The following is a 288,358-nucleotide window of genomic DNA, read 5'->3' as shown; positions in this document are numbered from 1 at the left end:
TCTCTACGATGTCCATCTTGCTGCGAATGTCCTTTCGGTGTCTTGCTCTCCATCTCGGATTCGCTCTCCCTCTGAACCTCCTGCTCGATTTTGACATTGGGCTTCGATTTTTTAAATTTCTACTTCGATTCATCATCGATTCCCCTATTCGACTTTGATTTCAGCCATCAGCTTCGGTTTCACAGCCATCCTCCCTCTCCTCTCCCTCTTGACCTTCGTCGTAGAGCACGGGAGGTCGAGCATCTGTTGCAGAGCGTCTCTGCCTCCCTCTCTTCTCCCTCTTGGCGTACCGTCGGTATTGCCCGCCGCCGTTGCCGGCCGTCGCCTGTGCCTACTAGCCCGTCCCCGTCGCCATCGTCGTTGCCCGCTGGCTCGCCGCTGAGGAAGACGAAGATGGTTTAATTTTTCCTAAGTTAGGAAAAATTAAACTATCTTCATAAAAATCATTAATTTATAAAATTTTTTTATAAAATAATTAATTTTTTTTATAAAAATAATTAATTTTTTTATAAAAATAATTATTTTTATTTTACAATTACTATATTAAAATAGTGATTTAATAGTCATAATTAAAATATTGTTAAAATAAATATTTGATAAATTATTTTGGCATAATTATCCGATTGCTATAGTTAATTAAACCAATGGTTTTAAATTTTGCGATAATATATTATTAATTAATAATACATAAAATATATTATGTACAAATATATAGTGTGTTAAAGTTATGATTAGATCAATTTTTTCTCTTAAATTATTAATTTTTAGGTTAAAGTATATCATATGTTATTAATAAATTAATAACTCAACGTATTACTTTCGTTTTTTTATTTATAACGTTATTTATTTATTATTTGTAATTAATCATATACGTATTTCATTGGCTCATGTAATTACCATATTAATGCACAATAAAATATCTAATTCAATTAATAAATATATTAATATATTTAATTATACATTAAATAACTTATTTGTGTAGTAATAATGGTTGTTTTACCTAATTTGAGGTTTAAGGATTATGTTGTAATTAAGTGCACTGTAAAGGTTTAGAGATTCTCTTATTTTTTATGTTTTTCTCATGTTGGGGCACTAACACTGGAAACTGTTTTCCAGTGCACATGAAGTCGTCAACACTAACACCAAGTGTGAAGATGATCTTCATGTACATGACTGACATGATCTTCATGTTGGACATGAACTTGAACTTGAAAAATCTATTTGGGGACTAACCCCCCCTTAGAGATCCCATTCAGGTTAGGTCCCTTTGGGAAAACACATGTTCCACTAGTTATTTTGAGCATCCAAGTTTGTTTACCCAATTTTTTTATGGGTTACCACAACCCTATTTGGGTACCCACCTTTCTTTGATGCCATTTAGATTCTTAACTTCATAAATATAGGCATACTATCCCAATTTGTTGCAACAATGGCAACAAATGTGAGGTATGTAAGTGAACTTTTGGTTTTGCCTCTCTTTTTTCTCCCTAAGTTTCCTCCTAGGTGTGTCCTTGTGTGATGAGATTTTGAATTGTTCTTCAAATTCAACACATTTCTTTCTAAAACCCAATCTATCACATGAGAATTTTTCTATACTGCCTTCAAACATTAGTCACATGGCATTCATTTGCTTCCTTCAAGACAACTAGCTCACTTTTGAGCGTAGCAATCTTATGTTTTTTAACATTGCATTTTTCTTTGTATTTTTTAGACTATGAATGGATTTTTCAACTAAAATTTCTAATTTATTTTCATAATCTGAATCACTTATCTCTTCCAATGTAGTGGAGTCCTCATCTTCAAATTCCATGAGTCCCACATCACTGTCTTCTTCTTCGGAGTGGTTGGATTCATCTTCAACTGCATCCCAAGCTAAAATCAAAACTTTCTTCTTTTTGTTCCTGGATCTTTACTTGAGGATGGGTTTCTCTCTTCTAAGCTTGGCCATTTGTTTCTTCTATACCTTGTTTTACCACACTCGTATCAAATGTCAATTTTCTTAAATGATTTTCCATTTTGGCCCTTGAATTGGCCTCTACTATAGTTTTTCTTCTTCCTATACATCTTTTGAAGATGTTTAGTAATGAATCCCACTTCATCAGAGTTGTCTTTGATAATAGAAAGAGAGGAATTCAATCCCATAATTGCTTCAATAGTAAACACAAGATTTTAAGAATAGAAATATTTGTCTAATAAGACTGATACAAATGTACATGTCAAGGTTCTCTTTTGATTTAATACAAATTTTTAGTAGTGTGCAAAAATCAAGTTCATTATTAGTATACCAAAAAAAAGCCCACATTAAATAAAGTGTTGTCCTTCCATACAAAAAAGATTCTCCTTGATTGTCTTAGTGTGTCAATGCCCACCTCTCTCAAGTTACTGTTAATGTAATATATTCACTGACTCCCAATTATGAGGAGCACCAATGTCGATAGTGATTAAATTAGTTTGTTGTTCCAGCTTAGACGCTGATGAGGTTAAATTGTGACCGCAATGGTTATATGTGCAAAAACTATAAAACGAAGGCGGGGTTCGGGGCGTCAGCCCCCACGGGAGTCCAAGGGGGCTGGCCCCACGGTATGCCCTTTATCACGATTGAGAGACCCATGTATGAACGGAAAATTAAAATACCCAAGTGTGAACGGAAAATATTTGACGCAGCGAAAAACAGAGGCGCACTCTGTACTGACCGTCGCAGCAGACAGAGGCCTCCATCGGCACCGGAAGAGAAGAGAAACTTCCTACCATCACTTCCGTAGTTGTCTCCTAGTTGTCTTCCTCGATTGAGTGTTGCAAAACACCTATAAATAGAGGTGTTCTTCAGCAACGAATGGCATCCAGAATACCTATTCCCTGTTCGTTTTATTTTAGTTTCTTCTTCTGTAAGTCCAGAAGCCATTGAAGCTCTTCTATGAGCGTGTGGTGGGACAAAATCCGTTTGTATTTGAATAGAGATCAGTGTTGACTTTCTTCTTGATTGTTGTTGAGACGTTCCTGGGTTGAGCTTACTGTGTTTTACAGATTCCACATCCAACTATGTTTGTATAGAACAATGTTTTCCATGCAAAAGTTTTAGATAAAATAATTAATCACAAGTTATCAACATTTTGAAAAGTCGAATTCTCTATTTCAAGCCATCAAGCTAAGAAGGCTCACTTATATTAAGAAATAGATATGACCATGCAAATGTAGAGATATTTAGACCCAAATCTCTCAACACCAATTTGTACTATTGAAGTCATTTATTTTATTATTTTAGACTTCATCAGAGTTCGGACGAAGTTCAACACCAAGTATCAAAAACTACCTTATTGCTATAGTCGTAATCCATTTCTTTAGATAAAATCTTTAGACAAAAGACGAAGTCTTTAGTTTTTTTACCTAATGAGAATGTACCTACATAGAATTTCTTCTTATTTAAACAACATACAACTACATTGCTACACCTCCTAGCCACTCCTTGTAGATAAGAGAGCAAAGGAGGGACATTTTCATAAATTTGAGTGGATAAGTTAACAAAGAAAAAAAGAAAGAAAGAGGGATTGAGAGGGTTCATTCCATTTTGAGAAGAAAATGGGAGAAATAAGAGAGAGAGAGAGAGAGAGAGAGAGAGAGAGAAGAGAAGAGGAAGAAGAAAAAGAAGGGGAAGTTCTAACCAAAGTCACTCTCCCTTCTTGCTCTTCTGTTTCATTTTGATTTAACATCTTCCTTATTGGTTCTCATAAATGAGAACGCTGAATTCATGTATTTTATTTTAGCTTATACGAGTCTGGTATTTCAAAATTTGAGGTTCCCCTCTCTTTCAAAAGCAAAGAGCATTGATTTTGAATGGTGTATTTTTAGAACCGTGAGCTTGGTATATTTTCTTCATCCAACATTCAACTTTTAGTTTGAACCTAAAAAAAAAAGGGATTTTTTATTTCTAATTAAATAGAGGTAAGAAGAAGGGAAATTCCAGATCCCTTGTCTATTTAACTTGAGTGGTTTTCAGATTAAATGGAAATTTCCAATTTGCATTGCATGAAATATTTTTTTAATGACTAGATTTGGTCTTGAAAGGAGGTTTTGTCCGTGATTTGAAATGGATATTACCTTGTGTAGTCTACTTCTAACCAAGAACAATGTTTAAAGTTTTCTTTCATCTTTCATTTCCCTCAGTTAGAATCTTGTAAAACGGGTGGAAAGTGGAGGCTTGTGTGTCCATCTTATTTTAGTAGATCTTAGTTTATAGGAAAATTTCCGCTTACATGAAAATGAAATTCCTTTCGGTTGTTGTACTGATTTTATTTGGTTTAGTGAAATAAAGTCAGGCACTACTGTGATGACTTACTTCCACACTATGGATGTATTCCTCTTTCTTTCTCAATTGTAATTGTAGCCCCAAACTCTTTGGATTTTATTTTATGCTTAACGAAAGTTAATGAAAGGAAAGAGGCCTAGGCCACCAATTCAAAAGTGATAGCTATAACAATATATGATTAATGTCTCAACTATAATGATAGTCTAAGGGGACCATGTTGTGGACTTTCTTATTAACAACCATAAAGTGGACTATCTTAATCATATTGACTAGCAAAAGCCAAGCAAATACTGAAAAATCATAGGGTGAAGATTTTTCATACAAAAAATGAATGCAAGATTGTAGAATTGAGTGAACAACTCTTCAACGATCAATTATTCACCTTAAAAAGAGAGAAGTGAGTTTATGGATGGTGAGTGAGTAACTCGTGAGGTGACAGTAGATGATTATTTTTGGAGGAGTGGGAACGGTGAGTTTGTAGCTCATGAGGTGATGGTATATAATTATTTTATAAGAATGAGGATGGTGAGTTTGTATCTCGTGAGGTGACTATATATGATAATTTACATTAGAAGGGATATGCACTCACAACTAATTCTACTAATTTGCCTTGTATTAGGAGCCAAATTATATTACAATTGAGCTTTGCTCTCTGTTTTTTGGTATCACTAAACTAGGGTGTTGGTGAAATCTTAGAGTTTTTTTTTTTTTTTTTTTTTTTTCGTTTAGAAATATTGGCAAAAGACTTAAGAAAGAACATATATTTTGAGAGATTGTCAATGAAGTCCTAGAGAATTAACTTTTATGCCTTCTAAAGTAAATGAAACATTGCCTCCTAGAATAATACTTAGCCTAAAGGGAGGGTTTTTGTTGCATGGATCCCAATATGATTGTAGCTATTACCTAAATTTATTAGCTTGTTATGATAGATCATTGATAATGTTGCATATCACTCCACAAGATGTTTGTATCGGATTACTGTTCATGCGAATCGATCAAAAAGATGGAATGAGTATCAAGTTTGAGTTACTGAAATTGGGGGTCTAAGATAGATTAAAGTTGTTTAAGTTCTAAAATTTCATGTTTTTGTTCGATTTAGTCATGGTTACTTGGGCATGGAATATGAGTTGCTAAAATTTAGGATCTGAATTAGATTAAATGCTATTTAAGTTAATGAAATTTTAAATTTTTGTACGATTTATATGGACCTTGTCAAGATACTGACAAGTTGATGTGGACGTCACTTGGGATGCCAACTGGGGATCAAGACCTTTTTCAGGATGCTGATTGAGGGATGTGGACTGGCCATTATGGACTTAACTCTGAAATTGTTGTCCCTCATTTGTAGTGAGGAATAAGGACTTTGTTGGGTGATCGACAAGGGTATGTGTATGTGTGAGGTAACCATGAAGACCTTGTTGGGCGACCAACAAGAGTATATGTATATGTAAAGCAATCATAAGGACCTTGTTGTGAAATCAACAGGAGTATGTGTGTGACATCATTTGTACAATCTAATTGCATAAATATACAAACCTCATGTATTTGATACGCCCCGTCCGCCCTAGTAAGAAATGTACCTTTGACACTTTCAACTACTTCTATCTTGAAACTTATGAAATGTAAACTTGTTATATATTGCAACCATTTTGCCTCTCCACATCAAATTTTGTTCTCAACTTAGACTTAGATGTTTAAGTACTTTCACAGTACATAATACAAAGTCTGATAATGTAGTCTACTTATCCACATACTTGTTAAGAAAAAAATTTATACCTTCACTTCATTGGGTAGTTTGCATGTCTACCATGAAAATGTATGTTGAGAGTCTCTGGTTTACCTCTTTAAAAAAGAATAAAAAAAACGTAAAAACGACTCCACTGGGGATCGAACCCAGAATCTCTGGTTTCGTAGACCAGCGCCTTATCCATTGGGCCATGGAGTCGCTAATTAAATTAATTGTAATTGTTAATAAATATAAATGTGTTTTTCCAATCAGGGTGCAGATATTTAGATGGGTCCCACAGGAGAAGGACGCAACTTTCATGACCTTTCAAAAAGGTGGGCCCATCGTGTAGTCACATCGACGTCCCTCATTGCAATGATCTCGCAACCGACCAGGATAAGGTTTTCCACTTTGCCTGGAAAAAAAGTGACAATTGAAAATAAACGCGTCCTCTCACCCGCGTGCACCATCGAGTTACCCCAGCCGTTCATTTCTGTGGCCCAATCCGATTAGACAAGCCGTCCTAATTTTTTCACGCCGATTGATTGATTTTCTTCCTTCTTAAGTAATTTGACAAATAGAATGAGATTTGCGTAAAAAACGGCTACCTTTCACAGGGCCCACATCGTGGGTAGAATTCCGTAACACTCGATTCGGATCTATCTGGAGTGGGTCCACTGTCGGTATTATCGGGTACGGTACGATACCGATCAGAAAACCCGCTAGGCGCCACCGTCCTCTACCAAGTACGTTGTCACCATTGCTTGGATTTTTCGACAACGGCGTTTCGGTAATTCTCAAATGTTGGCCCGAGTAATGTCACTTTCGTAATTTCTCTCAACAACGGGGGTTTTTGTGAAGAAGGGCGACCCACAGTCGCGGATCCTGTCTCCTCCGACTGAAGCACCCGTCTCATCGGACACGTCACGTAAACGCTTCCGCGGCACGTGCTTCCCGTGCCGATCTCCCCTGCGGAACTTCCATGACGACTTGGCCCCACAGATTGGACCGGTCAAACTTCGGGAAACCCAGTCTTCTCGTCGTTCCGCCGTTGCCTGAAAACCTGAGAAAAAAGTTCTCTGAACGATGCCAGCTTGGGGGTGAGAGAGAGAGAGAGAGAGAGAGAGATCAAAGATTGCGATTCCTTTTTCTCATTCTCCTTTTCATTTTCCTTTTGTTTACCCAACTTTTCTTGAACGAAGCATCTGAATGCGTGTCTCTTCTGTGGGCGTAGAAATTAAACCACCCGAAAGCCATGAATGACCATGCTGCATTACTGCTGCCTGCTGCTCCTCTCCCACAGTAATGGTTAGAGCTAACTGAACTAATGCCTTCACAAAAACCTTTTTTTGTGTGGATGAGATTTCGGGAAGAGGGAACTGGGCTTAGGACTGACACTTCGCATGTGAGTGAGAGAGGCGACAGATTCTTCTTTGTTCCCCTTCCATTGTTAATGGGTCCTACGTGCACGCCCATATTCTTATATCCACCTATGCCCATCTCTCTTTTCCCCCTCACAGACAAAGGATTCTTCAAGGTTTAGGTACGAACCGATGAGCTGATGAAAATACTGTTCGTTTTCCTGTTCGACAATGTAGTTGTTAGCGATTGATTTGACTATCGGTGGGAGAAGAAGGAGACTCTCAGCATCTTCCAGTATTTTTCTTACGCGTAAGAAGATTTAAGGCAGGGATAAGTTTGACGGTAACTGTCTTGTCTTCTCACTGTCTGGCTATAGAATTAGCTTCTCACTGCAGCAGGAACGAGCGTTTAGTGTTCTTCCCTGAATCATTGAAGGTCGCTATTTCTGGGTCAATGGCACCAGAAGGAAACTCAGTTCAAGTACCAGTTCCCATTTTGAGCCTCTTATTACAAAAGCTCAGATTCCTCGGCTTGATCTGTTTAGACGTCAGAGTGAACTCCAGAAGAACCGTAGAGGAAAACGATGAGAACAGAAAGCTTTTCTGCGGTGAACATCGGCTCTGGATGCTCCATTCCCTCCGCAGTGAAAGAGAGAGAGGAATAGGCCTAAAATTATCTTTCTGATCAACTCTGGTTAAAGCAAAGGATATTGAACAACTCTTTTGGAAAACTGGGTTGCTTCTTTTCTAGCCAAATTAGCAGAAAAACTAATCAAAGAAAGACTTCCATCATCAAACATGGACATGAATGAATGTAAACAGTAAAAACACATAAACAGATTAACTGAAGGAGACCCTCTTGAGCTGAATATACAAGTAGACTAACTCTTTCTTTAACCATTATCACCAGTATGAATACTCATGAAGACCAAAACTTGAGAGAAAAGAATAAGAATCGCCAGATTGGTTCTCAAATATTAGAATCTGAAAGGGTGAAGCCCGAGTAAGAAGAGGAATAGACAATAAGTAGATTTCTTTTCATATGATTGGTTGCAGCTTCATGAGACCATGCCCAATATGACCTTCTTTAATAGACTAAGTTTAAACAAATATTATCCAAATACAAGATAGGATATAATATAATTCATGTGTACTACTTAGTAGATTTCACTTGGGTGATTAACATGGAATAAGTAGACTCAGGTTGAGAATCATTTCAAGTCTTGTTTTACTGCTTAAATTAATGAATCAGATCAACAGGTGAGATTGGTAGATTAGATTTGTTTAAGAGATTTGAAACTAGATCAGTTCTTGGTAATGAAGCTAATTTGATTAAGATTCAGGGTTTTAGAAGATGATTGGCAATTGAAGATGAGATAAACCCTAAATTTATCAACTCTGGTTTTGGATCAAGTGTACCCATTTATTTGTTGCTGACCAAAGGGGGGGCAGACTGTACTAGAAAGCTTTCAACCCTGTATAATTTATATTTACCAAACCTCCCTACTCCTTTTATTAGAGTTAATTCTGGGTTGGATCCATCAGGAAACAACATGTTTTAAGAATCTCTCACATGTTGAAGGTACTTTGTCTTAGCTTAATAGAATCTAAACAAAAAAAAAATTCCATAATAAATGCCACAATAGAGAAGTCAAAAATGTGGAACACATGAAATTTAATCACTCCATTGACATCTGATTTCGGAATCAAATCTAAATTCAGATGCATTGTATAACCCTAAACCCACTGGTTGGAGATCCTGAGGAACACGACTCACATGAAGCGCAGCCAGTGGTTTAGCTTGAAATGTTGGAGAGCGTTGCAGAGAGGGACTGATAGGCAAAGAGGATTTCGAACACAAAAAAAAAATAATAATAATGGAAGACAACAAATGTAGAGGATTAATCGATCTGCTTTGATACCATATGAGAGACTGAACTGAACTACATATTGGCATTGATTAAGAGTGGTACGATAATACACTCGTGGATACTTATCTCCTAAACCGAAGGGATAAAGATAAATAGAAAGGGAAGATAATCCCTTATCACATAGTTACTACTCTTTTGCTCACCTAAGAAAATAATATAGGATTTGTTTCATGTAATGAGGGTGCTTACTATTCTTTAGTTTAAGTTAGAAGTATAAATGCAACTTTTATGACAATTGACATGAATATATCTAATTCAATTTAACATCAAAATGGTCTTGTAAATCTTCTAAACAAATTGTTACAATTTTTACATCTTTGGACCCCCCTAGAGTTTACTTCCCCATATAAACACTTCCTTCCCCCCCAAAAAAATAAAATAAAAATAAAGTGAAAATTTCCATTTTGGAAAAGGTGACAAACCAGAAACACAGGTACAAAGCTACAGACATTCAATATTTAAACATCTCATCCAAAAGAGTCCTTAGATTGATGAAACTCTTGTCTCACCCATCATCCTCTTCTAATCTTACTTTAGCAAAGGAAAACACTACTTGTCACCCAAATCACCTTTTCAAGGACTCATGGTTTCCCTTCAACAAAGTACTCATTGCCAGTGTGGGTCTAACTCCATTAATCTTTTCTTTCAGCAAAGTTAAGTTCTTCCCAGGAAAAGTTTTATTTTTTCTCTTTTCTCTTACAGACTTTTAACATTAAGATTGTTACTAGAAATTTGCCAATTGATGAGGTTTCAGGCTTGATGGGATCTCACCATGAAAAAGAAAAAAAGAAAGAACAAGAAAATAGAATTAATGGATATTCAATCCAGAATGAAGAATCAATACTACCATTTACTGAAGATTGAATGGATTTTTGCCCCAGTTAGTCATTTACTTTTCACACTCATATCAACCAAGGTCCAACTAGCAGTGAGCAAACCCATCTCCAACTATTTATTTCCTCTCTTTCTCTCTCTTCACGTGCCTGTCACATGCCAGCTAACAGTCCGGAGGAAGGAGGAGACCTTTTGCAAGAAGTTGCAGGGAGTAATCTTGTTAATTGAATTACCGCAACCACCCTCGAAGAATCTTCGAAATCGCATTACAAAAGGAGCTTCCATTTACATCCTGGTAATGGCTAAAATCTCGCCCCATTCATAGACCCAGTGTTTGTGTAACCGCTCAGCGCTGAGCTAAACGCTTCGTTAACATTCCTATCTCTCCGCTGAATTTGGCGGCTATACTCTGCAGTCCTCGGAACGAGAAACGTAGAAACCCGCAATTTTTTTTTTTTTTTCTCTTGTGTATTGGATTGGTCAATAAATTTATCGAAAATGGTCCATTGCAGTTTTCGTTTCTCCTTTTGATTCTGAATGGCAGAGAAAATGGATATGGCGGACTCCTTCAGCCTTCTCTGTCAAGAAACTGAATCCAGCTTGAATGAAGACGAGGAGGCAGACAGGTTCTTGTCTCTGAGTTATTGGGATGTTTCGGAAACAGAGGATGATGAGTACATAGAAATGTTGGTGTCTAAAGAGAGCAGCTTTGAGAACAAGTGCGCAGATGATGGTTCTGTAGATAACTGGTTGAAATGTATGCGTTTGGATGCTGTTCGATGGATTCTAAAAGTGGGTGTTAATGGTTTTGAATCAATTTCTGTTTCATTTTCTGTTTCTGATTAATGTTTCTGTTATTGGGTTGTTCCTGGTATTGGGTTTGTTGAAACCCATGAATCTGGTTCCATCAATATCTTTCCCTTGTGATTTTACTACTGAGAAAGTCCTCTTCTTTTTCAGGCTCTAATAGTTTTTGGAACCCAGGAATCTGGTTCTATCAATATCTTTCCCTTGTGATTTACTCCTGAGAGTCTTCTCGTTTTTCAGGCCCTAATAGTGGGCTTTTCTTCATTTCCGTCCATCTTCTTATATTTCTGTTTTGATGGTTTTTTCACGGGTTCTCTGACTCTTAACCTTACGGCCTTGTTGTATTCAGACCAGATTATTCTTCGGCTTCAGCCATCAGACTGCATATCTTTCAGTTACTTATCTCGATCGATTCCTTTCACGTCGATCAATTGATGTGAGTAATTATTCTTGATGATCAACAATTAAGTTATGTAGTTTTATAATCATGCTGTGTACTAAAGACTCAACAACTTCTCTTGCTTCTCAGAAAGGGAAATCTTGGGCGGTTCTGTTACTATCAGTGGCATGTTTAACCGTCGCAGCAAAGATGGAAGAACCCAAAATTCCTCCTCTATCACAGTTTCAAATAGAAGACTACGGCTTTGGAAGCAAGGTGATCCAAAGAATGGAGCTTTTACTCTTAAATACATTGGAGTGGCGGATGAACTCTGTTACTCCTTTTGCCTACCTGAATTATTTCATATCAAAGTTCTCCAATGAACCACGGCCAAAAAGTTTACTTTCTAGATCCGTGGACCTCATTTTGGCTGCAACCGAAGGTGAAATAAACTAATTTTGATAAGTTTTTACGGGTTATCCTTTTTCCTTATTCTGAATTTGGTTTTTCTTCGTTTTTCTCAACTCGTTTTGATCCTGCCTTTGAACTGTTGCCCTTATCAATAACGTGCAGAAATAAATCCAATTGATCATCGGCCATCATCGATTGCTGCAGCTTCTGTACTGGCAGCATCAGATCAAAGACTAACAAAGAAATCAATGGATATTAAAATTGACACAATCTCACTGGCTGGATCATTAGACAATGTGAGTACATCTTGTACCAGTTGTAAGTTCACTTCCTTCGTGTTGATGGTGAGAAGAAAAGATTTTCATGAGACGTGTTTTTTTATGTTTTGGTTACAGGATCATGTCTTTTCTTGCTACAACTTGTTGTGGAAGTTGAGAATGAAACTGCCCAAGATTGAGCTTGCCTCAGATTTTTCTTCTATCTATTCAGGCTCTGTGGTAGACATTCTAGAAGATGCTTCCTTCACCTCTATCCCAAGTAAGAGGAGAAGACTATACTCGAATGATGAGGATGACAAGCGAATCCATTAAAGGAAAGACCCACTCAGTTCTTTGAGCTCTCTTTCTTGAAGGATGATTTGTTTCATTTTTTACAGTCTAATGAGTGTTTTGGGCCTGCTTGATCACTACTATTTGTGTTGATTAAGAGGTCCATTCTCCCAAGAGGGGATTATTTGGATTGGAGAGTTTGGAGGTTTTCTTGATATTATCTTCTTCTGAACTGGTTAGTAGTGCAATCAAAGAGACGGTAGAGAAAAAGTGGAAAAAAAAAGACAAGTAGAAAGTATTAGCCTACAGTGAGCAGCTGACTGGTGTCCAAAAGCTAGAAGGTGCAGTTGAGGAGAAGAGGGCCATCAAAACACTGTTCCTTAACAGTCTCTTGTGGCTCATAGCTTTTGTCATTTATGAAAAAACTTACCCAATTGTTTATTTTTTTAATTGTTTTCCCATACCTTGTAGAGTCTCTCTCTGATAGGGAAAAGAAAGAAACTATCAGTAGAGATCAGTCTCTTCTTTTTCTGCATTATTTACATTTTCTCTTCTGACCCCCTCTCTTTTCATGAAGGGGTGCATGGGATGCTGCATATGCCTTTCAAAAGGGTGAAAGCTATGTGGGGAATTGTTGGTTTGATTTGATGCAGTTGTGTTCGTTGCTGGCCATCATAAAGTTACTTATATAAAAGAGCATTTTGATTGGAGTTGCTTGAATCTTGGGGAAAACGAACAGCTTTTCAGGTTGCTTTTACTGTTACTTTCTGCAAGTGCCTCCTCCTACCAGCAGCAACTGGTGTGAACACTCAAACCAGAACTCCTCCTCTGTACGATGAGATGAAACTGTATCACAGTGATTATTTGATCTATGACCTGTGTCCAATTCTTCGATGGGTTCCACCTTTTGCAGCCAAAGATGGAGAGACATGATTTACTGCCTAATTACAAAAAGAAAAAGAAAAAGAAAAGCACTTCCACCATCGATAACATTGGTGGATACTTTTAAGTGCCATAACACTCTCTGTAAGTTTCTCTTTCAGTGAGCTTCGTGTTACTGGGGACGACTCAAGCAATTGAAAGTCCAAGCTATGAGTACAATCCAGTTCAGTACTTGCCTGCCATCACCTGCAAGCTCGGCTGTATGGGGGCAGAAACAAGACAGTTTTGCTCGATTCTGTCCTTCATTGATCACCCACCTGTATCTACTTTCTGTTCCGGATGAAATCTATCGGAGACTGCCTAGTTTCCAAACTTGACTCGGTCCGAGAGAGCGATTTTTAACTGTACTTGTCACATCCAAATTCAAGGCTGCTTCCGGTCCTCCTCCATCTGATCGGGCTGGATTTCGAAAGATAAAAACAGTCATACACAGTTTAGAGCTTCCGAAAGATTTCCAAGAGTTAAAAGGATTTTTATTTCGAATTCTTTACATGATCAGCACCAGCTTCACTCTGTCAATAAAATTAGACCTTTAGAGCTATATTTTACTTTATTGCTGACAGAGATTTCCTGCAACTGTTATCAAGATTCAAATATAGACCCCTGATTACGATCGCAGCTTATGCAGACTGATGTCAAGTCCTGTACTTGTGTCATCGTCTACGGATTTTTGGTACTTCAATGGTGCCTTATACGAATACAGGCGAACATAACGATCCGTTGGAACTGTCTCCAACAACGATAAATTTCCATTTTCTATCTTCAGTTGTCGGTACCATTTAATTTTTTTGAAGAGCTGAATCAAATTGGAGGATTAGTCATTTCAAATGTTGGAACCCACTTGAAAATGGATGGTCAGTAACACTAATACGAGGTGGAACCACCTCACCTGAACTGTCATCATTCCTCAGACCGACCACAGGCACGCAATGGCCTCTAGTCATTTCAAGAGCGTCTCCTTGCTTTTTTACCATGTCCTTGTCATGAGTTCGGGGAAAAGGAAAAACACAGACCCTCCCTGCCACGTTAAAAGAGAAAGAAAGACCCAGTATGAGCTTCAGGACTGACAGGATTAATCATATGGATTTTCTCGTGGGGACGATGGAGAAGCTGCGCTTCTCATTGGAAATTTTCGTCGAGAACGACGATTTTTTATACGGCTCTTTGAAATTTCGGACGCGTTATTGGAATTTTGGCATGAAATCTAGGCTTACAGAGAATTTAACTGCTTGAAGGTAGTCCTTCTTCTCCGTCTCCGAACACTGTTTCTATTTTGTGGCTATTCCTGTTTGTACCGCGTCTCATAAAGAGGAAGCCTATGGAGTTACTTCGGAATCATTGAAACGAAATGAGAAGACGGAACAGCTTGGGTGCATTGATTGGAATTGACTCTTGGACAGATATGCAGCGGACAATCCATTCTAAGCGTGTGGGTCAGTGATAGTTCTGGCTTTAAAGCTCTTCTCACTCTGAAACCCAATGCTCTGGCTACAGAGACTAAAGTTCGTGCTTGGGCTCACCGCAGACCAAGACTTCTAAGCATTCATGATCTGCTTTGCAGTTTGCACTCAAAAACCTCTTCTTCTTCTTCTTTTTTCATCTCACAACGGATTTGGAAATCGAAACTTTAAATTGCAGGAACAAGGCCATGGAGCTGTGAGATTTTACTATGTTACGAGTCAAGTTTAAGATAGAATGGGAGTCGTTTGTTAACGAGCTTCACAAACAGAAATCATAAATACAATCTACAACAGAAATCTTCTAATAATCCGAAGGAATAAATATAATCAACAGAGATCTCCTAAAATGAAATGATAAATACAGTTTGAAACAGAAATCTTATCTCCTAAACGGAAGGGAAGGATGGAAACTTTCAGCTCATTTGCATCCAAAAATTCTTACTTGGGAGCAGGGTAGAGTAGCTGTTAAAAGTACATACAGTATTAAAAAACATAAAGAAGTTGGAAAGGCAAGTCTCAGTTTAAAGATTAGACACTGTTCTGGGGCCCTCTTATCTTACATTCCCACCAAAAGAATGCAACATGAATAAAAAAACCAACAAAACTTAACAGGACTGCAATGACTGAAGCAGCCTGGAGTTAGTTGCACCATGTTCATCGATTACATTTGTGCTGATCTATTCTAAATTCTTGAAGGCGGATGCCGTGTTGAAGCTTTCTAGAAACACTGAATCAAGAGTCTGATGCTCTTTTCCATCTCCTATGAATCTCATGTGGAACCTACAGGGATCATCTTGATAGCAGCAGCAATAGGCATACCAAGGAATCCAAAGAGCACACTCAAAAACCACTGGCTTAAGGTAAGTGGTGTGGTGTTTGCAAAATCACCAAGGAACTCAATGATGATAATTTGGCAGATCACAGTGCAAGTTAGAACACACACAAACACGTAATTCTTCAGAATGCCTTGAAACACATCAATCTTCTCCATTTCCCTGGAGCTTATCTCATTAAAGGTCTGCAAAAGAGGATTCACGGAAGTGAGCAGTGTTCAGTCAATCACCAAAAAATTATATATATCATATCAGTCAAAGTCAAAAAGTATCTAACACAAGTGACTACGAATTTTTCTCAAGATAACTATGTGCTCCATTAAAAAGGACCAAATTTAGAAGGTCAAGGCACTTTCTTTACCTGGCAAAAGACGAACGAGTTAAAAATTAGCGTGTTCAGTACCAGATCGGAATCTGGCCCTTCAAGCTGGAACAATTTCTTTCCTTCAGCTTGGAGATACCATATCACAACAAACTGATAAAAGGCTTGGCCCATAATATTTCTCCACATCACATTACTAATGAAGTTCCCTAGCCTTCCAACAGGCATTCTTTTCATTAATCCATCATGTGGAGGCTCGGTAGCCAACGCTAATGCCCCAAGAGTGTCCATAATCATGTTGACCCAAAGAAGCTGGACAGCAGTGAGAGGTGCACTTCCTAAACATTCAAGCAAAATAAAGAAGATATCATCATTTATTAAGATAGTGTTATCTCTTATCCTCTGACAATAAATGCTGTATATTCGTAAGCATACCTGTCAGACATGCTGAAGAGAAATTAACTATCAGGGCAACCACATTAACAGTCAATTGAAACTGTACAAACTTTTGAATGTTTATATATACTGAGCGACCCCACTTTGCAACGGTCACAATTGTTGAAAAATTGTCATCAAGGATTATCACATCAGCACTTTCTTTGGCCACCTGAAAAGAGAGAAAATAATCAAACCTACATATGACTGCAAAACTTTGGGTTTTGGTGCCAGACGATATGATTCATTTGCGGACATAGGTCCTTTATCTATTCTACATAATTGCAGCCTGTTATACTCAAACAGTAACTGCAGACACTAACTCTAACTACCTCAGTTCCTGCGATGCCCATTGCAAGTCCAATGTCTGCCTCATGAAGGGCGGGCGCGTCATTAGTACCATCTCCTGTAACAGCCACAACTTCATTGAACAAGGTTCGAAGGTGTTTGACCAGGGTGTGCTTATCCAATGGTGAAGATCTAGCCATCACCTGGGTTCCAAAACAGTTCAGCCATTAATACCTGTTGATGTTATCTCCAGAAGTTACTGGATGATACCAGATACAGTAACAAATATGGATCGACATGAATGGTGCAGATGTACCTGAAGTTTAGGAATCAATTTATTCATTTCTTCCGTACTCTTCTCCCTGAAATCTGGACCTTCAATTGCAATCCCCCCATCAGTCAATATTCCACATTCCCTAGCAATTGCCTTTGCAGTAGTTATGTTGTCTCCAGTAACCATCCGCACTGTGATGCCAGCAGATCTGCAAATTGCCACAGACTCTTTGACACCTGGTCGGACTGGGTCTTTGATACCGACAATTCCGATACAGGTATACCCATTCATAGGAATTTGATTGTCAGCAGAAAAACTATCGCCAACCTCCATATAAGCAAGGCAAAGTGTTCGAAGAGCCTCGCTCGCAAATTGTTCAATTGTGTTGTTAAGATGGGAACAAGTTGAACCATCCAAAGGAACAACATTACCTGACTGGTCTAAAACTTTATCACAGGCTGCCAAAATTATCTCAGAAGCACCCTTGCAATGGGCCCTGAATCCTCCTTCTGGAAGTTCCAGTACAACCCCCATTCTCTTCTTCTGAGAATTGAAAGGCTCGACCTTAACAAGTTTGCATTCTTGACATACAGCCTGAAAATCCCCTCCAAGTGCCAAGCCAAACTCTAACAATGCAGATTCAGTTGGGGTCCCCAGAATTTCACGTTTGCCATCTTGGTTGATAACAACTTCTCCACCAGTGTTATAAAATATTGACTGGAGAAGGGTTTTAACTGCAGTTCCAGGGATTTGTGAGCACATACTAAGAGCATCCTTTGAATTGCCAACCTCCTTAGTGGTCCCACAAAAGCAAGCCTTGACAACAGTCATGTGATTGGTTGTTAATGTTCCAGTCTTGTCGCTACAAATGCAAGTAGAAGATCCCATCGTCTCACAGGCAGCAAGATGGCGTACAAGTGCTTTATCATTCATCATCTTTTTCATGGCAAAAGCAAGGCTCAGGGTCACAGCAAGGGGCAGTCCCTCAGGAACAGCAACAACTACAATTGTAACTGCAACAGCAAAATATTCCAACATCTCCAATGCATCATCTCCATTCCAGCTCCAGTGGCTCCCCTCTTGAATCTTGCGTACAAAAAGTCCTTGAACCAACACTGAAAATGTCACAACAGCAAAAAACAAGCCTATTTTTCCAATTATAGTAGCTACACCATTTAATTTAACCTGCAGTGGAGTTTCATCATCGCCTCCTTCACTGAGAGTAGCCATCAATTTGCCCCATTGGGTTCTCATCCCAACAGTTGTCACAAGCATCTTACAGGATCCATCTTGGACCTTGGTACCTGATAAAAGAAATGGGTTTTCTTTGCTCACAACCACAGGCTCACTTTCTCCAGTTAAACTTGATTCATCTATCAAGACTGAAAATCCAGAGACAAACAACCCATCAGCAGGGACTTGGTCTCCAATTGCTAAGTGGACAATATCTCCAGGAAGTAAATCATAAATGGAGATCTTCTGTCGGAACCCATTTCGAGTAACCTGAATTGAGATCTTCTTTTTCTCTTTATCCAAATCCTTGAACTGTAAGGACTGTCGGTAATCACTTGTTGCAGTCACAAACACTACTAAGAAAATGCTTGCAACAATTCCAAGCCCATCATGGGCACCTTTTGGCCAACCTTCCATGGCAATGCCAACTATTAGTGATACGAAAGCACAAACTGCAAGGATGATGAGTGTCATATCCTGAAGTGCTTCCCACACAAAGACAAAGAAACTTCGGGCCTCACTTTCAGTAAATTTATTGATTCCATAGATCTCTTGTCTGGTCTTCAAGAGCTCTTCACTTGCACAAAGCCCACTGGTAGTTGAAGTGGAAAGTTTGTTTGCAATACCCTCAACCTCACCATGATGTTTTAGTTTCTTGACTTCATGGCCTTCGACAATGGACCCCAGCTCATCAGCACATATCTGAAAGCCTGCTGCCTGCACTTCTTCAGGTGCAGAGTATTCACTGGGAACAATACCTGAACAAGGTCAAGGACATCAAATGCTTTTTTTTTTTTTTTTTTCACATTAAAATCGGATTCATTAGAATGGTGAAAAACAAATGGATACACAAATTTTGATAAGTATCTTTTTTTTTAAAAAAAATTCATAGGAACTTACCGTGGATAAATTGGAGTGCGGCTTTTGATACCAAAACAGCAACTCTTAGTTTTTCCTGTGAGATGTTAAACCACAAAACCTGAGACTCCATGGTAGGCAAGGGGTCGGAGTTCCTATCTATCTTACAGGAAATGCATGAGCAACGAAGTTCCATATAAAATTGCAGCCAGTAATTGCTCCAATGGGATCACATCATAAATCACATGATACAATGACTATTATTCCTTCTCTTCTTTGTTTTTCTTTTTAAATGTTGGTTTCACCCACTCATACAAAAAGCATCCCAGACTCCAGTGGGACTTTGAGCTCGAGGGTCTCATATTAAATTAAACCAAATAAAGGTTTTCAGGAAATGCGATTTTTTAATGTCAGACATACTCCAATAGCAGAAAAATGTTGCATATCATTAGGTGAAGTCTAGAGTAAAAAATGATTTATGGCATTGCTTTTATATAAACCCTCTTAACTGTATTGTGAAAGAATTTGTCATTAAAGTCGAACAAAAAAAAAAAAAAAACTAACAGCTAGTTGCTTATTTGTCATTTTATAAAACTTGTCGAGCAACAGATCTTATGCAGAGTAGCTCAAGACAGGCCTCAAAGACTACAGCAGTCTGTATTCTATTTCAGGTACCATATTAAACTTTATTCTGCTTTTCTACAACAAAAAGAATTTATGCAAAACCTTCACATGTTTCCATAAAAGGACATTATCACTGTAAAGCAAAGCAAAAGACTATTAAGAGATGCCATGATTGCACTTTGATCTGACATCCCATGTGATGCTGATATGAACAGATAAAGATATACTAAGACAAGATGTTCCATCAACTAATGCCCTAATTAAAGAAAGGATACATATTTGAGCTCATCCATAAGATGTTTGCTGGAAAAAGATAAATCAGGATTAGGAAGTTCAATAATTTTTAGCCGCCCACCCTCGCGTGAGAAATACAATGCACGACAATCACGCAGTCTATGTAGCATGTACAATTCCCGCAGTAGATTTAGTAAACATGTATTGAGGAAAAAAAAAAAGTCGAAAGTAAACATTGCAAATCGAGGCCACCAATAACATCGGGCAGTTCTTCAATCATGCTCCTTGAAGACTAGCTAACCATAAAAAGAAGTCCACCTAACGAGGCATTCTCCGTCTATTAGATCATTTGACATTCGATGAGAGGTGAAAAGAAGCAAAAACCGACATTCATAAGATGTTCCTTCTCATCTACTTTTGCTTATATACTTAAAACATGTTTGAAATCTCAGGAAAATTGACAATAGTAGAAAGAAGCATTACAGATTTTAGACTCAAGCGTCCAACAGATCATTCGAGATTGGAAAAACACACGAAATTAAAATTTATAAAAGAGAACAAGGAAAACAAGGGAGCTTTCTAAAAGAAGAGCCAAAGAAGGGACCTGATTTGTCCTTCGCATAGCCACGGCTTCCGACCGCTTTGGCAAGTTTGCAGTGAACCGAAACCGCCTCTTGGGATTCTTGACAACTCCACAAAGCTTGCGCCATCGCTCAAGCGCCTCATCCGTAGAATTCTTCGACTTCACCCCGCCAAAGTTCTGCTGCAGGTACGATTCCATTTCGTCTTCTCAGGTAAAACACAAGTCCAACAGCTGCCGCTCAAACGGTTAAATACCCATCGGGAAGTATCAAACGTGCAACGCCCGGAAAGTAAATTCAACAGAGTAAGCAAGTACCCGGAAATTTCCTGCGCCTTTCGGTAATCACCACCAAACTTAATTGGATGTGACTTTCCTCGACACCCTCCTTCCCCCGAAGAGAGAAAAAGGAAAATAACCAGACAGCGCAGCAAGAGAGGAGGTGACAGAGAGAGAAGAAGAGGTTTTGATGGAGGAATCGATCTGAAAATTCGCAGGAGAGTGGAAGCAGTAAAGCCGAGAGAAGAGAGCGAGTCCTCCTACTCTTCTGGGTAACGGACCGCAAATGGAGGGTCAAACTTTCAGAAACCAAATTATTATGTGAATTTCTCTGGTTCTCAAAGTTGTGATATATTTTTTCATTCCCCATTAATTATCGTGAGAAAGACTTAGTGTGAGAAGCATTCGAATGCTACTCCTTGGGAAATTGGATCCAATCTTATTTATTTATTTATACTGATATTAATTTAAATTTATTTAATAAAATTTTAATGATAAAATGAAGATAATCTAAAGTCCAAATTGACTTTCTCAGCAAAAATATTTATTAATATGAATTTATAAAGATTACAAAAAATTACAAAGACAACATTCCAAAAAGAGAGTACGGGTTCGAAAACTCTGAGTAGCTTCTCATACAGAAGCAGCCGTACATCAATGAATGGGAGATTTCGTCTGACCTCCAATGATCGCAAGACACGTAAACAAGTTTAAGTACGGGACCCACACGTTTCTTGTTTGAATATTTGAACGGACACCTGAAGTTGACTTCGTTGAAATAGACCGGTCCGAGTTGGTCCAAGCGCGTAGTTTTCCAGAGAAAAAGCCAAAAAAGAAGTGACCCACCCGTAAGGAGGTGGTGCAGAAGGAATTTTCTGAAGGGTTTCCGGGTCACTATTGGTCGACCGGTCGGAAACTTCCAGACTGTTTGGCGCCTAGGAGGTCACGATTGTGGACTTGGGAAACGATTAGGTGCAAAAAAACAGCTAAACGTGTTTGTTAATATATGTAGAATAACATAATTTTATATGGTACCAATTCAAGTTCATGATTTTTATAATATGGTCAAAAAGTTTTTGGGTTTCTTAAAATTAGTGGGATAATTTGAGTTTTAGTGAGGAAGAAACCAAATTCCTTCCATTATCATTATCTTAGTATGTAACTTATATGATTGTTTCGACTTCCATAGGGTTATACGAGCAAAGTAGGGCAAATTTATGTGTTAGAAGTATGATGTCTGATTCTATTTTTTTTTTTTTTTTTGCAATAGATTTAACAAAAATTACCTATTTGGATCGATAAAGGACGTCTCCGATTCTTCTCTCCTTTAAGTTTTAGTGCGTTAGAACACTTACTGTCATCTTAAAACGTCGGTGTGCGGCTTAACTTACTCTAGACGAAAAGTAGGATACTTAGTTTAAAAAAAGAAATAAAGCTAATAGAAGAGAAACAACCCCCTTTGCACGAAAATGAAAAAAAGTGTACATCAGTTTATAAGACATATTTATATGTCATAAAGGGATAAGCTCAGCTCGGCTCGGCTCAACTCTATGCCACCCCTACCCTTTCCCCTTCCCTTTACCAAAAGACAAGAAAAAATCTCCTCTAACCATAGAGTGGAGGGAGGGGGAAGTCCTTTCTATTTTCGTAAACAAGGGAGAGGTTTGAGCCTCCCCCTTGCCCCCAAATGCATGGTCACATTGGCGAGATAGGGTGAGGCTCCAATCTTCCCCACCCTTTTTAAAAATGAGTGGCAAAGCACAAGAAACCCCCTACCCTTCAATAGCTACCTTTGTGCAAGGTCCAAGGGGAGGGCTTTACTCTCTCCCTTGTTTATGAAAACAAAGAGGTGGATATAGGAAGTGACTCTTGTTCCTCCTTTTTTGTTATTAACAATATTAAATTAATAAAAAAATCTACAATAAGGATAAATTTATTGATTTTGAGAAAATCATGCCAAGGGGTGAGTGTAATGGTTTCCAAAATCAAAAGGACAAGAATATTTTTAAATTTGTTGAGGGTCTGAGTTATTACACCATTTTCTTGGGAGGTGAATAATTAATTTTTTACTTTTATATAGGAGTTAATTAGCAAAATTTAAGTCCATGGGGTAATTTTGGTTTAACATCTCTTTGTAGCTCAACTAGGGCAACTTTCTAGGGAAGGTGTTGTTAGGTCCCATAAGAACAAACCTAGCAGGGTGAGGAGGGGAGGGAGCTTTGAATAGATTTGATTGGCAATGTTTACTTTTTTTTCTTAAACTTTTCTATGTTCACTCTTTTAAATTATTCCAATGTGTAGCATCAATTTCAACTTCAATGAACAAGAATAAGCAATAACAACACAAAAAACACATAGGGGACAATCCTATCTTGGATTGCTAATTCACTCCTAAGGTATTTGAATTTTAGTGTTAATTATCATATGTTTTTGTTGCCAAATGACACTTACATCTAATTGACTTTACAAGGAATTAAAATGTTGCCTACTCAAGGACTTATCCCAATAAATTTACCATAGTACTCAACTTATAATGCACAACCTTTCATAAGTTTATAGTAGCAAACTAGGGTTTTAGCTTAGGCCCACAAAAACATTTTCTACAAGTTAACTAGGTACTCTCTCCTAGACCCGCAAAGGAATTTACAACTGTTTACTAGGCTACTCAAGCCTAGACCAAAAAAGGGATTTTCAACAATATCGACACACAAGGACTTGCAATTTATAGCAACTAGGTACACTTACCTAGACCAATCCATAGATCTTTAGCAACAACAATCAATGCTTACTAGCATTTACCCTCAATGGGTAACAACAACCAATTAAGAAACATAATTTAGATTTACAAAGGATTTTATAGCAGCTAATTAATCATTAGCCACATAGGTTTATCTCAATCTTGCTAAGAAGAGAGGTGGTTGACATAAAATTGCAAGTGTTACTTGCTTACGATTTAACATTTTTTACATTAGCCTCTCAATCAAACAAATATTACAATACAAACATGTAAGGTAAGCGCAACTGGTCCTATTGCGTATTTTATGTAACAACAACTCAATAAGTTGTTAATAACTTGATTTCGAAAGGAAAGCACATAATAGGACATGGATTGGTTTTTCAAATGGGTGACATAATCAAAAGTAGCTCACAAATAATATTCTAAACAATTTTTAAGATTTCAAAGTTTTTGCTTTTTAGTTCAGATATATGACTAAGATCAATAAAATATTTCAAAGTTAGTTCAATTTGATGGTTGGATAATTTGGTAACAAAGTAATTGACCTTTAGCTTAGCTATGTTTATTCTAGTACATTCAGTTGATTTCAAAATATATGCTCATAAATACTTAAATTTCCAAATTCTAGCCCCAAATCTTTAAAACAATGAAGACACCCCTTCAAATTAACTTGCTAGATTGACAAATGAGATTTCTAGGTATAAGAGCTATGATTCTAGTAATAAAGAGGCTTAGTAAGTAAAGATTTCAAAGTAACAACTTAAAAATACTTCACTCCAAAAATGATTTCACACTGTGGGGGTACTCAGGAGTGATCATGGATGCCTTGGAGGTGAGGGAGCTATTTGGGGAAAAAATTTAAGACAAAAGAATTCTCAATGTTAGAAAATGGAGCATTGTGCTTATACATCTTGTCTTTTTTCAAATCTTGGTGAATTCTTATCTATAAATTTTAAGGAAATATTTAAGATGATCTTTCTGAGCTACTAATTACATATATAGGTCAATTACAAAATTTGGAGACTTATCTTGGACTAGAAACCTTCAATCTCTTCTCATAGACTTTTTGCATTATGATGTTGAGATGCTTCATGTTCATTCAAACAATCTCTGTAAGACACCCATTCTCTTTTCTATGATCGATTCAGACAACTAGTTGAACGGTTCATCACTATGCCTTTTCTCTCTTGGATGTTTGGCAATTTGGCCAAACCGTTCAGAAGATTGAGTAAATGGTTGCTTTCTTAGGCTTTTCTCTTTCATCTCCATTCGAGCAATTTTTTTTAATGTTATAGGGTTTAAATGAAAAAGGTGTTATGCTTAACAAATTCACTTTAAATAACATAAACATATGAACTATATTATAAATATAATTTTTTGTGTGACTTTCACTTATAGTATAAAAGACAAAAAAATAATATAACATTAAAAATTTTCAGATGGTAACATTTGCTAATTTTGCAAGTATTTCAGTAAATGCAAAATCGATTTATCAAATAATTTTTTTCATTTTTTATTGAACATATAGTATTATATTTTATAAAAATGGTTGTTACATAAATATCGGTGACAATTTAATATCATCAAATTAAATAACCTCTTATTCAAAATAAACATATGAACTATATTATAAATATAATTTTTTGTGTAATTTTATATCATAGTATAAAAGACAAAAAACTAATGTAACATTAAAAAATTTTAGAGGGTAACATTTGCTAATTTTCCAAGTATTTCAGTTAAAGCAAAATCGATTTATCTAATAATTTTTTTCATTTTTTTATTTAACATATAATATTATATTTTATCAAAATGGTTGTTACATAAATATTGGTGACTTAATTTAATATCATCAAATTACATAACCACTTATTTAAAATAGACATATGAACTATATTATAAATATAATTTTTTATGTAACTTTCAATCAAAGTATAAAAGACAAAAAAAATAATATAACATTAAAATTTTCAGATGGTAACATTTGCTAATTTTTCAAGTATTTCAGTTAATGCAAAATCGATTTATCTAATATTTTTTTTCTTTTTTTATTTAACATATAATATTATATTTTATCACAATGGTTGTTACATAAATATTGGTGACTTAATTTAATATCTTAAAATTAAATATCCTCTCATTCAATATTCATAAAAAGAAACTCTTAAATTTGTTTAATTTATATTGAATATCGAGGACAATTTAGCTGAGAAAAGAGCCTAATTTCATTTAATCCCTTTTAAAAATATGGGGAATTTTCTCTGTGCAATTAATTACATTTATTTAAATTTTATATTTTACAAAGAGGGACTTTTCTTAGCGATTTTAAATTTTTCCAATAAAATTTGCCCCTTTTCATTTATTCTCTTTTAAAAAACAGGGGTACTTTTCTCGATTATTTCAAATTTTATTGATAAAAGGCCTTCCTTTAACTTAATCTCTTTAAGAATACAACGGAGTTTTTGGACAAAATTAATTTTACCAATATATGTTCCCTTTTTTCTTAGTCTCTTTTAAAAATACATGGATTTTTCTCGATAAAATTAATTTCACCAAGAAATGTGCACATTTCTTAATTATTTTAAATTTGATAAAGAAAAAATGGTTCCGCCATTAAGCGAGTTCTTAATGATTTTAAATTTTGTAAAGAAAAAATGGTTCTTTTCTCAATGAAATTTAAAATTTTGGCAAGAAGAAATTGACCTAGAAAAGTTAAAATTTCTTTTAGTGGATTTATAAACATTAAAAAATATATTATTATATAAAGTATATCACATTAGATTGAACCATCACTCTCTCTTTCCCTTAGTTACCCACTTGCTTTGTACACCAACTCCCTTTACTTTTATATATATATATATATATTCTAATAACTAAACACTTGCAACCATTACTTTAAAACAGAATTAAAATAGAATAAGAAATAGCTTGTGGTTTATTGGTCTATCACTCAACATCAAATCCTATCTCATATATATCGGTTTATCATAAAGTGTTAATCAAGATCTCTATAGTCCAATCAGGTAGTTCTATCCTAATGCACTATAAGAAGATAATGAAAGAATTATCTTCTTATAACATATATAATGAAACCCTTTAACTATCAGACATGAGATATCTAGCACCCGACTGATCCAATACGAAAAGTCATTCGGTATGAAACATGCAAAATGGCTATCTCAGCCATCCGATCATGATCAGACGATTGGGATAGTTGTTGATCGGATGTCTGAGATAACCATTGATCATGATCGGACGACTGAGATAATCGTTTCATATGTTTCGCACAAAATGGTATTTTTCATATTGGATCAGTCCTCATATCCAACAATCTTAGTTTTCGTAAAATAGGAACTGAATTGTTAGGCACTAACTAGGGTGCTGAAGTATCTTCCTTCTTGGTTGTTTTGGAAGGTGATCAAATAAGCAATTATATTCACCAAATATTTGAACTCCATAATTTTCATTTTTTTTTGGTTATGAAGGAATGTCGTTGCAGGATCAACTTGGAACACTGCTTACATCTCTTTGATGTCAAAGAGTGTTATATTTGCAATCTCTACCGTGCATTTGGTCAAAAGGTGCTACTACTGGGCATATAAAATCATTGGATCCATCAATGTTACACGAAGATAATTAGGTTTGATCTACCTAATTAATAAGGAAATAATGGTTGTCATAGGAAGATAATGAAAGGATGGTGGAAGTAACCTAACTCTACGAGCATTTATAACCTAGGTCCTTTAAGTTGTGTTTGGAATATAGAAAGTAGAGAGAAAAGAAAATAAAGAAAAGAGATTTTTTTTTCTTGTTCTGGATGTCCAAGGAAAATAAGAGAGAAAATGGAAGAGAAATATAGTTTATTTTGTTTGGGTGTAGGTGAAAAATGGCAAAGAATAGATAATTAGTAATATTTTTAAATTCTGATGATTAAAATTTTCTCTCTTATTCCTTTTTCTCTTCTTTTCTCTTTAATTTCCATTTTTTTTTAGATAAAGGAAGTTTCTCTTTGAAACTTTGTGCTACCGAACACTAGAAAAATGACTTTCTCTCCCTTTCTTTTCTTTTCTCTAACTTTCTTTTTTGTGGTTTTCAAACATACCCTTAGGTATAATTTTCATAGTTTGATAATTCAAGTAAAAAAAATAAAAAAGGTTATACTTTGCAAAGAATCAAAACCCGAAAAAGGTGAATTTTCAATATATTTTCTCTAGCCAAATTGTTTGAGTTATATTTTTTTGAATGACTACATTTTCTGGCATAGGAATAAGATCATTAATTAGTATGGCCTTTGGTTGTACAATTTATTGAAAACCAACAAATTTTGTTACTTATGTGTTGTAGTGGACACCAAAACGACTAGCATTTGAAATCATGAGTAAAGCAAGCAACTACATAGATACTAGTAATAATCACCCACTGTTCCTCTTTTGCCATATGTTAAAATATATATTAAATGTAATTTATGTTCATAATTGTTGTATAATTTGTGTTATGTACATAGGGTTATTTGATTAGGCTTAATGGGATGGGTGGTATTGTATTGGGCCCATGGGCCATTTTGTAACAGGAAAACCTAAAGCTTAAATACCTAATGAAAGGGGAAAAATCCCTAACAGAAACATTTTTATTCGTCGTTCGTCTGCTTCGTCTTCGCTGTGAAACCAGAGAGCTCAACGCCCTCTCTTGTTGGTGTTTGAACTGTTCCGTCAGTCCCGTGAGTTTCGTTGGATCGTTAGTTCCCGTCAGATCCTTGATTTACCATGGTATTAGAGCTAGATTCGTCTGAAGATTAATCGTCCGAAGCATCTTTGTCCGACGACCTGCGCTGTCCGACAAGTCTATTTTCGGCATTGATTTTGGGGGTTGTCGAAAATTTTTGTTGGGTGGTTTCGTTGCCGGAAAAGCTACGGGGGTTCCGTTGCCAGGAAGAGGGTTCTCGCCAGCAAAGAGTTCTCACCAGAAGGGGAAACGAAAGGGGTGTTTTTCGGGGGTTGTCGGAAAATATTGTCCGAGCTTGGGAAAGTTGTCGAAAAAGCTCCACCTGCGGTTTCGTTGCCGGAGAAGCTACAACGGGAAGGGGGTTCTCACCGGGAAATTCGTCGGAAGGGGTATCGAAGGTACGAGTTTTTTTTTAAAGCCGCGCGTTCGATTAATTATTTGGCATAAGGTCGTTTTGCAATTTGAGAAACTTTGGGGGCCGATTGGCAAATTTTGAAGGTTTTGGGGCCAATTTGGAAGTTCTGAAGGTACGAGGGTGTTTTTAGAATTTCTAAAAGTATGGGGGTATAATTCGAATTTCTATTAATTTGGGGGCAAATCTTGGATTTCTGAAAATGTAGGGGTCTATTTGAAATTTCTGAAAAGCGGGGGTATATTTGGAATTTCTTTCTTACTGGGGTGCTTCAGGAATTTTGTTAGATTCGATCTTATCATGTCAGCAGACAAGTCAAATTTCGTTCCTATTCGGTTCACGGGCAAGAACTACGGTACTTGGGAATTTCAGTTCTAGTTATTTGTTCATGGAAGAGGTTTATGGGGTCATATTGATGGGAGTGATCCGGCACCTAGCGATGCTGACGCATTGTCAAAATGGATCATCATAGATGCTAGAGTCACGACTTGGATACTTGGATCTCTTGAGCCTCACCTAGTCCCAAATCTGAGGCTTTACAAAATTGCCGCAGATAGCGGATGTCCCTGTTGCTGCTCTCTCTGTTGTGCAAGTTGTACATGAAACTAGTAAACGGGATCAATTCTTGATGAAGCTTCGCCCCGAATTTGAGATTACTCGATCACATCTCATGAATCGTCATCTAGTGCCGTCCCTGGATGCCTGTTTGAGTGAACTTCTCCGGGAGGAGCAGCGCCTTACTACTCAGGCTGGCATGGAACCTCGCGTTCAGGCTGATCTCTCGACTTTTGTAGCTTATGTAGCACAAGGAAGACATAAGAGTCGGGACACCAGTTATGTTCAGTGCCTCCACTGCAAGGCTTATGGTCACTTTGTTCGGGACTGCCCCAAGAGGTTGGTTCTGTTCTGTAGCTACTGTAAGAAGTCGGGTTATCACATCGTCGTTTGCCCTACACGACCTGAAAGGAGGAAGCCTACAACTTATCATGCATCCATCGGTACTTCTAGTTATGCCGCATTGAGCCTGTCGTTTCAGTCCCTATCATTCCTATTCCACCAGCACTTGCCAGTTCAGCCACCCTCACTCTTGAAATGGTCCACTAGATGATCATTTTTGCCTTTTCTACTTTTGGTATCTCAGGTAAACAGAACCTTTCTACTCAACCATGGTATTTTGATTCTGGTGCCTCTAACCACATGACCAACAATGTAGTATCTCTTTCGAATGTCAGAAAGCATGATGGCAACTTGCACATCAACACTGCTGATGGCAGCACTCTGCCTATCAGTGTTGTTGGTGATCTCTCTCCATCTTTAGCTGATGTCTTTGTGTCTCCTGACCTGTTGACAAACCTTTTGTCTGTTGGTCAATTGGTTGATAAAAACTGTAATGTTCAGTTTTCTCGCTTTGGCTGTGTTGTGCAGGAACAAGCGTCGGGGAGGTGATCGCGAAGGGGCCTAAAGTGGGCAGGCTATTTCTACTTAAAGTTTTTCTATCCACTGTTATTCCACGTTCTCTTGTAATTTCTTTTGCTTGTAATGTTGTTGGATCTGGCACTAAGTTGTGGCATAGACCTCTAGGCCACCCAAACTTGGTTGTACTTCGTACATTATTTAAATCGAGTTTATTAGGCAATCAAGATTGTACTTCTCGTGATACGTAATTTGACTGTTCATCATGTAAACTTGGCAAAAGTAAAACTCTATGATTTCCGCATCATGCCTACCTCCCACTGCTTTGACCTTATTCATAGTGATGTTTGGGGAATTGCTCCAGTTGTCTCGCATGCACAAATTAAGTACTTTGTCACCTTTACCTGGGTCTACTTCTTACGGGCTAAGTCTGAAGTTTTTGTTGTTTTTAAGAGGTTTATTGCACTCATTGAAACACTTAGGAAGCACAACTACATCTCAAGAGATTTTTTTGTTAACATCCTTTAGTTATTCTTTTCAAGTTCAGATTTAATTACCAATGGATGTACTAGCAATAGGGGCGATGGACTCATTGAGAGAAAACAACAAGAAGAAGAAGTTATGAACTTATATCATAACCCTTTCCGTGAAGTTCAATTTATAGATTAATCAAACTACAGTATGACAATTATGCCCCTAGAACTTAAACTAATTACATCAATGATGATTATCCAAATCTACATAAATCAAGGGAAGATAAATCAATTACATTAATCTAGGAAAATTTGCCAAATCTTCCAACTCATGTGATGACTCATCATGCCACCTCATGTGATCATGATGGGTCCCACCAACTTGTGTGATCATGGTGGGTCCTTATCTTATGGATTTGGGACTCTCAAGTGGTAGGAGTAATAAATACCAATTAAGGGGGTAACGGATAATTACCCGAAAGATAATATTCTGGGGCCACCTTGGCTTTCATCATCCATCAGAATAACTAATGTTGATAAAAATTAGCAACTGAGAAGTCTTTCAATAATAATGTTTCATCCAAAGAGACACAATAGCTATAACTGAAATGGGTCTAGGCCTATATAACACAAACCAAAATAAAAATCCTTGTAAAATGACACATAAAATAATCCGATGGGAGTACTTTTTAGGGGTGGAACCGAACCGAGCCACCTCGTTAATTTAACGAGACCCAATAGCCAGGAACTGGGATCGAGATGCTTCCCAGTTTCGACTCATAGAGTCAAAATTCATCATTGATTCACCCCATCCAAGTAAGCACGTTTTGGCTTTCCTCTAGCTAGACTTTTCTAGGCATTCCTCTCATGCCATTCTCCTCGTTTTTACCTATGTCAGGCTAACAAACCTCTAGTGAATAGAGGAATAAATAAAGAAAAGGGAAATGAAGGGAATAAAGAAAAAATAAGGGAAGAAAAAAACGAAAAATGGGAAAATAAGGAAAAAAATGAAATTGAAAAAAATGGGGAGAAGAGTTAAGGAAAAAATAAAAAATAAAAATATATATTTAAAAATTTTAAATGAATTAAAATTATAATTAATGTGAAAAATGAGGAAAATAAAGATAAATTATTTTATAAAAAATATAAAGAAAAAATAAGGTAAGAAAAAAAAGAAAAAAAAGAAAATGAAAAACAAGGAGGAGGAGAGTGAAGGAAAAAATAAAAAATAAAAAATACATTTAAAATTTTAAAGGAATTAAAATTATAATTGTTGATTTTCAGGACTCCATGAATTTAGGTCATGGAGAAAAAGGGAGAGAAACCCATTGGGAGAACACTGGAGGAAGAAGGGTTATGGACTTGATTTTCTAATCCTCCCCCTAAAGTTCTATTTATAGATTAATGAAACTACTATATTACAATAATACCCCTAAACTTAGGGTTTAGGGCTTTAACCCTAAAATTTTAACTTAATTACATCAATGCCATCTCTATGAGATGACTCTTTATTTATCATCTTGACATCATTGAATGAGGACCTATGGGCTTTCTCTTTGATCTGTGGACCTTGAGTACGTCTTTTATATCTCTTGGTTGCATGTAGGGGTGACATCAAGCAGAGCCGAGCCCGAACCTGCTTATGTTCGAGTCGAGCTTGATTTAAATATTTCGAGCCGAGCTTCGAGTCGAGCCTCGTCTCGAGCCTAAAATTGTTATCGAGCTCGAGCCCAACGAGTTCGAGCCGAGCTTCGAGCCAAGCTCGAGCCTCAACATACATTTAAAATTTTTCAAAAAATATATATCGAATAAAATGTATATAAAATTATGCATACATTTTACATAAAATTGGGCACGACCTCCACATAAAATTGGGCATAACTTATATATATATATTATATGTGTATAAGATTGGGCATAACCTCTACTTAAAATTGAGCATAGTCTATAAATATAATACTTGTATAAAATTTGGCATGACCTCTACTTAAAATTGGGCATAATCAATATACATAACACTTGCATAAACACTCCATAAAATTGTCTATACATTTCATAAACACTTCATGAAATTGTTTATACACTCCATAAAATAATCTAAACACTCCATACACTGCATAACATTATAAATAAACTCCACACAATAATCAAACACAACAAAATTAAATAAAATATCACTATCAATTTACAATCACCCAAATAAAAACTATAAATCCTTTAAATAAAATCCTATTACTATTACTAACTTACTAGAAAATTACAAGAAATATTTTAAATTTTTCTTAGGAAAGTTAAATGGACCTCTTATTGCCTTTTCTAAGGAAATAAATAAAAGTTAATAATTAATCTAATATATTATTATACATATCGATAAATTTTTAATCACATAAAATGTCAAACATAAAATTGCTATGAAAATTGCCTCATGCTCAAAGTATTATATCATCAACTGTCAAATACTTATTCAAAATTTTTCTATATGGTTTTCTAACCCATCTTGGCAAGAAAATCTTACTTGGAAAATTATATGATTTTTTAAAAATAATTTATAATTAGAAAAATATTTTGAAAAAATATGAGGCACTAATGGTCCCTATATTTCTATTAAAAGTGTCTTTTCAACATTTATTGAAAAAACCACTAATAGTCTCTAGAAACGTATTTCAACTAAAATATCTTTTCAATTTATTTAAGAGCCATGAGGAAGGGACAAAGAGTTTTTTTTTTCCTTGTTTATGATCTCACACGTAGGGGTGGCTTTGAATAAATTATATATAAAATTATGCATACATTTTTAAAAAATATAATGATAGGGGAGGTTCAGGATTGAATTTCAATAATGGATTAAAATGCACCAATATTAATATTTTTTACTCCAATTGTTGTCGAGCTTGTTTTGTAATTTTTGAATCTGGCCATAATTTATTATGGCCTCCTTAGTGCCCCTAGATAAAAATTTATATTCTAGGAAAAACTAAAAATATTTTTCCTATGACACATATTCCCAAAAAAACCTTTAAATAAAATCTTATTACTATTAGTGACTTATTAGAAAATTACGGGAAGTATTTTAAAATTTTCTTAAGAAAGTTAAATGGACCTTTTATTGTCTCTTCTAGGGAAATAAATAAAAATTAATAATCAATCTAATATATTATTATACTTATCGATAAATTTTTAATTAAATAAAATATCAAACACAAAATTGCAATGAAAATTGATTCATGCTAAAAGTATTACATCATCAACTGTTAAATACTTATTCAAAAATTTTCTATACAGTTTTCTACCTCATCTTGGTACGAAAAATCTTACTTAGAAAATTATATGATTTTTAATAAAAAAATTTAATTAAAAAATATTTAAAAAAAATGAGACTCTAATAGTTTATAGAAAATTATTTCTATAAAATTTATTTTTAATTTTTTCCAGAGGAAAAAGTTTTTTTTATTTTTTTATTTTATGATCTCGCACGTGCGAAATCGCATGTGCGAGATCATCTTCTCGCGAGGAAGGGGGAGATTATTTCTCCCCTGTTCTGGTTTTCCGTCGAGACGACGCGGAGGGAAGGGGGTTAAGGCGCCGGGGAGGACCTATCGTCGGGGATGATGGCAATGACGGAGTCGGCGGCGACGGAAGCAGCGGTGATGGGAGCAGCGGCGACGGAAATAGAGGCGACTGCGAGGAGAGGAAGAAATCGAACGGACGGCCACAGAGGCGGTCGACGAGCAGCTGCGACGGCGGTAAAGACGCCGGCGAATAGATACGACGGCGTTAGAGGCGGCGACAACATCCGATGGGAGGGGATGGTGGTGACGAGGGGGGAGGAAAAAATTTTCCCCCCCTCGCTCTCGCTCCCGCTCCCGCTCCCCCGCTCGCTCGCGATCTATACCAATTCATACTGATCCGACTCATTTCGAGCTGACTCGCGAGTCGACGAACCGAACCTAGCTTCGGTCGAGCTCGGCTCGTTAAGGTAAACGAGCCGATTTCGGTGCTCGAGCTCGATAAATGACGAGTCGAACCGAGCCGATACCGAACCGAACTGAGCCGGCTTGCGAACCGGCTCGGTTTGAAGCCACCCCTAGTTGCATGGGTCTTCCTTGGTCTTATGGGCTTGGGCCCATCTTCTAATACACTTGAATATGTGGGCCTTCCTTGGTCGTGTGGGCTAGGGCCCTATCTTCAAACAATAATTAATGTGAAAAATGAGTAAATAAATATAAAATATTTTATAAAAATATAAAAAAATAAGGGAAAAAAATAAAAAAATAAAAAAAAGGAGAAAAGAGAAAAAGGAAAATAAAAATAAATAAGAGTTGAAAGGCAAAAGAAAAAAAGGAAACAAATAGCAGGAAGAGGAGAAGAGTGAAGGAAAAAATTAAAAAATTAAAAAATATTTTTAAACTTTTTCAATGAATTAAAATTATTATTAAAGTGAAAAATGAGGAAAATAAATATAGACTATTTAATAAAAATATAAAGAAAAAAGGGAAAAAAAGGAAAAAATGGGAGAATAAGGAAAAAAGGAAAATGAAACAAATAGAGGAGCGGGAAAAAGGAAAAGAAAAATAAATAAGAGTTGAAGGACAAAAGGAAAAGGAAACAAATAGCAAGAAGAGGAGAAGAGTGAAGGAAAAAATTAAAATATATATTTAAAATTTTAAAATGAACTAAAACTATAATTAAAGTGAAATTTGAGGAAAATAAATATAAATTATTTTATTAAAAATATATTTTTATACATGAGAAATATTATGTTAATATTTTCCTGTACAATTGAGCCATGTTCTTAAATCATTGTACTTAAATCTTGTTCTCAGTTTGAAAGTTTCTCTTGTTCATAACTTAGAGAGTATATTTCAAGTCTTTATGACTTGTCAGAGCCGAAAGGTCAAAACTAGATGAAAGTAGGGAGCAGTCGGTAAAGGAGATGAACTTGATCCTATTAATTGAGACTAAGTTATTAATATGAATTGTTATGTAAATAAGACTCATCTAGAATACCCATTCAATTTAATTGACCCATCACAAACATAAATTTATGACATACAAAATAAGAGGTAGTATTGGTAATAAAAATTTATTAAAAACAAAGCCATATTAGTGGTTTTTTTAAGAAATGTTGAAAAGACATGTTTAGTAGAAATATGTTTCTAGGGACTATTAATTCTTATTAAAAAAGTCAAAAAAATTCTAATTAAGATTTTCCTGCCAAGATGGGCTAGAAAAGTGTATAGAAATTTTTTTAATAAGTATTTGATAGTTTATGTTGTAATACTTTTAGTATGAGGCAATTTTCATAGCAATTTTGTGTTTGACATTTTATTTGATTAAAATTTTATTGATAAATATAGTAATATATTAAATTGATTATTAATTTTTATTTATTTCCCTGGAAGAGGCAATAAGAGGTCCATTTAACTTTCCTAAGAAATTTTTAAAATATGTTTTTTAATTTTTTAGTGAGTCACTAATAGTAATAGGATTTTATTTAAAGGTTTTTTTAGAAATATGTATCTTAGGAAAAATATTTCTAGTTTTTTCCTAGAATATAAAATTTTAACTAGGGTAATAAGGAGGCCATAGTAAATTTATGGCCAGATTCAGAAATTACAAAATAAGTTAGATAATATTTGGAGTAAAAAAATTAATATTGGTGAATTCTAATCCATTATCGAGATTCAATTTCGAACTTCCCATATCATTCTTTTTTTTAAATGTATTTATATTTTATATGTAATTTATTTGACATATATTTTATGCAAAGTATTAAATGTAAGTTGAAGCTCGAACTCGGTTAAAATTATTAGGCTTGAGCTCGATTACAATTTTAGGTTCGAGGCTAAGGTTGGCTCGAGCTCAAGTTCGAAATATTTAAATCAAGCTCGGCTCGAACATAGGAAGGTTCAGGCTAGGCTCGATGTGATGACACCCTTATGCCCAATTTTAAGTAGAGGTCATGCCTGATTTTATATAAAATGTATGCATAATTTTATATATAATTTATTTGTATGTATTTGTTGAAAAGTTTTAAATGCATGTTAGAGCTCTAACTCGAGACATGTATTTTTTGAAAAGTTTTAAATGAATGTTGAAGCTCGAGCTCGGCTCGATTACAATTTTAGGCACGAGGCTGGGTTTGGCTCGAGCTCGAGTTCGAAATATTTAAATCAAACTCGACTCAAACATAGGCAGGTTCAGGCTCGGCTCGGCTCGATGCCACCCCTAGTATTTGCACTAAATAATACGTTGACCAATGAATATGTTGTGAATACCTCAAAATAATAGTCTACTCGGAGAAATAGAATCGAGTTGCACCGAGTCAAATAGTAAACTAATATAGCCGAGTTGTGAAGAAATATGTATAAAACTTGGGACCTGAACACGTATATCAAGGCAAAAAAATAAGTGGGCCAAGTTAGTTTGACCCGGACCCGAGTGGTCTTGGTCCGAGTATTAAAAAATAATACAAAAAATTTATTTCAGAGTTCAAAAATAAAATTTATCTATACACTTTTTATCTCCTTATTTATAAAATAATAAATTATTTAAAAATATATTAATTAATTAAAAATATTAATAAGACTCTCAAATATATTTTAATTAATTAGTATATTTTTTATAATTTAATTTTTAAAATCTAAATTAATTTTTTCAAAATTTTATATCACCTTTTTTTAATTAATTAATATTTTTTATAATTTATTATTTTAAATATAAGGTAATAAAAAGTGTATTCATAAATTTGATTTTTAAAATCTAAAATATTTTTTTCAATTTTTTTGTCATTTAATGATGTGGCATCTTACTTGGATGCTTACGTGTCAAAATGGTGATGTGGCAATCGATGTGTCAATCAACTCACCGAGTGCTTATGATGTAGCGACGCGTAATCGGTCAAAGCTTATGTGTCACATTTGACTATATGTATAGTTGATCGGTCAAAGTTGGATAGTTTTCTAAATAAATTCAAACCGTCATCATTTATCTAATTAAGTTTTAAAAATTGGGTAAAAGCCTAAAATTCTCTTTAATTTATTCATTGTCTTCGTCCCTGCCACCGAATAGAGCGGGCAACGTTTTTCGTCTAGAAATGGCAACAAGCTAGTAGTATCAATCAGCCAGCTTCTTCGCAAGATGTCGTCGTCTTCATCCTTCAAAAACGGAAACAAAGCCGGATCAATTTTCCGGATTGACGAAAGATTGATTCATCGTCCAGAAACAGAAACACAGTTTGTCCAGAAACGGTGGTGAAGTAGATTTTCCAGTGTTGTCTTCTCCGGCAACAACAATGTGAATCAGAATGGACCGTTGATCAGGCGGCGAAAATAAACTTCCGAAGATATGCTGGGTGCTGGCTATTGATTCCTAGAAATCAGATGGCTGTGCTGGAAATCAGATTGCCGTTGATTGAAGATGAGCCTGCGAGGAAGATGTCGGAGAGCTTTCAGCAATGGCAACTTCAGCAGAAAGATTCTCACGCTAGAAGAGAGCTTTCCAAAAAATTAACATAAGGAAGATCAGCTGCTGGAACTGCTCTGTCACTGTATTCGAAGACGAGCTTAAGTGGTGTGTTGGAATTTGTGTTTATATCGACCGGGCCAGACCTTGTATAAGATCCGTGGGGTTGCTTTCCTAAAAAGGTTCAAGCCTTTTAGCGCAATGGTTTCAACATGGTATCAGAGCAGGTTAGTCCCGAGTTTGAATCTCGCTCCCACCGAATTTTGTCCCAAGTATTTTTGGTGAATTTGTCCTGGGTTTTTCCAGGAGTTTGTCCCAAGTTTTTCCGGTGAATTTGTCCACGGGTTTTCCCGTGCGGGGGAGTATTGGAATTTGTGTTTATATCGACCGGGCCATACCTTGTATAAGATCCGTGGAGTTGCTTTCCTAAAAAGGTTCGAGCCTTTTAGCGCAATGGTTTCAACATGGTGTAGCACAAAGAGGAACCAAGGCCAAGAGGACTGCTCCGACAGCGACGCCCTGTTTGCCTTCGTAATGCAGCTTGGCCTCGCCGTCTGAGGACACAACGTCTTCTGAGACGATGCTAAGTACTAGATGGGCTAGATGACAGAGATATCAGAGAGAAAATAGAAACAGCATGGGAAAATCTTCTCGTGAGATCTACAGACGAAGAAGTGTCACCATCTGTTCTCAGAACATGAACGCCGAGATTAATCCTCAACGGCTACTTCCCGAGAGGAAACTGACCATTGATCTCTTAGTTCTTCGAGATGAAATTGGATCCGTTTAGACGGTGACAAGTTCTGGTTTCCCGTCGGTGGAACCATGATCTCAACATTTATAGGAATCACAGTAAGGTGTGAATTTCTTCGAAGAGTGCCCTGACAATCCTCTGGTCAAACGGCATGTGGAGCTGGCGCAGTGTATAACTTAGAGAGAGAATGCAAACAGATATGAATGAGACTCCCGCTTGCATGCCTGGACAAGATCAGACAAAAGGGCCGGACAACAAATCATGCTGAGAATCTGAAAACAAAGGAGACGACACGGAGACACCACCCAATATAAAAACATTTGGAATTCTAACTAAAAATCAATGCTCTTATACCATGTTGATTTTTTAACCTTCCCCTTAAATTCAATTTATACATTCATCAAACTACAATATTATAATTATGCCCCTAAAATTTTAACCTAATTACATCAATGATGATTATCCAAATCTACATAAATCAGTTACATTAATCTAGGAAGATTTATCAAATCTTCCAACTCATGTGATAAGGATTCCAGCTCGTGTGATAAAGATTCCAACTCGTGTGATGACTCATCATGTTGTGGGTCCCACCTACTTGTGTGTTCACGATGGGTCCGTATCTTATGGGCTTGGGCCCATCTTTTAACACTAGGATATATAGGTCTTCCTTGGTCATGTGGGCTTGGGCCCATCTTAGAAAAAAAATGAAAAGTAAAACTCATAGAACTTGTTGAAGAAGTTGTGACAAAGAATCTAAAGTGAGTCTCATATAAAGGTCTCACACATTGAAGCAAGTCAATATTCTCTTGTGTTTAAATTTCTTATTACAACTTTATTATTATTAGATTTAGTAGAATTCAATAATATTCCGTTATAAAAAGGACTGTGTCAAAGAGTAAGAGATACTTCTCTCATTATTCTCTCAAAACATAATACCCAAGCTCTCTCTTTGTCTTTTCTCTCTCGCACATGTTTATTTCTCTTGTCTCTCTACCATGCTTTACGGCCCATTTTTTTTTCAAAATTTCTTTCATTTGTTTCTATTAAATTCTCGGGTTCCATCGGTAGAAAGTCTAGGTTTAAGGAGGAGAAGAGAGGAGAAAAGAGGAGAAGAGAGAAGAAAGCAAGGAGAGGAGAAGAGAGGGGATGAGTGTGAGAGACCGAGGGTTTAAAGAGGGGAACAATGACAACACGATCTTGAGCTCTCCCACTCACCTCTTATTTATAGTTTGTGAGGGTAAAAACCTTAATACGTGAGTAAAGAAAAAGAACAAGTTATTACATGATTACATCCTATGCCATTCACTCACATAATTATCTGTAATGTCACTATCTTCTTTAACACTCTCCCTCAAGCTGGTAAGAAAATATAAAAGATTCCTAGCTTGGAACATGTCATTGATAGGGATTTTTTACCAATGGCCTTTGTAAATATGTTTGCAAATTGATTCTTGGATGGGGTGATTGCATGGATATCACAATGACTTGCAACTTGTCATGAACAAAGTGGTAATGTATCTCAATAAGTTTCATTCTTTCATGAAACACCGGATTAGTTGCAATGTGAATAGTAGCTTGGTTATCACAATGAAGTTGCATGGGTTTAGTTAAAGAAAAACCATGGTCGGTTATGAAGGATTTGAGCCACAATAGCTCACTTACTGCTTGCGTCATAGGCTTGTACTCTAACTTCTACACTTGACCTTCCCACTACGTCTTGTTTCTTGCTTCTACATGTGATTAAATTTCCTCCAACCAATTCACAATAGCTAGAGGTGAATTTCCTATCATCTAAAGAGTCATCCCAATCTGCATATGCAAAGCCCTCATTATTAGTACATCCATGGCATTTAAATAATAATCCTCATCTTGGATTTTTCTTTTAAGTATCGAAGAATCCTTTCTAATGCTATCTAATGACATTGTTGAGGTCGATGCATGACTTGACTAATAATAATTACTGAATAGAATATATCCGGTCTTGTAGCTACAACATCATTGCCACCTTCAGCACAAAGTTTAACATTTGGTTCCATAGGTGTGTCAGCCGGCATACACCTGAGCATTCCCGTTTCTTGTAATAAATCAAGAACATATTTTATTATGATAAAACTATGCCATGACTTGATTGAAGAACTTCTATACCCAAGAAGTATTCAAGGAGTCCTAAGTCTTTGATTTGGAACTATCTTTTTAAGTTCTTCTTGACTCACTGAATACCACTAAAGTCACTGCCAATAATAACAATGTCATCAATATTCATAGCCATGAGGATCTTCCCTCAAGTGGTATTTTTGATGAATATAGAATTATCACTTTCACATCTTTGGAACCCAAGTCGAGTAATAACCTTGGTCAACTTATCAAACCAGGCTCACAAAGATTGTTTGTGCATGTAGATGACATTTTTAATTGACTTACCTTCTCCTCCTTAACCACATAACCAGGTGGTGGAATTATATATACTTCTTCTAGAAGATCATCGTGCATAAAAGCATTTTTTAAATCCAACTGATATAATACCCATTTAAAATTAGCTACAAGAAATATAAGAACCTGAACAAAATTCATCTTAGCTACTGAAGAGAGTCTCATCATAATCAATGACATAAGATTGTGTGTAACCCTTAATAACTAACATTTCTTTATACCAAGCAACAATCCCATCTAGATTATACTTCAGTGTGAACACCTACTTGCACCCTATGGCTTACTTGGTGGATGGGAGAAAGGTCAAATCCTAGATGAAATTTTTATACATAGCTAGGATTGTTAAGAGGTTGGCCAATACAACCTAAAAGACTAGTTGTTAACGTACGGAAAGTCAACCTACTCAAGAGAGGTGGACCGGAACCACCTCTGACACCCACCCAGCCCCTTACCGCTCCCTGTGGGATTCGAAGGTGGGACGTGCCAGACCTGGCTCTGATACCATGTCAAGAGGTTGGCCAATACAACCTAAAACACTAGTCGTTTAAATACGAAAAACCAACCTACTCAAGAGAGGTGGACTGGAACCACCTCTGACAAGAATCTCTTCATCCATGATAGTTTTCCACCTTGGATCTTTTGAGGCCTCTTCATAAGTACTAGGAACATGAGAAGATGTGATAACAGACAAAAATAAAACACATCTGGAAAATAATCGATGAGTGAAAACATAACTAGAGATTGGGTGTGAAGTGGAGGGTGGTCAAGTAGCAGTAGTTTTGTGATTCTTTCCAAGGTCGTGTGTCATATGGTGGACCAAACATAGCGGGAGAGGATGGAGGACAACTTAACTCATGAGCATCAAGATACTACACAAGCGAGTGGTCGACAAGAGGTGAGAGAGTGTCCTCATTTGGCTATTCATCTTGTGGAAGTTGATGATCAACGGGCGCACTTGGCTTGGGCATACATGTGGAAGGTGTCAAACTGTGAGGAGAAATAGTCGAGAAGTATGGCTGGTCCTCAAAGAATGTGATGCAGAGACGAATGTTTTCTTTAGGACTAGTGAGTAACATGTATACCCTTTCTGAGTTTTTGAGTATTCTAAGGAAATCCACTTAACAACTCTAGGAGAAAATTTATTCTTGTGAGGTTTTATATTATGAACAATGGAGGTACACCCAAACACACGTGGTGTCAATTGAAATGGCGATAGATCACGAAATAATTTAGAGAAAGGTGTCTAAGCATGTAGGACACTAGAGGGCATCCGATTATTAAAAAAACTTGCTGTAAGAATTGCATAAGGCCAATAAAATTATGAGACATTCATAGATCATGTCTGACCAACTTCAATCAAATGTCTATTTTTTCTTTGAGACTCGCCATTCTACTATGGGGTGTAAACATATGTGGACTAGTGGATAATTTCCCTTTTATAATAGAGGAATTGGAACTGAGAGGATAAAATTCCTTTGCATTATCATACCTAAATCTTTGAACCTTTGAATGAAACTAAGTCTTTACCATAGTACAAAACATATAAAATATAATGAACGCTTTGGACCTATTTGTTATCATGTATAACCATGTAACTCTTGTATGGTCATTAATAAAAATCACAAAATACATAGTTTGAGAAATATTTGGGTCATTAACTGGTCACCATATATAGGAATGAATTAATGCAAATAGACTAGAAATAACATTGTTTGGTTTGGGCAGAAATGTAGTTGTGTGATGTTTTTTGAGCTCATAAAAGTTACATGATAATGTTGAAAGAGAATTTAACGAAGGAATTAATAACTTCAAATTTGGAAAAAGAAGGATGGCCAAACTTATTGTGCCATTTGGTTGCCTCTGTATTTGTAGTTGCTACAACTATCAAACTTGGAGGATCCACAAAATAAAGATCTCCTCTCTCACGACCTCCACCAATCATCTCTTTCATCTTGATGTCATGAAACATCAGTAAGTGAGAGAGAGGGAGACCAAGTTGATGTACCAGTGCCTTGAATTTTGGTTTGAAAACCATATGCGATGGATACAAACAGGTTCGTAGTACATGGTGACACATTTGACAACTTATGTATGGGACTAGTGAGGTGTTCATAGGCACCAAAATTAGTAATCCAATTTACCTCAAGAATTTAACTCCAAGGAGAACGCATTTGTAATGGCAACAATGGTTGTAGTAGCATTATGAGTGTCTGCATCATGTTCTTGAATTTTTGAAATAAAAAAAAAAGTTTTCTTCTCAAAGTGTCTTCCCTTTTGAGGGTTCATTGGACACTTCATTGGGAGCTGATGTGGAAGAGGCCTGATTGGCCTTAACAATAATTAGGTTTTCCATGTAAACTTCAACATTTTTCAACTAGGTGATTATTCTTACCACAAAAAGTACACTTTCTTTGCTGGCCAGTGGTAGAGGAATCAGGGCTGATCTCACTACCTCCTCATCCTCTACCTTCACCATATGACATGCCGCATCTTTTTCCTCTACTAGAATTCTTAATCCCTCTTCCTTGAGAGAATTTTGTTGAATTCTCAACTTTATTAGCTGGATGAACCAATACTTCAACTGGTATCCTAAGCATTATTGCACACACATCATTAAAGGAGGGTGTAGTAGAGGAGCGGAGTACCTGATTTTTTACAACATCCAAGTAAGATTGTAAATTAGCAATGCATATGGTAGATACGAAATCGTCCCTCTATTTTGTTTGAGCTACAATGTCAATTGAATATGGTTAAGCAACTATCCTTAAAGCGGACCTCAAAACCTAGCAAAATATTCATGAAAGTAAACTTTTTGAAGTTTTCCAAGTGTAGAATATAATTGAAAACACGTATCCCAAATATCTTTGGCTGTATTCAAATGAATAAAATTATTGGCAACCACTTCTTCCATGCCATTAATCTACCAACTTATATTCAATGTATCTTCCTTCAACCACTTATGATAGGAAGCATCCTTAGCATGGGTAGGTGGCTGGTCCAAGTATTTAGCAAGTTCTCTTGTTATTAGAAACCGTTTAATAGATTGAGACCAAGACACATAGTTTTTGAAATCCTTGAGGAATAACAGTAATTCTCAAGGGTCATGTTTGCTGAAATCACCATAACTTGAGGAAGATGGTGAATTACTTGAATTTTTAGTCATTGAAAACAAAACGACAGAGACTTCCATTTAAAGAAGAAAATACAAACACACTTTGAACTAACCCTTAGGGTAAAGGATCAGTCTTTCTCAATCAACTAAACAAATACACAACTTTTAGTTTGAATTCATGAACTAACTCAAAACCATATGTGTGCAAGGCTTATCAATCTAAAGGAACATGTATGACTTGACTTAAAAAACTTTATACTATTAAACCAACACTCTAAACAGCCTTAGAAAATTGATAATCAGGCTAAATATTTAATAAATAGTTACTAATATTGAAGGTAATTCCAAACATACCATGAATAAGGAAACTTTCTAAAAAACTTCAAAGCCCAATTTAGGATTTCATGAAACTAGAGTTAAATAACTTGAGCAAAAAGTGGGTATTTAATCTAGGATTTTACAAGAATTTTTTAAACTATCAAAGTGACTTTATAGCATGCTAAACCAATTAAAACAAGGTAGCAATAAGGACTTTGAAAAAAGTTCAAATTCAGCCATGATTTTGGTCAAATTGCACTCTATTTTGCATAAACTGAAGAATAGATTTCAAAAACGAATTGGGATTGATTCTAACATGACAATGAATGAGTTTAGGGAACAAAAAAGGGATTTAACACACATATAGGTTTACTAAAATTTGAAAAAAACAACAATTTTACCTCCTCTAATGGCTAGAGTTTGATTTCCTATGTATGCTTCAACACTTTAATGCAGTTTTACTTTAAGAAACCTGGAATTCCTGCTCTGATACCATGTTAAATTCTAGGGTTCCATCACTATAAAGTTTAGGTTTAAAGAGGAGAAGAGAGAAGAGAGCAAAGAGAGGATAAGAGAGGGGATGAGTGTGAGAGAACTAGGGTTTCAAGAGGGGAATAGTGAAAGCACGATCTTGAGCTTCCCCCCTCACCTCTTATTTATAGTTTGTGGGTAAAAACCCTAATACATGTGTAAAGAAAAAAAACATAAATTATTATATAATAACATCTCATGCCACTTTGACTTAATTACATATATTGCCACTATCTTCTTTAATAGTTTCCAAATTTTCTACCAAGTGAAACAAAAAATCAACACCCATACCCATTTGAGGGATTTGTTTCTCAAAGTCCTGTGGAACCAATTTATAATGATCTCAAAAGTCCTCCAAACCAACTATATCTACATCATATTATTATATACATCATTCATGAATCAAACAACTCAAAAGTGAGGATTCTTCTTCTAGATTTGAACCTGGTTCTATTATTTCATATAAATTAAAAAAAAAAAGACAAAGCAAAAAAGCAATGGATTTGCAGTCTTAGTAAAGGGGCCATGGACTCTTTTATTACATTAATATGTTATGTAGGATTTAGTTTTTTACTTCGTATTTCTTAGTTTTATATATATATATATATATATATATATATATATCATTACTGTTTAATATCAATATAGAGTTAAAAGCTTGAATTTTTTCTCCATGAAATCCAAACCGAAGTTATCTCAAGGAATATCCCACTAATGAATTAACGATGCCTCTTAGAGCACTTGACAACATGCTTGTAACAAAAACTTGAAGTCCAAGATTATTTTAAATGTATCACATGTTGGAAAATAATATAACTCATTGTACTGAATAATACTTGATAAACGCAAATAAATGTTGGTGTGGATGCATTCCCATTTGCCGAACTGCTTCAGTAATCACATTATCAATAAAAGGCCCGAGGCATGTGTTCACAGTCTTCGAAAGAGATTTGCCTCCTATAATGCATTGAATACTCGTGATCCCTCAGCAAGATACAATGAAACTTTTTACCTTCTAAGAGGTGCACAATATTAAGATGAGCTCATGAAGTCTATGGGACTTTTCCTCATTTTCTCTCAAGAATACCATGAACTGTCTTAAGCTTTCTACCCTCTAAATAAAAATCCACCCTTGATCTCCAAACTGTTCAAGTTGTCCTGATGTGTAACTGCTTATTATCTGACGGTTCAAATATATAACCATTTTATCCAACGGTTTTGATCCTCATTCATCCTAATAGTTTGATCAATTTGATCATGTCATAAAAAAGTCAATCTTTTAACCCCACATATGTTACACATGTGATATGTCAGGCTCACATGCACAAACATCTTTGCGTATCTGATCAGACCATCACATGCATGTGCATTGTCTCACCCAAGGTCAAATAGGAGGGTTGGGGCATATACTAAAAGTATGGGACGGATATGTCACGTGTATGCTCTTGAGTCTAATTGTCGTATGCAATGGGGAACTAGAAGTCTTGGAAGGAAAAGAGTAATTGTTGTGAGCAATGTGAAACTAAAAGTCACGTGTCCAAGAGACCCCATGCACGCATTCCTCTTCAATTTTAGAAGGGAATTTTAGTAAATTACCCATTTTAAAGAAATATTAGTAAAAATAACCAACTTTCAAACTTAATATAAAAAAATATCGAACTTTGACGTTTATGTGTTGCCATTTCATCATGCCACATCAACACCCACAAGAATAAATGCCACATGATCTAACATGTCATCACATCACCATATCACTGGAAAGAATATAACATGTCATTATGCCACATCATCAATGCACCAAATCAGCACTCCACGTCAGCTTACCTTTTCTTCCATTTTCGTTCCATTATTTATTTAAGTTTTTTTTTTTAATTTTGAAATATTAATTTCTTGTTTAAAAATCGTAAAAATTTCATTACCATCTATTTAATACAACAAAAAATATATATTTTTGTGTATTTATTATTTTAATTTTTTAATGTAATTAATACCTTACATTACTGATTTACGATACTATTTAATTGAACACAATATTTTATAAAAAATTAACATTAACCTTATTTTTTATAATATCAAATATTAAATATGTATACTAATTCATTAAAAATTATATTCTAATCTACTTAACACAATTCATTACTGATTTAAAAATATAAAAAATATAGTAATTAATTAAAAAATTATATTCTAATCTATTTAACAACTTTCATTATTGATTTAAGATATTTTTAATTTAAAATATATTATAAAAATTATTTTAGTTTTCAAAAATCTTATTTGTTTGTACACGTTTTCTTACATTTTATTTACAACAAAAATATAAAATTAATTTTTTTAATTAATTAATATTCTAATATTATATTTTATTATTATAGAAGGTAATAAAAGGTGTATAGAAAAATAAGATTTTTGATAACTAATATAATTTTTAAAAATTTTAATATATCTTAAATCGATAATGAAAGGTTTTAAAAAGGTTAGAATATGATTTTAATTAATTAATCTACTAAATTTATGTTTTATTAAAATAAATAAAAGGTAATAAAACATGTACCGACAAATAAATTTTTAAAAACTAAAATATTTTTTCAAACATTTTGAAAATTTAAAAATATCTTAAATCGGTAATGAAATATGTTAAATAGATTAGAATATAATTTTTAAATTAATTAATATAGTTATTTAATATTTTTTATTATAAAAAAGTAGGTAATAAAATATGTACCAACAAAAGGTTTTTAAAAAATAAATTTAAATTTAAAAAATATTTTTTTAAATTAAATAATATCTTAAATCGATATTGTAAAGTATTAATTACGTTAGAAATTTTTTTAAATAATTAATAAAAAATATAATTTTACTATTTCAAGTCGTAGGTAATGAAATGTGTAAGATTTTTAAAATCAGAAATTAATATTTTTAAAATATTTACAAATTACAAAAGAACTTAAATAAATAATGAATGGAAAATTGGAGAGAAAGGAATGTTGACGTGGAGTGCTTAAGCGACACATTGATGACATGTCATACTTGCATGATATGGTGATGCGTCAAATGACATGGCATTTGTTCCTCTGGCTACAGATGTGGCACCATATAAACAGTCAGAGCTAACGTGTCATCATGGACTGTACACATGTACAGTTGATTGGTCAAAGTTGGGTATTTTTTTATATTAAGTTTGAAAGTTGGTTATTTTTGTTAATATTTATTTAAAAAATGGTAATTTACTAAAATTCCCATTTAAAAAAAATTGCTCATAATCACATAATTCATAACAATTGTGCTATTCTGAAGTCATTTGCAAGTGAAAAATCTATATACATTCGCATCAGTGTATGAGAAACAACGGACCTCCATAGGCTTAACAGATGCTACAAGTGATGCTAATTAACTTTTTATGTGTAATATATACATCTTTTATGAATTATGAAAGAATGTATATTACTATTTTATTTACAAATTGAAATTATTTTGAATCATATGTTTTAGAAACACATCTTAGATTTTTGGTGCAAGTGATTGCCCCTATATAATATGAGTGGAGGGTTCTTACTTCAATGGTTAAAATATAACGATTATGTCTTTCTTATGCACCTAGAGAGGTTTCCTGAATACAAAGGGGAGAGCTATGTCTGAAATTGTCCCTTAAAGATAAGTTGCTTTGGAGATTTGAGCTTGGACACAAGTGACAAATCTACGGAGAGTTTTAGAGCTTGTGGATCTTTTAGGCTTAGAAAACCTCCCTTCAATTAGGCTGTGTTTGGAATACAGAAAGCAGAGATAAAAGAAAATGAAAAGAAAGAGAAATGGAGAGTTTTAGAGTTTTTGTTGTTAATGATTCTCTACTGCGAAACAACAGAAAATAATTTTCTCTGCTCTTTTCTTTTCTTTTATGTGGGTTCAAGTCTGAAAAGGGAAATATTTATTTAAAGCTTTGGACATTATTAATCTTAGATCTTTAATATTCTTCACTAAAATATCAATAATTATAAACAGTTAATAAAATAAGTTACTTGCAGATTGGTTTGGATATTTGTAGATAAGAGTAGGGTCAAGTGGCTTTGTTATTTCCGAGTCTTTTGAGCCACCCTCCGTTCCCCAAATCGCATGCAAAAATGAGGAAAAAGGCTTGGCGATAATCATCAAATGCCACCTGCTCGGCCCTCCCTTTGGCCTCACTGTTACAGACAAAACATCTTTTAGATTTCTCCATGACTGAACACCACAAAGCTCTTGGACGACCGTGCTTAAGTGTACGAAAATGCTGAGGGAAATCCGAGACGAATGGATAAACCTCAGCTGGTGCTGTTAGCCTTGACTTGAAATGCCCACCAAGCAGGATTCACATCTTATCCTTTTGCTCATGGAAGACTACATCAAATAAGCTACAGGACACATCACATTCACATCATTTTGTTTAAATATTTGTCTTACTTTTCATGGATGAGGTATGAAGTATTTATCGATCTACAACAAAGGCTGTACCATTTACAACTCTTCAACTACGTATCGTAACTGGATAGAAATTACAAGAGTCTATCTCGAACTTGTATTTTGATCAACCTTTATTCTTTATCTCTATCATAACCCAGGTCCCTCCTTAATGAGAGAAATATAGAAACCGAATAACGGCTGTTTATAGGTGAGCTTTCGCCTATGATAAGACGGTACTACGTGAAATGAAAAGGGGAATCATGGGATAGAGAGAAAAGAAGGGGATGACTCATCAAACCATTAAAAACTAAATGAAATATTTATAGACCTACAAAAAAATATTTGTCGTGTTTTTCGTTGATAAGGTGTGAAGTATTTATAGATATACAACATAAGTCGTAGTGTTAATAATTCTTTAGCTACGTGTCATATAAATTAGAGTTTGAGTCTATCTCGAATTTGTATTTTGATCATTCTTTATCCTTTATCTCTATTGTAACTCAGTTCTCGCCCTAATGAGAGAAATATGGGAACCCAATAGCAACTTTTTATAGGTGAGCTATTTGGGATAGAGAGAATTGTTACTCCTTATTCCAGTTGGGTTGAGGGTCCTCAAATTTTCATCACTTGCTTGTATCTTTTTGGCAATCAGACCAGCCTTTACTCACTTTCATCCATTTTGAGATCTAACTCCCTTGATTGGAAGAACAACTGTAAAAAAAGATAGAAATTAAAGGAATCTCTACTTAAATGATGGAGTTGAAAAAAAGGAGATGGGTGTACAAAAAAAAGTGGATGAGGAGTTACCACTAGAATTATTACCATAATTTGAAAGGAATTTGAAATGAGATTAGAAAGAGATTAGGCAAAACAACATCTTAGATAGAAGTGGGGAGGAGCAAGGAATGCCAATATTATATGCAAGCACTCTTATCTTTAACAATTGTTTACTTTTACTTTGAAATAAAACTCTTACACTCATGATTCAAAGTAAGATTATGACACATTCAAGCAAAAAAAAAGACATGGTGAGATTGTATTATTCTAGAAAACCCTAATTTTTTTATATTTTAAGATACCTTCAAACTTGGCTGAATGGTTTAAAATGAAACGCTAAAGTAGCAAAAATCATTGCACTTTGGAATGTCAAACTATATCAATAACAACATGGACTACAAGTGGTCTTCTCCCTTTCTTTATATTTTGTCTAATGTTTTCTCTTTTCTCCTATACCATAACATGTTACATCAAATCACATGTTGCCAGATTATCTAGCTAGTTCAACAATGTATAGAAATAATATTTTGAATTCCCAATCACTTTTCCTTTAAATGAGTCGATACTTTTTTCTCCACTAGTGTATCAACATTTTATTAGAGAATAAGAAAGCAAGAGAAGATAAGTTTGGGATGAGATTTGCTGAAACATTGAATTTGTGAGCATTTTGAAACAATACATGGTGACTGGTTTTATAAGTGAGAATCATTCACGTGTCAACGAAGCTCACTTAAGGGTGGGCATCGAAAACCCGAGGTTTAGGTTTTATCCCATAGGTCAGAGACGGGGTGGAAAAAAATTGGTGAGTTTTGGGTCAGGGTAAGGGTTTCTCAAAACCAAACCCGCAAAGAAGAGGTGGGGATGGTTGGGTTTACAAGGACGGGGCGGGAACGGGGTTGCGGTTTACAGAGACCGCGATCAGGGTGGGGTTGGGTTTTAGGTTGTAGTATTTTTTTTTTTTGGATTTGGGTTTTAAGAAATGTAACCTCGACCGGACCTATACCGACTCTTAAGTCTACTCATGGCACATGAATATGAATCTCATTCAGGTATTGAACATACCAAAATACACATGAATTTCGTATCTTTGAAATTATGAAGTAGAAGAGTGCAGCCAATAGACCTTATCCAATTTAAAAGAAAAGGTAACAATTTCAATGAAGTGGATCATTGAAAAAGTGGTCCTTCCTCTAGGCAATAGTGTGTTTTAAAATGACATATGAGAACTAGCATAGGGGTCCCTATTGTGTGGGTTCAAATGACATTGAAGAAAAGTAGAGGGATCCCTTTACACCGTCCTTAGGACCCCTACAATGTTAGAGCTAGGTGGTTCCGGCCCACCTGGGTTAGGTTCCGTCCACCCCTGGTCCACTGATGGGCTAGGTACTTGGTTTTCGGCACCTTAAACGACTAGTTTTTTCGGGTAGTATTGGCTAGGTATCTGACTAAGAACTCTGAAGTTGAGTGAACCTGAGCGAGAGTAATCTTAGGATGGGTTCCCTCCAGGGAAGTTGCTAGGCGTTTGACATACAAGACCTTTTCTAGATTCCTAAAGTATTCATTCATATTTCCCAAAAGACATCCTCACAAAACATCATCTCTCCATACAAAATAAGTTTCCACAAGGAAAACAAGTGAAAGCTCACTAAAGAGCCAATAGACACATGGAAGTTGATTAGCTATTTCTGATGGAGAGAGGGCTTTTTCCAATCCTTATCTTGATTTGCTTTATTTTTCTCCTATAAAGGAAAAAAGAAGAAAGGTATGCCAATTAGCTGGATGCGGCAACAAGAGGAAAAGGGGCAACAGATTTGAATCAGATTCTTCCTATCCTATCTGATGTGCAATGTGCCCGCAGCAGTACCACAAGGATCAAACTTGAAATGATTAACCATTTGTGGCTTAGTCCACTAAAACTAAGTACATTTCCAAGTCATTGGAAGGCTATAAATGCAGAAACCTTCTCTATGGATATGGAACACAACTTAGTCAATAGAAAAAGACTTGAAAGTGAAATCCTAACGAAGGTAGGCCCCAAATTTGGATTATGATGAACTAAATGACATGGACATGGATTTGAATTGTGTTCAATTAACACCCACTCTTTTTGTTACAGAGATAGAAATGTGCACAGACTTAGGATGCTTTGTGAGTCCTCTCTCACAGTGAAGTTGATCTCAGGCTTGGTTGACTCATTAAGTTATTGACTCTTCATTATCATCACCGTTGGGGTCTAGGGCCAAGAGCATCAGGCTTCTGAAAATAAGACAGTCACCATTCAGAAGAAGGATAACTAAAGTATTTCAACTATTTAATACGCTGAAGAAGGTAGACATAGGAGCCCCACTATAAGCTCCAATTTAGTGTAGACAGTGATGGCCTCTGGTTGTACCTGCCTAGGGAGTTCTTTCATCTCAGTCATCACAAAGGCAGTAAACTTTCTGAGCTATTACCAAACACCACCAACCACAACAAGGCGTTAAATGTCTCATTACAACTGAAACCTTCCAACCCAGTTTCTACTGAATTTGCATTCACACCAGGCTCTAGACTCTTCAAAGAAACTCAAAAATGTTGAAAAGTTTTGATCCTCAAAGAAACTAAAAAAAAAACACTTCCCATCAAGATGGTCAGTGCCACCAGTAGAACTGGGTATCTGCTGTCTAGCCTTATCTATATCTACAGAATGAAAAGGCCACCACCAGTTTGCGCTAGTCTATTCCTTGCAAGTTTACTAGAGACTATCATATGTAAAACTGCAAGAATGACTGGTCCATTTCAGTTGTCAATTTTTTTATCCTCTGGTAGGCTTGTACCAGCTGCATACTTTAAATCACTTCCTCTTACACACACCATGAGCTGGAGTATGCTCTGTTACACACCACATTATCAGCATAGGCACTACCTATTGGATAATTGATGTGGAGAAGCTGAAAAGCCAAAAACCTTTTTTTGCAGAAATATTTAAAGCCACAATATAAATACCCCAGTTGGGGACAAAGGGATGCCCACACATCTATCCATCCGTTTTCCAATCGACAGAAACCTCCAGTTCAGATACAACAAAAGCAGGAATTCCAGAGCATTTCTTCCTCCTTGTTTCTCTTTCTCAACCAAAATCCTATCAGCAGAACCCAAAACATGGGGGTCGACCTGCTGAAGATCCTGAATGTGACGGAAGTCGGCAAAGGGGAGAAGATCCTCGTTCTCTCACATGGCTTCGGAACAGACCAATCTGTTTGGCAGAAAATAGTTCCTTATTTCGTTAGGGACTATCGGATCATTCTCTACGATCTCATTTGCGCAGGGAGCGTTAATCCGGATCACTTCGACTTCGAACGGTACACCTCTCTCGACGCCTACGTGGATGATCTCCTCTACATACTGGACGCCAAGGGAGCCCAGAACTGTTCGTTTGTGGGTCACTCTGTCTCGGCCATGATCGGTATCATGGCTTCAATCCGACGACCCCAGCTGTTCAACAAGCTCTTCCTCATCGGGGCATCCCCGAGGTAAGAAATAAGAAACCCACATTCGCTCCGTGCCCGAACGGTACATAAACCCCATTTATTTTGATTTCCGAACAAAACAGATTCTTGAACGACCATAACACGAACTACCAAGGGGGTTTCGAGCAAGCAGAAATCGAGCAAGTGTTCTCGGCGATGGAGGCAAACTACAAGGCGTTCGTAGAAGGGTACGCGCCGCTGGCGGTGGGGGCAGACGTGCCGGAGGCGGTGAGGGAGTTCAGCCGGACGCTGTTCAACATGAGGCCGGACATAACGCTGTTCGCGTCACGGACAGTGTTCAACAGCGACTTGAGGGGGATACTGGGACACGTGAGGGTGCCCTGCTGCATCATTCAGGGCGACAACGACGTGTCAGTGCCGGTGTCGGTGGCGATGTACCTGAAGAACCACCTGGGCGGGCGGAACAAGGTGGAGATCCTCCGCACGGAGGGGCACCTACCCCATCTCAGCGCGCCGCAGCTGCTTGTTCGTGTCCTGCGTCGACAGCTGCCGAGATGACACTATGGTCCCGGTGATGGGGCCCAGGTGCGAAGTCGGGGCCGTCGACGTGGCGGATAACATCCTCCGACCTGTTCGCGGTGGGGGGAGGGGAGAGTGTTCGGTCTGGATATTTATGAATCTTTAATCAACGCAGCTTATTTTGTTTGATAGCTCTCACGTGAGAGAAACGCAAAGTGAGCATCTGTTTTGTCCTTTTGGTAAGAGAACAAGAAGTCAATTTTTAGCTACTCCCAGTTGCCGTGTTTCTGCGCTATGCAGCATAGAGATTTTACGCCCCCTGAAATTACATAATTGCCCTAACCGTTAATTTTAAAAGGAATTTTTAAAAACCATTTTTTATTTTTTATTTTTTAAATTAGAGATAATTACTTTATGATACAAATTGATACTAAAAAAATCTCATTCTTGTAAATAGTGTAGCTACTCTAAGGAAAAACTACATAGAGATTTTACGCCCCCTGAAATTACATAATTGCCCTAACCGTTAATTTTAAAAGGAATTTTTAAAAACCATTTTTTATTTTTTATTTTTTAAATTAGAGATAATTACTTTATGATACAAATTGATAATAAAAAAATCTCATTCTTGTAAATAGTGTAGCTACTCTAAGGAAAAACTAAGGACTTGTTTGTAATTTTTTTGTTTGGATACAATTCAAAAAAATTAAAAATTAATATTTTAAAATTATTTATTATTAACTCAATTATTTAAAGTTATTATCAATTAATTAAATTAGTTATTTTTAATTAATAATATATTATTTAAATTATTTACATTTTTAACTAATTTATTTATATTTATTAGTTTTGTTTTCCAAAATATTATTCCCCATATCTTTGTTACATTTTTCCATCTAAAACATTTTCTTTTTTGAGTTATGTATTTTTTTATTCATTTTCCACTAATATATTTTTAAGATGCTGTATTTTTTACGTAATAGAATTAATTGTTTATATCAAATATTTTATATTCATTTAATTATGATTTATTATAATTATAGTAATAATATGATTATATATTTTCTCATGTTTCTATATCATATTAGTTGATCTTTTTCTTTATAGTTATAGTGGTCTTTTTATTTTAGATTTTTTATTTATGTATGTTATATATTTAATATTTTTTTGTTTAATCTATATCTTCTTTAAATATTATATATAGTAATTTAAAATTTAATTTTTTTAATATTTTAAAAATAATATATTTAAAAAAAATTATGTTTTATTAATTTACTGTTTAAAATCATTTATTATGAAAAAAATGCTTTTTCGATTTTTTTAAATTCATTATTTTTATTTTATTTATTATTACTTATGCTAGTAGTTATCTTTCATTGAAATATTATATTTCTTATTATTAGTACCAAAATATTATCAGAATGTTGTACCACTAATTAAATTAGAATAGACACTAAATATACATTGATTTTTATTTTTGTGTATATTTCTTTTTCAAAATATTTTTATTTAATTTTCATTTTAATTTAATGTGACAGTTTACTTTAATTAATTTAGTTTTAATATTTTTATTTATTTTTATGTTTCTCTTTATAATCCAATTTATAATAATAACATTAAGTTTTAGACAAATAATTCATTTAATTACTTTTTTTATTATTTTTTTAACATCTTATCATAATTAATTTATTTCATACATATTTATTATTATTATTATTATTATTATTATTATTATTATTATTATTATTATTATTATTATTAGTTTATTTTGCTTATCTGATATTTTTTTATTTGGTTTTATAATATTTGCTTAAATGTATATACTAAATATCCCAACAATTATTGTAAACAAAAAGAACAAATTTGACTACAAGGGAAGGGAAACAACAAAATGAAAAACAAAGACAAAATGATAATAAAAATTATTTATTTCAATCACCACCAAAAAAAATAAAAAAATGATAATAAGATAATATAGAAAGCTATTGGGCCCATCACCATATATCCTCGATAAAAAATAAGGGAAGTTGTAGTTTGAATGTAATTAGTGCATTTGCAATTTATATTGTCAAAGAAAAGTATTATTTATATAGCTCAAGTATGTCGTTTAATTTCATTATTATTGAAAGGATTTAAATATTAGTTTATGTGTTGTTCATTTTTATCAACGTTAATGATATTATCATGATTTTTGAATTTCAGGAAAAGAATCATTACATAGACTCTACTTAAGTGGTACCTCTTTTACTCCATAAATTAAACGATGTGATATTAAGTACAACATCAAGGAATTTTACAAGATTCCAGGTGATGTGAGGTTTGATCGCTGATTTAGTCCTCTAATTCAATCTCCATAAACGAACTTGATTCAAGCCTTACTTAATTTGATGGATGTGTACTTACTCCCTTAGTTGACTAGCCTCAATTTTGTAGTTAGCCTCCACTCAGTGTTTGAGAATATTTGATCTCGTATTGTGTGTAGCTCCAAAGATAGTAACAAAGTAGCGACATAAATGGTTCTTTGTTGCTATGAATCTAATAGGTCTTCAGGTTGATTTGACACTTGAGGTGTAGGAACACAACTAGATTTTATTTTTTTTATCATGTACGTAGTTTATGACATTAAAATTTGGAAAAAATTTCTATCAATTTTCCCCTCATAGACGGTTTTTCCTCCTCCAAAGTTCTTCCAAAAGCTCCCAAAGGTTGCCTCCATTTATAAGATGGTGGGGGTGGTTCAACCACTCCGGCCGTTTTCGCTCCCTTATCTTATACTTCTTCTTTGACTACATACACAAGCAAGATGACCTGTTTTCTTCTTCCCATTAAAGTATGACACCCCATCTATCTATTTGACACGATGCAACTTTTTCCTTTTAGGTAAAGTTTTCCCACAATACCACATGTCATCTTATTTGTTAGGGTGAGACTTTCCTACAACGACAAGTATTACCCTACGCCAACTCTTTTGCTTGGAGTGATGCTTAGGTGGTCCTCTCCTTTAATTTGATCAATTGTGGCCCATGCAATTGGCTTTATCGTGACTGCTGATTGGGCTTTGATCTTAATAATCGATCCCAATTTTGACCAAAACTTTGATTTTGATTATTGACCAATTGTTTGATTAAACTTTATTTTAACCATTAAGAGTTTTGACTTTGACCATCAATCAACCAGTGATCAAGTTCCTTCAATCTTTATTGTTGATTAATGTTGATGATCTAGACCATTGATTGGAGATTTAATTTTGATGATTAAATTTTCATGCCAACATTTACTAATAGTAATTGTAGATTATTTGTAATATGTTGTTCAAATATTTTTACTATAACAATATAACAAAACTTAATAATCTACTAAGAATCAAGAGGAATCATTTGCATCTATCCCAACTCAAGTAAATAAAATATTAAAAATAAACATTTACTTAATTATAATCTCATATATTAATTTGTACTTTTTTTTAAAAGGAAACAACAAATAAGTCTATGAAAAGCCAAGAAAGTCAACTAACACAAATATTAATGACAATATGAAGAAAACCATGCAAACAAAAAGCTTCAATGATTGTGAAAAAAGGAAAAATTGTCATATATATCTTAGTAAATGTATTGTATTGTTTATATAAGGGATATTTTTTTTTCTTGTAGTCATTTTTTATGACATGGGAAACTCTCCCCCACTACCACAATCAAAAGGGAGATCCCCTTATCTTGAGGTTGCACTGTCAATTGGCTTAGAATCAACTTGTCTCGATTGTAATCTAAATTTGAGCAAAACTCTAGCTTTGAGTGGCTCTCATTAGCTTGAATAAACTAGGCCCAAGCCTTATATAGCTCGGTTTAATGACTCGTGAGTCGACTCAAATTCTTCTATAAGTAACATACAATGCTGCTTTTTTCTTATTAAATGATGTTTTGGTAAACTTTTAAAGTGATGCACATAAGAAGAAAAAAGTAGAGTTTTATGTGTAATGGGAGAGCCTTAAATGAAACAAGAAAAAAAATTAAACAAGTCAGGAATTTTGATGTTTGAACATTAAGGATCTATTTGGAACCCTCAAAAAAAACAAAAAAAAAATAAATGGGGAGAGAAAGTTATTTTCTATTGTTTGGCAATAGAAAATCATTAAGAGAGAAAATCTTAGTTAATAAATTTTCTCTCACAAAATGAAGAAATTTGGGGAGAAAAAAAAAAAGAGATAGAAACTTGAGAGAAATTTTTAATTATCAAAATTTTAAAATATTACTAATTTTCTGTGTGTGTCCAAACAAGAGAAATTATATTTCTCTTTCATTTTCTCTCTCATTTTCCATGGGTGACGAAACGAAAGAAAAAAATCTTTTTTCTTTTTTTTTTCTCTTTCTTTTCTTCCTTTTCTTTTATCTCCACTTCCTATGTTCCAAACATATCGTAAAGTTCTCTTGAGGCCTTTGTCCAATAACTTTGGAAATCAAAGACCATTAACTTCACGATTCGTCTTTCTTTTCTTTCTTGTCGTCTAATCAATTTTTGTCATCCACATAGGAAGTTTATTCATCACCTACTAGTTGTCTCCTTCCTTTCTTCCTCTAAGTAATCTTTTATATTTATTTTGATTTAAAAACTATAATACTATGTTAAAATTTTAATCTTTATTAACTTTTTAATGATAATGGAAGACACATCTTTTATTAAAATATCATAATATCAGCTTAAAATAAACTAATATTGAAAAGCATATACATACAAACCAAAACGTTAAGTAATATAGGTCAAAATTAGGTAAAAAAATCAATCAAAATTATCATTTATTAAAGTCTTAGGTGAAATAATTACTAAAAAATAGAGGGCAGGGATTTTGTTTTTGTTTGACTAGATTCGAATAACACACCCAAATCCAATTAAAGATACGACTACCTATGATTTTTTTAAGGCAAAACTTTCAACACCTAGATCTTGATTCTATTAAAAATATCATACCGATTCTTGAGTATGTTGTAGATGTCACTTCTTTTACTCAATCTACAAAGAAATCATGGTATCAAATCCAATTTTTGGTGGCTTGTTCTTCTTTATTGGCACATGAATGGCGATGAAACTAGATGTGAAATGAAATGATTGGAACCTTATAAAAAACACTCTCCTAAAATTTCATGAAGAGATGCTAATTCTTTTGCAAGATATAATGAAAAGAGTGATTGGACATAAAAATTCAGGTGTAACATAATGTCACATATTTTATTGTAATCTTTATTAAGTTTTTAATGATAATGGAAGACACATCTTTTATTAAAATATCATAATATCAGCTTAAAATAAACTAATATTGAAAAACATATACATGCAAACCGAAACGTTAAGTAATATAGGTCAAAATTAGGTAAAAAAATCAATCAAAATTATCATTTATTAAAGTCTTAGGTGAAATAAGTACTAAAAAATAGAGGGCAGGGATTTTGTTTTTGTTTGACTAGATTCGAATAACACACCCAAATCCAATTAAAGATACGACTACCTATGATTTTTTTAAGGCAAAACTTTCAACACCTAGATCTTGATTCTATTAAAAATATCATACCGATTCTTGAGTATGTTGTAGATGTCACCTCTTTTACTCAATCTACAAAGAAATCATGGTATCAAATCCAATTTTTGGTGGCTTGTTCTTCTTTATTGGCACATGAATGGCGATGAAACTAGATGTGAAATGAAATGATTGGAACCTTATCAAAAACACTCTCCTAAAATTTCGTGAAGAGATGCTAATTCTTTTGCAAGATATAATGAAAAGAGTGATTGGACATAAAAATTCAGGTGTAACATAATGTCACATATTTTATTGTAATCTTTATTAAGTTTTTAATGATAATGGAAGACACATCTTTTATTAAAATATCATAATATCAGCTTAAAATAAACTAATATTGAAAAACATATACATGCAAACCGAAACGTTAAGTAATATAGGTCAAAATTAGGTAAAAAAATCAATCAAAATTATCATTTATTAAAGTCTTAGGTGAAATAAGTACTAAAAAATAGAGGGCAGGGATTTTGTTTTTGTTTGACTAGATTCGAATAACACACCCAAATCCAATTAAAGATACGACTACCTATGATTTTTTTTAAGGCAAAACTTTCAACACCTAGATCTTGATTCTATTAAAAATATCATACCGATTCTTGAGTATGTTGTAGATGTCACCTCTTTTACTCAATCTACAAAGAAATCATGGTATCAAATCCAATTTTTGGTGGCTTGTTCTTCTTTATTGGCACATGAATGGCGATGAAACTAGATGTGAAATGAAATGATTAGAACCTTATCAAAAACACTCTCCTAAAATTTCGTGAAGAGATGCTAATTCTTTTGCAAGATATAATGAAAAGAGTGATTGGACATAAAAATTCAGGTGTAACATAATGTCACATATTTTATTGTATCAGTCGATATGTAATGTTACATATCAACCAAAAAAGGTTGATATAAAACTTTATAGAAGGGTTACTAAGTTTGCCCCCATAAGGGATGTAACTTGTAAAATCCAGGTCAAAATTCGAGACATATCAATTGATATTTGATGTCTTGGCACGACGAGCAACCACTACCTCCCCCAAGTTAGTTGTGGAGCAACCACAAGGACATCCCTACCCTATGGTTTGTACGAATGACGAAGTATTTTTTATTTTTTTATAAGTAATTATTGTATTTTTACTAATTAATTTAGCTAAAATGACATTTAGGTAATTTTAGTTTTTCAATAATTCTATGTAAGCCTTTATTTAAATATCAAGGGTATGAAGGCCTTTTTTTGCTATTTAATGTAAAATATCTTAGTTATTACTTATTTTTTACTTATCACCGTTTTGCTTTCTTTAGAAGTTTTTGCATTATCGTGGTGGATACAAGCATCCGTGCCAACTTGGACTCGGGCACCTTATAATACAAGGGTGAATCTGAACTTTATTCGATATTTGAGTTGACCCCATTGAATTGTTAGTTCGATTCCCTCTTGTATTATAAGGCGAGTTCAAACTTGAGTCACCTTATTCAAACTTATGGGGAAGCAGGTTGTTTCCCTCAAACGGGTTGACAATTCAGTTTTTACTTGAGCTCGACTTGAGTTCAAACTTGGAATAAGACTCGTTAAGTATCACAAACCAAGTTAGAGATTTTCCAAACTCCATTGCCACCTCATGAGCCAACTCTTTCGTATATTTTTTTAATAAAAATACCATTTAGCCTAATTGATTTCATCATTTCCCTCTTTAGTTGGTTGATAGTTGTTTTTATTTACCTCAAACTTCAAAGAAGATTGATCATCCAACCTTTTTGGGTCATTCAATATTCGATGTTGCTACTTCCAATGGAATAAACATTATTGATGGAGAAGTTTGCTCCTTCTATTAGGTTTATTAAGTTGGTTATTGTATATTAGTATGCCTCATTATAAAGTCTTCGACTCCTCTACGCGTGCAATTCAATAAATATATGTTAAGGTGGAGCCTCCTCGAGGTCGAGCTTGAACTCCTTTAAAATTTTTGAGCTCGAGCTCATTCAAACCTGCACTAGTTCGAACTTGATCGACTTCATACCACCCTTAATCCCTCTTGCCCTCTTACAAGTAAATAAGGATTCATAAGAAAAAAAATTGGAGAGTAACTCTTTGTGCGAAAGATATTTGAGAAACAACATGAATTCCATGGTAAGGAGAAGAGGGAATCAGAGTGAAACAAAAATCACTATAAGAGGATTTACAGATAAAAAATCAGCAATTTCAACTGTTAATCGGGTGTCTTGAATGCGATTACCCGGTTCAGATCCGTGTCGGGACCCGATTAAGTGATTAAATCGGGAGGTCTCTGTTAGGAGGTTTTTTGAGTTTGAGACGTCGAGATTTGGGGATTCTTTGTGCGAGAAAGATGGGTTTCGTCGAGGGAGAAATCTGAGCTCGATTTTGTATGCTTGAAGTCGCAAAGCTTCACCCTTTTTCTCTTTCAGTGGATTCTCGTCTCCTCTCGTGGATGTAGGCTGTCGCCGAACCACGTAAGATTGTTGACTCTTGTGCTGTTGTATTGATTTACTGATATTTTGTATCTATTTTCGATTTCTCTCTTTGTTATATGCTTCGAGGTGAATACTTTGGTTTATGTGCTCGGATTTGGTCTCTCCGTTGTAACATCAACAAATCCAGAGATCAGGTAAAAAATCTGGCCATATTCGATTGAGTGAGAATCTGAAAATCATTCATCATTCCTCTCAATCTTGGTAAGTCCCTGCTCTGAACCTTTGGTCTCCTTTCTCATTCTATCCACTCTACCCAAGGTAAGTGTCTCTAAATCTCAATCTCATCAGGAACTAGGGCCGTATCTGCTTTCAGGTTGTCTTTCATTAATTCTTCCAGGTCAATTTCTCTTCAATAACTCTAGTAGTATCTGATCTTCTGCACACGGTAAGTCATTCTTCTTCCTCCACCTTCCTTCTTTCTAACGACAACAATCCTTTTCTGGCATGTACCTTACCAAAAAAAAAGTGGAGGGGAACCAAGGAGGCCCCGAGCTTAGGGAAGAAGACGAGCGAGCGTGCCTCATTTGCGTCATGCTCGCCAATATTCTCCTACGTACTTAGCCAACACCCATTTGTTCTATTTGCTTGGTTCACTTTTTATACCTTTCACTTCTAACTTTGTAATTCTTCTCTTATTTTCTCCTGGCGTACCACACTGGTTTCTCTCTGGTTGGGATGTAAGCAGATCCAAATATTATCTGGAATCAAATCCAAATCTGAATTTTTTCAAATGTTCGAGAATATTATTTCTAATTACAGTTCTTCTATTTACTTTTGTTTAAGGTTTTCGGCTTCGAATAGCATCTGGATGCAGATATTATCCGACATTATCTCGATTGTATCATCTCTAATCTTTGCTTTAAATCGTAGAAGATATGATCCCCATTGTTTGATTTGCCGTGTCTTGACATGGACTAAAGCGCTGTAAAAGGTGATTAGAAGAACCTCTTCGTTTCCGCCTTACATCTCCGAAGCAACCATACAGTAGAGCATTTACAGACACAACAAGTGAATATTCGTATTTACTTGACTTTTAATTCTTCCCATTGCGTATTCACGCTTCAAAACGAGAAGAAGCTACCGAATGAAAATATCAAATTACTGAAAATCTAAACTGAATCTGAGCTGCGTTTGCCGTTGAGCTACAAAAGCTCCTATGACTAGCTACTTAGGAAAAAAATTTCCCAGTTAATAAATATAAAATCTTTATACTCACTAATGCATGTGGGATTATCCTTTTAATACTCTCCCTCACCCCTCACATGTAGGCACGTGGATAATTTGGGGATAATTTGGGTAGAGGCTTTTCACATGGTGGCACGTGAATAATTTTCGGTAGATGCCTACATATGAAAACCTTGCTCTGATACCATGTTAAATTTTGGGTAGAAGGCCTTATCCCAAAATGACTAGCCACTTAGGAAATATTTTTCTCAGCTAATAAATACAAGATTTTTATACTCACTAATGTATGTGAGACTATCCTTGTTTAGCCCCCTCCATCTAGGGGTGGCTTCGAATTGAGCCGGCTCGAAGTGAGTCGGATCGGTATGGATCGATATCGGGATCGCGAGCGAGCGGGATAGCCGGAGCCGGAGCGAGAGGACCTGGTTTTCCTCCCCCCTCGTCACCGGCGACCCCTCCCATCGGTTGTTGTCACCGTCGCAGTTGTTTGCCGGCCGTCTCTACTGCCGTCGCAGCTGCTCGCCGGCCACCTCTATGGTCGTCCGTTCGATTTCTTCCTCTCCTCGTCGTCGCCTCTTTTTTTGTCGCCGCCACTCCGTCATAGCTGTCATCCCCGACGATAGGTCCTCCTCGGCGCCGTAACCCCCTTCCCTCCACGTCGTCTCGGGGGAAAACCAGAACCTCCCCCCTCCCTCGCGCGATGACGATCTCGCACGTGCGAGATCATAAGTAAAAAAAAAAAAAACTTTTTCCTCTGGAAAAATTTAAAAATAAATTTTATAGAAATAAGTTTCTATAAACTATTAGTGTCTCATTTTTTTAAACATTTTTCTAATTGAAATTTTTATTAAAAATCATATAATTTTCTAAGTAAGATTTTTCATACCAACATGGGGTAAAAAACTGTATAGAAAATTTTTGAATAAGTATTTAACAGTTGATGTTGTAATACTTTTAGCATGAAGCAATTTTCATTGCAATTTTGTGTTTGATATTTTATTTAATTAAAAATTTATCGATAAGTATAATAATATATTAGATTGATTATTAATTTTTATTTATTTCCCTAGAAGAGACAATAAAAGGTCCATTTAACTTTCCTAAGAAAATTTTAAAATATTTCTTGTAATTTTCTAATAAGTCACTAATAGTAATAAGATTTTATTTAAAGGTTTTTTTGGGAATATGTATCATAGGAAAAATATTTTTAGTTTTTCCTAGAATATAAATTTTTATCTAGGGGCACTAAGGAGGCCATAATAAATTATGGCCAAATTCAAAAATTACAAAACAAGCTAGACAACAATTGGAGTAAAAAATATTAACATTGGTGCATTTTAATCCATTATTGAAATTCAATCCTGAACCTCCCCTATCATTATATTTTAAAAAAATGTATGCATAATTTTATATATAATTTATTCAAATCCACCCCTACATGCGAGATCATAAATAAGGAAAAAAAAACTCTGTCCCTTCCTCATAGCTCTTAAATAAATTGAAAAGATATTTTAGTAGAAATACGTTTCTAGAGACTATTAGTGGTTTTTTCAATAATGTTAAAAAGACATTTTTAATATAAATATAGGGACCATTAGTGCCTCAAGTTTTTTCAAAATATTTTTTTAATTATAAATTCTTTTTAAAAAATCATATAATTTTCTAAGTAAAATTTTATTGCCAAGATGGGTTAGAAAACCATATAGAAAAATTTTGAATAAGTATTTGACAGTTGATGATACAATACTTTGAGCATGAGGTAATTTTCATAGCAATTTTGTGTTTGACATTTTATGTGATTAAAAATTTATCGATAAGTATAATAATATATTAGATTAATTATTAATTTTTATTTATTTCCTTAGAAAAGGCAATAAGAGGTCCATTTAACTTTCCTAAGAAAAATTTAAAATATTTCTTGTAATTTTCTAGTAAGTCTGTAGTAATAGGATTTTATTTAAAGGATTTATAGTTTTTATTTGGGTGATTGTAAATTGATAGTGATATTTTATTTAATTTTGTTGTGTTTGATTATTGTATGGAGTTTATTTATAATGTTATGCACTGTATGGAGTATTTAGACTATTTTATGGAGTGTATAAACAATTTCATGAAGTGTTTATGGAATGTATAGACAATTTTATGGAGTGTTTATGCAGGTATTATGTATATTGATTATGCCCAATTTTAAGTAGACGTCATGCCGAATTTTATACAAGTATTATATATATATATATAGATTATGCTCAATTTTAAGTAGAGGTTATGCCCAATCTTATACATGTATTATATATATAGGTTATTCCCAATTTTATGTAAAATGTATGTATAATTTTATATACATTTTATTCGATATATATTTTTTGAAAAGTTTTAAATGTATGTTGAGGCTCGAGCTCGACTCGAACTCGTTGGGCTTGAGCTTGATAACAATTTTAGGCTCGAGACGAGGCTCGGCTCGAAGCTCGACTCGAAATATTTAAATCAAGCTCGACTCGAACATAAGCAGGTTCGGGCTCGGCTCAGCTCGATGCCACCCCTACCTCCATCCGATTAAGGAATCCAATTTCTCAAACACTGGATAATTCTGATTGTTGCAAAAGCAACAATCAGAATTAACAACATTCGTTCCCTACAAACCAGTTCAAAAATTAACGAAATGCGCCTTTGCCTCCGAGGCGATATTTTTCTTTTTTATTGTTTTCTTCTATTTTTTTCCTTTTGTTCCTCCTTCCCTTTTCTTTCATTCTCTTTTGTTCTTCTTTTTTCTTTTTTTTCCTCCTACTTCCACCCACTCCTTACTTGGAGTATTAATTGTTTAGTCAACAACAACATCTTTGTTTCAAAATAATTTTTCAGCAACACCACCATATTCCTCTTCTCTCCCTCAAGTTGGACACACAAAGCCCTTGCCTGGAAGAGAGATGAAAACACATGCATATCCCTCCAAATAATAAACCACCTCCAAACTAGATATATATATATATATAAGTGAAGATAAAGACTCTTAGAAAACCCTACTTATAGGCTAGAACCCAAAAAAATGTCAAAAAAAAGGGGTGATAGATAAAATCGAATCCAACACTAGGACTCCGAAAATAGCATGAATAAGTTTCGGCATTACTTTCGACATCTTAAACACTTTAAGAAAATTTTACCCATATGAAAGGAAAATAAATTACTCAAACTTGACCAAGATCTCGTAAATAAAGACCAGACAAGACTATGGTGTGCGACAAATTAAAACACTGACAGTTGCTCTAAGTATCAAAATTAGAACTTTCTTGAAATAGAAAATAGCATAAAATGAAGCTTTTTGCCATTGCTCTAATCTTTCATGTTGTTTGACCTTCTTTTTTTTGTTTCAGATGTCAAATTCTTTTTTTAGAAAACTTCGATTGGCAAAATTTATTTTGTAATGGAAACTAAACTCAAATACCTTTCCATAAATATATAATTTTAATATGAAAAGAGTGGTATGAATCTTATCGGCGAACACCAAGGAAAATGAAAGTTAGGTAGGATAGGGAAATAACAATGAAAAAGAAAACTAAACTAATAGAGATGATAGATAAGAAAAAGAACACATTGTCTTTGTGGGTTAATTGAATCAACACACAAAACCAAACTCTTATACAATGTTGAATTTCTAGAAAAAAAATAAATAAATTATTGATTTTCGTAAATTAAATACATTGGGTTTCCATTTGCAATAGAGAGAATACATAGAATTTAAGTTAAATTAAACTACTGATATCTCAAGTACATCCAAAGTACAACTCTATAACATTTTGATAATACTAAAATTTCTTTGTTGTTGTAGGTTCTTTCCATCAGAGTCGTGCAGGACTCTTTCATATTTATTTTTTAGTAATATATTGCATCATTATGGCTTTGATGGAACCAAGTTGGATCATGTAAGTATAAATAGGAAATACTTCTCACACTCGTTTTAGTGTATGTAGATGATATCATCATAATAGAGTATGACTTAACTTAAACTTTACTTCACTGACATTATCTAATGAAGGAGCTTGAGTCCTTGAAGTAGTTCTTAGGTATAAAAGTTCAATGACTTAGTATGAAATTATTTCCAAGAAAATATATCATTATACGAAATTATTTCCAAGAAAATATGTCATTTGCTTGATCAATCTGGTATATCATTGTATATCAATAATGATTTTTGTTGCTTTAGCTTGAAAAGGCATCATTGTCTTGCAGGTGGGTAATAGCAATTGACTTTGACATGTGCAGACATTACCTTGGTGGCTAACTAGGTGTGTCAATTCATCAATTATTTGCATAAATGGTATACTCCATTTTTTAAACATATTTTGTGCTATGTGGAAGACATTTTCATACAATTGTTACACTACAAGGTTGTAATTGGCAAGAAATGCTTGGCTATTTTGACTTAGATTATATAAGGGATTCTTATATTGGATGGTTAGTCAATGGTTTTCATAGAAGAGCTGAAACATTTGATACTTTATTCATATCAGAGATGCGTAAAATGTCACAAGAGACATCTCCATTGAATAAAGTTAATATGTACATTCTCCATTCCTATATATGAATTGAATACCCTTAAAGAAAGGCAGGAAACTCAACCCTGCAGAAAGTCATCACCCTCTCAATGAATATTTCTTGCCAGTGAATGCTTGGAACTGGGGTTCTTCCTTTTTCGGAGGCTCTGGATTGGGATTGGAGTTTTGTGCAACAGCCTACAGAGACAGAAATCCACGAGCAAGTTAAAAATGACATATAAATTGACCGATCATATCAGCAAAATGCATTGGCAATACAAAGCGAGACACTAGCTCTGTTATATTCAACAGCTATATGTACCTTTCCCTTGTCATTTGGAGTCCGATTTGTGTTTGAACCGAAGATGAGCTTTCCTGAAGCTTGCTGTGACGAACCACCGGATGAAGTGGACCCTGACACATTTGCCGGTGAGGATTGGGTTTCTTTGAATTTGGATGAAGAAAATGCAGGAGCCGACTGTGTTGAAGGTTTTCCATCCAGGCGTCTTCCAGGACCAGTGAAAGGGCTGAATCTTGGTTCCTCTTTACCTGCGAAGTCAAAGAAAATTTCTTAGTAAATGTGCAGATTACTAATTAAAAATAGTCCAATAGAATATGAGATGGTGGTTACCTTTTCAGATCTCAAACAAACACAAGAAAAGAATGCTAAATGCTTTCAGGCAGAAGAAGAATGGAAGAAGAAATACCTTGGGGCAGAGCCTTGCTAACTGGAATAGATGGAGCAGGCCTTTCTGGTTCTTTAAAATCTAGAGGAGGGGCAAAATCTACTTCACAGTCTGTCTCAATAATGCTTATTGCAGAAGAGGGCTTTGCTTCCACAATATCTATGTAGAATTTCTTGTTGTTATAGGCTACCATAATTGTATCACCAGTTGTTAAACATGAGTAGTTCCTCAATGTTGTTTCCAGACTGCATCAAACAAGAAAAGTCAGCCATTTAAAAAAAAAAAGTCTATATGAATATTAGAAAATGTGACAGGTCCAAAATGAATGAGTAACTTGAGGGCAAGTGTGCAAACGTGACCATGAGCAGTTTGTCACATATGCCGTCCATAAGTCTCACAGAAAAAGGATTATTAATTGCTGATGAGATTCCTATTGGTTGCATAAAGTTCAAAGTCACCCATACAATTCTCATCTAAGACTGTACGTGGAGACTCCTACCAAACAGCATAAACAAATTATCAATCATCACTCTGATACTTACATGGCTTTAGGGTTTGAAATATCTAAAAAGTCCTTTGTATGGGGTTGCAACTTCACATATGTTCCCTTCGGAAGAGTAGCATTTTTCACTTTGACAAAATCTCCTTCTTGCAGAAGCATGTTCTCCATCATCTACGGATGTACAACAACAGTGCAGAAAGATCTGTATGAGACAATCAGCATAAAATCTTCAGATTTTTATAAAAAAAATTAGTAAATTGTGATGCATACCCAGTAAGGAAGATAGATCATGCCCTCATCAGCAATAAACTCAAGTACACCGCAATGTGAAACTCGTTCAGTTGCTGGGTTCCGAAGTTCGAACAACATTGGGTAATCAATATGTAGAGATGCTGCACAACAGATATGAATTTTAAACACATTTAGCAATATTGAAGTATTACACTTGAGAATAATTTAGTCTCAAAATCTGTTTCACAGCATGATAACTGGACGAGATAATGTTTGACAATAAACAAGATGAGAAGATGTGATTTCCCTTACCCAGCCGATCAAGGGCAGATGGCGGCATTATGACTGGAATAAAGCAACATAAATCAATCAGTAAATTTAAAACTATGCTATTTGACCAAATCAGATAAAACAAATTATGCCATCCATCAAGTTTTGGCATCAGCTATTTTGCATAACACACTGAGAAGAGAACTTACTCTTATCACCAGTCTCTAGCTGTGGCTGCAAGAGGGAGAAAACCACAAATCAGTATTAGCACGTCCCAAAGAAGAAGAAAAATTAAGCACAAGGCTTCAACAGCTTAGACTTTATTTCTTCAAAATAAAGAACTGTTGAAATTGAAGCATCTCATGAACAATTTGGTTCTGATGATCTGAATTCAATCCAGACATCATAAAACATGATGATTTGCAGATTAAATCATAGGTCAAATAAAAAATGGATATCAAAATTTTTACATCCCAGTCAAACAAGAAATTTGTGCACGAGTTTAACCATTAATGGCTCTGGTCTGCGTAGGCATTCATACATTAATCATATCATTCAAGCCAAGTCCAATTTTTATGTCCAGATTAGTAGCTCTAGTCTAGATAGGCCTCCAAGCATTACAAAACTATTGCCAAGTCCAATTTTTACATGTACTGCTTACCAACAATCATAATAATTCCAATGGTTGATGGGCTTAATCAGTTGCTTTATGTAGAAGTTTCTCAGTTACCCCATTCACCACATGGGTTTCTTAATGAGAAGTTCTGAATGTATCTGCCACTGGAGAATGGAGTACTAAGGTGTATTTGTGCAATGCTTATAAGAGAAGGACAAGTTACTACTCAGAAAGGACAACATGTTTACAAATAGTGTAGTTTTCACACTCTTGCAATGATAACAACAACAATCTGATCTTAAGATAATATAAAACAGGGGACTATGAAGCAAAAGAAAAGCACTGCCTCACCTTTTCAATAAAAGATGATGGATAACATCTGTAAGTTTGCTCAAACGATCCTCCATGATAACCATAACCATCATAAAACTGCCAAAGCAAAACCAGTATCAAGTAAAATTTTTATAGAAAAGTTCTAACTCATGTTCCTAAAGTGTGCTTGAAATATTAAGATACTCTCATTGGAACCAATATGATAGACTCAGACTAACTCCAGCTAGTTACAATGATTGAGACATACAAGGGTAACTGAATCAGTAAGAGAGCAAAATCCTGTGGAGATAAACAAGTCAAATTGAACAGACCATCTAATTGGATTATATCAACTTTAACTTTGGTCAATCGAAGAAAAAGTAACCCCGTTTTAGCTGCAGAAAGAAATCATCTGAAATGATAATGGATAAATAGAGATTTGTACCTATTGGATGGTTTTCTCCCACCAGAAAGCTTTTTACATCAGATTAACAGCCCCTCCTATGGGCAATTATATTCACTCAACGCAAGCACTACTGTCAACCACTCAATTTATGGTCCAAAACTTGAAATAAACTCAGGTAAACACTCCCTCCTACCAGCAACTATATTCACTCAATGCATAGGCCACTGTCAACCAATCAATTTTATAGTCCAAATTTAAAATAAACTGAACCACTCAATGCATGGCACAACCCCAAAACCAAATAGACCAAATTATGGACAGCTCAGGGGACATAGAGAGACTCCTTTTAACATCAGAAGGCCAAAATCAAGACAAGAATACAAGAAAAGTATTGAAAGAAGAAAAAAAAAAATACCATCTTGACAGGGTGAATCAGAAGAACAACCTTCAGATTTCCTACAAAAAGAAATGAATAAGTGCCAATACAAATAGAAAACTTATTTTATAAAATTGAAGTCCTCATAATTATTCAATCTCCACAAACATAAGTTCAAAAATCACAATCGATTACATGAACTCGGGGAAATGAAGAGAAATTGTGCAAGGAGAGGTCACAATCATGCACTCAAAAACTTAAATATAGAATATATCAGGAAATTATATATTTCTGAATAGATCTAACAAAGTAAAAGGACCAACCAAGAAAATTTAACCCATAAACTTTTAGACTGGTAAACTTACAAGCGTAATGGATTTTAGTCTAAACCAGAATTTGATTGCAAGCTGTGCTTTATCTTTGTGTAGCAGTCAAAGATAATGAAAGAAGAGAGTGAGGATATCTAGTACCCCCTGGTTGGAAGCATTGCTTTCAGGAAAGAGTTAGGAATGTACACACCATAAAATAGTAAAAACTATTATAATTTTATGTCCGCTAGTAAACTAGGGAGCAAATTCTGTTCTACTTCTGACACCAGCGTAAGGGGCAACTCAGCCAGTGATAAAACCATAGCTATTGGAAAGTTTTGATGATGGTCACTAATGAACATTATATTTAGTAAATAAAAGCAATACAAACATTATGCAGAAAAGTTCGCAGAGGTACAACACAGAATAATTGCAAGGTTTGAAATTGAGTTCCTTCGTAGTTTTACAGTGCGCGGACAGCGAGTAGAAAGCCAAAAACAGTATAGAAGGTATCAAGACACAAAATTTTCAAGTAACAATGATTAAACATAGTACAAATTATCTATTACCATATCATATTAGCGTAGAGAACTAGACAGGTGCAAATTTATATTCAACTTCAATATCCACCACCTCTGAATGGAAAGAAAAGTAAAAGAGAATTGACAGTGAGTGAGGGATAGTTTAGTACAGGCAAGTAGACACTAATGGGATGGCTTGAGCTATTTCTCTAACCCAGCTTTCTGTGAGGAAAAGGCTAGGGCAGTCAATTTGTAGGAATTCGATCCCTAGGTTAAACCCCTAGGCAAATTCCTTGCGAAGAGTTACCAGGGTAATCGGTGAATAAGGAGACTGAAACAACGGAGAGAGAGAGAGAGAGATAGGCAACCGTGAGACGATGAAGGAGGAGCACACGATCGTCTGGTAAGAGAGGCTCCTCGTCTGGGACTAGGCCAAGGTTCGTAAGAAAGAAGGAGGAGGTAGACAAAATTCTCCCCTCTTCTTTCTTGTTGGAGAGAAAACGAATAACGCTGGAGAGAAAGCCACTTCTTTTTCTATAATAACATTACAGTGACATGGCATCCCATGCGGTCTGCTCCGATACCATGACACGTCAGCAAGTAAAGAACTTTTCGGAAAGTACAATACAATGTGAGGTTTCATTTATACAATAATATGTTTTTCCTGTAACCTCCAAATCTTAGAGGGTTAGTGCACATGAAAAGTAGATTACCCAAGGAAACAAAAAGAGAAAATCAATTCAAGGGTGATCTACTTTCTCATTAGAAGATAGATATTTAACTATTTTTTATTTATTTTATTAATTATTTTTTGTATTTTTAAACAAGTCTTTATTTATCGATTAATTTCATATTTACCTATTTTAGTTTTAAATAATTTTTCCTCATGTACAATTGCTTCTTGATTCTTGAGGTAAATCCAATTGCCTAGTTCTCTACAATTTTATTTGTCTTGCAAAGTTTGCTTTTCTCTCAAATCCAACAAAAGAAAAGCTTATTCTTTTTCCTTTTCACGTTTTTTTTTTCTCCTGATTGTTTGTTGTACAAAATAGGACTTTAATGAAATACAAGTGTAATTATCTTTTCCATAGTTCTAGTTATTTAACTAAGGTGATTTAATTTTTAATACATTATTAATTCGATAACTAAAAATATAAGTAATACAAATAACAAATAATTTTTTATTTTAAATTTAATGCTTAAATTTTAAGATCTTTATCGATCTTCGCATCACACTAGGATTATAGTTGTCTATTTTTTAATTTGTATTTTCTTCTCTATCTTAATTTAAGTGGATGATTACATATTTGAAACAGATAATCTAGCAAAGAGTTTTGGAAACAATTTCTTTAAATAACCAAAGGATGAGTGACCCAACCATTTATGCCATAACCAAATTTTAGAATCTAAAGATTTATTCACGAAAAATGTTTGAGCTAACTGATGAGAACTCTCTGGCTTCATATCAAGGTAATAGAGTTTCCCCCTTCTAGTACTATAACTAATTGTCTTCCAAGTTCGAATGTCTTTAAAAACACATATGTTAGGCAAAAAAATCACAATACAATGCAAAGTGAGAGTTATTTGAGCCACTAATAATAAATTATGATTGAGGGTTGGAACAACTAATACAGAATCAAGACTCGGATTTTCAGTGAGGGTGGTGGAACCTTCTCCAATAACGTGAGAGGGAGTACCAATTACTGTAGACACGATATGTTGTTCAGATGGCTTCATAATATTAACATGATGATTGTCAAAGGTCATATGATCAATAGCACCAGAAACAATTATCCACACTATTTCTACTAGGAGCGAAAGTATTAAGAACTTTACCAGATGTAGCAATTAAAACTGATACATCCTCAGTCGTGTGAGAGGTGGAGGGTTCTGCTACTGCAACGGAAGCATGATTATTTGGTTTAGTGTTCCATTTGCAAGGCGCTTTGGTAAAATCCTACCATTCTGGATACCCAATAAGTTCATAGCATCGTAACTTTGTATACCCAGTCTCACCACAATGAGTACAAATACGCTCTAGTTTTGTTGTTCCAATCTCATAGTTGCGATTCTGAGATCCTGATGTTCAATTTCGATCACTGGTAGGACCAGTTGGTCGAGCTTTTTTAGACTTAACTCGACGTGCCACCATTGCAGATGACTCAACACGATCAACTTCAGTATTTAAAGTGGTTCTGGGTACAGAGTCATGACGTACGTAATCAGTTGCTTCTACAAGATCCAATATCGGGTCCTTTCTGAGAATTTCGCCTCAGATTTGTTCGAATTTTGCATCCAATCCATTTAAGAAAATGTGTACATGCAATCTTTCAATGGATATTCTATAGGCAATAACATCATCAGGATCTTTCATTATAATCCTATCACGATGATCAAGTTCTTGGAAATTTTTCACAAGATCACCATAATATGTTGACAAAGGGTGACCAATCTGTTTGGTGGAGAAAACTATTTGATTCAATGAAAAAATTTGTGATTCATTTGACCCATCGTAGAAAGTTTTTACCACGGCATTCTAGATTTCGCGTGCAGTGCACAGCCGAATATAGCGCTTCATAATATCTAGTGACATAGAGGTTAGTAACCACCCCTTGACCTTTTGATTTTCAGCATACCACTTCGTATAAGACACATCAGTTTCTTGTGGCAGTGGTGTTTTCCCAATAATATATTCGAGCTTTTAGCGTCCTGCAATTTGCATCTCCATGATTTGGGATCATACATCGTAGTTTACTTTTGTAAGAATGACGCTGGTTGCAAAACCAGAGTTTTCGAATTGAACATGAATAATCGGTGTTGATTTCTTCGACATGATGCAAGAAGATCGGTGATGATCAGGATAAAAATCACCCAAAAATACTGGTCCGGTCTACTTCCTGCAACTTGGTTGACCTGTTTTGTGTTTCTGATTCTAGTTCGGTCAGAGAACTGGTCCGGTTTGCTTTCTGTTCCTTGGGTTGACCTAGTTTGGGTCTTTGATTATGGTCCGGTTTGAGAACTGGTCCGATCCACTTTCTATTCACTGGGTTGACCCTATTCGGGCCTTTGATCGTGGACTGGTTCGACCCTGGGTCGCTTGACAGAATATTAAAAAAATGCGGACCTAAGTTAAGCAAGAGCAAAAAAAATTATGTACCTTCGTCTTTGTCGAGACAATGTGAAGACTGTGCGGCTCCTTTGCCGATTGGGCTGGTGGTGTGGTTTGCTGGGAGGCCGAGCGATGGCTCGGCTACAGTCGTCAACGACGTTCGAAAATTCCGTCGGTCTTCTCTGATGGCATTTCTGTTCACAGTGACGACAGAGGAGACTCTCCGTCTTCGTTGGACTGGTGGTGCAGTCTGCTAGAAGGTTGATCAGTGGCTTGGTTGTGGTCAAAAATTCTGCCAAACTTCTTTGACAGCGGCTCTATTCATGACAACGATAGAGAAGAATATGGGAGCATTGTGAACAATGTTGTTCATGGTGAAACAAAGTAGCAGCTCTGTTCTTTGGCGACTGGAAGGAGAAGAAAAGAATTCTCCCACTTTGATACCAGGTCGAAAAAATAAGACCTCAATTTTCATTATTTTGCTTAAATAGGGTTATATAGATTGTAATAATCTATACATGGAAGGATTAAGAGAGATTACAATGATTACAAGGATTTACAGGATTTTAAGAATAAGGAAAGAGTATCAATCTATATACGGGAAGAAATCTCAACAAAAACATGTCTGAAAGATAAAATACCATCTTAAAATTTTTCCAGTATGAAGTGACAATCTACTTCAAAATGTTTTTTTTCTCTCGTGGAAGGTCGGATTTGAAGCAATATGAATGGTTGCCTGGTTGTCACAACATAGTTCCGTAGGGACTTGTTAATGGAACCCTAATTTAGTAAGGAGGGATTTGATCCATAGAAGTTCACTGATTGCTTGAGTCGTAGCTCTATATTATGCTTTTGCACTGGATCTCTCAACAACATTCTACTTTTTACTCCTCTTTGTAACCAGGTTTCCTCAAACTAAATTACAATACCCAGAAATGGACTTTCTATCATCAGGTGATCCAACCCAATCTGCATCCGGAAATCCTTTAATGTTGAAGTGACTATGGTTTTTATATAGAAGTCCCTTCCTTGGAGCTCCTTTTAAATACCTCAGGATCCTTTCTAGAGCTTGCCTATGGGTAAGTTGTAGTTTATGCATATATTGACTAACTACACTTACTACATATGATATATCCAGTCTTGTCACTGTGAAGCAAATAAGTTTTCTCACAAGTCTCTGACATTTTCCTACATCAATATCTTCACTAGAGCTTGCATATAACTTTGTGTTAACATCCATAGGAGTATTTGTTGGTCGACATCCCGTTATCCATGTGTCATCGAGTAGATCAAGAACATACTTTCTCAAAGATAAGATGATTCCATGCTTTTACACGAAGACTTTAATACCCAAAACATATTTCAAAAGTCCAAGATCTTTTATTTTGAATTCCTTGGATCTCTTCTCTTTGACTTCTTCTATATTGTCTGCATCACTGCCAATCAAAACAATATCATCCACATAAACCGTCAGTAATACTCTTCCCTTTAAGGTATTCTTGTTAAAGATGGAATAATCTACTAAGCACCTATTGAATCCAAACTGCAACATTGCTTGGTTAAATTTATCAAACCAAGCCTAAGGACCATATATAGATTTCCTCAATCTGCATATCGATTCCCCATCAACCACAAAGTCAGGTGGGCATTTGCAACAAGTTGGACATTTATGATGTTTTCTCACCCCTAGCTTGAGGGGAATGTTAGAAGATGGGCTAAAACCCACACGAGTATGGAGAAGGCTCATACGTCCAAGAGATGTGGCATGATGGTAAACAAGAAGTCATCTCATAAATACGGCACAAGGGTGTAATTAGTCAACGAGAATATGTTTACTTATGTCTTTTCTTATGTAAAGCTTGTAGCCCTAAGGGTATTATAGACATTATAACATCCTCTCAAAAATTATAAATAGATGCCCTTGGCTTGGGGCAGAGCATCAAGTCTCTCTCCTCTTCTCTCAATTCATCCCAAACTCTCTCTCTCTCTCTCTCTCTCCCTTTGGCCGAGCTCATCTCTTGCACTCTTTTCTTTTCTTCTCTTCTTATCCTCTTTCTTTCTTCTTCTCTTTCTCTCACTACCTTGTTTGAGGTTCTAATCATGGGGTCCTAAATTCAACACCAAGCATTCAAACAATAAAAATAAATAAAACTGCTCCTATATCAAACTCGCATGAGTTTGAGAAAATCGATTTTAGAAATCTACCAACAGTTAGTCTTTAATCCAAATAGGATGACCATGCTCATTCATCAACCTTCTTTTTGAGATCAAGAATCAGTAAACATCTCAACAAAAAGAAGAGAAAAGAACCACTCATCTTGAATGAGCCAAGTGCTTCAACTTGCTCCTTGCTTCATCAAAAATGAATAAAAATTTAGCACGACCTTAACCTCAAAATCCTAAACCCATTGCTTTGATACCATGTTGGATTTAAGATTCCATGATAAGTAATGTAAAATGATCTGTCAAAGCAGAGATGAAACCAAAGAGAAAGAAGAAGAGAAAGAAGAGAGAAGAAAAGGAGAAAAGAATGAGAGAGAAGGACGACTAGAGAGTTTGTGAAAGAGGGTAGGAGGATTAGGGTGTGAGTGACGTCCCTAATCCTCCCCTTTAACATCTATTTATAATAGTAAAAAATGTTATAATTACATTAATACCTTTTACCCTAAGAAAACTAGAAAAGGGACAAGAAAAGGAGATATTTTACATCAATACCACTATACGTAGATTATATCTTCCAACATATTTAATGAGTTCATCATAATGCAACTATGATTTTAATGTTATTAATTTTTTCCTTTTTTAGGGTGGGCAGATGTTCAATGGAATGCCATGTCTAAAAAAATCAAATAACGTTATTTATATGAACAATCTAGTTATAATCTTGTTTCCAACCGTTATGCTCAAGCACGAACAACTCTTTAGGTCGTGTATGGAACACAAAAAGTGGAGAAAAAAGAAAAGAAAGAGAAAGAGAAAGAGAAAAGACGAATGCCCATGGAAAATGAGAAAGAAAATGGAAGAGAAATATAGTTTATCTTGTTTGGATACACGTGAAAAATAAAAATAAAAGAAAAATTAGTAATATTTTAAATTTTGTATTATTAAGATCTTCTCTCAAGTTTCTATTTCTTTTACTTTCTCCCAAAATTCCATCATTTTGTTTATTAACTAAGAGAGAAAATGATTTTTTTTCTCAATGATTCACTGCTGCCAAACAATAGAAAATAACTTTCTCTCCCATTTTTTTTTTTTTTTTGTAGGTTCGAAGCAGGGCATCAAGCATGAGCACGGTCTAGTTTTTTTTTTTTTTCTTCTTCATTTGGAAACCACTCGACAAACAAGATGCACTTACATGTTACTTAAAAGTTAAAAGACTCATTAAAATACATAAATATAGAACTGATATAATACAGATAAAGATTGGATATATCCAAATCCAGATTAAAATTTAGTAAAATAAAAAAATAGGTAGTTTAAATACTTAATCATCCTGTTCATTCTAAAATTAATAGCCTAAATAATTAAATAAAATTATTAAAAAATATTGGAAACTAAAATTACCAATGCTATCCATTTTTAAGGTGGCGAAGTAGAGTATCCTTTTAGTAAAAAAAGGGCAATATCTAAATATGACCATTTATCCTAATATTTGGAAAAAAAATAATACCATATTATATTTACTATATTTTAGTCAAAATTAATGGATTATTCTCTTTTTTTAGCTAAAATTTTATATTACACTCCGTACGCGGCGGTTTGGCAGTTGGCGACGTGGGTGGCGGGAAGGGCTCAGCAACGGAGTAAATCAAATTGCAACATCCATTCCAGGCTAGACGGCTTCCTCTCCGCAACTCTCCAACTGTGAGCTGTACCTCTCCCTCTTCTCCGCTCCGAAGGCTCTCGCCCCTTAATTATTCGGGTCCTAGGGCACCTCTGCACAGAGGACAGTTCTCGGCTTCTTGAATTGTCTTGCGGCGGTGCCCTGGATTGAACGTAGAGCTTCCAGGCGTTTCAACTCTTTGATTTTAAATAATCATCTCCGAAAGAGTTACTGCATCTCGGCTTCTGGGAATTTCCCTCCTCTAATGAATGTTGTTTTTTTTTTCTCTCTCTCGGAATGGTCTAAGCATTCGACTGGCTCTGATTTTTCTTGTTTCTAGGGCAATGACGATGGATGTGGAGAGGGGCTCCTCGAGAGGGTGTCCTTTGAAGGAGAAAGAGGTTTCGCCTACACCACCTCCCACTCCGGGTTGCGCAATTCGTTGGAAGGGATTTTTGCAGGCGAGGTGGGGCCAAAACAATGTCCCTGTGGCGACAAGGGAAATGTGGGACAGACTCTTCAAAGAAGGCTATAGAGCGGACGTTGACATTCACACTGATAGTAATGATGTCATACGTGCACATGCTAGCATTTTGGTGAGTTAGACGTGGAATCATGAATTCATGAAAAACACCCCTTCTCCTGTAAAAAGCCAAAATGGACTTTTACAGAACAAGGTTGAAACCACAGGAGGTTTTTTATTGAGCTGGTTAGGAAATTATAGAAGAAATAGTCAAGTAGGTGAGGAACAGTGTAGGAGAAAGTTACAGAATGAAATAGAAAGCCTCCTGCAGGTTCTCACCAAACAACAGTAATATCATGAATCATCAAACTTACTTTTGACCTGGATGGGTCTGGAGAATCAATATGAAATGTGTTAAATTTTGATTCCTCAACTGCAAATTCAAATTTTTAGTATGAAATGTTTGCACTAGCTTGCACCATGTTATGGATATAACTGAGCCATTTTCATCTAAAAGCTGGTTTTCTACTTAAAAGAAGATGAAATTATAAATCATATTCTGTAGGTCCCTTAATTGCCCGAGCATAGTTAGGACAACACTTTGATTGGCTTCTAATGATCATATGTGAAACAACTACCTCAAAGTTGCAAGATTAAAACTGCAGTAATATTCTAAACGAAGTTATTTTATTGAATTTTTCTGATGGCCTAGGGAGTGGCGTCTCCAGTCATGAGGAGCATGTTGAAGCAATCAAAAGCCCATAGCTGTATCAGATCATTGTCCATTCGCGGGGTCCCTCATCAGGCTGTGCATGCTTTCATACGCTTCTTGTATTCATCAAGGTAGTGATTCTCTCCTTCATGCTTCTGTGTATTATGGGTTCTATATTAGATTTGTTAATATGAACAAGTCATTCGTGAGTACAATTAAAGGTCCCTCATAAACCACTCTCTCTTAAAAATTTATTGTTATTACAGAAGTGGAAAGATTAAAGTGAGTTTTACAAAAACATTTGAACTTAGCTTCATATTAGAACCTCTTGCTCCTTGCAAAGAGCCAAGCTGAGTATTCTCATCCAAGTGATATATATATATGTTCAAGTATCTTCATCAAAGTGTTCAAGGCCAAGTTTTTAAAAGTGTGCAGCTATTTCATTTGCATTATAACACTGTAGTGATCTCCTTTTTAAAAGTATGACTTTGTATCGGCAGCTTTGATCAAGAAGAGATGAACAAGTTCGCCCTCCACTTAGTTGTATTATCACATGTGTTCATGATCCCATTGCTGAAGAAAGAATGTGCTGGACATATAGAGAATTTTTTCCTCACAACTGAGAATGTTATTGATGTATACCAACTAGCACAACTTTGTGACATTCCTCGCCTCTGCCTTATTTGTCACCGGATGATAATATCAAACTTCAAGGTTGTATCTGCGTCAGAAGGATGGAAAGTCATGAAACAATCAAATGCAAGACTGGAGAAGGAACTTATAGAATCCATAATTGATGCTGATTCTGTGAGTGACCTGCATTTTTATATCAACTTCTTTTAGCATTTTGTTTCTCAAAACTGACAAGGTCCTTATTGTTAATTTCTAGAAAAGGCGAGAGAGGGTTAAGAAAATGCATGAGAGAAAGGTATATCTACAGCTACACCAGGCAATGGAGGCCCTTATTCACATATGTCGTGATGGTTGCCGAACAATAGGGCCTCATGATAAGGTTTTGAAAGGAGATGAGGGTCCTTGCAATTTTGCAGCATGTAACGGTCTTGAGTCACTCATTCGTCATTTTGCTGGCTGTAAAACTAGAGTCCCTGGTGGCTGTATCCATTGCAAGAGAATGTGGCAACTTTTGGAGCTGCACTCTCGCCTGTGCAGGCAACCTGATATTTGCAAGGTTCCCTTGTGCAGGTATAACCCAGTGTTGATGTTTCGTCCTTTATACTGATTAATTTCTGCTTAATGCTGGCTTTTAAAAGCATGACCTACTATTACTGAGATCCACAGCAGTCTCTCATCATCAATTTATCTTTCTTTTTGTTATCATATCTTGAGACAGGCATTTTAAAGAGAAAATAAAGAAACAGACCAAGAAAGATGAAGCTAAGTGGAGATTGTTAGTATTCAAAGTTTTGGCAGCAAAACAGACCATAGGCACATCAGAAAATCATTTCCAGCAATGGCTACCAGTTGTGTCCAAGAGAGGGAGATAGTAATTGTTGTGTATGACCTCCAGTGGAGTTTAAATTGTAAATGTATTTGGAAGTTTGCACATAAATGGAAAGATTGAAACACCCTATAAACAAGAGACCAGAGAAAATAATTAGAACTTTATTTCAGCATATGATTGATGAAACTAGATTCATACTAAAAGAAAGGGTCTCAATAATACCTCTGAGAAAAAAACTGCTAGCAGCTGCAACAACTTTCAGTACATTGAGATAGATCATCCTCTTGTACCAAAGTTGAAGCATTACTAATCCAATCCACCATTTAGTACACTTGATCCTATTTTGTTAACCAGGAGTAGGACTTCACAAATCCCGAATTCAAAACAGACTAGTCAACATCTATTGCCTATTAAGTGTAGTTTTTGCAAAGCTGAGAAAAAATAATCAGATAGATTATCTGTCGTGAGATGAATTGAGTGTCAGAGTGGTTCCGTCCACTCTTGTTAGAGTCTCTGCTTTCCGCACCTAACAAACCGGCATGTTGGGTTGTATTGGCTAGGCGTCTTACTCAAGTGAAACCTGATGGCAATGCTGAAGGGTACATTGGCAGCTTACCGCTGGCCTAATCAGCCCTTTGTTATATTGATAGAAAAATAAACAAAGTTTAGAACAAGACTAGACTTTCAAAAAGGAGTAGAACTGAGAAGAGTGTAATAGAACCCAAGGGGCATGGGACATGGAGGACAAAAAAGGAAAAATGCCCGAGGACCCGGGGAGTATGAGGTATAAGGGCAAAAAAAGAATATGTCCAAGGGGTGTTGGATAAAGGAAGAGAATAGTCAAGCCATTTTTAAATCTCTCTTGCTCTCCTCTCCCACTCAAATTCGTATCTAGCACCCCTCTTCTTTTTTCTCCTCCTTGTTTCTCACTTTTTCCTTCTAATCTCTCTGTCTCAATTTCTTCTTTTACTTTATTCTTTCTTTTAACCTATCTCTTTAAACTCTTTCTTGCAATTATATGAAAAGATGAGGAGCTTTCACAAGTGGGATCTTAGTAGAGTGTCAACTTCATGCATGATAAAATGCTGAGATTTCTCTCTGTCCATGGATGAAGGCATTGAACAACAAGTTCATTATCGCATAATTGGCCTTTTAAATTCTCACTCTAGAAGTGGCAATTTTACTTGATTATCTAATTACCTGCTTTATTCGTTTAATTATAAAAGGATGTGGAAGAAATTTTTTTACCATTTATGAATTTGAGTCAAGCTATCCAATTACCTGTCATCTGGTTTATAAATAAAATGGATATGGATAATTGATTTTCTGCACCCAATTACCCATTTACCCAGAGTAGAGGATAATGAACTATTTTGAATATTATAAATATGTTTTATTAGTGTTATAGTTTTATAATGTTTTTATAGTTTTATGAATCTTAAAGTTGTTATCTATTCAAGTGAAACGAGTAATGGATTTAATGTATGGTAAACCAAATGGGTATGCTATATATGAAGTATGTGAAAATATATATCCTTATTGTATTTGTTGTTCGAAATTTATTAATGAGACATCTCAAAAAATCCAAAACCTCTGTCCCTCTAGATAAGTAAAAGATAAGAAAACAACTAAAAAAATGACATTCAAATGTTAACATTCTTTTTTTCCCCCGATTTGGAGGCATTTGGGACTTATTTTTCATCCATTAAGATCCGATGAGATCCACATCTTTGTCACTTATGTGTCTAGTGTTCAATTTGTCACACTTTCGTGTCATAGCTTGTATAACACTTGTATATAAAACAATTACCTTGAAAAGAGTCTATTATTTTCCCCAAGTATTGTGAGGCTGGGTGTGCATATTGATAATATATGCTACGTATCACCCGATAGAACTCGAAGTGTCAAGATAATACACAATACATAACGTCTTGTATTGCCATTATGAATAAGTTTTTCAGTCCAAAATAAGAGGGTGATGGTACAACATCTAATTCTGAGCTCCTAACCCAGCCAGGGGGATGGGTCTAACTAGGGGTGACATTGAGCTGAGCTAAGCTCGAACTTGACTTGATCTGAATACTTTGAACTCAAGCTTAGCATATTGTGATGAACTTAATACTATTGAACTGTAAGTTATCGCAAAGAAGTAAAAAACTTTGCAATGAAGCATATTAATGTATAATAATCAGCTTAATAGATTTCAAAGAAAGAACAAATACCTCTATCAATAGTATTTATTCTATTGACAAACAACAACATTTGATATTGAGGGACCCAAAAAGATTGAACTATCGATTGTCTTTGAGGTTTTAGGTAAATTAGAACAACTACCAATTAACTAAAAAAGGAATTGACGAGAGCAATTAGAGTAAAAAATATATTTGTAAAAAAAATCTATATTAACGATTCGATTCATGAGCTAATAAACCAAACTTGAAAAATCTTGAATTTGACTTATATACTTAACAAGCCTTATTTCAAGTTTTAACTTGAGTCTAACTTTTTTTTAGCCAAATTTGAATAATTTAAGTCAAATTCGAATAATTTACAAGCCCGTTTGACTCGATGTCACCCTTCATTCTAACCTCCCAACACTGTATTTGCTTAATGGAACGCCCAAGATATTTGCATCCAAGACAGCCGGGTCCCTCGTAGCAACAAGTCCCGCCCTCAACAGATCACGCTACGTGAGACTAACCAAAAGGATCCAGCACAAATCTAGTCTTGTGGGCATTACCTCACCAATGCCTCCCACAGTCAAGCAGCCGAGAAAATCCAAAGACGGAATCAATCTCCGTACACGATCCCCGAAATGTATGCCACGTCCGAACTGTTCTTCCAAAATTTTCAGTGAGGTGACTGCACAGACGAGAAAAGGCAATGTCTCTTTCCAACAGGTGGATGGCATATATTCCTGGTAAGCACCACGGCGTCTTTTCTCTCTTTCCTCTTTTTTCCGCTTTTTATCTTCTCCTTCTGCGATCTGATCTATCAATTACACCTGGAAAAGCATCTAAATTTCACTGAAGCTAACTTTTTATTTCTTTTATGGTTTGTTTGAACAAGCCTGTCGGTCAGTGTTTATCATGAGGAAATCATTCTCTCAAATATGCAATTAGCTGAAAATTTTCTCTTACTGTATATGTGCGCTTCGAGTTGTCGTCGATTTTTATTTCGGTTTAGGCTTCAATATTCATTGTACACAGCGCCTCGGCTGCTTCGGTTCAGAGACAGAAAGCGGAGAAGAAAAACTGAAACATGAAAGGTTTCTGAAAGATCAAAAAGTGTGTGAAGAACAGTATCGCGTTAATTTCAAATTGTGAAAGAGAATATCTACTTTCCTTCAGCTTTCCCTCTTGTGCGACGAGTATGCGTGTGCCTCTTGTACTTCCACTTGTTCCTTTTCTTTTCTCCCTTTTTTTATGTTAATTTTCTACCTGAAAAGCAAAATATGAGAAAATAATCGAATAACTGAAATGCTAGGCATTAACATTGTTCTTTTCCTTACAGGTAACCAAATTTAGGTCTTCTTTCTCACGAGTCACGATCTTTGACTTTGGAAAAACTTGAGATCTAACACATTGGCTAAAGGTTTTATTCACCATAGATGAAACATTACGCCTGAGCACCATAATCAATAATTCTGACCTACAAAACATAATCAAATGATTCTGATCTACGAAATAGTCTATTTTCTTTGAAGCAATTACTTAATATGTTTGTTGTTTCTGTTCAAGACTGAGTACAGAATCTGGTGTTAAGAGACTCGCCTTCTGGAATCGGGTTTTGTGACAGGGCTAAAGTTGAAAAGCAAAAAGAAGAGATCTCTTAATAAGAGGGAAGCAATGGACTAGGAACAAAGGAAAGCAGTGCCCTTGACAAGAATTACTTGATATGTTTTTTTTTCTCTTGTTCGTAAAAGCTTGATCTTCACACTACTTTTTTTTTTTTTTGAGGTTATTACATTACACGGGTTTATACCAGACCCCAGGCCTTGCAAACTCAACCCGAGGCCACTTACTGGCAACCCATGAGACCATTTAGCCGCAGGAAGGCTAGAATTGCTTGAATACATTGAGATAAAGGCTTTTGACGAAAAGATTGAGACTTATATTTGAATATTTTATCTTTCAGACTTGTTCTACAAATTACATGCTGCAGCTCGCATTGTGAAGGTGTTCCAGATGTAATGATCCAATCTTACAGATACTAAAAGTGGAGTAGATGTTGCAATTTCTTTCAGATTTACAATCCCCTTTCCTGGCCTTTGAAGTTCAGGTCTCTCTTCGGAACACCAATTTTTCTCAGATCGCATATTAATCTCTCACTATTTTTAAGCTTACAATCTAATGACTGTTTACTAACAAAAACTTGACATTTATTGATACTGGTCCCTGCTGAATATCTTCGACTGCAAGCCATGAGTACACAATTGATCAATCTTTGCACCTTGATTACTTAAAACGGTCAGAATCCGAAAGTTTTTTTACTGCTATCCACAAATGAATTGTAGAACTCTATTTTTACATTGAAATATTTAAGTTGAAAAGGAAACTTACAAAAACTAATGAAATTTCTTTCATAATTTACAAGTATGCCTCTTATCAGAGTGTCGGCCTACTTTTGAAACCACTCTACTTTCTTTGATAATACAGCAAGAGGAAACCTCATCATCCTCCCTATTCTCAGTGACCTTGTATAACGTTGCAAATGTCTGATCTGCAATTATTATGCCTCTTTCATGATTTGGCTCGGTTCTTTGTCTTTCTGTCTTTTTTTCTTGTCTTCTCCTTTCCTCTTCCCCATATCAGAGTAACTATCCTAAAGCAGTGCATCTTGTTTATGGCTCAGACGTGACAAAACATTCCCTGGGTTCAACTTATTAAAAAAAGGAGATAAAATTGATCTGTTTGATCTCAATGTAGGAATTTTCAAGAATTATAGGGGCTCTTAGTCATGTAATTCTACGGAGATGAAGTATCCTCATCAGAACTTTCTTCTAGTTTCATACCATATTTGTCAAGAACAGGAAGGGAAGTACTTGCTGATATTCGAAAAGATTTTGCTGCCCCCACCATTGTGCGCTCCTGCAATGACCCAACTTCTTTGCACACTTGATCCAACACTGCAAGAAAATCCCTCACAATCATAAAAATTCTGAAAGGGTGAGCTTCCTCTTTTGCTGCATCACCATGAAAATATTCTGTAATCTCTTTTACATGTTGCAAAGCCTTTGCTTCTTCAGCTTTAACTTTAAGAATTTCACCTTCAGCTGCCTTAATGAAAGCCCCCAATGCCTCAAAAAATCTTCCTTGTGAACTTAGCTTCACTTGGCTCAAAAAAAACTTGATTTTATCCAGACCCATTTCAAGCTTGGAGACATAGCTATTTAACACGTCTGAGTCCATCCCTGCTGCCTTTTTAACATTCCCTAGTTCCCTGCTTAGTCCTGCTACAAGTGGCAGCCCTTGTTTCTTAAACTCGTCAACCTTTGATTTTGGATGGGGCTGTTTCTGATTGTGGACATTATTTTCAGATCCTGTACTTTCAGATCTTATAATTTCTTGAACAACAAAATGTAGAAGAGTTGTCTTTCCATCTGTGCCTTTTACATCCACAAGTTTTAGGAGTGTATCTAGTTTGATTGCTTTTGCTTCACCTCTGTAAGTGCCCACATTCATTCGGTTCCCTGTAGTTAGAACTGCTTCTAGAAGCTTGAGGAATAGTCTACTGTTCTTCAGCTCCTCACATGCTGCCTGCAAATGTCAGCTATTATTTTTAACTGATAAAATGAAATACTTTTATTTGGATTGACATTTATATATCTGGCTATGCGTCTAAGTTTGGTTTAGATGTCCAAACTTTTCATAGTGGGATCAGCAGCAGATTAGTCTGCTGTACAATCTGAGCTACATCACCTCAAAAATAAAAATAAATAAAAATAAATAAAAATCAAATTAAAATAACACAAATAACATATCATGGTTATTTCAACAGTTGGATTGGATGATATTCATAGAAAATCTGGACAACTATTTTAAATTGGGTTTGAGCTATGAGTAATCAGTGTCTTAGTGAAGCTTTCAAAGAAAAAATTTTCATTTCATTTCAAAAAAGAGGTCAGACTTGATGAAAATTCTCTACTATCTTTCTTGTCCAGAGAGATAACACTTGTCTTTGCAATTTGTAAGCAAACTATATGTTGGGAAATGTAGTTGACAGAACAGACTGCACATTAGGTGGATCAGCCCATTATAAATCATCCATGCTCAAACTATATAACTATATATCTTATGATTCAGATGGTTCAATTTGGTAATCTGTAAGAGGCAAGATTAAAGAAATGAATCAAGAGTAGACCATTTACTGAGTTGGGAAAAATCAGGTGGAATAATGCTAAATTCATAGATCATGCAATTGGCATGCCATTTGAACAACATGGACCACAATAAAATGGTTCAAGTTCCATGGTTAAATTCCCGTTTGGAAATATTCGTAGTCTCTCTCTCTCTCTCTCTCTCTCTCTCAAACACACACACACACACACACACACATAGATAAGCAGTCAGAAAGTTTGGCAATTTTACCTCTAGGGTCTCAAAGGACCTCCTTAGGTAGTTCACTTCTGTATCAAAATTTGCTCTGTATAGCATAGCATCAACTCTCTTAAAGGCAAATGGTATATCCAGAACTGCCTTGAGAAAACGCTCCGCTGACCCTAGCTTGGATATTTCACCACTATAGTTTCTCAGCTTCAGTTCCTCCTCTTTGGTAGGAGCCATCTTGACCAGGGTTTCGAACAGCTCAGCGCCCAACCCTTCAGGATTACCTGTAGTAGTAGCAAAAGTTTTTTTATGCCATGATAAACATATTTTTATAGGGACACTAGTTAATTGTGATTTCCAATGATTGGAATTATATAATCATGGTCAGGAGACTTTATCTACTGGTAAAGTTTCTCTTGGTATTGCATTTTTGCTATGCTCTTCATAAAAAATAAGTGGATACTTTCATTAATATGCGCAGATCTAGTGCATATAGAGCATGCTTCTCAAAGTACATTCAGGGAAAAACAATATGTTGATTCAAGAGAATTGCAAAGTTTTCTCTGCTAGAACTTGATTGATGTCACTTAATTTCTACTCCCTATACCAAGTAAACATCTCTCATCATTAGCATGTGAAATCCAATAGCATTTGTCACTTCTACAAAAACGGCATATTTCTGGTAGAAAGAATTAAATTAACATAGAGCTTTATCATAGTATTGAAAAATCAAATAATCCAAACTAGAAGTTATGATATTGAGGAGTAAAGCTTTATTCTGTTGGACACCAAATATAAATTCCACAGACTTGATATTGTAATTTTTTAAGTCTTTTAATTTTTTTTTAATTTTGTAGATGCTTTTTCTCCAAGGATTCTTTTGTGTTGCTGTTTGCTCCAGGTTACCTATGTGTTCTCCAGCTACCAAGGGTGAAAGACCTCATACACAGCGTAAGATGATTGGGCCATTTCTTACGGAAAATTATAGATTCTAGGGTTTCAAAGTGGATTGAGATAAAATTTGCTTTAAGATTTTTGAGGTTCACATACATGATATCCTGTTACAGTTTACAAAAGAGTTAAGCAAGCAGGATATGGTCTTGGATTAGTGTAAATATTGCTGACATTAAGAGATAATATATTACTAAAAGATGGTGAATGACCATATAAGGGAAGAGTGTAATTGTTTTTGTAATTTGTTCAAACTAGTTATAAGGTGAAGAGAAACTCAAAAAACTCACCATCTAGAAGTGCTTCTGTCACTTCCTCTCGTGTTACATTCAGTGCCCTCAAAAGTATAGCTATATTCTGTGACTTCTTTGGGTCCAAGACTCTGTTCTCTTGATGAGGAGGAAGAACGGGTCTTCTAGTTGCTTCCTTCTGCACGGACTTCGTGGAATTGTTGACAAAGAGAGTCTGAATCATGTCTTCGTTCAATCTGCCAATGAGTCAAGAGACACAGCTAAGGCATATTATAGTGGATTTGATCTAGTTGAATAACTATGAAAAATTGTGCGAGTTTGTGCCTAACTGGAAAGAGCTTGATTTCAAATGGTCCCACACCGTAGCCCGATCTGAAGTTGCTCGTACTTTATCCCAATGCAAAGGCTTCAACTTGGGTTTTGTTTCATCCGAATTAACCCCTGCTTCCAGCAGCTCTAAATTCTCCATTACTGGAGCTGGTAATTTGTCTTGATTTCCTTGGGTGGGAGAAGGCTTCAGCATTTGAATCCTACCTGGTGGAGGTCTAGTTGGCACAGGTGTGACAGATGTTTCAGAATGTCTATGTGGCAGTGGTGGAGGGGGTGGAGGGGTTGGGGGTAGGGGTGGGGGTGGGGGTGGCGGCGGTGGGGTACTAGAATCTTTTTTTGGGTGTAGAGGTGGTGGCGGCTGTTGCGTGGAAAAACTTACTTTGGGGACTGGGAATGGTGGTGGTGGTGGGCGTAGGCTTGGGCCTTTCACTGGTCGCAAAGACAGATCATTGGTGGAAGGAGGAAGGACCAGATCTTCAGGTTCTCGAGGGTCAGAAGTTTTTGTTTTCCTCAGCCCTGCGGGTAGTGTTTTAGTCTGGCCATCTTGTACCGGAAGCACTGCAGACATTGGAGGAGGTGCCGGTGTTGTTGTGACTGGACGAACTGATGATTGCGGTGGTTGATTTGTCTCTTTCGTATCGTTCGAACAACTTGCGAGGCGCGATTTTGGAGACGTTCGACAAGAATGAGCAGAATAAGATCTCTTGTGTGTCACAGCCTTTGTAGTGGTGGTGGTGGATGTAGATACCTCTTTGGTTTCAGGAGAGCGTGGACCCTCGCTTGTGAGGGTGACCGAGGAGCAATTGGGAGAGTAATACGAAGTATCCTCTTCGGATGAGATTACTGGAAGAGGGAGCTGCCTTATAGCCCCATTCAGAGGTGGCATTGGCTGAAGCTCTGGGCTCGGTCGGTGCAGTTCAGCTCTGCGAATTGAGCTTAGCTTTCGATAAGGTGATCTATTGACCTCCTCTTGCCTCGGGTTTGAGGGCTCCATTGTTCCAAGATAAAGAATTTCTGAGGCATTTGTGGGTCCTTCTGATGTGAAACTTCTCGAATTGTTGCCGAAAAGCTTCTCCGCTTCTTCAGGACGTTTTATTTTATGGCGGTAGAAGCAGATGGCCAATCCGGTGAGTACAACCAATGCTGCAACTGAGATGGATACTGCGATTGTGATGGTTTTGACCTGTGCATTGGCCGTTTGAGATGAGAGCCGGGACGGTTTGGCGGAGACATTTGCAGGTGGTGGCGTTGCTTGTGTTGTCGTCGGGGTCGCCCCCGGCGGAGCCTTAGGGAAGAAGGGCCAATCGGAAGTCGGATCCTCCGGTTCCACAGGCTCCGGAGGTGCTGGTGGCGGTGTTGAGCCAAGCGGAAACAATGGCTGGTGGAGGATTCTTCTGTTCGAACTGTGGACAGAATTTTGAACAGAGGACTCAGGCGCCACCAGGACAAACCGGATAAGGAAGAAGAAAACGAAGAGGGAGAAGCCAGAGGCTTTCATGGCTGCGACGAATGAATCACCATTTTTCACAAATAACCTCAAGCTTTGAAGAGACCCCAGTCTCCAGCAGTCTCCCAAAACCCCTCCCCAGTACGAGACGATGCTTCGTTCAGCTGCAAGATCTAGATGCTTGTCCGAAGGGAGATGATGTCAGCTGTAGCCGCAATACTCCCCCTGGTTATTGAACAATTTCCAGGGACTTCCCCGAATGAAGCGTGGCCGAGAGAATCTACTTTTCCTCTTTCAATATATTCCGATTTTCCCTCTCGAAATTCTTCTCATTTCCGAGTTTTTTTTTCTTTTCCAGGAAAAGAATTGCCGACCTCAGAAAGAACGACGTGAGTCCCATCAGTTTCGACTTTCGCATCCTTTTGCTTGCAGAAGAGAAAAATTGATAGATTCCAGCTCCGTCTTCTAATAGCAGGTACGTACGTCAACTTTGGGTACCGATCCTCTCGTGACCATCTCTCTGACCAAAAAAAAAAAAAACCATCTTGCTATCGTAGCCGTTGATTTTATATAATGATATATATAATATTAAATTCTCCCGGCCTGATGCCCGGTGCTTCCTCTAGGCCTAAGTGAATAAATTGCAATTATGATATTCATTTTCTTACTTTCCAAGTTTTTGGTTGCAATTATGATAGATTGAGAACCACCAAAACCGTGATGGATGGGGGGTTCCAATACGATTCATTATACTGCCACCACTTACTTTTATGATCAAGTCTTAGTGTTCAGCTTGATGGGTGGGGTATCTAATATTAAAAATTATTTGGTGTGACACATGCAAAATAACTATTTCAATTGTTAAATAGCTATTTAGTATGTTTCACACCAAATAACTCTTTCTATTAGATCAACCGTGGAGTATCTCTACTGTATATATAATAGGGAGAAGTTCAGTAGGGGGATAGGACACCCTTGATACCTTTTGGGGGCGGGGCACGTCAAGGATCTAATCTTTTCCCTAGTTTTTGTAGTTTCTTTGTGGTGGTGATGCCGGGAGACACAGATATGCTTTTTTGGGGATAAGTACTAAATTGCCCCTGTAAAAGGGCGCATCTGATATATTTCTTGGTCCACCGGTAATAAAAGAGCACTAAGGATGCTGGTAGTCCATTCATGGATTCGGGTTGCATTGAACACGGTTTGTCGCATTGATGTTGTCCTTAGGGGAACCCGGTCCGATCAGATTATGATTGGAGATACCTCTGAGATCCTTAGTAGTATTTGCTGTGGCCAGACAGCAAATCTTTGTTCTTCTGGGTTGTGTGTTAGGGCCACATCTAAGTTGGGATGGGTGTCCAGTTCAAAATATGAGATGTGTCACTCCCACATAGCATATATGGAAAAATTGATTTAAGGTCCAAGTATAGGTTTCTTTACTTGGACGCCACTTTTATGAGCTACAACCTTATTAAATTCATAACCTTGTCATGGTTTATTTTAATTAAAAATAGAAGTGACAACAATCATGTAGTCATGTCAAGAAAAATATTAAGAAAAAGGTGAGAAAGAAACAGAAGTGACATCCAAGCCATCTCAATATCTGAATACTAAACTAAAAAGCAAACTACAGCTGTACATTTTTCTTTGATTGTATTGACCTTTTTAAGGTGTTTTGTCTCTCCAGCTGTACATTTTTCTAGTCTTGTTGGACCCACCGGCCCATGCTTCCACCATGAAACCACTCATTGCAAGGTTTTGGTGTATGAATGCTTCCACCATTTACACCACTCATAGGCTTCGAAATCATTTTTTCTAGTTATCATAAGCCAACTATCTTTTTTGTATTTGGGTCAACTTAGTGAAAAATATGGTTCCAAATTAAATGAAACATAAAAAATATTAATGTTTACGAAATATAGATTGGATTGGTCTATCTAGTCAGGTTCAATCGAAGCTGGTCCTTTGATCAACATGGGATGTGACTTGGAAATGGGTCAACTCCTGATTCAGCAGGTAGGCTTGGTTGGTTCCACCAATGAACCAGTTGACCTTGTCTGATTAGCTAGGTCACTCGTTGCTCAGGGGGTTCCTACATGTGTTACAGAACATGGAAGAAGATTTGCCCCCTCCCCAACCTTCTTATCAAAGGGGAGGGGAGCTGATGTCCCTCTCCTCCCCTTCCCCCCTCAATATAAATGATAGAGAAAGGATCCTTCCATTGCCATCTTGCACAAAGAGGATCTGTTATGGTTTTTGAGATTGGGAGTAAGGTTTTTGGTGGCACACAAGAGCAAGGACAAGAGCAAGCAAAGCTAGGCACTAGCTGAGGAGAGACAAAGAGAGGGAAATAGGGAAAAATAAAAAATAAAAAGAACTTAACAAGTATAATAGGAGGATTTTGTAGTTGAAACTACTATGACAAGGAATGGTGATTAGCAACTTTGAATCCATGATAGCAAATCTAAAACTTTCAAAAGCAACAAACAAGAAGGAAGAAGAAACAAGAGAAGGGGTGCCACTTGGAAAATTAGCAGGTGGTGCACATGCACATGCTCATGTACATGCATGGGACATGTGAGTTCAAGGGCAAAAGTGGAAATAGAGATAAAACTGAGTCTTACTTTCCTCTTTTTGGAAGATTCTTATAATTTATATTTTCCTCTATTAAGAGATCTCTGGAGATAAAGTTGTACAAGATTTAAAAGTTTCTTTGAATCTCTCCTTAATTATGTAATCATCTCTTGATTTATGTAATTAGGGAATCTTAATTTATTGAAGATTATTTTTCCTAAACATGTGATGAAAAACCATAAATAAGGGTATTGGTTGAAGAAAAAATCAATCAAACCTATGCCCGAATCTCTCTTCTTATTCACTCCCTCTCGTAAAATTCGTCCTTCCCCCCTCTCTCAATTTCTCTCAATTTCTTTCTCTCCCTTTCTCTCCCCCTTGCCTAGAAGCTTATCCCAAGAGCCCTTTGCCCACTCTTATAATGCTCTTCATCATCCCATCAAGCTTCCTCCATCAAAATACTTTATTCACACAAAAATTCTAGCTTTTTTCCAAGACATCCAGCCCTAGTTCCCTTCATGAAAGTTGAAAAAAATAAGACCTTTTCAATCAGTCTGACACCAGTGACAACCTCTCATTTTCACTTTATTCTCTTGGGCTTAGCAGAACAAGAGGTTAGGCCAAAATACGGTGAGGCTTGAATTTTCATGTCATTTATGCCCTATTGGATTTAAATTTTGTTGGCCCAGGTGACTTCTGAGGGGGGTGATTTGAAATTCTAAATTAAAATTAAGTGTATGGAGTACTAAAATAAAATATGTGGCAAGTAATAAAAAACACACCACAAGGATATAATATTTTTTTGTTCTTTATGTTCCCCTAATGGTAGTTACTACCCAAGAATCCTTACTCCAGAAAATTCTAGTAATAAGCTCTATTAGCTAAAGATTTACAAAGAAATTCCAAACTCTCTTTAAGCCTCCCCAATTACATAATTTAATCTCTCCCTAAGATATTCAATGCAAACTAGATTTCGACTCTAGATGGTACTCTCTTTCTAGATTTCAAACTCTAGAATCTCAATTCTTTTAGATTTAGTGTACTAGAGAACTTCTTTTAAAGAATTTTAAAATACAAAAGAGTAAAGTCAAACTTATAACTTTCTTTTGGAGAGATAACCCTTCTCATAGTGAGATCCAAACCTCCAAATATTTAAGCACATAAACTTAAATATATAGGAGTTCTGATGGAACTTTGAATGCAAAGAATGTAAAGAGATAATAGAGGGTTTAGGCAAATTTGGAGTTTTTTTCTTCAAAAGGGTAACATCAAAATTTTAAGCCCAAAAATATTCTTCCAAAGGTTAGGTATGCCAATGTATGCTCAAGTCATTCTCCTCTATGAGTTTGGAAGCTTAATTATAACTTTCCCAACCAAATTAACTTTTTTTATCGTTTACCAAATGCTACAAAAAGTGTTGATTGATTAATAAAAAATTATAATAGATCTACCATGTATAACAACTTTTTTTTTTGTGTTCTCTAGGCCTATGGAACGATTAGGGCATCAATCAATAAGTTTTCAACATTTCAAAAAACTCATTGATCAATCAACCAATTTTGATTAATCCATCATGCTTTATAGAAATGGTTATGCACAATTTTGTTTAATTGTTCACGCAACAAAGTTTTGTCATTCTGCATTCTAGATGATTGATCAAGCCCATGTAGGTTAATCGATCATACAATATGCCAATGTACTATTTCGAGATTTAAACATGATATAGACTATTCTAAGGGATTTACCAATTATAAAATATATATGTGGATCGATTAAAACATAGTTTTGAAATATTTCATTCCCTAAAGCTCAATACCATAATCGTGCTTAAAATTTGATGTTTGGTTGGTTGTCTGCTTACATAGGAGTTTTTTAGATTTTCTATTTGACTTTGCCTCCAGGTCTTCAAGTTTTCAAACTTCTTCTTTAGGTAAGGTCTTCTTCACAACAAAAATCTTAAATGTGTTTTTGCTTCGGGTTTTGACTTGGCAACTTGATTGATCATTCTTTGGTTGTGAACTTTTGTCATTTCTTGAGGTTCCATCTCATAAGTGAGGAGAATTCTTAGAAACTCTTCCAAATTCATTATTCTAAAGTTAGCATTCTCACAAATGTTGGTCTTCCTCATGTCCCATGACTTTGAAAGTGCCTTGAGAAACTTGTCATTTTGCCTATAGAGGAAAATCTCCTTTCCTGGAATGTTCAATACATTTATGATATGAGTTAACCTAGAGTTCATCTCAACTATTGATTTGTCCAATTTTATTTTAAACTCATCTTATTGGGCAGTCAATAAATTAATCATAATCCTTGACTTTAGTGGTCCTTTCATGTGTGACCTCTAATTTATCATATCTTTTGCATCTTAAATGTAGAGACCCAATTAAACTCGTCTGGTCCAAAAGTATACAACAACAAATTGATGGCCTTGGAGTTTGTTTTGAGTTGTTTTTTTATCTTCCCTAGTCAACTCACTAAAGTCCTTTGTGATGAGGATGTCATTTTCAAAAATTTGGGCCTCAAATGGGCTATTCTTTATCACTTGCCAAATGTCCCAATCCATGGATTCGAGGAAGAATTTCATCCTTACTTTCCAATACCCATAGTTTACAGCATTGAATAGAGGGGGATGGTTGGTGAATTTTCCTTTGGAAGGAACAATTTATCTTAAGATTCTATCTTAATCAAATTTTAAAATCAAATGGATTTTGACTCAAATCAAGTTTTGGCTTCTTCTGATACCAATTGTTGGCCCTGGTGGCTTCTTAAAAGGGGAGTGAATTGAGAATTTCAAATTTAAAAACTTAGGGTGCGCAAGAATTTAAACAAGTAAATATGTAAATATAATACCCAAAAACTCACACACCACAAATGGAACACCAAATGTTTTGTTAACGATGTTCTCCTATTGGCATTCACTACCCAAAAACATGTGCTTTGGAAATTCCACTAATAATAGCTCTATTAGCTTGGAATTACAAGAAAGAGACTTTGACTCTCCTTTAAGCTACATGTATGCCCAAATACACGATTACAATTTAATCTCCCCGCGAGATTAATTAGATTCTAGCTCTAGCGAACCATTTTTATCTAGATTTATCAAGGTTCTAAATGAACCTATCATAAGATGAAAATTACAAAGAAAGGTAAAAACTTACACCTTTGTAATTGGAGAGATACCCTTCTCATTGTGAGTTCCAAGCTTCCGGCCTTTGATGCACAATGAAGAATGTAGGAGTTGTAGAATGTAGGAGTTTGACTAATATGTATGCATAAAGATGGAACGAGAAAGAAATGCAAGAATTTTGCAAGGTGTGGCTCTCTCTTTCTCAAAATTGCACTTGGGAAGTATTTTCAAATAATTGAGAGCAAAAGCAAGTAGGCATGCCGATAAAAGCTCATTAACTTTTCAAATGGGAGGTTTGGTGGGGTATTTATATGGTCCCCAAGAAAAGTTAGTCATTTTTTGCCCGTTTGCAAAAAGTTGACTTTAAATTGATCCAACAATGTAAAATGGTTGATCGATCAATTGTGTGTAATGACTATTTTTCTATTAGAATGTGACTTAATCGATGGTATGATCGATCAATCAGAATTCCCACTAATAGTGCATTACAAGTATGATCGATCAATAACTTTGTTATGATCAATCATGCTTGATGTTCCTGATTGGCAAAGTTCTATATGATAGACTAGTCACTGAGTTTGATTGATCAGTCAACATGAATTTTCTTTTCTTGGACAATATTGATCGTTTAGTCCAATTGGGTTGATTGATCATGCTTTATAGTACAAGTTGGACATGTTCTGGATGATCGATCAATCGACCTTGGTGGATCGATCATGCTTTATAGCACAGGTTGGCCATGTTCTGGATTATCAATCAATCGACCTTGGTGGATCGATCATGCTTTATATTTTTGGCATGTGCACTTCTGGTTGATCGATCATTGGCAGATACTGATCGATCATTCCAGTGCCAATTCACTATATGGATTTTTAAAGTATGAGAATTTATGGTCCCAAGTGGTTCTAACATATATGAAATGTGTGTATGCATTTGTAAAAACATGTTTGAATGTAAAGTATGTCCTAAAGATTCAAAATTTGCATTCTACCTCAAATTTTGGAAGAATTGGGCTGATCTCTTACATAGAGTGAGTTTTTTTACTTATCTTAATAATTTCTAAATTTTAATCTTCAATTTTTCTTCTTCTTCTAAGGGTGCTTCTTCAAGAGTGCTTTGACATTTCTTGGAGCTTGAGGTATTTGAGAAGTTTGAATTTGGCGTCTCTTAAAGGAAATGTATCTGAAATACTAGGTTTATAATTGTTAGCTCAGTGACATTCTATTATCATCAAAATAAAAAAGGGAGTCAATGCTTGGTCAACATAAACCCGTCGACAACCAGCCATTATACCGCCATCTAGTGGCTTGCATAAGCTCCCCAAGTACTTGGAGAGATCAAAGCAGATATCTCCTTATCTATTACATGCATGCACTCACTAAAAATCCTCACTTCTTGCACAAAGTCAAGAATAGACATAGAATACAATGATAAAGCAAAATCACATAACCAAGGAGACAAATGAGAAAATGTAACAAATTTAGGCAAGGGATAATGAGAACTGAGTTTGAACCATTCGGGTTTATGCAAAACAATTGGAATATCACAGTCACCATGAACATGGTTGAAGCTCACCAGATTACCAATTAAAGGTAACAATGATGACAAGAGTAGACAGAAAGAGGTCAAAATAAGATATCAACATGTGAATGTGATGAAGTATCAAGCTCCCCTTAAAAAACATATCATCCAAAAGACATAGAACATGGTAGAGGAGACCAACCAATATTAGAATCCACAAATAAGATGAAACAAAGAACAAATCCAAAGAATGTGGTCCACAAACACACACAAAATTGTAAGAAAACAAACAATAATACTTGTACCCTTTTTTACTTCTAGAATATCCTAAACACACTCATTTAATAGCATGTAGTGACAAAAGTATTTGTAGGAACTCCAACAATCTGCACAAAATATTGTCAACCTAAAACATGTGGATGTAGATAAACTAGAATAGGTTTAAGAATTGTAAATGGTATTTGACCATGCCAAGCCTAGGATGACATCCTATTAGTCAAATAACATGCATAAAGAACTACTTGTCACCTTAATGATTTTGAAACACTCATACGGAAAAGAGCATACATGCAACATCTCACAAATGTCAAATTTTCCACTCGGCTACCCCATTTTGTTTTGGGTAAATAAATATGAGACTTGATTTAAATAAATCCACAAGTCTTTGCTGAAATCACAACAAACGTATCAAAATAATGAAGACTAGAAAAATTGAAAATCCAACATGAACCTCAAAAATCAAAATGAACCAATACAAAAGAAAAAAAAAACTTTGTTTTTGTAGGATAAGATGACTTGTGATGCCTCCCCAACTAATATGACTAGCAAACTTTGGACACGATAGAGACAAAGGGAACAATTGATGAAGTTTTCTACATATGGTTGACCTTGTCAAAGATGTCAATCATACATTGAAGTAGAATTGGTTAATGCCATGTGCTAAATAGAAGAGGCAACCTCTCTCATAACCTGTACCAATCTTCTTCTTCGGAAGAATGTGATAGAACAATGTAATTGAGTGGTTAGTTTACTATTAGGTTATATAGTTACAAGAAACTTAGGAATATAATACACTGAAGATAACAAGACAAATGGTGATAGTTTAACAACACTTTCTCTTTAAACATGAGACTGATACCCATTAGCAAGAATAATAGAAGAAAAAATAATAGAAGAAACAAAAGAAGAGAACACGACCCTTCACCTGTCATATATGTAGAGGCACCAAAACATAGAATTGGTCTACCTACAAGCGTGACCTAAAAGGTAGTCAAACCTAAGTGAACAAACAACATATTTACTATGGCACAAGAGCTTATTTGAGGATTTAACTCCACTCAATCCTTTGATCCATAGTGGCACAAGAGTTGATTTGGGGATCTAACTCCACTCAATCCAATTGATCCAACCCTTTCCACTTCTAAATTAGTTTTAGTAATACATATGTTAAACTACTTTCACATTTGGAACTATCTGAAACATTGATTCTACCTACTCGATTATTACTCTTTGCTGACTAATTAAAATTTTCCCAACATTATGCAAAAATGTGTCCCACAATGCCACAATTTTAACAAGTTTTATCTTAACCCCTACCTTTGTACAAGTCTCTTAACGAACATTTAAGAGGAGGCACTCATATATGAGGAACTAGAGGAAGTCGTGCCTCAACACAAAATAATCGATCAATCACCTACTATTAATCGATCAACAAAAGGGAGAATGATTTATCAATGGTCACCAAAACTATCGATCAACTACCAAATCTCACTCTATCTTATCAATCAATCCAAAAATTGTACTTTGGATGATTAATCAACACACACAAATTGATCAATGTTAACCATATTGATCGATCAATCTAAAAAAACCTAAAATCTTCACATTTTTCTAAACCTTAAAATTTTCTCTAATGTTCTCCTTTCAAAAGCAAACATGAGACATACCTTGTCTCTTAGAAAACCGCCCTCTAGGTTACAATGCAACTCGTCAATCCATACAAATATGTGTTGTGACACAAAACAACATAAACACATTCTACTAACCTGAGTCAATCAAAACCTCAACTTTTGAAGTTTCCCCTTTTTTACTTAGGTTGACTTCTACTTTATTTTTATGATAACAAAACTCACGCCAATGAACTAATGGTATATCAAGCGTTTTAGGAAAGAAAAATGTATTTACCTTCAAGAGATAATCATTCAAGGTCTATGAGTAAGAACCTAGAAAATCAATACAAAAAGACCTCAAGCAGAAAGTAAGGACAAGTCACTTGAAGAAGCGCTTGACAAGACTTGAGCATGAAAACTTGAAAACTTAAAGAGTCTAAGTCAAATGTCTAGTACTCAAAAACTCTAACACTATAAGAGATAGCTAATCAAATTTCATTACTTTGGTAGAAACACGAATTGGAGCTTTAGGACATCATTTTTCAAAACCATAGTGTACTTCATCATACAAATTTTTAGAACCATATTTTAGCCTTTTTCATGCATAAAATTCAAAATTGGAATATTGCTAAGTCGAATGACTAATTAGTGCTTTAGATGTATAATTGATCAATGAAAGAGTAACAAGGCTTCATGCATAACGTACGATTGATCAATCTTTATACAAAATGATCGATCATTCATAATGCAATAGTGAAAATTTATAAAGTATGGTCGATCAATCCAAACAGAGTTGTTGATTTTCAGGACTCCCTGGATTTAGCTCATGGAGAAAAAGAGAGGGACACTCATTGGGAGAACGAGAGAGGACGAAGAGGTTATGGACATGTGTCCAAACCCTTCTCCTAAAGCTCAATTTATAGATTAATAATCTTACAATATTATAATTATGCCCTTGGAACTTAAACTAATTACATCAATGTCATCTCTATGAGATGACTCTTTATTTACCATCCTGTCATTATTGTGTGGGCCTATGTGTCTTCTCTTTGATATGTGGGCCTTGAGCTCATCTTCCACATCTCTTGGATGTATGGGCTTTCCTTGGACACATGGACTTGTGGGTCTTCCTTGGTTATGTGGGTTTGGGCCCATCTTCCAAAAGATTGATCAATTGGAATATTGTAGGCAAACATTATAAAGCGTGATTGATCATGGCTGTAGGAATGATCGATCAATAAGCTACAAGAATGATCTCTGAATAGGCTAAAGAAATTTAAAACATAAAGTTGTTAGAATCGACTGATCTATCAATATTGTACGTATAATTGATTAGTAGACTGAGATAATTTAAGAAATAAAGTCATTTAAGTCCATTGATTGATCACTACTAGAAGCAAGATCAATCAACCCAAACACAGTAATTGTTGACTTTTCTCTAACATTATGAAACTACTAATCGGGCTTCGAGATCCGATAAATAGGTTTATTGAGGCCATCCTTGAGCATCAATTGCAATCAACAAACAATGTTTTTCTCTTGCAACTCCTTTGAAATTTGTGAGCAAAGATTTTTTCAATGTTTCTTTGAAAAGAGAAAGGTTTGAAATATTTTTCGTTATTATTTCAAAATGTCTCCATTTGCATAAAAAATTCTCGTTCTAGTTGAAGCTATAACACATTCAATTGTTTATGCTCAAAGTTCTAGAATCTTGGTCTCACTAGGAGAGGTATTTTCAATTTAGTTTGAAAAGTTGACCTAGAACCTTGAATTCTAGAAGGAAGACATTCTAGAGCTATGAATTTAGAAAGGGAGTGCCTTAAAATCTAGTTATTTTGGATATCTTGGAAAGAGATCGGGATTGTGTAATCGAATATTATACTTGGTTTAAGAGAGCCATCTAGGCTAGCTTTTGAATGGCCTGAAAGGACGTTCAATAGATCTTGAGAGGCAGAAACCATCTCTCTGAATTAAATGAAGCCAAAACTCGCAATTCTAGAGGAAAATTACATGTGAGTTCTAGGAACTAGAATGTTCTACTATCCTTTCTCGAGCCAAAACTTGCAATTTGGGAGGAAAAATAGTAAAACCAACACCCCAAGTGCTCCAATGGTTGAAATAATTTGGATTTTTCCACATACTAGGATAACTTATACTAGTAGTTATTTTATTAGCTAAATTAGTAAGTTATCTACTAGTTTGTAATCTTTTTTTGTATGTATCATCTCTTGTGATCGTAAGGGGCTTGGTGCCAGGATTGGAGGTTGGGTGTAAAACCTCAATTGTTAATTTTTTATACTCAATGCACTCCCTCTTGATTGCCACCCCGGCCAATTGTTATAATCGGTAATTCATTCAAGTTCGCTAAGAAGATGTATGCATAAGTTGTATGCTCTAATTCCTTTTAATTTTACATTGTTGCAAATTCTAATTTCAAATTTTTATTTTTATTTTAAATCAAAATAAAGGTGGATAAGATCATAAGAGCCTATATGCCCCTTGATTTTTGGAAATTAATAATACATCAAATAACATGTGAGATTTGGGAGAGAGAATACTCAGGCGAATTTCGTGTAATTGATATGATTTCATTTTATTCCTTGTTGTGTTGATGTAGTAACTATATTTTTTTTTAATAATATATGACTTTAAATTTATTAAATGAGTGGGCAATAGAGAAAGTGGATTTGAAAAACTCATGAACACCATAGGCAAATAGTCCTCACTCAAATATGAGTCTTCACTTTCTTTGTTAGGAGAAGTTCCAACTACATTTGAAGTGTGGTTGTTGCCATATACATCAATCTAATATTATAGTTATAATATATTGAATAACATATATGAAAGAGTTTTACATGACTCTCACAAAAAAAGTCTCTTAGAGCAATATTTAATATGGTAGTCTCGGTTTCTCAAGGGAGAAAGTCTCACATAAGTGTTTTAGTTAGAGGAGTTCTAGTGATTTTAATATTTTATTTATATTTAATTATCTAATTATTCTAGGACTTATCTCTCGGAGTTAGACTTAAGGCAGAACTGGGAAATTGGTGATTTAATTATATTTTTTTCTACTAATTTCTTTTATTATTAATCAATGCTCATTGGAATCAATTAATCATCAATAATGAATTATTTCTATTTTTCTAAAATTTAACATAGTATATCTAAGGGTTGATTGATCAACTTTCAGAGATTATGAGTTGTTCATCTAATTCATGATTATTTTCTTTATTTTGAGTTTCTTTTATTTTATGTTCATCTACTATTGTACTAAGCTCTCTGATCCTTCCATCTCATTCTTCCCTTTTGTTTCCTCCCCTTCAACTTGTTTTTTTCTTCTAGTTTGTTCACCACTTCTCAGATAATTTGCCATAAAAAAAAAAACTCCCAAGAACCACCAAACTCTACTGCAATTTTTTCACGAAAAACCCTTACTCTATCATGAGAAACCTTGGTCGGTTCTCCCACCCTTCATGATAAAGCAAAGTCGCAAAACAACTAGAGGTTTTGGCCAAAATAAAAGTTATTTAAGATAATTTTTTTTTGTTAAGTTTTCAATATAGGATGCCTTCAATTTGTTGACTTTCTTTTTATATCATGTGATCTAAGACTTATTTTGACTTTGTAGGGTGGGCATGAGTCAAGTTTGGGTTAGGTTTTGAAATCCTGAAGTTGAACGTGGACCTTGATTGTGATGTAAGTGATAATTTTTTATTTTTTTGTTTGTTAGAAATGTAATAATTTTCTTTGTTTAATAATTATCATTTTAATCTTTAAACAACAAATATTAGATAAAGAAAATGAAAGAATAAAAAAAATCACAAGCAAATAGGTCCCTATCTAATGCAAATCTTCGCTTTTCATTGTTTGAAGAATATTAGGCCACTTTCAGAGTTCTAGTTGTTGTTCGACAAAAAAAGAGAAAAGGAAATTATCGAGGTAACAACCAAAGAAACAAAACATTCAAAGGATATGGTCAAAAGGAAACTTTTCCAGGTAATTCTTCAATAATATGATATATTTGAGTCAGATATATCTTCAATTGGTTAACTTTTTTAAATGCCATGTATCATAAAACTTATCATGACTTATTAGTCAATGAAAATATATAATATTTAACTTGTTAGTTATCTTCTTATAATACATCCGATTTATTAGAGGTATTATGTACAACTATGATGTTCAAAAGATTTTTTTTATGATTATGTATGCATTTTTTTTTTTGTTTTTTAAAATGTGTGTACTATAAACTTGAATTGAATATAAGCATGCAAAAGTATCATTTTGAAGGGAAAATGATTTATTATCATTATTTAAAAATAAATTTTATACTAATTTTTCTGTACAAATTACAAAATTGTACATGTTGTGACAATATCTATTGCTATTGTAAATACAAACTTTATCTATTAAACCTTTTGGAAGCTAAAATTAAATCCTTTTACAACAAATGCTCAAATTGTTATCCCTCATATGACCAGATAAAAGTGAATATAGTTAGAGTTTCCATAGTGATAAGTACAATTAATAGACATTATAATTGCAAAAAAACTTTATAAAAAAAAGTCTAAATATATGTTACCAAAAAGCTAATGCAATAGATTTTTTAGTACAACTTGTAATGATCTTTTTAAGTCAATACCCCTTTTTCTTATTTGTTTTCATAATATTATAAAATCCAAACCAAACCGGGCAATTGAGCTAGGTTCAATCAGACTTGGTCCCTTGTTCGGTCAATATATGTAGAAACCTTAAGAAGGGGAAGAGGGCCCTACCCCCTGCTGACCAACAGAGCGGGGGAGAGGTGTGGCTTCCCTGTAAGTTGTGATATATATTTCAAAAATATATTAATATCATTATGACATTAACACCGATTCAATCAATGATATTGGATTGAATTGGTTCAGATAGTACTTAATTACCTCATTGGGTCGGATTTTATAACATTGATTTTGTTGCTAAACACCTAAATTTTTAACACTTTTTGTTGATTTTATTTATATATATATATATATGGAATGGTGAAAGACTTATAGCTAAATATGGTTTCTAGTTTCTATCTCTCTAGGCAATGTGGATATGCATGTTGGAGTTCAACTTAGTAATACATAGGGTTGGCTCAAGTCGATCTGAGCTCGAACTTGCATATGTTCAAACTAGGCTTGATTTAAATACTCTGAACTTGAGCTCAAGCTAAACCCAGCTTCGAGCCTAAAATTGGAATCGAGCTCAAGACCAATAATTTTAATCGACTTCGAGTTCGAGCTCCAACCAACATTTAAAACTTTTTATAAAGTACATGTCAAATAAAATATACATTAAATTATGCATAAATTTTACTTAAAATTTGGCATGACCTCTGTACATAAACCTCACATAAAATTGTCTATACACTCTGCATAAAATTGTTTATAAACACTACATAATGTTATGCACAAACTTTATTCAATGATCAAACATAAAAATTTAAATGAAATATCAAATTTACAATCACCCAAACAAAAACTATAAATCCAGTATAAATTTATAAATTCCCGCTCTTTATCTTCATGCTAGAAAACAATATGTTAAGTCCCCGTTCACATGAGCAAAATCTTCACCTAGGATAAAAACAAAAGATTAAAACTTATTATTGTTTGATAAAAAAAATACTCTTCCACTACTAATTACTTAATGTAGTGAAAAATATTAAAATTACCAATATGAGAAAAAGATGAAAAATCAAGTAACTGGTAGCATTATCTCTATAGACTTCTTCTCAGGCTATAATCATCAAACAAAAATTTAATAAATAAAATAAAAAATTTATTCAAAAATATCATAATAAGTAATTATTCAAAAGTAGTTCACCTTTTGATTTCTCTTAACACCGTGAAGAGCTCGAACTCAATCACTAGCACAAATCAAAGTTTGAATTATATTTGGTGCCAAGGAAGAACAATATGGGTCTATTACTCTACCACCAACACTAAAGGTAGATTTTGAGGCTACAGTAGATGAGGGAATTACAAAGATGTCTACTGCCATCATAGATAATACCCAAAATTTGAAATTATTCACTTTCCACCATTCTAAAACATCAAAATCATATTGTGAAGTTTCCTCACAAATATACACACCTTCAAGATAATTTTCCAAGTCTGACTTTGGTGAAACTACTTTCACTTGTTTCACTTAAATCATTAATTTTGACCTAACCTAAACTTGATGAAGAATGTGACTTACGACTTGTAGAAACACCCGTAAAGCTAATACTTGAAAAAATCTATTTATTGCTATTCTCCACATTATATATGGATACACATTCATTATAAATTTCACATAAGGTCCATTGAACTAAGTTTATATTCATTGTAGCTACCTCCTCATAATATATATCTAGAAAATACATTTTGATTAATCTTAATTTGACCCTTGGATCCAAAACCGAAGCAATAATCATCAATAAAATTTCATTCACCCCAATACATCTCAAAATTTTTTTTCCTTATACTAACCATTGTCCTAATGAAAACATTTTTATTTGTAGAATGAAAATTTAAAATTTTTTTTACCCTTTATACCTCACTAAGGTACAAATTAGAAGTAGGGTAGTCACTCGCAAAAATTATATTAGTGACTACATTAAAAACTTCTAGAATCTCATACATCATTTCAATATTTTCCCATTCATCAAGACTTGGCAAACAATCATAAGTTGGTTCTCCATCTTGAAATCTAGGAAATGCATCTTTGAATTTTAATGTAGAAGACAACATGTCATAAGAGGAGTTCCAACGAGTTAGACAATCAATAACCAACCTTTCTACACCTAGTTGTTGTAGTTGCACAATTTAACCTCAAACAAATTTATGAATTTGACACTCTCACGCACATTCTCAATGATATCCTTAATTTGAACAAGACCATCTTGGACTAATAAGTTCAAAATATGAGCACAACAACGCACATGAAATAATTTCCTCCCACAAACCAATTTCTAATTTCTTGAAAAATCATCTTTTAGAACTCTCACACAAACATCATTATATGCAACATTATCAACTGAGATACTAAATATTTTATTTTTGATTTCCCAATCTTCAAACACTTGTAAATAGCATACGTTATGTCAACACCACGAGGAGGAGGAGGGACATGCACAAAACTCAAGACTGGTTTTTGTAGCTTCCAGTTACTATCAATAAAATGTCCAATAATAACCATGTATTCAATACTTTGATTTTGGGACTTCCGAATATCTGTGGTAAGACTAATCTTTTTAATCTCTTGTAATAAACTTTTTAATTTATTTTTCTCTACCTTATACACCTCCATACACTCCTTAGTGGTCTTATGGATATTTTTTCATAATTCACATTTGCCATCTTCATTAAAAAATTAAATCCCTCCTCTTGTACTACCATGAATGGATGCTCATACATAAAAATCCAATGAGCAATGAGTACTCTCATTCTAGCTTGATCATATTTGCCTCCAAAATTTATAAAAGGAAGGCTAGATGGATTATGATCAACATTAGACCCACTGATTGAAAGTTTATGATTTTTTGTTTTCTCATTGCCACTTTTCCACTAGGATAACTTTTCAAATGTCGACTCATATGTGTGGTCACTCCACTATTAATAATACTCAAATTGGTTTTATAATGAACTCATTGAGCTTGTTTTGTACCATCTATAAGTGAGACTTCTTTGAATTCCAACCTCACATGTGACTTTTGTTGTCTTTTTGAACTATGGATAGAGTCACCCTCTTCCTCATTTAGGGTACCTTTATCTAGGCTTACTTTTGTTACATTAGTAGTTTTAGGGGGATATGATTCTGGTGGAGTTGAGACATTATCTATGACCATACTAGAACTAGTGTTAACTAATAATGTCAATTGAGCAGGAGGTGTTGTCATTCTTATTTCTTAAAAAAAAATACAAATTAAAAACATAAAGAAAAAAAAAAAACCAAACAACAAAGATAAATCCAAAAATAGAAAGATTAGCAAATCAATGTAGACACATAGATGAGAGAGGAGATAAAATGGCAAGTGGGGAGTTGTTAATTCAGCAGAGATTAGGCATTAACTCAGTCATTATAAAGGAAGAAACAACTTCAATCCATCAAGAAAGAGGCCCGACTGGTCTTAAATCAAATAATAAATAGAATACCACTAAAGAAAAAAAATATAAAAATGAAGAGGGAAAAGACTTCTTGGCAAGACATGGATTATTCTTGATGGAAACAGACTTGCTTTCGCTTTCTATTATGTAAATTATATAGAAAGAGAGAGAGAGAGAGAGAGAGAGAGAGAGAGAGAGAGAGAGAGAGAGAGAGAGAGAGAGAGAGAGAGAAACTCGCTGCTCATGAATTGAAAGAGACATGTGTTGAGCTGAAGAATGGATTTTATCTCTCTGTAATAACTCTTATTGGATTTCTGCCATGTATACTTTTTAAGCCACTGGCGTCTCTAGTGATATTCAAGGATTTTTGCTCCCTGCTTGTGGTTCTTGTAACAAGATTTCAACACCTTGATTGAGAAGTTTTTGCAAAGATTTGTTCTCAAATGTATCACACTTGCTGTTTAGATTTTGAAATTTGTTGCCTCGGCCAATAGGTGGGGGATTAACTGAGTGTGTGGCCTGCAATTTGAACTGTTTTGATCACCATTGGCCACATTAGATAGGTTATCCACTGAGTGGTGGTGGTGAGGGGACTAATTGATCTTTCCTTACTCAACATTTAATATGTAGTCTGAATTAAATGTGATTCAAAGAACTATTCTCTCTCCCACGAACTGAATTATTCTATTTTGCCTCATTATGATTTTAAAAAAGTTAAAATGAATCACAATGGGTCTTAAGCAAATAGGTCAATACAACTCATAGACATAAATAAGTCAATACAACTCATAGACATATCAATGTTCATGCAAAGACAAATACCTCCAAATGGTATGTTCTTGTCATGGTGGACTGAGTCATGCCATGGAAGGATGACAAAACTAAGTTTACCAGAATAATGGATTACCCTGGTTGCTTATTCCAGGTGGAAATATATGCAAAATTTCTTTGACTTAAAACAATTAGATGTCTTTTTCAAGATCAGAAGTGAGAATAATGCAGTCCAAACCACTCCACCGGAGAGTTGGAGACGTCTTCAAGAAAGGAAGAAATGGTGAATGGAGAATTTTTTTAACAAAGGGTTATTTCTTCCTTTTGTCATTTCTCCCATTTCACTAATCATGGAGAAATTGCATTTAAAAAAAACCCAAATAGAAGCCAACACAAGAGAGAAAGGGGAGAGAGGGGGCAAATTAGCTTACCTCTAGTCTATTTCGTCATACCCATCGGCGACGCCCAATATCGGGTACAAAAATCGATTGAGCAACAAAGATTGAAGAAGAACATCACAGAAATAGAGGATGCAATCGAATAAAAAACCAAAACTTCCCTAAAGCAACATATTGCAGTCCGATTCTTTCCTTGTGTAGTTTGTTTAAACTTAAGAAAGATGGGAGAATCCTAAACAACCAAACAAACGCATCATGAACAGGTGAGGCGTACACCCAAACTCCCAATTTCCCAAGCCCCGAATCCCCAAATCCCTGATTCCTCGAAGATTGCCAAACTCCAAAGCCTGGTTAAGTAACGAGTTGATTAGCGAGCTTCTGAACTAAACTAGGGTTCACTCTAATTTGGCTTGTTTACTTAAACGAGCCCGATTCTGATATTGAATTCGATTCGAGATCGAGATAACTCGAATTGAACCGAGTTGGGACCGAGCTTAGCTCAAGGTACTCGTAAACTGACTCGATTCCATGCCACCCCCATAGTACATTTACTAACAGTGTATGTCTTATCAACAATACCAATTTACATGAAACAATTGATTTGATTGAAAGGTATTTAACACTATCAACAAACCATACCAAAAATAAAATTCACTAAAACCCATGGGTTTTAGGGTTTAGGGTACAATAGGTTAGTTGATTGGTGTACCACCCACGATTGGAATTCATTTTCATAGAAAAATATGTCCGATTAAGTAAGATGTTGTTTCTTACCAAAAATGACATTTAAAAGTGAAAACCCATCCTTTACATGTAGATTAGGCTACCTCTTCGGCTTCACATATTTTTCTCATTTGCCATTTTGTCGCAATCGACCTCGTATCATATGCTGCGCAATCGACAAAGAGTAAATCCATCGTATAGTGTTTTGCTCATTCGTTGTCACTTGTCAGACTCAAATAACTGGCTTTCCATCCATCTGAAGGGCTTCCGAGTCACCACTCGCCTACCACCTCCACGTCTCAACTGTCACTCCTGCAAGCCCTAATAAAAGGCTCAAGTGAGAATCCCACATCACTTGTGGTTTCCCAGGACTGACCCGACGTGTCGCCGGAGCGGCATTTTCCGGAATCTTAGCTCTAGTTTTGGTTTTACTTCTGTGAGCTGATATCGTCGCGGGAGGCTACATTTCCCTGCTGTAATGTCATCGTCGATTTTCTCGCTAGCGTGCAACTTCACGTCTCATGCAGACGGTGGGAGCTTTAAGAGCATCTCCCGTGGTGGTGGTGGTCGCTCATTTTTATGTCCAATTGAGCACGTTCTGGTCACTAACCGGCTTCCGCTTCTTTCCGTTTCGAGGTTGGTTTTTACTCTTGCTGTCTATTTTTTTATGTGTTTTTGTTTTTTGATTGCAATGAAGAGTGTACTTCATCCTGTTATTGAATTAGTTTGGATTTGTGCTCTATATCTCTTGTAAGAGTTGAGTTGGTCTGGTGATTGGCACTCGTCGGAAATGTACTCTATCGAGGGCTAGCTAACGTTGATCAGTAAGTAGATTGTTTGAATAGATGTACTGATGGCGAGAGTACTTTGGACCCTCGCTCTGTTTCTGTCCTGGTTAAAAAATGGAAAGTGATCTACTGTAGTGCTATGTGTTGCAGAAGGGTTCGCATTTCATTTTTATGTCAATCTGGAAGTGGGATACCCTTTTGAGTTTTGGCGAGTTTTAGCTTGAACTTAAAGGTTGAACTCATTCGCACTTGGAGCTGTATCCGTTAGTTGGTAGTGGGGACTTGTAGAGGAGTTCTACGAAGTTTTATTTCTTATTACTACTTCCTTGATTGGGAAGTATGCAAAGAATTTGACATAGAAGATAGTATTTTGAAGGTGGAAGCGTGGTCTCAGCATTGACCGAACAGAGATCCCTGAAGAATTATGCAAGAAATTTTATTATGCACTCTATTTCTAGCACTGTTCTTTGCGATGTTTATGTTTTACAAACTACTTTAATGTTTTACCTTCTTTTCTGAGCATACTAGGAATTTTTCCTCCTCATTTGTCTGTTAAGTAGCACATAACTTTTTGATTTTGTGTCTCTTCCAGAACGGGAGCTTCCAGGAAAGCAAGAAAGGAATCAACCTGTTCCCATATCTTGGCTTCTGTTGCTGGTACTTCTGTGTTCCTCTGTCCTACTAATTACATTCTACTGATTCAGAGATCTTATCTTGTACTAGTTTGTTGTTGGAATTCACTAATTGCCTTATTTCCTAGTTTTTTTTTTCACGTTGTTTAATTTGTGGTTATAATAAAGTTACAGGAATAAGTCTTATTCTGTGGTCTCAAGGAATAAGTAATATTGTATCACATTCCAGTCTGTATACCACCTCTTACTTTCTATAAAACCAATTATTGGCAGGTGTTTCTGTGGACAAATCCATTGAGACAGCTGAGCTTCCCAAAGGTGACATGTGGTCTGTTCACAAATTTGGTGGCACCTGTGTTGGAACTGCAACAAGAATTCAAAATGTAGCAGACATAATTCTGAAGGATTCATCTGAGAGAAAATTGATAGTTGTTTCAGCCATGTCAAAAGTGACGGATATGATGTATGATCTCATTTACAAGGCACAGGCACGGGACAGTTCCTATATCTCTGCCCTGGATGATGTTTTTGAGAAGCACAAACAGACAGCAACTGAGCTGCTTGATGGGAATGAACTTGCCAGCTTTTTATCGCAGTTGCATCTTGACATCAGCAACCTTAAAATCATGCTTCGTGCAATTTATATAGGTTTTGAAACCACTCCCTCTCTCTCATTTATTTTATGAAATGTTAACTGTAAGCAATTGAGTATGCATTGAATATGAAGATTGAAACCTCCCCCTTTCATTCCTTCTATGTGCAAATACTAGTCTATGGTGCAGACCTTTACTTGTGTAGATTATGAATGGTGGACGCACGACGAAGGGAAGAAGTGGGCGATGAAGAACACAACTGGCGTTCTCTTCGCCGATCGGGAAACAACTACAATGGGCTTCAGCAGGTTTTGCCAGTGGCGACAAAGGGTGGTCTGCCTTGCTCTGATGGCGATGATCGGGTCAGCTCTCTTGGGTTTGCGAGAGGCGCTTTCTCTGCACTCCAGCTTGACGACGACGGTCGAGGGAAGAATTGATTTTTAGAGGATGAACAGAATAGATGGATGCAGGACGACAATAGGAAATATGGTAGGAAGGAAGCTAGTTCGAATTTGGTGCGCCGATTCACCTTTAGGCGGCACGGAGCCCACTCTAAAGACAATAGTGGATAGAAGGGGATATTATGTCCACATTACTGTTCAAAGGGGAGAAGACGTCCTTCATCTCGGTTCCGACGTCTGCATGTCTCTCCTTCATTCAACATTTTGACGACATTACAAGCGACTATGCATCAGCACCAAGATTAAAGGAGTTGTGCTTTGGCTCCATCACTTCCTCCTTTTTGGTCTTTAGATACAGAAATGCCAGCGAGTGTAAGATCATTCAATGCTGGGGGGACCTCGTCATGGCCATGATCTATATGCCTGAGCGAGCTGGAGACTCTTTTGATTGGACCAATTTCCACAATTACTTTCATTCACTCATTCAGGGTGGCCGGACAGCCTCCCTACCCCCCCCAGCTATCTCAAACCCAATCCTTCCCAGTGAACTTGACCATCACTTTCCCCCCTCCTAACCTCCAAACAATCGCTTAGTCCCAGTCCCAGTCCCAGTCCCAGTCCCAACCCCCACCCCTCCTACATCAGCTCTTGCCACATTGCCTAAATACACCATCATCCTGCCTTCTGACTCCCTATCGGTGGGATACCAATCTCTTAGCCTGGCGGGTTGTCGTTGAGGTCCTCATGCCAAATTGAGAATGTTCCACTCTTGTCTCCTGGTTCAAAAATCATCTCCGGTTTGATTACTATCCGAATGTCTCCCTTTTAGATCCAGTCCAATGGCTCTTGCTCCAATCCCTTGAAGATAAATCCGCCGATCTAAACATCCCCTCGCTGGAACATACTTGCCTCGTCTTGATATCAGAATGGAATGCTAGCCCCCCTAACAACCCCTTTGGCCAATGGATTTCGATCTGGGGACTGTCGACTGAACTCTGGATGGAGGATACGCTGAACTGTATTGCAAGGACTTTTAGTAGGCCGATTAAATTGGCTGATGACATCGCCAACAGGACCAAACTCAATGTGGCCATGATCTTCATTGCTTCGATGTTGCATTGGTCGGGTCATTCGTGTTAGGAATTAGATGCCCTAATTCCAAACTAACGAGAGCAATAATAATAATTGTGGAAGAAAGGAAAAACAAGCTCGAAAAAAGACAAGATTTATATAGGTTCGCCTCAAGGTGAGATTACGTCCTGTCTTCTGCCGCTGCAGTAATCCACTATGAAGATGAAATAGTTTACAAAAGAAATCGCACACACTTACAGGTGGTTTTTTTCTAACCTCTCTCGACTGCAACTGGTGATGCTTCAATGATAATACTTCGGGTGATAAAACCCTAAGAATGGCACCCCCAAATATAAAGAGACAATTAGGGCAACCAGATTACAAGTGTGAAATCCCCGCTCCCCTTCCAACCCCCACGACGACCTTACCGCGAAGGTCGACCCGCGTACCAAATTAGCGTAGGGCATTGATTAGGCTCCACAACTTAACAATCTCCCACTTGGAGACTAGTCCATCATCAATATCTCCTCTGCAGCGGCAACGACTTCTCAATCCTTAGAGAGAAGTCTAACTGAAGTTGCACACAACTTCAGTTTCTCGATCGTAACAGTCTTCGTCAGCATATCAGTCGGATTCTGACTCCCTTGAATCTTCTCAAGTGCTAAGACTCCATCTTTCAGAGCCGATTTGATGAAGTGATAACGCACCTGTATGTGCTTTGTTCTAGCATGATAAACATGGTTCTTTGCTAAATGAATAGTACTCTGACTATTACAATACAACACATTCTTCCCATGCTTGAGACCTAATTCTTCCAAGAAAAACTGGAACCATACCATCTCTTTGCTGGTTTTAGTCATGGCGACATATTCTGCCTTAGTAGTGGAAAGAGCAACTATCTTCTGCAACTTAGAGACCCAACTAGCTGCTGTAACACCCAATGTGTATACATATCCAATGGTACTCTTCCTACCATCAATGTCTCCATCCATGTTAGCATCTACACAACCTTGTAATCCCAAGTCTAACTTTCTTAAACATAAGGCTGAGTCTGTAGTGCCCCTCAAATACCTGAGAATCCACTTCACTGCTTCCCAATGTTGTTACCTGTATTACTCATATATCTGCTCACAACTCTCACTGCATGAGCTATGTCTGGTCTAGTGCGCACCATCACATACATGAGATTGCCAATAGCAGAAGCAAAAGGCACATTGGCCATTTAGGGTCGCTCCTGCTCTGTAGAAGGTGATTGTTTCTTAGATAGCCTAAAGTGACTAGCCAAAGGAGTACTCACTGGTTTTGCATAATTCATGTTGAATCTGCTCAACACCTTCTTCACATATTCTTCTTGTGACGGTTTCAAGATATCAATGTCCCTAGTAATCCTCATCCCAAGGATTTGTTTTGCAGCACCCAAATCCTTTATTGTAAACTTCTTGGACAACTCCCTTTTCAACTTATCTATTTTCTATTTGCAAGCACCTGCTATCAACATGTCTTCAACATATAGTAGTAGAATGATGTAGGGGTCATCAAGCTTCTTCACAAAACAACAATGATCCGCTTGGCACCTCAAGAAACCATTACTATTCATAAAGGTGTTAAACTTCTTATACCATTGTCTTGGAGCCTGTTTAAGACCATACAAGCCCTTTTGAAGTTTGCACACCATTTTCTCCTTTCCCCGTGTTTTGAAACCCTATGGTTGCATCATGTAAATTTCTTCCTCCAAATCACCATGAAGAAAAACTATCTTTAGATCTAACTGCTCCAAGTGCAAGTCTTTATTTGCCACTAGTTCAACACTATTCTTATAGTAATCAATTTCACTATGGAGAGAAAATCTCAGTGTAGTCAATGCCTTTCTTTTTGTTGAAAGCCCTTTACAACCAATCTTGCCTTGTACCACTTGCTGCAATCATGTTCGTCTTTTATTCGGTACACCCATTTATTCTGCAAGGCCTTCTTCCTTTTTGGTAGCTCAATCAATTGCCATGTCTGGTTGGATAACAATGAATCCATCTCATCCTTCATGGCCAACTCCCACTTGGTTGATTCAACAACTTGCACGACTTCCTCATAACTCTCTAGTTCACCTTTATCAGTTAACAGAATATAATTCAGTGTAGGGGAGTACCTCTGTGGTGGCCTACTAGTTCTGGCAGATCTCTTGGGTTCAGTCACAGGAATGTTCTGATTTATTTATAGGGGTATGTTTTCCTAGTCTTCCTGAGCAATATTCTCCATCTCAATAACTGGAAGATCTCTCAACTGAATCACTTCAGATTTTTTTGTTTCATCACTTGTACTCTCAGGCTCTGTTCTCAACCTGTCTTTATATAGGGCACCTTCATTGAAGATCACATCCTTGCTTCTGATAACCTTATGACTTTGGTCATCCCAGAAGCAATAACCAAACTCGGTACCACCATAGCTAATAAAGAAACATATGTTAGATTTAACATCAAGTTTACTTCTAACACAACCAAACACTTTCAATAAAGAATGGTTTACCTCTTTACCGCTCTATATCTCTTCTGGTATTTTACAATCCAATGGTGTTAAGGGACCTTTGTTGATCAAATAGGTAGCGGTGCTAATAGCCTCAGACCAGAACATCTTTGGCAATCCTACATGTAATCTCATGCTTCTAGCATGCTCGTTCAAAGTTTTGCTCATCCTCTCAGCCACACCATTTTGTTGAGGTTTTCTAGGAATGGTCTTCTTTATCTTAATTCCATTATCAGCACAATACCACTTGAAATCATTATCTGGCTATAGATACTTCACCTTCAAATTTGTCTGATTCTCAACCATTGCTCTCCATCTCTTGAATGTATCAAAGACATCAAATTTCTTTGTCAGGAAATAAACCCATACCTTTCTTCTTGCATCATCAATAAATGTTACATAGTAGTTATAATCACCAAGGAAAGTAATAGTTGAAGGCCCCCACACATCTGTGTGAACCAACTCTAATTTTCTTGTTTTTTGTTCCTTTCTTTTACTTGCTGAAAATACAGCCTTCACACAAACTGTTCTTTACAGTTTTCAACCTTTTTAGCTTCCCTTTGGATTGAAGCACTTTCATTCCTTTCTCGCTCATGTGACCGAGCCTATAATGCCACTAACTAGAATCAGTAACACCATCAACAACTGCAACCGTGTCTTTGCAACCGGATTTGATGTACAAAGTTCCAATTTTAACTCCTCATGCAACAACCATGACTCCCTTTGTGACTTTTCAGGCAACACCATTAAAAGACATTATGACCTTCATCATCAAGCTGCCCTATTGAGATCAGATTATGCATCAGTTTTAGCACATGTCTCACCTTGTGAATTTTCCACACTGTCCTGTTTGACATCCTCAAACTGACATTACCAATATTGACAATATCCAAAGGTTCTCCATCAGCAAGATACACCTTCCCATGATCTCCAGCAACATAATTCTCTATGATCTCACGATGTGCGGTGGTGTGAAAAGAAACTTTTGAATCTAACACCCAAGAGACAATAAAGCTATCAACCGACAAGAGTAAAACATCTTATACCTCTTCAATCACCGCATTTGCAGCATCACTTTGCTTTTCATCTTTCTTCGGTGCTCTGCAGTTCTTCTTTATGTGACCATACTTGCCACAATTCCGGCATTCCATATTCCTTCTGATTTTGGACTTGCTTATACCGTTCCTTGACTTCCCTCTACCATTGCCATTGTTGGAATTCCTCTCGAAGTTCCTGCCCCTAGTATTGACACTAAGGGCTGAATTAGATGTTGACGATTCTCCGGAGTCCTTTCTAAGAACTTCCTCTGCAAAAATGGTATCTGGAACATCATTAAAAATCAACTTCCCGTTGTATACAGAGTTGCTAACCACAATCCTCATAGGCTTCCAACAATTTGGCAGAGACGCCAAAAGAATTAAAGCACAAACCTCATTATCAAATTTTGATTTGAACGGAGGTCAATTGATTGACAATAGTGCTAAACTCATTCAAATGTGATGCCACTGATGTATTTTCTGTCATTTTTAAATTGAAGAGTTTTTTCATGAGATGTACCTTATTATTTGCGGAAGGCTTCTCATACATGTCGGACAAAATCTTTATTGTCCCCGCTGTGGTTTTCTCCAATGCCACGTTGTGAGCAACGTTCTTCGATAGTGTTAACCAGACTACTCCCAACACCTGTCTATTGAGGAGATTCCACTCATCATCTTTCATACCTTCTAGTTTCATATCCAGAAGTGGTGCGTGCAACTTTTTACTATACAGATAATCTTTGATCTGCATCGTCTAGAACGCAAAATTCATACCATTGAACTTGTTGATTCCAAGTGCAGATCTTTCTCCGCTAGCCATTGCTCTCAATCATGACCCAAAGCTCTAATACCACTTGTTAGGAATTAGACGCCTCAATTCCAAACTAACGAGAGCAATAATAATAATCGCGAAAGAAAGGAAAAATAAGCACAAAAAAAGACAAGATTTATACAGGTTCGCTTCAAGGTGAGCATATGTCCTGTCTTCCACCGTTGCTATAATCCACTATAAAAATGAAATAGTTTACAAGAGAAATCATACGCACTTGCAGGTGGTTTTTCTCTAACCTCTCTTGACCACAACTGGTGATGCTCTGATGATAATACTTCGGGTGATAAAGCCCTAACAATGGCGCCCCCAAATATAAAGAGAAAATTAGAGCAATCGGATTACAAGTGTGAAATCCCCACCCCCCTTCCAACCCCCACAATGACCTTACTGCGAAGGTTGACCCGCGTACCGAATCAGCGTAGGGCATTGATTATGCTCCACAACTTAACAATTCGTTTATCAAGTTTGTAGTGGGATCAGATTTCTTCTGGGTCAAAATTATTTTCGACGACATATCTTCTATATACTCTCCAGTGATTCCTCTCCGATGGGAGGGGAGCTATTTTCCGCTGAGCTCGATACCTTGTGTCGACTGTGTCATTGCCCATCTGAGTCAACCCGCTCAACCCAACACCTCAATGGCTACCTTGGACTCATCTACCACCCTGCCACACTCCACTTCAAATTCAAATCCTCCGTTTCTGAGCCACTCTGCAACACCTTGCTTTCCACCTATTAGACCTCCCATCGCTGCCACCCCACCTATCACCATCGCTGCCAACCCACCTACCACCACAACTGCCTTTGAACCTGTCAACACCCCCTGTCTCATGTCAGATGCCTCACCCCCAAAACAGTACATCAGGTGAAATTTTTCCTCCCCTGAATTTAGATACACCTTCCATTTTTCCTCCACTTTCGGCACCTACACCTGCAGGCCCCAGTCTTTATTACCCTGCTCTGTCCCAAAGGAACCCAACCCTAACCTATCACCCCTTAATAACTTTCTATCCAACTACCATGCTGAAAACCCCCCCTTTAACCATACCCAATGCATTGACTTTACCTCTTTGAGCACATGGCAAATCTAGCCATGGGCAACTCTGTCCACGACCCTACCTAAATTAATTCAAACTCAACCTATAAACTCTCTATCGGACTCCATCACCAGCATCATTCCTCAATCAAGCGAAACGGTCACTCCCCCTTCCTCCCCTCCACATCCTCTGCCAGAGCAAAACTTCCACTCCAACTCTGAATCCACAACCGGTGCTGCTCCACACACAACCAACCCATCACCTCCTGTTTTGGCTACCTACCAGTGAAGACGAAGAAACCAGAATCGTCACCTCCAGCCTGGTGAGTCCAGTGCAGCTGTTCCTCTGCAGCCTAATGCTGAACTTTGTCGGATTTCATTTCCCCCTCCAAACAAACGATCACACAGGTTGGTTGCCGAGCTTCAATTAGAGTGTCATCGATACTATGACGAAACTTGGCAGCATATGATGAATTTGGCTCAAATTATGGGGGTAGTATACAACGGCTACCTACCGGGTGATGACAATTCTACAATAGTCCAAAAGAAGAACCGTCAATGATAATTGTTTCTTGGAATGTTAAGGGAATTGGGTATGTGCAGAAGCGAGCCATAATTAGTCGTTTCCTCTATTAGTATAAGCCTTCAATTGTAGTTCTTTAGGAAACTAAGAGTCCAAGTGGACAAATTTCTCTCCAAAGACCTCTGGCATTGTCCTTCTCTGAATTGGATCTCTATCAATGCTGTTGGACATTCTGGCGGTTTAATTATAGTATGGTGTTCAATCGGGTAAGGTTGGATCATTGACCCATTCTCCTTTCTACCTCTTTTGGTAGATGGGGACCTTCCCCTTTCCGGTTTGAGAATGCCTGGTTGTTGGAGCAAGATTTTGATCCTCTTCTAAAGGATTGGTGGTCCCAATTTCAGCTTTACGACAGGGCTGATTGGTTCTTCCCTCAGAAGCTGAAGCTTCTTGCCAAATTGAAGGATGGTCCTCTAGTCGTCGCTCTTTGTTGGGTTATGAGAAAGCCTCCCTTCTTTCTCGGATTGCCAACTTGGATTTGATAGAGGAGCAAAGGTATTTATCCTACTCTGAATTCTCGACCTATCTCTCGCTTTTGAATGACCTTAAATCTATTTTACATTGAAAGAGGGTCTGCTATAAACAAAGGGTCCGGTTCAAATGGTTGGCCAAAGGGGATGCAAACACAAAAAATTTCATGCTCTCTTCGACGAGGCGGAGGTCTAACCGAATTACCTCTATATGTGTCAATAATGAGGTAACGTCGGATAGAGCCTTCATTACTGATAGTTTGCTCAAAATTTTCACTTATCTTTACGGTGAAGAATGCTTCAATAGGCCAAGAATCCAGCACCTTCGCTTCGCTAGCCTCTCCCTTGCAGCTGCATCTCTTTCGGAGATACCCTTCTCTCACAGCGAGATTTAAAGGGTTGTCCTAGGTATGGCTTGTGATAGGGCTCTGGGCCCCGATGACTTCAATGGTGACTTCTACAAAAGAAGTTGGCCGATTATAAAAGAGGATATATTTGCTATGATACGGGGTTTCTATTACTGGGGCATTACCTTCCGCAGCATCGGTACCCCTTTCATCGTGTTGGTCCCTAAAAAGACCAATGTGGAGTAGCCAGGTGACTTTTGCCCCATTAGTCTCATCTCCAGCTCATACAAGATCGTAGCAAGGTTTCGTGCACATCGGCTCATGGGTCTCCTCCCCATTGTTATCCATCATGGTCAAGGTGCTTTTTTCAAAGGAAGAAATATTCTTGGTTCTACCATAGCTACGCATGAGCTCATTGATCATTTTAGCCGCTTCAAGGACCCACAAATTGTTCTAAAGCTTGACTTGGAAAATGCCTTTGATTAAGTGAATTGGTCCTTATTGGACGATTTGATGGGCCGTGTGGGATTTGGTGACCGTTGGAGGTTTTGGATTAGGAACTGTGTGTTGTCAGCTTCATACTGTCTCATTCTTAATGGTATGGTTTGCAGCTTCTTCAAGGGCACTAGAGGCATAATGCAAGGTGATCCCCTTTCTCCTCTGCTATTCAATATTGTGGCGGAATCTTTATCCTCCATGATCTACTTGGCCAAAGAACTCGGTTGGCTGCCTTCGGTTAGTCATCACCTGACTTTTGATGTTCCTATCTTGCAATATGTGGACGATACAATCATCTTTGGTGTTGGTAACCTTGATGGCATAAGAAGGATTAAGACTGTGTTGGGTCTTTTTGAAATTGCCTCAAGGCAAAAAGTTAATTGGGGGAAGACTTCTTTATTGGGTTTCAATATTGATCTTCAGACTCTTTCGGATATGGCAAGTGTGTTGGGCTGTTCGACCTTCTCCATCCCCACCACCTATCTCGGGTTCCCCTAGTTCACCGGCCGCCTCAGCAAAGACCTATGAACTCCGATAGTTGAGAAGCTTGAAATGTGCCTCGCCACTTGGAAAGGGTGATTACTCAATAAGGCGGGGAGGCTCACCCTTCTCAAGTCATGCATTACCAGCATCCCAAACTACTTCTTATCATTTATACCTTGTCGTGCCTCTGTTTGTCAGATTATGGAAAAGATTAAAAGAAGATTTCTTTGGAGGGGCACTAGTGCTGAATTTAAATACCATCTTGTTGGTTGGAATGATGTTTGTCTCCCCAAGTCCCTTGGTATCGTGCCTCTGTTTGTCAGATTATGGAAAAGATTAAAAGAAGATTTCTTTGGAGGGGCACTAGTGCTGAATTTAAATACCATCTTGTTGGTTGGAATGATGTTTGTCTCCCCAAGTCCCTTGGTAGATTGGGTATTCGCCTCACCAAGGACATGAATCATGCTTTACTTTTGAAGTAGATTTGGAGGTTCAACTTTCATTCTACCAACCTTTGGAAGGCCATGGTTGTAGCGAAGCTTGGTTGGACCTCTCCCTGGTGGACTTTGGGAGTGAGTAGAAGATGCTTGTCACCTATTTGGAGGTCTCTTTTCCTTCTCCTCCCGACCTTTTGCTCAACAATCCGATATTATGTTGGTAATGGCCAGTCTATCAAATTCTAGGAGGATTGATGGATTGGCAGTGAACCTTTAAGGAGCTCTTTTGGCAGCCTATTCCGTTTGTCTTCTCAGAGGGAGCTTATAGTGGCTGAGGCTTGATGTGATGGTGGATAGAACCTACACCCCCAACGAGGCTTGTCCGACTCTGAGACTTTCGATGCTGGCTACTTATTAGAGTCCATCTAGTCGCTGAGGTTACATGCTCAAGCCAGTGACAAGTTGATTTGGTGGCCAGAAAAAGTCTCTTTCTTGGTATCCTCAAATCTACTACTTCATCAAGGGATGGAATTCCCCCAGTGCCCAGCATGAGGTGGCCTTCACTTGGCATTTTAGCACCCCTCCTAAAGTCAAATTCTTCTTGTGAAGTGCCTGCCTCAACAAAATTTTCATGGCAGACAATCTTAGGCGACGAGGCAATCACTCGGTTGATCCCCTTTGCCCTCTTTGTGGCACGATGGTGGAATCGATCAACCATCTTCTCCATGTATGCCCCTTTCGGTGGCAAGTGTGGACCTCCATTCTCGACCGCCTTGATTTACTGTTTTGTATGCTCGCAGATCTGGTTGCAGCCAGCCAAATGCTCCTTGGCATTGCTCTCCCCAGATTGGGCAAGATGTTGATCTCCGCTTGTGCTGCCTACATCCCATGGGGTCTTCGAAATGAGAGGAACTGCAGGCGCTTCAAGGGCAAGTTCGAGTCTATGGAGAGAGTCTCTGACATTATTTCTGGGCACATATCCTCTTGGCTGCTCACCAAGAAGGCTTTTTCTTCGTTCTTGGGTTCCTCTATTCGGGACAACTGGCATGGCCTGGCTCAGTTGCATGCTCCCTCGAGGCCTCTGGTTGTCCAGGAATGTTTGCCTCCCCAGCCTGGTCTCCTCAAGTGCAATTTCAATGGTTCCTCCCTATGCAACCATAGGAAGACCGGTTTTGGTGGCGTTATTAGTGATTCTTTAGGCAACCAGATCATCTCATTTGCTGGTCCTTTGGGAACTACTGACTCAATGATTGCTGAGCTCCTTGGCCTCTTAAACGGGCTGTAGTTTTTCGTGATCATTGTAGCGGTCCTCTTCATATTGAAGGGGACTCTAAGATGGTGATCGGCTAGTGTGCTGATGCTTCCGCCCCTCCTTGGCATCATTGGTATGTGTACTATGAGATTTTGAATATTGTTTCTCATTTTGACTATTCTTGGTCTCACATTATGAGATTTGCAAATTCTGTTACTGATGTTCTTGCTAAGCAGGAAGCAGGGTTTGCTCCCTTGAGCTTTTGTAGTTTTTGTTTTGTTAATAAAATCATCATTTCTCAAAAAAAAAAAAAAAACTAGTCTATAGTGTAGAGAGTTTCTTCCAATTTGGAAATTAGGGCTGTTAAAATCTCAAGGTTAAAAAGTACTAAACAAGGTATTTTTTGTCATGCTTGACCATTTATGTGACACTTAATTGATGCTACAGAAGCTTCTGCATCAGAATTATTACAGCCACTAGAACCTTATGATTACTGTCAACTACAACAACTAGCAATCTGTTATTACTGATGACTAATATTTGGAAAATAATGGGATGACTTAGTTCTTGAAACGGTAGTTATTTGTTAATGGGATGACATTTCATTTGGTGCTGATAATCACTCATGTATTTGTTTCTGTTAGATTATTTTCTTGAGTGTAATTATTACTTCTTGATGTGCCATCTTTCTCTTTTGAGACTCTGACATGCTTAACATAAATTGTAGCTGGTCATGCTACAGAATCGTTCTCAGATTTTGTTGCAGGCCATGGAGAACTTTGGTCTGCCCAGTTGCTTTCTGCTCTTGTTAATAAGGTTCTGTTTCTATCTTCAAAGGAAGTGCTTTATTTTCTTAGTGTAATAAAAGAAAGATAAAAATTATTTAGGTTTGTTATCTTTTTGTGCAGCATGGGATGCACTGCAATTGGATGGATACTAGGGAAGTTCTTATTGTAAATCCAACAAGCTCCAATCAAGTGGACCCTGATTTTGCAGAATCTGAAAAAAGACTTGAAAAGTGGTTCTCTAGAAACCCATCCAAGATTATCATTGCTACTGGTTTCATAGCTAGTACCCCACAAAATGTCCCTACAACCTTGAAGAGGGATGGTAGCGACTTCTCTGCAGCTATAATTGGAGCTCTTTTAAAGGCTTGTCAAGTCACAATTTGGACAGATGTCGATGGTGTTTATAGTGCAGATCCTAGAAAAGGTGAGGTTTCCACTTATTTCTACTTATTTTCATTTGGGGGTGGGGGGTTAGTGCACTTTGAAAGTGAATTACCTAGTGAAAGTGAAAGTGAATTGTTTTTTTTGTGTTAGTGTACGCAATATAAAATATAGTGGAAAATAATTTTTTTTTGTAAGTGTATAGTGAAAAATATATTGGAAAGTACATAAGATATTTATTAATAAAATACTAATAGATTTAAATTTTATAAGATATTTTTTATTTAATATTTTTATTAATAAGTTCAGATAGATTTTAACTTGTCTGAGTTTATAAATAATTAAAAATTATATTAACTTTATTTATATAATTAAATATATAAAAATAAAATACTTAAACAAATTTTAATTTTATAATATCCAAATGTTTAATCAAATTGTTACTTTTTAATATCTAAATTCTCACTCTTAAAATATTAATTAAATATAATATTAAAAATTATAAATTTATGTAAATAAAAAAGAGGGTATTTTATTATAAAAAAATAATTTTATAGATTTAATTTTATAAGATAGTTTTATTTACCTATACTAAAATATAATTTAACTTTTTTAAATTAATAAATATTTAAAATAAATTAAGTTATTTATTTAATTGAATATATAGAAAAAATGATTAAACAAATCCTTGCGTTTATAATATCCAAATATTAATCAAATTACTACTTTTCTAATATCTAAATTCTCACTCTTAAAATAGTCATTAAATATAATATTAAAAATAAGGAATTAATATAAATAAAAAAGGTTATTTTATTATATAAAATTAATTTAATAGATTTAAATTTTATTTAGATAGTTTTATTTGACTAAACTGAAATAAATTTTAACTTGTTTTAAATTAATAAATAATATTTAAAAATAAATTGTTGTTATTTTTAATTAAATATAAAAAATAAATGATTAAACAAATACTTACTTTTATAATATCCAAATACTTACTTTTATAATATTCAAATACTTAATCAAATTGTTACTTTTGTAATATCTAAATTCTCACTCTTAAATCAGAAATCAAATATAATATTAAAATCATGAATTTATATAAGTAGAAAAAGGGTATTTTATTATATAAAATTACTCAGATTGATTTAATTTTTATAAGATAATTTTATTTTACAATTCTGTTAATAAACTAAGATAAATTTCAACTTGTTTAAATTTTTTTTTTTTTTGAATGAAGATGTATAATCAACTTGTTTAAATTAATAAATAATTTTAAAATAAAATTAAAATTTTTAATTTAATGATACTTAAACAAATACTTAATTTTATAATATCCAAAGGCAAGTGCGAGAGGGCAGAATGAGCAGAACAAGAGTGAGTGAAAGTGAATCCACTAGGCTTAGGGAGTGATTTCACTTTCACTCGCCACTAGTGAAAGTACTTTCACTTTCAGAGTGCACTTACAGAGCCTTAATGGGTTCTTAATCGGGTTCTTTGATATTCATGATGTTGGGATTCCTCGCATCATATTAGGGCTACAAGATTATAAAAAATGGTTGTGTCAGTTTATCTTATATGGAGCAACTAGTAATTTGTATATTTTGCTTTCTGAAGAAGAAACTCAACATAAGAAGCATTTCTTTTTTTCCAGTGGGTGAGGCTGTGATACTGAAGACACTTTCTTACCAGGAGGCTTGGGAAATGGTAAATTGCTTACAGTCGCTACTGTTGTCATCGGACCACTCTCAAAAAAGAAAAAAATCACCTGATCAAATTAGTCTACTTATAAAGTAAGGAATTTTGATATCTGCAAACATTTTCTGTGTGCAGTCTTATTTTGGGGCAAATGTTTTGCATCCTCGCACTATAATTCCAGTGATGAAGTATGATATTCCCATTGTGATTAGAAATATCTTCAACCTCTCTGCTCCTGGAACTATAATTTGTCAGGCTCCTGCCAATGGGAATGAAGACTGTCAAAAGTTGGAGTATCTTGTCAAGGGATTTGCAACAATAGACAATTTGGCACTTATAAATGTTGAAGGGTAAGCAAGTATCCTTGAGTTTCTTCTCTTCTACTTAGATATCTTGTGGGGTATTTGAGGGGATTAACTATTTTTTCTTTTTGCAGAACTGGAATGGCTGGTGTGCCTGGTACTGCTAGTGAAATTTTCAGTGCTGTGAAGGATGTGGGAGCAAACGTTATTATGATATCACAAGTACCAATTTTGTTAATTATGGATCCTTAATTTCAGGCATCTGTTAGGTGGAATGTAGCATGGTCCCCATTCTAATTTGTTGGCTGTAGTGCAGGCCAGCAGTGAGCATTCTGTGTGCTTCGCTGTTCCGGAAAAGGAAGTAAAGGCTGTTGCTGAGGTGCTAGAATCTAGATTTCGTCAGGCTTTGGACGCCGGACGTCTTTCCCAGGTATGAGCTCTAAATTGCTTCTACTCTTCCGTTAGTTGGGCTTTTGCTCTTCTTAAACGTCCTAGATGCTATTTCTAGGCCAGCAATTAATAGGTTTGTCAATCAGAAGTAGCACTAGCTTGCGGATTTTTCATTACTTCTATCTATCCGTATGAGGTGAGACATTAAAATCTGTATGAGCAACCACCATTTTTGGGTTTTCAGAGGCCAAAATAATCTCTGATTCAGTAATAAGGAATCAAAGAGGAAAGTAAACAAACTAGTAATACTAACTACTTTTTTTTTTTTGAATGGTTGTAATACTTTCTTTTAGTGAGCTTCTTAATAACTTACTTATTTTTCATGGAGTTTTGCTGTGATTTATCATCTGCTATGTCTTTTCTTGTAGGTTGAGGTTATTCCTAATTGTAGCATACTGGCTGCAGTTGGTCAGAAAATGGCAAGTACTCCTGGAGTTAGTGCAACTCTTTTCAATGCTCTTGCAAAGGTATCTGCATTATCTGACCTTCTTGAAAGAAGTTAACAAGCGAGTTTCTTGTTCTCACCACAGATTATGAATGATTAGTTGATAGATCAAGAGAGAATGCATGATTGTGAATTTTCAGGCAAATATAAATGTGCGTGCAATAGCTCAAGGTTGCTCAGAGTACAATATCACTGTAGTGTTGAAGCGAGAAGACTGCATAAGAGCTCTCAGGGCTGTCCACTCAAGGTTTTATCTTTCCAAAACCACAATAGCTATGGGCATTATCGGACCTGGATTGATTGGGGGGACTCTTCTTGACCAGCTCAGGGATCAGGTGCTGTAAAATAGATCATTATATATGGCGGCTTGGTTTTGCTCATACATGTTGTGCTCTCATTCGAACTTGTGTATACAAAGCCTTAATAACCATGTATAAGATGTCAAAAGAAAACAACAAATTTAAAACCTAAATAAAATTTCTGGTTGCATTTGAACTAAAGATCGTACGAACATCAGTTATGCTACTATATATGTTCTTTTTCTGATTAGTGTAATACCATATGATTTTGCATTCATCATTCAACTGATTTTTAAGAGTAAGAAAGTTAAACTTACTAAGTTATTTGTGTGCCCTTATTATTCTAAATATAGTTAATTTACTAAGGTTATTTGCATGCCCTTAATTGTGCTTTAGAGAGTTTATGTACCAAGGTTATTTGTGTGTCCTTATTGTGTTTTTTACAGAGGATCAGCCTTGCTATTTATAATAACTTGTTGGAAACTATTGAAGTTCAAACTTGATAACTGATTAAATCTCATCAATGTCTTAGCTTTTTTATACAGTTAATTTTCTGTCTTCGGGTTATAAACAAAATGAATTGCTTATTTAGGCCAGCAATTACCTAGGCTTAAGTCTAGTATGAAGTTTTATTTGGTAATTGGTGATCTCATCAAGGATTCAAGATACATAGCCAGCTATAATATCTTGATGATGTTATTATTTAAGATCATAAACAAATTATGATGTTTTAGCATATATACATAGCTAGCTATTGTAACTTGATGATGTTATTATTCAAGATAGTGACCAAATTATGGTGTTTTAGCATATAGTGTTTGTTCTCTTGATTTTGTTGAGTTTATTTTGCTATGTAAAGTGGTGGCATGGCTACATTACTCATTCATGTACTGTTTGAAGCCAACTGATAGAGAGGTCTATTTTCTTGCAGGCAGCAGTCCTGAAGGAAGAACTTAAAATTGATTTGAGAGTTATGGGAATCATTGGGTCGAGGAAAATGGTTTTGAGCACTCTGTGGGTTATAATTTTCATGAGATGATTTATTCACCTCTCTCTTCTACATGCGCCAATCAGTTGTTTGCCATCTTTTCTATGTTTTGCCTACAGGGGATTTGACTTATCTAAATGGAAGGAAATCCAGCAGGAGAGCGCTGAAGAAGCGAACTTTGAGAAGTTTGTTCACCATGTACATGGAAATCACTTCATTCCCAACACTGTATTGGTTGACTGTACAGCAGATTCAAACATTGCAAACCATTACTATGACTGGTTGTGTAAAGGAATTCATGTCATTACCCCAAATAAGAAGGCAAATTCAGGACCACTTGACCAGGTAAACAGGTTCTTATTATTTAGCTTTGCAGTAAGCTGTTGTGTTCTCTATAACTCTTTTACCAGGTCTCATTGAAATAGAGCTTAAATTCAATAATTCAAGGAGTATAATGTCTTTGGAATGCTCTTCCAATCTGTAGAAACAGTGGAATTGTAGTGACGAACCTACATGATCGTTTTTTTCTGTTTTTGACACAAGGTAATATATGTATGTATTTGAAAAGAAGATAGATGTACAATTATAGCAGAACACATTGTTAAAGAGTTTAATGATGACATGTTTAAGTTCTTGTAGTTGGTGTTATTTGTTTATTTATTTAAAATTTAATATAAATTTGAGGTTTTGATTACTAGTTCTGAAATAGTATTGAATGAGTTATAGGGTTTAAGCTAGAAAGGGCGTTATTGCAATCTTATCTTATTTCTACTTAAGGGGTTTTTAATATATAAAGGGGGCTGGAGTTTGGAGCCCAATGTCTGCTGTCTCACACACTTCTCTCCACTTCCATCTCTTTCCTTCTTCTTTCTTCTTATCCTCCCTAAAGCTTGCAATCTTACATGGTATCAGAGCGATGAGATTCCTCTGCAGAGTTTTTCAGGCGTTCCTTCTTCCTCTCTTTAAAAGTTTCATCAACTTTAGGAAAGAGGAATTCCAAATTTTGTCTCGTTGAAGTTAAAGGTTCGATTTTTCTTCTTTTCCTACTGCCATAATCTTAGGGTTGTTGGTTTCTACTGTTAATTTGAGTAGTCCTATGTGAAGATTGTGCCCTTAGAGGGTTCTACTAGTAGGTTTCTCTCAATTTATGCCTGTGCATGCCTCTATACCTGTGCCTACTGCCTGTGTCATCTATCTGGAAGGTGATGTCATCCTTCTTTTGCCCATTTCTTTTATTAGAATTGGGTCTATTGCTTACTAAATTGAACAAGTAAACTTAAGTTGAAGTCTCTTGCTGTCCTAATTGATATGGTGTGGGCCCCACATAGCCTGCACATATCTTGTTTTTTTGGGTATGTTAAAACCTATGACCATTGCAATAATAAAATTCAATGCACTATAATTATTGTGAAAACACAATGCCCACTTTTTGAAACTCGTCCAAATAAACTTATCTATTAAAAAAATGCTGATTTTTCAGAGTTATTTTCTAGTAAAATGACACTTCCAACAGCCCAATTCCCTCTTTGGGCTATTTAACTCAAGTCATCCATTACATCTCACCAAACTTATGATCTTTGTGCACCCCAAGGACCCTTCAAAAGCCATTCACTACTCAATTTCCAAATATCAAATACACAAGAGCAAGAAATAAAATTCTTTTTTTACTTTTCCTTTAAATTTTAACTTTGATGTCAAAGTGGGAAGATTTACCAAATCGTATTATGGACTTAGTCTAATTCTCATGAGAAAATTTAAAATTTTCAACTAATTTTCACTCTTTGAGCTTTTGCATGATTTATCTTAAGGTTTCTGTTCTCAAACACATTGTTTGTAGAAGATCCACATCTGTCAAGATCTTCTAAACCTCATGAGAGGTGAATGTTGAACTTTCCAAATCTGCATGAATTGACTAATTGAAATACACTAGGCAAATTTGTTAATGGTGAATGTTTATTATACATATGATCATCTCTTGGATCACGAGTTCACCCAAGCCATTAACTTTCACCAACACTGTGAAGCTAAAGAACATGCTAGCTTATTTTGCTTATTCCAAGCATTTCTAAGAAACACTGTTCTTATACCAAGCTTGGTTTGAGTGCTTGAAAGGAGAAAAGAAGAGGAGGGAGGAGAGAGCACGAGTTTAAGAGGGAGAGGAGAGAAACTAATCAAGAGAGAAATTGAGAAAGGTTTGATTGATTTTTTCCTTCAGCCAACACCTTTATTTATACTTTTTTCATTACAGTATTAGGAAAACACCTCAATCAATTTGGATTCCCTAATTGCGTAAATCAAGGGAAATATTACATAAATCAAAGTTCTAGGAAATTAAAAGATTACATAAATGAAAGAGATATTCTAGGTAATTAAAAGATTACAAAAATCAAGGAGAGATTCTAAGAAACTGTTAATTTAATAAAAATTCTATCTCTAGAGATCTTTTCAAGAAGAGTAAAGTAGAACTTTCTTTGACCAGCCTCTTTGAATTCCAGATTTGCCCTTAGAGTTGTATTTTTATGCAAAATTCCAATGTTGCCCTCATACCCGATGCTCCCTTGCTTCTTGGCATGTGCACTACCTCCACTTGTTATTTTTTATTGGCATCTCCTTTCTAATTTCTTCATGTTTATTATTTCTTTTGTTCTTATCTTGGTTCTTTTGAGAGTTAAATTGAGTTCTTTATTAGAGTGGCATTGCCAACCACCATAAAACCCCTTATATTTTATTGCATTGATAATAAAACCTATTACCATTGCCTCTATTTCAATTAGACATTAAAAATGCCTTCTCATATAGAAGAAGAGGTCTATATTGAGCAACCTCCTGGTTGTGTTGCTTAGGGGGAGACTAGAAAGGTGTGCAAGCTAATGAAGGCAATTTGTGAACTTAAATAGTCCTACGACATGGTTTGAGAAGTTCAGTCAAGTAGTAATGTCTTTTGGGTTCTCTTGGAGCCATTGTGATCACTCTCTTTTTGTTATAAAACGGTTGTCTGGAATTGTACTAGTACTGGTTTATGTTGGAGTGATACGAAAGACATTAAGGATGTCAAGGAGCACCTTGCTAAACATTTTCAGGCCAAATATCTGGGTTCCTTAAAATACTTCATTGGAATAGAAGTTGATAGAAGCAAGGCAAGAATAGTGTTAACACAGAGGAAGTATGTTACAAATATGTTACAAGATTATGGTTTGTTAGGTGCAAAACCTGTAGAAACACCCATGAAAGTTGGCAATGATATATGATGAAAGTAGTGATGAGCTCAAGGACAAAATAATGTATCGAAGATTATTTGGAAAACTAATTTATGTCACAATCACTATTCTTGATATATCATTTTATTGTAAGTGGTCAAACAATTCATGGAACATCGAGGAGAGGTACATTTAGAGGTTGCTTAGAGGATATTGAGTTAAAAGGGTCACCTGTAAAGGGGTTGTCTTTTTAACCTCACAATCATTTTAAGATGGAAGCTTTTTCAGATGCGGACTATACTGGATCTAAACTTGATAGAAAATCTATTATTGACTATTGTGTATTTGTAGGGGGAAATTTAGTGAGTTGGAAGAACAAAAAGCAAAATGTGTTGGCCCGTTCTAGTGCAAAAGTTGAGTATAGAGTTATGACTCATGTTTTAAGTAAGTTGATGTGGGTGAGATCAGTTCTTCAAGAGTTAAACATGTATTGTGATAACCAAACAACTATTTTTTATTGTAGGCAATCTAGTATTTCATGAGAGGACCAAACATATAGAAGTTGATTGCCATTTCGTTCGAGATTGTTTCGCCCTATGTTCAATCTTGTGATCAAGTTGGAGATGTTTTCACTAAGGCCTTGGGTAGACTTGAATTTGGAGCATTTTGTAACAAGTTGGGGCTTCTAGACATAAGTGCTCCAGAGTGAGAGTGTTCTGTATATTTCAGTAAGAGTGTTGTCATGTTCAAAATGTTTAGGTGTGTCTGTGATCCTGTTTTTATATTGTTTGGAAATGTGGTTAAGAAGTTATGAGTTATGTGTAAAAGGTGTACATATGTAATTATATTCTGAACTCACTTAAGTGAATAAGAAAGAAGGGGGATCGATTTTTCACCCCCAATGAGTGCCTCTTTCAACTCTCTTCCGACAACTCTTCCCTCTCTTTTCTTTTTCCTCTTCTCTCATTTTTTGATTTCTCATTTTCTCCTAGATATAAATGTTATTGTCTATCTACTAGACGAACGTTTGTATTTGCTGATGTTACATTCTTTGAGGACTCTCCTTATTTCTCCTTACCCATTCCATCCTCTATTACTACTTTTGATCTAGATCTTGTTGCCCCTAGTCCTATGGAGGACGCTTCTAGCCTAGTGCCGACGGTTGCAACATCTAAACCACTACAAGTGTATCAATGCAAAAAATATACTAAAACACCACAAAAGATTGTCTCTCCACCACCTGAACTGATCTTTTCTTCGTCTGAGAATCCTAAGGTAAGTGATATGCATCTTCCTATTGTTGTTCGTAATGGTGTTTGTGGATGTACAATATTCTATTTCTCAGTTTTTTTCATTCAATTCCTTGTGTGGGTCCTTTGAAGAGTTTGATCTATCATTGCCATCGTGTACTATTCCTTCCTCAGTGCAGGAAGAGTTGGTTCTCTTATGTGGAAATTCACTATGGATGCAGAAATGTATGCTCTCCTTAAACAAAAAACATGGATGTTATGCGATTTGCCTCCTATGCTATAGTTGTGGGGTGTTGTTGGGTCTATACAGCTAAGTATAAGGCTGATGGATCTATTGAAAGGTATAAAACTCGCCTTGTAGCCAAAGGTTATACTGAAGACATACAGTGCTGATGTTTTTGAGAAGTTCTCTCTGGTAGGCAGTTTATCTTCCATTTGGGTACTTGTTTCAATGGCAGTGACCAAAGGAAGGCCTCTATTTCAGTTAAATATAAAAAATCCGTTCTTATATTAAGACTTGGTAGAAGAGGTATATGGAGCAACCTCCTGGGTATATTGTTTAGGGGGAGACTGAGCAGGTTTGTTGGTTGAACAAAGTGATTTATGGTCTTAAGTAGAGTCCTAGGGCATGATTTGACAAGTTCAGCACAAGAGTTATGTCATTGAGTATTTGTAGAATTTACTGTGCTCATTCTTTGTTCATATTGAAAAGACATACAAGTATTGTGGTGCTATTGATCATGTTATAGTGTTATCTAGAGATGATAAGCAAGGGATTGAAGAGGTGAAAACACATCTTGCTAGACACTTTCAAACTAAAGGCTCAAGATCATTAATGTAAATTTTGGGTATTGAGGTAGCCAGAAGTAAAGCAGGGGTTGTGTTAACACAATGGAAATATGTGATAAATGTGCTACAGGAATATGGGTTGCAAGGGGCAAAACTTGCAAAAACCCCTGTGGAAATCAATCATAATCTTCATGAAGAAGGTAATGAAGAACTTAGGGATATAACTATGCATGAGAGACTCGTAGGTAAATTTTCACATTATTGTTACACTCCCAGATATATCATTTATTGTTAGCATGATCAGCTAGCTTATGAAGTGCCCTCATAAAGTTCATCTGGAGGATGCTAAGAGAATATTATGATACTTAAAGGGGGCACTAAGGAAAGGTTTGTTGTATGAACCTCATGGTTACTTAAAGATAGAAGCACATTCAGATGCAGATTATGTCGGGTCAAAACTGGATAAAAAATTTACTACTGCCTATTGTGTGTTTTTAGGAGGAAACTTAGTTAGCTAGAAGTGTAAAAAACATAATGTGGTGGCCGGCTATAGTGCAGAAGTTGAGTATAGAGTAATAGCACATATGGTTAGTGAGCTTATGTAGGTCAGATATATGCTGTAGGAGTTAAGTTTTCAGAACAAAGAGGGCATGACTATGCACTGTGGTAACCAAACAACAATTTTTATTGCTGGCAACCAAGTATTTCATGAACTATGAGACCATGTAGAAGCTGATTGTCACTTTATTCGTGATGCACTGATGAGTGGAGCTATATTCACTCTATAATTTTAGTCCACTGATATATTCACCCAACCCTTGGGCAAGGAAAAATTTGGGATATTTTGTAACAAGTTGGGTTTTTTAACATATATGCTCCAGCTTGAGGGGGAGTGTTATAGTCCTTATAAGGGTAATTTAGTCATTTCACTAGTCCAGTATGTGCCTTGGAAAATAGCCATAGGCTATATGTCATGTTAGAAGTATTAGAATCAAATTTCGTGAAGTTCTGAGTTGTATTAAAAAAGATGAGGGTTTACGTTTGTAAGGGGTGTTTTTGTAACTTAGCAAGCTTTCACTTAAGTTGTGATTAATAAAAGGTGAGGGGTTTGATTTTGGCCCCTGATATGGAATGCTCCCTCAGGCACTCTTCTCTCCGCTTCTCTGTCTCTCTTCGTTTCTCTTCTTCACAAAGTTTACATTTTTACAAGTAGCTTCAGATTAGAAATTTAGTAAGCTGACCTTGAAACTTATGACAACAGAGGCCCCACTATTAATTTTATCCGTTCCTGTGTCTGCTTCTGGCAGCATCAGGAAACTTTGTGGCTATCTTCTTTTCACAAGAGTCCTCTAAAAGCTAATACTTTCTCTAATTGCCAGTCATCTTTAATTCTCATTCATTTTAGGATACCTCACAAAGTGATTGAATCCAGAAGGTTTTTAAGTAGTATAATTAAAATCTAAAAATATATTATCCTCAGAAGAATACTTTCATGATTTTTTTTTTCTGTGGTGCTTTACTCAGTATCTGAAGTTGAGAGCACTTCAGCGGAGATCCTATACTCATTACTTCTATGAGGCGACAGTTGGAGCTGGATTGCCAATCATAAGTACTTTGAGGGGCCTACTGGAAACAGGTGATAAGATATTGCGTATTGAAGGAATCTTCAGGTTAGTTATTCCTACAGAATGTCCATAACAAAATAGCATCATATTCTGTCACAGTGATGCATTGTGCTGTTCATGTCACATTTATACTGGCACTAAAATCCTGCTTCTGAAGGGCCATTTGTACAGTTGCTGCAAACCTTTTTATTTGATGACTGGCATTTCTATTCGTGATGTGAACATTGGATGGACGCTTTAAATGTTGATGCACGTGTCAAAGTGCTCATTACTTAGCTAGTGAGGCTCTTTGACTGTGGGCTACATTTGTTTAGGGCCTTAACTTTGTGGAGTCTTGTTGATCCAATAATACTAACTGGCGATTTTCTCAGCAAATGAAATCGAATTTTCCATGTGTTTTCTTCCATCCTTCGCATTTAAGTCCCCTTCCAAATGGTAACTTTATTGATGGAAAGAAGGTTTTATCTATCTACCTTGTCATCATCCAAGCGTTGTTCCCAGTAGCTGTTTATAAACCTATGATATAAATTATAAAGCACATTTTCATTCTTCCAGTGATAAATATCTGTAGTTAGCTGTTTATGTAGTAATTTTTCTTTTCGTGCATTTCTAAGCATTAAATACAGATATATTGACGTTACTTTGAGCATATGGATCTCATGAAATCTGGTCTTGGTGCTTCCCAGTGGAACTCTGAGCTATATTTTCAACAACTTTGTCAAAAATAGAGCGTTCAGTGAGGTGGTGACTGAAGCAAAAGAAGCTGGGTATACAGAACCTGATCCAAGAGATGATCTATCAGGAACTGATGTGGCAAGGAAGGTAAACTCTAGTAGTTTCTCATTTATGTATTTGCCATCTGATCATGAATCAGTAATTGTTTGTATGATGGCTCTCCTCTTGCACATATGATCAGTCGCTTGATTTTAATGCAGGTCATCATCCTTGCTAGAGAATCTGGTTTAAAACTGGAGCTTACTGATATCCCAGTACAAAGTTTAGTACCTGAACCATTAAGAGTAAGTATTATTTATGTAGCAGTACACAGTTCTAAGCCAATCATACGCAATTAACCCATTCTCAAAACATTTCTAGGAAAGTGCATCAGCTGCAGATTTCATGAAGCACCTCCCCGAATTTGATGGTGAGATGGAAAGAAATCGTCAAAAGGCAGAAGCTGCAGGAGAAGTAAGTACAATAGTTAATGCTGTTACTTGCCAGTTTCAAGTGTTTGTGCGTCTTGACTATTAACAATGTCTTTGATATACCTGAAGGTGCTAAGATATGTGGGAGTGGTGGATGCTATTAATGGCGAGGGCCGTGTGGAGCTGAGAAACTACAAGAAGGATCATCCATTTGCACAACTTTCAGGTTCTGATAACATCATTGCTTTCACAACAATTAGATACAAGGAGCAGCCATTGATAGTACGAGGGCCTGGGGCTGGTGCTCAAGTTACTGCCGGAGGAATATTTTGTGATATATTGAGGTTGGCCACCTACCTTGGTGCTCCATCATAGTTTTTGTGAGCTGAGCAGGCACATGTATTTTTTCTCTTGGATGCTTTATAAAATTAGTCATCTTGAGATTGGGAGTGGGATATTTTTGAGAAATCCCTTGCAAATGTTGCACGCCCATCAGGAAGGAATTGTAGTGCGCTGTTGGTGAACAAAAATCGATGTTCTTGGCTATAACTCATGAGCATAGGTATTGGAAATGATAATCAAGGGCCTCCGCCCTCTTGCTTTGCGATGGCTTATCTTTGTCCTCTTGTTTCTGAGGGGCAAAGGGCTTATGTTCTCTTGTTTCTGAGGTAGAAGTCTCTTCGATTACACAGTATTTTGTTCTTTGCATTTAATGCTGAATTAGCACAAATGTATTTATAACATGATTTTGCTGAATCCGTGCATCAGGAAATGTTTTTGAAGTCATTTTTGTTCTGTGGGGATGGAACGAAATACTAAAAATTTTAGGTTGTAAAGGTGTCTCCCATTTAATCTTCAAGTCTTCTTGGATAATCTTGAGCCATAACAACTCCCAAAAACCTTACGCCATCGATCAAAACTCTGACTTGGCACTAGATCTTGTTACAATCGGTTGTTTCTTACTTCTCCAGGTAGCATAATCAGTATTTGTGTGTGCTTCTAGTTCTATCCATACATGTGCCTTTTTTGAAGAGAATCTATTTTCACGGGTTGCCCTTTAAATATTGTAAGATTTGGTATACTGCATGGAGATGGACATCTTTAGGGTTTTGTATGAATTGACTCACCACATTCATTGCGTATGCAATGTTAAACCATGTGTGTGATAGATAGATTAGCCTCCCAAGAAGCATGCCTTTGTCAGCTAGTTCTCCTTCCATAGACTCTCCTAGTCTATGATTTGGTTCAAGAGGAATGTATGATGGTTTACAACTGAGTCTACCTATTTCTTCTAGCATATCAAGAATGTATTTTTGTTGTAAAACAAAGATTCTTTCCTTGGACCGAGCTACTTTAATTTTTCAAGATCCTTTATGTCAAATTTTTTTGCTAAATACTTCTGAAGAGCTTCCTTTTTCATCTAGATCATTCCTAATTACTATAATATCATCCACATAAACTATTAATGTTGTGACTCCCCCTGAAGCCGAATGTTTGATAAAAAATGTATGATTACCCTGACTTTGTTTGTACTTCATATTCAACATTGCTTTAGTAAATCTTCTAAACCATGCTCGAGTAGATTGTTTGAGCCCATACAAGGCCTTTTTAGTTTGCACAATTTATTTTTAACCAGATTTATGCCAATTAGATTTCATCATAAAAATCTCCATGTAAAAAACATTCTTCACATCGAATATTTGTAATGTCCAATCATAGTTTACTGCTAGAGATAACAACACTTCTACAAAGTTCATCTTCACCACTGGTGCATATATCTCTTGATAATTTATCCCATGGGTCTATGTATATCCCTTAGCTACTAGTCTCATTTTATACATCTCAATGGATCCATCCGACTTACACTTCACTGTGAAGACCCATTTACACCCCACTAGTCTCTTTCTAGTTGTTCTCGTGTTTTATTCTTCTCCAAGAATTCCATTTCTACTCTCATTGTATGCTTCCATTCCTCTTTGCCAAGTGCTTCAGATAAGGTTTGTGGGATGACTATAGTGTTTAGATGAGTTAGAAAGCTTTTGTGTGAGGTTGATGAATTTTTAAAGGATACAAAATGGCATAAAAGATGTCGTGTGCACTTTTTAACACCATTTCTTGTGGCTATGGGCAGATCCAAGTCAAGAACAATAGGTGATACACTAGTAGAAGAACTTACCTTATTCCTAAGTGACGATTCAGTTTTTTGAACTTGCATAGGATTGATCACAAGCTTTATCCTTCTTGAGTAGACCTGTAGTGGCTTTGTGAGTGTAGGGTTTATAAGCCTTGATGCTTTTCAGAAAGATTAGAACATGATTTAATAGGTTCGGCTTCAAAAATGGGTTCAATATGCACAAGAGATGTTTTGACTAACATCTTTATCTTTATCTTCCATAGATGATGTCTCCCCCTTAAGAATAAGGGTTAGAAAAATGTGACAACGATAGAAACATAGTTTTATGAGTAATAGGATCGTAGGATTTTTACATTTTCTGAGTAGGTGAATACCCTCTGAAAACACTTGATAGCTCTAGGATCTAGCTTGCTCTGACCATAAGAGTGAATATGCACATATGAGACCTATCCGAAAACTTTAGGAGCTAACTTAGTTCACACATCGAAATCTAGAAAATATCCAGAAAACACCTCCATTAGACAATTAAAATCAAGGACTTGAGACGGGACATGATTTATTAGGTGAGTTGCAGTGAGGACTGCTTCTACGCAAAAGATTTTTGGAACATTCTTTTGGAACAAAAGAACACGAACAGAGGCTAAAAGATGACCAATTTTCTTTCGACAACCCCATTTTGTTGGGGTGTGTTAATACATGAATAATTATGTTGGAAGATTCATGAATAATTCATTCTTTTTGGAAATATGGAGACAACATTTGATTAAAGTAGTCTCTAGAAGTATTTGTCCCTAGCCTCTTAATTTCAACATTGAATTGAGTTTTGAAATTGTATGAAAAATAGGAAAAATGTTGCTCACATCAGATTTTTGTTTTAGCAAATAAATCCATGAAATTTGAGTGCAATCATCAATGAACGAGATCGACCCCAAATATCATTATGAATCAAAGAAAAATGAGTTATAGTTCTTTTATTAATCAAAGGAAAGGAAACACATTAGTGTTTAGAAAATTCACAAATATCACAATGAAAATCGTTTACATTAACATTCTTAAACAAAGATAGAAACATGACACTAAGGTACTAAAGGAAGAGTGCCCAAGTCTAAGATGATGAAGCCAAATTTGGTCTTTATTGGAATGTGAATTGTTGGACAAAAACTAGAGAGGTGACTTGTTCCCATTGTTCAGTTGGCCACTAGGTAACTCAAGATAATAAAGACCATGCCTTACCTTAGCATGTCCAATCGTCCTCTTTATAACTTGGTCCTGAAATACACAAGAAATACGAGAAAACACCACATTTTAGTTTAGATTTTTTGTAAGTTGATGAATGGACACAAGATTTGTAGATAACTTAGGTTGTAGCATGTTTTTAAGGATCATGGATGGACTTAGAACAATGTCTCCCTAGCCTGCAACGGTGGCCAGGGATCCATCAACAATGGTTATTTTTTAGTTACTAGGAGAAGGATGATATGTGAGAAATTTATGCGAAGAATGAGTCATATGATCGGTTGCCCGGAGTCAATAACCTAGGAGTTTGAAAAATCTGAACCAGAGACACTTAAACCTTATAAGGAATGGAGCTTACACGAGTTTGCCAAGGAACATGTACCTATAGACTTCTCTAATGAATAAAAAAATGATCTCAACCTTCCAATGTCTTCTTTTTAGAATTCATTCAACTCTTTACTACTGGAATTTACAGCTTGATGTGATCTGTCTTCCCTAGATTGAGTCATATTCAACTGGTTTCATTGTGTTCCATTTCTAGGTCCTCTACTCCATTGAGAAACTTTGTGGTATTCCATGAAGCTTCCAGCATTGCTCCTTGGTATGACGAGGTTTTTTAAGTAGGTACACCAAAGGTTGTTGAATTATTGGGAAAGAGAAAAATTTATTAACTTGTTGTAATTTAAGTACAACGAGCCTCTATTTATTATATAGTAAGTTAGAAGAATTCAATTATAATTAAACTATCTTTATCCCAGTGATACCTAAATTTAAACACTAAAAGATAAATCCTAGAATAATTGAACAACTGAACATAAATGGAAGACTAATATAATTAAAACACCTTTAAATTGAAACTCTTCTATAAGTCCTCCTTCCATAATAATTCTTACTCTGTAAGATTTCTTGTTGTGAGATTTATGTGAGATTCTTCCATACATGCTCTTCAATAATACCCCCTCAAGTTGGAGTTTATAACTTCAACTTACAAAGAAAAGGATTCTTGGTCTTCAATTTTCTTTTGTTGAAAAAAATTCTTCACATATGCAATTCTTCATTAATGCAAAAACTTAATCTTTTATGTTTTCCCTTTCTTGAATATTTTGGTCACAGAAAAATTACATCAACATGTAGAATTCTTCGTTATAGATTATACTACTTCTTCTCAAATGTAGACTTTGGAAGAAGGTGCAACCACTATATCATTCAACTTCCAATCTCACCTCCATACTTCTCTTTCTATTCTCCCCTTCTAGCTAGGAGATAATGACAATGATCCCAACTTGAAACAAATAAAGTAGTTGTAGTAATGATCTCCTCCATGAAGTTTTCCCACAGATAAGTACGAAATCGGACATAGACTCTCAAAAAATATAAAATGGGTGATAAAAACTTAAGTCGAAACCAATCTTAAAGGATTTCAAACAAAAATAGTGATAATAATCATTAAAGTGGGTAATGTCGGTCACTCACAAAACGGTGATAAAAACTCAAGTGTACCAATAAAAAAGTCTCAATGGACTGCTTCCACCCTAAAGATTTTTGGATCATTCTTTTGGAACAAAAAAGCACGAACAGAGGCTAAAAGATGACCAATTTTCTTTCGACAACCCCATTTTGTTGGGGTGTGTTAATACATGAATAATTCTTTTGGAAGATTCATGAATAATTCCCTCTTTTTGGAAGTATGGAGACAAATTTTTATTAAAGTAGTCTCTAGCATTATCTATCCCCAACCTCTTAATTCCAACATTGAATTGAGTTTTGACCATTGTATAAAAAATAGGAAAAATGTTGGTCACATCAGATTTTTGTTTCGGCAAATAAATCCATGAAACCAAGGTGCAATCATCAATGAACGAGACAAACTAATGAGCCCTTAAAATGTTGGGAACTCAAGATCGACCCCAAATAACATTGTGAATCAAGGAAAAAGTAATTGTAATTCTTTTGTTCCTTGAAGGAAAGGAAACATGTTAGTGTTTAGCAAATTCACAAACATCACAGTGAAAATAATTTACATTAACATTCTTAAACAAAGATGGAAACATGACACTAAGGATGCTAAAGGAAAGGTGTCCAACTGTAAGATGATGAAGCTAAATTTGGTCTTTATTGGAATGAGGGTAATGCAACTAGAAAATGCTAATAACTCCCATTGGAAAAACATTTTTTTTGAAAGGCTTCCATCACTCTTTGCCTAAAGAGTAAATAAATCTTTGAAAGAAAAAGATAAAAACAAACAATTAGATTTAAAGATTTGACATATGGTCAGAATTTAAACCCTTGTTTCCATGAAGGATTAACTTTATGTAATGAATCAAAACTAATGAGTCAACTTCAAAAAGAAAAACTAATTGAAAAAAAATATAGTTAGGAGACTTTTGTAAACAAATTGTGATTGATAATCCTATAGCAAGTAGAAGCCTAAAATCTAGGACAAGAGAATCAATTGACAAAAGATTCTTAAAAACAATATATAATCCAATTCCTAGGAAAAAAAATCGTTGAGTCTAAACCACAAAAAAATAAAGGAAAAATAAGAAATTAAAGAAAAACAAAACTAAGAAAAGTCCTCAATATTATAAATGAGGAACAATAGGACATTTTGCTAACAAATGTTTTGATAAGAAATAAATTAATGAACTCAATTTAGAACAAGATTTAAAAATAATATTTTTCAAATATTAGTTAATTCTAATTATTCAAAAATTCCCTAATCTGATAAAGAAGCATTGCCTTCTTCATCTAAAAACTCTTCTTTCGAAGTCTTCGATGTTTTAACTTTTGAGGAAGAATGTTGTAATAGTTGTAATAAAATTGAATTTCCCCCGAAATACTACTGGAAAGCAATAGTCAAAATGAGTGATTTAGGATTAAATGACATAACTAGATCGCAAGAAAAAAAATTAATAATATTTTGGAATGAATAATTGATTAAGATTGTAAAAAAATAAAAATTCTTGGTGCTCTTTATGACATAAAAAAAAAAGATGTTCAAAATGTTTATAGGATGAAAAAACTCCAAGAAATAGTGAAATACAAAAAAGAAGTATTTTATCCAATCGTAGATCTTAAAAGAAAAGTTACTAGTTCAAAAGGAGAAGTAATATTAGTCAATAATAGGTTAGATTAGCTAGAATCAGATCAAACTTCAACTTCATTTCATAGGGAGAGGAATAGTCCCTAAAAAATATTTTGAAAAAACCTCTCAAATTCTCACCGCTGCAAATGGAGCAACTATGGTGATTAATTAAAGACTCCCAAAAACAAATATTTGCTTAGATGAAACCTGTATCCCCGCCACATTTCCATTAGTAAAATATCTAAGATAGCAAATCATTTTAGGAACCATGTTGTTACATGAGATGATGCCCATAGAAAAAATAGATCAAACTGAAATTTATTTTAAAACATTGGAAAAATATTTTTGGTTCACATTTATTTAAGATCCTAAAACTAGGATAATATATGAGATTTGAAATTCTATACAAAATTAAATCTACTTTTTACAGCAAGAGTTTACCTTTTGAAGAAAATACAGATCTACTTTGAACATCAGAGACTTGGCAAAAGATCAAATTAATTAGTGAAAACTTCCAAAATGAAGTTTTGTAGTAACATTTTTGCTGTATTTTTTAGGGTAGTAAACAACATATGGTAACTTTCTACAACGATGGAATTGATCAAAAAGACATCATGATCAAGGCTAGACCATGAACCAAGAATACCTTGAAATCACAAGCAAGATATCAATGATCTGTTACATTAATAAAAAAAATTGGGCCATCGCAATCTCCATGGAGTTGCACGACCATTCTATATCAATAATGCTACGGAAAAGGAAAGAGGAAAATCAACTAGTAATAAATTATATATCATTACGCAAAGTTTTGAAATGGATAAAATATCCAATTCCCAATAGAGGAGATCTATCAAATAGATTTCATGAAGCTAAATACATTTGCCCTTTTCATAATTTACCCCCTCATATTCGTGTTCAACTTGCTCATTGCATTTTTCGCATACTTGCATTATTGTCTCAGTCTTGAACTATAAATTATCGATCTTATAAATCAACAAGATTTACTCTCTTTTTGCTAACCCTTTTTGTAGGAGTTATACTCCTTTCATGGCTAGGGGAAGGCTTTCGTGCACAACAACAAATTGAGAAACAATGTTTCTTACAGAACAACCCAAGAAAGCAATGCTTCTTCAAGCCAAGTCACTCCCAATAGGCAGATGACCTTGGACACATTTTTTTATGGCCCTAGTTAGAGCAGGTCCTTCTTCTAACAAATTGATGGCATAACTTGTGAACATTGCACCATGAGAATCAGAGGAATTGTTTATTCAAAAAGAGACAACGGAATTTTTTTTTTTTACCTTGAACAAGAATGATATCCATTGAATGTCCAAACTAGTCAAATTGGCTGAAAGATATTTGGGCATTCACCCATATCCAACCTTAATAGGAAAAAATCAGTCTATTATGAAAAAAAATTATTGGGACACAAAAATTTGGGAGAAATTTCTCATCAACCCCCCATTCAGATCACTAACTTTAGCAAGGCTATTATTCATAAAATTATGAGTCCATATGATTGGGGAATAAATCAATTATCCTATTCTATGATCCAAATTGATGAAAAAAATCATGTGACCTGTTGGGACTATATTGATGCATTCACCAATGCTTTTCATTATGAGAATGAGAAAAGGAAGCACACTTGGTTTATTTGAATTGATGCCAATGTAGTGGAATCCGAAGTGCCTTGTTGGTTCTACCTTCAATTGAAATTAATTGGTCCTGAACTAAATATTCTTTTGGATTGCATCAAAAGGCTCTATGAGCCATGGGTTGAGTATCATCTTGGTCTTAATCAAAAGGACCCCAAACTATTGTTGAGGGAGAATATACTCTCCCCTTTTTTATTGAGTTAGGACTTCCTTGGATTTGGATGTCGGAGTTCGAAGTTGAGTTCGATGAACTCAGCCTTCCAATCTTGAAAAGAATTTTCAAGGTAATGTGGTGGAAAAAGTTCGACCTTGAAAAAGAAGTTACTTAAATATAATCAAAGATCAAACATTGAAAGAAAATGAGTCACAAAGTTTAAAAGGTTAAGTTTGAGAAGTAAAACTTCTCAATTTTAAGGTCAAAAGTTACTTGCAAAGGAAATGCCCTCAAGAAAATGAGCAAGACGTATTGGTCAAGTGTCTTGGGTTAGTCAACAAAACGGAAATTTGAAGTTCATCTTCATCTCCAACATGAACTTTATGTTAGTCATCTACATGAACTTCATCTTTGCACTTGGTGTTAGTGTTGACGACTTCATGTGTACTGGAAAACAGTTTCCAGTGTTAGTACCCCAACATGAGAAAAACATAAAAAACAAGAGAATCCCTAAACCCTTACGGTATACTTAATTACAACATAATCCCTTAAACCCCAAATTAAGTAAAACAAACATGAGTACTACACTAATAAGTAATTTAATGTTTAATTACAATATATTAATATTCTAATTAATTAAATTAGATATTATATTATTTAATGATTTCACTTTATTGTACATTAATAGAATAATTACGTGAGCCAATTAACTATGCACATGATTAATAATAAAAAAATAAAAAATAAAAAAATAACATAAGTGAATATAATAAATAAATAAATAAATAAATTTATTAATAACATAAGATATACTTTAACATAAAAAGGAATAATTAAAAAATAATAATTAACCACTCTTAAATCACTAATTTAATACAGTAATAACAAATAAATATAATAAATAAATATATATTATTTTATCAATATATTCAAAAAATAGAATTTTATTCAATAAATATTTTTGTCAATAATTTATTTGGTCGTCTTCAACCTCTAACCACGCGAAGAGGGGGAAGATGGCAGCCACCGTCAACCCCCGTTGGACGTCAGACGTCGGCCCACCGTCGGTCGCCGTCGTCAATGTCGCGAGCTCACACCACACCAACCAGTGCTGCCCTTTCACCGCAAAAGGCCCAATTGCTCGTCGTCGGCCTCCGTCTCTCATTCCTTGATGCTCATTGCTTGTCACTTAGTTTAGTTAACCAGATGAAGCTGACACAACTAGATTCAAGAAAGTTTACATCAACATTACATAAGTTATAGCCATCAATCCAATGCCAATTGAAAGCAAAATCGGATTCAAGTTTGTCGCTCATGGTTGTTGATTCAAAACTATTTAAATTCCAAAAATAATATAGGATAGTTGAATGAAAATTAGTCACATGTAAAGCTTAGAATCAAATCGATTTCAATCTTGGACTATTCTCGCCTATAAACTAGGCACGCTTTCATTAAGAAGGAATCCATTTGAAGAATTGAAAAACTCATTCTAATAACAGTTCTGAAACCTTCTAAATATCTTATAAGTTTTCTTTTATATTACTGTGTACTATCTCTGTATGTTGTAACTCTTCTATATTTTATACTTGCATATCAGTATGAATTGTATTTTCGTCATATATCACATTACATATGTATTGAGTATGAACAAATTAATAACTTAAAAATTAAGTTTTAATTTCTATTTTATTTGATTATTTTCTATTTTAATACATTGTATTTCTATTGTTATTGTTTAATTAATTTTTTGTTTATGTTATTTAACTATATGTTACTTAATTTAGTCTATTTATTTATTTATTTATTTATTAAATTATTTTATTTATTTTATTTCATTAATTATATTTTGTTTAATTTAATAGATTTATGTTTAAAAATGTTTTTATTAGATACTTGCTTTAAATTAGATTAACTAAATCATAATAAAAATATCACTTAATAACTTAAAAAAATATGATTTAGTTATTTTAAATAAGTTTCATTTCTGTTTTAACTTATTCTCTTATTTTTAATAGATATAACTTAATTTTTTATTTTATTTTATTTTTTTGATTAGTTATTTTCCTTTTATGCTAATTAAATATATTATAATTTATTTAGTTATATATTATTTTGTTTTGTGTTACCTTTTATTTTCTTTTATAAAGTTTTACTTAATTTAAATTAAATAAACTCAGTAATATAAATTTAAATAAAACATATTTGATATAGTAAGAAAATTAGATTTCATTAATTAAACTAAATAAATTAACATAAAAATAAATAATTTAAAATTTAAATTAATTAACAAACACAAAAAGAAATAATTAAAAACTAATAAAAGAAATAAAAATATGTAATATAAATTAAAGGAGATAATAAACTGAAAAGATTAAAATTTATTGATTAAATAATAAATGAGAAATTAATATATTACAAGAGAGAATACTAAATTAAAACAGAAAGTAAATTTATTTGAAATAACTAAAACTTATTCATTTTTAATTTTTAATTTAAATTATAAATTTTTAGTTAATTTAATTTCAAGAAACATTAATAGACGCATTTTTATTTATTTTTATTTTTATTTAAATTAGTTAGATACTTTTCTATGATTACTATTTAATTAGATAGTTTCTTTTTATAACTATTTATGTTTTAATTAATTTGAAATATTTAATTTAGTTATTCTTTTTTTATTAATTTTTATTTAATATTTACCATTTCTCAATTTTATTTTACTATTAAATGAATTTATTACTTATTTCCTTTTATCTTTTAATAGATTTATGTACTCTTTTTATATTTTCTTATTTTCTAGAGTTTGATTATTTATTTTTTAAAAATAATTTTATTTTTCTTAATTGAATATATTTTTGTTATTTAATCTATATAAATTTAATAATTTTTTAAATCAAAAACTCTAAAAAATTTAACTTGTTTGTTTTAAACTAAGACTAGAACTTAATAAATTATACAGATAAATTTTATTTATTTTCAAAAGATAATTCCTTTTTTTACTTTCTTTCTTTCTCTTTTAATTTATACTACTTACTTTTTTATTTTATAGTGTTTAATTAGTCATTTTATTTTTATATTTGTTTTTTATTAAATTTATTTATTATATATTTTATTTCAATGTCTTCGTTTGTCCGAAGGTCGGCGGCACTGCTGCTCTCGAACGCAGTCGTCACGCTCCAATCCTCACCCACCTCGCTCCGTTCATATATCTCCATTTGCGCCTCCGAAGTCGTCGTCATCTTCTGGTCAAGGTTCCGATAGACATTTTTTATTTGTGGCAACCTTTTTTCTCATTTCTGTTCTGTTTTTGTCTCCTCACATTCACTGTTTCCCGCCATCTACATCAATTTGTTGGAATGCTTCAACCTGATCATAGAGCATAGCAGAAGAAGTGAAAACAATGGAATACAGTTCGATTGCTGCCGAAAATTTCCTTCATTCGAAACCGATCTCCGTCTCCCCGACGAATCTCGTTCCCTCCAAAAGTTGCATTTCATTTCGATTAACAAAACTGCAAACGGTAAAAGCCTATCCTTCAAATAGTGTAAAAGTTACGACAATCCAGAGCCAGTTCTGGGGAACGGCCAGAGAATTTCTCCCTACTTAATTACGAGGACTTGCAGAGCATATTTGGTGCCAAACATCTTCGAAGACAAGGTAGGGCTACATATAAGCCTATGCTCTTTTCAATCTGTTCGTTTTGTGGATACTCTTCCCTTTGATACCTCTGCGTTGAGGTTTTTCTGGTTGAACCTTCTGCCAGGGGAGGCCATGTCGGCTTTAATGCAAACGACAACATTCAAACGCCTATAAACAATATAGGAGAACGATACCTGAAAAATGAAAAACATAGACCCTGAATTCCTGAATTCCAGTTTTTTAGCTGAGGCACGGAGAGACTCTGCGATGGGGATGCAGGGAGAAGAGAAGAAGAAGGCTACGGTCACAATGAGATTGAGATTGTTATGATTGCTCGTGCAGCGGATAGTATCAGACGCGCTAGAAAAGAGGACAAAATAGGGTTTTTGTCCTCCCTCTGGCGTAGATCAGTGAGATGGCATTACACGTAGACGCCATGTCACAGGTATTGAATTATACCTGCTACGGGAAGTGACTAAGCGTTTGGGGTTTGAGCGACCATCACTCTTTTTCAGGTTTGGCCTTTTTGCCTTCCTCTGTCTTCCTATTTGTAGAGGCGCTGCTTCCAGCCGCCCTGCTCCAACCCCGCCAGGCGTGGCTGTTGCTATAACTGTTTGCATCACCTGGTAAGCACATTTGGGTTTCTCTCTCTCTCTCTCTCTCTCTTCAAGATACCCCTTTTTAGCGATATTTTAAAAAAGAAATTATTATGAATTTTTTTATTTCAGTGAAATATATTGATTTTCTATATTGAACGGAGTCAGTGACGTGAAAATTTTATTGATTCGAGTTTTACTGTATGATGAATGGTTATTTTGAAGAATGAATTTGGACTTGAATGCTGATTTGAAATGTAGCAGACAGGGTGCGCACTGTAGACCTTTTTTCTTTTTCTAACTAGTGAAGCGGGTTATACGAAAAAGTTTTGTGCTCTGTGTGTAATTTGGACTGTATCCATTGAGTTCCACTTATAACCCAAACGCTTTTCTCTTTTAAAATCGTCCTTTTTTTATGTTTCTTAAATTGTTGAAAACGGCAAAGATATATGACTTGAAAGTTTTGTTGTCTGGTAGCTTTAAGATTATAAGCGATTAAGTGGACTGTCTCGTTTTTTTTTTTTTTTTTTTTTTTTTTTTGATAAAAGTGATCGGATTGTTCGTCTTTTCAAAATATCTTTTTTTAAAATCTCACATCCTTTGTATTCATTGTCGTAGGTTTTGATCTTTTTTTTGTTATTATTATGTTATTACTATTATTTGCCATTATGTTGTTTATTAATATTTATTGTTGTTAGTTTTAGACTTGTTTTATATATACTATCATTGTATTAATGAACTCTTGAATCATTTATATTCTGAATCTATTGTTATATACGCTTATAGTAAGCTTTTGTTAGTGTTTTTATTACTTAAAAACCAGTATATATTTCCAGGCACCTCCTAATAAAGTGTTGGCAATCCTCCATCTTACAAATCTCTGTTTTGGGTTTTCAGGTTATCGATTTAAGTTGAATACAACCATAAGGATTCGCCCTCTTTTTGAGACCTTTTTCTGCTACAAAGTGCAAAAGTAAGTCTGTTTCCCTTCAAAGATGGATAGAAACATGATGGCAGATCTTGACTCTCTTCCAGAGGCTGAGAAGCTTAAAATGGCAGCTACAATGGAGCAGCTTCAGATCCGTGATAGGTTTTTCTTTAACTGTCTGATGTGACCTCTTTTTAAAGTGTAGAATTCTGTACTCTTGATTTTGGTATTCTTCATCAAGTTTCAAGCCCTAGAGGGATTGATTAGACTTACTGTTCTCTTCCATATACTTAGCCAATTTCTTTCTGCGATTTTTTGTTCTTCTAAAGTGCAACCTTGTATAAAATTTGTCATCATATTTGTCCATGATATTTTTTGTGTTCTATTTTTTCAAGTTGATACTTTACTTTCAAACATTGACACACCGATAGCCCTAGCATGTGCTACTAGAATTCAAGACCTCATGTTGAGAATCCACTCTCTTTATCTTTTTTCAAAAAGTGAAATTTTATTCCGAGTCCCGGGGCAAATAATCCACTCTCTATGATATACTATTTACTGTTAAATAAAGTAGGAGTTTGATACTTGCATGAGTTTGGAGGAGGCTTAACTTTCTTCTATGTTGTCTTGTCTTTAGACCTAGACTACCTTCATTTTGGACAAGTTTGTCTGGAAATAGGATAGTTATGTAGGTAGTTTCCGTGTCCATCATTGCATCAAAACTTTAGAGTAAGTGTTTATCATACTAAGTTTTACAGGTGTTTGCTTGGACATCTTAACATTTTGACTGCAAATGCTTTTATTGTAGTTTTACAAGTCCAGGGGCAAATTCCTGTTTCGTAGTTGACTGGGATGAGGCAACCATGACAGATGTTTCTTGGAGAAGCATTGCTATGGATAGAATGTCTTTGAGTCTTTTCCTCCTTAGAACACTGAAGTTCTTTCCAGTTTCAGTGATTTGTTTTGCTTGTCCAAAAATAATATTTGTTTTTTAATGTTGAATCACTCACACAATCCAACCAAGACCTCACATTCAAAATCCCCATCCACCCCTTAGTCATTGAACCGACAGCCCAAGTCACAATATTTGTCTATGTAATTAAACAGTTGTCAGTATAATCACGCAGTCTGGTTCCAATATCTTGTATTGCAAGCAAAATGCACCAGTTTTATAATGGTTAGAACTCCTTATAGATGGATTTAATTTTGGAATATCAAAATCTGGTGTTGGATGGCTAAGGGTGACTCACACCCCTGTTCGGTTTTAACCCTTGAGTTATTATAATGGACCTTTGAGTGTGACTACTACCGATTATTGAACCAACATTGAAGAAAAGTTATTTCCAAAATTTGTAAATATTATTTGTATTGGCCTAATATACCAATTGGATTTTATGGTTGAATTCGTATTCTACTTGAGTAGTACAGGTCACTTAATTATCAGCAGTGCTACCTTAACTAGATTATCACATAGGGTGCATTTGGCACTGATTTTGTCAGTGAAGTTCTTATCTGTTCAATATTTTCATCTCATGATTTACCAGATTAACTGAGTGCACTTAAGTCCATGGCATTGGCACAGGAAAATTTTGCTGACACACTTTTTTAGCTTCTCGGCTGTATAGGATTTATCTGGGTGAGTAGATGACTGCAATCTCCATCTGAGACTGGAAAGATAGTCTATTTTGTCAACTACTACAACAAATGGACACAAGAGTGGGATTGCATTTTATTATTCTTGCCTGGGGTAAAAAGTTTTAAAGTGGTAGATAATCACAGTTGATGCTGGACCCAGGGGATTTTATAAGATGTTACTTGTTTCCTTTCAATGCTGCATTATTCTTATTAGTCTTATTTGAGGTGGGAAAGAGTCTTTATATTGGCTTATTGTTTTTAATAAATCACTTTGTTGAACTTATGGAAAAAAGAAATACTTCACTAACTTGTTCATAACTGAGTACAATGAGTCTCTATTTATAATAGAGGAAATTAATAGAATCCTATACAATTAAAACTATCCTTGTTCCAGGTACACCCAAAGTTAAACACTAAAAGATTAGTCTTAAAACAATTGAACTAATAAACATAAATAAAAGACTAACATAACTAAAACATCTTTAACTGAGACTCTTCTATGAGACTCTTGTAAGACTCCATATTTTTTCTGGCTCTATAACACTTTTTGCAGTGAGAATCATTGAAGACTCTTCCATACTTGCTCTTACTAACATGAGTATTGTGGTGAAGGCATCAATTTTTTCTTTTTTTTGGGTCTCGTGAGTATGTTGTTATCATTTTGACAAGCTAGGTCTGACTTTACTAGGGCTTGTTCATAATGCTATGCCAGTAAAGAAGAATATGTTAGTAATTGCCATCTCTTGCAATAGATTGAGAATTGTAGAATGATTTAGTTAGAGTAGAGCCTCTTTTTTATTTTTTATTTTTGCATGTGTTACTTCTTTTGCATTATTAGGTTTTGTATTTTGGATTATTGTGACTTGAGATGTTCCACAGTCACCACGGTGACCTTTGAAGCAAAATATCTTGCCACCTCTTGTTTGAGGCCTTGTTGGGCGTTTCACCATTGACATTGTAGTGGTTTGTGATATGGTACTTATCTCAATGATATTATTGGTTGTGATCTTAAAAGTATCAAGTGATGATTCCTTGATGATTATTGGGAATACATCCCTATATAATTGGATTTTGAGTTTTGTTGGTTTGTTTGGAGTGTATTTTGCTTGTCATTCTTGCTATCTTCATTAAGTTATTGACATTCCCCAAAAAAAAAAAAGTAGAAAGAAGAAAATGAGCACTCTTCTTATATTCAAGGAAGATGATACTTTTTGTGGTCCTGAAACCACTCTGGTTACATAGTTTTATGGTGATTAAAACTAGTCATAGATTACTACTATTTTGATAACGCCTTTGGACCTAGAAGCAGTCTGGGATACTAGCAGCAGTTCAGATTAAATCAGTGTAAGACTTTTGAATTGCTGTTCAATATCTGAACAGGAAATCAAGGTATTCCTGTTTTGTTTAGGGAACTGGTAGCTTTTTTCTAAGGATTGCCTGTATAGCACTTGGTTATAAACCTGACTCAATATCTAGTCAGTATTTAAAGCAGACCTGTGTCCAATTTACATTGTCATCACTAGCTTTCTGGTGATGTGGTATGTTATATTCTGTAGGTCGAGTTCTCTAGTTTAGCCAACAGCCGTTAACCAATGCTAAGATGCTGCCCATGTTGGTATCATGACAGGAGGGGAATCTTTTGTGTAACATCAGACAACCACATTATAGGAGCATCAGTATTGGGCTCATCTATGTTTAGATTTTGCATGAGCAACTTATTTAGTTTGCCTGGTTGGTCTGATATTTGACAGAACCGCCTCAGTCCTGTGAGGAACTCAATCCAAATTGGTGACTGACTTTATTTTTCATACTTGAGCTTCTATAGGATAGGTTTTGGCCAAATTCTTCTCCATCAGTTGGTTTTTGATTGATATGTTGAATCCATTTTCTATATTTCCTGCCGTTTATAGCTTGAAGTCTTCAGTAGTGATTTATTATTCTTTTTGTGCTCCAGTCTTAGGATGTACAATTCGCTGGTCGAGAGATGTTTCTGTGACTGTATCGAGTCCTTCCGCCGGAAGACCCTGGACAAGCAAGAGGAGACGTGTGTCCGCAGATGTGCTGAGAAATTCATGAAACACACCATGCGAATTGGCATGAGATTTGCAGAGCTTAATCAAGGGGCTGACACTCAAGATTAGCTTCCTCTTAATAGTTAAATGAAACTCACGGAATTTTACAATAATTTTGAGTTTGATAAAATAGTCATTGTTTGAATAGCAATATCTCTTTCTTCATTCTTCTTCAGCCTGGACTGGAGTATCTTATGTTAGAGGACCCTGTGCTCTCCTTAGCGAGGAAGACGAGGCATTCCTCCCTGTAAAAGAAACACTCAAAGTGTCTCTTTTTATCTTTCTATTCTTCGTGAATAGTTGAACTACATAACAGTCTTGGGAATCCGGTTTTTCAAGCTTTCGTAGGTTCAGAGAGTTTATGACCCAGATAGGAGATCAAAGCCGATTGAACCTCATTCAACAGGCATTCAAGTTTTAGAATCATTAGTGTTCCTATTCAAGCTAAATAAGCTAAAAAAACAAAAAACCATTTTTATATAAGTAAACAAATGGTACTGAGGGACAAACGATTATCTCAATAATTAAATCAACAATTATCTCAACCGTCCAATAAATGATTATCTCAGATTGGATGCTGAAATCACTATTTTGTATGTTTTGTACCAATTGATTTTTTTTATTGGTTCAACAGTAAATGGTACCCAAATAACTGAATTTAGTTCATCAAGAGGATCACCAAATCGAGAAACCAATGATCATGAATCTCCTTTTTTACAAACTTTATACAAAAGACTAAAACCTGAATTGCACGATCGCCTGAAAATAGCCCAATATTGCTCTCCTTATTCAGATGTTATTTATGTAGGGTTTCTTCATATATTATTTGGGATGTTTGTTCAATTCATGTTAAAAAAACCCGAACCAATGTAATGGAAAGCAAATCTTCTTTTCAAGCTTCAATGTAGTGAACAATGAACATTCTTTCTGTATTCCATTCATGTTAACTAGGAAAGCAAAGGTTACTGTTCTCACTTCCACAAAATAAGAATAACATTCTATCATACTGATGTTCGATTTAACTCCAATAAATCTGTTTAACTGGAACCAACAACTTCTTGGCAAATGCCTGGTCTACTTTACAAAACATTCACAAGCAAAAACTTGCTTCAATTGGAGATTGAATTTTATTCAAATTAACAAATGCAGAAATCATCATCAATCGTAATATTAAAACAAACATACGAAATTGAAGTGGTGGCTTTTCACCCACGACTAACATAATAATCACCTTCGTCTTTGCTCAAATGTTTTATCTTCTCCAAGCATTACCAAAAAATTTTTAGAATTGAGACTCAGGGATTAAATTACTTAACAGAATTAACACAACTTCCATAAAATTCATGGCGCTCATTTCCCCTCAGGCATCTGATACACCGGAAAGAAAAAGTCATAATTGATAGAAACTTGCATCAATTTAGAGAGCTCATAATCTGACTTTCGTAAAACGGAATGAATCCACCTGCTGAACTGACAGTCGGCCACCTAGATAAACTTGGAGAGTTCAACCAAAATGAGCTATAGTTTCAGAAAGAATGAAAAAACGAACAAATCCGAATCAGTAGCTGGAGCTTACAAGTAGGAGCTTCACAAATGCCACATCATTTCTATTCTTGGTAGAACACATCAATTTATATGCATATCCTAATCAAAGAGTAACCAACAGATGTTGACAGACAATGACAAAAAGAGGATAAGCAAGAAAAGGAGGAAAACAACCATATTTCTGCTTGGCCGGATTCAGGTTTTGCACCTCCAGTCAAATTAAGAAGCTCTTTGCTCCTCACTTGTTGAAATTCCCATGCAATAAGCACTGGGGAATGTCAAAGCTATATTACATCTGCAGGCACAAGAGATGACCATCAATTTTTTTGAGAATTATCATCTTCATCAACTATTACATACATAACAAAGAAATCTTCAAGTACGCTGATATTGAAACCAATGAAAATAGGGCAATGAACTCAGAGACGAACCTCAGTCTTTGAATGTAGTGCCAGCTTATTTTGCTCAGTTTCCAGGTTTAATGTTGTTCAACCATAGAACATTACGACTTGAGTTTTTTAGGAGGGCCCATGTTACTAGGTTCTGCCTTGCGTTTGATGCCTAAAAAATGCTCAACCTGTAAAACAGATGCATATGAGATTCAACAACATGTACATGGTTTACGAACTACAAACAAATCAGTCATAGGTCATCGTGAGAGACAGAGAGAAGACCTTCTTATCCCCAAGCATAGGTGTTAAGCTCCCATGGTGATCCTTTTCAATTGTAGCAAAACCGCTCCTTGGATCGCTCGTTTGCCTAAAAATAGGGTGTGATTATAATTTAAAACTCTCTTGGAAAGGAAGAAAAATTATAACTTTTAACAGAAGAAATATCTGAAAAAAGCTTACCCTGGTTTCACATGTCCACTAAGAACAAGGTAAGGAGTTTGAAGGCGAGCTTGAGTTTCACGCATCCTCTCAACTGACAGTGACGGAGTATCTGAAGCCTTCATCTGCTTCAATTTGAGTTCTTCTTGATATTGTTTCTGGCGTTTTTCTGTCTTCATTTTCCCAGGGCCCTTTCCATGAAATTTATGAGAAATTCTCCGGAATGCCTCCTTCGGAGTCATCTAATTTGATCAATTAATCAAAATTTAATACCCGGATCAGGGGGCAGGATATCATGACTAATTCTGGTTATTTTTTGTTCAAATAAGAAAGGAAAAAGCACTCAGACAAAAAAAGCTTGCACAGACAAATTGCCTATGTGCAGCGCACCAGCCACTGCTGGGTGGGGTTCCTACCATGCGCACCAGTAAGAGAAGCTTCAGCTACCAGCAGCTTAGCTAGATATTTACTGGTTTGGTTGATTATAAGCTCTTAAGGAATTATCCCCAAGGTTAGGGAGGCATGTGCACCTGCCTCCCAAACCTACTTAAAAACATAGCTGAGACCAGGGAAGAATACTTACGACACGACCAAACTCATCCAGTCTCTCAATGCGTATCTCCTTGGAGTCATTAGCATCATTAATACCAACAAGTTTACTCTTTTTTTTGTCCATGTTTCTCCCACCCCAATCTATGCCCTCTTTGAGTGTTCCTCGCTCCTTTAGTAGCATAAGAGCACCAGATAATCCCTTCCCAACTACAGGTTCGTCAACGATTGTATCTGCTTTTACATCCTCCATTTCCTCTTCGACAGGTAATTCATCCATTACACTATCTTTCACCTCTGTCCAACCACCATCTTCATCTTTTGTCTCCTCAACAGATTTTGGATAATCCACTTCAACCATGAAAACATCTTCAGTTTCTGGTTTAGGGTTCTCTGCAAGAGCAGGTATGACCACAAAAGTGAAAACAGAAGCAAGAAAAGAAGGACGATATGTCCCTAGCTACGAAAGCCTGCCTAGTGCATAAATAAAAGAAACGCAAATGATCAATCAAGTAAAATTGTGTAAAAAAAAATCTAGGCCTCCATTAGCACGCTATATAGAATGATTCCAAAAACGATGAAACCCACATGAACAAGGTAAGTGTACAAAAATCCCAACACTAAACTACAACTAAAATGCATGTGTCAAAGAGTCAAATAAACCCTGAAAAAGCATTTCTGAAAGGATTAATCTCTTGGCAATGAAACTGTGCAAGACTGCTCAACGCAATTTGCAGCCAACATTGGCTCATTTCACTTTTACAGTAAGACAACCTATATGCCTTGCCAAATTTAATGCTAGTCTTTCAATCTCTTAAGTGACAAAAGAAGTTTTCAGCCATTTTATAGATAACCTTGGGTTTTTGGGTCTTTATAACTCAAGTTGACTAATCTATACTACCCTCTGCTTTGTTGTTCTTTTTTTTGTTTTTTTTAAATATCTCCATAAGACAGTATGATAAAAAAGATAATGATATCGACCGATCACTGGATTGCCATGCATCAAATAGGACCCGGCAATTCAAAATTGATACTAATAATCCTACTCCACAGATTTTTTCACAAAAATGACAAGAATTCAAATAAAAAAGAAAAATAATAACTGATTTGTTTTCTGAAATATAAGATATAAATGTTTTAATCTCTTTTACTGCCAAAGTGATTAAAGAAATTAATACTCACTAACTGAGCTCCTTGGTAAATGATTGAAGGAGGCTGCTTTTTCTATACATGGAGGTATCAAACCCTTAGTATTTCTATTCCTTTGCAAGGAGAACTTCAATTTCTTTTCAGAACTACTTATTCTTTACTGTTTAAACCTAACTATTTCTCTCCCCTTTCTGAATATTAATTTCCCTCGAGTTTGAAAACATCTATCACAAGAATTTCTAGGATAATTCTTTTATAACTTTGGCAGGTTTTGATGGGATAAAATTACTCCAATATTCTTGTTCAGCTTCTTCTACTTGGTAATTTTTACCAAAATTCACTGTTCAACATCATCTCTACTACCTTTTGTTGATTTCAAAACTTTTACTTCCTTGTTTCACTTCCCTTGTTTTACACTAGGCTAAGCCTTTGGTTAGGTACTAGCTACTACCTTCATCTTAATAGTTTCATTTAAGTACATTCTCTTTGCCTATCAAATCATGTGACATGTCATGGATTCGATCCATTCAGATATTTCTTCTAATCAATTAGTTATTTTATCCATAGGGAGAATAAAAAGATAAAATTCAAAAATAAAACATAAACCTGAAGTTCAGAGGTTGTTATCTGTTAAATTTCATCAAGGGGTATTTTGGTCATTTTACCCTTCCAGTATGAGCCTTTAGGAGTGACAGTGAGGTGGAGTCATTGCTAGGAATACAGAGTTCAAATTACAAATGATTCTGATATGTATTTAGTGAGATAGAGAGGTTTAAGTCATGAGGGACATTTTTGTAACTTGACTTCATTTTCACTTAAGTGATATTAAATAGAAAGGGGAATCTTATTTCAGCCCCTAATGAGTGCAGTCTGACACACTCTTCCCCTCCCTTTTCTCTATTTCTTCTTCTTTCTTCTTCTTTCTTCTATTCTTCAATTTTCCACTTTTTCACAATATCACTTCATTCAAGAGATGCTCATGTTCAAGTGGTTTTCGAAGCTCAACTCTTCCTTGGGAGCTTCATGGAAGCCAATGGTTGTGCCTTCAAGCTTCGGCGTCTTGGAGATAGATGGATCACTGGCAGCAATTGTCGTCATCTCTCCCCCATCTGGAAGGCCATGTTTCATTTGTTCTCCTCTTTCCGCACTGTCATTCGGTTCTTTGTTGGAGATGGCTCCAGTCTGTGTTTCTGGACAAATTGGTGGTCGGGATGGCTCTCTTGCCTCGTCTTACCCACCACTGCTTCAGCTCACCAGCAGCCGCGAATTATCTGTCTCTAATGCTTGGCGGAATGGCTTATGGAATCTCTGCCTTAGACGTGACCTTACTGATGAGGAAACCATTTCTATTTGTGGCTTGATTGATAGTCTCGGTAGTGTTATGGTTCGCCCTCAGATGACTAACTGGATGATTTGGCTCCCTAATGACAGGGGCGATTCTCGGTCTCCTTGGCCTACCATCATCCTATGGGATGGACCCGGCCTCCCGCCCCACATCTGGCTGCTCTTGCCTGACGCCTCTCGGCCCCCGCCCAAGGTGAAGTTTTTCCTTTGGAGTGTCTGCCGCAACAAGATCCTTATTGCAAGTAACCTAATTAGGTGTGGCAACACAACTCCCGATCTTCCCTGCCTCTTCTGTGGAACAGCGACTGAAACTGTGAATCACCTCCTCCACTTTGACTTCGCCTAGAGGTCTGGACCTACATGATTGACAGCATGGGACTCAACTTCTGCATCTCGCTCCCTCATCCTTTGTAAATTTTCTCTTGTTAATATAAATACATCTTTTTTTTAAAAAAAAAAAAAAGCTTCTGTATCTCGCTTGACCTGAGCACCATGTGTCGTTTCTCTTCTAGAAGCTGCCTGCCCAGCCTGGGCAAGCTTCTGCTGGCTGCCTGTATTGTTTTTGTTCCTTAGTGCCTCTGGAAGGAAAGGAACTCTAGACGGTTTGACTATACTTTCTGCTCTTTTGCTAAGGTTTCCTTCACCAACAGTGAACTCATTATCTACCTGGATCCGCACCCGGAAAGAGTTTGACTACCTCTCTTGTGCCCCGATCCGCACCAATTAGAAGATTATCGCTCAGATGTTTGTCTCCACTACCCCTCACCGAGTTGTTGTTTGGGAGCCTCCTCCCACCCGGGTTTGGCGGGTTTGGTGGTAGTGCCTTTGGGAACCCGGGTTTGGCGGGTTTGGTGGGGTCATTTTTTATCTAGGGGGCACTGCCATCCTCTCTTACTTTGGCCCTCTCGGAACTTCTGAGTTCTCTAGTCTCCTTCACGGCTTACGAATTTTTCAGAAACGCTTCAGTGATCCCCTTATCGTGGAGGGAGACTCCAAGATTGTCATCAGATGGTGCTCCACCTCATCCTTCCCCCCATGGCGTCATTGACAGATTTTTCTTGATATTTTGGACATTGTATCCACCATTTCTTGTACTTAGTCTCATGAACTTAGATAAGCCAATTCGATTGCTGATTTGTACGCTAAAAAATTATCCCCCCCCACTTTCAATCTCTTGTTGTTAGGGGAGGTCTCCCTTGATGTATCTTCTCTTTCTTTGAAATAAAATTATCAACGTTTCAAAAAAAAAAAAAGATGTTCCACAACATGTGCCATCGAATTTCCAAATTGCGAACATCTACATTAAAACTTTGGGACAAGTTGCTCTCACATCTATTTCTTCCAAGCTAGGAGTTTTAAGTTACAAACTCTCCAATAGAAGACGTCCCAGAATTATGGTTCACTTAGCAGTCACCATTTTATTTTTAGACATGTTGATTTGAACTCAAAGAGTGAAATATTGCACTCAAAGTTTTAGTTAGTAGAAGAAAAGGGATAAGACTATTATTCCTACAAAGTTGCCTAGTTTAAGTATGCTTTTAAGTTAAGGTCTTAGTCTAATCAGTTCATAAGTTAAAAAACTTATATTAGAAAGTCAAAGCATGCTAGTTGTTACTGTTACTATTTGTTTGAGTGCCGTTACATTACTTTTCCTATGGAAACTACTTAAAGAGGTCTACCAATCATCTAAAGACCAGTTAGACCTCACATTTTTCTTTTTTTTCCCCTCTTACAATTTTGATTCTTTATATGAGCCGGTATTGTCTTAGTTAAACGCTAAAATTTTGTTTTCCATTGTGCTTCCTAGTGATCAGTTGAACAGTCGATATGATCATCTCTCTCGACAACAGCAAAACTCACCTAATACACCAGTGCCCTCCAGGACATGGATCTCACTACTTCTGGAGTCATCAATAACAGAAATTTTTGTTCTAAAAATTAGACTCATACATCTACCATTTTTCTGTGATGCGCATAAACATAGAAAGTCTAAGTCCCAGAAAACAGAAAAAAGACGAAGCACAAGTACCTTCAGGAAGCCCCACAGATGACACAAATTCCTCCACTTCGCTGAAAATAACCTTGCTCTCCTGTAACTCCTCCCCTTGTGCGGGTTTGTCATTCTCGATCAAGCCTCCTGATTGACTATTGGCAATGGCTAACTGAGCAATTCCCTGAAGTCCCAATAATGAAGCCCCATCCTGCTTTTTAAGAGCTAACTTTCTTGCTTTTTCCAAGGACTTGTATAGATCGTCATCCTCTTCCCCAAAAACAGGATTTTCATCTTCTGCTGGTTGAACAGTGAGAGTTTGTTCCATCCAGAGAGCTTTGGATGCTTCTTCTGCCTTGGCCAGAGCTGATTGGTATGCACTACTCCTCATTTCAGCCTCAAACCTCTCCTTTTCCTCTTTAGCAGATTGTCTCTTTGCATCATCTCTGAATCCAAGATCCCCAACACCCAGCCCAGCAGAGATTGCTTCGGCCTCAAGTACATCCAAATCCAACTTGTTTTTCTTTCGCAAAGATTTCTTCTTCTTAGGTTTTTTAAACTGAAGCATTTCCTCTTGAGTATAATAATCAGATGATGTCTTTGCAGAGGAAGTGAGGTCTTCAGACCGATTGCTTGTTGAAGCACCCTGCAGTCTTTTCCGAAGCTTCCAACAGAAAACCCCTCATTCAGTACCAAGAAGAAGAGGTGATACTGGCAGCAAGTGTCAATGTTTTCAAAATGAACAAACAACAAGAAATCACAAAATCAACTGAAATACCTCTTCTAGCTTCTTCTCTGCTTCACCAGTGAAGCGTCCACTTTCATCCAATTTTACCCCCTGAAAGGAAAATAAAAGATGCAAAAAAACAGAACCATTACAGAAGCAGTTAGCCCTCAAAATCACTGAACAACATTTCAACTGAAAAGAAATATGAACTCATCCTCAACAGGATCATCATATTGAGGAAGAATTGTCCTCTGAGCACCCGGATCATCACTAAACCTGCACAATCATAAAGAACAGGAACAAACATAAATACCACAAGTGAGTCTGAACATTTAACTTTAATGGATGTCTTGCCAATCTTACTTGTCTTCATATATCCCAGTTTTCTTCTTTGCAGCCTTGTATGCTTCATCCCTTTGTTTCTGCTCTCCAATCTCCACATTTTCAAGCATATCAACCTCTGCCATACAATAACTGGTATCAGTCTTTGAAATCCCCAAAAATCAGTAGAATCAACATTTTGAACACGGATATTGTATTCTTTTTAATATAGAGCAGGGACATTGTATTGTGTTCAGGCCATTTGAAGAAAAAAAAGGAAAAAGGAAAGAAAGAAAAGAGAGGAGAAAAGAGAAAAAAGGAAGAAAATCTTTATACCATCATTGACATCCCCTTTGGCCAGAATGCTTTGATCTTTGAGAGTTAAAACAACGGCACCACCTTCAAGTACTTTATCAAGACCATGAAGGATTTTTACTCCAGCTAGATCCTCTGCACAAGTCGTTGTAAGAAGAGTTATTTCTTCCTTCGTGATGAGATAGAAAGAGTATGAATCAACAAAAGCTATTTAAGTATGATATTCTCTGGTGACAGTAAGAGAGAATAGAAGATGTACTTGAAGTATGAATAGCAGTCTCTTCATCTTCACTTTCTCCTTGATCAATATTATCCTGGAAAGCCATAAGCAATGACTTGATAAGATGCAAACGCAAGGGCAACAGCTACGAAATCCTTCACTAGGGAAATTTAATTGATATAGGAACTATGGGTTAATTACTCTCACCAGATATCACAAAATTATTCTCGTCCCAAAGTTTTAAAAATTACATTCATCCCCCAAAGTTTCAAACATCATTGCAATTGCACCCTTGGCTTGAATTTTATTCAAAAATGGCAAAACTATTTTTCACTTTTATTTACCAATTACAAAATTTTAGCTAAACAGTTTTAAAAAATGGTAGGTGGGGGGCCACTCCCCCTCCCATCCATTCCTCTAACATTGGGAGGAAAAGGAAGGGTGTCCATCACATAGATGCTCCTCAAAATAATCAAGTTACAGAAACCTATAGAATTCTATTTCACTGGATATTCTCCTCAAGAAATCCATGCAGATATATTCCATGACTCTGACAGATCACCAATAGTACCAAAATAACAGTTCTACAGAAGCCACATGAAACCCCACTCCAATGAGAATCCTGTCCTAGAAAATCAGTCAATGTAAGGAAAGTGTTTTCTTTAGGTGACCTACAGATAGGGGTGACAATTTCACCCTATTACCCACTTTTACTGTTTTATCTGTTCAGTTATAAAAGAATATGGAAGAAAAAACTCTAGCTGTATGAGAATTTTGGTAAATTTACAAAATTACCTGTGTATCGTTTTTTAAACAGGATGGTGTGGATAATTATTATTCCATACCTGACTACATGTTTACCCAGTAGGAATGAGAGGCAAATTTGTAATTAACCTATCAGTATTTAGGTCAATTTCATAATTTGATCAACAATTATATTAAAGTAAGAAGCTAAATTCTAACAGATTGTTATCATCGACTTTTCACTCCTACCAAATCTCCACCGCCACAAATTCAGCTATTTCTTCGTCCCCTTCAGCTTTCAATGAAGTCTCGTTTTCTTCTACCTATCAAACCCACTTCATAGAGAAAGTTGTTGTCCCCTGTAGCAGTTGAAACATCCTCTGAATGACATCCTTCTCTTCCTTCTTTCTCCGTGTCTCTCTCATCTCTCTTTTGACATTTTTTAGTTCATCTTGCTCGTAGTGATTTTTAAGTTCTTAATTATGATGCATTTTGTAGGTATACTGGGTTGGTCTCATGGCTTGTCTATTAACTTTGAAAATACAATTGGGTGAGTTGGAAATGTTGAAGTCTCATGGATCTTGTCAAAGTTGAAGAGAAGAATGAGGATATAACAAAATCAAGCAATTGACTAGTGTTAAGTTGTGGAGCCTAACCAACGCCTTATGCTGAGTGACATGCAAATCGACCTTCGCGGTAAGGTCGCCGTGGAGGTTGGGGGGGGGGGGGGGGGGGGGGGGGGGGGGGGGTTAGCCTCTGCCAAAACCGATATATTGATTGTCATTTCATTAAGGGTAGTTTGGGGACTTCACACTTGTAATCCGGTTGCCCTAATTTTCTCTTTATATTAGGAACCGCCGTTGTTAGGGTTTCATCATCACGGAGAAGGACTTTGAGTTGCAGCTAGAGAGAGGTTAGAGGAAAAACACCTATAAGTGTGTGCGATTTCTCTTTGTAAACTATTTCATCTTCATAGTGGATTACTACAACGGTGGAAGACAGGACATAGTCTCACCTTGAGACGAACATGTATAAATCTTGTTGTATTTCCGTGTTTGCTTTACCTTTCTTCCGCGATTATTACTATTGCTCTCGTTAGTTTAGCATTAGGGCATCTAATTCCTAACAAGTGGTATCAGAGCTCTGGTTCGTGATTGAGAACAATGGCTGGCGGAGAAAGATCAACACTTGGAATCAATAAGTTTGATGGTATGGATTTTGCGTTCTGGAGGATGTAGATCGAAGATTATATGTACAGTAAAAAACTGCATGCCCTACTTCTGGATATGAAACCAGAAAGTATGAAAAATGATGAGTGGAATCTCCTCGATAGACAAGTGTTGGGAGTAGTCCGGTTAACACTGTCGAAGAATGTTGTTCACAACGTGGCATCGGAGAAAACCACAACGGGGATGATGAAGAATCGGTCCGACATGTATGAGAAGCCTTCTGCAAATAATAAGGTACATCTCATGAAAAAACTCTTCAATTTAAAGATGACAGAAAATACATTAGTGGCATCGCATTTGAACGCGTTTAGCACGATTGTCAATCAATTGACCTCCGTTCAAATTAAATCTGATGATGAGGTTCATGATTTAATTCTTTTGGTGTATCTGCCAAATTGTTGGGAGCCTATGAGGGTTGCGATCAGCAACTCAGTAGGCAACGGGAAGTTGATCTTTAATGATGTTCGGGATACCATTCTTGCAGAGGAAGTTCGTAGAAGGACTTCGGAGAATCGTCGACATCTAATTCTTCCCTAAGTGTCGATACTAGGGGCAGGAACTTCGAGAGGAATTCCAACAAGGGCAATGGTAGAGGGAAGTCAAGGAATGGTTGAAGCAAGTCCAAATTTGGAAGGAATATGGAATGCAGGAATTGTGGCAAGTCTAGTCACATAAAGAAAAACTGCAGAGCACCTAAGAAGGATTAAAAGAAAAACGATGTAACAAATGTGGTGATAGAAATAGTACAAGATGTTTTACTCTTGTCGGTTGATAGCCCTATTGACTCTTGGGTGTATTCAGGAGCTTCTTTTCACACCATCGCACATCGTGAGATCATGGAAAATTATGTTGTTGGAGATCACGGGAAGGTGTCCCTTGCTGATGGAGAACCTTTGGATATTGTCAGTATTGGTGATGTCAGTTTGAGGATGTCAAACGGGTCAATGTGGAAAATTCACAAGGTGAGACATGCCAAAACTGATGCGTAATCTGATCTCAGTAGGGCAACTTGATGATGAAGGTCAGAATATGACTTTTAATGGTGTTGCCTGGAAAGTCACTAAGAAGGCCATGGTTGTTGCACGAGGAGTTAAAACTAGAACTCTTTACATCACTTCCAGTTGTAGAGACACGATTGCAGTTGTTGATGTTGTTACTGATTCTGATTTGTGGCATTATAGGCTTGGTCACATGAGTGAGAAGGGAATGAAAGTGTTTCAGTCCAAAGGGAAGCTACCAGGGTTGAAAGCTGTAAACAACAATTTGTGTGAAGGTTGTATTTTCGGCAAGCAAAAAAGAGATTAGCTTTTCTAAGGAGGGAAAGACAGCAAAATTCGAGTTGGTTCACACTGATGTGTGGGGGCCTTCAAATGTTACCTCCCTTGGTGGTTCAAATTACTATGTGACATTTATTAATGATGCAAGCGGAAAGGTATGGGTTTATTTCATGAAAAATAAATCTGATGTCTTTGATACATTCAGGAGATGGAGAGCATTAGTTGAGAATGAGACAAATTTGAAGGTGAAGTGCTTCAAGACAAATAATGGGGGAGAATACATAGTTGATGATTTCAAGTGGTATTGTGCTGATAATGGAATCAAGATGAAGAAGACCAATCCTGGAAAATCTCAACAGAATGGTATAGTTGAGAGGATGAACAAGACCTTGAACAAGCGTGCCAAGAGCACGAGATTACATGCAGGATTTCAGGAGATTTTGGATATTGCATCATCTTTTTCTTGTATTTGGTCTCACATTCCAAGATCTGCAAATTCGGCAGCTGATGTGCTTGCCAAGGATAGAGCTTCCCTGCAATCTCTTGTTGTAAGGGAATTGCTCCCTCACCCTCTGAAAACTTTCTCTTTTTAATATAAATACATTTTCTTCAAAAAAAAAAAAAAAAGAGATGCGGGATTGCCAAAGATGTTCTGGTCTGATACTATTAGCATCCCTGCCTATTTGATCAACAAAGGTCCTTCAACACCATTGGATTGCAAAATACCAGAAGAGGTCTGGAACGGCAAAGAGGTAAACCTTTCTTTCTTGAAAGTTTTTCGTTGTGTTTCTTATATTCATATTGATTTTGTTGTTAGAATCAAACTTGATGCTAAATCTAAGATATGTTTCTTTATTGGTAATGGTGGTACCAAGTTTGGTTATCGCTTCTGAGATGACCAAAGTCGTAAGGTTATCAGGAGCAAGGACGTGATCTTCAATGAAGGTGGCTTGTATAAAGATAAGTTGACAATAGAGTCTGAGAGCACAAGTGATGAATCCAAGAAGTCACAAGTGATTCAATTGAGAGATCTTCCAGTTATTGAAATGGAGAATATTACTCAAGAAGACCAGGAAAACAAAAGTAAATCAAAACATTCTTGTGACTGAACTCAGGAGATCTGCCAGAAATAGCAAATCACCACAGAGGTACTCCCCTGCACTAAATTATATTGTGTTGACTGATAAAGGTAAAACCGAGAGTTATGAGGAAATCGTGCAAGTTGATGAATCAACCAAGTGGGAGTTGGTCATGAGGGATGAGATGGACTCACTGTATCCAATAAGACATGGTAGTTCACCGAGTTACCAAAAGGGAAAAAGGCCTTGCAGAACAAATGGGTGTACCGAATAAAAGACGAACATGATGGCAGCAAGCGGTACAAGGCAAGACTGGTGGTAAAGGGCTTTCAACAAAAAGAAGACATTGACTACACTAAGATTTTCTCTCCAGTACTGAAATTGACTACTATTAGAACAGTGCTTGGACTAGTGGCAAATGAAGACTTGCACTTAGAGCAGTTGGATGTAAAGACAACTTTTCTTCATGGTGATTTGGAGGAAGAAATTTACATGATGCAGCCACAGGGTTTCAAAGCACAAGGAAAGGAGAAAATGGTGTGCAAACTTCAAAAGAGCTTGTATAGTCTTAAACAAACTCCAAGAAAATGGTATAAGAAGTTTGACACCTTTATGAGTAGTAATGGTTTCTTGAGGTACCAGGCGGATCATTGTTATTATGTGAAGAACTTTGATGACTCTTACATCATACTATTGTTATATGTTGATGACATGTTGATAGCAGGTGCTTGCAAACAGGAAATAGATAAGTTGAAAAGGGAGTTGTCCAAGAAGTTTGCAATGAAGGATTTGGGTGTTGCAAAACAAATCTTTGGGATGAGGATTACTATAGATATTGATGTCTTAAAATTGTCACAAGAAGAAGGTGTTGAGCAGGTTCAACATGAACGATGCAAAACCAGTGAATACTCCTTTGGCTATTCACTTTAGGCTATCTAAGGAGCAGTCATCTTCTACATAGCAGGAGCGAGCCTACATGGGCAATGTGCCTTATGCTTCTGCTATTGGCAGTCTCATGTATGTCATGGTGTGCACTAGACCAGACATAGGTCATGCAGTGGGAATTGTGAGCAGATATATGAGTAATTCGGGTAAACAACATTGGGAAGCAATGAAGTGGATTCTCAGGTATTTGAGAGGCACTACAGACTCAACCTTATGTTTCAGAAAGTCAAACTTGGGATTATAAGGTTATGTAGATACTGACATGACTGAAGACATTGATGGCAGGAAGAGTACCACTGGATATGTATACACATTGGGTGGTACAGCAGTTAGTTGGGTCTCTAAGTTGCAGAAGATAGTTGCTCTTTCCACTACTGAGGCAGAATATGTCACCGTGACAGAAGCCAGCAAAGAGATGGTATGGTTGCAGTCTTTCTGGGAAGAATTAGGTCTCAAGCATGGGAATAATGTGTTATATTGTGACAGTCAGTGCTATTCATTTAGCAAAGAATCTTGTTTATCATGCCAAAACAAAGCACATACAGGTGTGTCATCACTTCATCAGATCGGCTTTGGAGGATGGAGTCTTAGCACTTGAGAAGATTCAAGGAAGTCAGAATCCGGTTGATATGTTGACAAAGACTGTTACGATTGAGAAACTAAAGTTGTGTGCAACTTCAGTTGGACTTCTCTTCGAGGATTGAGAAGTTGTTGCCGCTTCAGAGGAGATATTGATGATGGATTAGTCTCCAAGTGGGAGATTGTTAAGTTGTGGAACCTAATCAACGCCTTACGCTAAGTTGGTACACGGATCGACCTTCACGGCAAGGTCGTCGTGGGGGTTGGAAGGGGGGTGGGGAGCCCCCCTCCCAGGGGTGTGGGGTCGGAGCCCTTGCCAAATCCGATATATTGACAGTCGTTTCATTAAGGGTAGTTTGGGGATTTCACAATTGTAATCCGGTTGCCCTAATTTTCTCTTTATATTTGTGGCCGTCGTTGTTAGGGTTTCATCATCACGGAGGACTTTGAGTTGCAACCGAGAGAGGTTAAAGAAAAACACTTGTAAGTGTGTGCGATTTTGCTTTGTAAACTATTTCATTTTCATAGTGGATTACTACAGTTGCGGAAGACAGGATACTGTCTCACCTTGAGGCGAACCTGTATAAATCTTATTGTATTTTTGTACTTGTTTTTCTTTTCTTCTGCGATTATTATTATTGCTCTCGTTAGTTTGGAATTAGGACGTCTAATTCCTAACAACTAGTTGGAAGTTTCTTGTTTCATTTATTGATTGCTTCCCTAATTCATGGAACTGTTTTCGAGGAATCTAAGCTGGTAATTGAAGGACGAATAAGCTATCAAAGAAATTGAAGGTTTTGAGAAGAGGTAAGAACTGTAGGAGAATAGAAGATTACATTATGCAAGGTTTTTTTTTTTTTTTTTGCTTTTGAGTTTTATATTCTTATTTTCTTAATTTTTTATTATTTTTAATGTTCCTCTATGTTACTTTAATGGATGAATTCAATCAATGGTATTTAGGAAGTTGCCTCATTTGGGAAGTTCACATTTTTAGTATTTACACATTTCACCTGTTTATCAGTGAGTAAATGAGTAATCAGACGAAATCAAAATGAGGCAAAAGTTGGTATGGGTAACAGAATAGATGTAAGAAAAATGGAATGGGTAACAGAATACCACTTACCCGTACCTTCTGTTACCCGTTGCCACCCCTACCTACAGATACTTTTGTTTGAGTCACTTAAGGAAGGACCTGCATTAGGTGGGTATGATATGCTTCATTTATTATTCACTTCCCTTGATTTATCAGTCTAAATGTCTATAAAGTACAGAATAGAATATCAAGCACAACAAAAGATCAATAAGTGAACCTGCTCTTCAAAGATTTTTGAAAGTTGCTGAGCTTTCTGCTTTTCAGCATTGATCTTCTCTTCCAGCTTGCGGCTCTTACTAACCCATGATAAAACCTCAGAGACACCTTCAGAATTCTTCTTCACCCTTTCTTCCCTCATCCTGTATTGGAATGAATTAAGCCAAAAAAACGAAGAAGCAGAGTTCATTCAGCAGCAGATTTTGTACATGAAACAGCAGTACTGGGCAAAGACTTAATATCTACATCTGAAGGCAGTGATCACTTGCTGATCCACACAATAGAATAACTGATTGTAATTTGTCAATTGACTCTTTACATACAGCAGGATGACAAATGGAAACTATATAGTAAGAAAAAATTAGAATTCGTAGCATAATTCAGCGATAGAAAGATACAAAAATTAGAAAAACTGCAGTCAGCTAATGGCATATTTACATCAACCTTTGGCAGATCCTGCGACTAAATTATACAAAAATTATGAAAATTGTACTCAGCTAATGGTGTATTTACATTGACATCAGCAATTATTTCTCTATATTTGTATACCTACTTTCAAGTAAATTTTCAAATACAGCCTTTTTTAGATACCATATTTCAAATATTTTTTCTAGATACCATAATTCAGAATAGGCCAAATACTGAATACAGCTAACAGAACCTGTAAAGCTTAGGAGTAAACTAGTAAAAATTAAAAATATTTAATATTTTAGAAATTTAAAATAAAGAGGAGCCCCCTCTTTAGCATGAGTTGGAGGCGGAAAGAGAAGGGAGGCTTCCCCCTCTTTTTTCTCTCTCACAAAGGTGAGGGGAGGGTGTTGCTTCGTCAGCCCACGAAGAAAAAAAACAGAGCAAAGGTAAAAAGAGAGCAGGAGTAGTCGCCTCCACTCCTCTCCTCTCCCTATTTACTCAAACAGAGAGAAAGGGAGGGGGAGGCTCCTTTTTTTTTCCCAAAGGGGACAGCCGTCACCCCTCTCTTTTCTACACAATAAAAAAGCCCCTTGTGTGAGGAAGGGGGGGCAGATCTCCTCCATTGCCCCTTTGCATGTTATCCACCCTTCCCTCCCTCACATGCAAAAAAGTGAAGCCCCTCTCATATCTTGCTTGGCGGAGGGAGGGGGAGGACGGCCTGTCCCCTCTCTATTTTCCTCCCTTGCATGTTAGCGAGAAGGCTTAATATTTAATAAAATTGTAAACTAATAATAATTTTAAAAAGGATAATTTAATCATTCTAATTTTTCTGTTAAGATATAATATTGTTCTACCTCAATCATCCACTAGATTTGAATTACAAGGCCATATTCAAAATTTTGGTATCTTAACTGCCCACATATTGAAATACAACGTTGAAGAAGAAACATATTGGAACATTACCCTCATTTTTTTCTAAGTTTGGAAACAAAAATGTTAAAGAATAGTCCCACGTGGATTAGTGAGAACAAATATGTTCAGTTTATTAGTTGAAAAAGAAGTTTCCTAAGATGACTAAGTCATTTTGGGATAGGCCTTGGACCCAATTTCACATGGTATCAGAGCAGGTACTCATATGTGGGCCTCCACCCAAATTATCCATATATAAGAGCCCAAATGGTCTACACGTAAGGGGGAGTATTAAGGAATAGTACCACATGGATTAATGAGTACAAAGATCTTGAGTTTATTAGTTGGGAAAGAGACTTCCTAAGTGGGCTAGTCATTTTGGGATATGCCTTGGACCCAACTTCACAAAAAGATTAGTATTTCTCTCCAATAATAAACATGCCCGTCATAAAATAACAAATCATGTAGCTTAAATTCCCTCTATCAAGTCGATCCCTTAAGTCATTTCAAAAAATAAAATAAAAAACGAAAAAAAGTTGATCTTGTAAGTCTACATGGCATCTCAAAACAAACTTTTTGAAATTGCAATTAAGATTATCTATTAAAAATTTGATAATTTCAGTTTAAAACAAAGAAAGAAAGAAAAGACATTCACAAGCGCATAGACGTTGTACACTTGTTATAAGCTAAAAATAGAAACATTGTTTGAAGGTTGAAACCATAACCCTGGAGAGAGATGAATCAAAGACCTCACACTAGAACACCCACCCACAACACACACACACCCTCTTCTTTCCCATGTGGTCATTGAGCCAAATGGTAATCCATGATGATTAAAATTCACAGCTAGAAAAGAGTATATGTAATGCATTGCAAGTGTATGAAGGGGAGTCAATATTTGGGGAGGCGAAAAAGAGTATAGTTATGTGCATGATGCAAAAAAGCACTCAAAATCAACAGATGCATGGCTGGTAACAACAGTGTACTGAAAAACACCTATAAAACTAAATATAAATAGTTGTTTTGAAAAGACAAAATTTTGTTTTGAAATGGAGGCGGAATTTTATTAAATGAAGAAAATTTAAAATTCACAGCTAGAAAAGAGTATATGTAATGCATTGCATGTGTATGAAGGGGAGTCAATATTTGGGGAGGCAAAAAAGAGTAAAGTTATGTGCATGATGCAAAAAAACACTCAAAATCAACAGATGCATGGCTGGTAAGAACAGTGTACCGAAAAACACCTATAAAACTAAATATAAATAGCTGTTTTTAAAAGACAAAATTTTGTTTTGAAATGGAGGTGGAATTTTATTAAGTAAAGAAAATTTTAAATTCACAGCTAGAAAAAAATATTTGTAGTGCATTGCATGTGTATGAAGGGGAGTCAATATTTGGGGAGGCGAAAAAGAGTATAGTTATGTGCATCATGCAAAAAAGCACTCAAAATCAACAGATGCATGGCTGGTAAGAACAACGTACTGAAAAACACCTATAAAACTAAATATAAATAGCTGTTTTTAAAAGACAAAAATTTGTTTTGAAATGGAGGCAAAATTTTATCAAGTGAAAAAAAAAGATACAAGAAACAAAACTGGCAGGCACCCAGCTAACAATCACCCAGAATCACTTTCAGCTAAGTTAACAATGATATTGAACATCGAGTGTCCCATTCTAGCATAGTGATGCACTATATGTTTGCGAAACAAAGCACATGATTCCACAAAATTTGCAAAGAGACTAACAAATCCTCTATTTGGGTGAATTGCTGATCAAAACTCCATACATGGCTTTCGTTCCCTTTTTTTTAGAGGAATGAGATTATATTAAAAGGCCAAAAGCCACACAAAACGACAAAGGAGGCAAGGAAGATCCCGAGGCAATGAGGGATTTAAGGGCAACTCTATAAAGGTGATGGGCCGGGGGATAGACATCTAAGAAAGGAGAAGTCAAGTGTCACGAAGTGGAGAGGCCAAGAGGCTTTCGAATTCCCCACAGGTGTCAAGCCAAACTACAATGGATCCAGTGATCTCACACATAATCTCATCACCCGAAGCTCAACAGTTCTAGAACTGATGGTTGTTGCACTAAAACCATAACCCCCATGAGACATGGGCAAGGATAGCCGAGAAGAGGATTGTGCTGAGCTTTGGAAGAGAGGCCCCTTTACTAAATTGGCTAAGGTTGAGTAAGCTGCAAGAAACACAGTAGGAAACTTCAATCTTGCTAAAGAAGTGCATCTAAGTTCTCCATGCAAAAAGGCAGTGAAGTAGAATGTGATCTATGTTCTCCTCAACAGCATCACAAAAGTTACAAAAATATTGGGGAACTACATTGCCATGGTGCCTAAGGTTGTCAGTAGTGAGTATTTTTCCAAGCAACGCACTCCATAAGGAGAAACTTTAAGGGGTCCAGAGAGCATCCAACTTATAGCTACATCATGGCTCCGACCAGGGTTCCTACCACAAAGGCTAGCTTAAGCCAAGGAGACGGTAAATCTTCCATTATCCTCATGAATCCAGATAATCCGGTCATCATTATTGGCCCAAAGATGACAACCTGCAGAGAAGCCAACACATCTCCACAGCCTCCTCATCTTTTAACCCTCTTCTAATATGAAAATTCCAGTCACCATCAATTCTGGAATCAGCCACTCAGATGAACTGATCTCCCACAACGCTTAAGAGCTGAGGAAAGACTAGTGAAAGGGGTCTGTTGTCTGCCCATGTGTCCAACCAGAAGCGAGTGGTTCTGCCATTTCCAATATAGCGACGAATGCCAAGAGTAAAATCAGGCAGAAGGGGGAATATAAGGGCAAAAGATTTCTGTGGACGCCTCCTCTATCCACCATCTTGAATTCCAGTTCAGTTTGGTAACAATAGCTCGCCTCTACATGAGGTTAGGAGAGGTGTTGAAGTGCCAAAACTACTTGAGGAGGAGGGCATGGTTCATTTCCTTGATAAATCTAATTCCCAAGCCGCCTAGAGCTTTAGGGGATCAGACATCCTTCCAATTCACAAGGTGACATCTGAATTCATAATCAGCACCACCCATAAGAATCCCTTCTTGAGTCCTTCAAAGCAATTTCTGAGTTAAGCCGGGCAAGGGAGGAAAGACATAAAGTATTGAGGGAGGCCACAAATATAGGAATTCAGTAGTATCAATCCCCCAGCTTTAGATAAAATTCTCCTTTTTCCAAGTAGAGAGGCAATTTTCCAATTTCTTTCAACCAATGTCCAAAGACTTTTGTCTGGTCTTTTATCAAAAGGGGAAAACCAAGGTGGGTAGTGGGTAGAGTGGCAACCAAGCAACCCATATAAGTAGCATAATTCCTCAACTCGTTTTCATCAACATGAAAGCCAATAATGGAAGGTTTTGCCAATTAATCTTTTGCCCGAGGATATCTCAAAGAGTCCAAGGACAGCCTTCAACCTTTTGACTTGATCTAATGTGGCTTCGCAAAAACAAATGGTATCATCAGCGAACTAGAGAAGGGGGTCATCCTTGTAGGTGTCAACCAATCATTTTCACGAGAAGAATAGACAAAGGCTGAAAGATATTCAACAACAATATAACAACGTAAAGAGGAAAAGATATCTCCTTGGAAGGATCTAGAGAGATCCTTTGAAAGAGCAGCATACCGTTCCATTAAAAAGAAGAGAGTACCTAGCAAAGGAGACACATGCCATGATCTAAGATTTCCAACAATTATCAAACCTCATCAATCCCATAACATGATCCAGCAAATTCCAATTAACCCGATCAAATGCTTTCTCAAGGTCAAGCTTGAGAAGAATCCTTGGTTTTTCAGATGTTTGAAGTAATCCATGATTTCATGAGCAGTCATAGCAGTATCTATTATACATTGGCCCTTGATGAAAGTGCCTTGGCCATGATGTATAACCATATGGAGGACAACTTTCAGTCTACGGACAAGGAGCCGAGCAATTTTCTTGTATGTGTTGGTGACCAAACTGATTGGGAAAAATATGAGGGGCATTCAGGGTTGTCCTTCTAAGGAACCAAGACAATAAAAGATGGGCCGATTGCAGCACATTTAATACCCTTGTAGAAAAAACACTTCACCACTCCACATACATCCAGTTTCAACATAGGCCCAAATTTCTTGGAGAACTCTCTATTGAAACCATCCAATCCAGGAGCACAATCAAAAGAAAGACAAAGGACCACTTGCTCAATCTCCAATTCAGAGAAGGGGACCTTCAGGAGGCTGATAGTAGCAGGTGAGAGCTGCTGAAATTGAAGCCCAGGGATCAGTGGCCGGATTGTATTTTCATCCCTATATAAATCTGTGAAGAAGTTCAACAATTCATCAGTAAGACAGGACCTATCCGAAGTGAACTTGTCATTTTAAAATCACATTGCAGGGGATTTTAACGCTTTCTGATATTGTAATGAGAAGAAGCCGCCGGAAAATTTCATGCCAGCAGCAACCAATTCTTTCAAAACTGGACCACTTTTTGGCCACCGTGACTGGTTGCAGCTTTTTTGGCAATGTCACTGGAAGAGTGCTCAACAAGGTGGGTCCTAACCACTGGCCTATCATGCTCTCCACCTCCTTTGAAAAATGGGGGCCTACACCTTTTCGATTTGAAAACTCATGGCTCTGTAAGAAAAAATTTGACTCTCGTATAAATGGATGGTGGGGTGAAGGTCCAAGCTATGGTAAGAGGGAGTGGGCTTTCCCTCTCAAGATACAATTTGAAAAGGAAAAATTAAGGAATGGGACACAAGTCGTTGTGCCTCTTTGGGTGCCAAGAAGGCATCTCTCCTCTCTCGGATTGCAGATCTAGACCTGGTGGAGGAACAAAGGTATTTATCTCCTGCTAAGTTCACTTCTCGAAACTCTCTGAATTCTGAACTTAATACTATTCTACATCAAGAGAAAATTCGATGGAAGCAAAGAGCCAAATTTAAATGGCTAAAGGAAGGTGATGCCAACACAGTTTTTCCATACCATCGCATTGGCAAGAAGGAGATCCAACCGAATCACCTCATTATGTATTGATAATGAGGTAACGTCGTGTCGAACCTCGATTACTAATGTGTTGATTCAATTTTTCACACATCTATATTTGGAGGATGTACAAATAGGCCAAAAGTTCAACACATAACCTTCTCCCGGCTCTCTCATGCAGCCACTTCCCTATTAGAGTCCCCTTTCTCAGCTGGAGAAATTGAGCAGGCTATACTTGGTATGGAATGTTATAGGGCTCCAGGCCCAGATGGTTTTAATAGAGATTTTCTGAAAAGGTTTTGGCCAAGGCTCAAGGAGGACATCTCTGATATGATACATGATTTTTTCATGAATGGTATCACTTTTCGCAGCATCGGCGCGTCTTTCATTACCTTGGTCTTGAAGAAGTCCAGCGTTGAGAAACCAGAAGACTTCTGGCCTATCAATCTAGTAACGAGTGCATATAAAATCATTGCAAGAATTCTGGCACATCAGCTAAAGGCCTTGCTCACGATCATCATCCACCGTGAGCAAGGTGCCTTCCTGAAGGAAAGAGAATCCTAGGCTCCACTATGGCAGCTCATGAGTTTATCAATCATTTCAGTCGTAGCAAGGATCCAAGAATTGCCCTCAAGCTTGACCTAGAAAAGGCTTTCGATCAAGTAAATTGTGTACTCCTTCATGAGTTAATGGAGAAATGGGCTTCGGTGCAAAATGGAAATTTTGGATCAGTAGATGCGTGGGTTCTGCCTCCTACTCTCTCATCCTCACTGGATCGGTTTGCGGGTATTTCAAAGGGACCAGGGGAATCAGGCAGGGAGACCCACGCTCTCCGCTTCTCTTCATTATTATAGTGGAATTTCTCTCCTCAATGTTTACTCGGCTATGAATCTTGGGTGGCTCCCTCCTACTAGCCACCAGAAGGCTTTCAATATCCCCATTCTACAATACGCGGATGATACCATCATTTTTGGGATCGGTAACATGAATGGTGCCAGAAGGATCAAAGCAGTCTTGGGACTATTTGAACTAGCCTTGGGGCAGAAAGTTAATTGAGGGAAAACTTCCCTCATGGGTTTTAATGTAAGTCCTGAGCTACTAGATGAGATGGCAAATCTCTTTGGTTTTGAAACATCTAGCATCCCGTCCACTTACTTTGGCCTTCCCCCCTTCAATGGTCGCATAAACCAAAGTCTTTGGAACCCCGTGGTGGAAAAGACTGAGACTTGTCTGGCATCCTGGAAGGGCCGTTTTCTCTGCAAAGCAGGAAGACTCATCCTCCTAAAGTCTTGTATTTCAGGCATACCGAATTATTGTCTTTTATGCCTTGTTCCGCCTCCATATGCAATGAAATGGATAAGTTAAAAAGAAGATTTCCTTGGAGAGGATCGAGTGATACCTTTAAATATCATTTGGTCAATAGGAAGAGGTTTGCCTGCCTAAACAGATGGGAGGTTTGGGGATTCAGAAATCAAAGGAAATAAATCAAGTTTTGCTCTTAAAATGGATTTGGAAGTTCAACACTATATCTTCTAATCTTTGGAAGGAAATGGTAAAAGTCAAGCTTGGTTGTCCTTCTCCATGGTGGACTTCAGGAGGTAATCGGAGGGGTCTATCTCCAATTTGGAGATCGATATATTCACTTATTCCCGCATTCTCCTCTGCTAACAGATTTATGTTGGAAACGGCAAATTCTTAAAATTCTGGGAGGATTGGTGGACAGGACAGGAACCCCTTCAGTCTTCGTTTAGGAATCTTTTTCTCTTATCTTTATGAAGGGAGATATCAATTGTCGAAGCTTTTGAGGGGATGGATTGAACATGCACCCTAGACAGGGTCTTTCTGATATTGAGGCATTAATGGCTTGCAGGTAGATGAAATATCTACACTCTGTATGACTAAGGCCTTCAAAAGTCGACATACTGATTTGGTGGCCAGACAAAAGTGGAATCTTCACAGTATCCTCCGCTTACAAACTTATCAATGGTTGGCATCTAAATCAAAGTGATCAGGAGATTTTCTTTGCATGGCGTCTTTGTGCTCCGCCAAAGATAAAAAAATTCATATGGAGCGCCTTACAAGGAAAAATACTCACGGCCGATGTGCTCAGAAGAAGAGGCCACCTTGCTATTGATCTTCTTTGCCCTTCTACAACTCAGAGGTTGAGATAGCCAGTCACACCCTGTTTCAATACTCCTTCTCGTGGAATGTGTGGACTTCAATTCTGTATGTCAACAGATTTGATCTCTTTCAATAAGTCGCTCATTGGTATCCCCTTTCCTGAGTTTGGAAAGCTTATGGTCTCTGCTTGCACTGGCTTCATCCCATGGGGGCTTTGGAATGAGCTCAATCGCAAGCGATTTGATGCTAAATGTGATTCCGCGGAGAGAGTAGTCGAGCATGTTTTGGGTCAAATGTCAACATAGCTTCTTACCAAGAAGTCTTTCTCCTCCTAGGTGGGCTCCTCTATCCGCGACAACTGGAGCACAATGGCAAAAATGAAGTTTGCATCCAGGGCCCCAATTATGCAAGAATGGATCCCCCTAGAGCACGGTTTCCTAAAGTTGAATTTTGACGGTTCCTCTCTTAGCAATCACGGGATTGCTGGCTTTGGGGAGTTATCTCGGACCACTCTGGGAACCAACACTTCTCGTATGCTGGCCCGTTAGGCATTGCTGACTCAACGTCAGTTGAGCTCCAAGGCCTCCTCAATGGGCTTCGCTTTTTCAGAGACAATTGTAGTGGCCCTCTTCACATTGAAGGAGACTCAAAGGTGGTAATTGGTTGGTGCTAGACTGCATCCTCTCCCCCGTGGCGCCATTGGGACTCTTTTAGGGAGATTCTTGAAATTGCTTCTCAGATCTACAAATTTGGCAACAGATGTGCTTGCCAGGACGAGAGCAACCCTTCAATTTCTTGTTGTTAGGGATTTGCTCCTATCTCCTTTGTAATTTTCTCTGTTAATATATTCATCTTTTCAAAAAAAAATTGATGTTTAGAGAGCAAACTCGATTTGATCTGTAGGGGCCGAGGCCACGGCATGGAAATATTATGTATTGTCGTCGCTTACAGCTAACATTTAAATCTTGCACATTGTTTCCAATGAGCCATTTCTTGAAATTGATTAGAAATTGCAATTCCACTAGTAGATTTAGAGGGGGAGAGAGACCTTTGTTCTTCAATGACTTCAAGGTTGGCGATTTGAGTAAGAAGAAAGTTCTTCCGCGTAGAGGTGGCTGCACAATGGCTAGTAAACCAGTGCTTGATTCGAATTTTTAGTTCTCTAAGTTTGACCCGAAGGTTCCAGCCAGCAAACCTACTAATTCATAGCTCCTTCCACCATTCATCAACCAGATTCTCAAACCCCTTCTCCAATAGCCAGGCATTCTCAAAGAGGAATGGAGGAGATCCCCATCAGCCCAACTTGGTGTCAATCTGAATAGCCCAGTGATCAGAGCAGACTTTATTCAGAAAATGACCATAGGCCAGTGATCAGAGCAAGCTTTATTCAAAACATGACCAGTGGTATCCCTGTATATCTGGAACCAAATCAGAGTAGCAAAAAATTTGTCTAGTTTAGAAAAAATTGGGGAGCGCTGACCATTACTCCAAGTATACGCCTTGCAAAGAGGGAGATCTCCAAATCACAGCTCCCGATGAAGACTGCAAAGCCTTTCATCGATGAGTTGATTCTATAGGCAAGAGGCGATTTCTCCAATTAGTATCTGATAGCATTAAAATCATCAACCATGAGCCATGGAAGTGACCAAACCTGAGTGAGGCAAAGGAGCTCATCCCAGAAATCAGGAGGTTGTAGATGTCAAGTCGGGCTATAAACTCTAGCACAAGCACCAATTACAACCATTGTTGCGGTCAATTAATTTGACACTGATTGAGAAATTGCTGAGATAGCATCCTCCACCTTGATTGAATCATCATCCCACACTGCATGGATACCCCCTGAGTGTCCAGTTGCATTGACGGCTCTCCACTTAAAGATGGGCAGCGCCATAGGTTATGAACTATTGCAAGAGTCATGACTTGTAATTTAGTTTGTTGAAGGATAATGAGCTGGGATTTGTATGATGAGTCCAACAAGGTCCAAATGGTGGCTCTTTTCTTCCAAGAATTAATTCTGGTAACATTCCATGATAGAAAAATCATTAGCCTTTCCTTTTTTGTTCTCTGAATTCCTTGATTTCATACACCCCCGAGAGTTTTCCTTTGAAGACAGCCCCCATGACTCGAGCAAGGTCCATCATTTGGGACCAAGTTTCCTCATCATATTTGTACCTTTCCGTTTGCAAAGCATCAACCAATTATTGAAATCTTGTGCCAGGTAGGGAAATGCATAATTGGCATGCTTCACAGTCGATAGTGTAGGCAGGTTGGCTAGGGCCAGCAGCTTCCAGCTAAACACACCTTCTGGTGCTTCTTCTTGAGGACACCAACTGCTCGTCAGTAGTATCAGGGGCACTTCGAAAGGAAATTCAGATAGAGGGTTGAATGATTAATTGTTGACCAAAGAGAGGTTACTATCATGGGAGGAAGAAGTATTGTCATCTTCAGAAGGGTGAGGCTGGGCAGGGCTCAAGTTTTTGCCAGATTTGGTATGGTTGGACGGGGGTTATTTGAGAAAAGTTATGGGTAGAAGCAAAGGTAGGGTGGTTGGTTTCCTGAAAAGAAGTGGCCATTTTGGTGTTATTATTTGGGCACCAGGTGTCAAGTGTTGGGTCATTTGGTCCACATTCTTGGTTAGGATCAAGTGGTTGGAGTAATTCGTGGTGGGGGTGATTTCCTAAGTTGGGTTCATGGTATGGAAGATTGACAAGTGGGAAAAAATCTTTTTCCATGTTAAGTATGGATATTGGAGTAGGTGGGGGAGATTTGTCTTAGAGTTCAGAAAGTTCTATGGGGCTGGGATTTAAAGAGGTGTCTCCGTCCATGTGGAAAGAATAGGAACAGGGTGTCAGTCTACAAGTTTTGGTTAGAGTAGGGGGTCAAAGTTGCCGTATTCTGAAAAGGGGAGTTGTTAGGTGCAGGAGTAGGTGGGTCATTCTGATTCAAATGTGAATTAAAGTCTGCAAGCAAACTGGGTCAATGTCTGAGTCCCCATCAAAGCCGTCGTTGAAGTCGACTCACTACAGATGCGGTTTGAGGCCGAGTTAGAATCAGCATGTCTTCTCCTTCACTTCTAGCAACGGTGTCCATTTGGTTCATGAAAGTGTCTGGGTAATGCCGATGTCCTCAAATTGTATGCAAGTTCAAAAGTGTTCAGATCTAATGTGGAGCTTGATCAACTGGGAACAAAACTGGGCATCCAAGGGTATGATAAAAGCTCGAACATACTCAAGCTTGCTCCGGTTTGATGTGCTAGTGTCAATTTTTACCAGTCAATCAAACGTTTGTGCCACTTGATTAATAATTGGAAGTTGCCACAGCTCCATTGTCTCAAGCACTCTTCCAAGTCCAATTGGTTCCATTCACGAAGTTCAGAGGGGATAGTCGTGTTTAGGATCACATTTTTATCAGCCACATTGGTTGACCATATGAACCAACTTTCGACATCCAATCATGAACAAACTAGTTTTTCGGATAGCGTGTGGCAGAATGATAGCTAGTGGATAGTTTCCACACCCTTAATATCCATTGAGGGTGATCGATAAACAATTCCCCGTGATAACTTTTCCCGCCCATTCATAAAGGGTCTGAGGATGTAAGAAAAGAGTGAGATAGGTTTGTTTAGGTGGTCTAGCCAAGGGGGGAGTGGAAAGTGGAGCATTAGCCATAGCTAGCTTGGGACCATTGATGGACAGTATTATAATGGAGGGGAGTAAGGGGTGCAGAAGTGGGATTGGTGTTCTTCAGTTGCTTGGTGAAGCTAGCACATACCTTCTTCAGCGAACTGAAGGATCGCTTGTCACCATTCTGAACAGTAATGCAAATGATGTCGCGTAGCTTGTGAAGTTTCTCAATGATGATGCTGAGTTTTGTCATCCCATATTGAAACAGAAATTGGTTCTGCCCGCGTTAACTCTAATATTTGTCAATTTGTTGGTCTTCTAGTTCTGCACCAAAGTCCAGCCTTCGTCTCTATCAAGATCACCGTTCCCCGAGCCATCGTGCAACCGCTTACTCAAGAAGTACCTCTGCTTCAGTCCCGCTTCGTCGAACCTATCATCATTTCCGGAACTTCAATCTCTTCCCTCACTTCTATTCCTCCATCATCGATCAATTTTTCCTCTGTTTTTCTCTTTCCTTCTTCCTCTATCTCTATTAGAGCATTCTCCTTCCTCAGACGTGTTGTCTTCTTTGTTCATCACAATCTTTGTTTGTCTCGATGCTTGATCGCCCTGTCGCATCGCTTGTTCGCCTCATCACCACTTCTAGCTATTGTTCCCCTTGGCCCAATAAAGCACTATCTTCAACTTGCCTTCCACAATCACTAGGCTAGAGAAGAATCTATTATAGGTAATCATCACATGAAGTAAAGCATAAACTTCTGCTGTGGTCAAGTCAATCTCACCCAAGGGACCAAAAGGAGAGGAGTGTGGCTTCACAATCATGAACCACCTCCCTGTAGCCCATGGGACCAAGTTTGCCAAATGAGCACCCATCAAATTTGAGTTTTAAATGGCCAAGGGGGAGGGGTCCAGGCTGTTAAAGTCTCAGCGTGATGCTTGCCACATGAAGCTATTTGCTCCAATTCTCTCTGATGAGTGCTCTTATAATTTCTTCAAAATCTTTCACCAGATTGGACCGTTGGAAGACAAAGTGAACTATTTTTCCTATGATGACCCCAACTGACCTAGACTTCACCACAAATGTGCATTCATTGCATTCCAACCATAGGCACCAAGAAATAGCAGCAGCAGTGATACAGCATAAAACGATCCTCAACACAGTTAGCTTGAGATAAATGCTGCTGCAGATGTGGTCAAATAGAGTGGCTGGCATGTAAAATTTCAATCAAATCTCCCATAAAATGACTAAAGCTTCCCTCACAAAGAGCAACGGCGAAGAGTGTGATCAATTGTCTCTTCTTCACTTACAGAACTTGCAAAAGTCCTAGCTGGATGCACTCCCTTTTTTACAGCTGATCACAAATGAGGAGGACCTTTCTTTCTAGAAAACACCACAAGAAGACTTTAACCTTTAGAGGGACAATGAGCTTCCAGGCTGTTGAGGATTGAGGGTGAATTCCTGTTGGCTCCTTAGCAATCGTTTATGACGCAAGGTGATTGAAAATATCCCAGAACTCTAGATGGGTTTATCTTCCCCCATCCCTCTAATATTAGCTTGAAAATGAGGAGGTCAACCTAAGGCCATCTCATGAACAAATAGAAGTCTCAGATTGAGATTCCAGCTTCCACTGCCAAACAACCGAAATACTTGATTCACCATAATTCTGGGGTCTCTTGTCAATCTGTAAATGTCGTGAATTCCACCACAAGATTGATCGTGTAACCAAAAGACACAAAAGATACGAAAAGGCTCTCTACCCAACTTCAACTAAAGGCTTGGACTGAGGTCTCTCCTATTTTTTTAATCACCTTCAACCTGCATGGAACCAGAAGAAGAACTAAAAAATTTTGAAACCCTGGCAGAGGCCTGAGCTCCCCCATGTCAATCGGCAAAGGATACAAAAGGAGCCTACCCTACACTATCACAAAATACACCCTCCTCTACCAGCAGAACTGGCATTTCCCGCAGAAATGGGAGGCGTCCAACTGTGGACTTCCACCAGTCAATGGATCCAAGTGGCAGCAGCAGCAGCCACCATCCTCATCATAGGGTGGAGATTGAGCAGAAATTTGGGAGGCTGCTGGCCCAGCAAAGAATGTGATGAATGATTTTTTCAACGAATCATCACACAGAGAGGGTTCCTGTCCTCCAACATCCTTTACTTCTTTCCTTTGCAAATGCCGCAAAAGATGACAAAAAGAAACTGCCAAGCAATTTTGTCTTTTACAGCATTATCCAGTTAATTGACTGCAGGAGAACAGAAGAGGCTGAAGTAAAGAACAAATTTTCTTAGAACAGCAACCAACCCATGTATCAAAACTGATGAAGCATTTTTTTCTTTCAAAATGGAAAACAAAAGGAAATGATTATTTTTTTGAAAGCTGAGTACACGTGCATACACCCCTTATCCCCTGGTGAGACTTGAAAGGAAATTGTTGGAAGATGGGCCCAAGCCCATAAGACCAAGGAAGAACCATGCATCCAAGAGATATAGAAGACGGGCTCAAGGCCCACATATCAAGGAGAAGGCCCATCGGCCCACATACAATGATGACAGGATGGTAAATAAAAAGTCATCTCATAGAGATGGCATTGATGTAATTAAGTTAAAGTTCTAGGGTTAAAACCCTAAACCCTAAACCATAAGTTCCGGGGTATTATTGTAATACAGTAGTTTCATTAATCTATAAATAGAGCTTCAGGGGGAGGGTTAGGACATCAAGTCCATAACCACTTCTTCCTCTGGTTTTCTCTCAATGAGTCCCTTTCCCTTTTTCTCCATGAGCTAAATTCATAGTCCTGAAAATCAGCAAAAATAATTATTGGTATGGCCACCAGAATTTTATATGAAAGGGAAACAACCCAATAAACCATCTCAAGAAGGAACACACAAAAAGAGGCTACAAAACCACCAGAATTTCTCCATGAAACAGAAGCAACCTGATAAACAATCTTAATAAGGAGTGAACCAAAAGGGACTACAGAGTACAGGATACTACACTTCCAAATTTCTCGGTCCCCTCCACAACCACTGCAGTAGTGATTCTGCAAGGAGGCCAAAGCTGGCTTGCCTAAACTTCTTCCACATCCCTTGGGCCCAACAAAAAATAAAGTTCCAACCTTTATGGCCATTACTCAAGGAGAGAGTTGCAAGTGTCTAAATATGAGAATCACAATGTATAAAAGCAGGAAATTCTCAGTAAGAGGAAAATCACCCAGCCAAGTATCAAGCAAAAAATTTACCAAGGCCTCAGGAGTTGTGGTCTTTAATTCCTTCAAAAAATTTAGACTTGATTCTGCATATGACTTTCCAAATGCCCAAGGAACTCAAGAGTATGAAGTCCCCTAAGAATCTAAGAACTCTCTAGTACCCATATTTTATGTTGAATGCAATGAAACCACTGAGTATCAGTTACAAACCAAACAGACCAGTCCAGTAAATGGTCTTTTCAAACATTTAGTGATCAAATCGCCACTTTTTTGCTTCTCTTAATAAAATCACCTTTCATAAAAAAAATCACTAGATATGTTGGCATGTAAACATCTTCCAAATTCACCAAGTGATATCAAAATCTATAACATGTTCGTGTCCAAGGAATCTTAACTCAATTGCTTCAGCAGAATGGAACACACATTGGGTTGGAAAGAACGAATTAAAATTTGAAGCCCACTAAGGGTAAATCAAGGTTACTCTTCTTCCAAGACTAATCTGCCGAAGACCAATGAGAAACAAAAAATAGAATCCATTATATGAATACCTTTTCCACTCATTTAGCACCAACTTTGGCACAGCAATTCTTCTATTCATATATTGGCTACTAGAGTGACTCTCAGCAAATCGCCATCAATAGCAATGTCTGCAATAAGACTCAACTACTTCACTAGTTTAAAAAAAAAAAAAAAAGAACTATTACCGGATTTTTTTTTTTTTGCAGGTCATTGTATCTGCTGCTGGAATATTGAAACTTTTTTTTTTAAATGATGCTGAATTTTATTATGAGAGCTCAGATTACAAAAGGGGAAGCCTTCCCAAACAATGAGAAATTGTTGGGAGGTTCCAAATTTTGCCAATTTATCAGCCAAAGAATTGGTTGATCTAGGAACGAGGTTCCAATTACAATGAATGGAAGACACAATGTCAGCAATACAATCAATAATTGGCCAGTAGCGCCAAGGAAGGGAGTTATCTTTTGAACACCAGCTAATGACAGTCTTTGAGTCGCCTTCGATAATCAGCTTGTCATGAAGCCACTCTTTAAAGATTTGGAGGCCGAATAGAAGAGCACTCACTTCAGCAGTATTTGAATCAGCAATACCCACCGGCCCTGCATAGGATAGAATAGGGTCTCCACTGCTGTCTCTTAAAACACCACCAGCTCCAGCCGGCCCAGGACAGCCTAAAGCACAACCATCAAAATTGAGTTTGGTGCAGTCGTAAGGGGGAGGATCCCAGGTGGCCATAACTGGATTTCTACAGGGGCCCGCCATGATCAAACCCCAATTTTCCCAAAGGGAGACGCCCGATAGAGAAGCAAACTCTTTCCTAGAATGTAGCCAACTCGAGATAAGGCCCACTGCCTGAGAAGCTATATTATCCGAGGTGCTAGCCTTGGAGTTGAATCTCTAGTTGTTTCGCTCGAGCCATATGCACCATGGGACATGCGCAAGGCATGCCAAGAGAATTATCTTGCCTAGCCTAAGAAGACATATCCCCATAACCATCTCATAGGTGCCAAAAAGGTCCTGATTGTAGCCCCATTTGGAGACCAATCTTCTGAAATATCTTCATCCAGACTTGCCAAGAAAAATCACATTGTAAGAGAACATGCTAGACTATCTCGTCACACACACCATAAAGGGGACAAGTGCGATCGGGGGCAATGTAACCTCTTTTATGGAGGTTGTCAGAGATGAGGATCTGTGCTCTGATGGCCGTCCACATGAAGAATTTGATTTTACTAGGCGCTGAGAACTTCCATGCCAGGTTTGCCTTGTGCGCTGCAATATTGAAACTTCAAAAGTACATGAGCAAATAAAAAGAAAGTTCCAAACCTCTGTTTGAAACACTTGTTTCTCAATACTTAGTACTCTTCTAACCCAATATTTGCTTTAATATATATTATGAAGAAACATGTGGCAATTTTTTAATCTTTTTTTTTTCTTTTTATAAAGATGTGTTGTATTAACAAGCGAAAATTTACAAAGGAAGAGGGAGTAAATCCCTAACAACAAGATGTTGGAGGGATGCTCCCTGCTTGGCAAGCACATCTGCTGCCGAATTTGCAGATCTCGGAATATGAGACCAAATACAAAAAAATAATGAGGTAATCTCTACAATCTCCTGAAAGATTTCCCAATGCCTCCATGGCGGAAAGGAAGCACACCGGCACCAGCCAATGACTACCTTGGAGTCCCCTTCAATGTGGATTGGACCACTGCATTTATCTCTGAACACCCGGAGCCCATTGAGAAGGCCATATAGCTCTGCAGACGTTGAATTGGAGATGCCTAATGGACCCGCATAAAAAATACACTGATTGCTAGATGAATCGGCAATTTTTTAATCTTAGATAATAAAGTGACTCTCATCCTCATCCATTTTCATAATATGTATTTATTTTCAAAAAAACTAATAAATATATATTGTAAAGAGATACGTGGCATATTTAAAATTTAAATTTAAATAATATAGAAACTCCTTTTTACGACCTTACTTGAACAGGATCTATTCTATAGGATCGTACAACTTGTTTCTTTAGCACTAAAGAGACAAGCTGGTGGATTTACCCTTCAAAAAAAAAAAAAAACACAGTAACTCTGATCCTCAACTATCTTCGTAAATGCTAATGCTTGAAGATTTTTTTTTAATGGTAAGAAACTTTGTGATAGAGCAAACAAAACTTACTACATAAATCCAAGAAACAAGACTATTCAAAAAATCAGCTAAACTCAAAAGAATATACCTAACTACACCATTTACCTTGCTCGAGTATACTTCACATCACATGGAAAAATAGAAAGCATTATAAAACTAATGCATAACAATGACCGCATAGAAATACAAAAAGTAGACATAGAACTTACTTCAATATGCGTTGTTCTAACTCTAGACTTGATTGCTGGGATCTACTTGGTTCCCTGTTCATGTCCTTCTGACCTTCTCTACTTCTTTCCGGATGAAGATCAAAATTGTTTGTTTTTTTGGACGCATTTGTCACTTCATCAGGGTCAAACTTCAGCTTCTCATCATTTTCCCCTACCTTGACCTTACCCTTCTCCCTCTCAAGTCCTTGACGGAAGCTCTTCTCATCCAACATATCCTTCTCTCTCTCCTTAGCTCTCTCTCTTTGTCTGTCCTTATCCTTGTTTTTCTCCTTATGCCTGTCCTTATCCAGCTTCTCTCGGTCTTTGTCCTTCTCTTTCTCCCTATCTCTCTCATGCTCCTTGCCTCTCTCTTTTTTCCTTTCTTTATCCTTTGCTCCCTCTGGTAATTTCTCTCTATTCCTGTCCCCATCTCTATCCTTCTCTCTGTCGCAATTTTTTTCTTTTGTCCTCTCCTTCTCCCAGTCTTTCTTTGACTCCTTCTCAAGCTCCCAGTCCCGCACTCTACTCTTACTGTGTTCTTTCTCTCTATCTCTCTCCCGATCCTTGCCATGGTCTCTTCCTCTCTCTTTTTCCTTGTCATGATCTTTTTCTTGATCTCTATCTCTACACCTGTCCCTTTCACGATATTTCTCATGATCATAATCTTTATCTCTCAATTTTTCTTTGTTTCCACTCTTCTCATGATCATACTCTTTATCTCTCAATTTTTCTTTGTTTCCACTCTTCTCATGCTCTTTCTTGTGGTCCACTCTATCTTCCATCCTTCTTTCTCTACTGTCTTTCTCCCTTGTTTCATGCCTTTCCAGTTCTTTATCCTTTTCTTTCACTCCGTCATGTGTCTTGGACCTTTCTCTGTCCCTAGTTCCAGTTTCTTTCTCCTCTCTCCTTACCTTTCTATCTTTGCTCCTATGTTTTCCTGACTCTCTTGATTTCTCCTTGCTATTATCTTGCTTAGTGCTGCCGTCCACTTCCATATCAACTTCATTTTCCACAAACTCGTCCGCAATGTGCTCCCCTTCCTCCGCTTCCATTCTTCTAGCCTGAATACATAGAGTGAGTATTTCAGCACAAGGACAATTAAGAAAAGGTGAAAGACAAGATATTTAAATGCAAGCAAATTGAGTTAAAAAAAAATTGAAGCTGCAACTGAAAGGAAGACTAAAAATTATTGAATGAATGAACGCAATAAAGATTGAAAAAGTAAAAGTCATGTCTAACTTCTAAAAGGCAAAATTGTTTTGATAAACGTCAAAAGCAGGGAAAAAGCAAGTTTTGTTTTCCAAAAACAACACTCAAATATGCTCGCCATCCTAATCATGCAAGTGAATTGAAATGATAAACACCAGAATACAACGGACAGTTTGCTAAACATACAATAGCGTAAACATACAATAGCGAGAAGATGGAAAACAAATCAACAAAACGCAGGAAAAAATAGAGCATAAGGGGACAAATAGACAGTATGATAACCACAAAATTGATGAAGGCAGTGACAGAAACAAGCAAATCATATTTCAGTCACAATATCTCATGGAAGAGTGCAGACAAAATAAACCAAAACTTAAAGAGAAACGAAAATGAAATACAGGCTACCTAATTGGCAGTAAATGAGACGAGATAGTGGGAAATATTTCAGAAACCTCACAGTGCCAAGATTAAACCGAAAATGCCATAGAGAAAATAACAACAGCACAGCCCCTGCCGCTGCAAGTTGAAGTTTCCGGAGGCCTTTATGACACGGGCACGAAAGCCTCCGCGCATTAAATCCCAGTAAAAGAAAAGCAACAGGAAACTGAAAGATTCCGCTCAGAGTATTACCACAATTCGACAAGTATCTAATAACTAAAATGGAATAGTCACTATCTAGCTCCAACTAACACATAAAGAAGTCAAACGAAAAATCCAACTAATACTTTCTCACTTCCCCGCCGAGATATGAGGATTTGTAAAAATGTAACGAAAATGTGTCGGAAAAACGCTCCTACATATCAATTCATTTGTTTATAATGAAAAACAGGGTTAGATATGCAGAATACATACCTTAATCCAGAAAAGGATGACAAAAGAAGGAAATCAAAGGGTATGTGCACTGTGCTCAGTGAGGAGAAATATGGCAGAGGAGAAGAACAGAGAATGGTTTTGGACCTTCCGTTCCACGCCCTTGTTACGGGAAACAGAAGAAGACCGAGCAGTGCCCGTTTACTAATGTTTGTGACGGAAGTAAAGGGACGCCAAACGGAAAATTAAAAATGGAGTACGTAATAAATTTTATTGATATATCAAACCTATTAGAAAATAAATTAGATGGTTTGAATGTTAGTAGCTAAAGATGAAATTAGAAATAAGCTTAGTAGAGTTAGTATGATAATTACAATTCTAGGATAAATACTCTTGGAGTGCCAAAGAATTCTAGAGTTAGTATGATAATTACAATTCTTATTGTTTTATAAATAATAGAAAATATGGTGTTAATATAATTATTTAGATCAATAAATGATACATATATTATTTAAAATAATATAATGAAAAAGTATATTATTACTATTATTTTTTTAAATGTATAAATTTAAAATCTAAATTTTACAATTGTTATATTATTTTAAAATTAACTTAATAAATTTATATTTTAAATTTATAATTATCATATCGTATTAACATGAGTACAATTCTAAGTAAAGGAACTTTGGAGGATTTGTGGTAAAGAAACTATTTTTTATATTAAAGTGAAATGGAAAATGAAAATGACAGTGAAAGCGAATTATCTTTTCGTGTTAGTATACTCAATGGAAAATGCAATGTAAAGTACTTTATTGTGTAATAAAACATCAAAATCTCTTGTTATTTAATAAACTGAATATATTTATTATAAATAATTTTTAAGAAAAATATAATTACTATTTTACCATTAAAATTAATGATCTATCGGGCATATGAAGAATTCGATTGTATTTAAAAAACTGAAAAAGTGTTTTAAAGTTACGATATTTAATTAGCACTTATTTGAAAATAATTGTTAAAGAAATCGTCATACATCTCTTGGGTTGAATTCACGTAAAAAAAAGATTGATCGCATTTTAAATATTATTAAACTCTCTATTATACGAAAGGTGGTTAGGAGACGAGAAGATCTCTATTATTGCATTTATTTTTTTATTCTAAATTATATAAATATCATCCTTAATCAATGCAAAATGTGTGGCTCAATTCAACATCTCATAGTATAAACATGTGAAAATTTTAAAATGCATCATTTTTTTTCCTAAAACAATTTAACTCAAAGTAATGTCGTATTAAAGCTTTGGAATCGAGGACAAAAGTCGGAAACAAATGCATATAGAACCGTTATTTATCTACAAGAATCCAACTAGTCTCAATGAGCTCCTCTGATGCAAAATTTACATTCAATAGCACATATTTCAAGAATTCTCTCTTTCCAATATAACTGCAGTTGTTGATCACAGACGCCGGAGGGATGCCAGTCTCTTTTCCAGATCTTCGACTTCTGTAGACTGGGCACTGCAATAGCTAAGTTTAAATGATCAGTAACTGGCATATATGAAATATATGAATATCAAAGCAGAAAGAGTGCCAAATTACTTTTGAACAACAGTTTCAACTTTCTTCCCAGCAATTCGACCCTTTGGAGCTGATGATAACTGTAGAGTTTCAGAAATAAACGAAAATAGCAGTCAAAAAAGAGCTTTAAACATAAGTTTCAACATATTGATCATTCAGAAAACCCACCTGAGAGGCGACATCCACACCAATTTCATCAAGCACCTGAGATGAACCATCGTGTTAGTACAGATTAAACATGAAGCAAATTTTTGCAATTGATGGTCACAAAAGGTGTTTGCCTATTCCTATCATTTTTGAAATCCTCACCTGGTTAGTTAGCTCTTCTGTTTCTTCTTCAGCTTCATCTTTGTCCAGAGTTTCATCTATAGCCTCTGACATCATCTCAATCTGCATGGAAATTAAAATATCAAACCTAAACTTCCAAGCCCTATTATTTTTGGAAGTTTTTTATATCTTAAACATAAGCATGCCTCATCAAGTTCTATATTATCTTCTCACTTTTATATCCAAAAAAAGTTCTATATTTTGCACATTGCTAAAGAGTGGACCATATCAACATTTTAGCATTTTCTTAAATACAGAAGCAGAAGATAACTACCGAATTTGCACAAACTTTTGTCCCACCATTTGTAAGCAGCTGAGGTCCAATGACACTAGCATATAGTCATTGCCATCTGAGGCAAAAATCTGACTCTGCTACTTACAACTCATAAATTGAATATAGATAACCAATTGAATAATCAAGAAGATTCGTGTTTCTCATTTAGGTAAACAGGAACAGAAAGCAGCATAGTCTAGGGTTGCTGAAACTTTACTGTCATATCCATTTGTGCTGACTGCTTCTGGAATTCTTTCATGATTTTAACCTGCTTAGTAGGGGCCATTTCCTGCAAACATTATCCAGGAGTTAAAAAAGAGACCTCGAAAGACGGACAACTAGGTCTGCTTAGACATTGAAGTAAATAACTAAAAAGGAACAATAGAATTCTTTTCAAATGAAACAAGAGTTGTTCCATAAAGGTTGATCCAACCAACGGATATAGTATTAGCCCTAAAGGGTGTTCTTCAGAAGGTTAGAAAACTTTGACCTGGTCAATAGAAGGATTCTCTAACTTGGCTCAGTCAATCCTAAACTGAATAAATATCACTAGGAAGGCTTAGGATTCTTTTCAGTATCAACATAAGACAACAATATACCTTGTTCATAGCTTTCATTGCTTTACTTGCGCCTTTCATTCCAACAGATATTGAAGTATTTGCATGCATAGCCTGAGGAATGGACAAAGGATGTATTTAGGTAGGAAAAGTAACCATTGAAATGCAAAAAGAAGGTCAGAGGAACAAACTAGATAAGATAGTGCAAACAGAAATGTTTTTCTGAACCAATACCTGTGTATGGGTTGCTACACCTCGTATTTGTGCCCTGCTCCCTTGTAAATTAGTGATTTGCTGTCTGAGCCGAACAAGTTGGCGGGCTAAGATCCGAGTAGCTGCCTGGCAAATGGAGATGCCATAAGTAATGATTAAACCTATTCAAATTATTTGTGGTTGAGAAACCAATGTGCAGACAACCATGGACATGAAGAACTTAAAAAGTCTACTCCAAACAAGGAAAAGAAGCATTTGGCAATTAGCTTAATGAGGAAAACAAGAAACCAAGTACAATCAGTACAAGTTGCAGTTAGAAGTTTTAAGAATCTGTTTTTTCTTAGCAATTTTCATTTATATTTCACTTAAATTTATTTTTTACAGAGATTTTTATTTGAGCGTTGTTGGGGCCTCTATTTGGTCTTATTTGAATTGGGTTTAGGCTCATTATGGTTTCTGTTATAAGTTATCACACGATCCTTGGTTGAGATTTATTCTGAAGATTTAAGTAGAGGCCACTGCTTTTTAAGGATAGTACTCTTTTATCACAGCAGTTAGAATAAACATTAGGAAGTTTCTCTTATGGCCTAGGATGTGAAACTCTAGATTTGACACCTCCATCTAACGTGTAATACCTTTCCATTTTTTACTATGCTTTTTCGCGATTTTTTATTCTTCCATCTCTCTATCCTTGTTTTCTTTGCCATATTTCTTCCAAATTCTCTCTTACGTTATCAAAGCTACTATACCATGATTGTTATAAGGGATCCTTTGCACCTCTCTTGTTCTATTTTCATTTTTCACTTCTTTCGCTTGGTTATTCAAAGGCCCCAGAGTTCTAAAAATTTTCATAAAACCTAATTTCCACATCCTCTTTGGGAGACTAACATATTGCATGTTGGAAAGAACTTAGTTCCTTCTATCAAGATCAATTAGTTCATGGGCAATTCCCTTCTTAGAGGAATTTCCTCTTCTCAACTATCTATTTAGATGTTTCTACAGTAAACTTGTCCAATTATGTTTTTCAGATTTATCATGCAAACAATTTAGTCAAATTGTCATTTCTCATCCCATGTCCCCAATTCAATGAATACCCTATTTTACCCTGTTCCAAACTGAGTCCCTTTGTAAACCCACAACTATTTTTTTACCAAAAAAAAGAATGCTTTCTGATATAAACTACAAAAATGTAAGAAAGTCAAGCAGCACATATCATACAGACTCCGTGGCTCCACATTACTTGGACCCACCATATGGGAAGGTCACCATGGATTGCCTGTGGTAATAAAACTCATGAGAATGGATAGTTTTAGCAATCTGATTGACACAGAGACTATAATGAAATAAAAAGGTTCAAAATTAACTAGTGGACAATTTCTTCAATGGCTTGGATCCATTGAATTAGGATACAAAGGTGGGGTTTGGACTGTCTCACTGAATCAGGTATGAAGGCCACTGTCTAATTGTGCATAAAAAATATAAAATTTGAAGCACAAGGAATTCAAATTAGTAGGTGGACTTGCCTCATTTCCAGTTTTTGCAGTCTTCTTTATCTCTGCTACCAGTTTTTTCTCCTGACACCCATCCATGCCATGTAAAAAAGAAAAACATTAAAATGGCTAAAAAGTGATGGCAGATAATATGTAGGCATATATTGTTACCTCTAACTGTAGAGCTCCAATCTCACGTTCAATACCTGAGAAAATGTAGAAAAGTCGATCATTTTCCATAATAACCAAGAATTGAACTTGAAGCTTGGATACAGAAGCAAATACTGAAGCAAAAGAAACCACAGGGAGGAAACTTCATGGAAAAATAAATTCATGACGAACCCTGATGAACCCAGAAAACTATCCAACTCCTAGAAGATAGAACACAACAGAGAAGATTTATGGAAAGAAGGTTAACCTCTTGTTGCATTTGACATTTCTCTTTTGCTTTCCCTGAGAGCATCTAGAGAAGTAGAAAATAGCATCAGGTTTAAAACCAGCTGAAGCTCTATTAGAAACAGTAACAAATAAACCCAATATGAAAACAGAAGTAAACTCAGAGGATTGATGAAAAGCACCTCCAAAAGAAACATAAGTCAACAATTGGACCCTTTAAGAAAGGTCTTTTCCCAGATAAATTCAGCAGGAGAGGTCACAGTTACAACAGTGTCGATTTAATAACAATAGAAAATAGTGTCAATTCAATAATGAAATATGATAACAATGAGAATAGTCCGCCTCTAGCATAATAAAAATCTCTAAGACAATACAGAAATCTATAATGACATCCAGCACAAGAGAGTTGGATTGGAGGAGCAGTGCTGGAAAGTTGTAGACGACCACGATAGTTCCTGCTATTGACGAGCGACCATCGGACACCATAATGTGGAGATTCCCTGCACTCGACCATTATGATCCAAACGAGTTCTTGCCCAGAACCAGTAACCGAAGCAGCACAAAATCGCGTCATAACCAAAATATATGGTCCATGCAGCCAAAAAATAAAAAATTACTGCCAACAATCTAACACAACTGTGTGTCAAAGGAGATAGTAGCAAAGGAAAAACATGAAACTGTGAAGAAGCAACTCAACCCATCTAAATGCCATAACTGAAACACAGAGAATATGTTCGTGAATTTCACAAATCTGTGATCATCTAGGGAGTGCAACCCAAATTTCCGAAGCAAAAAAAGAAGAAGAAAAGGACCAAGAGTGAGAATCCTGCTCAACCGACCTTTTCCCAAACAAAATACGAGACAAACTTGCCAAACTCCGAGAAAAAATCGAACACATTTCAACACCAAAAATAGCGAAAAACATGAAAAAAAAACCCACTTCGCCACATCAAACCTCAAATGGACATACAAACGAAAAAACAGAAAAAGCACACCAAATAAGAGTGGAAATTGAGCTGAAAAAGCTTCCAGTAAACCCTAAAAATGTGAAAAATGTACCTTTGGCCGTAGTTTTCTTCTTGAAGATATTCATCTTGGATGCAAGCAGCAACTCTCCAGAAACCCCAATTCTTTTGACGATAGGAGAGACTTTGGGCTCCCTGGACTGGTAGTGAAGCTTCACTCGACGGCGGCACTTTGAAGGGCGCGTTGCGCCTTTCTTCGTATCCAACGGTACACAACCAGGTAGCCGTTACAGAATATGCATTTACCAAATTACCCACGCGAGGAGGGACTCGTCGTTTATATTCGGTGACATGTCTAAAAAGGAGGGGTTAAAAGAAAAGGAAATTTGGCCGATTGCAGGCGAAACCTTTGACATTGATGCGTATCAAGTACTTTACAAGAAACCTTGAATGTTGGAAAACTCGATCAATACTTGCTTACACTAATATCTTCTCTCCCAGAAGGTTGAGCGTACCTTTATAGTCCATATAGATCAAATTTTGCTCTGGTCTTACCACTGATTCCATCGTCTATAGTTCAGTACCTCGATCACAGATTAATCGGCTTTTACCTGGAGTTTTACTCTTTTATCGCCCACAACGATTCTTTCCATTTTTCTATGGAGGATTCTCAGGGACATGGACGTCCTAATCATAAATACGGCCTACAGAAACCCGCAAACCAACGCAATCACTTTTCAGTCAAATTTCAAAAGAGGGCTTAATGAAATTTTTTAAGACAAGAGCTGATTGCATGGATTATCTACTCTTGGACCCCCACGAATGAGCGGCTCGATTTTGTCGAAGCTCAACTTCTGAACCCATCTTTCCTTTCTGTAATATTCTAGCATAATCTAATAATAACTATCTAGCGAGGATACGATAATCCGTCATTAATAAAGCCTCTCTTTGGATTATTATTATCGTTGAAACGGAGATTGGTTTCGTCTCCGTTTCCTCTTGGGGATGGTCTTCAATTTCTTCTCTCGCCTCCTTGGAATCAATTGTTTATTCAGACGATAAACAGCAAATCAACGAAGACCCGCACTAGGGTTTTGAATAGGGAAAGGTTTGTGAAGATTTTTCCTATATCAAGATCGAGGGTGTTGAATTTCGGTCAAGGGTTCACCTCGGATTATTGGTTCTTCTCTTTGGGTTATCGTAATTCGCGAGGCATTTGCACATTCGATACGGATTTTATTCGATTTTTTGAAGGTTAGTTGCTTGGATGTTGTCGCTATCCGGGTTTGGAATTGTGTAGAGTGGTGGAATTCATTCGTGTCCTGGGATTATCTGTTCATCCTGGATGTTGGATTGACGAATTTTTTGCTCGTTTTGCTGCTTTGTCATGCTTCCATTTTTTTTTCCCTTCATTTTATGCTCGTGGGGTAATGAATTTTGTGACTGATAAGGAGTCTCATGTTGGAAAAAATGAAAAACGAGTAAGTGGCTAAGGTATCTTATCTGCACAAATTAAAATTTCGTTTTATGCGGTAACCATTGGGGTCCTTTTCTGAGTTTTTTTTTTATAATCTGTGTAGGATTTATTTGCTTATTTACTTTTCCTGCTGCTGGTCGTTTGGCATGCACGTATTTCCTTGAAAATTTTCATTGATCATTCGTTTGACTTGAATTTTCTAACCATTTCCTTATTTTCAAGTGAAGTTTTGTCAAGTTATCACTTAGCTATATTGATATTTTTATTCTTTTAGGCCCTGCATTTCATCAATATAATTAGCATATTTCATAAGAAATTAATCTGGTTATCTTTAGCTTTCATAAGCTGATTATGATTGTATTGGCATTATGTCTATGCCTTGCTTTATTTTCGTGCTAATCGAATTGGCCATAAGTAATAAATCCCAAAAGTCTTTTTCTTTTTTCTTTTCTTTCAAGTGTGGTCTTATTTTAACCAATTTGTCATTATAAGAAAAGAAGTAATCGATCCCAAGTTCCAGTTGAATTTTTTCTAGGTCCTTAGTGGTTAGTCTTTTTAGGTTCATATAAAATAGAACATTTACATCCAAGTCTTTTCTGTTTGATGTTTAAAGGCACATTGAACTTATATTTAAAGATAATATGTGGAAATAAATCTGCCATTGATGAAGTGAGAAAGTCTTAAGAGCTTTCTGTTATTCGTTTGATGAACATTGTGTTTATTATCTGTTATTTTGTAGGCATGATTTCTGGGATTAAAATCTTTATGTGTTATGTTGTTTTATTATATCAGGAAATTGCTCCTCATTGACTTGTCTTGGTACTAGGGAAACATTGATTATTAATTGGAACTTGCAGGCATGCAGAGTCAGCTGGTGTGTTGTGGGTGTCGGCATTTTCTTCTTTACCCTAGAGGAGCTTCAAATGTTCGTTGTTCAATATGCAATACAATAAATTCGGTCGCACCTCCTGGTCTCTCTCTTTCTTTCTTTTATTGTTTGTTATGCTTTAGGTTCCTTTTGCTTTACATGGAGAGTTAATGATTCATCTAGCATGGCATGTCCTTGTTTTTGTTGATTTATAAACATATGTTCTACTGATTACATGGAGAATCAGTGAACCATTTCATATTATGTAGATGTTATCAGGACTATGGGGTCCCTGTTTCCTTTTCTTTCTAGTTATTTTCTTAGCTTAAAATGAATATCTAAAACTAAGTTATGGGACTGCAAAATTTAGAGAAGGTGACACAAATCATAGTACCTAAACTTCACCAAGATAAAACTTATGAATTTCTAAAATGACTTTGTGGAGAGATCATATTCTTTTTGAATTTTATTTAAAAAAAAAAAGAGTATGGGATGCTCATGTTTTAGAGCGGGAGACTTAAACCACAGTACCTACGGAGAAATTGTATAAACCATTGCTTTCAGTATAGTATGACAGGACCTTATTATGTCTTATTATTCTGAAATGAATAAATTTTCTTTTGCTGTATATGTACCAGTCAGAGTCCTATCTTTTGATACCTCGAAGATTTTGGACTTTCAGATGAATTTATGGTGCATTTAGCTTTATACTGTTGAAATCTATGGTATGCCTTTTTTCATAAACAGTATTAAACATGTCCTTATGTACTAGCACACTAACTACTCCACCTCAGCAGTTGATATGGGATTGAGGATTAAGATTAATGATCAGATCTGATGTTGCTTAGTATGAGATCTTGGTTTCAAGCCGCACCACTCTAATCAGTGTCGATTGTATTCCAAGCAAAACAGCATGTAAAGATGGAATCCTTTTTTATGTGATTTAGCTTACTAGATTGTTATTTTTTCTCTTTTAAAAAAAAAAAATCTTCTAGATTGTGAAATTTGCTATGTACTATCATGTTTGGTATCATACATATATTACATCCTAGCCTTACGGTTATCTCCAGTACTTTATATGTTGCCTCTAATTTCTTACTTGATAATTGGCTACGATTAGTTTCAACCAGTGATGGAATGGAGAAACCAATTGGCAGAATTCTGTTTCTGTTTTTACCTAGGTGATCAGGATTAGTTCACTCTACTGGGTTTAAATGGAAACTTCTCTTAACAGGATTTTCTGTTTTAAAGAAAAATCTAAAACTTTTATCATATCTTATGCAGCAATGGAAACTGCTCAGCTTGTCTGTGTGGGCTGTCAGACATTACTTATGTATCCTCGTGGTGCAACAAGTGTGCGTTGTGCCTGCTGTCACACAACTAATGATGCAAGGACAGGTGAATGATTCTTTCCGCATTACTCGGAATCATGTTAACTTTTTACTTTTTAGAACAGACTGATGTATCTTTATACAGAAAAAAGGTTTTGTATGAGGGTTACTATTTTATGGTAAATCTAGTTTATGGTGCAGAGAAACTTTTTTTTTTATCCTCTTGTATTTTGTAATTCTCTATATTCTGTTTTCTTTAAACATCTGGGATTTAATGTGGCTTAGACTCATGAAGGAATGTTTCTACCATCCACTACATTAATATAAAACTGCGAGTATAGTGAAAATCATCCGTAATTCCTGTATTTCTGTTGCAGCTTGAGGAAATGGTTTAACATAGTTGACTTTTGTGAGAAGGTTTTTGTCTTTTGGTTGTTGAATGTTCTAAGAGTGTGTGTTTGGTTTTGAATGCGAAGCAGCCAATGCAGTCGCACAGGTGAACTGCAGCCACTGCCATACAACTCTTGCATATCCAAGTGGAGCCCCATCAGTGAAGTGCGCATTGTGTCATTACATAACAAATGTTGGGGTAAGGAACTGACAATGTGTAATCCAGTTTTTGCTTTTCTTTCCTGTCACTGAGGTGTTAGCGTACATGAAGCTGTGAACTCTGAAGTGAAGTTGAAAACCAAGTGCTTACCAAGCTGGATCTTTTGATTCTTGTTCAAACTTTCTGCAGATAAATAATGTAAGGGTGCCAATTCCTGTACATAGACCTGGCGGACCTACACCCCTCTCGATGCCATCTACTTCTGCCGTGAGTTTCAGAACTTCAAAATCTGTACTTTCTGGCCATTCCAGAAGCATTGCTTATTCTACTATTGACACTTGGTTTTCCCCTCCTTGCAGTCGATGCCAAATTCATACAACCAAACTGTTGTTGTGGAGAACCCCATGACTGTTGATGAAAGCGGAAAACTGGTAATCTCTATACCACTTCTGATTTATCTTTTGGATGCTCCATACATAGCCAATAACTGAAGCCATAAGTAATGACTGAACATCTTCCTTACCTGTCTTGTAGGTAAGCAATGTTGTAGTGGGAGTGACGACAGAGAAAAAGTGACATACAAGGCCTTCTTGTAGTTTTAAGATTCAATCTGCTATATTTATTGGTGTTAACTCACTATTGAACTTGAGATGGCTATTACTGTCTCACTGGAATGAGTTTTATGATATGAGTACAGTGAAAAGGGTTCCCAGTATACTAAAAAGAATTGGAGGTGTGATATTTGTGCCTGTTATGAGGACTTCGCCTAAGCTTGGTGTGCCAGTAGAAAAAAACGAAAAGAAAAAAGGAACCAGGTCCTTGTATTTTCCTTACTGCTTCACTCTTTAATTGCACCCACATCTTCAATATTTTTGAAAGAAGCTTCATCTAAGGGTCTGTTAGTGTGCCTAGGGGTCAAGTGAAAGTCGATTAGATTACTCTGTCACTTGACCCGGATACGTCAGTGCATGCACCGGCGCTAGTTCAAGTGGATAAATGGGTTCACCCACTTGAACTCGCCCATGAGTAAAGTGGGTGAATCGGGCTTCTCACCGAAATCTTGGTTCATCCACTTGAACTCGCGTCTCGGCTTGCAAAAGTGAATCTCATTCTCTTGGTGCTCTCTCTCTCCCATCTCCCTCTTACTCTCGTTTATTATTAAAAAATTTTGTTTAATAATTTTATTTTTTAACATTAGTTAAACTAATGATTTTTAAATTTGTGAAAAATATATTATTAATTTATACTATGTAAAAATCTATCTAATGTTATTAAAAAATATTTGTTTATTTATTTATTATTTTTATTACTATATTAAATTAGTGATTTAGGAGGTAATTAAAATATTGTTAAAGTAATCAATTGATCAAGTATTTTTGTTTAATTATTCTATTTTATCATTAATTAAACTAATGATTTAATTTTTTTGGAAATATATTATTGATTTATACTACTAAAAATCTATCATAAGTTATTAATAAAATATTTTATTTATATATTTATTATTTTTATTATTTTTATTACTATATTAAATTAGTGATTTGAGAGTGGTAATTAAAATATTGCTAAAGTAATCAATTGATCAAGTGTTTTTGTTTAATTATTCTATTTTTATCATTAATTAAACTAATGATTTTATTTTTTTTGAAATATATTATTCTTTTATACTACTAAAAATCTATCTTATGTTATTAATACAATATTATATTTATTTATTTATTATATTTATTTATTTATTATATTTATTACTATATTAAATTAGTGATTTAAGAGTCGTAATTAAAATAATGTTAAAAAAAGCAATTGGTCAACCATTTTTTTAATTATTCTATTTCTAATCGTTAATTAAACTAATGATTTTTAATTTTATAGAAATATATTATTAATTTATACTAAGTAAAATATATCTTATGTTTCATTATTGTTATTTTTACTTTTTATTTATCAAAATTTTATCATTAATTAATGCACATGTTAATTGTCGCATGTAATTATTGGATTAATTTAGACTAAACTACAATCTATCTTAATTTATTAATGAAATATCTTATTTAATTAATTAGTATAGGAATATATTTTAATACTACATTAAATTACTTGTTAGGGTAGTACCATGTTTGTTTTGGTTAGTTATTTTTTTAGGTATATGATCTATTTTGGTATATTATAAAAAGTAATTCATTCTCTTGTTTACACTATATTTTTCATTTTGGGCACTAACACAGGAAAGTGTTTTCTAGTGCACTTTACATCTCTTACACTAACACCAATAACTGATTCACTTTCACTTACAACACTCTCCCCCCCCCCCCCCCCCCCCCCTAAACTAACACTATCACCCACAATTGTTCTAACCCTCTAGTGTGTTTATTATATCTTATGCATCTATGTTTTCCTTGAATGTACAAATTTTGGTGCAAAAGATAACTCTAAAGCAATGTAAACTCTCTTAGTGATAATGTTTATCATGTAAAATCTTATCACTTTTTAACCTATAAATACTTGTATTGATGAATATAAAACATCAAAAAATTATTCATTCTTTTTATTCTATATGGTATCAGAGTCATCGATCTTCAATCCATCTTCGTGGAACTCTCTCTTGCCCATCTCCACAGCCTGTCTCTATTATCATTCATGCACTTGAGCAAAACTTTGTTTTTCATCGTCCCTCCCCCCGAACCTCCTCTCTTGCCCAAGGCATCACTGTCGTCGCCCCATTGCCTCAAGGGCCATCGACAACATCTTGTTGCTACCACCATCGTCTGTTGAACCTCAACAACTCTCGACAAAAACTTGTCCTCGCCGTCGCTCAATTGCCACAGCGGGCCGTCCCGCAATCACCACTGTCAACAGTACCGCACCACCATGCGTCCTCCCACCGTTGTCGCCACCGGTATTCTTCTTATCCATCATCTGTCGTGCCTCTGCAACCATTGACAACAACTCGTAGTCGATGTCACCCAGCAGACACTACGGGCGATCTCACCATCAGTCGTGCCGCACCACCGAGTGCCTTCCCGATTATCGTTGTTGTCACAGGTTTTCCCCTTCCCACTTCTTCTTCCTGTGTTTTTTTTTTTTCGACTTGTGGTTTAATCCGATGTTTGAATTCAATTGAATTCGGGATGAAGAAGAGCGCACACTTATGACTCTCACACCTGCGAGAGAGAAAAAAATCTAGAAGCTGAGTTTATACTCATGGCTACTGAAGATACTCAAATCACTATTCCCAATGCCCATGACCCAACTACACAGCTTTCGGTACTCTACATCCACAATTCTGTCAAACCCACCTCCACCAATTATCTTTGTTGGAAGCTTCAGATGGAGGTTTTTCTTATTGGTTATGATTTCTATAAGTTTGTTGATTGTTTTTATCCTGCTCCTTCAGCCACAAAAATAGTCAATATCTTGACTCTCCCAATCCCAAATATCTTATATAGCTTCGTCAGAATAAGCTGATTTTTTGTGCTCTTGTCGGTTCTCTCATGCCATATCTTATTTCGCTTATCACTCAATCAAGAACCTTTGATGAAGCCTAGAATATTCTAGCCAGTTTTATGCTCGATCTTTGCATGGTCACGTCAAACAGATCAAAAAGCAATTCAAATATGTCATCAAGGGGTCTCAAACAATTTTCGAGTATATGCAATTTATTCAAACATGTGTTGATGAACTTGAAGCCCTAGGAAAACCTATGGATCTAGAGGATCTCACTGAGAAAATTTTAAATGGGCTCAACGATGAGTACAAACCACTTGTTAATATTATCAATGGTTGTGACACGCCAATTTTTTTTTATGAGCTGCATGAAAAACTCTTTAACAAAAAACTCTCGCGACGTGTCCATTCAACTTATTCCTCTCCACTTTCAGCCTTTGCAAATCTCGCCAGTTCTCTCTCCAATTCCGGCAAGTCAGTAATCATAATCACCGACAACAAGGGGCACCCTCCTACCACCCACATGCGGGTACTGCCTCAGGTCTCCACAACATCGTCACTTTGGATGGTCAATTTCAGCCTCGACCCTACCCCGGTAGTTGGCAGTTGTGCCGAGAAAAAGGAGACACGGTTCCACAATGTCCTATCTTTCGCCAGATGCAACAACCTCTGCCACCTTCCCCAACTCCTTGCTACCCCTCTCATTGGCAACCTCGCCCTTCGCAATCATGGTAACCACGAGCACATCTTGAAACCGCCAACTTTGCTACTAGTTCTCCTTGGATTTTGGATAGTGGAGCATCGTACCATGTTACCACCGACTTGAGTGAATTCTCTATTTATACTCCTTATGATGGCACTAAAACATTATGATTGGTGATGGCACGGGTCTTCCTATTACTCATACTAGTTACAAATCCCTCTCTACACCCTCAAGTAATTTTTTCTTAAATAATGCTCTTTGTGTTCCTACCATGCAAAAGAATCTTATTTCTATTTCTTAATTATGTCAATCTAATCATACTTCCATTGAATTTTTACCTACTTTTCGTGTGAAGGATCTTCATACGAGGGCAACACTTTTGCGAGGTCGAACTAAGGATGGTGTGTACGAATGACCATCATCCCAAGTCCAATTTCCACCAATAATTGCTTTCTCCAGTGTCAAGATCGCTTAATCTGAGTGGCATCATCGTTTAGGTCATCCATCGTCTCCAATTCTTTGGCACAACATGTTCACTTTTTAGTTAGATTTATTACAACCTCTAAATTTTAATTTTACTTGCAATTCTTGTCAATGCAATAAAAGTCACAAATTACCATTTTCCCATATTATTCTTGTATCTTCTTCCCCTCTTGATGATGTCTGGACCTCTACAATTCATTCTATTGATGACATCAAATATTATGTTTGATCACTTTACAAAGTATATATGGTTTTACCTCTCAAACAACAATCACATGTATTTGATACCTTTATTTGATTTAAATATCTTATTAAAAACTTATTTGGTAAACGGATTAAGACACTCGATTCGGATAATTAGGGGGGGGGGGGGGGGGGGGGGGCGCGAGAAGGGAAGACAAAGTAATGTCCTCTTTTCTGGTGACCAATAGCATCTCTCATCTTATGTCTCTTCTAAATACACCTGAACACGATAGGTATTGTCGAAACAGGTTTGTCTCTTCTTTCTTATGCCTCCATACCTCTTTCTTACTGATCATATGCCTTCTCCACTACTGTCTATCTCATCAACTGTCTACCTACACTCATGCTTAATCTTCTTTCACCATATGGCAACCTTTTTGGCAACCCTGCTAACTACTCTAAACTGTTGTTTTGGTTGTCTCTGTTATCTGTGGTTCCGGTCGTACTCCTCCCACAAACTCACTCCATGTTCCTCTCCTTATGTTTTTCTAGGGTACTCTACTACTCAAAGTGCCTATTTATGTCTTAAGCCCAATATCTCTCGTCTTTATGTGTCATGTCATGTTAAAGTCGTTGAGTCTATCTTCCCCTTTCACTTCACTTTAGTCTCATCTCGACCGCCCCTCGTCTAATACACTCTCCCTTTGGAGTTCATGTGTTCATCCTGGTTATTGGCACATCCACAACCGTAGCTCAAGTTCTCACTGATCCCAAATGGCATCAGGCTATGTCTAATGAGTATGATACTCTTGTTCGGAATGGGACATAGGAACTTGTTCCCTCGGATACCTCATAGAATCTAGTTGGTTACAAATGGATTTTTCGTACTAAATATCTTTTTGATGGCTCTATTGACAGGTAAAACCTTTAGTCCTGTTGTGAAACCTACCACTATTCGCATTGTTTTTAGCCTTGTCATAAGTCATGGTTGGTCGCTTCGACAACTTGATGTTAATAATGTTTTTCTCCAAGGTACTCTATTTGATGATGTCTTTATGGCACAACCAACATGCTTCATTGATCATGATCATCCCCATTATGTCTACAAACTTTGCAAGGCCCTCTCTGGTCTCAAGAAATCACCTCGTACTAGGTATCATGAGTTGCACCAATTTCTCTTCTCCTCGTGCTTCACCGACTCTCATGCAGACTCCTCTCTATTTATCTCTCACATAGGTTCAGTTGTCTTGTATATTCTGGTCTATGTTAATGACATCATTATTATAGGAAACAATGATCAAGCTATGACAATGTTCGTCCACCTTCTTGCTCATAGATTCTCACTGAAGGATCTTGCCTCCTTGACTAATTTTCTTGGAATTGAAGTTGTTCCTCATTCTCAAGGCCTACTTCTGTCTCAACGCCGGTATATTTCTAATCTCATTGCTTGCACACGCATAACAAATGCAAAGCCTATAGCTAAAGTGGTTGCTACATCATCTATACTCACACTTCAATCTAATACGACACTCTCTGATGCATATGAATATCGGATTGTTGTTGGGAGTAAACAATATTTGTCTCTTACTCACTCTGACATTGCTTATGTGGTGAATAAGTTATCCCAATTTATACATTGCCCTACTACTAATTATTGTTAGGCTATCTCTGTGGGTCTCTGGATCATGGTATTGTACTACATCGACAATGTCTTTTGTCTCTTCATGTGTTATCTGATATTGACTGGGCAAGAAATAAGGATGATTTCACTTCCACCGGTGCCTATAGTGTTTACCTAGGTCTCAATTCTATCTCTTGGAATTCTAAGAAGCAACAGACTGTGGGTCGATCCTCTACCAAGGCAGAATATCAATATGTTGCAACCACTACAACTGAGATGCGTTGGATCTGCTCTCTTCTCACTAAACTTGGTGTTCTTCTTCCATGACGATCGACTTTATTGTGACAATATCGGTGTTATAAATCTATGCTCCAATAAAATATTTCACTCGCACACGAAACATGTAATTTTGGATTACCACTTAATTCTAGAACAAGTTCAGAGTGGTGTTCTTCGGGTAACTCATGTCTCCTCCATTGATCAGTTAGCATATCCTCTCACCAAACCACTTCCCCAAACACGCTTCATCTTCTTGAAGACCAAGATTGGACTCTCCCCTCGGAGCTCCATCTTGCAAGGGCATGATAGAGATAAAGATAAAGCTAATAGAATTTGAGATTGTCTCAAATTATAAGTCTAAAGCAATGTAAACTCTCTTAATGATAATGCTGATCATGTAAAATTTGATCTCTTTGTAACCTATAAATACTTGTATTGATGAATGTAAAACATCAAAAAATTATTCATTCTTCTTATTTTATAGAAGCAGCATCTTTCTATGATTGTTCTAAATTGTCCATAAAGAATGTTAGAAAAGCCAGCATTAATACACACTTCAGATAGGGAGTGGGTTTCTATTATGGAATAGGATGTGTCCAAGGCAAGGAGTTTAACAGTGTCATGATTAACTATGAAACAGAGCCACGATATTGGTCCTCTTAAAGTGGAATTGAACCTATTAATGGCAATTGGCAAGACAATGAACCCCAGTCAGGTGCCTTTGGTTCAATGGCACTTCAAATCCCAACCTTCACGAACAACATTATTAGTGAGAAACATAGAAAGAGCTTGCTTGACTTGGGTTTGTTGATAACAGGAAGATAGTGAAAGTAGAGGGGAAGAAGAAGAAAATGAGAGAAGAAGAATAAGAAGAAGAAAGAGAAAGGATGGTTGGGAGAGAGGAGAGAATTGAGGGGAGAATAAGGGTTGTGGAAGATATCCAAACCCTCTCCCTTAACCTTTATTTATAGATGTCAAAAGTCCATAAATAATAAGTATACTTTTTACCCTAGAGAGAGGGAGGAAGAAAAAAAATTACAATAATGCCACCTAAGCTTGTCCATGTCTTTCAATAGGGTTTCTTGAGTTGTATTTCTTATCAACATGAGGTGGGTAAGATAGACGACCCTGATTCAATCTCAGGAAGTTTTAAGGGAGCTTGTTTGACCTTTCATTTGGATGAGAGCCATATGAATGAACAATCTTGATTTTGTCTCATAAACAACTGGAAAAACTCAGTTCATAGCTTCTTGTGTGATGGATTGCTTGATGAAATAAAATTACATGCCTAAGTCACATGGGCCTATAGTTTGATCCTTTGTTTTAACAAATGATTGCGGCAGTTTAGGAAGTTTGGTTTGTTTTCAAGAAAGTAAACTGTGACATGAATGTGGTTTATCTAACATTGATTTTTCCACCATTTGTTTTTAAAAATTCTACCTGCCATAACCAAAAATTTCATCAAATCTTTCTTTTTTATGTTATGTAGATGAGACGCGAGTCGGTAAAGCCAATGAAATTCCAACTCCTGATAGTGAAGAAGCAATAAATTAAAGAAACGATGATGTACTTAAGACTTGTTAGACCTAAACAAAGTGAGCAGGTTATCCGTTTCGAGACCATCTTCACCCAGCTGGTCTCCCTTTAATACCGTCTTCACTTGGTTCTCAGTACCCATTTCTGAAACTTCCTCGTAGCTCTTGCACTGTTGTCTGTCTGCTCTTCTCTCTGGGTGCTTAGTCATGGCTGGTGAAGATGTTGAGAAACAAGAGGGAGAAGTGATCAGCCCGTTGCCAAAAGCGAACAAGGGGAAGGAACGAGATAGGTGGGTGTTGCTAGCTTTGAGGCTGCTGGCGCTGTTTGCTACAGTCGCAGCAACGCTTGTAATGGCACTCAACGAGGAGACCAAGACCGTGACTGTGGGCGTTAACGGAGCTCAGCCTGTCCGTCAGAGTGTCAGCGCCAAGTTTCAGCAGACTCCCTCTTTTGTGTATACTCTCTCTCTCTCTCTCTCTCTCTCTCTCTCTCTCTATCAGGTAAGTCACGAATGAATCCTGCAGGTTCTTTGTGGTCGTGAACGCAATAGCCAGCTTCCACAACCTGACGATGCTGCTGCTTGTTTTGCTCGGCGAGAAGATCACCATTAAAGGGTTGGGGCTGTTAATGATCCTCGCAGACCTGGTAAGATATTTCAAAAGCGTTTCAGTCCTGTTGATCGTCTGTGCTGTTATGCAACAGTCATGATGTTCTTTCGGTGAAAGCAGGTTATGGTCTTGCTGGTGACAGCAGGGTCGGCAGCGGCGGCCGCCATGGCAGAGCTCGGGAAGAGTGGGAACTCCCATGCCAGGTGGAACAAGATATGCGACAAATTTGATAGTTACTGCGACCGGGGCGGTGGTGCGCTCATGTCTTCCTATGCAGGCGTTGGGTTCCTCTTGTCTCTCACTGTGATCTCCATTGTTAACCTTTACAAGAACCAAGCGGCCACAGGCCAGTCTTCTTGAGTCCTAATCAGTGGGTGACACTGCAATGATCTCCTTCAATGCTCTGTGGGTGTTTGTTACGTTTGTGTTATTACACAGTGGGCAATCTGAAAGAGTGGATGGCTTCTTTGCTTGGTTTGGCATATGAATTTATTGTTACTAATTGCCTTCAAGCAATTATCTTATCTCAGAAGTAATAATATCGGTTTCGATTTCTTCCTGCACGTACTAGCACTAGTTTGGTCTCCTGGATTCATTCTGAGAGGGTGAACGGAACTTAAATTGACTTGAAAAAATATGAATCCTAAAAACTTTTTATATATGTTCAGATATATTAGTTGGTCCAACCACTTCATTCACTTGATTAATCACATTTCCCATTTTGTGTGAGAGTTAATTGAAACTACAGATAACGAAGTTGAATTTGTTCCCAGGTAAGACTCATCAGCACAAAACTACTAATGACAAGTCCATTACGAGTTAAGAGGGGTTATGTTGAAGAGATCCATGGCTGCTCTTTTAATGTAGTATGGCGAAAATCGTCTAATAACTAAGCAAAATACATTAGCTTAAAACTGAAGCAGCAAATTTATAATTTATACACATAATTTAGATCATAAATAGCAAATAAGATATTTTGTAGTGTATGCGTATTCTTCTATAGCTAAATACAGGTCAATATAACTAACAAATATTCATAAATAGTTGCATATCAACTTGTATTACTCACCTTATATGGATGCATTTTTGGTGGTAGGTTTTTGAAGCAAACAAAGCTATTTAATTGACAATAAAAAATCATTATGTCACATTTATAGGATTCCGTTGTCATTTTTCATACCTGCGGTAGAGTTAATCGATGAAATTTAAAAGATAGATGTATATGAACACTTTTTGGGTATTGCTAAGACATGCAATTATTAATTAAAATGTCAAAGTATATAAGAAGTTCAAATACAATTGCTAGCAAGTGCTTCTTGCAAATTTGACAGTATTGATGTAAACATATGTCTTTTATCCTTCTTATATTTATAAGGATTATACAGATCTCTAGCGTATAATCAGAATATTATATATATCGAGTAAGGGTATTTTGGTTATTTTATATATTCTATATTAGTCTGTAATAGTGTCAGTAATATTAGGTTTTTACTAGAAGTCTATGGTCCAAATTACATGTTATTTTGATGTGTAGTTCGAGAGATAGAGTTTTAAGTTATGATGGGTAGTTATGTAAATAGATATCAAGTCACTTAAGTGATTTATAAAAAGGGAAAGGGGGTTGGTTTTTACCCCCAACAATTGCCTCTCACAACACACTCTTCTCTTCTTTCATTCTCTTTCTTCTTTTTTCCTTTCTTCACCTAGATTGCATCTTTTACATGGTATCAAAGTAATAAGCTCCTTATTTAGAGCATGTAAACACTCTTTTTTATTCTTCATTAACAACTCAGTTTTGAAGGAAAGAAGATTTCAGTTTTTTTTGTTGATCGGAAGTTAAGATTAGAGTATTTCATATTTTTTGTGTCAAAACCCTAGGGTTGATGACTTGTATTGCCAATTAAACAATTATATGTTTGACTAATGCCACAAGAAGATTGTATCTTGAGATCTGTCCAAATTGAAGTGTGTGCAAGCTCCTAATCCTATGGTTCATGTCTATATCACCTATGATAAGGTTGATGTCAATAAAATTTGGAGAAATTTAACTTGTTTAGGGTGCCAATTGGTACTATTAAGTTTGGATTGTATGAATGTGCTTGGATTGAGATTCTTTGTTCAAAACTCTCATTGAAGTGGGCCCATGCTGCCTGTGTAGGTACTAGTTTCTGCTTAATATCTATTGTTTTTATGTTGATTGTGTTTATTATCAATAATTGATTTTGGTGAGACATTAACTTCAAAGAGAGTTTAGAAGTTCTAAAGCGATAACCATTATTATTATCACCACAAAGAAGTTGAATGGTTAAAACTACCTAAGTCGGTTAAGTTTATACAAATGTATCTAAAAAAAATTAAATTTATTAGAGACGATTCACTAATTCCTATTACATATGATTAGGAAATAGAGGATAGCCAGCTTATGACCTGGTTACTCAATAGTATGGACTCTAAGTTGAGAAGTTAAATTATGTATTATGAAACAACTAAGGAAATATAAATGTCTTTTGAAGTTTTATATGCGCAGGAGAGTGATTTCTGTAGTGAAAGAATTGTATGCTAAACTATTTAGTCTAAAAAGAGGAGAAAGGATAATGACTTATTATTACAATGAGCTTCAAACTATTTTGTAGGAGGTTAGCATTTTTCACCCCTTCACTATAGATGTGTTGGATTTAGGATCCCATAATAAATACCAGTCAAAGGAGAGAAGGAAGAAGAGAAAGAAGAAGAGACAAGAGAGAAGAGAATAAGAGAGAGTACCTAATCCTGCCCTTTATCATCTATTTATAATAATGAAAAGTACATAATTACATCAATACTCTTTACCCTAAGTAGGGTGAAAAAGGGCCAAGAAAAGAAGAGATTTTACATCAATGCCACTATACATAGATTGCATTTTCCAACACTCCCCCTCAAGCTAGGGGAGAGAAAACATCATAGGTACCCAGGTTGGCACATATAGTGGTCCAAAATCTTAGATGTGACTAGCTTTGTATGGATGTTTGCAACTTGCCCTTGAGATGAGATATGTCTTAAGGGATATAATGCTAACTTGTAATTTTCTCAACCTCTCTCTTGTGGAAGACCAAATTTGAAATAATGTAGATGACTGCCTAGTTCTCATAATTAGTTGCTCCTTTGTGGAACCCAATTTTAGTGAGGAGGGATTTGATCCATAAAAGCTCACTAACTGTATAGGTTATAGCTTTGTATTCTGCCTCGGCACTGGACCTCACAACAACATTCTATTTCTTACTCTTCTATGTGACCAATTTTTTTCCAACTAAAGTGCATTGCCTAGAAGTGGATTTCTTGTCATTAGGATATCTGGCCCAATCTGCATCCAAAAATCCTTCAATGTTGAAGTGACCATGACATTTATATAAAAGTCCCTTGCTTGGAACTCTTTTATATATCTAAGAATCCTCTCCAAAGCTTGACAATGAGTAAGTTGCAGTTTATGCTTATATTAACTAACCACACTTACTGCATATGATATGTCTGGTTTGGTCATAGTGAGACAAATAAGTATTTCCACGAGTCTATGATATTTACCCACATAAATATCTTCATCGAAGCATACACATAACTTTGTATTAGCATCAATAGGAGTATTTGTTGGTTGATATCCCAACATTCAAGTGTCGTCAAGTAGACTAAAAACGTATTTTCTCTGAGATAAGACAATGTCATGCTTTGACTGGAAGACCTCAATACCTAGAAAATATTTAAGAAGTCTAAGGTCTTTTGTTTTGAATTCATTGCATATTTTCGGTTTTACTTCCTCTATACTATCTGTATCACTCTCAGTCAACAGAATACCGTTCACATAAACTGCCAGTAATACAATTCCCTTCGAGGTATTCTTTACAAAGACGAAATGTTCTACTGGACACCTATTAATGCCAAATCGAAGCATCGCTTAGCTAAATATGTCAAACCAAGCACGGGGAGGCTATTTGAAACCATACAAAAAATTTTCAATCTGCATACCGTCTCCCCTTCAACCACCAATCCAGGTGGGTGATGCATATAAATCTCCTCCTTAATGTTACAAATTTAAGAAAGTATTTTTTACATCGAGTTGATATACTGACCAAGAAGAATTTGTAGCCAATGATAACAAGATACATACTGAATTTAACTTGGCCACATGAGAGAAAATCTCTTTGTAAACAACTACATAACATTATGTGTACCCCTTTGCTACTAAATGGGCTTTAAGATGGGTCATAGAACCATATGAATTATGCTTCACAATAAAGACCCATTTACCACCCACGGGTTTTTTACCAGGAGGAAGTGGAACCAAGGACTAAGTTTGATTTTCTTACATTGCAGTCATTTCTTCTTCCATTATCACACTCCATTCTGGATGTTTCACGATTTCCTGATATGACTAGGGAATAGACATAGAAGAAATGGATGCAAGAAAATGGCAACAAGAAGGAGACAAATGATGATGCGAAACAAAATTAAATATACAAGGAGACGTAGATATTTTAGTACAAATCCAAGGTTCTTTCTGGAGAACAAAAGACATAGTGTCAAAAGGTGGACCAAATACAAGAGGAGAAGAAGGACTTACCTTAGAAGGATCCATAGACTCTATAGGTATAGTATCGGGCGATGTTCCAGGGGGTTGTAGAGAGATATCCGCATCAATGGGCACGATAGGCTTCGAAACTACAAGAATTGAAGAAAGACCTAGAGGAATATCCTTGGAGGAGTAAAAGGATTTATCTTCAAAGAAAGTCACATCCCTGGAGACAAACAATTTATGAAGAGACGGGTTATAATAAACATATCCTTTTTGGGTGCAGGAGTAACCTAGAAAGATACACTGAATAACCTTTGGATCTAACTTACTTTTTTGTGGGGATGTGACATGAACGAAACAAGTACAATCAAATACCTTCAAGAGAAGGTAAAAGGGATCCTCATTCAAAATAATAAGGAATATGAAAACTTATGATTAAGTACCAAGGATGGTAGCCTATTAATGAGAAAATAAGTTTTGAGAATCACATGTGGCCAATAAAAGTAGGGCATATTCATGGAGTAAAGAAAGCCACAAACCACCTCAAGAAGATATTGATTCTGTCTTTCAGCTACACCATTCTGGTGAGAGATGTAAGCACATGAGGTCTGATGGATAATGTCATTATCCTTAAAGAAGGTTTGAAACTCTCCTGACATATATTCTTTGGCATTAACGGAGTGAAGTACTTTTAACTACTGACTGAATTAAGTTGAGATCATGACATAAAATAATTTAAAATTAGAAAGGATTTCAGATCTATCCTTGAATAAAAATAGACATGTAAATCTAGTAAAATCATTAACCAACGTAATAACTTAATTATTCAAAATATTCAAAATACTAAAAGGTTCCCATCATCAGAATGAACCAAGGAAAAGGGAGTAATACCTTTAAGTTCAACTCAAGAAGAGTAAGTAGTTATTTGGTATTTGATTAATTGACACACCTCACAATTCATGCGGGAAAGAAACTTTAAAGAAGGAAACAAGTCCTAAAGTGATGACAATGACAGATGTCCTAATCTATTGTGCCATTGTTGTGCCTCTGTCTGAGAAATAGAAGCCTCAGTCACTTGAGGAGAATTTAAGTAATATACCCTCTTTTCCATGTCCTCCACCAATCATCTGCTTCATTTCCATATCCTAAAGAACACAAGAAGAAGAGGAAAAAGTAATAGAACAATTAAGCTTCTTGGTTAATTGGCTTATAGACAATAAATTTAACAAAAACTGAGAATCAAATAAGACATCAGTAAGTTGTACGTGTGGGAGTAGTAAAGGAGGATCTCATCCCAAGGACCTTGGTTTGGGATCCATCTGCTATCGCAAAAAAATTATTTGTTAGTCATAGAGAGTAAGAATGTAAAATACTTTTATTACCTGTGAGAAGTTCGGAGGCCATAGAGTCAATTATCCAAGATAAAGAAGAGGATGTGGCAGAAATCATACCTGAGATAGTAGTAGTAGTGGCAGTAGTTGAAGAAGATGTGGTTGTGGGTACCATCAAGGTTTTCAACATCTACAATAGATCAAAGTCATTGTATGATACCATTTTCTTTCTTTTTTATGACTTAGTTCTTTTTTCATTCTTTTCAGTATTATTAACTGAGGCTTGATTGGCAATAGTCCAATCTGGTTTGCCATAAAGTTTTCTACAAGAATCAACCAGATGATTTAATCCTCCATAATGAGTGCACACTCAGTTATTAATCCTCGAGGAGCTTGAACCAGCTCTACCACCTTCTTCTACCTCCTCCAAGAATTTCTACCGCACCCTTTATTGGTTGAATTTGTAACCCTGTTACCCAAGTACATAGCTGAAGATATCTCAACTTGAGGAGTGGAAGAGGGGTCTGGCATCCGAAGTAATGGTGGTTTGTCTCCTGGTGTTGCAGTTGTAGGATGTCGTTGGGTCAGTGAAGTATAATACTAATGGGTCCATTGAAAGGTACAATGCCAGCCTTGTTGCAAAATGATATACCCAAACTTAGGGAATTGATGTATCTGAGACATTCTCTCTTGTAGCCAAATTATCCTCTATTTGGATTGTTGTTTAACTGGTGGTGACTCAAGGCTGGCCTTTACATCAACTAGATGTAAAAACTGTATTCTTATATGGAGACTTGGATGAGGAGATCTATTAGTTATTTTGCTTAGGGAGAAGTAAAAAAGATATGTAATCTGAACAAGGGAACCTACAGCCACAAACTGAATCCTCAGGCATGGTTTGACGACTTCATAAGTCTTTGGGTTTCCATATAAATCATTGTGATCACTTTAAAAAGATAGACTAGGATTGTGATACTACTACTTTATGTTGATGATATGGTCTTATTTGGAAGCCGATGTGCTAGGGATTGAAGAGGTCAAAACATACCTAGCTAAGCACTTTTGGACAAAAGACTTAGGGTTACTAAAATGTTTGCTATGTAAAAGTAAAATAGGAGTTGTATTGATTCAATGTAAGTATATGATAGATACATTGCAGGAGTATAGGTTACCTGGGGCAAAACGTGCAAAAACTCCAATAGAAACCAAACAAAACTGTCATGAAGATGATACTAAAAAAATGAGATATAAGACCAAGTATAGAATATTAGTAGGTAAACTTATTTGCACTCATCAAAATATTTATTTTGTTGTTGGTATGGTTAGCCAATTTATGAAGTACCCTCATAAGACTTGTTTGGAAGCAATCCAAATAATATTCAGGTACTTAAGGGGAGCACAAGGAAAAGATTAGGGGTATAAGCCTCATGGTCACTTGAGGATCGATGCATATTCAAGTACATATTACACAGGACCAAAATTGGACCTAAAATCCACAATTGTCTATTATAATTTTACTGGTAAAAATCTAGTCAACTAGACAAGTAAACAGCACAATGTGATGGCCCATTTTAGTACAGAAGCTAATTACTGAACAATGGCACATATAGTTAGTAAATTCATGTACGTCAAATCTATACTAAATGAGTTAAATTTTCCCAATAAAGAGGTCATGATTATGTATTATGATAATCACGATACAATCTTTATAACAAACCCTGTGTTCTATGAGTGTACAAAATATGCAAAAGTTCATTATCAACGCAATGATGAATGAAATAGTACTCTTGATATTCCTTCTTCTAATCAAATTGGTGATCATTTTACTAAAGAATTTGGGATTTTTTAAAACAAGTTAGGGATTATATATATATATATATATACATATGCTCCACTTTGTGGGGGGAAACCTTATAAACTATGCAAAGATATTTTGGTCATTTCCATCTCCCTAATATTCAAAATTTGAGGTAGCAATAGGCCATATATATCATGTTAGAAGTCTAAAGTCCAAGTTTGGTTAGCTAGTATTGAGTGAGTTATGAAGGTTTAAGTTTCAAAATGTATTCTTGTAATCTTGTATCAATTTCACTTAAGTCACTTTTAATAGAGGGGTCTGATTTTAAGCCTTAATGTTGAAGACACGTTTTACATGACTCTCACAATAAGAAGTTTCATGGAATTAGAATTAATATGGCGGAATCTTACTGGAGTTTCATAAAAGGAAGTTTTACATAAGAGTCTCAATTAAACGTGTTTTAGTTATGTTAGTTTTTTATTTATGTTCAGTTGTTCAATTGTTTTAGCACTTGTCTTTTAGTGTTAAAATTTTGTTGTAATTGAGACAAAGATAGTTTAATAATAATTGGATTCTATTTGTGTGTTCTATTATAAATAGAGGTTCGTGTACTTAAATTACAACAAGCCAATGAAGTATTTCTCTTTTCAAAAAATTCAACATGGTATCAGAGCAGGTTCAATGAATTGACTCTATCAACCAACAAAGATAATATAACTCTTTTTCTAATCTATCCTCTCTAGTAGCTTAGGTTCGTTTTCTATTTTGTTTTCTTTCTTTCATATCCCAGTACCCATTGTTTTCATGGTGTTCGCACAGCCATAATGAAATTTTCATATTTCAAATTATATATTGAAGGAAAGATCCTTGAATCTACTTTCCAACACAAAATATTGTTTTGGAAATTGGAGTTTTTAACAAAGAAAAATCGATATTTGAAGCAGCAAAGGTCAGACTGCAAAAGAGGTTCAAGCAAAAAAAAACTTTCAATTTTTGAGTCATTTTATACCATCAAGAACGAGACTTTATATGAAAAATTATATATCAAAATAAATATTTTTACGTTTATTTTCTTACCTATACAACCAATTCTCAATCTGAGTTTTCTAGAGGGAAATATCAATCTCGAAATAGTCAATGATCAAGCTAGCCAAAGAAGAAAAAGTACTCAATTCGGCCAGATTAAAGAGTCTAAAATCTATTAGATTATGCCTCTCAAAAGAAGTATATTTTATGAATAAAATTCATACTTTTATGAAAAGTCTAGTTTCATAAGGAAAAAATTTCATGTCAATCTGATTTATATTTAAAGAGATATTTGTATTGGAGTCGAAAAGGATCTAACTACAAAATGAAAAAAATTAAGAGCTCATAAAATTTTTAATAAAGAACATTTTTATGTCAAATTAGGTGTCAATTTAAAGCTCTTTGAGTCTAGTTTCTTGAAAAATAAACTTTTTATGATTTTAATCCAAAATTTTGGAGATATTGCTATCAAAATTACCAAAAGTTAGTTCTACCCAAAATCTCTCATTTTTTTGATATTTTCTCTCCTATTATCTCTCCATGCATTGACTTGAATTGAGTTTCATTTTCTCCTAAAATCCAAGTTTTTAGCCAAATTTATCTTTTATTCAAAGATTTTTTGTCAGACTTAATCACTCCATGATGTGCTCATTCACGGTATGTTATATCTTGATTTGATGTTGTTTTCAGGTTTTGTGTTTTTGTTACTTGGTTGTATATCCTTCCTCAATAGTTAACTACGAAAAATTTTGGTCACCCCAAAAAAGTTATATTTGGTCAAATTTGTCAAGATTTTTCCCCTTTAAAATTGAGTAGAGTATGTTTCAGCCTATGACCATTTTTTTACTGGTGTATGGACATTTGTCGTACGACTAGAAGTGATTTTCTTTTCCTGTATTATGTTTTATCCAAGTAAGATCTCTATGTTCTTTTAACACCAAATTGAGGGGGAGAATTACAAGAAAAATGTATTTTGTTCCACATATTGTGGTAATTTTTATGTGTTAAGAAAATGGGAGCACAAAAGATGAATTTTTTGCGTCTATGAAGAATTTTTTTTAACAAAAAGAAATTGAAAACCAATAATCATTTTCATTGTAAATTGAAGTAATAAACTCTTGCTTGAGAAGTGTTAAAGAAGTCTCACAAAGCTAGAATTAATATAGTAAAATCTTACAAGAGTCTCACAAGAGGAGGTCTCACAGAAGAGTCTCAATTAAATGTGTTTTAATTGTGTTAGATTTTTTTCTTTATGATCAATTATTCAATTGTTTTAAGACTTATCGTTTAATGTTTATCTTCGTATAACTAAAACAAGAATAGTTTAATTGTAACTAGATTCTACTTATTTCTCCTATTATAAATAAAAACTCGTGTACTTAAATTACAACAAACTAATAAATTATTAATTTTTTCCAAAAATTCAACACTTAACGTATGCTACCTCAAACACTTGCCCTCTCTTTCTTTCATTTTTTTTTTTCTATTTTCTTCTAATTCTCTCTAAAGCTTGCATTTTTACACTATTTTGTATCTTTTCACATGAACCTTTACAACCCAAAACAAACAATAAGAGACTAGCAAGAGAGATTTTGTCTAAGCAAAAAAGAACCTGCACAGTAATAGTCTTCTCTCTACATAAACAAGATTTTTGAAATGGAATGTCAATCCCCATGCATCAGGACTTAATATACTAATAACCAGTTAAGCCTGAGAAATGTTTCTTCATAGCACGATCCTTCCTGTGATGATTCCCATCCCCTCCTCTTCCCCTTCCTCTACCTCTACCTCTGAAGTTTTGGGGATTACCCGCTATCTCTGATCCTGTAATGTCAGGTCTCCGGTGGTCTTGTTCTCTAGTCTGTCCTCTTCCCCTTCCTCCACCCCTGTGCCTAAAACTTGACTTTCCTGTCTCTTGGGTATCTGAAGCCCCGGGTACCTGATCATCCTCCTCATTTGAATCATTGACCATCAAAGGAGCTCGAAGAGGAAAGTTCCCACCAGGGCCCAATCCATAGAGTGTTTCACCAAGCATGACTGCTTCCTTAGCACTTGACACAGCAACGGACCCAGCAACTTTGTAACTGTAGTTTTTCCCATCCTTGACAAAGAACTGTGGTTTCTTGTTCCACCTTCCTGTTTTAGAAGAGTTCTGAGATCCAAAGCCTGAAGATTGCTGTCCTGATTCAATCCTGTCACCCAATATCTCTGCATCCTCTACGGATTCTACAAGACTCAGACCCAGCTCATCAAACGAGTCATCATACTCATCTTCATATTCATATTGTGAAGCTAGTACAGCAGTCTTTTTGAAGTCCTCAGCAGGTTTTTGGTCTAAGACTTCACAGTCCGGAACTTCATCCTTGGACTTCCTTATGAATCTGCCATGAGAAGATGAGGATGACAAGCTCACCATGCTTTTGCTATCCGCAGCAATGTTCGATTGAGAGGATGCTGTCACTGCTGACTCCAGTAACGCCCCTTTCCCTTTGTCTGTCCGGGTCAGAGATGGCCCAGAGTTAGGTGCTGGGACTTTCTCAAGGGAGGTGTCTAGCAATAACAGATCTTCATGGAGGGTGCCTTCTAATATCCTCTGGATAACTTCTTCCGCGTTCTGGTTATAGACATCTAAACATGCAGAAAGAAAACCTTTACCATAATCAGGGAAAATGTCCTTAATTTGACTGATCTTGGACTCCATGATAGCAGTATTTTCATCCATCTGTAGATTTTCCATGCCACTGGTCAACATAGAAACTGGAACTTTGGGATCTTCCACACTGGGCTTTGAAGAAAGAGGAACAGCTATGTGAGATGATAAAAATTGAAACTGATCATCATCTATGAAGAGCCATCCTGTACAGTACATACCGATCACTGTGTTAAACTTTGTTTAAGCTGTCATGACTAAAATTGCAAAGATTATGCTGAATTTGAATAACAATAAGCACCTAGTGGTTTTGACTTTAACAAATGAAAAAAAGGCACCCTAATCATTGGATTTCCAAACAACCGCAACTGTAAATGCAAATTTATGCACCTTGAGCAGTATTGTAACACAAAAACAAAATTCAAATGTTATTACTCTTCAATGCTGGACAAAAAGAGCAACTTTATGTAACTCCACAATTTCTGCAGCTACATCAATTCTCTACCAACAAGTTCAGCATGAATTATGCTAACTTCGCAGAATCTTCTTTGTGTCACTAAGTATATTGCAAAAGGAGCACAACAGGGTCGAAGAGAAGAAGATAAAAGAAATTTAAAAAAATATAATTCCACCACATGCTGCCCCATCAGCAGCGCAACTAAAATTATAATTTCTGTACCAATGGAAGTGGATAAAAATGCATCTGCTCTTTTTCTTTATGAAAATGAAATATTAGATAGATTCCATAAATTTGTATCACCTAGGATTAATAAGAGGTTTGATTGTGCTTTCAGACAACAGTACTGAGAGATATAGTGCAAAATACATACCCTCGGTCTTGAGACTGTCTATTCTTTTCAATAGCTCGTAACCCTTTTCTAGGTTCTGTAGAAAGGTTCTACCATTTAGATTCTGCAGATGAGATGAAGCTACCGTAATAATTTCCCGAAAGGACTGAACCAAAATGTCTCCTCTTATTGAAGGATCCTCAACATTGGCTGGGAACATCTTCGTGGCACTAACCAAAGGAATGATACTTTCAAAGAGGTTATAACAGAGGTAGCAAGATTCCACTAATTTCCATCCAAATTTTGTTATCCTGTTTGAGAGACTGAGGGTAATCTCTGAAAGGTTTCCTCCAAACAAGTTTTGAGTCACATTCACTCTTGAGTTCAGGATGTGAACGAGCCCTTGATGCAGAGATGGAAGCAGCACATCATGTATTCTAGCCAAAGCTGTTAGTAGCTCCTCGCTGCCATAGCTGGAAACAGAAATATTCAGAACTTTAAGCTTAGTTATGCATACATTGACAAACAACCCCCCACCACCCACACACACCACAAACCCATCCACAACCCTACAAAAAAAAAAAAAAAGGGAAAGAGTATGATACCTCATCTCAACGGGGTATGAGAAGTATATGGCTGCAGGTTTATATGTGTCAACAAATGCGTCTAGAGATACAATTGAATCATTTATGAAATCCATTACCTAATATGAGAAAATATTTCTTTATCAGGAACTCCAAAATATAACATTATGAAATTTAGAACTCCTATAGTAACCCAAAACAGGATCATTTCAGAAGTTCACATCACATGTATAACCTGCAGTCAACTTTATACCCAACATATTACATGATGAATATGGTCATCATTTTCTTTTTTCTTCAAAATTAACATGGCTAGCATTTGACAAGTAAAAATTAATTAGCAGAAATGTGTCAACTCACCAATTAGAAACCAATTACTGAATCCTTCAAAGAACAGATGGAGGTATAAACATCTGACATAATCATAGGTGGTTCTGCTGTATCTAAATATGACGTTTACCAGAAGGGATTCAGCAGTTATCATCAGCTGGGCCAGTGGGAAGAAGTACCACCCTGGCCATTTCTTAAAATATTTTGACCTCTGTTAGAAAAACCAAACAGGATCAGTCAGATTGAACCGGTTTCAACCAGACCTGGAGTAGTGTTAAAACCCAGCTGACTCGTCAAGTTGGTTGGCTTCAACAGGTGACCAGCTGACCTGACCCAGTTAGTTGAGTCACTCTCACCTGCACACATACAGGGGAGCACGGGATGCAAGTGGGATGGGGTGAAAATGGGGAGGGGGAGAATGCACTGGGGTGAAGAGGTACAGAGAGGAGGGAAGTACAGAGGAGGAGGGGGAGCGGCCGGGCTTTGGTCCTCTGCCTCAATGCAAGTTGAAAAAAAAAAGGAATATTACCCCGATTAAACGCATATTTTTTTATTTTTCTAATGATGTCATCATAACATCAACTCCGATTTAACTGGCAGTTAAACCTGGTTGAACCGGCTTGGACCGGACCCGATCACCTCGTCAGTACAGGTTTTATAATATTGATTTTGACAAATCGAGACTTTAAGTAGGGAGCACAGATGTAGCTTGGCAGCATACCCTTAGAAGTGCCAACAACATTGCTGACACTTGGCTAGGGAAGAGGCATCTCGTAGTAGAAACTTCACTTCCCCTCTATTGGTATTTCTAGCTTGAGTGTTGTTTAGTTTTTCTTTTGTTCTGTTATTTCTGTTTGCTCTCATCATAATGCATCACTATTAATTGTACTTTTACCTCCCTCAGGAGTTTTCTTCATGGAATCCTTTTTCTCCTTATTACCAAAAAAAATATAGATGTTTACAAAAGTTAACAATTATGAAATAGGTCAAACTTGCCTCCAAAAGATCTGCATGAAGTTGATTCTGTCCCTGATCCTCGTGACTTCCAGATGAAACTAAAGCCTGCATATTGCAATATAGAATGAAACTTCTGTTACTTGTATATTTAATAATATGAACCATGAAATCAAACACATTAACATCAATTGAGATGACTGCCTAATTGTCAAGCCCCATTCTCCAAGAAAAGAGTAAATGAAAAACAGAAGATTTTTTTTTAGTGATAATTTAGAAATCACAAGAGTTAGAAAATCGAAAATGGATAAAAACAGTCTTTTCAGTCAGGAAGTAGCATTTTCTTGGTAATTTATTTTCCTTTGCAATACTAAAATTTTCAGTCACTAGCTGAAGACACTATTGGAAACACAACTTTAAATCCAAAGCAAATCAAAGTTTAAATATAATTCTTTTTTCTTCCCGCGCTAAGTTTTTAATATTTATAAGCTTCAATTATGAATCACCGGGAGGTTGGACAAGCTCTAGTTTCTATATATGATGAATTCCATGCAAAGCTGTCTTATTCAGTTAAGATTTTTTTCTTTATTTATTGACCACTTCCAAAGATTAGTAAAATTATGAGTTTCACTTGCCCAGTCACCTTAACGATGGTACTCATTTAGAAATGAGGTAAAAAATCTTATAAAATATGAAGAACACTCTTCTCTTTTAAATGGTTTTTCTCCACAAAAAGAAGTTAAATTGTCCTAATTTACACATGATGTCCTCATTAGGTCTGGATTGAATCAGATTTGTGTTGGACTCCTGAGCTTTAGTCCAATCCAGATAAAGTTCCAATGGGTTGAATTCGGATCCTTTTCAGACAAGATGGAGCTTGTACAAGCACACCAAAAACAGGCCTGGGTTTGGATTCGGATCATATAATATTTTATTTAAACAATGCATGTAAAACATAAAATGGACCATTGAAGTTACAGTAACAAAGTAGCCAGAAGAAATAAAATAGCAATAAAGATAAAATAGTGGTACATTTATCGTTATAATTAACATAGAGTGTGTCAAGTCATTAAAACCTCTGTTCAATGCAAACTGAGAAAAATTTACAAGTTCGGATTTAAAAAAAAGATAAAAATGAAATTGTATGTAATGACGGCATCAGTTCAAAAAAAAAAAAAATTGTATGTAATGAGATCATAATATTAGAGTCTATCGTCAATAATCAGACATCCACATTAGACGTGGAATCGGGTTGAATCCAGGTTGGAATCCCCTATATCTAGGTCCTATTTAGATAAATTTTTCATTGGGTTGGACACGAATTCAGACTCCTTTTTAATAAGGTGGAGCATGTTCAAGCCCACTAAAAAAGGTCTAAGATTAGTTGGATCTAGACCGGATCTGGATTCATTGCCAGACTTAGCCCTAATGCTGGATATGTTTCTATTTGTGTTCCCTTTACATCTACATTGTTTCCAGTTGTTACAGTTTTAAAGTAAGTATACCAACTTTTTTAATAGTAGGTCAGAATGCCTATGTTGTTGATTTGCCATCAGATTCAGGTATTAGCTCCACTTTTAACATTGAAGACTTGATGGCATATAAGGACCACCCCTCTATTCCTGATGACCCCTTTTTTACCACCTTTTAACTCCACCTCATCGCCTGATACACCTACTCCTTCCTTGCCTGATACCTTTTTTGGATCATGTTCCATTACCCATAGCACCAGCACATAAAAAACATATTGATATTGTTTTGGATGAATAAGTTGTTTTTATCAGGAGTAGCGCAATTCAACGTTTCCTAGTGTGATGGACAGGACAACTAGACTCCGACTACACATGGATTGCGAGAGACACATTACAACAGTTGGATCCTGATTTGTTGGAGTACTATCAAAGTCACCAGGAATCCTACTCGACAAGGTCGAGTTTTCCCTAGAGCATGAGAGTTAGTGAGGACGCCCCTTGTGTGCCGCCGCCGATTACACAAGTCTATACTCGAAGACACTGGACTACGACAAGACCCACCACGTTCTGTTTTAGGAGAGGGGCATTTAGGACATATTAGTTTTGATTTTATTTATCTATATTTTGTATTGTCCTTAGAAATTTTTTTTTTATTTTTAGGGCCATTTTAGTCACTAGGGGTATTTTGGTCATTTTGAAATGTCTCTAGGCATTTGGAAATCAGTATTGTTGAATAAAGTTGAAATTTTCCTCCCAACTCTTCTCTACTTTCTCCCCTCCCTACTCTCTGCTCCCTACTTCCCTTCTTCTTCCACTCTTCCTCCTTTCTTCCTCTTCTCCTTCTATTTTCTCTCTTCTCCCTCACAGCAGTAGCACACACCACGCTCATCCCACATCAGTATGGATTACTTAGGGCAAAACCTATACAAACACCTATATAGGTAGGCCATGATCTCATGACGAAAGCAATGTTGAACTTAAAGATAAAACAACATACTAGAGGTTAGTAGGAAAGTTGATTTATGCTACAATTACACATCCATATATATTGTTTGTTGTACGTATAGTTGGTCAATCCATGGAGTGTCCACATAAAGTTCATTTGGAGATAGCTCAGTGAATTCTGAAATACTTGAAGAGAGCACCATGGAAAGGCTTGTTATTTGAGCCACATAGTAATTTGAGAATAGAGGGATACTCTGACACAGACTATGTTGGGGCAAAATAAGATAGGAAGTCCACCATTGGATATTGTGTTTGTAGGCGGAAATTTGATTAATTGGAAGAGTAAGAAACATAATGTAGTAGCATGTTATAGTACAAAAGAAACATACAAAGTAATGACACACAAAGTAAATGAGCTTATGTAGGTTAAATTTGTTCTATAGGATTTGAGCTTCCCCACCACTGAGACCATGACCATGTATTGTGACAAACAAGCTGCAATTTTCATTCCAAGTATTCCACAAGGCCATGACCATATATTGTGACAATCTAGTATTCCATTAGTGAACCAAACATGTAGAAGTGGGATTACTATTCCATTTAGGATGTTGTGATGAGAAGAGAAGCTATTACTCCATATGTTCAGTCATGTGACCAACTTGGTAATATATTTACTAAAGCTTTAATGAAACGAGAATTTAGGATATTTTGTGACAAGTTGAGGCTTCTAAATATAAATGGTCCTACTTAAGGGAGAGTGTTAAAACTCGTGTAAGGGCAGTTTGGTCATTTTATCCTTTTGTATGGGTCTATAGGAGTGGCAGTAATGTGGAGTCAATGTTAGAAGTGTTAGTTTCAAGTTTCAGATTATTTTGATATGTATTTAGTGAGTTATGAGAGTTTAAGTCGCGAGAGGCATTTTTGTAACTTTATTTTATTTCACTTTGTGATTTATAAGTAAAGATGGGGGTCGACTTTTTACCCCCCAATGAGTGCATTCTCAACGCACTCTTCCCTCTCTCTTCTCTCTATTTCTTCTTCTTCCTTTATTAATCAATTTTCTAACTTTTATGGCAAAAACTTACGCTCTCTTTGAGGACATCTGTATCACCCGAGATCATTTCAATCTTCCTCTCATGATTGAAGGTTGTTCTTCTTTTCTCATTTCATGGTGTAAAAATGGAGCTAGCCTGCCATGGTGTTTGCTGCCTCAATTTGAAGAAATCATGAACATCACCCAGCACTTCTCTATTACATGGGCCAACACTCCTGGATCTATCAACTGTGCAGCTGCTGCCTTAGCAAGGGAAGGGATCACCCTCATGGAGCTGAGCAATCACCATTGACCTCATATGTTTGGTCTTTTTCTGTTAAAAAAAAGTAATATTAATCTTTGTTTCTCTTGGTTTTCTACTAGCCTTTAGTGCTGTTATTTTGTCCTATATGCTCCCAGGCCTGTTGGTTTGCTAGTTTGTTTTCTTCCTCCACTTTTTTGGAATGAGAATCTCCTTTTTCGACTCTCCAAAAAAAAAAAAAATTGCAAGAGTAAAAAGGGCTAGCAAGAATAAGTTCCTTTTTTATTTTCAATGTAAAGTGTCTTTCAATTTTTAGTTGTGTCTACTTCGATATGACAGTTGAGAAACTTAATAAAAAATTAGTCACTGACAATGCAATTAGTAGGTACATATACAATAAAATTGCCCAACATAATGCATGATCTGAATTCAGACAGAGAGAATGCAACACAAAGACATAACACTAGAGGTGGATTACCAATAAATGCCCTACCCAATGATATACATCAGCCAGATAAAGTAGTAATGTCAATTATAGTCAAACATGCAAGAGGGAAAAAATTCAAATTGAAAAAGGTACCATAGATTTGTTCCACTTGGGAAAACATATCATCTTAGTGCTACAAATGGAACCCACCCAATCTATCAAAACTGGCATACAGGTGAAGTGAAAATATATGGGACATGCAATGGATTTTAATATTTTTGGCCCCAAAAAGGTAAGGACATCACTTCTTAAGTATATCATTTGAAGGAATACATGCTCAATTGCTCGCCTTCAGAATTTTTAGAAATATATAAGATATCTAATTCCACTGGCAAAATTGATTCTAATTAAGTAATGGATATTTCAAAAGCATTTTTGTAATTTGTAGAACCTCTAATAATGAGCTGCACCGCTGATCCATCGTGTGCACAATTGTCAGGAAATGGGTGACAATAGCTGCTAAATTTTCAAGTAGTGCAGGTTGAGCCTTAATTGCATTATTAACCTGTAGAATTAAAAGTTGTGAAAATAAGCAATCAAAGCCATTTCAGATATCCCTTTATCCAAGAGAACTGAGATAATAATTGTTCTAAATAAAATCACTCTACCAGTAACTTGGTCAGTTCTTGATTGTCATGGCCGTAAATAGCACATATATCCAACAGTTTTGGTAAATCAAGCAATTTCTTTCCCTGCAAGAGAGCTACATGTTGGAAAGAATGATCAAAGGCATGTAGATTCTGGATCATATATGCACTTGAGCCCATTGCTGGCATAAAGGGACATATGAATAAAAGACACACCTGTATGTTCTTTAGCACTAAGGCTTTCACCAGGACGAGCACCAGGATCTTTGTTAGTAGATCTACATTATAAATTTCCACACATTAGTTAGGAAAAAGTGTGAATGTATGAAGCAAAAGTAGGCACAAAAACATAAGGCTAAAAGCATAATACTTTTTTGAATAATTTTAGCGTCAAGTAATAAGATCAAAACAGCTGAAACAGAGGAAACTTTCAACGATTATAAACTTACATGCGATACAGAACCATGAAGACTCGACGGCTTAGCTCAAACTCTCCAACAATAACTCCAAACGTTCCTTTTGCTCCATGGTGAGGGAAGTCATACCATCTACTTCTAAACTGTAGATAGCTATCCAAGAACTCGTGCAAGGAGCTATCATTGGCCACTGAAGAAAAACAACATAATACTTAAGATTCAAACACTACAGGCAAGCGATGAACAGTCCTTGGAAGCCATATAAAACGGATTAAGGCAAAAAAGAGAGATCAGCAATCCACCATGGACCACCGCGCTGCCCAAATTGGCTTTGGAGAAGTTTCAACTAGTAAGGAAAGGATAAAACCAGACCCTGATCACGGCAGTTCATCCAAAAAGCTATATAACTACCATAGGAATTCCGACCTCGACAATTAAGAAGAATAACCACTCGCATCAAGCTCCATTTTGCATACACGATCGAATACAAATCAAATCTATTTTTTTCGGAGAAGAAACAAGTAAATAGGGAAGCGCACCTTCTCTCCAGAAATCTCTTGCATTTAACTTCAACAGCCTCGAAAGCTCCATATTGAGAAGATCTACGACTCTCTGGGACTCCACATCGTCCAGTCCTCCATCCTCCACTCCGAGACCCACCGCAACGGCCTCGTCCTGCGGCAAATATTTCACGAAGTTCCCACTCGATTTTCTCACAATCCGCTTCCCCAATTCACCCATTCGAAGTCTTTCAGAGCCGGACGAACCTCCATCCCCTGCAGGGGCTTCCGTCTTCGCCTGGTGTTCTCGGAAAGATGTTGTAAAAGAAGCATTGGAAGTGGCTTGCCCTCGCGGATTTTGAGCCTTCGGCACGAACCTCTTCTGAGGTTTGAAGGAACCCTTGTTGTTGGACGGTCGACTGGACATGCTTTCGTTCTTAAGTAATCAAATTGCTACAGAGATGATTTTTTTACTTATTTGCGGATTTTGGGCTCTCTTGGCTGCTGATGCCGACGCCTTCTCGACGCTTGCTCTCTGAGATACTGCCGAATCCGTGCCCTTAAAAACTTCAACTGCATGAAAGTCGAATAAACGCCGCCACCATCGCCCCTGTACTATGCATCTCCCGCGAGGCTGTGCCAAGCGACAAGCGTAAATCAACGAAGAAAGAGGCAGACGACCGTTCGGCTCTAAACGGATCGAGTTCGGTTTCGGAACAAGAATCCGATCCGAATGACCTGGAATTAAAATTAGGGGTAGTATCGAGTACACCCAAACTCAAGCCTGTATATGTTGAGCTTCGCTAGATCTCAATACTTCTCAATACTTCAAACTGGACTTTAAGCTCAAGATACGCTTCGAGCATAAAATTAGAATCTAGCTTGAGTCCAAAAAATTTAACCAAATTTGAGCTCGACCTACATTTAAAATCACAAAATTAAATATATAAAATATTATGATAAACTTAGTACCATCAAACTGAAAGCTATCACGTAGCGGTCAAAGACTTTACAATGGTATATAGTAATATATAATAACTAGCTTAATAGACCTAATTGAAAGAGCAAACATTTTCATCAATAGTATTTATTCCATTAGCAACCAACAACATTAGATGTAGAGAGACCCAACAGGGTTGAACGATTGATCGTCTTTAAGGTTTGAGGTACATAAGAGCAACTATAAAACAACTAAAGAGAGAATTGATGAGACTAATTAGAGTAAATAGTATTTTTCTAAAAAATTCTATTGTAACAGTCGACTCACGAGGTAACAAGCCAATTTTAGAAAATCTCGAGTTTGGCTTATTATAGTTAACGAGCCTTATTTCAAGTTTGAGATCTAGCCGAGCACTAAACTAAGCCAAGTTTTTTTTTTTAGTTGAACTCAAACGGTTTGTGAACCGGTTTGACTTGGTACCACCCCTAATTAAAATGGATCGTTATGCTCAAAAGTCAAAACCAAATCATCAGATACATAAATCGAATGCAACTCCAATGAGCGGATTTTATCCGGTTAGGACTCTTATCTAAGTTGGCTTGTGGATTTGGACCCCGTTACCATTGAAGTTACCTGTTCTAGTTGCTCATGGATTTGAATATGAATCGGCTTATTGCCATCATGGCATCATCCCACCGGTTTTGAGTATTGCATTAGCAATTCTATCTTCTCAGTGTGATTAGAGGGACCAGTTGAATGTTAATACATACCTACTGAGTATTAGCTCCATTATTAACTAATCTCATTATGTTATAATATTATGATATTAACGATAATATTAATTTAAAATTTTTAATTGTTAGTTCACCCTGTTGCAACATGGGCGGACAAATGGTTATTTTGAAGGGAGGGAAGACAAATGCTAGTAGAAACTCTTTTCTCCATCATTTTGTGTGCAATTGTTATGCTAAAAGGGTGGGACATGACAAAAGGAGAGGCCTAGCCGTATGGGTGGCATCAAGTCGAGTAGAACTCTAACCTGCATATGCTTGAGTTGGGCTTGATTTAAGTACTTCAAACTCAAGCTTGAGCCAAGTCCAACCTCGAGCCTAAAATTGTAATCGAGTTCGAGCCCAATAATTTTAATTGAGTTCGAGTTCAAGCTTGAGTTGGGTTCGAGCTCCAACCTATATTTAAAACTTTGCATAAATTAGATGTCAAATAAATTGTATATAAAATTATGCATAAAGTTTACTTAAAATTGGGCATGCCCTCTAATAAAATTGGGCACGACCTCTTTATAAAATTGGACATGACCTCTATACATAAACCCTACATAAAATTGTTGATACACTCTGCATAAAATTGTTCATAAATACTGCATAATATTATGCATCAAACTTTATTTAATAATCAAACACAAATTTTTTAATGAAATATCAATATCAAATATACATCACCCAAACAAAAACTATAAATCTAGTATAAATTTATAAACTATAGCTCTTTCTCTTCGTGCTATAAAACAATATGGCAGGTCCTCATTTGCATGAATAAAATCTCCAACTATGACAAAAAACAAAAGAATAAAACTTATTATTGTCTGATAGAAAAATACTCTTCCACTACTGATTAATTAATGTAGTGAAAAATATTAAAATTACCAATATGAGAAGAAGATGAAAAATCAAGTAACTGATAGCATTATCTCCACAGTCTTCTTCTTAGGCTGTAATCATCAAACAAAAATTTAATACATAAAACTAAAAAACTTACTAAAATTATCATAATAAATAACTATTCAAAAGTAATTCACCTTTTTGATTTTTCTTGACACCTTAAAGAACTCGAATCCAATCACCACCACAAATCAAAATTTGAAGGAGCCGGTCAAAAAATGAAAAAAATAATTAAGCATCACTTCTTGCGTCAATCCTATGTCAATATTCATTTGCCCATAGAAAAGTAAATATTATTGGTCTTTGGCAATCATGAAGTAAGCAGGGAGCAAAAAAATGAGTAACGATTGGAAAAGATCAACTTTTATTCTAGTGTATCACCAATCAAATAAAAAACATCTTCTTCAATAATGCAAGCCATACCAAACAATAACAACATATCCTAGACGCTAAAAAAATGAAATGTAAGTTAGATCTGACATTTACATTGCTCAGTTTAATACATCCAACCTTCAAACTTAGAACTGTATGAACAACTACAGTCGGTCTAATTGATGGGCCAGGCATTCCAATAGAATGCCTTTGTTAGTGGTGATGACAACTCAACACTCTTTTACTCTAAAAAATAAATATCTCAGTGAAAATTTTAAATAGTCTTGATCAATAGTGCATTGAACATTTTAGAACAAGATAACCATTTTTGTTGATCAGTCTACTTGATCAGCAGAGGCCCATCAGTTTGGTTGGATTGTGGATTGCCTGAGGTGGCCTGGAGCGAGAAAGAGGTCAAATTTTCTCACCTTAAACTTTTTGGTTGTCGTTCTTATGTTCTTGTTGATTCTGATGGAAGTAGTAAACTTGAGGCTAAGTCAAAGAAATGTTATTTCATTGGCTATGGAGACGAGGCATTTGGGTATCATTTCTGGAATGATCAGGGTCGAAAGATTATAAGAAACAGGAATGTGATTTTTAATGGGAAGATTGTGTACAAGGACAAGTCCAGTACAGTTGTTACCGTGATTACTTTGCTGTCGTCATTTTTTTCATAACAAAGGAACGAAAAAAATGCAAAACAGTAACCTCCAAACCCACAAGGCAAAATCTGAACTCTTACAATGATTGCAAAAGGAGAGCGTCATTTCTGATTTTTGAAAGCATAGAAATGTGATATCTGAAGCACCCATTTGGAGAGAGAGAGAAGAGGATGGGCATTTTTAAGAAGGATGAAAGTGAGCAGAGGGAACGGTTGTTGCACAGGAGAAGGTTAGATAAATATGGAGTTCTTTAATATTTTTCGGTCTTACAAGGCAAAGGGATGTCTTAGGATAAAAACATTTACAATCAAAGAAATAGATACGACGATGACATTATCAGTTTCCAATGGAGGATGGTCTGTTTGCCAACTATCAACGAAATTTACAACAAATGGTGATGATCCAGTAGGCGATTACAGGAAGAAAGAAAAAGAGATAGAGCAAGGGAGGAGGAGGGAGAATACTTGTAACTGGAGAAGGCACTCACGATCATTCCACTGGCTTTGGCCACTTGGCCCCTATAATTCCCGGAGATGGAGAGGGTTTGGTATTTTCTTTTCCTCCTTCAGTCCTTATTGGAGAGGTTTCGGCATTCGCCTTTCCTCCTTCGGTCCTAAGTCCTAACTCCTCATCGTGGGTTTAAGTAAACGAGTTAGAAACCCAATCTCAAATTCAAGATGGGGTTTATTTGAACCAAAACGAGCTGGAACAAAGCCAAGTTCGAGCTACTCACGAACCGGCTCAGTTCAATGCCACCCCTACCTAGCGGACAAGGAGAGGGGGGTCATATGTGTAGTTCCCCAAAGTTCTTCATTTTGCAAACACTAAGAAGGGCAAAAAGTGAGGTGAGGTGAGACTCTCTCTCTCTTTGTAATCGAGGGTCTAGATTATACGCATTGATTAACGATCCACATTGGAAGTATCTGAACGCTAATCAAAATTTAAAAATCTGATTGTCAAAGCAAAAAGATTTTGTTAACATTGGTGAACATCAAAATCAAGACCTTGGTTTAAATCGAGATCAAAACTCAATCAATGGATGACATTAGGTTGATCATATAGAACCACCATTAAAATTAAATCAAATAAAGGTGCCACTCTCCTAATCTGCTTTTTTTTTTTTCAAAACATTTCCTTCCCGCTTCCTATCCGAAATTCCGAATGCAGATGTTTTACAAATGGCGACAATTAAAACTTGCGACAAAAACTTCCACTGGCCGACGAGAACGGTGTTGCAGAGCCCCAGGCTCGCCTCCATACAAGACGAAAGAGTACAAAAAGCTGTCTTCAACTCCTTTTCTCTTTGCTCTGCTCTCCGGTGACTGGTCTCCGTTTGCTAGGCACTTAGCACGACTTTACCTCCATTTTATTCGAGAACTGTGTACAGTACCCGATGCCGGAAATACCCTCCGGATGTTTCCCTTCTTCCCGTTCTACCCCTGTACACTATTCACCACCTGGCTTCTCTGGTACAGAGTACAGAAAGGAAACTATAAGAGGCAAGGTCTCAACTTCTCAGTGTTGTTCAACCGGTTGAGCCGCTCTCCGGTTGCAGAGCGAAGATGAAGAAAGTGGTAGCTCTGGTGGCGCTCTTCTTCTCTCTGATGATTTTTAGTGTTTCTGGTAAGCGAAAGAAAACCGTGTTGGGTTTTCTCTGTTTGTTCTTCTTAACATTCCGTATCCCTCTGTTTCTCTTCAGATAGCTGTTCTTTTGCCGGTATTGCTCGTCCCTTGTTCCATTTTTGTTGCAGTACTGATGTCCTCTCGGCGCCAGCGCCCGAGTGGAAGAGGAAAAACAAGAAAAGAACACACTTTTTGTCTTCCTTCTCTCTCGATGTCCAGCCACCGTTGTTGTTTTTGACTGTTTTAATATCCACGTCTTCCCATTACTTGCTATGGGCTTCCTGTCGGTAACGTCTTTGGTTTTTGGCTCTCATGAAAGGCTAAAGCATTGATTTTTTTCTTTTTTTGTTTTTCGGTTTTTGGCTATGCAGGTGAAGGAGATATCGAACTGTTACCTCTCCACGAGCCAGTCTCTGGGCACTCGTCATTCCGGCCTTTTGCAGTCCTTGTAAAAGAATCCGAGCTTCCGAAACTCTCTTCTAGTGTCTTACTTGCTGAATCCTGGCTTAGAAACTATGTCTTAATCCACTTTCCGTCAATAAACATCTCTACGATTATTGTCGGAGACTCTCTCCTCTGCAGCGAAGTCCCTCAAAAGAAATGGTCCATGGAGTTGCCTGCAATGAAAAATCTCTATTATTCTCTTGTGAGATGGGGTCTAGACTCAGAAATCAAAGTCTCTGCTGCTTTCTCCGGTGATTGCTTCAAGTCCCCTGACTCGTTTCGTCTGAAACCTCTTTTAAGTTTCCTCCAGAAATCCCACAACTCGTATACTATAACGCCCCCGCCTCATTTCACTGCTGATGAAGCTCACGTTTTGGTCTCTACTCATCAAGATTTCATTAAAAAGCTCGGGTTCTCCACGATTCCTCATGTAAACATCGTCATTCCGTCCACACCCAATATCAGGAAACTCTCAGCTTCAATGGCCAAAGTTGTGGAGCCATACCCAGCACGGCAAACCCCTTTCCCACCCCTGCATTCCTCCATCGGCATGCAAAACCCAGTTGTTCCAACCTCCCAAATGGTCGCTCCGCCTGTGGTATCTGTCAACGCTCCACCGATTGACGTCGTGCCACCGGTTGATGTGGCTCCAGCAAACCCGCCCATGGACGATTTTACATATCCGCCTTGTGTGAACATAGGACCAGCTCCAGAGGCACCGGAAGAGCAGGGGTTATGGTGTGTGGCAAAGCCTAGTGTACCAGCAGCCGATTTGCGGGAAGCATTGGATTTTGCATGTGGGGAAGGTGGAGCAGATTGTGAAGAGATTAGTCCTCGAGGTAGATGCTATTCGCCTGACAATGTTGTAGCTCATGCCTCTTTTGCTTTCAATAGCTATTGGCAGAAGAACAAGAGAAATGGCGGGAGTTGCAGCTTTGGAGGGACCGCCATGATTATCAATTCAGATCCCAGTAAGCTCCAGTTCTTTTAGTTTCTCTTTCATTTCTCTTCCTCATGTGGATCATTCACGGGTTCTTCGTGTTTTGCCTCTTGAATCTCAGTTGGTATTCCGCTGTTGCTTTTTGCAGGTTTTCGCCATTGCCATTTCACTCTTCTCTGAGGTAAGAGAATCGAAAAACAAGTTTAAAAAATCAATTGAAAAAAATATCAGAGCCAGGTTTCGATCCTGGGACCTGTGGGTTATGGGCCCACCACGCTTCCGCTGCGCCACTCTGATTGATATTATATGCAACCACTTTGTTTTATTTTATACATGATCATCTAATTCGAAACTATTTCCATCCTCAAAAGGGAATCTAGAGGACCCCGCTTCTGTCCTGAAAATAGCTGTATTGATCTTTCAGCTTTATGGAAAAGTGTATAGATGCTCTTATGGTTTCCTGTAGTTGAATCACATGGTAACTTTTTCTTTTCCTTCAGCACTTGAACTAAATTTTCCTTCAGAACTGTAATTGGATTCTTTACCCAACTGAAGCCTGTAGATTTCAAAGGAATGGATACCCATGGATGCAATTATTGACATTTTAACAGTCTCACCTTGCATGAGGTGAGCAGGCAGTTTCAGCTTGGTCACCATATTTAACTTCTAAAAGTTACACTGGAGTCTGGAGTCACACTGGTGATTTAGGTTTAGTTCATTAGTTTACAGTATCTGCATCTTGGTGCTGTATTGAGTTTCTGATTTTGTAGCAGGTGATGCAGTTGACACAAAGAACTTCTAGATACTGATATGCAGAAGTTAGGCAAATCATGGGTTAGTTTCTTTCCCCCCTCTTTAGGTTTTATTGAATACAGTGGTATGTTTACCCAAGGAGATAAACTAAATGGAAAAATTGAACCTGTTAGTGTACCCGGAGGGAAAGTGAAAGTAAAAGTGATTTCACTCTCATTTACCCAAAAGCGTTAGTGCACACATACGATGGAAAGTAAAAGTGAATGAACTAGTTCATTTACTTTTACTCGCTTTAGTATAAAATGAGTGAAAGTGAATTTCGATCTTAAACCCAGTGCATCCTCTCTCTCTCTCTCTCTCGACTGTCTTTGCTTCCCAAACCTTATCTCTCTTGTTTCTCTCTGCCTATCGGTTCATCGTCTCAACACTTCTCTTTCTTTCCCCTCTTGCTGTTTGAACCTTCTTCCCCCTTTTAGTTAATTATTAAGTATTATTTTAAATAAATTATTTTATCATTGCTTTAAAAGTATTAAACTAAATACCCTCTATCAAAGTTCTTTTATTTTTTATTTATTATAATTAATTAAACTAATATTATTAATTTATACTATACTAAAATCTAACTTATGTTATTAATAAATTATATTATTTATTTATTTATTATATTCATTACTGGTAATATAATATTAAATTACTATTTTAAGAGTGATAATTAAGATATTGTTAAAGTAAGAATTTGTTCAAGTATCTAAATAATATAAATTTAAGCATTTTTGTTTGAAAATTCTATATTTTATAATTAATTAAATTGATAATTTAATTTAGACTTGTAATTATTGTATTAATTTAGATTAAACTATGATCTATCTTAATTTATTAATAAAACACCCTACTTAATTATTTATTATGTTAATATATTTTAATATTATGTTAAATTACTAGTTACAAAAATAACTATGTTTGTTTAGGTTTATTATTAGTTAAACATATTATAAAGAGTAATACATTCTCTTTTTTCAGTTACATTTTCTATTTTGGGCACTAACATAAGCGCATTGTCACACACTAATACTAAAAAGTGATTTATTTCTTATTTTACTTTTACTAGTTCATTTACTTGGAAGGATTTTGCAGGTTTCTCCAATGGATTCTTAAATGCAGAGGTGGTGGCTGTCATTTGCTGGTGGAGCAGTGTTGTTAGTTGGATAGCAACATTTGGTGTTTGTAACGCCTTGCAACACTTGGCTTAATTTACTTGTATGAACCATCAATGTAGGAGATGTTAAATAGGTATGATTTTATGCACTTGGCTTAACTAATTGAGGAATCACCAATATACAATGATAATAATATTTAGTTTAACTAGTTTAATTACATGTGTAGTTATAAGGAAAAATAATAAATAATTAAATAAATAAGATGGTGGATCTAATCCTAAGGCAATGAAGAATCTAGCATCTAAAGCTCCAATTGGAATTTGAATTTGAATTCCATTAAATATTCACATAGGAATGCCTGTACTCAAAACTCTTGCTTAGGTTGGTTGCTAAGAAATTCGTAGAAGACCTAGGGCTTGTTTAGAACCCATAGAAAAGAAAATGGGAGAAAAATATATTTTTTGTTATTTGGTAGTAAAGAATCATTGAAAGAAAAGAAAATTGCTAAGTTGTGAAGAGCTCCGCGCCTAAAAGGTCTACGATATATTGATTGTTATTTTATTAAGGGTAATTCGGAGATTTCATCAGTTGCGGTTGAGAGGGAAGTTAGAGAAAAACACGAGTGTGTGTGATTTTTCTTGTAAACTATTTCATCTTCATAGTGGATTGTTACAGTTGTAGAAGATAGGACGTAGTCTCACCTTGATGTGAACCTGTATAAATCTTGTATTCTTCATGTTTGTTTTCTTTTCTTCTTCTGTGATTATTATTGTTTTCGTCAATATTAAATTAAGGCGACTAATTCGTAACAAAAATATGAGTGAAAATCAATAAAAAAATTTTCACAAAATGATAGAATTTGGGGAGAAAAGAAAAGAAATAGAATCTTCAGATAAAATTTTAATCATTTTCTCTCTCTTTCTTTTCTTTTTTCTTCACTTTCTGTGTTCCAAACACAACTTAAAATTAAAAAAATATATTTTATTTTATTTTTTATTTTCCACATGCGTTTAAACAAGAGAAACTATATTTTTCTTCCACTTTCTCTTTCATTTTTCATTGGTATCCAAACAAGAGAAAAAAAAAACCTATTTTTTGTTTTTATTTTCTCTTTCTCTTTCTTTTATCTTCCTTTTATTTTCTCTCCACTTTCTGTGTTCCAAACACAGTTTTAATAAAAGGGAGAAGGGGAAGGGTTGCTTTTGATTTTAATAAAAATTATAATTTTTCAAGGTAGAATAATTTTGATATTTTTCTGGAAGAGTGAGAGTCATTAAATAGGATTAATTTGCAGTTATGTTCCGCTTCCCTCTTATACTTTAGCTGATGCGTGAGCAAGTGCAAGGGTGTTGGTTCCACATGAGTGCAGAGAGGGTATGACTATTTGAAATGAAGAAGATACAAGTAGTGATAAGAGGTCCCTAATCTTGCAAGTTGTAAGTATAACGCCTATGCTCTCAGGGTAGGATCTTCGGTCTAAAAAGCTGTTCTTCTCGAAGACTTGATTCATCTCATGCCACATATGGATCTCTCCCTCAAGAATATGATGAATTGATTTTAAGTAATAAATTACAACTTGGGCAGTTTACATAAGTGTAGAAATTTGAGTTAGCATCACCTATTCCCATTTTTTGAGGCTCGGATCTCTTCATGGTAGGCACCCTTGCATTGGTAATCCAAAAACATTTTGTCATCACAACAAGTTCCTCAAATCTCCTCACACCACCATGTTTAAATTTATTGAAGATTCTTCAAGTGCATCTATATTTGATGAGAAAGACAGGACATGTAGAAAGTGTTAGGAATTAAACGACCTAATTCAAAATTAAAGAGAACAATAATAATAATTGCGGAAGAAAGGAAAAACAAAAAACAAGATTTATAGAGGTTTGCCTCAAGGTGAGACTATGCCTTGTCTTCCGCCACTGCAGTAATCCACTATGAAGATGAAATAATTTACAAGTGAAATCGTACACTTACAAATGTTTCTCTCTAACCTCTTGGGTTGCAACTTAAGACACTCCTTGGATTAATATCATCAAGCCCTAATAGCGGCGTCCCCCAATTTAAAGAGAAAGCTAGGGCAACCGCATTAGGCTCCACAACTGAACAATCTCCCACTTGGAGACTAATTCATCATCAATATCTCCTCTGCAGTGGCAACAATTTTTCAATCCTTAGTGAGAAGTCCAACTGACGTTGCACACAACTTCGGTTTCTCGATCGTAATAGTCTTTGTCAACATATCAGCCGAATTCCGACTCCCTTGAATTTTTTCAAGTGCTATGACTCCATCCTCCAGAGCCGATCTGATGAAGTGAGAACACACCTGTATGTGCTTTGTTCTGGCATGATAAACAAAATTATTTACTAAATGAATAATACTTTGGCTGTCACAATACAATGTTAGGAATTAAACGCCCTAATTTCAAACTAACGAAAACAATAATAATAATTGCGGAAGAAAGAAAAAACAAACATGAAAAAAATAAAATAAGATTTATACAGGTTCACCTCAAGCCGAGATTACACTTTGTCTTCCGCCACTGCAGTAATCCACTATGAAGATGAAATAGTTTATAAGAAAAATAGCACAATTACAGGCGTTTCTCTCTAACCTCTCGGGTTGCAACTTGAGACGTTGTGGCTGCATCATGTAAATTTCTTCCTCCAAATCACCATGAAGAAATGTTGTTTTTACATCTAATTGCTCTAAGTACAAGTCTTTATTTGCCACTAGTCCAAACATTGTTCTAATAGTAATCAATTTCACTATTGGAGAGAAAATCACAGTGTAGTCAATGCCTTCTTTTTGTTGAATGTCTTTTACCGGCAATTTTGCCTTATACCGCTTGTTGCCATCATGTTCGTCTTTTATTCGGTACACCCATCTATTATGCAAAACCTTATTTCTTTTTGGTTGCTCAGTCAATTGCTATGTTTGATTGGATAACAATGAATCCATCTCATCCCGCATGGTCAACTCCCACTTGGTTGTTTCATCAACTTGTACGACTTCTTCATAACTCTCTGGTTTACCTCTATCAATCAACAAAATATAATTAAGTGTAGGGGAGTACCTCTATGGTGGTTTGCTAGTTATGGCAGATCTCTTGAGTTCAGTCACGGGAATATTCTGATTTACTTCTAGGGGTATGTTCTCCTGGTCTTTTTGAGCAATATTCTCCATCTCAATAGCTGGAAGATCTCTCAACTAAATCACTTTAAACTTCTTAGCTTCATCACTTGTGCTCTTAGACTCTGTTCCCAACCTGTCTTTATACAAGACACCTTCATTGAAGATCATGTCCTTGCTCCTGATAATCTTACGACTTTCGTCATCCCAAAAGCGATAACCAAACTCGGTACCACTATAGCCAATAAAGAAACATATCTTAGATTTAGCATCAAGTTTATTTCTAGTAGAAAAATCAATAAGAATATAAGAAACATAACCAAAAACTTTCAAGAAAGAAAAGTTTACCTCTTTGCCACTCCAGACCTCTTCTGGTATTTTGCAATCTAATGGTGTTGAGGGATCTCTGTTGATCAAATAGGCAACAATGCTAATAGCCTTAGACAAGAACATCTTTGGCAATCCCACTTGTAATCTCATGCTCCTATCACGCTCGTTTAAAGTTTTGTTCACCCTCTCAATTACACCATTCTGTTGAGGTTTTCTAGGAATGGTCTTCTTCTTCTTGATTCCATTATCAGTATAATACCGTTTGAAATCATCATATATGTATTTTCCCCTATTATTTGACTATAGACACTTCACTTTCTAATCAGTCTTATTCTCAACCATTGCTCTCTATCTCTTGAAGGTATCAAAAACATCAAATTTATTTTTCAGAAAATAAACCCATACCTTTTTGTTTGTATCATCAATAAATGTCACATAGTAGTAAGAACCACCAAGGGAAGTAACAGCTGAAGGCCCCCACACATCAGTGTGAACCAACTCCAATTTTCATGTCTTTTGTTCCTTTCTGGCCTTAAAAAAACTAATCCTTTTCTCCTTGCCTAAAATACAAGCTTCATACAAACTGTTGTTTACAATTTTTAACCATGGTAGCTTCCCTTTGGAATGAAGCACTTTCATTCCCTTCTCACTCATGTGATCGAGCCTATAATACCACAAGTCAGAATTAGTAACAGCATCAGCAACTGCAACCGTGTCTCTGCAACAGGAAGTGATGCAAAGAGTTCCAATTTAAATTCCCTGTGCAACAACCATGAATCCATTTGTGATTTTCCTGGTAACACCATTAAAAGTCACATTATGAACTTCATCATTAAGCTGCCCTACTGAGATTAGATTATGCATCAGTTTTGGTACATGTCTTACCTTGTGAATTTTCCACACTGACCAGTTTGACATCCTCAAACCTAGATTACCAATATTGACGATATCCAAAGGTTCTCCATCAGCAAGATACACCTTCCCGTGATCTCAAGCAACATAATTCTCCATGATCTCACGATGTGCCGTGGTGTGAAAAGAAACTCCTTTCTGAATCTAACACCCAAGAGTCAATATGGCTATCAACCGACAAGAGTAAAACATCTTGTACATCTTCTGTCACCGTATTTGTTGCATTATTTTTCTTTTTATCCTTCTTCAGTGCTTTGCAGTTCTTCTTTATGTGACCAGATTTGCCACAAATTTAGCATTTCACATTCCTTCCAAAATTGGATTTGCTTTTACCATTCCTTGACTTCCCTCTACCATTGCCCTTGTTGGAATTCCTCTCGAAATTCCTGCCCCTAGTATTGTTAGGGTAGAATTAGATGTCGACGATTCTCCAGAGTCTTTTCTACGAACTTCCTCCGTGAGAATGGTATCCCGAACATCATTATAGATCAACTTCCCGTTGCCTACAGAGTTGCTAATCGCAGCTCTCATAGGCTCCCATTTGGAAGAGACGCTAAAATAATTAAAGCACAAATCTCATCATCAAATTTGATTTGAACGGATGCCAATTGATCCATTTGGAAGAGACGCTAAAATAATTAAAGCACAAATCTCATCATCAAATTTGATTTGAACGGATGCCAATTGATTGATAATCGTGCTAAACTCATTCAAGTGTGATACAATTGATGTATTTTCTGTCATGTTTAAGTTAAAGAGTTTTTTCATGAGATGTACCTTATTAGTTGCGAAATGCTTCTCATACATGTAAGACAGAATTTTCATCATCCCCGCTATGGTTTTCTTTGATGCCACGTTGTGAACAACGTTCTTCGACAGTGTTAACCAGACTACTCCCAACACTTGTCTATTGAGGAGATTCAACTTATCATCTTTCATACCTTTTGGTTTATATCCAGAAGTTGTGCGTGCAGTTTTTTCCAGTACATATAATCTTCAATTTACATCCTCCAGAACGCAAAATCCATACCATCAAACTTGTTGATGCCTAGTGCTGATCCTTCTCTGTTTGCCATTGTTCTCAATCACGAACCAAAGCTTTGATACCACTTGTTAAGAATTAAACGCCCCAATTCTAAATTAACAAGAACAATAATAATAATCACAAAAGAAAGGAAAAACAAACATGAAAACAAACAACAAGATTTATACAGGTTCACCTCAAGGTGAGACTATGTCTTGTCTTCCGCCGCTGCCGTAATCCACTATGAAAATAAAATAGTTTACAAGTGAAATCACACACTTACAAGTGTTTCTCTCTAACCTCTACAACTCGAGACACTCGTCGGATTATGATCATCAAACCCTAATAGCGGTGTCCCCCAATTTAAAGAGAAAATTAGAGCAAAAGCATTAGGTTTCACAACTTAACAGAAAGGAATTATTTCGATTAAGTCCCTCATCTCCAATTAAGAAGGGTAACATTGAGTTTCAAACCAAAGACCTAGGACTCAAATATTTCTTGGATATAGAAGTTTTGAATCCAATCATGACATTATTTGGTCTCAAAGGAACTAAACCCATTGATACACTAATGGAACCGAACAGTAAATTATGTGCTGAATATGGGGATATAGTTGATGTTGGACAATATTAACGTTTGGTTGGAAAATTATTTTATCTCACTGTCACAAGACCTGACGTATCTTATATGCATCAACTCTAATAGTTCCATTGGATAACAATAGAGAGAGTGTTATGGTATCTAAAGAAAAAATCTAGGTCAAAGGTTATTATATAAATGCCATGGATATACTAATATCGAGAGTTTTGTAGATATACATTGGGCTGACTCTCTCGATAACAAAAAATCAACTTCCTAATATTGTACAAGTGTGGGAGGTAATTTTGTCACCTAAAGAAGTAAAAAACAAAATGTTGTGGCTAGGTTAAGCACCAAAGAAGAATACAAGGCCTTGGCTCATGCAATAAATGAGCTGTTATGACTAAAATCCATGATGACTGAGCCTGGGTTTCAGATAACTAAATCTATGTAGATAACAAGGTAGGCATTCATATTGCAATCAATCCAGTTTTTCATGAAAAAATCAAACACATTGAAATTGATTGTCATTTAGTTCCAAAAAAATAGCAAGCAAGTATTATATCTATGCGGTATGTTCCTTCCAAGAACCATTTAGTAGATATTTTCACAAAATCTATTCCGGCAAGCTCTCTCAACTATATGTACCAAGCTGAGGATATTTGACGTTTTTTTCTCGTACTTGAGGGAGTGTTGAAGTAGTATGAGTGACAAATATTGTAATTAAGTGAGTGACTGACATGAATTGTAATTATGATAGATTTTATGTTTTTTTTTTTTCACTCATGACTGACATGAGATGGCAAAAAATCGTGCTTTAATTCCTCTCTTTCTCCATCTCCTTTCTTGCCTCACATGTCTAACCTTCTCTCATAAACTCTCTTTTTCCCTTTCCTTATTTCTCTTTCTTCTTCCCCCAAACCCTAGTTATTCTAAGCATAAAACTATAGAATCTAACAACCTTGAAATGAAAAAGCTTTAGAAATGTTGAACCAATTGAATATAGGAGTTTGGGACCTCTATTGGGAATACGAGACCTATTCTTAATTTGATTGGCTGCAATCAATTGTCAATATTGAAGACTTGGCCGTGAGTTGCCACTCATTATGTTGAAGACAAGGGCGAAGAGTTTGTGATTCTGGTAGTGAGCATATCAATTAGTAGCTTTGTTTAGGGGTGGAAACCAATAGAGTCTAGGTTGGTTTTTGAAAACCCAAACTTGACTCAAACCACGACCCTAAAATCTAAAAAAAACCCAATAACCCGTTCTTACAACTTCTACCTTGACCCCGACCCAACCTCCATCTCTGCAACCCTGTCACCACTCTTGTCCTCGTATCCCAGACCCACCCACGCTTTGGCTCATGCCCAATTTACCTTTTGTTTAGTATTTAAAAATTCTAAAAAATATCTAAAAAATTATAAATATTTATATAACTATAATTAAAAAAAAATATGCAAATTAACTAGGTTGGGATATGGTTGAGGTGGGGTCGGTAAAACCTGTCCCTGCCGTGAACACACATGGGTTATTTTCGTCCATCCCATCTCTGACCAGCGGGGTGAAACTTAAAAACCCATATCCCATGTTTTTAGGTTGGATTAAGTTGGGTTCCCCATAAAACCCGACCCATTTCTACTCATAACAAGCTTATTAAGGAGTTTAAGGTTCAGGTAATAACAAGAATCTTGTAGGTCTGAAGAGTGGTCCATCATTGAAATGTTTGTTGTCAATCATCCTGTATACCTTATCCAGATGTTCAAAATTGATCTGATTTGGTGTTTGGTGAATCCATTACTATGAATTTCTAGTGAGAGCAGTTGTCGATGCTACCTAATCTTATTAAAAATTAGCCAACTATGTTACCTCCACAGACCGTGTGACTTGCCTGTAGCTGACACAGGAGTTGAGGACTTGCTAGAACAATCAGAAGATGCGCAATAGTAATGGGTGACAATTATCTGTTTAAATAAAAAATACATGCATCTACATTTGAAACTCACAGTAAAATTGTGCATGTGGCAACAACTATAAATTGAAGATATCTGTCAGATCATCATGCCAGCAATCACCTACAATCAAATTCAATAAGAATAACAGTTGTGAGCCATTCTGCCATGAAATGGTGAGGCCATGCAACAAGCTGTGTTCTACCTTAGCCTGCTTTCATGACAAACTAATGCTCTTGAGTCTTGTCATCTTTTGCACCTATGTCCTGCAAAAGAAAAGTTCACCCTCAATAACAAGGTTCAAGAGTTGAAGTGGTCGTTTGAACATAATTAATTTTTTTTCGAAAACAATAAACTAATAACATGGCATTTGCACAGGTACTTTATAACACAAAATATAACACAATCTAACATCAAAAGATCAACTAAATTTGACGTTTGGACTTTGTAAGATGTTCAAGTGAAAGATATTGTGAGTTAAGTATATACAACAACAAGGACCAGTATAAAGGTTTCATTTCGCTTTCATTGATTCTAAAAGTTTGACATAATCATAAGGGAGGACATCTAGAGTGGGTTGCAGAAAAACTTTAAAAGCACGTTAAGTTTTCTTTCAAAGCTCTCTATAGAATGACAAAGCACAAAACAAATAAGTTTGACATAATCATAGAGGCAAGGCGGCAGTGTTGAGGAAGAACTTTCTCATTCCCCATGGACATCTGAATCTGCCCCATGGAAGGAATATGAATATGGCAGACAAACTTAAGAACACCTAAGTAAAAAAAATTTAACTCCACATCTAACTAGAAGGAATCTATAAGCTTAAGAAATGGTTTATTCAGGGTCAGAACCAATAATTGTCTAAAGAGTACTTGTTTTCATAAAAAGATGTATATGAGCAACATAAGTTAACTGAGATGTAATCCTCTGATGCTTTTCAGAAAAAAAAAAAAAAAACTTCAGTATATTGGTCTTTTCATCTGCAGCCCTAAACAAGGATTTTTAGGTACAGAGTTGGTTTCCACCATTTGAGCACATGTACATTCGTATTAAGGACCCCAGTAAACAGGTAAATAGGCCATTTCCAATGATCATATTATAAAAGTAGAGAGCTGGAAGAAAACGGGCTGCAATAAGGGAAGTTATCGAGAAAAAGAAAGCTCGGGTAATTATCTTACAAGAACCTAAGGCTCCATCCATGTCAGATTCACTAGTTAGGGACATCAGTCATATTCCTTGTTGAATTTTTTGAAAAGAGAAGTAATTCATTGCCTTGTTTAATTTGAGTACACTAGGCCTCTATATATAATAGAGGAAATATATAGAATCATAATGAAATTAAACAACGCAAGTACTAGTTATACCCATAATAGTATTCCTAATTATAATCAAACTAAACAACAATTAAATAAACTAAAATAACTAAAACTCACTTCTTAAGGTTAGGCTAGAGAAAAAAAATCTCCACTTTGGTGAATAAAAAGACTTGACTCATACTGGATATTGGGCGCATTCCTGTATTTTGTAGGTAGTGGATCTATAGGCATTGCTCTGAAGTGATACAAATAAAAGATTATAAATGGAGAAAAAATACTAGTGAAACACCAAGATAGTACTTCAAACGGAAGAAGACAACAATGCAACACTGATACTTCCAAAAAAGAAGGATGTGCTCATCAAATCAATAGATTGATGAGAGTGACTAGTCTTGACACAAAAAAAGGATAAAACAAATTAGAAGACCAGATTTCTATCTTGTCTTTTGAATTTTTTTTAAAGAAATGATTAATCACATTATCCAATTTGTGGATAATACAACCATATTCGGTGCGGTAACCTTAGAGCAAGTCACTCACATTAAGGCCCTTCTTAACATTTTTGAACGTGCTTTAGTGCAGAAAATAAATTGGCAGAAAACTACTTTGTTTGGCTTCAATAAACTTATGAGGATTTGAGCACCGTGGGCAATCTGGATTTGGTGGCATCTTTAGGAATGCAAATGGAGAGACTCAATTCACTACCACTAGTTCTGCTGGTCATACCAATTCAACCACCGCTGACCTTTTTGCAGTCCTCAATGGCTTACGGATCTTCCAACAGCATCATCAGCTGGTGTTCTGGGAAGAAGATGCCGCCTTGACATCATTGGCATACTTTCCTAGAAATTCAGGACTTCAACCTATATCATGTTTGGACTTGGGCTCATATTTAGAGATCAATAAATGGTTTTGCTGATGCTTTAGCTAAAGAGTTTCTCTCCAATCCCTTCTTGTAAGACCCCCCCTCTTTGATTGTATTCTTTTACCTTCAAACTTTGAAATGAAAAAGTGCCCTTTTTAAGAAAAAAGGATGATAATACTATAGAACTTGTCTGACCCACTAGAAGTCAAAGAAACGACTTGAACACTCTAAATCCCAAATACGACGGGTCTTCGAGACTTGAGGCCTATTTTAAAGAATCCAAATATTAATGCCTCAAATAAGATGCTAGCTAGTAGCAGAACCGCAAAGAAGTAAACTTTGGCAGATTTCCTTCCTTTCTTTTGGTGTTTCTATTACGATGGGTTTAACCTTTACCCCCAAGCCTAGTGAGACTCAAAGTTGAAACATTATTTAGAAATCCCCCATGAGACAGCCCAAGTCTTAGATTCCCTTCTTGTTGTTCCTTGTTTAATCCATAAAATCATTGTTTAAGTGTTTTTATGTCCTTTGTCTACTTAATTTTTTAACATCACTATTGCATCTTCATCATCAATGATTAATGAAAAAGACGTCACCTAATTGATATGTGAAAACATCCCAAAATTCATGAAGGATATCAGAGAAGATTCCATTATGTAAGTTCGTTCTCTAAGTGCAATCAAGTTTTTAGTTGTAGTAAAATGGATAAGTTTGAGACACTTGACCTGTATCACAGTAATTCTCTACAAACATCTGCTCATCATCAATCAAAGGAAAAAAAAAAAAAAAGATTGTCCATCCTAACTATGCCAACAAACTTGAGGTAAGTAAACAAAACCTCTTCCTCCACTCTGCTCTTATGTGAAAGCAACCGGAAAAATTTCCTGGTTAAAACTGAAACAGCACTTTATGTTGCCACTATTCAGCAACTGCAGCAAAGGAAAAATAATCTATAATTGGTTGATTATCTATTAATTATCCAACAACAATGAGAGAGACAAGTTTTTTCCTTCGGAAAATGTTGAGAATATACATAGAAGTTTCATCCATTCATTTTTTTTCCTGAATAAGTCTTTGAGTTCGATAAATGTCAACCAACCCACCTTTTTAGTTAGGCCTTCAGCAGATGTTACTTCGTAACAATTCCGCATGAGCATCTCTTCTTCCACCTTGAGAACATAATAAACGGAATTAAATAACCACAACTAGTTATGCAAATAACACAAGAAAACGCTACAAAAGATACACAACAACCTGAAATATATGCAGTTCATGCGACAATGACCTATACGCCACCATAAGACGTTCCCTCTGTTTCTCCAAATGCCTGCCGGTTATTTAAACTTTATCAAATTCTGCTACGGTTGAAAATATTATTTCATCGAAAGAAAACACAGGTACTGCATTGAAAAGAGGGATGACAACTAAAACCAACAATTGATATATGTAAGCGACCAAACTTGAACACCTCCACGGAATGGTGCGCGTCTATTTCTCTACGAGATGAAAGATGATCACAGCAGTAAAGCACGACAAGATTGGCACAGTAAGAACAGGCAGCGGAGACAAACCTGTGAGAAAAAACCAAGGAAGCCAACCACGACAACAAAATACCGGAAGCAGAAACGTCTTTTATCCCATTTCAACCTAATATTATTTAGAATTTATTTTTAAAAGTAATTTTTAATATTATTAAGAAAAAAGTGTAAATTGAATCAAATGGGCCCACAGGCCTCCATTGTTTGGGCCAAAGAGAAAATGACCCACCGAAATTGAAAATCTGGACACGTAGCCTCAACAGTTTTTCTTAAAAATGACGCGCTGCCTATTGCCTAAAATTAATCCAGAGGCCCATTGCCTTGACGGTGGGTCCAAGAAGCGAATTATTTTTTTAGTCAGAGGCGGTTGTCGACAGGATCCACGTGAAGGTGAGAAAGCACTGGTCCACGTTCGACAACGTTGCGTGAACTCCAGGCTACCACATTACACACCTGGGTGGCATGGAGCCCAGCTTGGCCAAAGTTGCCAATCAGCCGTCGACCTTGATTTAAATATTTTAAACTCAAACTCAAGTCTAAGCTAAAATTGTTATCGATCTCAAGTCGAGTCCATATATTTAAAACTTTTTTAAAAATATATGTTCAATAAATTGTATATAAAATTATACATATATTTTACATAAATTTGGGAACGACCTCTACTTACAATTGGACATAAGGGTGACATCGAATCCAGCTGAGTCCAAACCTTGTTCAAGTCGAGCTTGATTTAAATATTTTGAATTTGAACTCGATTGAACCTAAAATTGTAATCGAACTCGAGCCTAATAATTTTAACCGAGTTCGAGCTCGAGCTCTAGCCTACATTTAATACTCTATATAAAATATATGTTAAATAAATTATATATAAAATTATACATACATTTAAAAAAAAATGATAGGGGAGGTTCAGGATTGAATTTCAATAATGGATTAGAACACACCAAAATTAATCTTTTTGACTCCAAATGTTGTCTACCTTATTTTGTAATTTTTGAATTTGGCCATAAATTTACAATGGCCTCCTTAGTGCTCCTAGTTGAAAATTTATATTCTAATAAAAACTCTAAGAAAAACTTTCTAGTTTTTCCTATGATACATATTTCCAAAAAAAAAACCTTTAAATAAAATCCTATCACTATTAGTGACTTATTAGAAAATCACAAGAAATATTTTTAAATTTTCGTAGAAAAATTAAATAGACCTCTTATTACCTCTTATAGGAAATAAATAAAAATTAATAATCAATCTAATATATTAATATACTTATCTTTTTAATCAAATAAAATGTCATACACAAAATTGCTATGAAAATTACCTCATGCTAAAAGTATTACAACATTAATTATCAAATACTTATTCAAAATTTTTCTATACAGTTTTCTAGCCCATCTTGGCAGGAAATTATAACTTAGAAAATTATATAATTTTGAATAAGATTTTTTAATTAAAAAAATATTTACAAAATATATTCACTAATAGTCCCTAAAAAGTTATTTTTACTAAAGAGTATTTTCATTTTCTTCAAAAGTTACGAGGAAAGAGAGTTTAAGATTTTTTTTTTTTTTTCACTTTATGATTTCGCACAAGTGAAATCGTATGATCGAAATCGCACGTGTAAAATCATCTTCCCGCAAAAAGAGGGAGGGGGGAAATTATTTCACTATGTTGGTATCTATGTTGGTTCTGATTTTCCGTCGATTCTGATTTTCCGTCGAGACGAGAACGACGCTCAGGGAAAAGTGAAGGCAGACAAGGGGAGGAAATTGAGTGGCTTCCACGTAATTGGCAGTGACTGAAAGCCAGATGGCAACTGGCGAGGCAGTGGTCGATGACGATAAAGGCAACCACAATAGCGGCTGGAGGGGCTCGACAGTGATAGGGGAGGAAGATTTTTCCCCCCCTCTTCTCGCTCCCATTCCTGCTCCGCTCCGCGCTCCGGTCTTAGAATTCTCTAAATCCCCCGAATCCCGTGCCATTCATAAAAATAACAAGCCGGCTTCGAACATAACCTTGATTTGGTTGAGTTCGAACTTGTTAATTTAACGGGAGATTCAGATATACCTAAGCGAGCCAGCTCGGTTTGAAGCCATACTGCCGCACCTGTCTTTGTCTTTCTCTCTCTCCAAATTCTAGAAAGTGCTATTCTAGAGATGCCGATCTAACGCTAGCCGTTGATTCCACCTAACAGCCTTTAGGAGGAAAAAGCAAGTAAGGGCTCTCCTGGCGTTTTTTCAGCCGTTAATCGTTATATACTCCTACTCCATCTAGACCGTTGAGCGGCAGCTAGGTTTTCTATAAATACTGCTCCTGCCTCCAAATGTTAATTAATTTTCTTCCTTCTAGACATAGGTGATCTATTTTTCGTGCTTTGTTTCAGATCTAGTTCTTCGTTTTCCCCTTCTGATCTTATCTTTTTGTTTTCGGTTTCCCCGTGATCTGCTATGTGGTATGTTTTTCTTATTTAATAGATCAAGATCTGTTTTTCATCTTTCTTCTTTGCGTTTACTTTGATTTTGATTTATCTTCTTAAATTTGCGAGTTCTCAGAAAATGTCTGTTGATTTGTTTCAGATCTGCAATATTGCGAGGTTGTTTTATATATTCCTCATACCTGATTGCTTTTAAGCTCTTTTTCGTTTTTTAAAAATCTTATTGTCAGGATTTCGACTTTCGACCTGTTCTTCTTGTTTCTCTTAATTCCGCGGCTTATTTTGTTTGTTTTCTTTGTGATTTATAATTTCTAAAGAATGTTTTTTTTAGAGCTACTAATCTGAATAGCGTATTATTCGCTTTTTTTTTATCGGTGTTGCGTATTTCGTTCTGTTTCAGGCTTCTATTTAGATCCTTTCGTCGTCGGTGAAGTGGATTCTTGGAGCATCTGTCGGCGTCGTTGATGAGCTACGGATATTCAGATCGGATCTTCTTGTTGAAGCACCTGTTAGCGTCCTGATGATGGAGTATGGATCTGTAGATCGGGTCTGCTTATTGAGTATGCTTGAGGTCACGCATCTATGCGTTTCTCATCTTGACGGCATGTACCTGCGGAAAAAATCTTCGTCTGACGTATGTGAACGTTAGGTTTGCTTTGCAAACAAGCGAAGATGTGACGTTTGTGTCGTTGTTGCAGCGGAGCAAGATGTGTACGCAGAGGTCGCGAATAACCTGTAAGGATGGGTTATGACATTTATGTCATCCTGACCTTTGCCATGTTGGGTGCGCTCGCATGGCAGGTCACAAGCCCTAATAAAATTATTATTTTTTGGTTTTGAGGGGAGATCGTACGGGTGGTTTGGCCTGGGGTCTCCTCTCTCTGGTGTCTGCGTCTTGCTTTTCTGCTTCGATTTTCCGCTTCATCTCCTCGTTGCACAACGGCGACACTCCAAAGGCTCTTCCACTGAGGTAAACGTATTTATATTCAAATATTTTTTCTAATAGGCAACAGAATAATCTATAAATCTATTCTTTTTCAAAGATTGAAGCGTATATTTTTCTTTACTAGTAGAAATCTCACTGGAACCGGAGGTGAACAAGTCCAGTTCTTGGTACTTCATAATTTGTTTAGATCTTGTCACCAAAATATAATTTTCCAATTTTTAATTTTCTAATATCAGTTTGTAGATCGATTATTCGTCTGATTATCTCTAATTTCATTTATCCTGTAACTGGTAGTTACGTCAAGCTTTTGAACGCCAATACTTTACTAACATGACACAACGTATCTTCAATATTTGCACAGTACTTGGCAAAAGCAAGCGACTAATCCGCAGCCAGGTGTATTATTGAGCGTGTTCACGTTTATGTAATCATCGTGAATAGGATTCTTGTCGAAGTTCTTTCCATATTTTAGAGATCGTTAAAGTTGTTTTGTTTTGCGATTTTGGTTTAAATCCAATCATTGGAAATCTCCAAACAGACGTCCTTGTGAATTTTGGTGTTTTTTTGTTTGATTTTGAACATCAAGTATGTTAAGGAACGCTTCTCTCATTGTAAATGAGGTCTGGTCTTTAAGCTTTTGCATCTCTTGGGAAATTTAGTGGGGCCGTTGATCCTTTGGGTGAAGTTGCGGGAGAAACCGTTGGAGCTGGTCGGGGGGAGGATTCTGTTCAGAAATCTTCAACTTGCCGCGAGTCGACTCGAAACTGGTCGGGAGGCACAGGAGAACTCCGCAGTGTGCGCGACCTATATACGAGACGAGAACTTTCCTGCCGCGAATTGACTGAGGTACGGGATGATTTGGAATTTGTATGCAAGATTATATATTGTAGTTGACGCCGCCTTGATGGTTCTACTATTCAGTTTCTGAAATAAAGTAGATTGACGTAACAAAGTGGGTGCTGATATAGCTATTAAAGTGGTATTTATGCCAGTTTGTTCCTGTTAAAAACCCCTGCTGCAATTTTGATTGTGGATTTTCTGCTTGCTTTGATTGCTGTACTTTTGGTTTGTATGATGGAATTTTCGTTTTTGATGGCCAACTAAAATTCTTTCTTAGAAAGAAGATTTTAATTGCTCATTAGATTGTAGAAGGAATCAATCGCGAAGGATCTTTTAGCTCAAAATGGGTAGAGCACTCTCCATCGTTGCTTAGGAGAGCAACTCTGTGGGAGGATGGTGGTTCGAATCCACCAAGGTCCACCTTGTAAAACAAGTGCAAGGCAGTTTGGATTACTAACTGAATTGTTTTGATTGCTCAAAAGAGGTTAAAGAAACATTTTTCTATTACAAATAATTGAATATTTTGAGATAAATTCCTGAGCCTGTTATTTTTTAAGCGACTCTTCGAACGGTAGTGTCACTAAAAAATGCCATTTAGTAAATAAATAATCTTGTATTTTTAATTGTAATCTATTTGGACTTTGGACACTCTTGTGCAACAATTTTTTATACCTCCTATAGATGAAACTGTCACGTGGACTTATTAATTTTTTTTTCGAATTATGAAAAAATGGAATGATAACTTTAAACTCTTGATGCATTTTCTGTTCGTCACTTCTCCAATACAGGAAGCTGGCGAAGAGCTCGCGTCTGTAATAGTTGGTACGAAGGACTCAAAATTCATCATGTGATGTAATCATTTAGTTGTTTATGATGAGAATTTGTTGGTAAACTGTGTCAACCCAATCGTTTGGAGAGTTTTACACAACACGGTGCATTGAACAAGAATTTGGAAGCATTAATGGAGGGCACGAGAAATTGGCGGAGGAGAGGAAAAAGTGAACCCAATCGTATGGAGAGGTTCAAGAATTTGGAGGGATTAATGGAGGGCACGAGAAATTCCAAGCATCGCGTTCTAACTCTTCCTGAAACAACAACAACATTATGCGGAGGAAATTAAAGGAGGTTTACTGCCTTTCTTCGCAAGCTAATTATGTTTTTTATTTGTCTTCTGAAAGAAGACTGGAGAGATTCAGAAGACCGGAGAGACCAGGAGAGGCAAGATGTGATTCTTCGGAAAGGTTGGTAAAACATGTATTAAAGGGTGACACCCAGCCAAACCGGTTCAAAAATAGTTTGGTAATAGTTTGGTTAATTCAGTTTTTATTTGAATTCGGTTCCAACTTAAACTTGTTTAAATATAATAAGCTAAGTTTAAGATTTTCTAAGTTGGGAGTTAGTTTTTGAGTTGATTTTTTAATTTAATTATTCTCAACAATTATTTCTTTAATTGGTTGATAGTTATTCTTAGTCATTTTAAACATTAAAATTTAGTCTTTTTGGTCCCTCAATATTTAACGTTATTGTGTGTTAATAAATATTTAGTATTTAAATAAAATAAATATTATTGATGAAAATATTTGCTCTTTCTTTTAGGTTTTCTTTTAGGTATTAAGTTGAATATGTTTTATTGCAAAATCTTGGGCTAAGTCTTGGTAATAATACATCAGTATGTTCTCTGATTAGTTTGTAGTTCAAAAGTATTAAGTTTATTTTAATGTTATTTATTTATTTATTTATAATTTATAATTTTTATAATTTTAAATATAGGTTAAATCTTGAACTTAAAACTTGAATTCAAATAGTTAAAATGTTTACGCAGGTGGAGTTCAAAGTATTGAGATCAGTTAAAACTTGAACATATTTAGATTCGAACTTGGTGGGAGGGGGTTAGGCCCTAAAGACACTAGATTGTAATTTCTGTTAAAAATAAAAATCAACTTCAATAAATCAATCATTAGAAAAAAATCATCCTAGATATCGAATAATCAATTAAATTTGCAGGAATAAAATACAACATTCGATTAATAAAAAATTATAAATTAATTAAAATACAGAATTTCAATACAATAAATTAAATACAAAGATCAGTTCAATTTGATTGAACTGATCTTTAGTAATACTAATTCAAATTACATTTCGAACTACTAAAAGAAACCCTAATTTTTTTTACGGAGTCGGGATTACATTGGTCATATGTGAAAAGCTTCTGAAATTCGACTGACTGAGAAGTCGAATATGGCTTCGGGTTTGAGAGAGGGCGTGGCAAGACAATGAAAATGATAGGGCTCGTGAGAGGGGGTGGTGACAGAAACAAAAACTGAGAATCAAAAAGAAGGAAATAGGAGAAGAAGGCTGAAAGATGGCGGCCAGAGAAAAGAGAAATTGTGGCAGAGAGAAATGGAGACAAAGACAGGTCGTTGAGAGGAAGAGAGGGCGGTTGAGACGCATAGCGAGGCCAACCGGCGGCAGGGGAGTAGCGCGAGCGTCGACAGGCGAAAGGAGAAGGGTAGGAAGCACGACAAGAGAGGAGAGAAAAATCTAGGGTGAGAGGAAGGAGTCGAGAGCAAGTGAAAGCAGGAGACGGGAGGCCTCACTCAGATTTCACTTTCACTCATTTTAAACACTTTTGGGCTTAAAAAATGTGAAATTCAATTTCATTTTCACCTTCCCTCAACGTGCACTGACAAGAGCTAAAGGGTATAATGAAAATCTGATATGAAACTGGAGACATGGAGCAAAATCCAAATCTGATAAGAGTCGCATAGATGGTGATCTACTTGACATCAGGTTTAAGATTTCGGGGTACGTGTTATTCGGAATCTCTAGCCTAGGAACCTCTTTGTAAAAAACTATTCCATATGTAACAGAATTAGGAAACAGTCTTCTCCTTATCATCTCTAATAGATACGATATTGCTTCTTTCATGTTTCCTGCTTTGCAAAGGCCAAATATCTGGATAAACAAATGACATCAGGAGTGACTCCTTTCCTGCTGATTCTCTTGAAGAGTTCACAAGCCTCATCAACTCCACCCTCTCTAATGTTACCTTTCCAACCACACATGACCATTTCTTCTAGAACACTACTTGCCCAATCCAGGTCTCCACTGCAGCATAACCCATTCAATATAACACTCTAACCTACCATATTTGGAGAAATATTTGTCTTTTTCATCTTCAAATTAGCTTATATGCTTTATCTAAATCATTCTCTTGTATCATGCTCAGTAAAGACACCAGGTTTGCAACCAATGTAGACCTTTTCATGCAAATGATCTAGTGCTTTATCCATCTTTCCCATCTTTCAAGCACCGCGGATTAGTATATTGTATCAAACACCTAACCAATACAACCCAAAAGACCGGTCTGTTAAGTGCGGAAAACCAAGTATCTAACCTATCAGTGGTGGACAAAACCACCTAGCTCTGACATATTGTGGCCGAATTCCACGTTTTGCCATCATATTGCTCAGTCCAAAAGCTTGTTCTACATCTCCTTTTATAAATTTGTCAATTGGACTAGTATGTGTAACATACTTAGGTGCAAGACCTATCATGCACATCTCATCCAACAACTTTAATTTTTTCATAATTTTTTTTTTTGTGCCACATGTGTAGCAAAGTATGTTCATCCTCAACTAGCCATTTTTCAACCATTTCTCTCTTCAGCTCAAATGCTGTCAAAACCCTACCAATTCGGCCAATTTTATGTGAAAACACTTCTCAACTCTTTATTTTCCCAACCTTGCAATAGTATGAAAGTAGTATATGCATAAATATCAAGTTAGATTTTCCAAAGGATCACACCATTGTAAATCTTCCAAAAAAACCCATTTTTCTCCATTTATCAAATCATTTAGGAGATCTCTAGTTCAAATATATTTAACCAAATATAATCAATTTTTTTCAAAATGCATACATGTAGATACTTAGATTTCAAGAATTCAGCCACAATTCTTTAAAACAATACAAGTTTCATTTCAAATCAACTTACTAGAATAAATAACTTGATTTTAAAGTAAAAGTGCAACGAGTCTAGCAATAATACTGGTATGCAAGCAAACATTCCAAAGTAATGAAACAAAAATAGTTAGCTTATTGGGGAACTTTTTTTTAAAACCCAAATTCAACGTCCAATTTTGATTTCTAAGTGTAAGAACATTTGGGAATGATTGTTTTTGCCTTAGAAGTTGAGTGTTCAAAGTTTTGGGGTGAAAACTAATTCAATAAAAAAAATTTAACATTTAGAAATTGAATCATTGAGCTAATCGAAATGATGAAATATTGAGTAAAAATTATGAAATAATCAAAATTTTCTTTATAAACTGCTAATCATATACATAGTCCACTTATAAATTTTGAGTACCTATCTTAGTTGAATAGTAACCTTGAATCTCTTGTTGCAACTACATTGGGTTGCTTCATTCGTGCACATGGGGGTCATTTTAATGGTTTTCTTGAATCGACCTTTTCCACTTCTTGATTCGCTCTACTATTTTGAATTGGTCGTTTGAACACTTGGTTGAACATTTCCTCATAATGACTATTCTCTCTCCTATCCATTCTAATGATTTGTGTCTAGTTTAATAGTGTGCTTGCCAATGCCTTGTTTTCTTTTGTTCTCTTCTAGCCTATTCTAGGTTGGACATTTGAATGAGTGGGCATATCGTATTTTGATGAGAGCTTTCTCTCTTGATCAATTAAACAATTGTCTTTACATTGTTTAAACAATTGGTTTTGCGTTGCTTTCTGTACTAAGCGTCCTTCTAGTCATTAGAACTTTGGCTAGGATGGTTGCTTCCTAAGAGCCTTCTCTCTCGTGTGATCGTATTCACATTGTAGACTATTTAGATTGCATTTATTACTAGCTTGAGTTGCTTGTACCCTTATGGGCCATTGGAACACTTCTTGGCCGGTTGAATTGTTGTGATGCAGGAACTCACTTTAGGACTTTTTGTGTTGTTAAATCTTACTTGAAGTACAACATTAGTTGATTGTATTTATTATTATCAAAATTACTTTAATTGGGATATTAAGACCAACATTATCCCTCCTTTTTATGATGTGTAACACTCAAAATCTTATATAAATTTGAGTGAAGATAAGTGTATATGCATGTATGATTTTAGAAAAATTCCCCAAGAATTTTTTTTTCAACTTCTCTTGAGTTTGATTCTTAATTTTAATTGGGCTGTCAACTCTTAATTGATTTTACTTGAGATTTTTATATGCCCTCTTATAAATATTTCCCTCTTTGACATCATCAAAAAATATAATAGGGACTATAAGTATGCTCCCACTGTCATCATTCGATTATATCTCCCCTTTCATTATTCCACTCTCCCATATTCTTTCTTCATGCTAGTAATTATAAGTGAATTGCAAATAAAATGACAACAAGAGGACAACCCACTTTTGACGAATCTTGATTCCTAACATTGTTTCAAGTCTCATAAGTTCAAAATCTCATCTAAAGCAACTAGGCGGTTCCGTAGAAGGTAATTCTCAACGTACTTGGTAGCTTCTATCACTATCCTTTATCTAGGGTGTATGTTCTTCTTTTAGGCTACATCTTCTCCTTCATATATGCTTCCTCTTCACTCTAAGCTTCTCTTTATCTATTTTTTTTAGTTCTTTTCTTTTGATACCACCTACATTTGTTTTTACAACCTCTCTCTTTTCATCTTGCTCCTTTTCCACTTCACTTGATCTTATCTCCATGGCTTGCATTAAATGCTTAATTCTGGCCATTCTTCATCCTTTTCGAGCCAATCTTTCAAGCTCCTTATGAGGCTTCTTTTTAATTCTATTGGTTTCAAATGAGTGTTAGTTATTTCAAAGTTTTATCACTTTCTCATTTTTTTCATTCATTCTCCTTTCCCATTCTCTTAACATCAACATACATTGTGCTAATTTGTCACAGTCACAAGGTAGCAAAACAAACATGGTCATGATCAAAACGCATAAGTCATGAAGGCACATATAGATTTCAAAATGTGGTTTTAAGAGAAGTATTCATTACATCACAATGAGTCTCATCATGTGTTTTGGGGATGACTAAACATTACACCAAAAAATGAGAAAAACAGAGTAAAACAAGGACTTGCCTAAGCTATTTTTCAATCTACTTCCATTGCCTTATCTTGTTCTCAACCGGCGCAAAATCTTCTTCCTTGCTTGCTTTGATGAAGAATCATCATCTTCAACCTTTATAAATTCAAGAGTTCGTATTGGTTCTGGCATGTTGGAGCTCACATTTCCACCAGTGCTTGAGGAGTCACTTTTTGATTCTTCTTTATTCTCCGATTCCACTTCATTGTTATTGCTCATTTGACTAAAAAATTGAGTCAATGCATCATACACCCATGCCAGTTTTATTCCAATTAGCTTCATAGTTTCTTCTCATCCTTTCATTCTTTCATCTATATGTGTATATAAGTCTGTTGCAAAAGTTTGGAGTTGTTTGGAATTTTGGGTTTGTCTTCCTTTTACTTCGAGAGTGCTGCTAGCCTAGTTTCATGCACCTTTTATTTTTCAACTTCTTTTCTAGTCTTCCTTCCTTATCCCTCTAATACATTCAAGGCCATAGATGGTTTAAATCCAAATAATTTTTTTGATTTATCATAAATCTCAATACCTTGACCCTTCAAGAAGGGTGTCAAGATCCATCTAAATACTATGTATGTCTTTCCTATTTCTACAACAATATATGACATCTATAATAGAATTTTGATTTCTAGGTTAGTTGGTTGGCATCAAAGGTATTGTCCCATAATTCCTTCAAAACTTCTTTTATGAGCACTTTTTGTTCCATACTTGAGAATGACATCCATTAATCTCCTTCATAAGTAATACCCATAACTATATTTAGGATAGAGGCATTTAGTTTTACCTTGAGTCCTAACACAATTGAGCAAATGGTCCTTAGGGTTGGGTCTTGAGCATTTTCTATCCACATGTTTGCATAAGAAAAAAAAAAACCACATCTTCACACTGAAGATATTCTTTGAACCTATATAGTTTAGAGCATTGTTTTATGTGGAAAACTTCTCTAAGCTTAGGGACAACTTTAATTAGGCTAGTATATAGGGACAATCTTAATTAGGCCAGTATATAGGGGCAACATAAAGAAGAATATTCCTCTTTCCCATCTCATCTAGGTAGATATGAGTAAAGTACTCATTGACACACAAGGGCGAGAGGAATTCTTACCTATTAAATGGCCTTTGGTTGGGTTGAAACCCATAATCAAAAGGTGGCAAATTTACATAGTTTAGGCCAGGGTCTGAATTCATTTGAATACCATTGCCATTGGAGACCTCTTCATTTCTCCTTGCTTCTCCCTTTGTCAAAGTCTTGAGAAGCGATTTCTTGAAGTATCTCTGCTTTTGAGACTGAGTGGGAAGACAAAAGGGCAATTCTCAATAGTTCAACAATAGTTGTTCAAAAGCTCACTATCAGTTCAAATAGTTAACGTTTGCTAGATTACTTTGTTGGCATTTGTCCAACCTTCTGTTGAACAATTAGCCAAATGGTTGCTTCAACTTAACTAAAAAAATGTTATGTGTTGAAGAGTTGATATGGAAGAGTTTTACATGACCCTCACAATAAGAAGTCTTACAAAGCAAAAATTATTTTGGAAAGAAGTCTCACAGAAGAGTTTCAGTTAAAAGGTGTTTTAGTTATGTTCAATTGTTTAATTATACTAGGACTTATCTTTAAGTGTTAGACATTAGGTGTAATCGAGATAAGGGCAATTTAATTGTAATTGGATTCTACTACTTTCATTTATTATAAATAGGGGCTCGTGTAGTCAAATTACAATAAGTTAATGAATTTATTTTTTCAAAAATTCTATATGGTATCAGAGCAGGTTCTGCTAGTTGACTCTGTCAACCCACAAAGATATTGTGATCCTTTTTATCTATCATCTCTAGTAGTTTAGGTTCATATTCTATATTTTCTCTCTCTTTCTTGTCCTAATACTTGCTGTGTTCTTGGCATTTGAACCTCCATAATGAGCCTTTCATATTGAAAATTTTATATTGACAGAAATATCTTCAAGTCTAATTTCTAACGCAAAATTAATTTTGGCAATTGGAGTTTCCTACAAAAAGAAATCGATATTTGAAGCAGAAAAGGTGAAACTGCAAGTGAGGTTCGAGCAGTAGCAAAAAACTTAAGCTTTCGAGGCATTTTATACTATCAAGAACAAAATTTTATATGGAGAATTATATATATATAAAATATGTAAGTATATTTTTTTACCTATTCAACCAATTCTCAATCTGAGTTTTCTGGAGGGAGATATCAATTTTGAAAGAGTCAATGATGATGTTGGCCAAAGAAACCAGATTACTCAATTTGGCTATATTATAGAGTAAAAAATATATTAGATTATTTATCTAAAGAGAAGTATATTTTATGAAGGGAAGTTATATTAGGATGAAAGATATTGAAGTCTAGTTTCAAAAGGATAAACTTTTATATCAATCAGATCTATATTTAAGGAGATATTAACAATTGAAGAATCAAAGGTCATGCTACTGAATAAATAGAATCAAGAGGTTATAAAAGAATCAAGAACGTTTTTTTGTGTGTGTCAAATTAAAGTTATTCGATCATCCCAATTGGATTGATCGATCAAGTTAAAGCATGGTCGATCATCCAAAACTTGGCCATATCATGTTATAATGCATGATCGATCATCTCACTTGGATTCATCTATCAATATTATCCAGGCAAGTGAAATTTATATGGAATGATCGATCATCCCACAAGATTGAACTAGCAAACAAAATCTTGCCAGTCGGGGACTTAAAAGATGATCGATCAGAGGAAGTTCATTGATCGATCATACTTGCATTGCATAGCCAGAAGGAATTCTAATTGATCGATCATCCCCAAGTAATGATCATTACCAAGGGATGATTGATCAACTTAACTTTTCAGGACCAACAAGAACATATTGATTAATCAGTCTATCGATTAATAAGTCACATCTTCACACAAAAAGAACCATTATAATTGATTAATCAATCAATCACTTTACAATGATCAATCAATCAAAGGTCTAATTTTTGCAAACGGGCAAAAAATAACTAGTTTGGTTTGGGAAAGTTATTAATAGCCCCACCAAACTGTGCATTGAAAAGTTAATGAGCATTTATTAGCACCTTTGAGCTTTATCCTCAAACTTGAAAAAACTTCTAAAAAGTGTTTCAAACTCACTCACACCACATTGTGCTACTAAAGAAGTGGAAGCTTGGATCTCTCAATGAGAATGAACTCTCCAAGTCAAAGGTGTAAGTTTTTACCTTTCTTTAATTTTACTTTGTGAAAGGTTCATCTAGAACTTATTCAATCTAGATAGAAAGGTCCAACTAGAGTTAGAATCTTTCCAATATGTTGGGGAGATTGTGATTTTAAAAAACGTGTATTGAGGTACACGTGGCTTAAAAAGAGCCAAAATCTTTGTGTAAATTTCAGCTATGAGAGCTTAAAAATAATGGAATTTCCCATGCAAGGGTTCTTGGACTTTGAATACTACTAGGGGAACATTGATAACAAAAATTCTCCCTGTGTTATGGTGTATGAATGTTTATATTGTATTGAAATCACGTATTTGTATGATCTTTTATTTACTAGCATTACATAGTTCTAAATTTGAAATACTCAATTAACCGTCCTCATTAGAAGCTATTTGGGCCAACACTGTGTAGTAGTTCCATAGAGTGCTGAAGAGGAAGGGGGGTGTACACTACCTTTTTAAAACAAGGGGATAGCAAAGTGGGCTAAAAGTCCCTCTCTTGCCATTGTTATGAAAAGGATGAGCAACAACCCCTCCTCCCCCTCTCCTCCCCTGTTTTAAGTGCCATGAGGGGAGAAAGGAGGAGCTTCCACTTTCTTTGTACAAGGGCAGATGAACAAATTTTTTATTTTTATTTTATTTAAAAATCATAATATTTTCGTAATTTAAATGACTAATATATTGGATAAAGAAAAAGAACGACTGCCAGAGCTAGTAAATTTTAGTTGTCATGGAAAATATATTGACAGGGACGAAACGAGTGGTTATTCTCTGACGACGGGATTTATGAGGAAGTAGGCAAATGAAAATACTCTCGTTGTTCCCCTTCCGACTAGGAAACCAGATAATATTTGCTTCACAGTAGGAAATTATGTTACCTTGCGCTCTGATCTCCCTTTCTCCACATACAGACAGAAGGAAGAGGGGAGGTAGGAAGATTCGAGCGTCCTGTCTTCGTTCTCTCTCCACCGACCCACCTTCTCTTTCATTTTCTTTTGCTACTTGCCCCCACGATTGCGTCTGTAATTAGGCTTCTTCATCGATTGTATATTCACCACCAGGCATCTCTCTCCAGCCAAAATTTCCATTTCGGGCATCGGCAGCCTCCAATTCGAAGCAATCGAGCTTCTACAGTTCATCTGTCTCTGGCAGGACACGCTCAAGCTTGTTGATAGGTCCGATCTGAGAAAGTGAGTTCTGTTTGTAGGTTTCTCGAACAATATAATTATAATCCTGATTATTTCTTTTTGATTTCCTGTTTAATTTTTGTTTGAATTTTCTCTCTGAGGAATCCAAGGGGAATCCTTGGCTGAGCACCGAGAATGGGCTCTCCATCTATTTTAGACTGTCGTTCCTTGTTTGAGTATCCACCATGTTATTACGGTTTGGATCTTCTGCAAATGTTGGAACTAGGTAATATCTGGTGACCAGAATGGATGTGTAAATATTTTCTCTGTTATTCATCTAATTAGAACGCTAAGATCTACTAGGCCAATAAGTGAAGTTTTGGAAGTTGAAGAACTACGCTGTTGCCCTTGTAATTCTTGGGTATCCTAAGCCTATGCCGGCAAGCAACTGGGTCATAAAATAGAACATGCAGGAAAGAAAACGCCAATGGGGCGGATGGCTGTTGTGAAGGCAAATACCACAGGATCGCTTTGCATGGTTGACAAACTAGGGTTGGACGGACCCTCTTATGAAAATGGGGATGGTCATAGTTCTTGGTATTTGATTTTTAAAAGGTTTTTAATTCGTTACTCTTATTTATTACTTTTTAGGTTGATAGTTTCTGAGAGATTGTTAAGTAGTGGCTAAAGCTGCTACTAGGGCTTAAGTTTCATTGAAGTTGAGAAAAAAAGCATCAGAAATATGCAAATGCAAATATAAAAAAGAGAAAAAAACACTCACTTCAGTTCTTTATTTTCAATCATTACCCAGTAAGGAATTAGTTTTGCAGTTGCATAATAGATTGAAGTAAAGGAATATTGAAAATGATAATTTTCTATATAAAGGAAGCTTGGCCTATATTATCCTTCCTTTATTTCTTCTTTGTGTGTGTGTGTGTGTGTGTGTATTTTTTTCTGTTTCCTGTCACCGTTCATGAAGAACAAAAGCACCATTGATCTGCTATTGCAAGCTTGGGGCATTTTGGTAAGTGGATGTTATTGACAACCTGAATTAGTAGACATTAAATTTGGTTTAAATAAATATTGGAATGCTGTAGCTCGTTATGTATGCATCCTTGTGCATATGGACTACAGCTAACTGTCTTAGTCGATTTATCAGCAGTATATTTTTTTGTGGATCAGACTATCTCTATTCTAGATCTTCCACTCCTTGTATCCCTTGAAGAATACATCTGATGCTCTGCTCCCTTGAAAACTAATAATTTCCATCTCAAAAGATCAATTCCATTCTCTGGTGGTTTCAAGTGAGGTTACACATCAGGTTGTTCTCTGGTGGTTTCAGGTGGGATTACTGTTCTGGTTATAGAATACTATTTTCTCTTTAAGCTTTGGTACTAGGCTCAAAACAAATTACTGATCTCCTAACTGGATTCAAAGATTGAGGGAATGACTGTTCTTGTATTAATGAAAACTCCTCCCTTTGGTTGGTTTTCATGCATTCCCTGTTGCTAGAGTTAACTTTTAATTTGGAGGCCTTCATGTTGCTGGTTACAAGCTGGGGGACCACAGATTTTGCATTGACTTTCATGCATTACTTATGGCAAGAGAATTTTTAATTTGGACAAATTGCCCCACCAATTAAGAATGGTATGCACCACCACCTATAAATTTTCATCTCTAAACTTGCTTCTATATTCATATTCGATATCTGATTTCCCTTAACTGTTTTCAAAGATTGAGGGAATGACCTTGTCTTTGTAATTTAGATAACACTTGTCCCTCTGATTGATTTTCATGCAGTCTTGATTGAAAGAGTTAGTTTTTTAAGTGGAGGTCTTTGTTTGTAGGATACAAGCCAGGGGGCCAATTTTTTTTGAAAGACATGGACTCTAGCAGGCGAGCTGTTGAGTCATACTGGAGATCTCGGATGATTGATGGTGTAACTTTGGATGAAGATAAGGTAGCTCCTGTTTACAAACTGGAGGAGATCTGTGAGCTTCTCAGGACTTCACATGTCAGTATTGTAAAGGAGGTTTCTGAATTTATATTGAAAAGACTTGATCACAAGAGCCCTATTGTCAAACAAAAGGTACAGCTGATTCTTCTAAAGTAATGCTTTGGGTATCATTTCTTTTTAATTAGAACTGGTTTTTGAATTGAAATAAACTGTACATTTTCATTTTTTTATGTATTTGCAGTGCGGTCAAAGTATTCTTGAAGATTATTTTTTTATTGAAAAAGGATGTCAAAGTCATTTTTTTTAGTGATGATCTTTCTTTCTTTTTTGTAATGTATCATTCAGTTAATTGAGCTATTTACCTACTAGTAATTGTTATGCTGATTTATACTTATGTAGGTACTGAGGCTGATCAAATACTCGGTGGGGAAATCTGGTGTTGAGTACAGGAGGGAGATGCAACGACATTCAACAGCAATAAGGCAATTGTTTCATTACAAGGGCCACTCGGATCCCTTGAAAGGGGATGCTCTTAATAAGGCTGTCCGGGACACTGCACATGAGGCGGTCATTGCAGTCTTTGCTTCAGAAGACAACAAGCCTGCAGCTACGGAAGATATCAATAAGCGTATTAAGGGATTTGGGAACACAAATTTTGAGATGCCAACGGAAGATAAAAAATCATTTCTCAGCGAGGTGGTTGGTCTTGGTAGTGCTTCTCTAAGGCAGGGATTAAGTACCATTACTTCAGCTCATTCTCTGAGGAAAAATGACGCTGGGAGTTACCAGAGTCCAAATCTTCGAAGATCACTGACAAAGGAAATGGATAGGCCTGGTAGATACGAAAGAGAAGAGCATTCTCGAGGAACCTGGGACTCTTCCTCGCTAACTGTGAACATAGCCAGTGGACCGTGGGGACAGGACTTGAGGCCAATTACACAAGAAACGACTAATGGTGAATCAGGGCCTAGTCATTCTGGAGGCAAGAGCCGTGAAGAGAGGCTGTTAGATACCATTGTTACATCTGGTGGTGTACGGTTACAACCCACTCGAGATGCCCTTCAGGTTTTCCTCACTGAGGCACTGAAAGTAGATGCAATCGCTTTAAGTCTTGCACTTGAGATGAAGCTCCAATCCCATATGTGGCAGGTGAGTTTATCAACCATTAGACTGTGATATCCTCTATGATGACGTCTAGTTATTTTTTTTGTATATCCTTCTTTTCGGTGATGTTCCCTGTAAATATTTTTCATCAGCTTTGTTGTATGAGGGCTTTGGATTGCTTTGAATAAAAAAAGGATTATAGTTGACTTTAATTGAATGATCTAACATAAATTGTTTCTATCAGGTACGGATGAAGGCTCTGTGTGTGCTTGATGCAATTCTGAAGAAAAAGGATGATGCACATTTTTCTATTATAGCATCTTTTTTTAGTGAAAAACCAGATACCTTACTTGAATGTTCAGAGACTCCACTGGTGTCTTTGAGGGAAAAAGCAAACAAGGTATGTATCATCTTATTTGGTTTCAGCTATAAGGTTTTCCAACTATATTAACAATGTATTGCTCTTTTGTCCTTAAATAATTACTTACTGGCGAACCTTATGGCTGACTGCATAAATATAGTTCTGCACTGCTGTAAATGTTACCCAAAGTGTCACCTGAAAATAACTATCTCTAGTTAAATTGGTATAATCCGGTTCACTATGTGAGAATGGAGAAGCAGAAGCACTCTTTAGGCAGACATAAAGTTGTGGTTGATTGTCCTTGAATTAAAAGCGATCTCGTTGTGAGCCCACTAAGTGTGTGGATAAAAAAGCTTAGATTTGATTGTTCATAAAGAAAAAGTTACATTTGATTGTTCATTAAAAAAAAGCTTACATTTGATTGTTCATATAAAAAAAAAAACCCTTAGATTTGATTCATGTGCCTTGGTTCATTTTAATGTTCACGGACGAAAGGGGCAAGACACATCAACTATGTGTGGACCCATATAAGGAGCATGCGTGTCATGCGCGTAAAGAGTTAAGACCATTATAAAGAGCATCTATTAGAAAGATTTTAAGTTTAGGTGAGATGTAAGAAACATGCCTTTACTAAACTAAAAAACTTCTTTACAATGTAAGACTTTCTAACCTTTCTACATTGATATTCTATTATTATCCTTCTGATAAAACTACAAGGCTGTCTTGGAAATAAAAGAGGTTATAAATGGTTATTTCCTGTTGTCCATTACCACTACACTTTAATACAATCTACCAAATGATAGAACTGGAAGAAATGCTTGTTGGGCTTGTTTTGTGGGTGAGGTGACTTGGGTCTAGAATCCTTCTTGTCTGGATCATCTACATGCAGGAGAGGCATCTGGATGCTTGCTTGAATGCACCTGCACCCTTAAAGCAATGCATTCACTGTCAAACTTAAGTAACGTGGTTATCTGCTGATATCTGATGATCAGGTCCTGAGCCTTCTCAATGTTGAGCTGTCCTCTGCTAGGAATGAAAATCCATCAGCTGGTAAAGTTGAGGCAGCTACCAGGATTGATATGCCTGACCTGATAGACACAAGTGAACCAGATGATCGGGTGGACAGAAATACTACTGAAAAAATAAATGATCTGAGCGACCTGACAACATCTGTGGCACCAGAGGTGGACAATTTATTTGGGGGCAACTTTACCACTAATGCAAGTGAGAGCAAGGATGATCCTTTTGCAGATGTCTCTTTTCACACAACTGAAGACAGAGAACAAGATGTTGACAACCTCTTTTCTGGATTGATTGTTGATAAGAGTAAGCAGGCTGATGGTATGACTACCAATATGCCTACTAGTAATTCCCACTACAAACATGAATTGCTTGATGTGCTTGGTTCAAACACCAAACATCTTACCCCAGAATCACAAGCAACCAATAAAAATGATGTGAATGAGTTGATGGCTGGTTTATCTCTTAATGCATCTTCAGCTCCACTACAGCAGCAACAAAGTGGGACATTCGCTGGTGTCTTTTCTGAAACTGATCTCTTAAGGCCAACTAATCAATCTTCCCATTCTACCTTTGGTTTGCATAGTAGTCAAAGTGTCAACCTTGATACATCACAGCGAAACCCACTATTTGCTTTGGGTGCGATGCAGTATAATATCCCTTCAAATGTCATGTTTGATCCAGCTTTTGGATCTCAGACCGTAAACTATAACATACTGGGAAGCTTTTTGGCTCAGCAGCAGCTGCTGACTACCATGTCCAATTTCCAGAACCTGGGAAATCATAGTGGTCAAGTGCATCCTGGGCTGAGTCTATCTGCCGGTGGCCATCTAGAAGGCATGTCTTCGCCCCATCCTGACATTTTCAATGTCACAAATAATCAAGCACATAGTCTTACAACTACGGCAAGCAGCATCAAGAAAGAAGATACAAAAGCCTTTGATTTCATCTCGGTATGATCGCTATGATGTTTTTTATAGACATTCCTCCATTGTAATTCTCATACATGAAACACTGACGTTTTGATTCCATCCATCCTTGCAGGAACATTTATCTGCAGCCAGGGATCCAAAAAGAGTGGTTTAAGTTAGCTTACTTGTCTGTTTTTCAGCAGGGGCAGGCTGATACAAAAACCGAGTTATTCTTTTCTTAATAATAGGATGTTAAATCTCAGGTGAGATCGTTAATTTCAGCTGCTTTTTTTGGGTGGCTTTTGCTCATAGCTGTTATCTTAGATGTGGCAGAGTGAAGTAGAGCATAACAGAAAAAAGATTTGATGGAATTTCGTCCTTTTTGTATCATAACATTGAAGAGGCTGTGAATATGTGTTCTAGACACTGATTTGAGTTCGCATTATATTTTTTAAATTGGTTCTTTGGTTTTTTTCTTTTGCTTCTCTTGAGTTCTTTATAATTAGGGGTGGGCATGGTTTCGGTTTTGCAGGGGAACTTGATCCGATCTGACCCCAAAAACTCAAGGATGGGTTTTACATTGCACATTGCAGGTCGAGGATGGTGTGGGAAACAAAACCCCATCCCTTGTGTGCGGATTTATACCTGTAATGTCCTTTAGAAAATATATAAATGACATATAGTTTAATGACTAAAGCCAAGTTTTTAAAGAGGGTGCCCGATCTTGAGGGATACACTTGTCCGATTGGTATGTCGACTCTTCACTTAATGGTATAATAGTATCTGTATCACCAGAATTACATTTTCCCTGTGATTGATAATGAACATGACCACCCTCAAGGGACTCTTACTTGGCATCTATGGCATCAAGTTGATGTTCCCTTATTTGTATCAGCCACGTTTTTATTGTCTTCAACACTACAACCTCCACTAGGGTTTCCTCCTAAAATACTTGACTTAGTGTTGTTTGATTCATACCCTATGTTGTCATTTTATTCTTCATTATTTGTGTCAAACTGTAATCAAAACCAAAGAAAAAAAAATCTATAATCATCATCCAAAAATGGCTTTTGAACCTAAACAGTTCAAGGAGCCAATGGGTCATCTTCTATAAAAATGTAATCAAATTTTATTGAATCATAGTTGACATCATCATTATTCTTATTATATCTTAATGTTGTGTATTTAGAGTCATGTTCTTCATGTTATAATAAAGACAAATAATATCATTTAAGTCATCAATCAAAACAATATCATTTAAATGTGTTATTTTTAAGACTCCATTAATATCAGGTATTCAAGGTTGTGAGAACGAAGAGGAGAAGAAAGAAAGAGAAGAAGAGAAGAGGATCAGAAGAGAGAAGGAGAGAGGACAACTGAGAAAGAGAGGAGAGGATGAGTGGGGGAAGAATTAGGGTTATGGAACTCATCCAAACCCTCCCCCTTAAACTTTATTTATAAAGGATAAAAGTATCAATATTATAAGTATATCCTTCACCCTAGTAGGAGTGAGGAAGAGACAAAAAATATAAATAATTACAATAATAACACCCAAGCTAGCCTATATCTTCTAACACTCCCCCTAAAGCTAGTTGTGAAAAGACATCGTATATCCCCAACATGGTACATGCAGTGGAGAGAACCTTGGAGTTAACTGACTTTGTAAAAATATCAGCAAGTTGTCTATGTGTTGAGACAAAACTTATAATCTTTGCTTGCTATTTTTCTTTCAAAAACTGACAGTCCACCTTGATATACTTAGTTCTCTCATGGAAGACTGGGTTAGAGGTAATGTGGATCGCAACTTGATTGTCCCAATAAAGTTTCATCCTGCATTATTTGTGGAATCCCAACTCTACTAGAAAAGATTTAATCCATAGAAGCCTGTTTACTACATGTGCCATGACTCTATATTCGACTTCTGCATTGGACTTTACAATCACATTTTGTTTTTTACTTTTCCATATAACAAGATTGGCTCCAACTAGAGTACAATATCCTGAAGTGTATTTTCTATCATTTGATGATCTAACCCAATCCGCATTGGCAAAACTTTCAACCTTGAAATGACCATAACAGTTATATAGAAGCCCTTGCCTGGTGCCTTTTTCAAGTACCTAACCACACAGATTGCAAAAGAATTATCTAGTCTAGTCACAGTGAGATAAATAAGTTTTCCAACTAATCTCCGGTACTTGCCCACATCAACGTCTTTTCCTGATCCAACACATAATTTAATATTTGTCTCCATAAGGGTGTTAGCAGGGCGACATCCCATCATTCCTGTTCTTTAAACAAGTCAAGAACATATTTTCTCTGTGATAAGATAATACCATGCCTAGACTGAAGAACCTCAGTACCAAGAAAGTACATAAGGAGTCCCAAATCTCTGGTCTTGAATTCATTGCATATTTTCTGTTTGACTTGACTGATGCTATCAATATCACTTCCTATCAAAATAATATCATCCACGTACACAACAAGAAGTACCACACCTTTCTTAGTATGCTTTACAAACTGGTCCACAGAGCACCATGTGAATCCGAATCGAAGCATTGTGTGACTAAGCTTGTCAAATCAGGCTTACGGAGATTGCTTCAAACCATATAATTATTTTTTTAGGCGGCATACCAACTCCCCATCAACCACATATCCAGGTGGTTGCAACATATAAATTTCCTCCTTGATATCACCATTGAGAAAAACATTCTTCACATATAGCTGGAAAATAAGCCAATGAGAGTTACCAACAAGAGATAATAATAGACGTACGAATTTGTTGGCGACGGGAGAAAAAGTTTTCTTATAATCAATACGATAGCAGTGAGTATAGCCTTTACCACAAGTTGGGCTTTAAGGTGGGTCACAGACCCATCTAGATTCTGTTTTACGAGTGAATTCCCATTTACAACCCATCAATTTTTTTTCCATATGGTAGGGGAAGAAGTCGCCACATCTGATTCTCATAAAAGGCTGTCATCTCTTCATCCATTGTTGCTTTCCATCCTAGATATTGTAGGGCTTCCCTATAAGGCCAAGGAATAACAATAAAAGAAATAGAGGCAAGAAAATGATAGCAAGATGGGGATAATTGATGGGTAGATAAACAATTAGCAATGGGGTGAGAGGTAGATGCTCGTGTGCTTTTGAAGAGCAATCGGTTAGGTATCAAACGGTGGTAAAAAAAAAAAGGGAGGTGAAGATGGAGAACTTACCTCAGAAGGGTCTAAAGACCCCATAGGTGTAGTGTCTGCCAATGCTTCAGGGGGCAGAGCAGGTACATCACATCCATGAGTTGCTGAGTCATCAATCGACACAATAGGTTTAGGAAACTCATTTGATGCAGAAAAACCACGTGGGGGCACCAGTGGAGGAATAAAAGGGATGTTGTTCAAAGAATGTCACATCATTCGAGACAAACAAATTCTTTAGAGAAGAATCGTAACACACATATCCTTTCTGAGTACGAGAGTAACCTAAAAAAGTACATTTAAGTGCCCTGGGATCAAATTTAGTAGTAATGAACAAAATAGGTACACCCAAAAACTCTCAAAGGAAGAGAAAAAGACCCATCATTGTGAAAGAGATGAAAATATGGTATCTTATTGCCAAGCATTGAAGAAGGTAACTTGTTAATAAGATAACAGGCTATAAGGATGGCATGTGGTCAGTAGAAAGGAAGCACATGCATATGTAGTAGAGCATGGTCAACCTCAAGAAGCTTCGTTTAGGGAGGTCTAGTTGCTGGTAGTAGCCATCATATGTTTTACCTTTTGAAGTAGTTCAAACTTTTTGTAGAAATGGTCTTCTTGCCTTTAGTATTTTTAGGAGCCATCGTAGAGCTGAATTCTTGAACAATCTAAACCCTTAAAAAAATTATATCAAGCAACACCCAATCAAGGGTAATCAACTGAGGACTAATCTCTCAATCAAAGAGACACAATAGCAGTCTCAGTAAAGAGCTAATAACACATATCATAGTTGTTTTTATATAGTTCAGATATCAAAGAAATAATAAAGGCCCATTTAGTGTAACAAGGACACGAAATAATTTTCAGCAAGTCCAATCATAAATAAGGAGCATATACAACAAACAATAAGTGTAACTGAGTAAGAAGTTATCAGTAATAATTTGAATAAAGCGCTTGTCAATCTTCTAAAAAAATATTTGAACTCAATGTTGTTGGGTCCGAGAGGTACTGCAAGGATTCATCAAACCAGAGATGGAGACAAGGTATGTAGTTGCTTCTACTATGATCAAGCACTTGAGTCAAGGTATAATATCTATTGCTTCTCGATGGCTGATGTAATTATCTCTCAAAAGGAATCCAAAGATGAAGTTGAGCCACTTCGTTAGATTTAATCTGCAATGGATTCCATTTAAATCAAGAAAGGTTGCTGAAAATAATGATGAGAAGCAAGGTAACTTTCTATCTTGACAATTCTGATTGAGGCAAGATATCTTGCAATCTTGGAACTTACCTATTTCAACACATCAATCATGAAAAAAAAAAAACAATCCAAACAACAAAGATAAATCCAAAAAAAGAAAGATTAAAAAATAAATGTAGACACATAGATGACAGAGGAGATAGAAACATTTTCTAATTTTTATTATGTAAATTATATAAAGAGAGTGAGACATTGGTTCACTAGTCCAATGTTTATTTTTCTCCATGCAAATTATAAAGAACTTATCCACCAGTTGATTGTTTATTTTTCTCCATGCAAATTATAAAGAACTTATCCACCAATTGATTGTTTATTTTTCTCCGTGCAAATTATTAAGAGCATACCCACAAATGGTTTGGTGTCACATATGACGATGGGTGATTCCATGCAAACTGGTTCAACTGGATTTAAGCCCCAATTAAATCGGATACAAACAAAAAAATCAACCAATGAATAGTATTGAAACCTGCTAGTTATTCTTCCTAGTTTAAACTCCTAAGTGCACACTATCCTAAATCTTGATTCTTGATTAATAAAATGAGGATCCTTTTAAAAAGTTAGTCAGTACCTTCAAGTGAGTGGTAATTCTGCTTCGAAGCTTCAACCAACAAATTCAAGCAAACTAAAATTTCCACCTTTTGCCACCTCTACCCCAATATCTCAAGCCTAAAACACCACCACCAAAACAAAAAATCCATCACATTTCCTGGATATTCAGAAGCAAGTCAATAAACAATAATACCATTGACAAAATTTTGCTTTTTACAACAGCATCAACTTCATGAAAGAAAAAAATTGAATTTTCAAAAATGGGGTAAAGAACTTTTATTTTGGGGTGAAATGCAAATGCCTGGAAGAAACAAAAAATATAGTTGAGAAGGTCATAGTTGCAAAAGCCATTGGAATTTTTATTTTATAGAGCGGAAGAATCCATTTTGTTATTAATTAAACTAGAAGAGGGGAAGAGAATGACCGAAAGAAAATAAATCAATTAGTTATTCATCAAAGTTTTATTTGATTCAATGACTAGAGTTAGACGAGGATATATAGCTCGAAGATAAATATATAGATCTATGACGAGTTGTCAATAGATATTTAAACTGCCATTAACTCCAAAATATGGCTTAATTATGTAAACTACCATTAACTTTGAAGTATGGCTTAATGACCACTGACCAACAAATAAAGAACGTTTGTCCATTGCAGTTTTAATGGAGATCGAAGAAAAAGAATGGGAATACAATAACAATTAACATGAATACCAACATAAGAAAATGTACAAAATCAATTGGGTTACCTCTATCCGACTTCTGTCACTTCCGTCGATGACGGAAAAAAAAACATGAGCACCAGCAGTCAGTATATAAAGAATGCAAAAAATCCATTAGTTTACCTCTGTTCGACTCTTCTGTCACTTCCATCGGCGACGAAAACAACAATAACTTGAATACCAACAGATAAAGAATGCAAAAAATCGATTAGCTTACCTGATACCTCTGATCTGTCACTTCCGTTGGCTACGCTTGGTTACAAAAAACTGATTGAGCGATGAAGATCGGAGAGGAAGTAGATCAAAGAGGAGCGTTGAAGAAAAAGAAGATGAAATTAAATAAAAAATCAAAACTTACCTAAATGGGGAGATTGCTGCATGATTATTTCTGGGAAAGATCATATAATCACAAATGAACGAACTTCACAACTGATTTTCTTCCGAACTTTTCGAGCGCCAAATCCACATTTCCTGACTTCTCGAACTCATTGCCACCCGCTATAGTGTCAAATCCCGATTGTCATTTGAAGCATCATTAAGTAATGAGCCAACTCCCAAGCTTCTGAACCGAACCATGGTTCGTTCAAGCTCGCCTCGTTAACTTAAACGTACCTGATCTTGATCTTGAATTCGATTCGAGATCAAGATAAACCGAACTGTCGGAACTTGTCGAGCTCGAGTTATTCGCAAACTATCTCGGTTTGATGCCTCCTCTACTCACACCTTCTTACAAAAAGACCGGAAATGTACATATAGAAGATGGTAACATCCTCTCCATTGCAACCATAGGACCTCTCTTATAAGACCCTTTACTCTTAATAATTCATTACTAGTTCTTCAAATTAAAACAAATCTTATTTTAGTTTCAAGGTTTACAAAGAGTAATAATTGCTACATGGAATTTCACCTTAGTTATTTTCATGTAGAGGATAATCATAATGGAGCAATCCGAGTGAGTGGGATTATGTCTAATGGTCTCTACCTTCTGGTTAAGAATAAGGCATCTAGGCCACTAGAAATAATACATAGGAATTTATGGGGTGTGGATCCATTGTTATCTAAATCTGGTTTTCATTACTATATTATTTTTTGATAATCATATTGAGTACATTTGGATCTATGGACTCAAAGTTAAAATGAATCTTTTTAGTATGTTTGTCATATTTTGGAAATGGTAGAAAATCAATTTTCTTCCGGGATTAAAGAACTTTATTTGAATGGAGGAGGTAAAAAAATCTCTTTGTTATTTATGGATTATTTAGCTCAATATGGCATACTAAATAAATTTTCATGTCCTTATACTTCGGAACTGAAGGAAAACATAGGCATATCCTAGAATCTAGATTAGCAATGTTTGTTACAACCATTTTCTGGCCTAAGCTTTTACTACGATAGTTTAACTTATTAATCACCTTCCCTTTATAGTACTAAACAACCGATCTCTTTTTTTAAAATTATACTACTATCTCACCTATTTATTCCCTTATCCGTATTTTTTTCATCTTTTGCTTCAATTTCTAATGGCGTTACGACCATTTTTTTTTCACTTTGCTCCCTTGCTTTTTTTATTTTATCAAATTTCATGATGAATATAAGGGTTATAAGTGTTACTGCCTCTTTTTTGACAAATATTGGAGGACAATGCATGTTTATTTTAATCGTATACCACCCATCAACAATTTAATATCGTTCCATCTTCTTCCCTTCAAGTTAGTGCATTTCTCACCAAATCCTTTGAGAACACTAAAAATCACCTACCTTTGAATCACCATCTCAGGATCCTACTCCCACTCCTTTAAACCATGACATTTACATCCCCAATCCTTCTCCTCTTATTTAAACCCAACATAAGTATATCACTTCAATTGAATCCACTTACAAACCACCTTTCTCTATGGTTGTTTCTCCTCATTTCAATCCAATTGAAATCATTTTTCCTATTTTCCACTTTCATCCTCTAACACTCCACCTACCTCCCAAACTCTAAACCACCATCCTATAGTGACTAGAGCAAATTGTAAAGCCTAAGCATCTACTCCTCAAGCTCATAATGTCACAAATGACTCCAAACCATTGTCTTAAAAACTTGTTCTTACTATTCGTCATTGGCACTTTACCATGCAAGAGGAGTACAATGCTTTCCTAAAAAATGAAACATGACATCTTGTTCCTAAAACCCAAAATATGCTTACTATCAGTTCTAGGTGGATATTCAAAAAAAAAGTTCAATATAGATGACTCTATCTAAAAGTACAAGACACGTTTAGTTGCCCAAGGACATTGTCAACCTCCTGAAATTAACTATGATTAAACAATTAGTCTAATAGTATGGTCTCAATTGATTAGAGTGGTTCTTACTCTTGTTATCTATTTTAATTGGTCACTATTTTAATTTGATGTCAACAATGCTCTCTTACATGACTCCATTCAAGTAGAAGTCTACATGTGACAACCTCTAGGTTTTGAGGATCTTACTTTCTGAGCTCATATTCGTCGGTTGAAGAATGCAATTTGAAGAATGAACATGAGTTTATTTTATTATTAATTATTATTCTTCTACTTGTTTATATTTATTGCTCTATGTAGATAACATTATTCTTACTAGCAAGAACAACACCTTCTTACCAAGTTTCAACACAAGTTACATGAAGCCTCTTTTGTTAAAAGTCTTGGCCCTTTGGATATTTTTCTAGGCATCCAAATACATAGAACATCTGAATGGATTTTTCTTTCCCAACAATGGTACTTGATAGATATTCTAGATAGAGAATAGTGTCTTTTACATCATCCGTGTCCACCCACTTAACTCTATACCAAAGTATACTTTCAGAGCCCTCTTTATTCCAACCCAACACATTATTGTAGTCTCAGAGGAGATCTCTAATATCTTAATCTTACATGACCAGACATCTCATACTCTATTAATTTAGTTGCTAAATGTATGCATGTCCCCAACAATTTTTTGTTTCACTCTAATCAAATTGATTCTTAGGTATCTAAAGGGTGCTTATGATCATGGACTTCTTTTTACCAAACCAAGTTCCCTCGATTTACTTGGATTTTCTATGTTGATTGTGAAGGTTGTCCCCTAAAAAGATGGACCACTATGGGTTATGCTATATTCATTGGCACTAACCTTATTTCTGTCTGTAGAAAAACAACCCACTACTTCTCATTCCGCTAGGGAGGCTGAATATAGAGTCATGACTTCCACTTGTGCTGAAGTCACCTAGGTCCAATTACCTCTCAAACACTTACATATTTCTTCATCTAGACCTCCTCTCTTATTATGTGATAACTTCATCAATACATGTCTATCTCACGATTGACTTTTTCATTCTTGTAGTAAGCATATTGGAATTGATTATCACTTTGCATGAGAAAAGGTTGCAACAAGGAATTTCTATGTATGACACTTCTCTACTATAGACCACTAGTTGATATATTTGTCAAACCTCTTTTGCACACACTGCAGATTCATCAATAACAACTTGAATGTTTGGTTGACCTCTCAGTTCAGCTTGAGGGAGGATGGGAAGACATACACTCATGATTTCAACTCAACAACCTTTCTCATTACAAGAAGTCATATGATATCCGTGAAAACTAAAGGCCAACATGTTATCCCTCCTCTGCAAGAGAAATTACAAGGAAGAGCATAGGGAAGAGCATCAAGCTCTAATGTCTTGAGCCTCATTCCCTCTTGGAATTGATCCCTTCTCCTCTTTCTCTCTCTCCCAAGAGCTAGAGTTCCTCTTTTTTCTCCTCTTTTTCCTCTCATTTTTCCTTCTCCCCTACCATTGAGGTCTCATGTTTATGTGAAGGCCCTTGAAAACAAAAAATTAGGTATGAGAGGAGTGTGAAGGGTAGTGCAAGAATTCTTGCTAGCTCATTCAAGATTATCAAGAAGAAATTTTATATGAGAGAGAAAATTAAATAGCAATTTGTCCATAGATAACTTGATTTCAAAGAAGTTCAACGATTTGAGTTATTTGCCAAAACAAAAAAAACACTCTTTAGAGAGGGTTGTTTGAAAATTGGACAAAAGAGAATGGTTAATTTAAGTTAAACTAATGTATTAAGGGTTAAAATAAATTATAACTAAAACACTCAAACCATGTTGTGGGAGCCTTCTTAAGATCATAAAGTACCTTTTTTAACAGGGATGGAAAAGAAGAGATTTCAAAACCTAGTGGTGGTTTCATTAAATTCTTTGAGGTATTATTCAGAAGAGCATTGTTAAAATCAAATTGAAGGGTCATTCTTTTGTAAGAGTCAAAGTTAGAACTACACAAATGGTTTTGAGGAGTACCACAGGATTAAATGTTTCATCATAGTCAAGACCCTGAAGTTGGTGATGTTCTTGTGCTACAAGTGTTGCTTTAAATTTATCCAAGGAGCAATCAAATTTAAGTTTAGTACAAAAAAACTCATTTGGAGCCTACAATATTCATATTGGGGAAAGTAGGATCTAGTTTCCATTTGTCATTAGTCAATAGAACATTATGTTCATCAGTTATAACTTGTTTCCATCTTGGGATAGGTAGAGCATCCTTGTACGACTTAGGCTCTTTGAGAGATAACGCTTTGAAGGCAACTGTAGATGGTGGAGAACAACTTTTGGCTCTTGTGATCATGGTGACTGTTGTCTGGGTGAGGGGATGGATCAACAAGAAGAACTTCTAATTTTTTCATGTGGATCAATGGTAATATAGTTAGGTTGATGGGAAGGTTGATGCCAATAAGAGAAATGGATAAGATCTTGAGTTGTAGAGAGGGGGTTTTAGTCATTAGATTGAGTGTCCAGGTTAGAGACTTGAGGGTCAAGACGAGTATGAGAGACTAAGATATCAGCTAGAGTGGGATGAAGTGGCAAAGGAGAAGATTGTGGCTATGATGGAGAATAAAAATATTTTGTTTCATAAAAAACAATGTGCCTGGTCTCATAAAACATTGTCATCAATGAATTGGTCCATTCTGGCCTTATTAAACCCAATCAGTCCATTATGGCCTTTATCACACATTGTTTTATATGTTTTTTTATTGATCTTTCATAATTTTAAATTCTTGTTTGAATTTTATTTATTTATATTTAATTGATGATTTCTTACTCTTATCTTATCAAGTTTTAAGAAATGGGTAATAAAACATCCAATGCATATTATAAAATCCAAATTGAACTGGTAGCTATTTGAATCAGGTTCTACTTAACCTAGTCCCTCTTTCATTTTACTTATAGAAGACCTGAGCTCATGTCAAAATTTAAGGCTATGCTTTCCGGTTCAAGCATGAGGCGGCAACTAACCCTAGCCAATTTGGTCTATCAAGGCTTCTCATATATGGGCTATCTCTCTCTAATGAAAATTTGACCATTATTATACCCAAAAATAGTCAGTGAAAATGAGATAATGATCAAATTCTTTTTTTTATATGGGATTTGAAACCGAACCTAAAAGATTGCCAGACTTTGTATATACCACACATACAAACAGTATCAGCGATCAAATTCATGAACTATAGATACAGAAAATATCACAGTTTACATTTATTCGATCACAGGCAGAGGGGCCTTATTTTCTCACAACGAAAACAGCTGACATATCTCAAATGAACTCTTTCAGTTAACAGCAGCAACCACATCCAGGCGGGCAAGGGCAGAACACACTAAAACCTATGATTCCAGTAGTCTCTGAAGCGGAAAAGAACATAAAAACTTTCAAATCACACGAAAGAAAATTATCATTAAACGATTTAGAAAGAAAGATATACATAAAAGGAAAAAAACTCACCATTTTCTTCTCCATCTGTCAAGTCAAGTTTCATATTAACCATTTCTCCGCTACTGAGAGACTTCTTTACTTGGTCGCCAAAGCTTTTGCTGACCATAACAGATGGGATGGTTATGTTGTGTACATACTTGGCCGATTCTTCAATGGGAGGATCCATGGCCATTAATGGCGTCTCATTGTTATCAGCTATGAGAACAGCTGATGCTCCCACCTTCTGAGCATTCCAGACTTTCAATGCAAAGTAGCAATCTGTAGATGATCATAAACATGGGACAAAAACATAAAATCATGAAGAAGACGGCGCGACTTCAATCAGAATATACAAAATCGACGCAATATCAACAATATTACCACCACGATCGACCAAGAGGAAAGCCGGGACAGCCCAGTTCTTTCCGTGGAAGGAGATGCCAAAACGATCAAAATCTTCACAACCATTCTGATTACCGTTCGGGTAAACTACAGTGCCAGCCATAGATCCCCCAGAAACGATACCACCGAATTTCGCCATGGCAGTTTCATGATTCCCCTTCATACTTTCTGGGGAGGTCACCGTTAAGCTAGCTCCCGGCGCCGGAAACAACAACATGCAGAGGAAGACTAGAAAGGAGCGCTCAAGCTGAGAACCCATCGTTGCAACAAACTTCAAAACTGCTTTGTTGTTAGTCTGCCAGATGATTTCTGGGGATTTTATGGAGCACTACGCAGTTGGAAGTTTTATACGAAGATCATCCTTCTTTCTCATTTTTAAATGTCTCTGTCTCACGGAGTTTCCAGGGGAAAGAATCTGCCGAGAATGCGAAAACGACGAATGCCTGGATCAAAAATCTTATGCGGTCAAGACCATCGCTATCAAGATCTTCGTTCTTCGCACAATGCAGTAGCACTAGGGTATCACAAAGATGTGAAAATGTTAGTCGACAAGGATAACCTCTTCCACAGCAACAAGGGCTTTGAAAGCTCAGTATCGCTGTATAATAAGATGATTTACATAAAAAACGAAAACTTAAGACGGATTGCCCGACGTTCCTTTGTCATTTGTCCTGCTATTTTCTGGGTTGCATTGCAGAACGAGACAAAGAAGATATTCATTTGGAATCCCTCTCACAATGAGACAGATTTAGGAGACAAGGTATAGCACATCTTGGACTTGGTCCTGACCACCTTTTTTTTTATTATGTGAACCTAAAAGGTGGTGAATAGATTTATCAAATTTTAATGGCAATAATACAACTCATCAAGAGTTTAATAATTTAAATATATTAAGTATGTAATTAGACAATCAATCCCGATAATTACAACTATTTTTATAGTAGTTCACGACCTGACAATCTCGGACAACTAATCCAATTCCAAGATAATTGCAGTTAATTTACAATGTACTTAACCTAAATGACATCTAAAAATAACAAACCTCTTGGGTTTAATTACATCACCTGCCGAACACTTGGAACTTGTGGTTCAATACTGGGTATAAACACCAAAGAGATTTCTTATAGCTACCGATCAACTTATCTAAGTCTTGACTGGTTTACAATTTGCTAGGGTTGTTTGTATTTTTTCTAATTCAACTAAATAATTACTCTTAATAGGCAAATATTACAAATCCAAATTACTATAATTACACCAATCCTAGGGTGATTCTACCAATAAATCCAGGAGTTCAAATTTGAGCTATATGAAATTTACAAGCTCAAGAATTTGACTGTCAAAACTTGTCATATGAGAAAGTCGATCAATCAAGCACTCAAATTTCAAGAATGTAATTACTATGATATGAAAGTCACTTGGCACAAATCATCAATCAAGAATCTAAATACAAATTAGATTCGAAAGTACTATTGCTGAAATATTTACTTTTGTAAAGAAGATTATTAAATTTGATTTCCTTTTTAAGCATGGAAGGAGGGAAAAACTTCTCAAATGGTGTGGTAAAACTTAGGAGCTTTGAAAATCCATGTGGCACATTCAGGCAATGTTTTGTGGCAGATTTGGATTATATAGAAATCTCTCAAATGTTTAAAAACTAGCCATTATGTTTGAAAAATAATTCTCTATCATGTAGAAAAAGGGCCAAAATTAGGACAAAAAATTATGAAAAATATGCATTAAATCTCATTCTTTACATTGTAGTAGGCCACTTATACATTTTGGAGACTTAAAACTTCTGAATCTTGATTTGACTTTATGTCATTTTGAATTTCTAAGGGTCAAGTCCTTTGGAAGTGCTCGACTCCTTTTTGAATTTTGGCCTTCTTTACCTTCACAAAGGGGTTGACTCCTTTCCTTTTTAGAACTTATTATTTTTAGCAGTTGACTCCATTTTTCATTGTCTTTGCTACAAAGGGATCATCTCCTTTTATGTGGTGGAACCTTTTGGACTTTGGTGCTTCAAGTCTTCAGCTCCTAGTGAAGAGATTGACTCTTAACTTTAGCTCTTTATGTGTTCAGCTAAAGGGATGACTCCTCTACATGTGTTCGACTCCTTTCAGCCTTTATACTTCAACTCTTCATCTTTCTTACTAGAGTGCTCAGACTCCTCTACATGAGATCAACTCCTTTTGCCCAAATTAAAAAATTTCTTTCTTTGCTGCAAAAATATCTACTTGTATGCCTGGTTAAATTGTTGGGTTTGTTATCATCAAAATTAGGACACATTGATGGATTTGTTGGAAGATAGGCCCAAACCCACATGACCAAGGGAGACCCACATATCTAAGAGTATTATAAGATGGGCCACACGACCAAGGAAGGCCCACAATATGGGCCCAAACACATAAGAAGTAGAACGCACCATGATTACCACAAGTTGGCATCCTTATCACATGAGTTGGAAGATCAAGAAGGACTCAAAAAGACATCTTTATGTTATGGCCACGTCCTAGAAGAGTTCTAGTTTGAGTTATGTTTGTCTTTTATCTATATTGAGTTATTTAATTATGCTAGGACTCATCTTTAAGTGTTAAAGTTTGGGTGTAATTGGGACAAATATAGTTTTATTATAATTAGACTCTACTACCTTTCACTATTATAAATAAAGGTTCATGTACTCTTATTATAATAAGTTAATGAAGTCTATGAAGTATATATCTTTTCCATAAATTCAACATCGTACAGAACAGGTTTTGTGAGTTGACTTGGTCAACCCACAAAAATAATGAGATCCTTTTCTTTAAACCCTAAACCCTAAGTCTAGGTTTGTAGTTATTTTTTTCAATCCCTACACATGTAGTTTGCTTTGTGTTTTTCACCCCTATACTGAGATTTTTATATTATAAATTATATATTTACGGAAAGATATTTAAGTCTACTTTCCAAGGAAAAATGAGTTTTTCCAATCGGATTTATCTAAAAAGAGAAATCGATATTTTAATGATCGAAGGTCAGATTGCAAAAGAGGTTCGAGTAGTAGCAGAAAGCTTCACCTTACGAGGTATTTTATGCTATTAAGAATGAGACTTTATATGGAGGTGTGTATATATATATATATATATATATATATATATATATATATACATATATATCTATAAGTCTATTCTCTTACATATTCAACCAAATTTCAATCGGATTTATCTACAAAGAGAAATCGATATTTGAAGTAGCGAAGGTCAGATTGAAAAAAAAAGGTTTGAGCAGCAGCAGAAAGCTTCAACTTCCAAGGTATTTGATGCTATCAAGCACGATAATTTATATGATAATTATATATAAAAATAAATATCTGTAAGTCTATTTTCTTACCTATTCAACCAATTCTCGATCAGAGTTTTTTATAAGGAGTCAGTGGTCATGTTGGAAAAAAGGAGAAACAATACTTAGTTTGACGAGATGACAGAGACCGAAATCTATCAGAGTATTTATCTTATAATAATTATATTTTATGAAGAGAAGTTATACTTGGATGACAGACATTTAATTCTAGTTTCAAAAGGAGAATTTTTTATTTCAATTTGATCTATATTTAAAGATATATTCGCATTGGAAGAATCAAAGGTCATGATGGTATCTTGTTGCATTGAAAAATCCAAATTTAAGACGATTGTTTTGCATCACTATTTGAGTTGCTATATCAGAAAAATATCTCACTTCTCCCTGTTTTAAAGGCTTATTACTACATCTATGTTATTTGGGCTTATTCCTACATCTATGATATTTGGTTGAAACTGGGATCACTGCCATTACTTCCTTGCTTGAGGGGGAGAAGTAGAAGAAGTACAAGAAAAAAATATTTTATTCCATATGTTGTGGATAAAGTTTATATGACAAAAATATTCAAGAGAGAGGGAGCACAAATGAAGCTTGTGCATCTAAGAAGAAATTTTTATATTGGATTATTTCTGGGTTCTTTTACAAAATTTATTATTTGGTTCGTGTTATATGTGTTGGAGGATGGTTGTGTTATATTCAGTTGCAACTATTATGTCTCTTTGGGGACATTATTATTGAAGAAGAGGTGGCCTTAGTACCTTTTCTCATACCATAATTCATATGATTCTTAAAAATATCACGGTTGGGACACCATGAGAGTTGGTGCCCGGATTGGGACACCATGATAAATTCAACTCTAAAAAATATCACGGTTGAGATACCATGAGAGTCGGTGTCCGGATTGGGACACCATTATAAATAAACCCACTACCCCCTATAATGGCTTATATTACTCCCACCAGTTGAGAGTTGTTGTCCTGTGGAGGGACACAGTGGTGGACACTTCAGAGCAATGCCGATAGATTCACTACTTATAGAAGACGGAGTGTGCCCTACATACAACATTAGGACTGGAGTATGGAGCAATGTCTTACTGGTTAGGAGTAATTTCTACTCTCACTTATATTATACCAATAGGGCCTCATAGAAGGATGCAACAACGTGAGGGGGATTGTTGGAAGATGAAGGCATATTGGAAGATGTGCCATTTTATACAAAAAGATTTTATACATCATTTGCAGCAAGCTGAGAGTTCATGTTGTTCTCTCACTCCCAGCTTGAGGGAGAGTGTTGGAAGATAGGCTCAAGCCCACACGACCAAGGAAGGCCCACAAGATGGGCCCAAACATATAAGAAGTAGGACCCACCATGATTGTCACCTTATCACATAAGTTGAAAGATCAAGAAGGACTCACGAAGGCATCTTTATCTTATGGTCACATCCTAGAAGAGTTCTAGTTTGAATTATGTTTGTCTTTTATCTATATTGAGTTATTTAATTATGCTAGGACTCATCTTTAAGTGTTAGAGTTTGGGTGTAATTGGGACAAATATAGTTTTATTGTAATTAGACTCTACTACTTTCTTTTATTATAAATAGAGGTTCATGTACTCTGATTATAATAAGTTAATGAAATCTATGAAGTATATTTCTTTTCCATAAATTCACCAGTTATCATCAAAATTAGGACACATGGAGGGATCTTGATAAATCTTATCCAATATTTACCCACTTTTGAATGATGACAAGCACTCACTAAAATGATAAGATGCTAGTGTCATAATGTAAATTCAATGCATCACAATTTTGAAAATGTTGAAATTTTAAGAGAGAAATTTCTTTCACTTATTGATTGTACATTGAATACATTAGTGCTCTATTTATTATAAAGAAAACACATATAGTCAAAGTACAAATAAACTACCTATGTCCTAGTTACACCTAAATAGAATTCTTAAAAACAAATCCTAAAGCAACTAAACAACTCATGTAAGTTTCTTCTGTAAGACTTCCTTCCATGAGACTAATGTAAGAATCCTTCAATCAACTTCTTTACTATGAAATTGCTTTATTATGAAAATCACATAAGGCTCTTCCATATTTACTTTTTCAACACTCCCACTCAAGTTTGAGTTACTAACTTTAGCTTGCAAAGAATAATTTATTGGTCTTCAAATTTCAGTCTTCCTTTGTTTTCAATACTATAGGCTGAAAAAATCTTTGAAGGATGCAAAATTTTCATCTTGCATTCTCTCTTACTTGGATTTTCTTCTCACATAGCAAAATTTTACCATAAGATGTAGTATTCTTGATTGTAGTCTCCTCAACACCTCTTCTTTTGTACCTATACTTCTACCTCTCCCTCCTCAAGATGAGACCACTCTTTGTTTTTCAAAGAGGCCAAGATTATTCAAATAAATATGAGGGACGAGAACATCATTCTTAGACAAATATCAAGACTCCATACACTAGTCAAGATGGTCCAAGTCTGAAAAAAAAAAAACTCTAATCAATTTAAAAGGCAGACAATTCTAATTTTAGAGCATTGAAAAGATACTAGTCACAATTTTAAGGGTAGCAGAAAGACTTGACTCAAGTTGGATGTCGGGCATACTATTGTTCTTTTTAGGTAGATGGTCAATAAACATTGCCTCGAAGTGCTAAAAAACCAACCGAAGAATTACAACTTGAGGTTTCATTTTCTACATTTAAAAGATGCAAGTAAAATTAGCCTCACTATTAACTCTCAAAATGTAGATTCTAAATTAGAAACTTTAGATGTAAGAGTATGACTAGTTTTGACAACAAGCAAGATAATACAAAACCATACAGGGAGATTGATATAAAAATAAGTGAAATAAACATGAATAACTATATGAGATAGACATCAAAATTAAAAAAAAAAAAAAAACTAAACATAAAATTGAATATAAAAGTGACCATAAGAATTTGACAAAACATTTGACCATAAAATTGACTATAATTTTGATAAAAAAATTAAATAAAAGGGAGATATACTTGAGGAGAAATTAGGCCCGTGGAGATTAAGTCTTGTAGACTTATGTGTCCTAATAATTAATTTCAATAAATGGTAGTGCAACACTATGTGGCGGTTTAATCAAAGTGAAAAATATTTGCTTTCTCATTGTAACATGATTTGGAAATTGTAATGAGATTCCATTGGTGTGCCTGCATGCACTTAGATCTCATTGATGCCCATGATTTCCAATGCATAATACAATTTAAAACTTCTCCTTGTGACATTCTCAAGTGTTCCAATGGTATCAATGAGTACGACCCCAGTTCGGTGTTTGTGACCCATGCTTTGAGCTTCCTTCTACTTGCACCTGTCGGGGATACCTCCATTTGGTGTTCGCCTTTGCATCCATTTCCATTGAATGCATAATTGTCTTCTTCAATGAAATATTAGCAAAGAATAATCAGATTTTTCTATTTATATACCTAGAATAGGAATAGGGGGTGGCTTTATAGAGCCACAAGAACTTAAGGCCTTGTTGAGCCCTGGAACCAAGGCAAGCATGACTCTATTGTTCAAACGACATGCATTCACTTATAGAATTTATAGAGCCCAAAGGAGTTGCAAAAGACAAACATTGAATTCCTCCTATGGAAGCAAATGATAAAATCCATCCATCCAATAGAGAATGGGCTTTACTTCAAATTGTTTGGAGAAGAGAGGTAACGATGGCTACAATCCCATCAACTTCCGATAAACTTATGCAAATTTTGATTGGATTACATGCAAGGGTGACTTGTTTTTCTATTCAAAGCACAAATATGCCTCTTATAACTCAAATATGACAATCAAGAATGAATAGTTGATTACACCAATCCTAGGGTGAATCAACCAGCAATTTCAGCAATACTACTCATTTGGATTTCAAAATCAAGACACTTGAGAAATTAGAAATTCTGGCAGTATGAAAAGATTTTCAAAAACTATCAATTGATATGAAAATCAGTGCCTAAATGTTATTATCATAAAGAAACCACCTTTAACAATTTAGAAACCAAGTATTTAAATCAGATCTTAAAGCCAATTGCTCTTAAATTCTTACCTTTCAAGAGAAATTCTACTAAAAGTACTTTTTGACTCTTA

The 288,358-nt window shown here is 36.1% G+C and overlaps 15 protein-coding genes, 2 long non-coding RNA genes and 2 other non-coding genes across 30 annotated transcripts; 10 read left to right on the top strand and 9 right to left on the bottom strand.

Moving 5' to 3' along the window:
• Positions 1 to 6,175: 6,175 nt before the first annotated feature.
• On the bottom strand, positions 6,176 to 6,248 carry TRNAR-ACG (transfer RNA arginine (anticodon ACG)). The gene has a single exon. It is a non-coding gene; the product is annotated as a tRNA-Arg (tRNA).
• A 4,226-nt stretch (positions 6,249 to 10,474) lies between these two features.
• LOC137951925 (cyclin-D5-1-like) lies at positions 10,475 to 13,750 on the top strand. Of its 2 annotated transcripts, XM_068798920.1 has the most exons (6): positions 10,574 to 10,587; positions 10,668 to 10,947; positions 11,312 to 11,398; positions 11,492 to 11,783; positions 11,915 to 12,048; positions 12,148 to 13,750. In XM_068798920.1, the coding sequence occupies exons 2-6, from the start codon at positions 10,693 to 10,695 to the stop codon at positions 12,340 to 12,342; spliced, it is 963 nt and encodes a 320-aa protein (XP_068655021.1). In that variant the 5' UTR covers positions 10,574 to 10,587; positions 10,668 to 10,692; the 3' UTR covers positions 12,343 to 13,750. The 2 variants fall into 2 exon arrangements, with proteins under 2 accessions (XP_068655020.1, XP_068655021.1); XM_068798919.1 differs by having other exon boundaries at positions 10,475 to 10,947.
• Positions 13,751 to 15,123: 1,373 nt separating this feature from the next.
• Positions 15,124 to 20,935, bottom strand: LOC137951462 (calcium-transporting ATPase 10, plasma membrane-type-like). Its single transcript, XM_068798126.1, has 8 exons — positions 20,702 to 20,935; positions 20,408 to 20,617; positions 18,988 to 19,042; positions 16,897 to 18,845; positions 16,625 to 16,783; positions 16,293 to 16,464; positions 15,897 to 16,195; positions 15,124 to 15,720 (listed from the first exon to the last, which is right to left on the bottom strand). The coding sequence occupies exons 2-8, from the start codon at positions 20,582 to 20,584 to the stop codon at positions 15,472 to 15,474; spliced, it is 3,060 nt and encodes a 1,019-aa protein (XP_068654227.1). The 5' UTR covers positions 20,585 to 20,617; positions 20,702 to 20,935; the 3' UTR covers positions 15,124 to 15,471.
• Positions 20,936 to 53,277: 32,342 nt separating this feature from the next.
• LOC137952161 (probable strigolactone esterase DAD2) lies at positions 53,278 to 54,544 on the top strand. Its single transcript, XM_068799229.1, has 2 exons — positions 53,278 to 53,757; positions 53,838 to 54,544. Exons 1-2 carry the CDS (start codon positions 53,387 to 53,389, stop codon positions 54,271 to 54,273), a joined length of 807 nt encoding a protein of 268 aa, XP_068655330.1. The 5' UTR covers positions 53,278 to 53,386; the 3' UTR covers positions 54,274 to 54,544.
• A 13,379-nt stretch (positions 54,545 to 67,923) lies between these two features.
• LOC137951556 (uncharacterized) lies at positions 67,924 to 72,707 on the bottom strand. 3 transcript variants are annotated; one of them, XM_068798292.1, is made up of 10 exons: positions 72,397 to 72,707; positions 71,437 to 71,477; positions 70,655 to 70,732; positions 69,897 to 69,921; positions 69,730 to 69,762; positions 69,457 to 69,578; positions 69,227 to 69,357; positions 68,706 to 68,929; positions 68,321 to 68,547; positions 67,924 to 68,196 (listed from the first exon to the last, which is right to left on the bottom strand). In XM_068798292.1, the coding sequence occupies exons 2-10, from the start codon at positions 71,437 to 71,439 to the stop codon at positions 68,098 to 68,100; spliced, it is 942 nt and encodes a 313-aa protein (XP_068654393.1). In that variant the 5' UTR covers positions 71,440 to 71,477; positions 72,397 to 72,707; the 3' UTR covers positions 67,924 to 68,097. The 3 variants fall into 3 exon arrangements, with proteins under 3 accessions (XP_068654393.1, XP_068654394.1, XP_068654395.1); XM_068798293.1 differs by having other exon boundaries at positions 72,595 to 72,707; XM_068798294.1 differs by lacking the exon at positions 72,397 to 72,707 and adding an exon at positions 72,275 to 72,387.
• A 6,864-nt stretch (positions 72,708 to 79,571) lies between these two features.
• LOC137952154 (BTB/POZ and TAZ domain-containing protein 4) lies at positions 79,572 to 81,838 on the top strand (the record flags this gene model as incomplete). Its single annotated transcript, XM_068799224.1, has 5 exons — positions 79,572 to 79,754; positions 80,334 to 80,464; positions 80,834 to 81,140; positions 81,223 to 81,536; positions 81,685 to 81,838. Coding segments are annotated over 5 exons (1,089 nt in total), but the record flags the coding sequence as incomplete, so codon positions are not given.
• A 4,414-nt stretch (positions 81,839 to 86,252) lies between these two features.
• On the bottom strand, positions 86,253 to 91,567 carry LOC137951915 (formin-like protein 6). Its single transcript, XM_068798899.1, has 4 exons — positions 89,875 to 91,567; positions 89,585 to 89,781; positions 88,386 to 88,627; positions 86,253 to 87,554 (listed from the first exon to the last, which is right to left on the bottom strand). Exons 1-4 carry the CDS (start codon positions 91,371 to 91,373, stop codon positions 86,763 to 86,765), a joined length of 2,730 nt encoding a protein of 909 aa, XP_068655000.1. The 5' UTR covers positions 91,374 to 91,567; the 3' UTR covers positions 86,253 to 86,762.
• Positions 91,568 to 110,687: 19,120 nt separating this feature from the next.
• Positions 110,688 to 137,378, top strand: LOC137951439 (bifunctional aspartokinase/homoserine dehydrogenase 1, chloroplastic-like). The gene is made up of 18 exons (XM_068798098.1): positions 110,688 to 111,075; positions 111,820 to 111,884; positions 112,133 to 112,507; positions 124,141 to 124,229; positions 124,322 to 124,625; positions 126,240 to 126,292; positions 126,419 to 126,633; positions 126,720 to 126,807; positions 126,902 to 127,015; positions 127,404 to 127,502; positions 127,621 to 127,815; positions 128,711 to 128,793; positions 128,887 to 129,112; positions 135,528 to 135,673; positions 136,315 to 136,450; positions 136,564 to 136,647; positions 136,724 to 136,816; positions 136,903 to 137,378. Exons 1-18 carry the CDS (start codon positions 110,918 to 110,920, stop codon positions 137,146 to 137,148), a joined length of 2,769 nt encoding a protein of 922 aa, XP_068654199.1. The 5' UTR covers positions 110,688 to 110,917; the 3' UTR covers positions 137,149 to 137,378.
• An 11,772-nt stretch (positions 137,379 to 149,150) lies between these two features.
• On the top strand, positions 149,151 to 154,204 carry LOC137951969 (mitochondrial import inner membrane translocase subunit Tim9-like). The gene is made up of 3 exons (XM_068798978.1): positions 149,151 to 149,302; positions 150,170 to 150,362; positions 153,790 to 154,204. The coding sequence occupies exons 2-3, from the start codon at positions 150,268 to 150,270 to the stop codon at positions 153,974 to 153,976; spliced, it is 282 nt and encodes a 93-aa protein (XP_068655079.1). The 5' UTR covers positions 149,151 to 149,302; positions 150,170 to 150,267; the 3' UTR covers positions 153,977 to 154,204.
• A 778-nt stretch (positions 154,205 to 154,982) lies between these two features.
• Positions 154,983 to 190,432, bottom strand: LOC137952392 (SART-1 family protein DOT2-like). Its single transcript, XM_068799547.1, is given in 14 exon segments — positions 154,983 to 155,747; positions 155,884 to 156,029; positions 156,127 to 156,211; positions 156,304 to 156,524; positions 156,866 to 157,224; positions 161,354 to 161,978; positions 162,093 to 162,152; positions 162,227 to 162,317; positions 162,405 to 162,501; positions 162,699 to 162,812; positions 162,937 to 162,991; positions 170,061 to 170,202; positions 188,187 to 189,247; positions 190,248 to 190,432. Coding segments are annotated over 12 exon segments (2,976 nt in total). The 5' UTR covers positions 189,239 to 189,247; positions 190,248 to 190,432; the 3' UTR covers positions 154,983 to 155,747; positions 155,884 to 155,954.
• A 1,043-nt stretch (positions 190,433 to 191,475) lies between these two features.
• LOC137951525 (vacuolar protein sorting-associated protein 2 homolog 2-like) lies at positions 191,476 to 196,252 on the bottom strand. Its single transcript, XM_068798238.1, has 11 exons — positions 196,100 to 196,252; positions 195,063 to 195,107; positions 194,816 to 194,850; positions 194,674 to 194,728; positions 193,176 to 193,276; positions 192,984 to 193,055; positions 192,602 to 192,673; positions 192,093 to 192,173; positions 191,952 to 191,987; positions 191,805 to 191,863; positions 191,476 to 191,723 (listed from the first exon to the last, which is right to left on the bottom strand). Exons 1-11 carry the CDS (start codon positions 196,131 to 196,133, stop codon positions 191,663 to 191,665), a joined length of 651 nt encoding a protein of 216 aa, XP_068654339.1. The 5' UTR covers positions 196,134 to 196,252; the 3' UTR covers positions 191,476 to 191,662.
• A 600-nt stretch (positions 196,253 to 196,852) lies between these two features.
• On the top strand, positions 196,853 to 201,019 carry LOC137951977 (protein LSD1-like). Of its 2 annotated transcripts, none has more exons than XM_068799000.1 (7): positions 196,853 to 197,259; positions 198,340 to 198,453; positions 199,635 to 199,748; positions 200,158 to 200,270; positions 200,421 to 200,498; positions 200,591 to 200,662; positions 200,766 to 201,019. In XM_068799000.1, the coding sequence occupies exons 2-7, from the start codon at positions 198,342 to 198,344 to the stop codon at positions 200,805 to 200,807; spliced, it is 531 nt and encodes a 176-aa protein (XP_068655101.1). In that variant the 5' UTR covers positions 196,853 to 197,259; positions 198,340 to 198,341; the 3' UTR covers positions 200,808 to 201,019. The 2 variants fall into 2 exon arrangements, with proteins under 2 accessions (XP_068655101.1, XP_068655102.1); XM_068799001.1 differs by having other exon boundaries at positions 196,864 to 197,259; positions 200,161 to 200,270.
• A 7,554-nt stretch (positions 201,020 to 208,573) lies between these two features.
• On the top strand, positions 208,574 to 209,643 carry LOC137952367 (CASP-like protein 1B2). Its single transcript, XM_068799514.1, has 3 exons — positions 208,574 to 208,934; positions 209,005 to 209,125; positions 209,209 to 209,643. The coding sequence occupies exons 1-3, from the start codon at positions 208,687 to 208,689 to the stop codon at positions 209,446 to 209,448; spliced, it is 609 nt and encodes a 202-aa protein (XP_068655615.1). The 5' UTR covers positions 208,574 to 208,686; the 3' UTR covers positions 209,449 to 209,643.
• A 9,613-nt stretch (positions 209,644 to 219,256) lies between these two features.
• Positions 219,257 to 229,409, bottom strand: LOC137951663 (uncharacterized). Its single transcript, XM_068798485.1, has 9 exons — positions 228,834 to 229,409; positions 228,328 to 228,484; positions 228,095 to 228,156; positions 227,900 to 227,994; positions 227,683 to 227,796; positions 223,135 to 223,200; positions 221,830 to 221,927; positions 221,267 to 221,697; positions 219,257 to 220,642 (listed from the first exon to the last, which is right to left on the bottom strand). Exons 1-9 carry the CDS (start codon positions 229,219 to 229,221, stop codon positions 219,480 to 219,482), a joined length of 2,574 nt encoding a protein of 857 aa, XP_068654586.1. The 5' UTR covers positions 229,222 to 229,409; the 3' UTR covers positions 219,257 to 219,479.
• A 4,580-nt stretch (positions 229,410 to 233,989) lies between these two features.
• Positions 233,990 to 237,536, top strand: LOC137951920 (glucan endo-1,3-beta-glucosidase 1). 3 transcript variants are annotated; one of them, XR_011112172.1, is made up of 5 exons: positions 233,990 to 234,070; positions 234,442 to 235,485; positions 235,603 to 235,635; positions 236,228 to 236,288; positions 237,342 to 237,536. XR_011112172.1 is itself a non-coding variant. In XM_068798906.1 (4 exons), exons 1-3 carry the CDS (start codon positions 234,010 to 234,012, stop codon positions 235,632 to 235,634), a joined length of 1,137 nt encoding a protein of 378 aa, XP_068655007.1. In that variant the 5' UTR covers positions 233,990 to 234,009; the 3' UTR covers position 235,635; positions 235,955 to 236,056. The 3 variants fall into 3 exon arrangements, 1 of the variants encoding a protein (XP_068655007.1); XR_011112173.1 differs by having other exon boundaries at positions 236,225 to 236,288; XM_068798906.1 differs by lacking the exons at positions 236,228 to 236,288; positions 237,342 to 237,536 and adding an exon at positions 235,955 to 236,056.
• TRNAM-CAU (transfer RNA methionine (anticodon CAU)) lies at positions 235,680 to 235,751 on the bottom strand. The gene has a single exon. It is a non-coding gene; the product is annotated as a tRNA-Met (tRNA).
• Positions 237,537 to 245,289: 7,753 nt separating the features above from the next.
• On the bottom strand, positions 245,290 to 249,103 carry LOC137952349 (uncharacterized). Of its 4 annotated transcripts, XR_011112228.1 has the most exons (5): positions 249,048 to 249,103; positions 248,731 to 248,803; positions 248,580 to 248,645; positions 245,501 to 245,561; positions 245,290 to 245,418 (listed from the first exon to the last, which is right to left on the bottom strand). It is a non-coding gene; the product is annotated as an uncharacterized lncRNA (long non-coding RNA). The 4 variants fall into 4 exon arrangements; XR_011112227.1 differs by having other exon boundaries at positions 245,290 to 245,561; XR_011112229.1 differs by lacking the exon at positions 249,048 to 249,103 and adding an exon at positions 248,912 to 249,039 and having other exon boundaries at positions 245,290 to 245,561.
• A 2,247-nt stretch (positions 249,104 to 251,350) lies between these two features.
• Positions 251,351 to 254,621, top strand: LOC137952008 (uncharacterized). Its single transcript, XR_011112182.1, has 3 exons — positions 251,351 to 251,463; positions 251,846 to 253,237; positions 254,020 to 254,621. It is a non-coding gene; the product is annotated as an uncharacterized lncRNA (long non-coding RNA).
• Positions 254,622 to 263,334: 8,713 nt separating this feature from the next.
• On the top strand, positions 263,335 to 269,912 carry LOC137951921 (protein MODIFIED TRANSPORT TO THE VACUOLE 1-like). Of its 3 annotated transcripts, XR_011112174.1 has the most exons (7): positions 263,335 to 263,731; positions 265,516 to 265,757; positions 266,025 to 266,774; positions 266,974 to 267,129; positions 268,083 to 269,063; positions 269,155 to 269,284; positions 269,554 to 269,912. XR_011112174.1 is itself a non-coding variant. In XM_068798909.1 (6 exons), exons 2-6 carry the CDS (start codon positions 265,551 to 265,553, stop codon positions 269,194 to 269,196), a joined length of 2,136 nt encoding a protein of 711 aa, XP_068655010.1. In that variant the 5' UTR covers positions 263,335 to 263,731; positions 265,516 to 265,550; the 3' UTR covers positions 269,197 to 269,500. The 3 variants fall into 3 exon arrangements, 1 of the variants encoding a protein (XP_068655010.1); XM_068798909.1 differs by lacking the exon at positions 269,554 to 269,912 and having other exon boundaries at positions 269,155 to 269,500; XR_011112175.1 differs by lacking the exon at positions 263,335 to 263,731 and having other exon boundaries at positions 265,694 to 265,757; positions 266,075 to 266,774.
• Positions 269,913 to 288,358: the final 18,446 nt, after the last annotated feature.

Source organism: Aristolochia californica, unplaced genomic scaffold (assembly GCF_029961685.1).
Source record: "Aristolochia californica isolate CCGP_79_NKW_82.1479 unplaced genomic scaffold, dmAriCali1.0.hap1 SCAF_15, whole genome shotgun sequence".
NCBI classification, from domain to species: Eukaryota; Viridiplantae; Streptophyta; class Magnoliopsida; order Piperales; family Aristolochiaceae; genus Aristolochia; species Aristolochia californica.
Note: the sequence above shows the minus strand (reverse complement) of the source record. Positions and strands in the feature narration are given on the sequence as shown.

Excerpts from the sequence above, each read along its gene's own strand:
- LOC137951462 (XM_068798126.1), bottom strand. The coding sequence starts at position 20,584 with ATGGAATCGTACCTGCAGCAGAACTTTGGCGGGGTGAAGTCGAAGAAT. Across the intron at positions 19,043-20,407 it reads CTATGCGAAGGACAAATCAG|GAAAAACTAAGAGTTGCTGT; the intron begins GTCCCTTCTTTG and ends AACATCTCACAG. Across the intron at positions 18,846-18,987 it reads CGCACTCCAATTTATCCACG|GTATTGTTCCCAGTGAATAC; the intron begins GTAAGTTCCTAT and ends GACCTTGTTCAG.
- LOC137951556 (XM_068798292.1), bottom strand. Across the intron at positions 69,763-69,896 it reads GCTAGAGACTGGTGATAAGA|TCATAATGCCGCCATCTGCC; the intron begins GTAAGTTCTCTT and ends GCTTTATTCCAG. Across the intron at positions 69,579-69,729 it reads ATCTGCCCTTGATCGGCTGG|CATCTCTACATATTGATTAC; the intron begins GTAAGGGAAATC and ends TCTGTTGTGCAG.
- LOC137951969 (XM_068798978.1), top strand. The coding sequence starts at position 150,268 with ATGGATAGAAACATGATGGCAGATCTTGACTCTCTTCCAGAGGCTGAG. Across the intron at positions 150,363-153,789 it reads CAGCTTCAGATCCGTGATAG|TCTTAGGATGTACAATTCGC; the intron begins GTTTTTCTTTAA and ends TTTGTGCTCCAG.
- LOC137951920 (XM_068798906.1), top strand. The coding sequence starts at position 234,010 with ATGAAGAAAGTGGTAGCTCTGGTGGCGCTCTTCTTCTCTCTGATGATT. Across the intron at positions 234,071-234,441 it reads GATGATTTTTAGTGTTTCTG|GTGAAGGAGATATCGAACTG; the intron begins GTAAGCGAAAGA and ends TTGGCTATGCAG. Across the intron at positions 235,486-235,602 it reads GATTATCAATTCAGATCCCA|GTTTTCGCCATTGCCATTTC; the intron begins GTAAGCTCCAGT and ends TGCTTTTTGCAG.
- LOC137952161 (XM_068799229.1), top strand. The coding sequence starts at position 53,387 with ATGGGGGTCGACCTGCTGAAGATCCTGAATGTGACGGAAGTCGGCAAA. Across the intron at positions 53,758-53,837 it reads CTCATCGGGGCATCCCCGAG|ATTCTTGAACGACCATAACA; the intron begins GTAAGAAATAAG and ends CGAACAAAACAG.
- LOC137951439 (XM_068798098.1), top strand. The coding sequence starts at position 110,918 with ATGTCATCGTCGATTTTCTCGCTAGCGTGCAACTTCACGTCTCATGCA. Across the intron at positions 112,508-124,140 it reads GCTTCGTGCAATTTATATAG|CTGGTCATGCTACAGAATCG; the intron begins GTTTTGAAACCA and ends CATAAATTGTAG. Across the intron at positions 136,451-136,563 it reads GAACTGATGTGGCAAGGAAG|GTCATCATCCTTGCTAGAGA; the intron begins GTAAACTCTAGT and ends ATTTTAATGCAG.
- LOC137951977 (XM_068799000.1), top strand. The coding sequence starts at position 198,342 with ATGCAGAGTCAGCTGGTGTGTTGTGGGTGTCGGCATTTTCTTCTTTAC. Across the intron at positions 199,749-200,157 it reads AACTAATGATGCAAGGACAG|CAGCCAATGCAGTCGCACAG; the intron begins GTGAATGATTCT and ends TTGAATGCGAAG. Across the intron at positions 200,499-200,590 it reads CGATGCCATCTACTTCTGCC|TCGATGCCAAATTCATACAA; the intron begins GTGAGTTTCAGA and ends CCCTCCTTGCAG.
- LOC137951925 (XM_068798919.1), top strand. The coding sequence starts at position 10,693 with ATGGCAGAGAAAATGGATATGGCGGACTCCTTCAGCCTTCTCTGTCAA. Across the intron at positions 11,399-11,491 it reads TTTCACGTCGATCAATTGAT|AAAGGGAAATCTTGGGCGGT; the intron begins GTGAGTAATTAT and ends CTTGCTTCTCAG. Across the intron at positions 12,049-12,147 it reads TGGCTGGATCATTAGACAAT|GATCATGTCTTTTCTTGCTA; the intron begins GTGAGTACATCT and ends TTTTGGTTACAG.
- LOC137951915 (XM_068798899.1), bottom strand. The coding sequence starts at position 91,373 with ATGAAAGCCTCTGGCTTCTCCCTCTTCGTTTTCTTCTTCCTTATCCGG. Across the intron at positions 89,782-89,874 it reads TTGAAATCAAGCTCTTTCCA|ATTGAACGAAGACATGATTC; the intron begins GTTAGGCACAAA and ends ACTCATTGGCAG. Across the intron at positions 88,628-89,584 it reads GACAGAAGCACTTCTAGATG|GTAATCCTGAAGGGTTGGGC; the intron begins GTGAGTTTTTTG and ends CTACTACTACAG.
- LOC137951525 (XM_068798238.1), bottom strand. The coding sequence starts at position 196,133 with ATGAATATCTTCAAGAAGAAAACTACGGCCAAAG. Across the intron at positions 195,108-196,099 it reads GAAGAAAACTACGGCCAAAG|ATGCTCTCAGGGAAAGCAAA; the intron begins GTACATTTTTCA and ends CTACTTCTCTAG. Across the intron at positions 192,174-192,601 it reads CAGCACAAATGGATATGACA|ATTGAGATGATGTCAGAGGC; the intron begins GTAAAGTTTCAG and ends ATTTCCATGCAG.
- LOC137951663 (XM_068798485.1), bottom strand. The coding sequence starts at position 229,221 with ATGTCCAGTCGACCGTCCAACAACAAGGGTTCCTTCAAACCTCAGAAG. Across the intron at positions 223,201-227,682 it reads GGTGCAGCTCATTATTAGAG|GCTTTAGTTTCATCTGGAAG; the intron begins GTTCTACAAATT and ends TGCAATATGCAG. Across the intron at positions 220,643-221,266 it reads AGACAGTCTCAAGACCGAGG|GATGGCTCTTCATAGATGAT; the intron begins GTATGTATTTTG and ends TGTACTGTACAG.
- LOC137952367 (XM_068799514.1), top strand. The coding sequence starts at position 208,687 with ATGGCTGGTGAAGATGTTGAGAAACAAGAGGGAGAAGTGATCAGCCCG. Across the intron at positions 208,935-209,004 it reads CAGCAGACTCCCTCTTTTGT|GTTCTTTGTGGTCGTGAACG; the intron begins GTATACTCTCTC and ends TGAATCCTGCAG. Across the intron at positions 209,126-209,208 it reads TAATGATCCTCGCAGACCTG|GTTATGGTCTTGCTGGTGAC; the intron begins GTAAGATATTTC and ends CGGTGAAAGCAG.
- LOC137951921 (XM_068798909.1), top strand. The coding sequence starts at position 265,551 with ATGGACTCTAGCAGGCGAGCTGTTGAGTCATACTGGAGATCTCGGATG. Across the intron at positions 265,758-266,024 it reads GCCCTATTGTCAAACAAAAG|GTACTGAGGCTGATCAAATA; the intron begins GTACAGCTGATT and ends ATACTTATGTAG. Across the intron at positions 267,130-268,082 it reads TGAGGGAAAAAGCAAACAAG|GTCCTGAGCCTTCTCAATGT; the intron begins GTATGTATCATC and ends TCTGATGATCAG.